Source organism: Astyanax mexicanus, chromosome 18, assembly GCF_023375975.1.
Source record: "Astyanax mexicanus isolate ESR-SI-001 chromosome 18, AstMex3_surface, whole genome shotgun sequence".
Taxonomy (NCBI): domain Eukaryota; kingdom Metazoa; phylum Chordata; class Actinopteri; order Characiformes; family Acestrorhamphidae; genus Astyanax; species Astyanax mexicanus.
The window spans coordinates 2518617-2806974 of NC_064425.1; the positions used below are offsets into that span (position 1 = coordinate 2518617).

The 288358-nt window shown below is 37.8% G+C and overlaps 6 protein-coding genes across 13 annotated transcripts; 4 read left to right on the top strand and 2 right to left on the bottom strand.

The window, feature by feature from the left end:
• Positions 1-11795: 11795 nt before the first annotated feature.
• On the bottom strand, positions 11796-34230 carry spa17 (sperm autoantigenic protein 17). Of its 3 annotated transcripts, none has more exons than XM_049467208.1 (6): positions 34145-34230; positions 32707-32873; positions 31376-31446; positions 31205-31266; positions 28542-29853; positions 11796-12877 (listed from the first exon to the last, which is right to left on the bottom strand). In XM_049467208.1, the coding sequence occupies exons 2-6, from the start codon at positions 32858-32860 to the stop codon at positions 12857-12859; spliced, it is 1620 nt and encodes a 539-aa protein (XP_049323165.1). In that variant the 5' UTR covers positions 32861-32873; positions 34145-34230; the 3' UTR covers positions 11796-12856. The 3 variants fall into 3 exon arrangements, with proteins under 3 accessions (XP_049323165.1, XP_049323166.1, XP_049323167.1); XM_049467209.1 differs by having other exon boundaries at positions 32707-32868; positions 34145-34216; XM_049467210.1 differs by having other exon boundaries at positions 12867-12955.
• An 841-nt stretch (positions 34231-35071) lies between these two features.
• Positions 35072-49460, bottom strand: LOC111194234 (uncharacterized). 2 transcript variants are annotated; one of them, XM_049467213.1, is made up of 7 exons: positions 49331-49460; positions 44955-45278; positions 39228-39530; positions 36641-36782; positions 36499-36545; positions 35524-35639; positions 35072-35363 (listed from the first exon to the last, which is right to left on the bottom strand). In XM_049467213.1, exons 2-7 carry the CDS (start codon positions 45088-45090, stop codon positions 35214-35216), a joined length of 894 nt encoding a protein of 297 aa, XP_049323170.1. In that variant the 5' UTR covers positions 45091-45278; positions 49331-49460; the 3' UTR covers positions 35072-35213. The 2 variants fall into 2 exon arrangements, with proteins under 2 accessions (XP_049323170.1, XP_022533429.2); XM_022677708.2 differs by lacking the exon at positions 49331-49460 and adding an exon at positions 45371-45453.
• A 19059-nt stretch (positions 49461-68519) lies between these two features.
• On the top strand, positions 68520-101909 carry LOC111194286 (multiple epidermal growth factor-like domains protein 6). The gene is made up of 22 exons (XM_049467429.1): positions 68520-68573; positions 69729-69834; positions 71751-71993; positions 72095-72196; positions 73568-73759; positions 75563-75673; positions 76646-76838; positions 77841-77977; positions 79023-79247; positions 80242-80383; positions 80471-80594; positions 83374-83565; positions 84629-84766; positions 86101-86283; positions 86394-86588; positions 87672-87820; positions 89552-89720; positions 90933-91067; positions 92025-92177; positions 99616-99817; positions 99918-100058; positions 101629-101909. The coding sequence occupies exons 1-22, from the start codon at positions 68520-68522 to the stop codon at positions 101907-101909; spliced, it is 3567 nt and encodes a 1188-aa protein (XP_049323386.1).
• On the top strand, positions 101910-118835 carry LOC111194282 (multiple epidermal growth factor-like domains protein 11). Its single transcript, XM_022677922.2, has 14 exons — positions 101910-101982; positions 102130-102256; positions 103425-103558; positions 104851-105054; positions 105152-105301; positions 106500-106679; positions 109235-109351; positions 109459-109608; positions 111009-111161; positions 112769-112984; positions 113143-113247; positions 115992-116136; positions 116231-116525; positions 118758-118835. Exons 1-14 carry the CDS (start codon positions 101913-101915, stop codon positions 118833-118835), a joined length of 2124 nt encoding a protein of 707 aa, XP_022533643.2. The 5' UTR covers positions 101910-101912.
• si:ch211-286b4.4 (zonadhesin) lies at positions 118768-218115 on the top strand. 3 transcript variants are annotated; one of them, XM_049467184.1, is made up of 65 exons: positions 118768-118976; positions 120914-121020; positions 121610-121763; positions 123293-123392; positions 124742-124908; positions 126885-127118; positions 128626-128813; positions 128975-129095; positions 131090-131240; positions 131351-131490; positions 132386-132535; positions 132611-132733; positions 133675-133830; positions 133925-134041; positions 135355-135516; positions 135610-135828; positions 138171-138329; positions 138507-138644; positions 139882-140097; positions 140781-140959; positions 141044-141146; positions 142077-142235; positions 143235-143397; positions 144892-144995; positions 145636-145815; positions 148063-148266; positions 149063-149242; positions 150249-150440; positions 151340-151489; positions 152094-152197; positions 152444-152646; positions 153863-154083; positions 155327-155473; positions 160270-160434; positions 161229-161380; positions 161474-161642; positions 161748-161856; positions 162158-162297; positions 163329-163454; positions 163539-163718; positions 164490-164714; positions 165781-165907; positions 166976-167175; positions 168861-169073; positions 191938-192083; positions 192177-192304; positions 192889-193036; positions 194527-194659; positions 194778-194927; positions 195815-195941; positions 199653-199864; positions 201681-201843; positions 201949-202016; positions 203343-203503; positions 203617-203707; positions 204943-205097; positions 206194-206260; positions 206358-206504; positions 207919-208242; positions 213491-213594; positions 213673-213779; positions 214427-214506; positions 215015-215049; positions 215161-215316; positions 217404-218115. In XM_049467184.1, exons 1-65 carry the CDS (start codon positions 118838-118840, stop codon positions 217692-217694), a joined length of 10029 nt encoding a protein of 3342 aa, XP_049323141.1. In that variant the 5' UTR covers positions 118768-118837; the 3' UTR covers positions 217695-218115. The 3 variants fall into 3 exon arrangements, with proteins under 3 accessions (XP_049323141.1, XP_049323142.1, XP_049323143.1); XM_049467185.1 differs by lacking the exon at positions 126885-127118; XM_049467186.1 differs by lacking the exons at positions 203617-203707; positions 204943-205097; positions 206194-206260; ... (6 more) ...; positions 215161-215316; positions 217404-218115 and adding an exon at positions 202300-202365 and having other exon boundaries at positions 203343-203427.
• A 14356-nt stretch (positions 218116-232471) lies between these two features.
• scn3b (sodium channel, voltage-gated, type III, beta) lies at positions 232472-265572 on the top strand. 3 transcript variants are annotated; one of them, XM_049467214.1, is made up of 7 exons: positions 232472-232806; positions 235863-235960; positions 243852-244039; positions 245888-246113; positions 254009-254147; positions 255704-255792; positions 257535-265572. In XM_049467214.1, the coding sequence occupies exons 2-6, from the start codon at positions 235906-235908 to the stop codon at positions 255765-255767; spliced, it is 672 nt and encodes a 223-aa protein (XP_049323171.1). In that variant the 5' UTR covers positions 232472-232806; positions 235863-235905; the 3' UTR covers positions 255768-255792; positions 257535-265572. The 3 variants fall into 3 exon arrangements, with proteins under 3 accessions (XP_049323171.1, XP_049323172.1, XP_049323173.1); XM_049467215.1 differs by having other exon boundaries at positions 235866-235960; XM_049467216.1 differs by lacking the exon at positions 255704-255792.
• The last annotated feature ends 22786 nt before the right edge of the window (positions 265573-288358 follow it).

A 288358-nucleotide genomic window follows, 5' to 3' on the forward strand; every position in this document is an offset into this window, starting at 1 on the left:
GGGTTGCCATTAGCAACCTGCAAAATTTGCTGATGGCAGCCTCTAACTCCTGGAGCTGGTGACAGGATTCATTGTGAGGATTTTCCTTCAGAGATGCTGATGGCTGCTGGGCCGTGTGCATGTGGGAGGCAGTGTGGGTGGCCAGCAAGCTCCACTGCTCATTTCTCCACCTCGAGAAGAAGCCAGCTCCGGCCGTAAACATGACAAAGATGACAATTACCGGATGCCTCCCTCCCGGCCTCTGACTGAGAGACTTCTGGTTGTTTCATGGCTCCTGAGTGACCAGTTACCTCCCACTTTCTTTTATCTAGCAGTCTGAAATCCTCAGATTCAGTTCAGTTCATTTTATTGGTTAAACATGTAGGACTGAAGTCTGAGCTTGAGTAGGATTATCTCCAAGAAACAGTATTAGTTCTTTTTCAATATAATGGTCAATCTTCATTAATTGCACATTGCACCAGTAAGAGCAGTAAGAGTGTAAAGGTTCAATTAGCAGGGTAAGAGCACAGTTCTGCTCTAAATATTGCAATGCACACAACATTATGGGTGACATACCAGAGTTCAAAAGAGGACAAATTGTTGGTGCACGTCTTGCTGGAGCATCTGTGACCAAGACAGCAAGTCTTTGTGATGCATCAAGAGCCACGGTATCCAGGGTAATGTCAGCATACCACCAAGAAGGACCAACCACATCCAACAGGATTAACTGTGGACGCTGTAAGAGGAAGCTGTCTTAAAGGGATGTTCGGGTGCTAACCCGGATTGTATCCAAAAAACATAAAACCACGGCTGATCAAATCACGCAGAATTCAATGTGCACCTCAACTCTCCTGTTTCCACCAGAACTGTCCGTCACCACAATCAATTACTGTGCTCTAAAACCAGGTGTTTCAGTTTCATTGTCCAACCCCTGTGTGTATGACTGTGCACAGATATGGATTGGCACTCTGTTCTGGGTAAATGCTGTAGCTCCTAATGCAGTCCTCTAGGTGGACAGTTGTTTCCGGTTGAGAGTATGCTGTGCGCTATTGGCTGCCGCTTCTCACCGGTGAGTGGATAAGTCCTGAGTATATATGGTTGTGTGTAAACCGTGTAAATTGTGAAGCGTCCTTGGCAATGATTTTCAGATCTCGTGGTCCTGTATTTTATTCAAAATAGAATATAGAACAAGTTGAGACAGAGAACCAAAGGGCTTTAACAGTAAATAATAATTATACAAAATAAAGCTTTATCTCTAGTTCTAGCTAACTCTAGCTAATGATAATTCTAAGTAAAGAATATCTAAAAAGGAATGTAATCAGTAGGTAACAGTAAGCGAATGGGGCAGAAGCAAGCATTGAACAATAATGTTTTAGCGGCTTTCAGGTCAGCTGACCAGACTTTCTCTACTCTCTTTGCTATAGGAAAGGTAGAAATATCAAGTAAAAGATGCAGAAACTGGCTCATTTAAAAATTCGTATCAGTTAATGAAGAGAGAATTCTAATTTTCTTATTCTAGTACAATGATACTTCTGGACAATTTCAGAAAGTATGCATAAAAGTACCTAAAATATTATTATTACTACAGAAAGGAGTGTTATTAGATTCAGTTATTAAGTTTAATTCGTGGAATGGCCCTTAAATTTTACTCATTGTCCCATCTTGTATGTATGTTGTATTTGCACCTATAATTTCTTGCACAACATTCAGTAGGTGCAGAAAACCAGCCTACATAAGCACACCTATATAATATTTATTTGCTATATGTGTACTTGTAATAAATGAATTTACAGTATACAGTACCTGCACACAACCATTCTTTATCCAGTGCAGAGTCAGTGTAGTGTTTAAGCAGCTTCATGTTGCTATGTATAGAAGATTATCATTATCTACGCAGCCCTCTGTATGAACATTACTCCAGCAACAGGTTTCATCAGTTTCACTGAGATCAGGAAGTCAGGAAGCGGGATTTAGAGAGCGATGCTGATGTATACAGTAGGCCTGTAGAGACACGTTCATCATACGCCCATAATGAAGAGCCATATGCCTCTGTGAGTTCTGCTCCACAGAGCACATTCCAATTAAGAGCAGAGCTGGGTAATGGTTGGCTAAGCTTACTTTGCCATGGGAAATTAAGCTCATTATTTACTTTTTAAACAAGGGAGCAGAGAAAGCTTTATATTCTCACAGAAAGAGCACTGTTAGTGTTCATTATGCACATTACCAGTGTACAACAGTGAGCAGAGTCTGTGTGCCACATGCACAGTGATGGGAATAACTAATAAGCGTTGAAATAAATGGCATTACTAACGCCGTTATGTTTTTTCAGTAAGGAATAATCTAACTAATTACTCTGACTGTAACTATAACACCGTTACCATTTCCCTGTTACATCCCGTTACTGCACATTACTTTAGCCGCTCAATAAATTTTATTTTTTAACTTTGTGCATACAGACAAAGGCGCAAGTGTGTGTGTGTGCGTTGTGTGTGTGAGTTACAAGGGAAGGGAGGATGAGATAACAGCCTAAGCAATGATTGGTTAACGTATAGTAAGATTACGTCTTCAGCCAATCAGAGAAAATAGGTGGGTGGGTGTTTAGAGCTCATGCATAGTGAGAGATGGTGTGTGAGGAGGACTCCAGTGGAGTCTTTTCCAGATGGAAATACAACACTATTTCTAACTCACTGAGGTCAAAGGTTAAACTGTGCATGTCGAGTTCACAGTATGTGTACTCTATGTAATGGGTTGGGAGCAGTAGCTCTCCAGCCCAGAAGGTTTTTAGAACCCAAGTGCAGAGCAGTAGATCTCAAAGCAGGTAAACCCAAGAGAAAGAATAATAATAATAATAATAATAATAATAATAATAATAATAATGGTGGCCACTAGGGGCGCATACGGGTATGACGCCTAACTGATCAGCTCCGTGGGGCAGTGGGCTAATTTCACTTTTTCGTGCACCTTTTTTCATATTTATACACCAAAGTTTGGTCTCTGTGAACTTTTAGACTCTTTAACATCATACCGTGTGTGCGTCGCGGTCTACTATGGCGGCCAATCGTCACAAGTCGGAGTCATCTCGTACAGGCCGCGGCAAGACCACGGCGGTCGACTCTTCAGCTTCACCGCAATCTGAGAGTGCCGGACCGGAGGGCATTCTGAGCTACGAGTCCTTCCAGAAAGCAATAAGTACGATGAGTCAAGAAATATGTGGTAAGATTGATGGGCTAACCGCGGAGCTTCGTTCTTCCATTGACTCACTGACCAAGAGGATCGATGGCCATAACGAAGTTTTGACCGAACTTTCGCAGACGGCCTCCTCTCACAGTGATGCTATAACCAAGATGGAGACGTCTCTGCTCTCGCTCCAAGCAGAAGTCAAGGCACTAACAACAAAATGTGAGGACTTAGAAGGGCGGCAGAGGCGGAATAATCTCCGTTTATTTGGTGTTATGGAGGGAGCAGAAGGACCTCGTCCAACTGAATTTGTTGGTGAGCTGTTGCAAGAGCTGCTTCATCTGGAGGAGAAACCCATGTTAGACCGGGCACACAGATCTCTCCGCGCCAAACCCAAAAGCGACGAACCCCCGCGACCATTTGTGATTAGAGTTCATCTCTACCAGACCCGTGAGCTGATTCTACGACGTGCGAGAGAACTCTCAACCTTACAATACCAGGGTAAGAGACTGTCTATCTTTCCTGATTTCACCAGCTCCGTGGCCAAAAAACGAGCCGAATTCAGCAAAGTTAAGCGTCAGCTCCGGGATTACACAGGGCTCAAGTTCGGGCTTTATTTCCCAGCGGAACTAAGGATCACTCTCCCAGATGGGCGAGTTCGTAAATTCGAAGACCCGCTGGCAGCGCAGGAGTTCATACAGAAGGACTTAAAGTCACTAGCACCGGCCGCAGGTGGGAAAGACTGAACCCCCCCTTTTTTTTAGAACATAAAGGTGCACATTGCAGCAGGTTATCACCTTGTGGACTTGATATGGACATGTACAGGTAACTTATTATTCTGCGGGGTTAAGTACAGCCCTGTAACCTGTAATTTGGTTATACTAATCTTAGCCCAGATAAAGGTGAATCTTTCTGCTTGTTATACGGTTTCGGCATTAATGCTATTTTTTTTTTTTTTTTTTTTTTTTTTTTTTTTTTTCATTGTTGGACAAAATATGCTTATCATGTGTCATGATCCACTGCCCTAACGGAATAGGGGTGAGGGTATGTTTAGTTGGTACGGCCATCCTTTGCGTCTTATCGCAGTTAAGAAAGGGGAGGGTAGTTTTGCGCGTATCTCATTTGGGGAGATACTTCAGCAGTGGGGAGGGGGGATAGAGGGAGGGGAGCAAGATTCTCACCGCACGCAGTTTAGGTTCTTAGGAGTTCTTGTACAAGCCTCTCGAACACGTTTTTTTAGTTATCTGTTTTTCTCTGTTTTTCTCGTTTTGGTTTTAAATATATATTTTTTGTTTTTTAAAATCCTCTGCGCTCTTGATTGTCAATATACAATGTTTAATATCTGCGCTTTGCAGTATGGCAATGATTGATAATGTAAGACAACAGGGAGGACGTGATATCAAGTTCATTAGCTGGAATGTTAAGGGTCTTAACCAACCAGTTAAACGTAGCAAAATACTACATCATTTGCAGCATCTTGGAGCTCAGATTGTTTTCCTGCAGGAAACGCATCTAAAGAAATTGGATCATAATAAACTCCGTAAAGGCTGGGTAGGTCAAATATTTCACAGTACATTTAATGCTAAAGCAAGAGGCGTTGCTATTCTTATACATAAAGCAGTACCATTCAGAGCTTCTGATATTATAGCAGATTCGTGTGGGAGGTATGTTGTGGTCACCGGGAGAATTTATAATACACATGTCACTTTAGTTAATATCTATGGCCCTAACTGGGATAATGAACATTTCTTTGGTGAAGTTTTTGCCAACCTACCGGACTTGTCAACAAGACACGTGGTGGTGGGGGGAGATTTTAATTGCTGGTTAGATCCGAAGATGGATAGGTCCTCCTCCAAGATCAATGCATTATCCAAGTCTGCCAAAACCATTAAAACATTCATGAATGATTTTGGTTTAACGGATGTTTGGCGATATCTCAACCCTCAGACTAAACAGTATTCTTTTTATTCAAATGTCCACCAAACATTTACTCGGATAGATTATTTTTTAGTAGATAATAGGCTTTTATCACAGGTTCAGGATTGTATGTACAACGCCATAGTTCTCTCTGACCACGCCCCTCTTATACTGACTTTATATGTGCCTCAGGATTTTTCTCCAAAAGCACCATGGCGTTTTAACAACCGTTTACTATCAGATGATAGATTTGTCAAAGTTATCACTGCGGAAATTGATTTTTTCATTAGTGTGAATAGGACCCCTGGGGTATCACCTTCTACTTTATGGGAGACGTTAAAAGTTTATATCAGAGGACAGATCATTGCATTTACAAAGTATGAAAATTACATAAGAAGAAGAAAAATATCGGAGCTCACTCAACAGATCTCAGACTTAGATGGCATGCTGGCTAATTCTCCTGACCCCCAGATATATAAAAAACGGCTTAGTCTCCAGACAGAGTTTGACCTTCTATGTACAAATTATGTGGAGGAATTATTGCTCAAAGTTAGGGCCACTCATTATGAACATGGGGATCGTTCAGGTAAACTGTTAGCGCATCAACTAAGGCAGCATGCTGTAGCTAGACAAATAAATCAAATTCAAACTCCTACCGATATTACATCAGATCCTAGACTTATAAATGACCAGTTTAGACAGTTTTATGTTTCATTGTATACATCAGAACACCCTTGTGATAATTTGGCACTGGATAATTTTTTCAGTAAATTTAAACTGCCAACTCTGAGCGCAGACCAAACTTTGGAAATGGATGAACCCATAACAGAGGAGGAAATTATAAGGGTAGTGCAGAGCATGCAGAATGGAAAATGCCCAGGTATTGATGGGTATACGGTGGAATTTTATAAGAAATTTATTAATAAATTAGCTCCCCTACTACTTGATATGTTCCAAGACTCATTCGATAACGCTAGTCTACCGCAAACTCTTACACAGGCCTCAATATTTTTAATATTAAAAAAAGGTAAAGATGCCCTACAATGCGGATCATACCGCCCTATTTCACTACTCAATGTGGACTATAAAATGCTGGCTAAACTGCTAGCAACCCGTATGGAGTCGTGGCTACCTAGCATTATCTCCCCAGATCAGACTGGTTTTATTAAAGATAGACATGCATTTTCTAATATCCGACGCGCATTAAACGTAATCTATTCCCCCCCAACACAAGATGGCCCTGAAGTTATTTTATCAATGGATGCAGAAAAGGCTTTTGATCGGGTGGAGTGGGGCTATCTTTTTTACACACTGGAAAAATTTAACTTTCCACAGAATTTCATATCCTGGATTAGACTTCTTTACTCCGCTCCAAAAGCCTCAGTTAGGACCAATAATCTTAATTCTGTTTACTTCCCGCTCCAAAGATCAACAAGGCAAGGATGCCCATTGAGTCCGTTATTGTTTGCGGTGGCCATAGAACCTCTTGCTGAGGCACTGAGATCTAACAACCACATAACTGGTATATTCAGACATAATAGGGAGCAAAAACTGTCACTTTATGCAGATGATTTGCTTATCTATGTCTCCAATTTACCCACTTCAATACCCACTATACTTTCAATCCTTGATTCTTTTAGTTCTATTTCGGGATACAAATTAAATCTGTCCAAAAGTGAATTATTCCCCCTCAATTCAGCTGCCGCCAAATACTCACTACATACCCTGCCTTTTAAAGTAGTACACGATAAATTTAAGTATCTTGGAGTTTCTATCACAGATAAATTTGAGAATCTCTTTAAATGTAATTTCTGTCCCCTAATAACCTCCATTAAAAAAGATTTAGCCCGCTGGTCCTTATTACCATTATCTTTAGCCGCAAGAATTAACACTATCAAAATGAATACCCTACCTAAATTGTCATATCTCTTTCAGACCCTACCTATTTTTATTCCTAAATTATTTTTTCGAAAATTAGATACCCTAATTTTGGAATTCATTTGGAACAAAAGGCCCCCTCGTTTACGTAAATCATTATTGCAACAAACGAAATCATTAGGCGGTATGGCACTTCCACATATGCAATTCTATTATTGGGCAGCCAATTTACGTGCATTGCAGTTCTGGATTAGTTACAATTCATTTCATTCTCCCCCAGAATGGCTACATTTGGAAGCTGCCTCTTGTTATCCTTTTTCTTTATATGCTAATTTATATACCCCTTTAGACCATAAGGCTCCCACCACTATTAAAAACACAGTTGTTAAATCATCTGTGAAAATTTGGAAACAGTTTAGAAGGCATTTTAATTTTCAAAATCTCTCCCTGTCTTGCCCACTTATCTCAAACCATCTCTTCTTTCCATCAACTCTTGATAAAGGGTTTAACATTTGGGATAGGGCAGGGATTAAAACACTGCACGATTTATATGTCGAGGGCACTTTTGTATCTTTTCAGTATTTAGTAGAAAAGTTCTCAATCCATAAAAATAACTTTTTCCGTTACCTTCAAGTACGTAGTTTTGCCAGCTCTGTAAATCCCCAGTTTCCCTCAGCCCCTGAACCCACGGCACTCGACACGTTTCTAAAACCACTGCCAATATTTAAAAAAATGATTTCTCAACTTTATAACTTAATTAGTTCGGTTCAAGTTACATGTTTAAGTAATCTTAAAGTTCAATGGGAGAAGGATCTAGGTGTACTCTTGACTGAGGATGAGTGGCAACAAATATTATACAGAATTCATTCATCCTCCTTCTGTGCTAAGCATGGAATGATTCAATGTAAACTCTTTCACCGAGTGTATTGGACTAAAGCCAGACTTAACAAAATTTATCCAGATACAGACCCATTATGTGATCGCTGCCATCGGGACACTGCCTCCCTAATACACATGTTCTGGCTATGCCCATCATTGTTCAAGTTTTGGACTGAAATCTTCTCAACATTATCTGAGGTTTTTGGGATGCAGCTGGATCCTAACCCCGTTACAGCAATATTTGGTGTCCTTCCATCTGCCTTGTTAATGTCAAAACATCACTCTGATTTTGTAGCCTTTGTGACTTTGTTGGCAAGACGGTTAATTTTATTGAAGTGGAAACTTTCGGCTCCACCTATGTATTCTGAATGGATTAGGGATGTCCTTCGGTATAGCACACTGGAACGAATTCGATGCACTCTGAATGATTCTCTTTCAAAATTCAAAAAATCATGGCAGCCCTTTTTCACTTTCATGGATAATCTTTCACTTGTTGCAATTCCAGAGTGATGGTAAAATGTTTCTCCCTGTACTCAAAGTTTGGAACATTTTCCTTAATCAAAATTATACTAAGAATTTATGTATGTCTTTATGTTGTGTGTCCGAGGAATGTTTTTTTTTTTTTTTTTTTTTTTTTTTTTTTTTTACATTTATTTATTTATTTTATTTACTTTGCGAACCGTTTGTGTGTTTTATTCTGTGAACCAGAACAATGCTACTTAATATGCTGTATTTACTGCGCTCCCCAATGTTCAATGTCAATGTAAAACAGACAATAAAAAGATTTACTCAAAAAAAAAAAATAATAATAATAATAATAATATATATAATTGTTAATATATATATATATATATATATATATATATATATATATATATATATATATATATATATGATATATAATAATATTATGTAATAATATTATGTATATATAATTATTATTAAACCACGCTCCACGCGGGAGCGGAGCAACGAAAAATGGGCGGATAATGAAAACGGGTGGAAAACAAAAGTCCCTCCTAGCGTGAGCGAGAGAGAAGGGGAGTGAATCAAAACAAAGACCGCCGGTAAATGCCGGCTACCTCTTATGGCGCGAGGTGAGGATTAATTAAACAAAGGGCTTCCAAACTAAACAAAGAAGTGAACTAAGGTGATTGTGGATTTTAACGCTGCTCCACCAGAGAGGAGAGGAACAGCGCGGGAGAGAGAAGGTGAGCGAGCCGCGTGGCCTCGCGGCTGTTTCACCCACACATACACACACACACAGAAACTCAAGAGGAGAGCGGTGGAGCACACAGCTCTACACAGCCACACCAAACTCGAAAGAAAAAGGGATAGAAGAAAATACTTTGGCGGGAGAGGCACGCCAGCGATGCTGAACAATGCTCTCTCCAAAGGGAAAGGCAGGAAACCGGCTGTTGCCGTAGATAGAGCAGGGAGGAAAAGAAAGAGCCGAGGCTCACTCGAGAAACCGGCATAGATTTGCTCTGATAGCATCAAAGATCCAGCGCCGAGTGGCTGGTTGGCGTTGCTTTTGAAGTGTTCACAGCAGGTGTTGGTAATTAGCCAAATCAACCCTCAGCGCTGGGCTGGCGCGCCCTCCGATGCCCTGGAGGATGCCTCGATCTGGCACCCTTACACTCTATTCATCTGGCTTATGAAACACACTCTGAGAAGGTGGGGGCCAGGCGGTGGGGGGGTTACGGGGCGAGTAACACAAAAGTAACACAATAGTTACTTTATAAAACTACTTTTATAGTGGAGTAACTCAGTTAGTATCTCAGTTACTTTTTTAGAGAAGTAACTAGTAACTATAACTAATTACTTTTTCAAAGTAACGTGCCCAACACTGCACATGCACTCATGCTAAGAGATTTTAGCAAGGCTAAAAGAAGACCTACGGTTACTTTTAGGGTTGCCAGATGTCACGCTGTCACAAATGCAAAAAAAAAAAAACTCACAGAGGGAGATTCACACAGCACTTTAACAGAAACACCTATCTTGAGGACACACCTGCCTGTGAACCCCATCTGCACACTCTACTAAAAATAAAGATGCTTCTAAAGCATCTCTGAGCAACTCCATAGATGCACCATTCTGTAAAAAAAAATATGTGGAAAAAATATATACTTAAAACATATTGAGAAATGTCTAAGCATGCTGTAAATATACTGACAGATTTATGTACTTACTTAAAACATATTAAAAGTACATTAATATCATGCTTTCATCAAATGTTTGAAAGTAAAATTTGATCATACTTTTTAGTGCAATAAGTACAATATAGTGTATAAAAAAATAGACTACTATGGAGTACACCTTTAGTTTAATGTAATTCTATATACTTATATATATGTATATTTCCAAATATACTTTTGTACATTTTTGGCATTTGTGTTAAAAACAACTGTTACAGTAGTTTTTAGAAAGTAAATTAAATTACTACTACTAATTAAAAAAATAAAAATAAAGTAAATTTGTAACACAGTTGAAAATTGTAGTACAGTGTATTAAAATATATTTCAATATCCAACAAAGTATACTAGAACAAGAAGCTCTAATGTATTTGTACTCTAATGTAAATAGATCACATATACTTAACATTAGTTCTTAGTACATTTCTAATATACCTGCTGTATAATAAATAGTGATAAAGTTGAAATACTTACTACAGGTATCATAATTTTACTGTAAGCATATCTAAAATATGGGGTTAAATACATGAAGTAGTCAATGTAAGTTTAAATGTCACTTAAGTTCAATTTTAGTACAGCTAAGTACACTTAGCACAATTTAAGCAAGACTTTGTACTTTTTTATACAATTAAAAGTTTTTTCCATTTTATCACTCTTTAAATATACTGATTAATAATAATGTGGCTATAAGAACACTTTAGTGCACTATAGCATAATAATGCTTAGTTTACTTTAATCTACTTTTTTCACTTAGGGCAGCTCTGGAAAAAAAAATTAAGAGACCACTTAAAAATGAAGATTTTCTTTGATTTTACCAAATTTAAAAAAACTCTGGAATATAATAAAGAGGAAGATGGATGATCACAAGCCATCAAACCACCAAACTGAACTGCTTGAATGATTTTTTGCACCAGGAGTAAGGCAGCATAAAGTTATCCAAAAGCAGTGTGTAAGACTGGTGGAGGAGAAGAGAACATGATGCCAAGATGCATGAAAAAAAAACTGTGATTAAAAACCACCAGGGTTATTCCACCAAATATTGATTATTTCTGAACTCTTAAAACATGAACATGAGTAAGAACTTTTTAAAATTTTTCTTTGCATTATTTGAGGTCTGAAAGCTCTGTATCTTTTTTTTGGTATTTCAGCCATTTCTCATTTTCTGCAAATAAATGCTCTCTAGCAAAGAGAATCAGATAAACTGATTCAGAAACTGAAGTGGCCTCTTAATTGTTTTTCCAGAGCTGCATTTGATTAGTTAAGTAAGTTTAGCTCTATTGCTTTATTGGAATGAAAACCTACAGCAGATAAGACGGAGAAAAAGGTGACCCATTTTTTCTACATCAAGCTTTTACTTTAAGTAGTATATTGATGACATTAACACTAATGTTACCCTTTCCAATGAGGCCATTATAATTAACCCTCTCTCTTCAGGGTGTAAAAAGAGCAGGTTTAAAATACTGCAGGACTGGCTCTGATTCATCCTGAGCAGCAGTACGTTAGAAACAGAAGCCGCGTTTTGATGTCAAAGGTTGGTTTGACCATGATAAACGATTGGCCGGCTCATTATCCAGGCTTCCAGCTGAGAGTCCCCGGCGAGATCCTTCAGCAGGACTGATGAGAGAGATGCGTGGGTTAATCTTTCAGCCACTGCTTCCTATCAAACAAGCTGCCTTAGCTTTCAGGCTCCACCTTCCCTCGTGGAAGACCATCAAAAGACTAATGATCTTCTGCGAGCGGCATAAAATCATCGTCCACGCAGGAAAAAAACACATTTCAGAGCTTTTTTATTGGGTTTGCTGCTGATACAGTGCTTCATTAAGTCGCGTACATGCAAAACAATCTTCACAGTCTCTAATAAAACTTTCATTCCTAGTCAAATCATTGTTCTTACACTCTGAGAAATACAGTAACTTGATGAGTTTGAAAGAAAGAGAAAGAATTAAAGAAATTAATCAGAAAGAAAGAAAATCCAGCCATGCTAACTGCTGTTTTGGAAGCTCTGATTTCTATTTTCTTTTTTTTGTTTGTTTCAGCTGACTCTACTAAGACTAAGAAGAAGAAGAAGAAGAAGAAGAAAAAACTGTTGTTAAAGGGTGCAAAGCAAACAAATAACAAGATAACATGATAACATCTTAACGACATAAATTAAAACAGATTCATAATAGCAATAAATCCATATATCCTTACAATATCATTCAATAAATTGCACAAATCATCAACAACAAAAACAACAAAAAAAATCTAAACTAAAATAAGAAACTAAAATAAAATCAAACCAAAAATCCTACACATTACTTATGCTGATCACCATATAAGGAAAGCAGGAAAGGAAATCTCTCAAGCAAATATATATATATATATATTTTTTATACAAAAAAAAGACAACCATGATGCATAATCCCATAATTCCAAATCTAAAGTATTTAGATACGTAGATATCTGAATTTGAGCAGTATGTGATAAAACTCTAAGGGCATTCCTTGTCACTTTCACACCAACATCTGGACGAGGACACGATCAGGAAGAGTACAGATGCATCGAGTGCATGCCCGTGAGACGTAGATGCATGCTGGTTTCGGGGAAACTATTCCCCCAGACTGGATAAGATAAGAAGCTGAAAAGAGAAAGAATAAGAGAGAGATAGACAGAGAGAGAGAGAGCTGGAGAGAACAAGCGTTCATATATCAGACGAGATATCCAGCCTATGACTACTGCTTTTCTCTACATAAAAAGGTACATCTCTAGGAAGAGGGCCAGAAGTCGTCCTGCTGTCCACAGAGAGACGCGTGGACGTCCTCACTGCTCTGGCACTGCCGTGTCTTCTGTCTCTACTCCTTCTGATCCTCCTGCTGTTCAAAAACACACGACAGGTTTAGTATGCTCCAGCGTGGCCTGCTGAGAGACTGAAGATCACACTGTCAAAACATCTGTAATAAGAAAAGCACAACTTAGACCCTGTTGGCAGCTGATCATTTTAAATTATTAGTATCTAGATTTTATCCTGATTAGAAATCTGCTTGCTGTGTAAAACAGTATATGGGTATTTTTTTTTTTTTTACTATTTTTCAACTCTGAATCAAATAACAAATATATTTAACTATTTAAAACATGCACTGGTCAAACTCAGCCAGCTTTACTTTTTTTGTTAATTTTTTTACAAGGTTTCTAATCTGAAGATGGTTACAAAACTCATGTGGCATTTAAAAATAAAAATAAAAGTCCCTTTTATTTTCCTCAAGAAAGTCTTTATTTTATTTAAAAAAAATGCTTGACTGCACGTTCAATTCATTGATATTTATGACAAAAATATCAATGGCACTGTTACTGCAACTCTTTTTATGTTTTGAGTAACAGGACTGAAAGTAACAGGAATGATTTTTTTTTAAGCATAGAATTAGTGGCTATGCTAATAGCATGAGGACACTGAGCACATTCTAGTGATTTCCCAAAATTTGTATATATATATATATATATATATATATATATATATAAAAATAAACAATTAAGATATAAGAATTAATGTAGGTAACAGGACTGAGTGTTGAGATTGAGCTCCTCAGTCAGAGTTACAATAAAATACAAAAACAAACAAATATACAGAAAAAAACTAATGAGGGAACTTAATTCTGGTCTTCCTATAATCTTCAGAAGAACCAGCTGATGTCACTTCCTGTTGTAGATGTGATTTCCTGTTGTAGAATGTTCCAGATGTTTCAGACGGGGTTATTTGTTACGGTAACAGGACTGAGTAAAAACCCAGGGACACAACTAAAATGTGTATTTTATATAAAATTTTATAGATATATTATGAAATTTTTTTTTTTTAAAGCATAGATGGGATTTGGAGTCGCACAACAATGCAAAAATAATTACATCTCTGAAGTATATAATAATAATAATAATAATAATATTTCACGGTTAAGTTTATAGCTAGAGAGTGGAGACACGTAACAAACGATATTTTTTCAGTGTTCTAAGTAGTTTTTATCTATGTTTTAATTATATTAAATTATATATTATATTTAATTATATATCTTACTTTTGCAGTTAGGTCAATATACAAGACATTATGGTTAATAATAAAATGTATGTTTGTGTTATTTGTATTTTTAAGTTATTTTGGGTGTAAATTTATACATGTAAATTCCTGGGGACAGAAATGGCACCAATTCAGTGAAATGACCCATATAGAGATTTGCTTGTTTACTTGTGCGGATCACTTCTTGCTCTGCACTGCAAAAAAATATATTGGCAAAAACTAGGCAAAATATATGTAAATTAATACGCAAATGTTAAAATTAAGCAACAAAAAAAATCTTCCAATGGGGTGAGCAACCTTTTCTTAGTAAGATCTAAAAATTAGTGAAGTAAGACCTAAATTAAGCAAAAATCAGAATAAATTGACTGGTGACTTTCACACTGAATTTGAGTTTAAATTGCTTAAAATAATGTGAAAATTCTAAGTAAGACTGATTAAGATTATTAAACATTCCTAAAATAAGCAAATCAAAAATCTTGAGTGCATTTAGACTTACATTTTTGCATGGCCTGACCTTATCCAGAAAAATCCTGATACTCAGGACACATGGAGTAAACAGGTGTAAACAGGGTCCTAAAGTAAATGTGAATCATAAATTCTGCAGCTTATTTCAGAGTCAAATGTGCCGTTCTGTTGGATTTCACTTTATATTAATTGTTGGTGGTGGAAGGTGATTGAAGATTGTACAAGGGCAGATGAAAATACTGGCAGATGCATAACAGTTCTTACAACACCTATAAACAATTAAATATCACGTGAAATAATTCTGTTGAAATATTAAGTTTAATAAAACAACAACTAAAATAGATAGATAGATAGCTCACTCCTGTTACTGGCACTTATTCCTGTTACTGGAACTCGTTTTAGGTAACAGGACTGAGTTCTAGCATAGAATTAGCTTAAACATAAAAAATAGCTAAATGGTGGCTATGCTAATAGCATGAGGACACTGAGCACATTCTAGTGATGATAGATAGATAGATATTTACATTTGATGAATAGAAAAGAACCAAAATGACTTGAAATATATAGAAATATTTGTTTTTCCATTAACTTCCAATGTACTTATGTAAATACGTGTATATTATATACAGTACACAGCTCTGGAAATACAGTTAAGAGAGCACTTCAGTTTCTGAATCAATTTGTCAGATTTTGCTATTTATAGGTTTATGTTTGAGTAAAATCAACATTGTTGTTTTATTCTATAAACTACAGACAACATTTCTCCCAAATTACAAATAAAAATATTGTCAGAAATCAATATTTGGTGGAATAACCCTGATGGTTTGAAATCACAGTTTTTTTCATGCATCTTGGCATCATGTTCTCCTCCTCCACCAGTCTTACACACTGCTTTTGGATAACTTTATGCTGCTTTACTCCTGGTGCAAAAATTCAAGCAGTTCAGTTTGGTGGTTTGATGGTTTGTGATCATCCATCTTCCTCTTGATTATATTCCAGAGGTTTTTAATTAGGTAAAATAAAAGAAACTCATCATTTTTAAGTACTCTCTTAATTTTTCCAGAGCTGTATTTGAGTTATACTAAGGCAATACTCTGGTATTTAACTATGTAAAGTACCCGTGGACATAGCAGTGAATATAGTTATCCTGATTATTTTCTAATCTATCATTTTAATATGATTTTTAGGACGTGTCCCCTGTCCATGGCTGGGTGCTGGCCTTTATTCGGTGTGTGCCTCTCTAAGATCGAGCACATTCTCGCAGCCTCATCTCGGTGGTGCAGATGCACCTGAAGATAAAAATAACATCTTCATACATAAAATGCTTAGCAACCAAGAACTGGGTTGATGTTGCTTTGACGAAAAAGGCCTAAATTCCCCGGCCTTCGTCAGAGGTGGGGTTGAGCAGACCAGCGAGCGCAGCTGAAGGAGACAAATCTAGGCCTGGTGATGTGAGGGACTGGAAGGACACGCTCACTCTATACTTGCATGCCCCACTTTCTACATCAAATGACCAGCTTTTCCCTTCATTTCTCCCCAGATTTAGAAAAGGACGTTGAGACAGAGGTTCAGGTGGAAAAAAAAAAACTAGAAGCCTTACAGCAAAGGCGAAAAGCAACAGGGTTTACTTGTAGGACATTAAAGCCACGTGCAGCCTGACCTTATTACACTTAATGATTCTTTTGGGATTTTAAGCTTTTGGACTTGATTTGAATGGTGTTAGATTTGCATGCAAGTTAAGGAAGGAAGGAGGTTACCCTACATACAGTACGGACAGTTGCAAGAAAAATATGTAAACTCTTTGGGATTATACTTGGATTTCTGCATAAATTGGTCATTAAATGTGTTCTGATCTTCATGATTAAGTCACGACAATAGACAAACACAGTCAGCTTAAAGTAATACCACACAAATCATGATATGTTTGCATGGTTTAAAAGTATGTGAACGTCTAGACTAATGACTTTTCTAAGAGCTAATTGGAGGCAGGACGTGATGAGATTGGATGTGTTGGTTAAAGCTGCCCTGCCCTATGAAAACACCAGTTTAGAGTTTGCTGTTCTTAAGAAGCATCGCTTGATATGAATCTCATGCCTCTCAGAAGACCTACAGTCTACAAATGGAGAAAGTTCAGCACTGTTGCTGCTACTCTCTCTAGGTGTGGTAAAGTCCTGTAAAGATGACTGTAAGAGCACAGCAGTGCAGAATGATCAATGAGGTGAGGAAGAATCCTAGAGTGTCAGCTGAAGACTGAAGACAAATCTCTGGCACATGCTCACATTTTTGTTGACAAATCTACAATAAGTAAAACATTAAACAAGAATGGAGTTCATGGGAGGACACCACGGAGGAAGACACTGCAGTCCAAAAAACACAATGCTGCACGTTTGAAGTTTGCAAAATAAAAGAGCACCTGGATGTTCCACTATAGCACTACTGGCTAAATATACTGTGGACAGATGAAACCAAATTTAAAGTTGTTTGGAAGGAAAACACAACGTTATGTGTGGATAAAAATAAGGCAGAGCATCATCAAAACCTCATCTTAACTGTGAAACATGGTGGAGGGGGCATCATGGTTTGGGGCTGCTTTGCTTTGCTGCCTCAGGGTCTGAATGGATTGTCGTCATCAATGGAAAAATGAATTCCCAAGTTTACTAAGACATTTTGCAGGAAAACTTAAGACCATCTGTCCCCCAACTGAAGCTCAACAGAGGATGGATGGTGCAACAGAACAACGACCCAAAACATAGAAGTAAATCAACAACCGAACGACTTCAACAGAAGAAAATAAATAAATACTCCTTCTGGAGAGTCCTGACCTCCTGAACCCAACTGAGACGCTGTGGCATCATGAGCTCAAGAGAGAGATTCACACCAGATATCCCATAATATTATAGCTGAACTGAAACAGTTTAGTGAAGAGGAATGATCCAGAATTCCTCCTGACCGTTCTGCAGGTCTGATCTGCAACTACAGGAAACCATTGGTTGAGATTTTTGCTGCCAAAGGAGGATCAACCAGTTATTAAATCCAAAGATTCACATACATTTTCCACCCCCTCACTGTGAATGTTAACATGTTGTGTTCAATAAAATCATGCAAACATATATTTTAGTTTAAGCAGACTGTGTTTGTCTATTGTTGTGATTTTTTGTGACCAGTTTATGCAGAAATCCAAGTAATCCCAAAGGATTCACATATTTTTACACACACGCTGGATAAGAAGTACAAATTGGATAAGAAATAAAAATGTGCGAGATCTTTTCACATTCAGTTCTGGAAGAAGTGTGGAGGCTTCAGCCACCCACAACAGCAATTAGATTTGAGAGATTTATGTCTCAGCTAAAACTGAGACACGAGTAGAAAGCTCAGAGTACTGCGGAGGTCAGGTTTCCCTCTGTGGATGTATAATAACCTCTATAATCACATGTAGTCTGTGAAAAACTGTAATACTGGCTGCAAGATCTGATCATTTTTATTTTAATGATCACCACCAATCACGTATACCTTCATTAATAATAACTGCATGAAAAGAAGCGTATAATTGCTTGCATTTCACAAGCCGGAGCAATGAAAGTGATTAAAACGTGTGATTAAAAGGAGAGTATTGCAGTGATTTATGCCTTAAGCTCTCATTAATGATGCCTGATGGATTTTAGACTGCATCCTCTTTCATATGGCTTCTTTTACTCACAGTGATAATTAGTGTAATTACTCAGCAGCACCTTTGTTTGAGTTTGTTTGTGCAGTTTCCAATCGCAGACTCTCTGAACACAAGCTGAAACACTTTGCAGATACAGAGCCAGTTCTGGGAAACGGTATAGAAACCAGGCCAAAAGCTTCAGATCCTTCATCACTTCAAATCTTGCGGCCAAAGTATTATTTTGAGATCTGGCACCCGGATCTAGAGTCGTACAGAGTTTTTGGCTTTTAAAGATTCAAAATTCAAAGAGTTTATTGTCATGTGTGCAGAAAGAAATAATGAAATTCTTTCTTTGCTTCTTGCTAAGAAATCCGAAGAGAAAAGTAGAAAATATACAATAAAGCAAGAAATAACAAACTAACTAATTATAAAAATTACATTGGTGTTAAATTTACATCCAGGATGAAGGAGGAAATATGTACATGATAACTGTCAGGCCAGCCACTTCCTGTCTGCCTGCCATGGACTCAGTCACGTGCTAGATCTCCATCATACTAATTAGTCTCATTGTTCTCACCTGTGCTGCCCTGTATAAATACCCCTCATTTCCTGTTCTCTGTGCTCGTTAATGAATCTACTTCCCTATTCTTTCGTGTATGACCTCTGCTTGTTTGTTTAGTGACTACTGCTTTAGCTTAGCTCCTAGTTTTCACGGACCGTGCTCTCTGCCTTGCCCATGGTTTGTGTTGTTTATCTTCTGTTTATGACCTTCTGCTTAAACCAATCTGGTATATGTTTATGTTTATTTATGCGGCCTTACTGTTGTTAGCTACACCTGTACTTGGTTTTCCCTGTTATCGTTAGTGTCTTTAATAAATGATCTAATTGTAATACGCATGTTTTTCACTCGTGTCTTACATTCGTGACAATAACAGTAATGTGTTAATGGATATTATTATTATTTTACTGGTCTGGGGTCAGTGGAAATGGTCATCAAGTCAAATCTGGGAGGGCTGAGGTAATAAAAAAAATACGATTTGATGCTTTCCTTGTTTTCCTTGTCCAACCCACCAACTAAACCTGGTCATTAACCTCTAAACTCAGTTATAACTCAGCCACATTGCTTTGATAAAAGTTACCAATTAGTAATTAATTGAGCCGGATGGTGTAACAGACGTTATGGACCATAAGGGGTTAAATGATAAATTGATCAGGAGCCCTATTTTAGTGATTTTAAGCGCACTGGTCAGTTGTGCTTTGCGCAGATTGATTTGGGGGCGTGTCCTGTGTGGTTGGTATCGCGAGGGTGCAAAAAATACGCCTTGTGCCGCTCGAAACGCGCAAAAGGTGTGTGCTAATTCTCTTAATTCTTTATTCATGGGTTTGTTTTGAGCGTAATGTGAAATAAACCATGAATCAGTGTGCCACTAGTCATTCCCTTTAAGAAGCAGGTGAGCTCTGACTTTGGCACATTTGTATCTTAACAGCGCAGTGCTTTTGTGCGTCTCAGCAGAGGATACTAACCTGCGAAGATACACCAGCAGCTCATTTAAGGGAACAGCTATGTTATGTTTTTCTTTATTCTGTTTATTGTCGATACAGATATTTTATATTTAAAAAAATCTATTATTTTATATATTATATAAAAAAGCGACCTGGTGATAAGAAATGAATGCCAACATATAGCTTTTTTAAATCTGTGTATTTCACATTTTCACAAGTTTTGACTAATTGACGGGCAACGGGAGATGCGAGAGCGTGGTGACAATGAACTTTGATATTTTACAAATATAAAAATAATATAAAAGCGAATTTCAGTTAAATAAGAGCAAAGTGAAATAAAAGTTAGAATGGGTATCTGTCAAATTCTCAAAAAGCAGAATGCCTAGATCTGCTATATTAAGCTACAGTTATTAAGTCTGTGTTCTGAACATAAATATAAATCCTTATAAATGTCAGGAAAAAAATATACATAACTACTAATAACATATAGTTATTTTGCACATTTTTAAGTATAGGAGGTGTTTTTTTGCTGTGGTAAAGAAGTGATGGTATATGGTATTTTGCTTGGGGTGCGCAGTTGTTGACAGGGTTTTAATCAGTCAGTAGCGCACCTGTGTTTCCTGCCGCCAAGATAGAAACAGAAACACAGCAGAAATTTACCTGAACACACGTGACTTCCAGAACACCACGCTCGTCAGTGTATCAGTTGCTGACGGGGTGTAAAATAGCAACGAGCATCGCAGCGTGCCTTGCGTAGTGTGTACAATAGTGCCTCAAGTGTGCTTATGCGGAAAAACATCTCCAAACTATTGTGCACGTCTCCGACTTTCCAGAACTTAAAATGAAGCCTCTGGTCTACATCTTACGGCAAGTGGGGACAGACAGAGACTGACCTGTGTCCCCCTGGCTGCCGTTGAGGGTCTCACCGCTGCTGCTCACCTCCTCGCCAGGCTTCTCGCCAGGCTTCATCTTCTTCCGGGTCATGTGGCCACGGAAACCCGCCTGGATCTTGGCGGCCGCCTTGTTGGCCTCGGGGTCATCCAGGGGGATGTCCATAATGTCCTCTTCCTCCTGTGGGTGGCCGCATTCCTCCTGTTCACCCAAAAGCAGCCGTCATTTCAGTGACACTGAGTCAAATGTCTGATGACTGATGCCTTCCTTTGATTGGAAAATTATCCTGAATGCCACTGGATGAGCTTTAGTCACATTTCCTCTATCATCTCCAGAAATATTATGTTTTTAATCATGTTCAGCAGTATTACAGACTGTTAAACAGCCTAGAAGCCAAAATCTGTGGCTTACTTCCCACTTAAAAAGGATGAAAACTACTTTTAATACCAGTAAAGTACTGTATATAGCTTTGAACTGTTATGAGTGCTACATAGTAGGGGTGTGCCATATCGTATACCCTGAAAGGGAACCACTTTTTACTGTTTTTTATATATCTACTATTATATCTACAGATTATATCCGACCAGTACAGTGCGTTATTATTAGTATCATGACATTTTGGATCATTGACTTCTGTTACAAATCTGAGAAAATTATTGTATTTTTAAATATCTCAGTTAGGAGTGTGCTATATCATATTATATGTGACAATATATTTTTTTTTTTTCAAATTTTCATTTTGTTGCAGTAGTGTATTCTTGAAATATATATATTTTTCAAAAAAACAAAACAAAAAAAAAAACAGTGTTTTGCCATATCGCCAAGAGTATCGCTATAATGGAAATACCATAAAATATTGTGAAATTATTTTAGGGCCATATGGCCCACTCCTACTACATAGAAAAGTAATTAAGATCCAATAACAGCAAGAGGATTAGAATGACCTAAAAACATATCACTGCACTGAGGGATGTAGCACCTCTGTACACTGTGTAAATAATTCTGGATTAAAAGAACAAATTCTCTTACATTGTTCAGAAAAATTAGTAAAACCAGTTTTACTTTAATTTCCATTGAAATTTAAGACAAGTTTTGCTTTCTGCTGTAAAGTCATCATTTTTACAGCTACAGAGATACAAAAAAGATGGAAAAAAATAAGTGACCACTTAAAAACTATGAGTTTCTTAGATTTTACCAAATTGAATATAATCAAGAGGAAGATGAATGATCACAAACCATCAAACCACCAAACTGAACTGCTTGAATTTTTGCACCAGGAGTAAAGCAGCATAAAGTTATCCAAAAGCAGTGTGTAAGACTGGTGGAGGAGAACATGATGCCAAGATGCATGAAAACTGTGATTAAAAACCAGGATTATTCCACCAAATATTGATTTCTGAACTGTTAAAACCTGAATATAAATATGAACTTGTGTTTTTGTTCTTTGCATTATTTGAGGTCTGAAAGCTCTGCATCTTTTTTGTTATTTCAGCCATTTTTCATTTTCTGTAAATAAATGCTCTAAATGACCATATTTTTATTTGGAATTTGGGAGAAATGTTGTCTGTAGTTTATAGAATAAAACAACAATGTTCATTTTACTCAAACATAAACCTATAAATAGCAAAATCAGAGAAACTGATTCAGAAACTGAAGTGGTCTTTTTTTTTTCCAGAGCTGTATATATTCTCTGTAATTCCAGAAGGAGCTGGACACATAGCTGTCCTAGTCTTCAAGCTGTGTGTTGGTGGGATTTGGCTCAGTCTCACTTAGTCTCTTTAAGAGGCTCTGAATGTTTGAACCCATGCATTTCTCCCACTGAGCCCGGCTCCGCTGATGTAAAGGCAGCGAGCAGAGGCTGGCAGGGGTGGAAACAGAGCCTGTGTTGAAGGTTGAAGAGTGAAGCCTGCATGTGGCTGTGAAACCCCTCCATGTAGGAGTGTGACCACCCACTGAACCAGGAATTAATCAGCTCCTTTTTACTTTGCTGAACATCCTGACATTTTGTCTCCCATATCATGGCCAAAAGCAGAGGTGTTGTACATGAGGCTGTCCTTAAATAAACATCCACATCCCTTCATTTTATTGCTGGTTGTATAATACAGCTTAAGCTTTCTGACAAGGGGGTTTTAAGGAAATATAGTGACCCGAGGCATTAAAACAATGCTCATATGGTCAAAACTCGAAAATACAAACTGATATGCCTACAGTACACACGCAGTACATAAAGCTCTGGAAAAAAAATATTTATTCTATAAACTACAGACAACATTTCTCCCAAATTCCAAATAAAAATATTGTCATTTAGAGCATTTATTTGCAGAAAATGAGAAACGTCTAAAATAACTAAAAAGATGCACTTTAGCTTTAGCTTTTAGACCAGACAAGTTCATATTCATAAAGTTTTAAGAGTTCAAAAATCAATATTTGGTGGAATAACCCTGGTTTTTAATCATAGTTTTTTTTTATGCATCTTGGCATCATGTTCTCTTCCTCCACCAGTCTTACACACTGCTTTTGGATAACTTTATGCTGATTTACTCCTGGTGCAAAAATCAAGCAGTTCAGTTTGGTGGTTTGATGGTTTGTGATCATCCATCTTCCTCTTGATTATATTCCAGAGGTTTTTAATTTGGTAAAATCAAGGAAAAACATCATTTTTAAAAGTGGTCTCTTATTTTTTTCCAGATCTGTATATTACAAAACTTGGAATTTGGGCAGATCCCTAGTGGCCATGCAGCCAAGATGCATTATCCACAACCACCTGCTCTCATTCTTATATGGAAAGAAGTTGCGCTTGAGCTTCTTGAGCTTCTGTGCTCTATGAAGACTTTTCTTTCATGCATTGAGTGATGATCAAAGGCATGCACATAAAAAAAGAGTATGAATAAAAGTTACAGCAAATTCTGACTATGCACAAAATAAATACTACATAACTCTACTACAATCTTAAAGCACAAGACATCAGCATCTCTACAACTACTTCTAAGATTTTCACAATCTAATTTATGTTCTATCAGATGGTTTTGATTAAAATGCAGGCAGTACTTACGATATGGCAATCCATGACGCGCAATAGCAGATGGCGATAAACGTGTTTGTGTGTTAAGCTAATCGCAATAGGTCGTAAACCTCTCGGCACTGTGAGCGCCTCCAACAAGCTCCTCTCTCTCCTTCAGCTATGCTTATTATTCTCAATCTGAGGGCGGGTGAAAAAGAGGCGAGGGAGAGAGAAAGAAGAGAGAGAGAGAGAGAGAGAGAGAGAGAGAAGGAAGAAGGTGAGAGAGAGGGAGAGAGAGGGGGGAAAATGAGAGAGAGAGAAAAAGAGAGAAGGAAGGAGGTGAAAGAAAGAGAGAGAGAGAAGGAAGAAGGTGAGAGAGAGGGAGAGAGAGGGGGGAAAATGAGAGAGAGAGAAAGAGAGAGAGAAGGAAGGAGGTGAAAGAAAGAGAGAGAGAGGGAGAGAGAGAAGGAAGGAAGGAGGTGAAAGAGAGAGAGAGAGAGAGAGAGAGAGAGAGAAAGTGCATGGAAAAGTATCTCAAGAGAATTCTGTCAAACACCAATGACTAAGCCTACTATATCAATTACAACTCAGCTCTCAGCCTGTCAGACTGAGTCAACTGTAGCATCAGCGCTACTTGTAGTAATATCTACAGTTCAGATCCAGTGTAATGTTTAACACACTACTCGACAAAGTGGTGTCAAGAATGAAAAATGTACATTATCCCACAGTTTAATAGTTCCGACCATGCAGTGTGATTGGCTGATAGCCGTTTTATGAGTGACATTATCAGCCGGTAATGCACTGTAACTGAAGCTCTCCATGTATTACTCTGCCACAAACAGAGAACCTAGCAACGATGCAGCGCTTACAAACCAAATACAACCCAAAGGCGATATCATTAAACACCACTGTGGGGCGCTGGATGCCATAGAGACACAGTGCAGAAACGCTAATCCATGTTTCCAATAGGCGTTGCAAGCAAAGACGCGGTTCCACAAATAAAAAAGCCCAGCGATTTGAAAATACGCGTTATTATTACACACATTATCAGCCACCAATAACAGGTTAAGTGATGTTCTGATTAAAATAAAAGCTTAAATGGCCAATAATGCATAAAGCTTACAGAGCAGCTACAAACAGAGCAGTAATGGAACTATTTTAATTGGTGGAGTGTTTATAACCAAACAGATCGCATTTTCTCGTTCTCTTTAACTCAAAATCTTTTAATAAACAGCGATTATGAAACTGTGGTAATATCGCAATAATACCCTTTGAGGTTAGTGCTGTAATGTGTAATTTTGGCACTGCTGATCTACAGTACTCGGTATACCAATATACCAATATGACACGTTATAGCTCTAATTCCACAGCGTTTGAAAAACCTACCAGAAAAATAAGGAAACACATCTAAACAAATCCAAAAACAATGCAAAGAACTGGTCTGCTGGTCTTTTAAAGACTATTAATTTCTGAGACCTATTGTACACCCTGTGCAAGGCACATCGCAATGCTCATTGATATCTTACACCCCGTCAACAGTCTATTTTCATGCCTTGCACACATGTTGTTAAAATAGCAGTAGAGTTTAGGAATATATTTTTTTGCCAGTGGGCGTGGTGCTCTGGAAGTGACATGTGTTCAGGTAAATTTCTTACGTGTTTCTATCTTGGTGGCAGGAAACACAGTGTGCCACTGACCGATTAAAACCAGGACAACAGTCAACAGTCGTGCCAATACAAACGCGCCAAAGACAGAGCACACCTGGCTCTTAAAGGAAATGATAAGCAAGTGATTGGTTGATTGGTATATTTCATGTTATGTTCAAAGTTAACCACACCCGTGATGAATTAAGATAATTAGTACATGCCTTTTTAGATTTAATCATCTTTTCCATGCGTGTTCTTGCACTTTTAAAATGTAAAACCACATGTCGCACACGTTACAAACTCATGGCTCCGGAAAAAGAGACTACAGGTACTGGACTGGCCTGTCTATAGTACTAAACAGAGAACAATGGAAAAAAGAACGTAAACAATGGGAAAAAAATAACACCTAAAACACTTCATTGCTTAGTATGTTCAGTGCCAGACATTTTTAAGTGGTAAGTGTGAGAAGGATTAACAGTATTACAAAAACAGCTTTACTGTCCCAGATTATTTTTGAAGGTCAAAGTAAATGTTAAGAACACAGCTTTTAAATATTGTTTTACTCTTATTTTGCATTGGTCAGACTTATTTAGGGTTATAGAGTAGGTGTTCTTTTTATGTTCTGTGAATGTGATAGTAATAAGACAGTAATGTTATAAAGTTATATAGCCTCAAATAACAAGCATGGTTTGTGGAAAAACTGAAAAATTTCAGTTTATTCTTTTCTATTTTATTCAGTTATGAAAATTAAACACTGAAATTTTTGTACACGTTTTCGAACTATTAATCCCCATCTGGAAGGGTTTAGTTTCTCAGGGGGATGTCTGAGAAAAATATTTCACACTTCTACTCAGTGATAAAACACCTGCATCTGAGTGCAATTGAAAAAACAGGAGAACCAGTGAGTTTTTAGGCTTATTTCTCGGTCACATGACATCCGTACCATTCAGTAGCTCCTCCATTTCCACTCGCTGTTGTGTTTTTAACGTGGATCTCCGTGGAAACCGTGGCGCGCCCAAAGTGGAATTAATGTGCGGGGCAGTGGACAAATAGCAATTTTATTAAACGCGAGGAGACGAAACTCAGAGATGTGCGTCCGGACGGGACTAAAATTACCGGAGGAGCACGGAGTTCAGAGAAAACAGTAGATAATTCAGCCTGTAATTTTCTCAGAGGACGTCTGAGAAAAACACATACTGTACATGGTCGTTCCTGACAGTAATAAAATCATAGAGGATAAACCCGCCCCATGAAAGAGAAAAATACCCCAGGACCCCCTGAGAAACTAATCCCGTCTTGTCTGTCTTTGTTCTCAGAAAAAGAGGAGAAGAAGAAGAAGAAGAAGAGGTGATTTTACGGTCACGTCAGAGATTGATGATTACCATGAATATTGCTTCTGAAAATAGCAACCACACAATTTCCTACTTTTCCTAGAATGTAAAAGTCATTGGACATGATATAGGTCAGGTTAGATGACCTACATTGGAGAGAGAGAGAGATAGATATGGTGAAAGAGGGAGAGAGCGAGAGCAAAAGAGTGCATTGATCTAATTACCCCGTAGAACTTGACGCACAGCACTGAACTGTCAAAAAGTGGCTTCTTTCTGTGTTTTACAGTAAAATCCGAGTAAAAATCTACCCTGAGATAAAGAACGAGAGAAAGGTTGGTAACATGTTTCCATGGAAACACACTTATAAATCTTCCTCTCCTCCAAAGTTCCTCTTTTTTTATAAGAACCATATAGAAATGTATCTGACATGTTGGTGCCAGTATCTGACACTGCTGAATTTTTCTGTCTGAAGTGGCAGAAATGAGTCTATTTATTAAAAACGACGTCTGAATTGAGAGCAGCGTAGAGAAAAGCTATATACTAACAGTTTGTGCTCAGGATCTAAATGCTACAGTCTATTACCTGGAAGCTGGACTATTTTGGGGCATCTTCAATCACCTTCCTCCAGAGACCAGAATAGAGGCACTGCTCGCCATGTTGATCAGACTCGTCCTTGAGCTTTTTATTTTTACATACTAACTTAGGACAAAAAAAAAACGGGAATGGCCTAAATCCAGGAGAAGAAGGTCTCTTACCCCTGGTGAAAAATATATATATACTTAATTGTACTTAAAACATATTAAGAAATGTCTAAGTATGCTGAAAATATGGGATTTATGTACTTTATACAGATTTATGTACTTACTTAAAATACATTAAAATACTTTAATATTATGCTTTCTTCAAAGGTTAGAGATGAACAGTCAGAGAACCGCTCTTTTCTCACCTAGGCTGTGCAAAAATACTGCTTTGCACATTTTTTACATGATAATGCTATTTAATAAATCGATTATCAAACAATTTGATTGTATCTTGTGATAATTCATTATTATGTAGGTTTACCCTGGTAAAAAAAAATATATATATACTTAATTGTACCTAAAACATATTGAGAAACGTCTTAGTATGCTGTAAATATACGAACAGATTTATGTACTTGCTTAAAATATATTAAAAGTACTTTAATATTATGCTTTCATTAAATGTTTAAAAGTAAACTTTGATCATACTTAAAAAACAAAAGTACAATAAAGTGTATTTATAAAAAAATGGCTACTATGAAGTACACTTTTAGTTTAATGTACTTATAATTCAATTTACTTCTAAAATACTTATTTCCAAATATACTTTTGTGCATTTTTAGCAAAGTGTGTTAAAACAACTGTTACGGTAGTTTACCTAAAGTACAATGTAATTTAAGTTAACTACTTTTTAGAAATTAAATTAAATTACTACTTTTTTTTATTTAAAGTAAATTTGTAACACATAATATATTAAAATATATATTTTTACACCCAATGAAGTATACTAGAAGTGTGGTACCTACAAAACACAGGAACAAGAAGCATTTAAATATATTTATCATAAACTCTAAGCACATTTCTAATATACCTGGTGTATAATAAATAGTGATACAGTTGTAATACTCATTAAATGTATTATAATTTTACTGTAAGCATATTTAAAATATAGGAAGACATACATAAAGTAGTTCCATTTTAGCACCATTTAAAAAAGTAAGACTTTTATACTATTTTTTATACAATTAAAGTATTAAAAAGGTCAAAAAAAGTTGTTTCATTTTAGCACTCTTTAAATATACTGATTAATAATAATAATGCACTATAGCATAATAATGCTTAGTAAAAATAGTTTAATATACTTTTCTTTTTTTTTTTGCTAAGGACATCATGCCATTTTTAGTTTGACCAGGAAAAAAGCTTCAAAATCACAGAATATTTTACTTAATTTTATTAATTTTACTGTATTACCTGTCCCTCACGCTTGTTTTCTGGATCCTCCTCCTCCTCCTTGTCCTCTGTTTGAAGCGTGGAGTTCTGGCTAATGTCCTTGCTGATGTCCCTGCTGATGTCCTGATGTTCAGACTGTCCTTCTTCTTGGTCTAAATCTGTCTCCGTCTCCTCAGTCTGCTCTTCGTAGATGACCTCTGTGCTGTCTTCTTTAGCTTCCTCACGAGCAGCTTCCTCAGGAGTTGGACTATTGGAAGCTTCTTCAGCATCTTGAGTCGTTACGTCGTCTTCTTTCATCTCAGTATCATTCATGCTTTGATCTTCTCTGCTGTCTTCAATTTTTGGAACATCCTGCTGAGATAGGATTGGGTCATCTTCATCAATGAGACTAGTATTGCTGACCATTAGCCCTTCATCCATTGACTCGTCTACTGGAGCTTCAGGACTAGGATAATTCTCCTCATCTTCTTCTTGAGTCGTCTCAGAAGCAAACTGAAGATGATCAGTGCTCAGAACTTGATCGACTTGATCGTTATCGTCCTCAAAAGCTTCGTTTGAATTCTTGAATTCTTCAAGATGACTGTTTTCTTTATCGCCATCTTCTAACAAATCATCAGTCATTTCTGAGAGAGTGTTTTGAGAAGGATCATCAGTTTCTTCTTTAGTTTCTGCTTCTTCTACTGGGAGAAAAACTGATAATTCTTCGTTATCAGACACTTCCTGCTCAACATTTCGTGGGGATTCAGCACCAGACAGAGTTTCGATGAATTTATCATGAGAATCCAGGACATCTCCAGACTCTCGAGACAGCTCTTCCTCACCTTGGACAGGTTTTGGGCTTTCTGAAGCTTCGAGAGCAGGATGTGCATCAATCAAACCCATCCTTCCTTCAGTATCTTCATACGCAGACTCATCATCATCCGCCTGCAAAGTAGAAGACTGCAGTTCCTCAGCACACACATCTACATCCACAAAACCACTATATGAGGTTAAAGGTGTGGCCTTGAGCTCTTCTTCTTCTTCTTTTTCTTTTCCATCTTCCCCAGTTTCTTTCTCCAGCTCCCTGATCTCTCCCGTTTCTTCAGTTTCTTTAAGTCCTTCAGCACATATATCAACATCTGCAGTTCCTCTGAAGGAAACCTCAGGAGTGATAACAGGATCACTCTCCCCTGATTCATCATCTGCTTTATTCTCAGATGCTTCTTCACTTTCCTGCACTTCCTGTTGAGCTTTAGCATCATTATCAGTGTTCTCAGATGAAGGCCAGGAGTTCTGAGTTGGCTGAGTGAATTCATCTTCATTTCCAAACGATTCAGCCCGATCAACCTTGTCTCTGAAAGTTGACATTTACATATAAGGATAATTTAGTTGCGATTAAGGGTGACTCATGATCAAATTAGCCGTAATAGTGTTGAATTACTGATGGTGCACTGTATAGATGTGTATAGATGTGTAGAGATGTGGATCTGGGTTCTGGTACTCTGATAATTAAAGCTGCTTATTTATCTAGTCAATGACTAATGATGGTTCTTAGTGAGAGTAAGTGATTATACAATTATCCTATACAAACACTTTGAAAATGGTACAGAATATACTGAGATTAAACGGTACTGATTGCTAAAATACAGCTCTGAAAAAACATTAAGAGAGCAGCTTATTTTCTGAATAAGTTTATCTGATTCTGCTATTTATTTCAGACCTCAAATAATGCAAAGAAAACAAGTTATATATACATATTCATAAAGTTTTAAGAGTTCAGAAATAATCAATATTTGGTGGAATAACCCTGGTGGTTTTTAATCACAGTTTTTCTTCATGCATCTTGGCATCATGTTCTCCTCCACCAGTCTTACACACTGCTTTTGGATAGCTTTATGCTGCTTTACTCCTGGTGCGAAAATTCAAGCAGTTCAGTTTGGTGGTTTGATGGTTTGTGATCATCCATCTTCCTCTTGATTATATTCCAGAGGTTTTCAATTTGGTAAAATCAAAGAAACGCATCATTTTTAAGTGCTCAATTTTTTTTACGGAGCTTTATATGAATAAAGATTTATATATTTAGACATCTATACATTTATGATTTAATTGAGCAGTGTTTTTAATAAAAGGGCAGAAATAGTGCTCAAAGCTTTGGAGTGAACTATTTAAAAATCAGTGTAATAAATTCACTGCAGTGAATGAGAATATGTTATGCAGTATACTATGGCATTCCTGCTCCCCCGGTTACTAATTGTTTATACCTGGTCTGTATAGTATAAATACCTCTCTGTTTGTATTTTGACTACTCTTTTCTCCTGCCCTTTTGAAATGCCTCTGCCTTTTGAGTTTGCAGAATCGCTAAGCTTAATTTTCCTCCTGCTCTTGAGGAGTGTTTTGGATTTTAAGTGGTAGTATGTCGTAAAATAATAAGTTCGTTGGTAAAACCTGTAGAAAATATGTTTGTTTTATGACTTAACTCTACTATTATGTTGTGTTTTCTGTATTGTGGAAACCACTGGGCCCTTCAAAAGTATTAAATGCAGTGATTATTACACAAAAATAGAATAGTAAATAGTATTAAACAGATTAGTTCACTTTTTAATTCTACATTTTGCCTTTCCTCCTGTTTAATCAAGGGAAATCAGGTAACAGATGGCTGCTGTCTCTCTCATGTGATAAATTTTTCAGGGAGAAATCAGACTCACTCATCGCTCAGCGAGGCCTGGGTTACTTTGGTTGAGCTGGAGTTTCCTTGGTTTTCTTTATTCTGTGTGAGAAATAGAAGAAAAAAAACAATCAAAGACTTAAATTAGATAGATTAAATTAATTTGGGAAATAATATTTTTTATTTCAGTCTATGGACGAACTCAACTCACCTTGAAAGCATGGTTATTATAGAACCTGTCCTCTAATCGGGCTCCCCATTCAGCGGGATCTAGGCCACTTTCTGTAGAAGAAAATATATATACATATATTCACCAGCAAGGTCAATATAGACTATATAAAGCTACAATCTACAAGTTAAAATAAAGTAGATTAAAGTATATTAAGCATTATTATGCTATAGTCAACTAAAGTGTTCTTGTAGCCACATTATTATTAATCAGTATATTTAAAGAGTGCTAAAATGGAATAATTTTATGTACTTATTACACTTATTTAATAGTATAAAAATAGTACAAAAGTCTTACTTAAATTGTGCTAAGTGTACTTAACTGTACTATAATGGAAATATTTTAAATATACTTAAGTAACATTTAAACATACATAAACTACTTCATGTATGAAACCCTATATTTTTAAAATATGCTTACAGTAAAATTAGAATACATTTAATGAGTATTACAAATGTATCACTATTTATTATACACCAGGTATATTAGAAATGTACTAAAAATTGATGTTAAATATATATATGATCTATTTATATTAGAGTACAAATATGCTTCCTGTTCCTGTCTTTTGTAGCACACTTCTAGTAGACTTCTTTGGGTATAAAAATATATTTTAATATATTGTACTACAATTTTTTAGCGTGTTACAAATTTACTTTACATTTTTTTTAAATAAGAGTAGTAATTGAATACTTTCTGAAAAGTTACATGATACATTACACTTCAAGTGAACTACTGTAACAGCTGTTTTTTTAACACACTTTGCTAAAAATGTACAAAAGTATATTTGGAAATAAGTATTTTAGAAGTATTTTGAATTACATTAAACTAGAAGTGTACTTCATAGTATAGTCGATATATATTTTTAAATACACTATATTGTACTTTTTAAAAAAGTATGATTAAATTTTACTTTCAAACATTTGATGAAAGTATAATATTAATTTACTTTTAATATATTTTAAGTAAGTACATAAATCTGTTTAAGTTTATTTACAGCATACTAAGACATTTCTCAATATGTTTGAAATACAATTAAGTACATTTTTTTTTTTTCACCAGGGAAAACCCACATAATGATGAATTATCACAAGGTATGATCAGAATAGTCTGGTAATCGATTGTCAGCAGATTTATTAAACTGCATAATCATGTAAAAGAACAATGTGCAATGCAGTATTTTAGCACAGACTAGATGATTCACATTCACACTGAAATTAGAAATAAAAAGTGAGAATGGGGATTGTTCAGGCTGGAACTGCCAGAAGAAAAGAGCCGTTCTCAGACTGTTCGGCTCTATGGAAGGAAATTACCGTCTCTTTGCTTGAGAAGTGCTGTGAAGTAGACGGCGGCGAAGGTGGGGATGTCGTCAGGCTGCTCTCTCAGCACTTCTCTCGCAAGACCCTCCAGAATATTGCCGAATCCATGAGGAACTCGAAGGTTGGTGTTGGAGAAAGGCACGGACATGTTTGTTTCTAAGCTTCAAGATAATTTAAAAAATAAAGAAAGTTTCAGTCACACATGAGCTGTTATAATTAGCATGGCTATCTAATGCCAACGGCATGCTAATCTGGTAAAATTAGAGTTCTACACTAACTCGATTAAAATGTAACTGTTACATTTCATAAAGTGTTGGTCTTATGTGCCCAATTCCATTTCACCCCTTGGCCCTACCACTTGATCTGATTCTTGTTAGGCTGGAGGGGTAGATTAGGTGAAGGGATTGGGTGGAGATTTTTTAGATTCAGCACACTTCAAACCGAGGGAATGGAGAATCACTGGTAAAATGACGCAACAAGCAACCAAAGAAACCCACAAATTTCAGTATTTTCCTTGTTAAAAGTGAGGATTAGCCATATACTATATTACCATAGTTTAATGTGTAGTTTAAGTGTTTTATGGCCGAATTCTTCAAAACAAGCATAAAAAAGATTGCTAGTAGTTTGTCTCGGTAGCTAGCTAGCTAGCTAACCTTTCCATTCCACCTTAAACAGTGCAACAGATGGCAGGGGCTGCAGCATTTAAGGCGGAACTGAAAAAATAAATAAAATAAAAGCTAATCAACGCTAATTTCAGCTCTTCATCACAGAGGAATTAAGGAATAGACAATAATAAGTCATTTCTGCACCATGATCACAAGCCATCAAACCAAGCTGAACTGCTTAAATTAAATTATTTTTTTTGCACCAGGAGTAAAGCAGCATAAAGTTATCCAAAAGCAGTGTGTAAGACTGGTGGAGGAGAACATGATGCCAAGATGCATGATTAAAAACTGTGATTAAAAAACAGGGTTATTCCACCAAATATTGATTTCTGAACTGCTAAAACTTTTCTTTGCATTATTTGAGGTCTGAAAGCTCTGCATCTTTTTTGTTGTTTTAGCCATTTCTCATTTTCTGTAAATAAATGCTCTAAATGAGAATATTTTTGGGAGAAATGTTGTCTGTAGTTTATAGAATAAAACAACAATGTTCATTTTACTCAAACATAAACCTATAAATAGCAAAATCAGAGAAACTGATTCAGAAACTGAAGTGATCTCTTCGTTTTTTCAGAGCTGTATTGTGAGGAGGAACTCTGAAAGCCTAGTTAATAATACAGTTATTTCCTGTACTTTAAAAACGGCCTCACATCACTACAGAGTCCTCTGTGTGAATATAACAGACCCTGAACCTGTTAAACAGTTTTATTAGTATTATTTTTACTGCAGTTCTGTTTCTATTAAATAAAGCAGCTCAGATCTTCTCTTACCGTCTCAGGCCGTTGCTATGCACTCATTGTTGTCAGGCGTTGCTAGGCAACCGAGTCTGAACTACGGAAAGCGAAGAGGCACAAACCGGTCTAAAGCAAAAGCAGTACAGAATGAAAAGAAAGAACTCAGCAGAAACATTGTTTATTTAATTAGCAGATTTGTATACAGAACATAAAAAGCTTTAACATGTCAGTCAACAAGCAACACAGGAATAAAATATTATAGGAAATATTTATCATTAAAAGGTACACACTTAAAATTATATCAGGAACCTATCTAACCATATGTCCATGCATTAATTTTTATTTGGGGCTGTTTCTGCATTTCTGCAATAATTTATTTATATATTTATTGATTAATGTATTTTTACATTTATTTATTTATATATTTCTGCATTATCTATTCATTAATAAATGTTGAAATAAATAAATTAGTAAATAAATAAATACAGAAATGCAGAAACAGCCCGAATAAAGATTCATGCATGGACATATGGAAATAGATTCATGATATGATTGTAAGTTTGTACTTTTTTAATAAAATGTATTAATTAGTTAATTTATTTATATATTCAATAATTTATGCATTTATTTATTTAATTAATTATTTATATTTGCATTCATTAATTTACACTTATGTCATTTTCCATCCTCTATAGATAAGGGGACGTGTAGATACCAGGGTTTAATAAAGTACCTCTGTAGAAGTTGAAGTATCAACTCAAGCATTTCACTCTTTAAGTAAAAGTGTAAAAGTACTGGTTTCAAAACTAGTTAAAGTATAAAAGTAAAAGTAATGTAAGGAGGGGAATGTCAGTAAGAATAAAAGCTTAGGCCTATAGAGCACTACCCAAAAAAGGGGTATATAAATAGACGTTTATTGATGGTGCACCTTAAAGTTAAAAAAATACAGTACTTTAAATATGATACAGCCTAAAACCATTTAATATGAACTGACCAGATATTCAAATACAAAGAGGGAAAGAAACACACTTTTGAAAGTGGGCGAGGCAGAAAAAAGTGGACACAACCAAATAAAAATACAAATAAAAAACAGCTGATCTGAACACTAGCTAAGTGCTTCTGTTGAATAGGTAATGATGGCGTACTCCGAAGTTGTGCTTAATTTCCTGCTGACTTCCCTGGGGTGAACGTGCAGTCTGTCAGCGGAGCGGCAGGCCTGTAGACGAGATCCTCCTGCGGCCTCCTCTCTCCATCTCTACACACACACACACACACACACGTACACATACACATACACATACACACAGGAGTAGTAAAACTCATTACTTTACACATCCTAAGGACTCTCACAAACCTGTAGAGAATCATAAATCATCTGATAAACTCTGTGCTACAGTGAATTAATCTTTTCTTACCAGTCTGTGGTCCCTGGGGGCCTGAGTACCGTGGGTTCCCGTCAGTTCTGGAATGCTGGACCCTCTCACAGAAATCACGATATCGGCGTAGGGAACCTCATGATCCGTCTCGCACTCTGAACAAAAACAGTTTAAAAAACAGCTTAATAATCATCAGATTATTTTAGTTAATTGGTAAACCTACTAAACAGTTTATTGTTTTTATTTATTTTAGGCACTTAACCTTTAAACCCTTTAAACTGCATCATTTTTATCACTTATCATTTAATAATTAATATGTAATGTGTTAGAATGATGCATTTAAATATACAACATAAGCATTCTACATTTATATTTACAGCTCTGGAAAAAATGAAGAGAGCACTTCAGTTTCTGAATCAGTTTCTCTGATTTTGCTATTTATAGGTTTATGTCAATGAGTCAAATGAACATTGTTGTTTTATTCTATAAACTACAGACAACATTTCTCCCAAATTCCAAATAAAAATATTGTCCTTTAGAGCATTTATTTGCAGAAAATGAGAAACGGCTGAAATAACAAACCTTAAATTATGCAAACCTTAAATAATGTAAAGAAAATTAGTTTTAAGAGTTCAGAAATCAATATTTGGTGGAATAATCCTGGTTGGTTTTTAATCACAGTTTTTTTTTATGCATCTTGGTATCATGTTCTCCTCCACCAGTCTTACACACTGCTTTTGGATAACTTTATGCTGCTTTACTCCTGGTGCAACATTTTTAAGTGGTCAAATTTTTCCAGAGCTGATTGTAGAAAAAAAAAAGCACACTTTACAGGGCAAATTTTAAAGTATGAATATGAAAGAGGAGGAGGCGTGTTCTAGTCTCCTGGTGTTGGGGGCTTTAATAATGATGGGGGGAGTCCTAATAAGTGGGTTGGGTAATTGGCCTTGTAAATTGTGGAGAAAATGTGATAGAAATGAGAAAAAGTAGAAATATGTATAAAAAGAAAATCACCTTGTATAATAGGTTTGAGGACGGTCATCGCATTTTTGGTTCTTGTGCTATAAAAAATAGAGAATGCTGCATGTTAGTGATTTTTTAAGGCAGTTATACAGCTGCATTGATTCAGTGTTGATGAATAAACAGATCTCCTTACTTCTCATAAATTGCGTCAGATGATTCCTCTGGATCTGATAAACTGCACATCCTCTTGTAACACAGGTAGATCAGCATGATCATCAGCATCATGACTGCAGACACTGCAACAGCTGCTAAAGCCCTGGTCCAGCCAAAATCATCTGTGTTGGAAAGAGAGTATCACACAAAATCAGTTATTTTAAGTGTACTTCCACTGATGAATAGCATAAATGTATCAGTTATAGTCAAATATGCAGTTTAAAGTATATAAAGTATGTGAATTCTTTGGGATTATACTTGAATTTTTGCATTAATTGGTCATTAAATGTGTTCTGATCTTCATCTAAGTCCCAACAATAGACAAACACAGTCTGCTTAAACTAATAACACACAAAACATTATATATTTGCATGGTTTTATTGAACACAACATGTTAACATTCACAGTGAGGAAGGAAAAGTATGTGAATCTTTGGATTTAATAACTGGTTGATCCTCCTTTGGCAGAGAAATCCTCAACCAATGGTTTCCTGTAGCTGCAGATCAGACCTGCAAAACGGTCAGGAGGAATTCTGGATCATTCCTCTTCACTAAACTGTTTCAGTTCAGCTATAATATTCTGTTGCATCTAGGGTTGCAACGGTATGAGATTTTCACGGTATGATAACCGTCTCAGAAAATACCGCGGTATCACGGTTATCACGGTTATCACAGTTTGTTACATATATTATTAAACTGACCCTTAAAGAAATTACAACAAAGGTTTTTTGTTCAATTAACTATTTATTGTAGAAACCTGGAAAAACTATAATTTTAAGTTCTCCTTTAAAAAAATAAGCTGTACACCATCAGGTGAAGGAAACCAGTTTTTCCACTGCTCTTAAGGGCATAAATATTGTGTATATATATATACGTTACACACATTACATGTCCTCTAAGAAGTAAAGATCCTGTATTTAAAATATTCGATTACATTTTTTAATATCTGATAAACTGAGCCTGGGTCAGTGTCTGATCAACAACTGTTTTAAACGTCCGTTTTACTGCCAAGTTGGTATATAACCAGATACTGCAGAAAGAGGGGATTTATTTCTGACATGATCCTCACAATAGAGATTTCTATTTTAAGGCTTTCACAGCGAGTCTGGTTTTAACATATGAAAAACAGGCACGTCAGAATTTGAAAATTAACGCATGTAAATGAATGGCGTCTTTCACATCCAGTCCGGCCAGGACCTTTACACAGACACGTGAATCCATCGTAGCACGCACTTCACGCCTGTACCTGCGTGCCCAAATTTCGGATAACTCAGCGCTTTTGCGGGCGCTTACCGCATGGGCTGTGCACGACTACAAAGAGGTTTTATTTATTTTCAGATTTAAATTATAAACTAAACACATACTTTGCGCTGCACAGCGGGGTGGTGTTCTCGGAGATGGGAGAACAGGTTTGACGTATGTCCACCTTTACCTTATTACAAATCGGATAACCATCTTCGGGTGCGTTCGGCGGGTCTCCGAAATAGTCCCACACTGCTGATTTTAGTTTAGCCTTTTTTAGGCGGACGGAGATTTGTTTAGTCTGATGCACTTTCTGCTGTTCTCACCGCTGTGTGCTGAGGAGCTGAAGCGGAGCAGAGTTGCGCATGCGCGGGTGAGTTTCTCCGCTGGCTTGCCTTTTACCGGTAATAAGCAAACACACACGGTATGATAACCGTGCATTTTAATACCATGGTATACCGTGAAACCGGTTACCGCTGCAACCCTAGTTGCATCATCATTGATCATTCTGTGCTGTGCTCTTACAGTCATCTTTACAGGATGACCATGCCTAGGGAGAGTAGCAACAGTGCTGAACTTTCTCCATTTCTCCACACATTTGACGTTTGCAAAAGAGCACCTGGATGTTCCACTACAGCACTAATGGCTAAATATACTGTGGACAGATGAAACCAAAATTGAGTTGTTTAGAAGGAACACACAGCGCTATGTGTGGAGAAAAAAAAAAAGGCACAGCACACCATCATCAAAACCTCATCCCAACTGTGAAACATGGTGGAGGGAGCCTCATGGTTTGGGGCTGCTTTGCTTTGCTGCCTCAGGGTCTGGATGGATTTTGCCGTCATCAACAGAAAAATTAATTCCCAAGTTAACCAAGACATTTTACAGGAAAACTTAAATCCATCTGTCCTCCAACTGAAGCTCAACAGAGGATGGATGATGCAAAACAGAAGTAAATCAACAACCGAACGACTTGAACAGAAGAAAATAAATAAATACTCCTTCTGGAGAGTCCTGAACTCCTGAACCCAAGGGAGATGCTGTGGCATCATGAGCTCAAGACAGAGATTCACACCAGATATCCCATAATATTATAGCTGAACTGAAACAGTTTAGTGAAGAGGAATGATCCAGAATTCCTCCTGACCGTTCTGCAGGTCTGATCTGCAGCTACAGGAAACCATTGGTTGAGGTTTTTGCTGCCAAAGGAGGATCAACCCCTTTTTCCCCCTCACTGTGAATATTAACGTTGTGTTCAATAAAATCATGCAAACCGAAGGGTTCACATACTTTTTTCTTGCAACTGTAATAAAAAAAAAAACTCACCGTCTTTAATTATTCCTATTTCGACAGTGATTCTCTGACTGGTACAGAGCTGCTTTGTATGGCATGTGTAGCTTCCTCCATCCTCCTCTGTTATCTTCTCCCAGAGTAGTGGGTCAGAGTTTGCTGGAGGACGAATGTCTGGTTGATCCTGATCCTTGATCCACATGCCTTCACAGTGTTTATCAGTGGAAAGACATTTCAGTTCTAGGTAGGCTCCCACCGGCACTTGAATGGAGTGTGATGACACCACTTCAACTGGGTTGTTTTCTGCATTCGTATGAATCACCACCTTCATAGATACCTCTGAAATAAATAAAATAAAAAAGCTTACAGTTAACAGGGACATACACTGCTTTGATCAGCCGTGGTTTTATGTTTTTTGGATACAATCCAGGTTAGCACCTAAACATCCCTTTCAGACAGCTTCCTCTTACAGCATCCACAGTTAATCCTGTTGGATGTGGTTGGTTCTTCTTGGTGGTATGCTGGCATTACCCTGGATACCGTGGCTCTTGATGCATCACAAAGACTTGCTGTCTTGGTCACAGATGCTCCAGCAAGACGTGCACCAGCAATTTGTCCTCTTTTGAACTCTGGTATGTCCCCCATAATGTTGTTTGCGTTGCAATATTTAGAGCAGAACTGTGCTCTTACCCTGCTAATTGAACCTTCACACTCTGTTCTTACTGGTGCAATGTGCAATTAATGAAGATTGAACACCAGGCTGCTCCAATTTAGACATGAAACCTAAAATCCCACACTAAAATAATGACAGGTGTTTCAGTTTCATTGTCCAAACCCCGTGTATGTCATTATACAAGGAATACTCAAACTTCCATTTTCTTTTATTAAATTATTAGTGTTTATATTTTATAGACTTAACACAACAGATACATTATTTTTTAATATAATTTAATGTAGCTCAGTTAATTGCGACACCGTGCTTCACATCTCTATACAGGTTTGGAATACAGACCACTTTACTCAAATGTTTATGTGTGGGTAAAATATAATGTGCTTCCAGAACATTAATGAGGCTTCTGTGTGAACATACAGTATATACTGACATTTTAGTTACATAAAACAAAAAAGCATGCTCATACATTTATTATTTACTTGCAAATAAAAGTGTAAAATTTACCCATTACCCATTAGTTCAGATGTGATAATATAATAAGCATGAGGACAATGAAAACACGACAAGCAAAATGAATAATGTATAATGCCTCGTGTTCCCTTGGGACAATATAATCTGAATTAGTAACAGCGTTTCATAAAGAACACGATCATAACTCCACTATTTATATATTAAATAATTTAGTTACACATTAATCTACAGTTATTCTGTCTAACAATTATACCTGGTACACTGACGGCTGCCTGAAGCTGCTATAGCGCACCGGCGGGGGTTACCTTAGCGTGCAGGCAACATGCAAGACTAGGAAACCCAGCTAAAAGGGAACTAGCTTAACCTGCAAAGCTAACAGTGAATTCAGCCGGTCAGGTCTTACTTTAAATCAAGTACAGGCGAAAACAACACTGGAAAACAACTTAAAACAGTGTTAAATGTACTAATTTGATAAAAACAGGCAGCAGTGATTGAAAATACAGAAGAAAATGACTTACAATTATACAGAAACTCCCTGCAGTGCCGACATGTACGGGAAAAATGGGCAAATTCTAAAGATCGATTGGGGGTTATATGAATCAATATCAGATAATTCAAATGAAGATCGATTTAAATCAAAAAAATTATTTTTTAAACACACCCTAATCGCCACAAATAAAAAAAAAGATCACACACTCTAATATTTAGTTGAACCACCTTTAGCTTTAGCTTCTGCAATTTTACAAGATTTATTTCAATCCAGTGTTGCTGGATTAATTTTTCTCCAAGATCTTTCAGCAGCATTGATGATGGTAGAGTCTGACCACTGCACAAAGCAGCTCTTCTACATCCAGCACATCCCAAAGATTCTCAATGAGGTTAAGAACTGGACGCTCAATACATGTGTGAAAATGATGATCTCATGCTCCCTGAACCCTGAACTCTTTCACAATTCCAGACCCGTGAATCATCTAGGAATATGGTCGTTCAATCAGGGAAAAAAAAAGATCCATTGATGGAATAACCTGGTCTATATTCAGTATGTTCAGGTAGAGTCAGCTGACCTCATTCTTTCAGCACATACTGTTGCTGAACCTAAACCTGCAGACCAACTGCAGCATCAACCAACCAACACATCATTTACTTACTTAAATCCAGGTGGAGACTTTTACAGACATCCCAAGTTAAGTAAATTAATTTGACTTTTTTTTTAGTTTTTCTGAATTTAGAGTATTCACAGGTGAAATGAGTTTTATCTTTTTTCTTTTTCAAAGGCCCTGCCTCTGCTTTCCCTTTTTTTGGGGGAATTTGGCCTTTATTTGCCAAATTGACAGTTACAATATCACAAAAAATTGCACGTCAAAAACATTTGATATCATATTACAATAATTATTAATATTGCCTCCCCCATGATCTGCTTTCTCTCACTCACTGAACAGATCCCGTCCGGGAGGGGGGAAAAACACTGCCCGCCCACACTAAAAACTGATTGGCTGTCTCACAGACTCTTTGCAGAGAACAGGCCAATCAGAACCCTCTCTGTTTTCTCTCTCTCCTTCCCACACGCGATTAGAGAATACAAGTCTGTGGCCTGTGTGGCGTTTGGGGCGCTCGTTCTGAATTCCGGGAGATTATTTGTGACTCGCGGGCATCAGGGAGCCACTACCCAAATGCGGGAGACTCCCGCAGCTTCAGGGAGACTTGGGTTGTCTGCTTTATTTTGGCAAACAAAAAGCAAAATAAGAGATTAGACATTGACAGTGACAGTGAGTGGCAGTTGTAGTATATACACACATTGATATCACACTGATGACAGATATGTATTTCTTTGGTTATGTTCACATTACCAGGCTGAAGGGAAATCTGATTTTTTGGGGCAACGTGGTTCAACGTTTGCTCAAATCCAATTTATCTAATCAGATTTAAGTCACTTTCATATGTGGTCTTAAATTGGATACGTATTCGATTTACAGACATGTGACATGAACTTAAACGGTCAAATCATGTAGAATTCATGCGTCTTTTTTATGCTTTTACACATTAGCATTAGCATTAGCGCTATGTGCTTCTCTCTCGTACCCACACTGGATCTTTTGGTGCAGCTGTGCAGCTACAGCTGCAAAAAAAAAAAAAAAAACAGCAAAAGCAAACCGCCTGTCCTTTTTTCACCTCCTGGACCTGAGCATGAACTTCAGAGCAGCTGTTTACTCTCCACTCCAGCAAAAGATGCTCCACATATGAGCTGCTAACTCATCCATTTCCCTTTATAAAGCTACGAGTCTCTCCTCTCTCTAATATGAGGGTTTTGTTGTTGGTGAAGAAGGAGACGTTTATACAGGTATCAATGTGCAGCATGTGAGACGATTCAGGAACAGATTCGTTCACATTACACACAGATACAGATCACTTACATTTACAGTGAATGTGAACCGACAAGATAGACAAATCTGATCTGAGCAAAAAATCAGATTTAAGCAATGTGGCTTGTAATGTGAACGTAGCCTTTGTGCGCTAATGTGGCTCTGAACGATGGGTGACTGGTGCTATAGCCCCATCTACCCAAAAAGCATTGCAAATAAGGTCAAAGAAAGCCCTCTTTTGTGTGTGTGTGTGTGTTTGTAAATTATCAACAAGAGCAATCTTCTTTGTTTAACCTGGGCTCATGATCTTTGCCCACACCACCACCCCTGTGTTTCGACTTTATTAGCTTTCAGTTTCCACATTTAGTGTTAAACTCACATGCTTCACTATGTATTCAGAACTATTTAAATTTTAGGTACAAATTTGTTTTACCACAACTTTCCACCCCCAACCCCCATCATCCCTCCACTCTTAACCCTTATACACATACCAAACCTCAGCCTAACACAGTGGAACATACAGACAACAAGATACAGCTCTGGAAAAAATAAGAGACCCCTTAAAAATTATGAGTTTCTTTGATTTTACCAAATTTAAAACCTCTGGAATATAATCAAGAGGAAGATGGATGATCACAAGCCATCAAACCAAACTGAACTGCTTGAATTTTTGCACCAGGAGCATAAAGTTATCCAAAAGCAGTGTGTAAGACTGGTGGAGGAGAACATGATGCCAAGATGCATGAAAACTGTAATTAAAAACCACCAAGGATTATTCCACCAAATATTATATTGATTTCTAAACTCTTAAAACTTTATGAATATGAACTTGTTTTCTTTGCATTATTTGAGATCTGAAAGCTCTGCATCTTTTTTGTTATTTCAGTCATTTCTCATTTTCTGTAAATAAATGCTCTAATTGAGAATATTTTTATTTGGAATTTGGGAGAAATGTTGTCTGTAGTTCATAGAATAAAACAACAATGTTCATTTTACTCAAACATAAACCTATAAATAGCAAAATCAGAGAAACTGATTCAGAAACTGAAGTGGTCTCTTATTTTTTTTTCCAGCAATTTGGTAAAATCAAACAAACTCATAATTTTTAAGTGGTCTTTATTTTTTTTCCAGAGCGGTATTTTGGTATAATAGGTATAATTAAGTAAGTAAGTGTAGTCAATGAAAGTAATAGTGCTGTTTTTAACTTTTCTTTTTAATTAACAGACTTATGCACTTATGTTAAGCATTTGTGTCCAATAAATGTCTGGTATAAAACATTTGCTATGGCAAAAAATAATAAAAATAATATATTCAGGCCTCGAGATTCTTGTGAAGCATGGTTCATTTAATTTGCAGCTTTTCTTGCCTCCAAGAAAACATAGTGATTGCACAGTTACTGTATATCTGTATACAGAAACTTTACAGGAGAGAGAAAAACCTTTTTAAACATTCAATGGAAGTCAATGTAAAAAGAGGTAATTTCAGGTAATTTTAAAGTGTTTCTGTTGATCCGTTTATCAAGAAATTTTGACACAGTGTAAGGGACAGTTTGTCTTTTAAAATTATGTAGTAAACAAAAAATCTGGAAAAATGGAGATACTTGTTTTTCATTGGACACAGATGATATACAGCAGGGGTGTCCAAACTACGTCCCGCGGGCTATTTACGTCCCGTTTCCTTTTTTGGAGCGGCCCGCGAGGTATTTTAGAAATAAAATGAAAGTTGGCTCGCTGTTAAGCAGGTTTTTATAATGTGAGATTCAAAGTTTGAACGCTAGGTGTCAGAAACAAGCCATAGAGTCTAAAAGCGGATTGAGTGCGCATTTCTAGCACAGAAAAACGGGCTAAAGAGTCTAAAAGAGGAGAGAGTGTGCAGTTTTAGCGCAGAAAAACGGGCCAAAGAGTCGAAAAGCGGAGAGAGTGCGCATTTCTAGCGCAGAAAAACGGGGCAAAAGAGTCTAAAAGTTGTCTGGAGTTTAATATTAAGAGACATCATGAAATTAAACATCAATTTGAAAAAATTTAGTTTACACAACACTGTCAAAGATAAAGATAGTAAGTCAAGTAAAATGGTGTGTAAATGAAATAATCAGGAAAAAGTATTATTTAAAGTGGTATATTTCATTATTTGTTTTATTACAGAGTCTGTGGCCCGTGACTTCAAATATATTTCTCCTTCTGGCCCCCAACAAAAAAAGTTTGGACACCCCTGATATACAGTATAAACAGTCTACACATATTTAAGCTCACAGATTCCCACCTTGGATTTGCAGAGATATCAGCCGCTCTGTTTTCAGAGGGAGGTCCTGGTCATCGCTCTGCTCAGTGATGCAGGAGTAGTTGTATAGTGTCTGCTGAAGGGTCAGGTTATGAGTGTATAAGCTCAGAGTGCACATGTCTTCACTTTTATTGGGTTTATTCTCCCAGTGACAGCGTTCACACGCCGGCGCTTCTTCTTCCTCCCATTTCCAATAACCGCGAACAAACCCTGAGGAGCAGTTGTAGCTGCAGTCTAGAGTGAGAGCTTCTCCAAGTCTTGCTTTAATAACTTCTGGTGTTTCTGCTGTTTTCCTGCTGGCAGCACCTGTAAAAGACGAGTATGTTAAATAAAAAGCATTTATTTACACGTTTGCAGCACAAGAGAGGAGCAAACCACAGCCTGAAAGCCTGAATTACCTTTAATCCCGAACAAGAGCAGCAGAGCTACGTGAGTCAGATACAGCATGGCTACTTCTGTTCCTCAAGAGCTTCTCAACTACTAATGGAGCATGTGAATACTGAACATTATTGAGAAATATAACTGAAAATATAAAAAGAAGCTCCTCCTTTCTGAGGTTGAACAATTTCTCTAAAGCAGATGCTTCCAGGAAGTGGGAGGAAGTGAAGATGGGGGGGTACATGGTGCACAGTATGCTTGGCAGGATGAAATTTAACCATTTGTGTTATAGTGTTGTCTCAATGGTTTCAAATGTGCTATTTTTAACTATTAAAATTAAATTTAATTACATTATACAGCTCTGGGAAAAAAGAGAGCACTTAAAAATGATGAGTTACTTTGATTTGACCAAATTAAAAACCTCTGAAATATAATCAAGAGGAAGAGTGGCACAAATCACCAGGAGTAGCATAACGTTATCCAAAAGCAATGTGTAAGAATGGTGGAGGAGAACATGCTAAGTGCATAAAAACTATGATTAACAAAAAAAAACAGGGTTTTTCTATCAAATATTGATTTCTGAACTCTTAAAACGTTATAAATATGAACTTTTTTTCCCTGCATCTTTTTTCATTATTTCAGCCATTTCTCATTTTCTGCACATAAATGCTCTAAATGACAATATTTTCATTTGGAATTTGGGAGAAAAAATTTTTCCAGAGCAGTATTGTCACAAAAACATGAATCAGCAAAACAGCAGAGAGAAAAAAAAAACCCTTCTAAATTTGTAATGGAAGTCATGTAAAAATATTTTATTTCAGGTAATTTTGAAGTAATTCTATTGGTTCATTCATGAAGAAATTTTGGCACAGTGTAAGAGACAGTTTGTGTTCAGATTCTGTAGTAAACTAAAAATTGACAAAAAATGAAGATACTTTTTTTAATGGACAGTAACAATGTGTATGTTTACTGGTGGTTTTGTAAAGCAAGTTTTATATATCATTACTATATTGTGACCACTGGTTTACTGGTTCGAATCCTGTTCATGCAGCTTGCCATCAGCAGCCAGAACCCAGAGAGACCACAATTGGCCTTGCTCTCTGGGTGGGTACAGTAGATGGCGCTCTTTCCCTTCATCACTTCTAGGGTGATGTGGATCAGCACAAGGCTGCATCTGTGAGCTGATGTATCAGAACCGAGTCGCTGCGCTTTCCTCCGAGCGTTAGCGCTGTGATGCTACTCGGCAATGCTACAGCATCAGCAGCAGTTCAAAAAGAGGCGGAGTCTGACTTCACATGTGTATCAGAGGAGGCGTGTGCTAGTCTTCTTAACCCTCCTGGTGTTGAGGCATCACTGGTGGATTGGATAGTTCAAAAATGACAATGCTCAATCAGAATCTTCACTCCTTTGTTTCTTTGGTTTTACTATGAGTGAATGAGCCACTGAGCTCTGAGTTTCCTCTTCTGAAGTCTCCATTGCTCCACCAGCCGCTCGCGTTCAGTAAAACTGAGATGGATCCTCTTTTAGAGGCTGTACGTGTAAGTATGTAAAGACACGTGACGTGGCCAGAAGAAGAAGAACTCCTGCGAAAAGCAAAAACCCGACACCCCAGTTTTTAGAATGAATATATTATTAGGATTAGCAGGGATGGTGGTTTCAGCACACTGGTAACATAATTAAACATTACAATATTTGATCCATATTCTTCTCCACTCAGAAATGCTTCTGCTTTCAGTTTAGACACAAAATAAATAATACAGACTACAATATTAAAAATAGAAGCATTTTCAGGTCGTTGGAGCCCTTTGTATATTTAACATTTCTTTTGTCTTTTGTTTGAAACTCAAACAAGCTCCTTCTGAGTTTCTTCTGAGTTAATAATAAAAGACTAAGCCATGCGGATTTTCTCCGCTGCATCAAATAAAGCTGCTTTAAGGTTAATGAAACGCGGGATATTCCGTTTTAGCTCGTGATAAGATCAACATTAATGAATTACTTGTGTCTTTTTCAGCAGTTTGATTAATGGATTGGCTGAATGCTGTTCAGCGTGTGACGGATGCAGTGGAAACTTGAGTCTGTGCAGTTTGCAGAAGAGCAGATGAGCCAGGCTGCACCATGCCTTTGCAGTACCATCTGCTCTAGTGGGCGAGAAACAAACAGGAAATATCTTACCTCTTTTTTACCACAAAAAAGTCTCTGTTTCTGCTTACCTTACCTGTGCCTGTTTTTATGTAGGCTATGTTATAGTACATTCAATAGAAATGCATTTTTTTAACACGTTTAGACACGTTTAGGCGTCAATTACAATGAACATCATGCATTTTCTTTTTTTTGGTTATTATTCACTAGCAAAACCCCCCCCCCAAAATTTAAAGTACATATGGTTATTTTAAAGAATATCATTTTATATACAGTGTCATTGTGTATGTATTTAGGCCAAAATTTTACAAAAGCTGTAATACTCTATAATAATTGATGCATTAATTAACATTACTTAATTTTATTTACTTTATTATAAAGAGTAATATGCTGTGATCTTTCTGCAATTTTATAATCATTTACTGACAACTTACCAAATTTATGTGATTAAGAACAATTAAGAATTTAACAGAGCAAGAAACACTTGCTCTGTTTCCCTGTGTTTTACCGTTTCCCAGTGTGTCCCCCAGTATTTTTCCATTTACCTGTGTCTAATTTGTAGCTCCGCCCCCTAGCCCCAGGTGTTTCTACTTCCCGTGTGTGTTTCCTGTCTATTTATAGCCCTGTGTTTCAGTCTGTATTCGTCGGTCTTTGCACCTTCCTCTGTTGTTTTGTCTATCCCCGTTCCCTAGTTATTTACCTAGTTAATTTTTTCCTTGTTTATTCCTTGTTTATATCCCTACCCTGTTTAGTTCTGTATTATTTCTGTTCCTCGTTTGTTTCTTTGTTTATTACTCTGTTTGTTTATGTCAGCAATATTTCTCGTTTGTTCCTTGTTTGTTTCTTTGTTTATTTGTTATTTAATAAATATATTCAGTCTTACCCGCTTACATTTCTGCTTCTCTGCACCATGATGCTTCATTTTTTAACCCTTGTGTGGTGTTCGGGTCTGTGGGACCCGTTTTCATTTTTCATCAAATGATACTAAAAAAATATTTTTTCTAACTCAAACTCATTGGCTCATTTTTTGTGAAAAACATATATCAAAACACATTTTTCGATACACATTTATATTACATACAGTATGTTTGGCCAAGGGCTAATAAACATTGCTTCATTTGTAAATTTGAAAATAAACTAATATTCTACTCATATCTTGAGTTTAATTCATTTTCTTTTACATTTTATTAAAAAACTAATAAAAAAAAGAGTAGCACTTTTTAAAAGTCACCAAATGACAAAATAACTTTTTCTGGTATTTTATTCTGATTTTTATGAAATATAAAAATGTATATGAAATAAAAGCAAAATAAAAACAATCAGCACTTGCTGAGCAGAAATATTAGTCTCAATGCACAACAACACACTGCACCACCTATCTTTGACTTACTGCAACTGCAGTGCACGTATTTATAGACTTTTATCAGAGCTTGTACTCAATTGTACTCAAAATAACAAAAATAAAATGAATACACTGTAAAACCCTAGCTTAGAACGCAGTACAGTATTTGGTAGTGGCACTAATTACAGAAAATAGATAAATAACATTAATACCATTAACAGAGCTCTTTTAATATTTGTTTTTAAGCTCACCTCGATTTACTCAGCTTTACTCAACAAGATTCGAGCATTTCTTTAAGAGAACTTGGATAAACAGCTTCTGTAACCCAGAAAAATACAAGGCTTGAACACGAGGAGCACACTACCCCACAGAAACAATGCCATCTGCCCACATCTGGTTGTGATTCATCCAAAATACATGTTTAGAAAGGCAATATAGGCATCTACTACTGTTATAGGCCAACTAAACCTTATATTGTTCAGTATTTCCTGATTTCTACCTCTTATTTCATTAGGATGGCTCTGGATGGATCCTAAAATGGAGCACCACCATTCACTGCAGCTTGAGCCTCCTTCTCTACCATGCTCTTAGCTCCTCCCTTTCCTCTCTCAGGGTGACAACACTTCTGATTGTGTTTCTTAAAGTTACAGACACACATTTTAAAGGTGTATTCTCAATTCACCACCTGGCTACACATAAGAAAGGTAAAGGGCAAATATTAACCATGTAAGCTGTTTATATTGCTTGCAATTTAGGTGAAGCGAGCATGTGTAAAGCATTTTAATGTAAAATTGCTTAATTTTGCTGAATTAAATACAAGTAACAAAGTAAACGAGTAACAAAAATATGAACACCACACAAGGGTGAAAACATTTAACCCTTTGGCCTCATATGGAGACACTGCCCGTACCATATAGTGGTCACATGACATCATTGCACTCAAATAATTAAAAACAAGATGGCGGGAATCCCAGTTAAAAGTTTTTACAGCCTGTCCAGACAGAAATTTTCATCTGATTTTACTGTTGAAACTAGTTTATTTACTTAATGTAGAAAGCAAAAAAAAATGTTTTTAGACTAATTGGGTCCTTCTGATCCCAAATCGCAATAGATCATTTTTAAATGTAAATTAAAAAAAATAATTTAAAATAATAAACTACTTCCTGAACAAAGACAAAAGAGTTTTTCTACTGTTTAGGTCCTACAAATCCCAAATAGCTTTGAAAAATTAAAAATGCACACCAAGCAAAAGTGTGGGTCTCAGGAGGATATTATAGACAGCATTCACATATATTTTCATACATTCATTTGTTTTTCTCATCAGTGAAACTTAATAAACATAAATGTTATGGTCTGAAAGGGTTAATATTTATGTTTTATGTATTTATTTGTTCAGTCTCATATAATTATCCATTATAATAATGTTATATATAATAAATAAATAATGTTGCTGCTGCATTGTGAACATGACAAGGCTGCAGCCGCCCGTGGATCTGCTGAAATCCACAGAAATATGAAAACGTGCTTATATAACAGGATTAAAAAATAGACTGGATGCTGTAGCATCCATACTGAGACAGATAAAGAGAGTCATTCTAGATGCAGCTCTGTCCACCTCCAAACCAACTCCACCTCCAGCCAGGGTCTGAATGGCTCCTGCTGGAATCAGGTTACATGGTTTGAATTTCACTTTCAATTATTGAGGCCTCTTTGTTTTCTGATAAACCCGGGAGGTCCGCAGGTTTCTAGCAGTAGAGAGAGATCTCCGATGGGGAAACGGCTCAACCGGGCGTTTGAGTCTGATTCGCCATGTACAGATGGCTTGGTCTCCTTCTCTTGTGCCAGGCGTTGGGCAAACGCCTGATGATAGATGGTACCCTTCTATCAGGTAGGCATGAGCAGCGTGACACTGAGAAAATTCTGTTTGGACACGCCTTCTTTTTTCAATGTGTTTTCTCTTTTATTTATTTGGTAGTGTATATTAACCCTCTCATGCATGAATTATAATAAACTCAGTCAGGATTTTTTTTCTAAGTGTTTTTATACATCCTTAGGGATGTAAAACAAGGTTTGAAAAAAATATATATTCTATCTTTATTCGATAAAGAAATATTTATCTGTCCACTCAAGTGTACTTCATGCATTTTTTGTTGTAAAAAAAACACAAATGTAATTCAGTTATACAGTTGTAATATGGTATTCTGTTGGAATAGTGGAACTGAGGAGGATATTGTGACACAAGAAAATGTCTCTGAACCGTAGAACCTTATAGAATCTTGATTGTGACTGGTATTATCATACTGTATTCTTGTCAAGTCTCTGAACTGTTAAGTGAGCATATTCTCTTATAGTATTTTATAGCATGTATCATATTTCCTGTCAAATCACGCTTGTTGCTAATTTCTGAGACTATTTTCTATGATGGTTGCCAAAGCATACAGGGCACAAAGCTACAAGACACTGCATGCAGATGTACTTGGTTCTTCGTGTGCTGGCATTTTATACTTTCTTGAGCTGGGGCCAGTGGTTTCCAGGGGCATACTGGATATTGGGGTGCCCTTAGTTTCAACAGCCTCATCTCCTTCATCTCCGTTCCTCAGCCTCAACTCCCTCAGTAACATTTCCAGACTCACCTTCACTATCACTGCTTGACCCTACTTCTCTGCTTGCAACTGTCTGTACTGGCAGACATTCCTCAATTAAAGAAGTTGATTTACAGCCAAAACATTAAACAATATGAATTATTTTAAAAACAACACTGGAAGTAATTGACATTGCATAAAAGTTGAAAAATAGCTAATGATGCATGATGTACAATTAAGTGGACAGATGATTAATCTACAATTCCCTCAAATATAAAATCAAAATTTCGAAAATCTTTACATAATATGTCACCTTAGATGTTACTTGATGTAATTATATATTTTTTACCTGCAGTGATATAATTTTATAAAAGGTAGAAACAAAAATAGCCAAGGTGTTTGGTGGTTTTCCCTGTCTGCCGGCCATCTTGATTTCATTGACTTCTTTTTCCCATTACAATGACCAACCAATGGGATTTTTTTGTATAGGATGATGCAATAGCTTCCACTACAGTGGACTATATGCAGCAGTGCCCAAAATTGCAAGCATATTTAAAGAAAAAAATGTTTTAAACAGCTGTACACTGTAGTGACCTCTATGCATGAAAGGGATATAGAGAGTTCTAGAGAAACATGTGGACTTAGATTTTTTTATAGTAGTTTGACAGAAACCAGGGGTCACAATATTTCTTCATGAACAGACCAATAAACATACTTCAATACATGTCTATATACAGCACAGGCCAAAAGTTTGGACACACCTTCTCTTTTTTAATGTTTTTTCTTTATTTCCATGACTGATATTTACATTGTAGATTCTCACTGAAGCATCAAAACTATGAATGTACACATGTGGAGTTTTATGTACTTAACAAAAAAATGAGCTGAACCTCCACAGTCACCGGACCTGAACCCAATCCAGATGGTTTGGGGTGAGCTGGAGCACAGAGTGAAAAAGACAAAGGAGCAACAAGTGCTAATAAACACCTCTGGGAACTCCTTCCTTCAAGACTGTTGGAAAACTTTTCATTTCAGGTGGCCACCTCTTGAAGCTCATTGAGAGAATGATGCCAAGAGTGTGCAAAGCAGTAATCAGAGCAAAGGGGGGCTATTTTGAAGAAACTAGAATATATATATATATATATATATATATATATATATATATATATATATATATATATATATATATATATATATATATATTTGTTAAGTACATAAAACTCCACATGTGTTTATTCATAGTTTTGATGCTTCCATGCCAAAAGTCATGGGACATAAGCTGGTATTATGTGTATTGTGTCCACTAACGTTTGCCATGTCATACTGAGGCTAAAGGGGTTTTAAATTTATTAAGAGTATTAAATTTAACCATTAACAAGAAACAAGTGTTATGTCAACACTTCCAAATATGCTATTTTTAAAGTTTAATAACCCTCCAACTATTTAAACACATATAATTATATACAGTATATTATAAATATAGGTATATTTACAGTAGTATAAAACACTTTGGGCACCCCTGATCATTTTCATGATTTAATTTGTATAAATAATTGGTTGTTCAGATCAGTAATTTTAGTTAAATACTCTATAACATATAGCAGATATTTTGAGAAGTAAAATGAAGTTTAAAGGATTTTAGAAAGTGTACAATAATTCTTTAAACTAAATTAGGCAGGTGAATAAATGTATAAATTTGGGCCCCAACAGAAAAAAATACATCAATATTTACTGTAAGCATATTTAAAATATAGGGTTACATACATGAAGTAGTTTATGTGTGTTTAAATGTTACTTAAGGATATTTAATATAGTTCTATTTTAGTACAGTTAAGCACACTTAGCACAAATTAAGTAAGATTTTGTAAAATGTGTATACAATTAAAGTATAATAAGTTCAACAAAAGTTGTTCCATTTTATCACTCTTTAAATATACTGATTAATAAAAATGTGGCTACAAGAACACTTTAGTGCACTATAGCATAATAATGCTTAGTATACTTAAATCCACTTTTTTCACTAGGGAACTGCCTGTAGAAAGTAAATATAGTGAGAATATTCTGTGTTCCAGCGCATATATCTGTGTAGTATAAAGCTGCTTTAACACACAATTCTGAGAATTTGGTTTTAAATACACTGTTTTAATGTGATGTGAGCAGTGAATGCTGCACATACTGCATGTGTAAACAGTATGCAGACAAACCAAGTCTCCCTGAAGCTGCGGGAGTCTCCCGCATTTGGGTAGTGGCTCCCTGATGCCCGCGAGTCACATATAATCTCCCAGAATTCAGAACGAGTGCCCCAAACGCGCACACAGGCCACAGACTTTTATTATCTAATCGCGTGTGGGAAGGAGAGAGAGAAAACAGAGAGGGTTCTGATTGGCCTGTTCTCTGCAAAGAGTTTGTGAGACAGCCAATCAGTTTTTAGTGTGGGCGGGCAGTGTTTTTCCCCCCTCCCGGACGGGATCTGTTCAGCGAGTGAGAGAAAGCAGATCATGGGGGAGGCAATATTAATAATTATTGTAATATGATATAAAATGTTTTTGATGTGCAATTTTTTGTGATATTGTAACTGTCAATTTGGCAAATAAAGGCTTTTTTTCCCCCCCCAAAAAAAGGGAAAGCAGAGGCAGAGGCCTTCCAAAAAGAAAAAAGATAAAACTCATTTCACCTCTGAATACTCTAAATTAAAAAAACTAAAAAAAAGTCAAATTAATTAATATAAAAGTAAAGTTTCGTAAAGTTTCCTTTGGTGAGTGTGCAATTTTTTTTTGGGGGGGGGGGGGGGGGGTAGTGGTAGGGTAACCTCCTTGAAATCAACTTTTGCAACTTGGGATGTCTGAGTATGAAGCAGCAGAGACAGAAACTGCGCCTAATCAGCAGTTTAGTTCTTACTTGAAAATAAATGTATTTGATAGCTGGGTCAGATCGAGACCAGATCACGTTCTGGTAAGCAAGTAAAATACTCCATAAAAAAAAATATTGGTGGCATAAATAATTGCATTACAAAAAATAATGATGAGCTACTGATTCCTAATTAAGCACATGCCTTCGTTATATGTCTTCAACTTCTGACTTTACTTTGTACTGGATGCATTTCTAATTAGCTATATTGTTCCACTAATCAAATATATATATATATATATATTTTTTTTTCTTACAGAAGCAGATATAACAGATATAAAGGTGGATAGTTTGGAGTGTATAAGCCGCTGTAATATAACTAATGCCACACTCTGCCCTGAAGGATCGTACTTTTCGTCAGGGCTTTGCCTGGAGTGCCCTGCAGGACATTAGTAAGTGTAAATCAGTGTATCAGACTGTGATTTTTGTTAATATATATACACTATGCTTCATGCTGGCATCCCAGCATTGTGTTAATATATTCTGCTTGTTTTGTTTCTCAGCTGCTTTGGCAACGTTTCCGCTCCTAGAAAATGCCCACCAGGCACATTTAATCTACAACCAGGGAGAAGCAGCATTCAGGACTGCCAGGTATTACCTTCTGTTAGGCCTGTCACGATAAGATTTTATTTGCGAACAGTATATCATCCCAGAAATTATTGCGATAAACAATATTATTATCATTTTAAAACTATTTGAATTCCAATGACAAAATGATTATAGTGTAGCATAACAAGGCAATTATACTAATTTAAATACAATAGCATTTTAAATAATCATAGTTTGGAAAATATATATTTATTTTTTCTTTACCTACTGCAGTCCACACTGTAAAGCATTGGTAATTTAGCATTACTGGCTAAAATACTGTTCACTGTTATATACTGTATGTGAACAAACATTTAAATGGACACAATAGATGACATCGCTATCACAATTATCAAATATCATTGAGGTCATGTCCATTTATTGTACAATAAGTCAATAATGTAATTAATGTGACAGGCCTACCTTCTACACACTCACACTGTGGAATTTTAGTAAATGAGAATTAGCCTCCAGGAAAGTACACGTATAAATGTACACATAACTAAATAACTTTAAAATACATTTTATTATTAAGCATAGTGTCTTGTACCTAATTTACATAATTGCAAAAGTAAGATATATAATAAAAAATATTAATAAAAACTTCTTAGAACACTGAAAAAATAGCATTTGTTTCCTGTTGCCCACTGTCTAACTATATAGTTAACCATGAAATATAATTATTAAAATCCTTCAGAGGTGTTTTCTTTTGCATTGTTGTGTGACTCCAAATCCCATCTATGCTTTAAAAATATTTTAAGTATGAGAGAGAAACACGTAGCCCTAATGCTAATGCATAAAACGCATGAAAAGCATGAATTCTGATTTGACTGTTTACATTCATGTCGCATGTCCATGGATCGGATTCTATCTGATTTAGGATCTCATATGAAAATGACTTGAATCTGATATAAAAAAATCGGGTTTGGCACGTTTACACAGCCATGAAAAAAATCTGGTCTGAGTCACTTCAGCCAGGTAATATGAACATACCCTTAAAGTACAGTACAGTTCATTAGTATTAAATGTTGTGAAGGGATGTTCACAACGTTTGGACGTATATTGTTTGTCATAAAATAAAGTAGATAATTGTAGATAATAAGAATTGGTGCTTTTATTCTGTACGAGCTTTACATGTGGAACTACATGTGGGATTCGAAACTGAAGACACCCTTGTGTAACTACACAAGCTGTACTCGTGTAATTCACCTGCAACAATAAACATATCACTTGTAGTCACATTGTCATGGGCTCTTAACCTGTCATTACGGGGTTATCAGAGGTTTAAATAAATTACAACCTGGCATCTTTCAAGCCAGCCTCCCATACAGGCCAGTTTCGCACAGCTTGATATCATTTTCTGCAACTACACTCCAGTCTTGTGCACTGAACTGTGTGATTATTTGGTTTTCTATGGCTTTTATCACAAGATCCCTTTTTGGAGTTTTGGAGTGATATAACATAATAATGCAGATTTAGTGTCTCATAGAGATATCAGCACCATTTCAGCTTCAGTTTGTTAGTTTTTCTCTTCTTTAACGATGATTGGGATGCAAAAGTGCATGTCCATCTGCAGATTTTTTTTCTTTGCTGGACTGATTTGGTTATGCTGTGCACTCATCTTTTTGTTGACTTTTCATGCACCGTAACTCCCATTCACTTAAATTTATTTAAGTCTAAGGCAACAGCTTTGATTTTAAGGTAAATTTCATTTACCATAAAGCCAACAATTCATTCAAACAAACTGAATCAATCCTTTTTCTGTGTGTTTAAAATCTTCAGCATCCAATCTATGCACTTTTAATTTTGAATTTTGATGTTAAGTTGAGTGAGCTCTTTTTCACACCGGCTCACTGGAGTTATATTATTAGCGTATGTGAATCATTATTGTTATGTATGAACCTAGAGAGGCCCTACCTATACTTACCACTAGAGGGCAGATTGCCACTAGGGCACGGGGATTCTGAATGTACTTGCAGCTCGGGCAGTTCAATAAACAAATGGTGATCCAAGAAGACGTTGCCCTCCGTGCTCCGTGTGTTGAGTAATAATGTTTACTTAGTAACACTACGGGGGTACATAACATAAATTGGCGACGAGGTGCGATTTGATTTCGGGACAGTTCTCGTCGGCTGACAGTGAATGTTTCGTCGGCTTTGTGAGAGTTTTAGACCGGAATGGACACCGCGTGTGTGGTTTGCTAATGTGCTAATCACCTGGGAGCCAACCGTCATTGGATTCACCGACATCTAGGGCTTCGAGTTCGTCTACGGTGCGTGTTATTACGGGAAGACGCATTATGGCTGGAATATATGGACATATGGACGTTTTCGATGAGTCTGGTGAGCATTGGGCAACGTATATTGAACGTTTTGAGCATTATGTGGATGCAAATGACATTCCGGAGGCTAAGAAGGTTTCAATACTCTTCAGTGTTATGGGTCCTAAAACGTATGGACTGCTTCGTAGTTTAGTGGCTCCCGTGGCACCTGGCACTAGGTCTTACGAACAGGTAGTGACTGTGCTTAAAGATCACTTCACGCCGAAACCGCTTGTTATAGCCGAAAGGTTCAGGTTCCACAAGCGTAATCAGGGGGAAGGAGAATCGGTAGCACAGTATGTAGCAGTGCTAAAAAAGCTATCAGAACACTGCGAGTTTGGAGCTTACCTAGAGGACGCTCTGAGAGACAGATTTGTGTGCGGATTAAAGTGCGAAGCGGTGCAGAAACGCCTTCTGACTGAGGACAGTCTCACTTTCAAGAAAGCAGTGGAACATGCAGTGTCAGCAGAAACAGCAGCACGAGACGTCCAGCAGTTAAGTAATTCCCTGAAAGTGAATGCGGTGTTTTCGCACAGTGAAAAATGCCACCGCTGTGGGAAGGGAAATCATAGTGATAAGGACTGCTGGTACAAAGATCGCGAGTGTCACCAGTGCGGGAGGAAGGGCCACACGAAACGAATGTGCAGGGGTAAATCGAAAGGCAGACATGAAAGAGACCGTAAACACAAAGAGAGAATGCCTGAACAGAAAAGTCATACACACAAACGCAGCGTGAAAGATAAGAAGAAAAAGATTCATCATGTCGAGGCAAATGAAAGTGAAAGTGAAAGTGAAAGGACGAAATCTGATAGTGACAGTGAATTGGGGCTGTATGCAGTGTCTCAAAAAGGGAAATATTCACGCATATCAGTAGTGCCAAAAGTCAATGGAATGGAAATGGAGATGGAATTGGATACCGGGGCAGCAGTGTCATTGATTCCTTTTGAACTGTATAAACGAAAGCTGCACAAATTTCCTCTGCAACCTACTGAGATCATGCTAAAGACATACACAGGAGAGGTTTTGGCAGCAGAAGGAGTCATTAAAGTGCAAGTGGCATTGAACAAGCAACAGGCTGTTTTGCCACTGTATGTGGTGAAGGTGGATGCTCCACCATTGTTTGGCAGGGAGTGGCTGAGAGCCATTCAAATGGATTGGAGAGACTTAAAGACTGTACATGTAATTGGGCTCACACAGACAGACAGCTTAGAGACCGTGTTAAAGAGACACGCTGCTATTTTCTCTGATCAGTTAGGCACCATGAAGGGAGTGAAAGCCCGGCTCACTCTCAGACCAAACAGTGTCCCCAAATTCTGCCCACCACGTAACGTGCCATATGCTCTCCGACCGCGAGTGGAGGCCGAGCTGAAACGCCTCACAGAGCTTGGCGTCATCTCACCTGTGGAGCATAGTGACTGGGCAACGCCAGTGGTGCCTGTGAACAAGAAGGACGGCACCGTTAGGCTCTGCGGGGACTTCAAAGTCACCCTCAACCCAGCTCTCTGCATCGACAAGTACCCAATTCCACGTATTGAGGACTTGTTTGCTTCCCTCGCTAGAGGTCAACACTTCAGTAAGCTGGATCTTTCCAATGCGTATCTGCAGATGGAAGTAGAAGAGAGCTCCAAGAAGTTGCTGACCATCTCAACACAGAAAGGACTTTTTTGTTTCAATCGCTTGCCGTTTGGGGTAGCGTCATCGCCCGCCTTGTTCCAGAAGGCCATGGACCAGGTACTCCTCGGGCTGCCACACACTCACTGCTACCTGGACGACATACTTGTCAGTGGTACTGACGAGCAGACACACCTGAAAGCTCTGGATGCAGTACTTGGTAGGCTAGAGGAATACGGACTGCACCTCAAGCAAGAGAAATGTCTCTTCTTTCAGGAGTCTGTGGAATACCTGGGCCACATCATCGACGCTGCTGGGCTCCACAAGTCACCGGAGAAGGTATGCGCCGTCATGGACGCACCTGCACCAGACAATGTGAGTCAACTGCGATCTTTCCTAGGAATGCTTAACTACTATGGACGCTTCATCCCTGACCTGGCCACTGTGCTTAAGCCGTTGAACGAACTGCTGAACAAAGAAAGAAAATGGCAGTGGACGTCAGTATGTGCATTAGCATTCCAGAAAGCCAAAGCACTCCTGGTAACACAAGAGGTGCTCACACACTACAACCCTGAGCTGCCTCTCCGCCTGGCTTGCGATGCCTCACCCTATGGGGTCGGAGCGGTACTCTCTCATGTCTTGCCGGGTGGTGAAGAGAAACCCATCGCCTATGCATCCAGAACGCTCAGCAAAGCAGAGCAAAATTACGCGCAGATCGAGAGGGAGGCGTTGGCGATCGTCTTTGGAGTGCGTAAGTTCCACCAGTATCTTTATGGAAATACGTTCACTCTGCTCACTGATCATCGCCCGCTCACCACCATCCTCAGTCCAGTGAAAAGCACACCATCCATAGCTGCAGCTCGCATGCAACGCTGGGCGCTCCTGCTCTCTGCTCATAATTACACCATCGAGTACAGGAAAGGGGCCCAACATGCCAACGCTGATGGTCTGTCGAGGTTACCGCTCCCTCAGGTCCCCAGTAAGAAACAAGGTGCAGTGGAGGTGTTCTATACGTCACAGTTGGACATTTTGCCAGTCAGCAGCACTGAGATCAAGCGTCATACCATGTCTGACGCCACTTTGTCCCTTGTCATGGAAATGGTCACCACTGGCCGTTTTCCCTTTGCAAAGGATGCGGGAGACGAGTTGTCGCCTTACCTCCAGCGCCGCAATGAGCTCACTGTGCAGCACGGATGCCTCATGTGGGGTTTGAGAGTGATTGTGCCACCCAAACTGCGACACCGGGTGCTGACAGAGCTGCACTCAGCACACCCAGGTGTAGTGAGGATGAAGAGCTTAGCTCGCAGCTATGTTTGGTGGCCCGGCATCGACTCTCAGATCGAACACCAAGCAAAGTCATGCCACTCATGTCAACGAGTGCTGAAAGACCCTGGCCTAGCACCCCTACACCCGTGGATGTGGCCATCCAGTCCCTGGGAACGGATACATGTGGACTTTGCCGGTCCATTTGAAGGGAACATGTACCTGGTCGTAGTGGACGCACACTCCAAATGGCCTGAGGTACACATCATGGATAGCACCACGTCCAGCAAAACCATCCAAGTACTTAGGGGACTTTTTAGTTGCTATGGCATCCCACACAGCCTTGTAAGCGACAACGGCCCTCAATTCTGCTCTGAGGAATTCAGCACGTTTCTGAAAGTCAATGGAGTCAAACACATTCGCTCAGCACCGTACCACCCTGCCTCCAATGGTTTGGCAGAGCGCTTTGTGCAAACTTTCAAGCACGCTCTGAAATCTTCCAGAGGAACTACACCAGTGCAACAGCGTCTGGATGCGTTCCTCCTGACCTATCGCAACACCCCTCATGCGACTACCAAAGAAAGTCCTGCTATGCTCTTCATCGGGCGCAAGCTGCGTTCTCGATTGGATTTCTTGAAACCCAGTGTGGCGGGCGCAGTGCGCCAGTCGCAGGAGGCTCAGCAGCAAAGACGCCAGCTACACTCCAAGCAGAGACAGTTTGCAGTTGGTGAGCCAGTGCTTGTGCGTGATTATAGGAGGGGGAAGGATAAGTGGATGCCAGCTGGGGTGATCGAGAAGACTGGACCAGTGTCCTACAAGGTAAATGTGGGAACACAAGGGGTCTGGAAGCGTCATGTGGATCAGATGCTGACTCGGCCCGAGTCAGAACCACCGGAGACTGTGAGTTGTCCTCTGTCACTACCACAGACAACCACGCCTGGTACCACATTTGATCCAAGTACGTCTCACCAGATGGAGGATACAGAGACAATTACACACACAACACATACACCACCCGAGACACCACAGTCTACAGGAATGACACGCACAGGTCATTCAGAGACAACAGGGACTGTACGGCGAAATCCTGTGAGGATCACACGACCGCCAGTGCGGTACAGAGATTAGTGAACTTTAAATAAAGAAAAAAAAAATGTTGAGAATGTTTGCTTTTGCAGAATGTTGTTTAATGGTTGAGTGTTGGAACTCTGTGGTGGTTATAGGCTGTAATATTTATATTCGCCTTTTTCTTTGTTAATGTAACCTTTTGTAGTTTAAGGGGAATATGCTAAAAGTTTCAGAAGAATTATTATTTTGTTTTGTTGGTGTTATTGACAATGAATCTTAGTGGGGAGGAGATATGTTATGTATGAACCTAGAGAGGCCCTACCTATACTTACCACTAGAGGGCAGATTGCCACTAGGGCACGGGGATTCTGAATGTACTTGCAGCTCGGGCAGTTCAATAAACAAATGGTGATCCAAGAAGACGTTGTCCTCCGTGCTCCGTGTGTTGAGTAATAATGTTTACTTAGTAACACTACGGGGGTACATAACAATTATGACCACGGTAATTTTCTAGAAAGAAAGCACAAGAAGAAATAGGTGCAAACTAGCTAACTAAGATAACTAACGTTAGCAGTGGGCTAGCTAACCGTAGCAATGAGCTTACTAAATTTTTAATGTTACTGGGGAGAGAACTGAAGCTAGCCACAAGCTAGCTACTTTAGTGACAAACTAGCTAAAATACTAATGTTACCTGGGATAGTACTAAAGCTAGTGACGAGCTAGCTAACCTAAGGGACGAGCTAGTTAAAATACTATTGCTACTGGGGAGAGAACTACCATTAGTGATGAGCTAGCTAACATTAGTGATGAGCTAACTAACTGTAGCAAGCTAACTGGGCTATTTGAGGGCAAATTTTTATTTTTATTTTTATTTTTAAATCTTAATCTGTTCTTGGTCTTTCCCAGTCTTGGTCTTGACTCGGACTCAGCTCTAGAGGTCTTGACTACAACTCTTATTCTCTATTTTCTTTAGAAAATGCCAATTTCCTAGTTTAAAAATATTATTTTGTTGATGTTTTCTGTGCATGTATAAAGACCCATTGTGGGCTGTATCCTTGTGCTGGAGCTTTCATATTGTTTAGTAGCATTTGAATTTGACACAGCACAAAATAGTTTTGCAAAGTTTTATTTGCAATCTTTGTTTCAATACTTTATTGGGGAAAATATAATATAATAGATTCAATTACAAAAATACAGTGTTTCCTTTTCCTTTTTTTTTTTTTACCACATACCACACAAACAAAAATTGTGGGTAAAAAAAAAAAAAACAAATAACTTCACTTCTCTCTTTTTTTTTAAAGAAAACAAGAAATTAAAGGACAAATTACAAAATATTGAGAAGTATACAATAAGCAGCATCCCACACCAAACACCAACTCCCCCCCACTCCACCCCCCTCTCCCCCCACTCAGCTCAGCACAACCAACCCACATAATACAGGTTATTTATGAAATGTATATATACATATAAATACATGCACATACATAAAAAAAAACAAAAAGAAAACAAGCACACCTTTAATTGGGTAGTACCTCTAAACTAGTGAAAAAGGAAATGAAGGACTGCCATTTATGAAAAAAATTGTTCTTGCATCCTCTCAATGTGTATTTAATTTTCTCAAGTTTTAGAAAAAACATGAGATCCTTGAGCCATTGGGAAATAGAAGGATATTTTACAGATTTCCAATGCAACAATAAGGAACGTCTTGCTAACAAGGAAGTGAAAGCTATAATGTCCACTTGTGTAGAGCTAAGTGTAAGTGAAGGGTCAGGAATCCCAAATATAGCAATCAGAGGGCAAGGTTGGAGAGTTACCCCAAGAACGGTAGACATAATAGTGAAATAACCCTCCCAGAAAGCTTTTAGATCTGGACAGAGAAAAAACATGTGGCTTAGGTGACAAGGGGAGCCATGGCATTTATCACATTTGTCTTCCACTTCTGAATACAATTTAGATAGCCTGGACTTAGAAAAATGCACCCTGTATAAGACCTTAAATTGAATAAGTCCAAGACGAGCACAGGATGTTATAGATCTTATGCTCTCTATGGCCTGTTCCCAGAACTCCTCGTGTATTTGTATTCCCAATTCCCTTTCCCATGTACACCTAAGTTTATCATTTGAGTCGTTACCAAATGCCAAGATAGTGTCATACAACATTGAAATAATTCCTTTATTATCAGGAACAAAGGAAAGCATTGTTTCCCACCTTTGTTCTGCAGGCAAATTGGGGAAATTAGAAAAACTCTTAGCCACAAAATTTCGAGTTTGAAAATAGCGAAACAGATGAGTAACAGGGAGGCCATAGCGAGATGATAAATTAGCAAAACTATCAAAAACACAGTCTACATATAAATGTTTAAATTGTGTAATGCCCTTTTCATGCCACACTAAAAATGTTGAGTCGGAGAGTGATGGTGGAAACAAATGATTGTTACTTAAAGGACCCAATGGAGATACAGCTACAAATTTGAAGTGCCGTCTAAATTGATACCAAATTTTGAGTGTGTTGAGAACCACTTGGTTATCCGTATATAGAGAGGGTTTTGTAGGCAAAGAGGTATAAAGTAGAGCAGAAGCAGAAGATCCTCTCAAAGATGATAGCTCAAATTTGCACCAGGAAGATCCAGGAGATTTTAACCAATAACAAAGTTTATGTATGTGGGCAGCCCAATAATAATTTAAAAAATTAGGTAATGCAAGTCCTCCACTAAGTCTACATCTCTGCAATAATTTTTTGCGAACCCTAGGTGGTCTCCCATCCCAAATAAAAGAGCAAACTATCTTATCTAGTGAATCAAAAAAATGTTTCGGCAGAAAAAGAGGAATTGACTGAAATAAAAATAGAAATTTTGGTAGAATATTCATTTTAACAACATTGATCTTACCGATTAATGATAAGGGAAGGTTACCCCATCTTTGAATATCAGCTGTAACCTTTGAAATAAGGGGAGTGAAATTAGCAGATGCAAGGCTAGACAAAGAACGAGTCACGTTAATACCTAGGTATTTAAAACCAGATGGACTAAACTGAAAGGGTAAATCTGCCTGTTGAAGATGACATGCTGAAATGTTAATGGGAAAACATTCACTTTTCCCCAAATTTTGTTTGTAACCTGAAAAAGTGCTGAAGTTCTCCAGAATACTTAAAACAGCAGGGATGGAAACTGTAGGATCAGTTATATACAGCAGCAAATCGTCTGCATACAGCGATAATTTATATTCAACACCATTACGAATGATTCCTTTGAATAAAGAGGAAGATCTCAATGTTATAGACAGAGGCTCAATTGCGATGGCAAAAAGCAAAGGTGATAAAGGGCAACCCTGGCGACATCCACGTCCAAGGGTAAAATAATCTGAATAAATGTCATTAGTGTGGACACTGGCCTTAGGGGATGAATAAAGGAGGCGAATCCAAGAAATAAATTTATCACCAAATCCGAATTTCTGTAAGACTGCAAACAAGTACTCCCACTCAACCCTGTCGAATGCCTTTTCAGCGTCTAAAGAAATCACAAGTTCAGGAAGTTCCGTTTGATGTTTTGAGTAAATTATATTAAAAAGTGTACGGGTATTAAAAAATAGTTGACGACCCTTTATAAAACCATTTTGCTCTTCGGATATAATATGAGGAAGCACATCCTCTAAACGGGATGCAATTACTTTAGCCAACACCTTTACATCAACATTAAGCAGCGATAGCGGTCTGTAGGAGCCACAGGAGGTTGGATCTTTGTCCTTTTTGAGAAGAAGTGCGATAGTAGCTTGTGTCATGGTTTGTGGTAGTGAACCGCTTTCTAAGGATTCATTGAATACAGATAAAAGAAGTGGAGCCAATTTACCTATAAACTTTTTGAAAAATTCAATCGGAAACCCGTCAGGGCCTGGAGTTTTATTGGATTGCATAGCTTTAATTGCATTTGATACTTCTTCAAGGGTGAGTGGGGAGTCCAGCTGCATAGCAGTACTAGTACTAATGACAGGATTTGCAAGGTTCTCAAGAAAATTGTTCATTTTAGTGACGTCTGTAGGAAATTCAGATTTGTATAATTTAGAGTAGAAAGACTTAAAAATAGAATTGATTTCCAAAGGATCTGTAGTAATAATGTCATGAGTATTTGTAATACTGGGTATCAAACGGGAAGCAGCTTGTCGTCTTAACTGATGTGCCAGTAAACGACTAGCCTTGTCACCATGTTCATAATATGTTCCACGGCTCCGTAGTATTAAACTCTCTGCATCTTTTGTTGACATGAGATCGAATTCTGCTTGCAAATCAAGACGGCATTTAAGCAATTCTGGAGAAGGGTTCAGTGCATATCTCTGATCAAGGCTACTAATCTCTATTGTGAGTTCATTTAGCCTGCTATTAATCATTTTGCTAGAAAAAGCCGAATAAGAAATAATTTGACCTCTCAGGTAGCATTTAAGTGTCTCCCAAAGTAATGAATAAGAAGAGGAATCATTTTGATTAAAGAACAAAAAATCGTCAATAGAATTAGAAATGATTTTGCAAAATTCTTTGTCTGCCAAAAGAAGTGGGTTAAATCTCCAAAGTGGAGGGCTACTTTTGTGGGTGGAAAATTTAATATCCAATAGTAAAGGTGAATGATCGGATATTACGATGCCTAAATAATCGGAAGAAATTACAAAAGAATTAAGTGCACTATCAATAAAAAAGTAGTCAATCCTAGAATATGAACAGTGCACCTGGGAAAAGAAAGAAAATTTTTTGACAGAAGGATTACGATATCTCCATGGATCAACAAGACCATTTTGATTCATGAAATCAGCGAATGTTGTAGACATAGCAGATTGAGTTAAATTACGAGGATTAGACCGATCCAAACTTGGGTCGAAAACACAATTTAGATCCCCTCCGAGAATCAGCAAATGAGTGTTCAAAAAGGGAATGTTACTCAGCAATCTGTTAGCAAATTCAACATCATCAAAATTTGGGGCATAAACATTCACCAAAACAACTTTTTCTCGCATCAGAGTACCAGCAACTATTAGAAATCTGCCATTCCTATCAGAAATAACATTGGTACATGAGAACTGAACTTTTTTGTTGATTAGAATGGCGACTCCTCTAGCTTTTGAATTAAAATTTGAGTGAAAGATTTGACCCACCCAAGAGCAATTTAACCTACTGTGATCTTTATTTCGAAGGTGGGTCTCCTGTAAAAATACTAAATCAGAATTTAAGCGTTTCAAGTGTGCAAATACCCTAGACCTCTTAACAGGATTACCCATTCCTCTGATATTCCAGCTAATGAATCTGAGAGGTGTGCTTGTCCCAGCAGTGTTGGGATCTATTTTACCATTAACCATTTATTTACATGCAACAAAAAATGCAAATGGTTATAAAGAGCTGAAGCAGGATACCCTCCCCACAAAGTACCCCCAAACACAAATACACCAGAAGTCCCCATATAACCCCTGAACAAAGGAGACAGTGTTCCCCCACAATAACTCAAAGTTGTCAACTGTAATGCTGAACAACCCGGAGAGTACGTGAAGCAACGCTGGAGAGAAAACGAGAACGAAGAAAAACGAAGAGAATAAAAAAAAAAGAAAAACTCCCGCCGATTGAAACACCATTCAACAATATGCGCAAAATAAATGCGTTCCACTCGCAATACAAATGATTGTTTTAACTTTCGATGAACATTCCAACAGACAACAAAGGTGACCGCCTAAATCAAACGTTGACAAAAAATCAGATGAATATAGTAGGACACAAATGAACAAATCACAGCTGGCCTTAAGTCTGGTGCTTATGGCTGCAGAAAGTATTAAGTAAAGTAGAGCTGATCTGAAGCACACAAACTACAAAATATGATATGGTCTTATTACATCAATGTAGTATCTAGTAGACGGAATGAAATTACCTGCTATGCACCAACAATAAATAATAATAATAATAATAATAATAATAATAATAATAGCCTAATTAGTGCAGCAAGCCAAAAGACCACTTAACAGCATAGGTGAATATATTTAACGTTAAACTATATAACCGTCATGCGATAACAGGCCACAAATCTGAAGAGAAAAAAAAAAAAAAAAAAAAATACAAATTCACCCAGGAATCAGGGTCTTGACGTAGTCGCTGGCCTCCGCCGCTGAAACAAAGTCCTTCTCAACACCGTTGTATGTGATGCGAAGGCGCGCTGGATGAATCAGACCATACCGAGCACCAACAATACCGCGGAGTTGGCGCCTGACCTCATTGAATGCAGCCCGAGCCCGAGCTATCTTAGCAGTGTGGTCAGGAAAGACTGAGATGGCCATGTCCCTGACTTTTATCTGTCGGAGCTCTCTAGCGCGGCGTAAAATGTCAACACAATCACCATAATAATGAAATCTGCAGACAATGGCGCGTGGACGATCGCCGGGGTTGGGTTTGGGTTGGAGAGTCCGGTGTGACCGGTCTAAAAGCGGCTCCTTAACCAGACCGAACGCTTCCTTCAGTAAGGCGGCTACAGCAGCAGTGGTGCAGGTGTCAGGACCCTCGGGTACTCCCACTATCCTAACGTTATTACGCCGGGATCTGGACTCCAGGTCCTCACATTTATTTTCCAGCTTGGCTACGGTAGCTGTGAGGCACTCGATTGTGGTTTTCATCTCGGTGATATCGTCGGAACACTCGGTAAGTGCATGCTCAATCTCTACGACCGTACCTTTTAGCTTGGACAAGGTAGCATCAGTAGCAGCCTTATCGTTCGCCAGCTGAGACCTCACCGCTTGCAGGTCGAGCTTGATAGTAGAGAGAGCTTCCCCGAGAGTGTCTTGAAGTTCCTTTTTGAAGATATCAGCGATATCTTTCCTTAGCGAGGCCAGCAGGTCGAGCTTGAGAGCGGTGATGTCAGGGCTAGCGCGCGGCGAGACCGCCTCTGCAGGAGCCAGCGGTTCACTCGAGGACGTGGTCGCGGTGTTTGGACCAGGCCGCAGTTGTGTCTGAATAGTATTGCGAGTTTTAGAGTTCTTTCCAGACATTTTACGCAGTCCAGAGTTAGACTATGCAACACTTGTACTGTGAAGTAAGGTAGGACTAAATATATAACCAAAAAAAGCGCAGAAAAATAACATTTAAATCAAATCGGCAGGAGCTTTAAAACTCACGTCCTACTCCATCAATGCTCAGCAGCGCCCCCCCCTTGCAATCTTTAACAGACTAAAAACGTAATCAATTTAAAACATTTTTGAATCCTTAAACCACAAATTACAGTAAATAAGAGGGGGACCTTTAGTATCAGGGTGGGGATCAACGGCTTAAATGTCTGTTCTGAAACCGTACTTGTCTGTTCCAGCATTGTCCTCCAGGTCTGATTAGTACAGAGGATGGTGTTGATTGCAGACTTTGTCCTGCTGCTTTCTCCTGTGATGGAGAAACAGGCAATCTCACAGCATGTCCGAGGGGACAGTACTCACCAGAGGGACACACTCAGTGTCTGCCCTGTCCTTTTGGGTTTGTTTGCATGGATGGATTTCAGAAGAGGGTATGAAGAACTTAAAAGTATTGCATGTTTTATTCACAAAATCTGGGGTGGGTTTCCCGAAAGCTTCGTAACGCTAAGAGCTTAGTTTAATCCTACCTAAGATCGATCGTTAGCAATTTTGGGCACGTTACTTTGAAAAAGTAATTAGTTATAGTTACTCGTTACTTCTCCAAAAAAGTAACTGAGTTACTAACTGAGTTACTCCACTATAAAAGTAACTAGTTACCAGTAAAAGTAACTATAAGTACTTTTGCAGTTCAGCACCTTAAACACCAGGGACTGGTGATTTTGTGGGAGAAAATGGGTATTTCCTTGGTTGAATTGCTATTGGGAAAATCCCTGGTACTGTGGGTTCAGGATGTCTTTAATCACACTATATGCAGGTATGTAATATTTAAGGTGCTTCTAACCAACATTGTGGCCATTCATCTGGGCAAACTCTGGGGTCTCAACTTTTAAATATATATAGAGTACCAGTCAAAAGTTTAGACAAGTCTCATTTAATGTTTTTCTTTATTTTTTATTTATTTAATTATTTTCTACATTATAAATTAATATAAAAAAATATATTAATTGACCCACGTGCAATTATCTACTAAACAAAAACGGGCATGGCCTCCACAATTCCCTTATTTAAACCTGATGAACTGAGATGGTGATTTAGGATGAAGAATATGTATAATCTAATTGATTACATCACATGTGAATAAATACTTCATATTTGGCTGCGTCGAATTGATGTTTGTGGTTCGATTGAGTGTGCTGCTTCGGGGGAGGAGTCAACAAAGACGTTCTTAAAACTTGTTTGTTAATTTTCGCTTTGCGAAGCTCTTTGGGAAACACTCGCAGAACTGGCTCGTTCTTTACTCACGTCATTCGTTAGTTCATTCGTTATTTGCTAAGATTGATCATTTTCGGGAAACCCACCCCTGGTTCGTTTTTGTAAAACTTACACTTTTTCTTCTTTACTGTTTTATGTTTCTCAAAAAAATCATAGAGAAGTAACTGTAATCTTGTGTATGTATGTGTGTATGTGTTTGTGCCACTTTAGTGTGGACCTGGAGAAGAACCAGACCTAAACCGAACCGAGTGCACTGAATGTCCAGAAGGCTACTACTCCACTCTGTGCAGTGGCCAGTGTGAGCTGTGCCCGGCAGGTAAAGGAGAAAGATCTTTGCTTTATCATTAATTTAGGTGCATTTGATCACTTGCTTTCTCCTGGATTCACCCCGGAGGAGCATCCTCCGTATCTGATCGCTTTAGTGCACTTGTTACCTTATTTCACCTGGTTTCAACTTAGCTTAGCTTAGCTTTGTCTGCATTCAGAATTGAACCCCAGTCTAAAACAGTATTTTCGAATGTTAGAATGTTATAAACAGCAATTCTGTATGGACACCAAGGCGTTCCCAAGCTAGCCGAGAGATATAATCTCTCCAGCGTTTCCTGGGTCTTCCTTGGGGTCTCCTCCCAGTTGGACATGCTCAAAACACCTCACCAGGAAGGCATTCAGGAGGCATTCTGACCAGATGCCCAAACCACCTCAGCTGGTTCCTCTTGACATGGAGAGGCAGTGGCTCTACTGCAATACCCTCCTGGATAACCAATCTTCTCACCTTATCTTTAAGGCTCCACTAGGTAGGATTTAGATTTTGTGCTCCCCCTACGGTTGTAGAGTGTACTAAATGTTTCAGGCGGATTTTAGTTTTTCTTTCTTGTTTTCTGGCTTTCACAGACATATTCGGTCTCTTTCCAGCTTCTGCCAGAGTGTCTGTATGTTAGTTTGTAAAGAATGAACCAGTAGTCTTTGTAGAACTGTTAGAACTAAAGGTCGGAAAGCAGGTCGCAGTTCTCGCGAGCGTTGGTCGCGGCCGCCTCGTAAAACTTACAGAGTCTGGTTTGAGCTCAGAGGAGCTCAAACCGCTATTCCTCCTATTACACCTCAATGCAGCGCTGCAGTGAGTTTCAAGCTGTAATTTTACTTCTTTAAAAATATCAAAAGTCAAGAAAATCCTACCTGCTGTCTTAAGGGAGAGTCCAGACACCCATTTTTCCGGTCACTACCCAAAGCTTGTGTCCATAGGTGAGGGTTGGAATGTACTCAGAGTCCACAACAAAGCAGATGCTCCGCAGATCCTCCTATCGACCACAAGCTCCATCCTTCTTTCACTTGTGAACAAGATCCAGAGATATTTGGACATTTTAATTTTAATTAACAACTTTGTTATTTTATTGTGATCAATTTGTGATCAAATGGTATTTTCTGCAACCAGAAGGAGTATGTATGATATTATGTACTGTATGTATGAGTATGTATCATTATAATATGGTGTTTTTTGGCAGGAATGCCCCCTCTATTAACTTGCATCCATTCATCTTTCTGATTGTTTGTTCCGGGGATGTTCTGCCTGTTGGCACTAACTTTGTGAGAAATGCCACTTGCAGCAGCCTGGGTGGCAGTTCTCGCGAGGTTAGTGACATTTCAGTTTAGAGAGGAACAGGAATTCTTTTTTTTTTACTGTAATATAATACAGGAAATTTACGGGAAAATATTAATACGGGAGGATGGCGGGAAAGAGGTGTAAAATACAGTAGTTTCCCAGCAAAATTGGAGACTTGTCAGGTATGTTCCCAACCCGGAGATTGCACTCCACCCTTTTCCGATTGAGAACCATGGTCTTAGATTTGGAGGTGCTGATTTTCATCCCAGCTACATCACACTCGTCTGCAAACTGGTCCAACGACAGCTGAAGGTCTTGGCTAGATGAAGCCAAACTACAGCACCACATTAAATCTGCAAAAAGCTAATGTAAAATCCTGAGGTCAACAAACCAGACTCCCTCCACCACTTGACTATGCTTAGAAATTCTTTCTGTAAAGATTGTGAACAGAATTGATTGGCGACAAAGGGCATTTATATAGGGATTAAATGGCTTGTAGTGAAGAGCTGTGTATCCCAAACTACCAAAGCGAATGCCTTCTCCAAAAAAACACATTTAATCCATTTAGTAATCTGCGATTAAGTCATTTTTTTAATGAAACTTAGTTTATCTTACTCATCTCTCTTTCTTCTAAGGTCGTCATTGCCCTTACAGAGGGATGTCCCAGCCTTTGCCATGTCCTATCGGGCAGTACACAGATGTTCCCGGCCAGATCTCATGTAAGAGCTGTAATGGAAGTGCTGCATGTAGAGTTATTGGAGCTCAGACCAGGAGTAGAACAGAGCTTCAGCCGGGCCAGAGGAACAAAACGCCGCCCACCTGTTCACCTGGCACACACAGAGACGGAGAGGGACCCGGCTGTGAGGTGTGTCCTCTGGGTGAGTTTCTGTAGATTACATAATAAACACTTTTCATTACTCTCTTCATAATCAGCAGCATGGTTCCATGCATTTTAACTGTATTTCTGTGTTTTTTTCAGGACATTACTGTGTAGCAGGCATTGCTATACAGTGCCCAGCTGGGACATATGGACCTAAAGAGGGTCTGCAGAGGGAGAGAGACTGCGCTATCTGCCCTGCAGGTGATCTGCTGTAACAAAACTAAAATGATCTGTGATCATTTCTGTAATATGGTGTAATATATTTAAATTGTGAATATACATGCCTACTGGTAATTGCACTGCCAAATACCACTGGGTCCACAGATGTGGAAATCTTACACAAAGCAAAGGTTAACTGCTATTTTAAAGCAGTATGAGAATGAGAATGCAATAATGCACTTCTAAAACGTCTTCTTTTAGTACGACAGCATTTTAGGGCAACTCTTAAAAAAACGAAAACAGTTCAGTTTGAGAATAAAGTCATTATATTAGGAGATTAAGGTCGTAATATTATAAGAATAAAGTAGTAATACTACGACTTTGAACTCGCAATTGTACGACTTTTAAGTCGTAATTTAATCTCGTAATATTGCGATTTTAATCTTGTGGTATTATGACTTAAATCTTGTGGTATAAAAACTTTATTCTCTCAATATTACAACTTTAACCTCGTAATATTATGACTTTATTCTTGCAATATTACAACTTTAATCTCATTAAAGAGGGATTCTGGGAGGGAGGCTGTGAGGGTGACTAAACGTCTGATACTAAAAGATTTTCATGGTTGATTGTACAGCTCCAATCTCCAGTTTCGCAGGAACTCTTTTATCTGGAAAAAAATAAGAGAGCACTTCAGTTTCTGAATCAGTTTCTCTGATGTTGCTATTTATAGGTTTATATTTGAGTAAAATGAACATTGTTGTTTTATTCTATAAACTACAGACAACATTTCTCCCAAATTCCAAATAAATATATTCTAATTTAGAGCATTTATTTACAGAAAATAAGAAATGGCTGAAATAACAATAAGATGCAGAGCTTTCAGACCTCAAATAATGCAAGAAAAAAAAAAAAAAAAACAAGTTCATATTCATAAAGTTTTAAGAGTTCAGAAATCAATATTTGGTGGAATAACTCTGGTGGTTTTTAATCACAGTTTTTAATCATGCATCTTGGCATCATGTTCTCCTCCGCCAGTCTTACACACTGCTTTTGGATAACTTTATACTGCTTTACTCCTGGTGCAAAAATTCAAGCAGTTCAGTTTGGTGGTTTGATGGTTTGTGATCATCCATCTTCCTCTTGATTATAATCCAGAGGTTTTCAATTTGGTAAAATCAAAGAAAATCATCCTTTTTATGTGGTCTCTTAATTTGTTACAGAGCTGTATATATAGGGCATACAGGACTGTGCAATAATATTAGGTCATTGGGAATTACATGTACATCTAAACTTCATGGCCGTCAGTACGTTTGCACATTATTATTACTGTACAGAAATTTCATGTATTAAGTTAAAATGTTGTAAAATGTGATACTGTTAACTGATATGTGCTGGTGTGATGATCTCCAGGGTTTTACTGTTTGGAGGGCACCTCCCGGAGGCCCAGTTCTCAGTTTCTGTGCCCTCAAGGCTATTACTGTGAGGAGGGCACCGCCGTGCCACACGGGTCACCTTGCCCGGCCGGCACTGCAGGAGGACAACTGGGCCAGACAAGTAGGGCAGCCTGCAAAAGGTGTGCAGAGGGTCGCTACTGTCCTGCAGGTAAAATCTAATTTACACACCCACTTGAGGACTATATATGAGTACTAGTATAATGTGCATATTTGTCCATGATTTTTATGCTGTATTTTAGCATAAAAGCATTGGTATCATGGCCATGAATAGCAGTATTATAGTGAATGCATTGAGCTCTTTATTTGTTAAGGCAGAATGAACGTATAACGTTTATCTTTATTGGAAACAGTTATGACTGTTTAAAACACATTAAAACATCAAAACATTGTTTTGATGCATTGTAAGTTGCCAAAGCTAGTTTGCCAAGTCTCCCTGTGCACACATTACTAATGATAATTACATTATAAACTGTTTGTTAAATAGCACTTATTAAATTGACCAACATGATACAATGGGAAGTCCAATGAACTCAGTGCAGATTGAAGTATGATCATAGATTTAGGCCCAATCCCAATACCATTTCACCTCACCTCTTGACCCTACCACTTACCCCTACCTCTTCTTTTCTAGTGTAACCCTTCCTCTTAGAACAGAGTTAGAAGAAGAAGGGGTGAAATCCTCCCTCTAAGAATTTGGAAACCCTTTAAAAGCACCCGATACGTCATCAGGAGCGCTCAAATAAAGTTCTGGAACCGAGCTGCTGCTGCTGCTGTTTAACTAGTTAACTTTAGGGTGTATTTTATTGTATGTCTTCAGAATGGGGGGAGATGGTGCAAAATTAATTATTATTGTTCATTCCTTAATTCCTCTGTGATGGGAAGCTGAAATTGGCTTTGATTAGCTTTTATTTTATTTTCCCGTTCTATTTCCGCCTTAAATGCAGCAGCCCCTGCCGTCTGTTGCACCATTTAAGGTGGAACGGGAAAGTTAGCTAGCTACTGAGACAAACTACTAGTGATCTTTTTTTATGCTTATTATGAAGAATTCAGCCATAAAACATTGAAACTACACATTAAACTATGGTAATATAGAGCTAATCATCTCTTTTAACAAGGAAAATACTGAAATTTGTGGGTTTCTTTATTCGCTTGTTCTGCACCATCTTACCAGTGATTCTCATACCCCTCGGTTTGAAGTGTGCTGAATCTGAAAAATCTCCACTCTATCCCTTCCCCTAATCTACCCCTCCAGCCTAACAAGAATCAGGTAAGTGGTAGAGCCAAGGGGTGAAATGGAATTTCCATTTCTTTAACCAAATATTAAGTGGGCTGTGAAAAATATATGTTGTACCCTGTATGTATCACATTCACCCTGTATAAATAATTTCTTCATGCATTTATTACAGTAAAAAAAAATCTATGCTAACATTTAATGTTGTAAACTCATGCCCCATAGAAAAAGAACAATTATTCAAGTAAGAAATCATTAATGGACAAACCATATGTTTGCATTTCAATCAAGTGCATATTTATTTTTTCTTATAGCTTGTGTATATACAGTACTGTATGTTCTGTGTATGTCATGTACATATATGTTTAAGCAAACCCACGTGAACTACATTTGGAGCTATTGTTTCCTGCCCTCAACTGTTTCCTTGCTCGTTATCTGCAGTGTGTGTGTGTGTGTGTGTGTGTGTGTGTGTGTGTGTGTGATGTGGCTGGCGGGGTGTGGAGAGAATGGAAAACTTCTCTGTTTAGTGTCTCGGTGACATTGCTTCTGTTTTAACTGTCACTTTTTTCTCTTTCCTTTGTCTTTCCTGATTCAGCTCTGAATCAGCTGACCTATATATGTATGTTTTTGACTCTGAATCAGTTATTTTATTAATATCAGCCTTATTTCCATTAATTCATGTCTTTTGATCCGTTCTTCTGCTTTTATTGGCTGTGTAAGGCTCTGCAGGTCCGGGCTTGCTCTGTGCCCGAGGGAGATACTGCCCGGCAGGCACTGTGGTGGAGGTTATATGCCCACAAGGCACCTTCACCGTGCACCAAGGAGCTCTGAGTAAGAACACTTATATGTTGTAGCTTTTATGTCATTTACTTGTTTGTACACACTTATATTTCACCATGTAGCTGTATACACAACCTCTAATAACACTCTAATTTATTACAACTAAAAACAGCTCTGGAAAAAAATAAGAATGAGTTTCTTTGATTTTACCAAATTGAAAACCTCTGGAATATAATCAAGAGGAAGATGGATGATCACAAACCATCAAACCACCAAACTGAACTGCTTGAATTTTTGCACCAGGTGTAAAGCAGCATAAAGTTATCCAAAAGCAGTGTGTAAGACTGGTGGAGGAGGAGAACATGATGCCAAGATGCATGAATATTTTTTTTTTGTTATTTCAGCCTAGTTCATTTTCTGCAAATAAATGCTCTAAATGACAATAGTGCTAGTTTGGTTTGACAATATTTCACATTTTTTGAGAAATGTTGTCCGTAGTTTATAGAATAAAACAACAATGTTCATTGTACTTAAACATAAACCTATAAAAATATAATACAAAATCAGAAAAACTGTTTCAGAAACGGAAGTGTTCTCTTTATTTGTTCCAGAGCTGTATAATATTAGTATAATATATAAACGTATGTTTATGCTTTAGTTTAGTAGTGTATGTAACATTTCGATTTAAAATCAATCAAAACAATATTCAATCCAAGCACCAAAAATTACTTTTAAACAATAAAAAAGATGATTTATAATAAACCACTTAATAAACCCTTACATAAACATTACCTCAGTAGCTAAGAGAAAATGTTTTACTGAAAATAATTTGAAGAACAGAAATATTTTAATATTTTTGATAATCTGAATATGTATTGCTTATATGTAATCTTTCAATTTTTATATAATCTTGATTATTACATATCTATTATTACAATAACTATACAATAACTTCTAAAGCTCTATTCATCATTATTTGTAGTCTCATTCAATATTCATTATTCTATTTTATGAACACTCCAGGTGTGAAGGACTGTCTGAAATGCCCAGCAGGGTTCTACTGTCCAGAGGGCACCAGCGATCCTTTACCCTGCCAGCCGGGTACCTTCAACCCGCTGGAGGGACAGGACTCGATTGCAGACTGCAGGCCGTGCTACCCGGGGAAGGCCTGTACCCAGGTGGCCCTGAAGGCTCCTGATGTCGTCTGTATGCCGGGGTAAATCCTGCAATAACTCACATAACTTTACCCTGTATTAGACCATCTGAGGCTAAAAGCAGATGACACTAAAGGAGAACATAAAATTGACTTTGGGTTTAGTAAAACATGTAAAAACTGTACTTACCTTTGTTGAATAGCCCACCTCCGCTCTCCCACAGCTTTCCAAGATCCAGTAATTTTTACAGTATGTCCAAACATGCTTTAGAATTGGTGATATGGGGCATATTTTGCCCCTGCAGATAAATCACTTTTTACACCGTTATCCAGCTCAAAGTAGCTCCACATCTCATTGCTAGAATCCAGAGAGCCCTGACATTTAAAACACAAGAATCTGCACAAGAAGTTTATTAAAAGCCACTTTTTACAAACTGTAGTGCAACCTAAAACCTACATTGTGCACTTTTAAAGTTCTTAATGCCTCGTTTTAAATGTCAGGGCTCTATGGATTCTACCAATGAGGCCATTTAAAATGCCATTTATCTGCAGGGGGAAAATATGCCCCATATCATCCTTTTTAAAGCATGTTTTAGATAGAGAGAGCGAGATAGATAGATAGATAGATAGATAGATAGATAGATAGATAGATAGATAGATAGATAGATAGATAGATAAGAGAAGTTATGCATTCAGCAGCAAGAACAATACAATAAATATTCGAACATAAATTAAAACTTAGAAAATATATAAGGGTCTAAAAAGCTTTATATACAAGGTAAAGATATATCTATAAATGGAGCAGTGCAGTAGATGTTGCTAATAGTAATTAAATAATTAACAGAGCAAAGTGCAAGGTGCAATGGTATTGATAATAAAAGTGACTAATGTGCTGGATCTCAGAAAGCTGTAGGAGAGCGGAGGTGTGCTATTCAACAAAGGTTAGTACTCAGTTAGTTATCATGTTTTACTACACCTAAAAGTCAATTTCACACAAGAGTTCTCCTTTAACATGACCAGTAATTAGTACTGTACCATTGTTCATCACTATTTTACTGATTTCAGATTTGTGTGCCCGCCTGGCTCAGCGCGTCCAAATGACCCTGCCAACGCCTGCCCACCTGGAACCCTGAGCAACCGGACCGACCTGACCGACCGCTCTCAGTGTCAGCAGTGCCCAGCGCGCTACGCCTGCCTGCGAGGTCTCTTTTACTTTCTGTTCACACTGTAAAAACTATTTTCTTACAGACGTTTTCCAACATTTTTTACAGTATTTTTAAATAAAATGACAAGAATAAAATCTCTATTGAGTGAAATGAGTGAAATACATGAATTATCTGTTTTTGGTGCTCTGAGTGGTCCAGCAGACTAAAGCCTAATTTATAGTTCTGCATCGAACCTGCGCCGAAGTCTATTCATCTCTAGCAAGAGTGTGCTACACAGTGGAGTGTGTTTATACTTCTGGGTGTGCGTATCAGCAGCTCTGCATCGCTTTGCAGTTTAAACTGCGAAAGCGGGAATGTGTGGGCGGAAACGTAAGGCACGGCGCACCAATCACAGCTGCGGCTATCCGCGACACGTACTTACATTTCCATGGACGTGGGCATCAAGTTACAGCAGGTTCAACACAGAAGTATAAATTGACCTTAAGTGCTGCCGCTATGATTGTGAGATTGCTGGTTCGAATCCAAGTCATGCACCTTGCCATCAGCTGCCAGAGCCCAGAGAGAGCACAGTTGTCCTTGCTCTCTCTGGGTGGGTACAGTAGATGGCGCTCTTTCCCCTCATCACTCCTAGGGTGATGTGGATCAGCACAAGGCTGCGTCTGTGAGCTGATGTATCAGAACCGAGTCGCTGTGCTTTCCTCTGAGCGTTAGCGCTGTGATGCTACTCTGCAATGCTGCATCAGCAGCAGTTCAAAAAAGGTGGAGTCTGACTTCACATGTGTTGGAGGAGGCGTGTGCTAGTCTTCTTAATCCTCCTGGTGTTGGGGCATCACTAGTGATGAGTGGATTGTGTAATAGGCCTTCTAAATTGGGGAGAAAATGGGATAAAAAACATTTAGAACATAAAGAACATTTTTTGCAATTTTATGAAGAATTACTCTTGTTATCACTTTAAAGAACCTTATAGTTGATTTTTCTGGCACCCATAAGTTCTCCAAAGACAAATGTGGTCTTTAAATGTATAAATCTTTTGTGTGATTCCTAAATGACCACTGTACAAATTTCCATTTCCACTGTTCAGGGACTGGCGGTATCCAGAGGCCTCCACTCTCCTGCTTTCCTGGACACTACTGTCCAGCTGGTTCTATGTTCCCCACCCAATACAAATGTCCAGCAGGTACCTGGAGCGAGCGCAGTGGCCTGGAGTCTGAAAAAGAGTGTCGGCCTTGCACCAAGGGCTGGTACTGCCTGGCTGGTGTTGGAGCTCCTTCTGGAAGGTGCATCTCTGGGAACTACTGCCCTGAAGGTAGTTCTTAAATTTACTTAAAAATGTATTTTAAAATCCACTTGTTCTTGTTGTTTATGAAATACAGCAGGTCTCTCTGAGTTGTTTATGATGCTGCACATGATGAAACTCTTCCTCAACCTCCATTGTCTGCAGTAGCTAATCAAAGAAAATATTTAGAAAAATTAGTTGATCAAAAAAAGCACTGTGTCTACATCAACCCGTGAATTAGTATTCATGGCCCCGCCCACCTTGGCTCGGGACTGCCCACAGACAGAGCTGAAGCCGGGCAGCGACGCCATCTTGTCAGATAGGAGATAACTAACAGCACTAGAAACAGCATGCAGTTCATTCCTGTGTTATTTGTGCGAATAACATATCAGTGTTTATATACTTTACCCAGTAATTCAGAGCTAAGAAACAAATGGTAAGAATTTGTCTATGGAGGAACACCACCAGCGAAGATAGGTAGGTGTATGTTTAGGACAGTTCTGTTTACCCCGAGGTGGATTTTTACTCGATGGACCTGGACTCCCCACCTCTGTGTGTAAGAAACTACAGGTTTAAATAGGATCTCCGGTGGATTTGGTGTTTTACAGAGACTCTAAGACTAGGTCAGTGGCTGAACTGCTCTTAGCAGGGCATTATTACACATGTTGTAAAGTTACATATGACATTGCAAAGACTGTTATTAATGTAAAAATGTCTTTATTTTTAAATATTTCTAGCTGTTGTTCGCCTTGCTGGCTGCTGGTGTTGCAGTGCTGTTAGCCAATCAGACGCGATATGTTTGCGTGTTTGAATATTCATGAGCAAGAGCAGAAATCCTATCGTTTCTCCCTTCCCACTCCTCCACCAGACTAAAGCAGCGTTATACTGGATCACTGGAGCACTTTTTTCACAAAAAACGTCTTACATTTCATTCATTCATACTAGAGACAAAACCAGACATTTATTATTATTTAAAACAACTTACTAAGTAAGTTATTGTTAAATACTGTTACTACATCTTCAGGCACAATGTATGGCACACAATTCCCCTGCCCTCGAGGAACCTACAGCACTAAGATGGGCAACGCTGCAAGAGAGGACTGTATAGTATGTCCTGAGGGATATTACTGCAAGGAGGGTACGTCTAAACCCGCACCCTGCCCACCGTAAGCAAACCACGCTGCTCTTATTTATCGTAATTAAGGTGGTCTGGACTGAGTCACAGTTAGATTCTGTGTTTTCTCTGTGAACAGAACAACATTTCGCCAGATTAAAGGAGGCCAGAGGCCGGAGGATTGCTCGGTGTGTCCAGCAGGATACTTCTGCCCTCACTCGGCCACAGTCAACCCCAAAGTGTGTGGAGCTGGAAGCTACTCTGTAAGCAAACAGCACATGAATTAAGAGGATACTGTACTGTATAGCATATCTTCGTTATCCAATGAAAATTAAGTATCTCGATTTTTGTAGATTTTTAGTTTACTACATAATTTGAACAAACACACTGTCCCTTACACTCTCTCAAAATTTCTTAATGAACGGACCAATAGAAATACTTTAAAATAACCTAAAATAAAGTCTTTTTACAGTGACTTCCATTGAAACTTTAGAAGGTTTTGAAGATACTTGTTTTTCGCGACAGCGACGATATGTATGTCTTTAAAACATATACTTAATTCTCAGACTTTTATTATGATGATGAAGGGACAAACAGAACTAATGAACTAAAACAAAATAACATATAATAAAATATTTTTACATTGACTTACATTGAAAATTAAGGATTTTTGCCTCAATCTAAATTTTGCTCACATCAGAATCAAATAATAATGTAATGACTAGAAAAAAATAATGCTTACAATCATCTTGAATCTTGTTATAACTATTGTAATAAAATCACAATCCATCTGGAAATTACTATAAATAGATAATTATATAATTTATCATTGTATAACTAATGTTGTTGTTGCTGTTGCGTACTCAGTAAAGCCTTGCATCTCCAAAATTACAATTTAAAAGGAGACAAAAAAAAAAAAAAAACAGATGAGAAAATGCAAGTCAGTGTAAAAATATTCTGAGAAATGTTTCCATTCTTAAGACAATTTGGGCACAATATAAATAAAGCACAACTAATATCACATCATACCCCCAAAAAATGAATTAAGCTTGAAACATGATGTTCTTTTGGGATAGCAGTAATATTTAAATGGATTGCGTTCTGATTCAGCCCCATTCTCTGTTTTTTATAGTGAATTGGGTGGGGCTGCATTTCTGATTAGGTTGCAATTTTTATGACAATACAGAAAAAGTGGATTCAGTATATATTATAATATATAATTATATAATATGTTAATTATATTATCCTCTTAAGCTCCAAGCCTATTTTTACCATTTTCCGCCTGAAATTACATACTCACATTTGAAGGCTTATCACTCCAATATTAAATTATTTAGAGTCAATTCTATGAATTAATATTACTTAGAAGCCTTTACACAATTCATTTAAGGCATTTTAATTATTCAATTTAACATGTAATGGCCAAAATATGGTAAAAACGAGGAAATTTTTTAGGCGCTTTTCAGATTTTCTATTTTTTTTTTTTCAGACACATAAAATGAACTATTTATATGGAACAAGGGTTTTGACAGCTCTATATTTTACTATAATGTGTTTACAATCATCATATAAAATTTTAAACTGCTACCTATTACTGTTTAGAAGTTATAGTGATTTGAACCAGTAATGGTCTTTTCTTTCTCCAAAGGACTGGAAACTTTATCAGAATAAAAAATACCACTTTTATAACTCATTTTGCAGTAAACTCTGGGTTTTTGTGTGGTCTACTCATATACAAACAGAAATCCGCAGTGTCTCTTTAAGAGCGGTTGTTCTGCTCAGTGGAAAATCTATTAGACTCAGTATCTATGGCCAAGCATCTCTCTTCCTTAGCCTTTCAGCTGGCCGAGCTCGCCACCTGATTGGCTGAGAGACCTCATTCTCATACCGTCATGTCCAGTAGGCTCCGCCCTGTCTGGCTGTGGGCCAGAATCGGAGCAGCGTCGAATAAAATGCTTTTAATTCGGAATTAAAGTTTAGATTCCGTCTCACATTATTCCTCGCGCGGGGTGGATATAACTGTGGATTATAGGAGACTGGATCGATGGATTTTCTTGAGTGTGGACTCGTTTTGAAGGTAAGAGAGTGGGGGACGCGCTGGTGGGTGTTGGGGGGTGGGGAGAGTGACTGTAGGTAACTACAGGACCAAACCTGTGCATTTTTCAACTCTGAACACGCGCTGCAACGCGCTCTTTCAGCTCTAATTCAGGGACCGTACATCCTACATCCTACACACAGTTTCGGAATCCGGAGAGCCAGACGGTTCGAATGGTGTATAACATGTCCGCATTCGATCAAATATGGACGTCCGATAAACGGAAATATGAAAATTATGATTTAATATTTTCATAACCAAGGCATATTTCGCCCTAAATGTTTATTTTCTGAAAGGAGATACAGCTAAATAGGCTATATAACTGAAAAGCTTTAAAATGGTATATTGGGTGTCTATATTGAACCTATAACTATTCATAAACACAGCCAGATATTAAATATCATATTTTTCTGGCCCGCCGGCGGGCCAGGGCGTGTTAAGAGGTTAAATAATATAATATATTATATTATTATTATTATTATTATTATTATTATTATTATTATATATTATTTTATTATATTATATAATATAGAAGTATATTTTCCTCGTATGGAGAGAACAGAAGAAAAATGTAGTATGGGTCCTTTACTATAAAATTATAAGTTTGTTTTTTATTTACAATAACTATGACTTCTAAGGTTCCATCCCTCATTCTTTGTAGCCTTATTTAATATTCATTAATTCATAACATTAATAATATATATATATATATATATATATATATATATATATATATATATATATATATATATAAATATATAAATATATAATCAAATTCATTTCATAAAGAACGAAGTTAATAATATCGTCAACATCTTAATGCTTGTTTTAACTATTGTGATAAAATCATAAGTCATCTGTTTCAATGACTATAAATAAAAAATGTATATAATTTAGCATTTATGTTGTTGAGTACTCAGTATTGCAATGTGTTTAACTTCCATTAGGACGAGGGCTCAGATGAGTGCTCGCCGTGTCTGCCGGGTCACTACTGTAGTGACGAGACCACCAGTGAGGAGGCCATGTTACGGGTGATGGTCTGCCCACCAGGCTTCCTGTGCTCACAGGGTTTGGATCGGGAGCCCCAGCGTTCAGCCATTCTCTGCCCTATAGGCTTCTACTGCCCTGGGGGCGGAGTTGTAAGTGTTGTTCAATGCCTGATATTTCTTGTGTTAATGTGTGTATTGCTTACATTATTGAAAACACTGTACACATTTTAGTATCTTAAGTATTTGGGTGTACTCACACTAAGAACGGATCATGGTTCTGCACCCTCCGCCGCTGGACCACTCGGCCTGGAGCACGTTTTTTTGATAAAAGCTGAGATAATCCGCTGTAACTTACTTAGGAATACGTGCCAAAAGTCATGATTATCTCAGGCACAGTTACATACAGGGGTTGGACAATGAAACTGAAGCACCTGTCATAATTTTAGTGTGGGAGGTTTCATGACTAAATTGGAGCAGCCTGGTGTTCAATCTTCATTAATTGCACATTGCACCAGTAAGAGCAGAGTGTGAAGGTTCAATTAGCAGGGTAAGAGCACAGTTCTGCTCTAAATATTGCAATGCACACAACATTATAGGAGACATACCAGAGTTCAAAAGAGGACAAATTGTTGGTGCACATCTTGCTGGAGCATCTGTGACCAAGACAGCAAGTCTTTGTGATGCATCAAGAGCCACGGTATCCAGGGTAATGTCAGCATTAACCACCAAGAAGGACCAACCACATCCAACAGGATTAACTGTGGACGCTGTAAGAGGAAGCTGTCTGAAAGAGATGTTCGGGTGATAACCCGGATTGTATCCAAAAAACGTAAAACCACGGCTGATCAAATCACGCAGAATTCAATGTGCACCTCAACTCTCCTGTTTCCACCAGAACTGTCCGTCACCACAATCAATTATTGTGCTCTAAAACCAGGTGTTTCAGTTTCATTGTCCAAGCCCTGTGCTCCGCAGTTCGTCCAGTTCGTTTGATAGGGAAATAGATGATGAAGAGAAGGGATGGTAAAGGCTGTACTAAGATATATGGTTTTTCTCTATGATGGAAGATATGTTAAGTGTGTGTTTTTAAAAAATAGTTTATATAGCTCCAAAATGGATCAAATAACCCATTTTCAGTGTTGCCTATGGCTCCTTGATGCATAAATACCACAGTTTTATCATGTAAAATATATCGTAATTTTTGCTTTTTCAGAATCCACACCCCATAGCCTGCCCTAATGGCACTTACAGCCAACAGCCAGGTCTGCGTGACCCTTCAGACTGCACTAAGTGTCCTGTGGGAATGTACTGTTTCTCACACCAGCCCCAGGACAAGCCCATCACTGAACCAGTGAGTTAAACCTATTTTTCTTTTCTTTTTCTTGGCCATACAGAAGTAATCTACTTGACAATTAAAGGGTTTTTACATAAAACCTTAAAACCTCTCAGATCCTGCATCCATTACAATTAACATCATGTTTTTTGTTTTTTTTTCTTTAGTTGTGTTGCTCATAACATCATTTGAGAGCTGTTCTTCCTTTAGATTAGACCATGAACCAGCCAATGATCAAGTTTAAAATACAATGAAACAGTAGCTTGGTCCCACACACTGCAAAATCACTGGAAAAACAATAGTACCAGTGCCATTGAGGCAAAGTAAGAGCTAATTTTTATTAATTTAATTTAATTTAATTTAGAACACTTTTTAATCGTGTTTTTTTTTTTTGACTGTAAGGGATGGTTTATGAAATAAAAAGTCAATATGAATTATAAAATATTATATACAGTGTCACAGTCTTGTCCTCATTCTCTGTTGCTTACCTGTTCACATTTGTAGCTCCGCCTCCTGGTCCCAGGTGTTTCCTGTTTCCTGTACTTGTCCATTCAAATAAATAGTCTCCTGATACCTGTTTTCCCTTGTCTGGGGTTGTTATTTAATCCTCTCTTTAATGCTTCTTTTGTCTTAGTTTTTGTGTTTTTTTTTTGTTTATTACTAAAGTTGGTAACAAATAAATGAATACTTGATACCAGTTGGTACCACTTTCTATAAATGTCCTTTCTATTAGAATTTATAGACATACTCATAACACGTTATAATGCCTTCATAAAGCATTATATACATGGCTTTACATATTTATAAAAATGTATAACCTATCATAGCCATGTTTATTATGCATTATGGATGGTGAACATAAAGCATTTATAGCCGTGTTTATAACATGTTATAGATCACCACCAAGAAACTCACATTATGACTAAAAAGGCATCCAACTTATAAACACACCCTGTATTATTCTCTAAACATATTTTTAACCACTCATGAAATATACTTGTCTTAAATATAATATTTGTTATAGTCACTTATAATGTATTATAACAAGTCTTTGTGCGCTCCATGTAAAGTGACAGACTTTCATTGTGGGACTAGATTGTTAATGATTGTTAATGACTGTTTGAACATATGTATTATAATCACAGTTTATAATGTCTTTTGATTACAAGTCATGACGCATAATAAACATGGATATAATGGCTTATGCATTTTTTGAATATTTATAGCTATATTTTTAATGCCTTATGAATGCATTATAATACGTTATGCATGTGTTTATAGAATCTAATAGAGGTGATGTTCAAAGAAAGTGTTCTGTGCAATTCAGGCTGAAAAGATCAATTCTGTTTCAGACTGGAGGCTGTCCTGATGGATACTACTGTCCTGTGGGAACCGGACATCCTCTTTCCTTCCCGTGTGAATCAGGATTTTTCAGGAATGAGTCTTACGGGCATGATGGAGGGAGTTGTGTGAAATGTCCTGCAAGATATTACTGTGCCAGTGTGGCGACACACACGCCTACAGTGTGCCCAGAGGTAAAAAGTTCATACACACTGTTTCAGTTTTAAGTAGTTATTAAATATGCATGTATCAAATGCATCAGGGTGAATATATATATATATGTCTCATTTTTTTTTTATATCAGGGTTTTTTCTGCCCCGAGGGCAGTTCTGCTGCAGAGCCGTGTGAGGAGGGTACTTACGGCTCTCGCTCAGCTTTGCGTGAGGCGTCAGAGTGCACCCCGTGTGGTGGAGGCAGGTACTGCGCTGGAGTTGGCCAGACAGAACCATCAGGAGACTGCGAGGCAGGATTTTACTGCATGCAGAAAGCCACCAGTGCAGTAAGAACATTATAACTTTATTAAATATATAAAACATATATTAATCTATACAGCAGTGTCATGTTTAAGCTTGTAAACAGAGTGCAGCTCTTTAACATCTGGGGACAACTAGTGTGTGTATGTGTGTGTGGTTTTTTTTTACTGAATATATACAGAATATATAGAAATATATATATACAAAATATTTGCATTTATTTGTTACAGCCTATTTTTTTGCTATTTTGTAGTTTGTGCATTTGACAGAAAAATAAATTCAGACTAATTTTGTTTTGTAACTGGTTCTCATAGCCTACAACACTAATGCCAGGCAGGCAATTATTAAAAAAAAAAAATATCCAAGTAGCCAAGAGATGGTAACCTTAGGAAATGACTTCACACTGACAGTGATGGAGGGATGTCTGGCCCCATATACAAACAGGGGTTTGAAGAGCCATTGGGAATAGCTGTCAGTAAGGCTGTTTTAATAGTGAATTTATGTGCTTTTTTGTATGTGTTTTTCAACTGGAAAAAAACAGGTTAAACCAGTAATTATATATATTTTTTCAACCAACATAAAAATGCATTTTAAATCAATGGTATGGTCACTTCACTTTGTTCTGTGTAGTTTGATTAATTAAGATACAGCTCTGAAAAAACTAAGAGAGCACTTCAGTTTTTGAATCTCAAATAAAGCAAAGAAAACAAGTTCATATTCATAAAAGTTCAGAAATCAATATCTGGTGGAATAACCCTGGTTGGTTTTTAATCACAGTTTTCATGCATCTTGGCATCATGTTCTCTTCCTCCACCAGTCTTACACACTGCTTTTGGATAACTTTATGCTGCTTTACTCCTGGTGCAAAAATTCAAGCAGTTCAGTTTGATTTGGTGGCTTGTGATCATCCATCTTACTCTTAATCATATCCAGAGGTGTCTCTTATTTTTTTCCAGAGCTGTAGTCATTAATATTATTGGACGTAATACATGGTTGTCACAAATCAGGCTCACCAACTTACTTACTACTTTTAATAGTATCAATGCATTAGTTTCAGTATGGATTATGGATTATATATATTGTTTTTTAATGTTTTTGTCCTGATGCAGACTCCGCTTGATGGTCAGACTGGAGGTCTCTGTCCAGCAGGAAGTTTCTGCCCCCCAGGTTCAGCTCATCCAGAGCCCTGCCCCTCAGGAACTTTCAGCAACAGCTCCGGTCTCAGCCACGCCTCGCAGTGTGTCAGATGTCCTGCAGGGTAAATACCAGTGTTGGGAGTAACTGTGTTACTAACGCCGTTACTTTTGTTCAGTAAGGAGTAATCTAACTAATTACTCTGACTGTAACTATAACGCCGTTACCATTTCCGACACCCCGTTACTGCACGTTACTTTAGCCGCTCTATGAACTTTTTTTTTTTTTTAACTTCCCTTTGCCCTCGTTAACCCCTCCTTCGTTGAACTTGAGCTTCTGGCCGCTGTGCCTGGTTTGGCGTGGTGAAGTGAGGCACAATTGTGACGATTTGCTGCTCTAATCAATTCAGTGATTGCCGTGGACAGCCCAAGTTCCGATTAAAAGGACGTTAAACTCTTTTTAGCTGCTCCGGTTTTTGTGGTGCTGCTGCTTTCTCTTTTAGAGCTCAGATTCTCTGCCCGAACCCAACCTGACCCGAGGACCGACCCGAAATCGGGCTCCTGTTTTTATTTTATATAAAGCTCTGGTGTGATAATCACAATGTTGCTAAGTAACCAATTATTATTGTTCACTAAGCTAACGAAATAGCGAAAACTGAAAGTGAAAAACATTTGTGTTAACTGAATCTAATAAAAACGGTAATTAAAAGGAAAAAACATAACTATCTCGAACGGTATTTTGTGTTTATAAAACTAACTAAAACGAACTGAAATTGCTGATAGAATACCCTCATTTTCGTGTTTAATTTATTTATAAGCGCTGTTGTACAGCGGGCGGTGTTGTGCCGAGTGCGCTGCACCTCGTGGTCCGTTAGTTGTTGTGTAAAGCGCTCGCGCTAGCCGCAAAATACAACGGAACACACTGAGAAACTGCAGAATTATGTATGGGATTACAATATGAGCGCCAGGCAGATGAAAGAGAAACAGGAGATACAGTATGTGAGAACATTTACCTGTGAGTAGCTCATACCAAAACACGCAAATCTCTTTCTTTCTCTTTTTCTCTCTCTCTCTCTCTCTCACGTTTATTAGATTGATCTCTTTGTTGAGATGTGTAAAAACTAATAGAAACTAGCAAGCCCAGTCTAAAAACAAATTAAAACTTACTGAACAGAAAAAATTAAAACAAAATAAAATCAAACTATAATAAAAATGAAAAATGTTATAATCACGCAGCTCTGGGCGCACGTGAACGCCTCCGCGTTTGACTTGCAGCATTGTGTGTAGCTGTTCTTAAAAATCATTTAAATTAAATAATAGTTCTGTGCTTTTATGTTAGTGTAAATTAACATAATTCTGATTATATTTCGCTTGGCTTGGTTTGTTTAATTTCATCCCCAGACGGGTTTTTCCGTTTTTTTCAGTATTACAAGTTTTAGTAATTTTCTTTGGTTGTGTGGAGAATTTCGTTTTTTTTTTTTTGAAATTCGTTAGATTATATTTTTGTAAACATTTTGGGTTTATTTTCGTTTGTTATTTTTCTAATAATAATAGTAAATACATAATTGATTTTTTTTTTGACGGGCGAATAATAAAAAGTAACAAGATAGTTACTTTTACTGGTAACGAGTTACTTTTATAGTGGAGTAACTCCGTTAGTAATTTTTGGAGAAGTAACGAGTAACTATAACTAATTACTTTTTCAAAGTAACGTGCCCAACACTGGTAAATACATACATAAATACATAATAATGTACAGCTTTATTTCCTGTATGTATGATGAATGAGTCATGCATCTATTTTAGGACAATGTTCTGATGTTCTGCAATCAATGTGTTTTATTTTTTTTTCGTTAGCAATTACTGTCTGGGATCAAACAGCACTTCACCCACCGGACTGTGCTCTGCTGGATATTACTGCACCGGCGGCTCTGCATCTCCTGTTCAGCATCAGGCTGAGGAAGGTCACTACTCTCTAGAGGGAGCTGTGAAGGCTGAACCCTGCCCTTTAGGCACTTTTCAACCTGTAAGAGAAAAATCTTTTTATGAGACTGATTTAAAAAAATTATTATTAACACATACCGTAAATACAGTGGGTACAGAAAGTATTTAGACCGCTTTAAATTTAAATTTCACTCTTTGTTTCATTGCAGCCATTGGCTAAAATAAAAAAGTTAATTTTATTTCTCATTAATGTACACTCAGCACCCCATTCTGACAGAAAAAACAGGAAAGTAGAAAATTTTGCACATTTATAAAAAAAAAAGTATTCAGAGCTATGAGTAAAAGCACCTTTTGACTTTTTCGCACCTGGATTTGGGGATCCTCTGCTGTCCTTCCTTGCAGATCTTCTCCATTTCCTACAGGTTAGATGGTGAACGTTGGTGGACAGCCATTTTCAGACCTCTCCAGAGATGCTCAGTTGGGTTTAGGTCAGGGCTTTGCCTGAGCTAATCAAGAATGGTCACAGAGTTGTTCTGAAGCCACTTCTCTGTTATTTGTTATTTTAGCTGTGTGTTCAGGGTCATCGTCTTGTTGGAAGGTGGTGAACCTTTAGCCCAGTCTGACGTCCAGAGCACTCTGGATAAGGTTTTCTTCCAGGATATTTCTGTACTCAGCCATATTTCTTTCCTTCAATTGCAACCAGTCGTCCTGTCACTGCAGCTAAAAAACACCCCCTCATAGAATGATGCTGCCACCACCATGTTTCACTGTTGGGATTGTATTGGGAAGATGATGAGCACTGCCCTCTCTCACCAAGGCTCTTCTTCCATGATTGCTCAGTTTGGCTAGACGGCCAGGTCCAGGAAGAGCTCTGCTCGTCCCAAACTTCTTCTATTTCACTGTGGTCTTAAGAACCTCGAGTGCGGTAGAAACTCTTCTGTAACCTTGGTCAGATCTGTTCCTCGCCACAATTCTGTCTTTGAGCTCCTTGTTCCTTCTATCTCATGATTCTCATTTTCTGAAAACTGGGTTGGAATACTTATGACTATGTGATATTTCAGTTTTTCTTTGTTAATAAATTAGCAAAAAATGCTACATTTCTGTTTTCGTTTTCCATCAAGATGGGGTAGTGTGTATACATTTAATGAAAGATAAAATATATTTTTTCTTATTTTAGCAAATGGCTGCAATGAAACAAAGAATGAAAAATGTAAAGGGGTCTGAATACTTTCCGTAAACATGTATGTATGTTATATGTGGTATTTAACATGTGTTTATTGATGTTTTTGATTAGGGAAGAGGCCAAAGCTCATGTATTGAGTGCCAGCCGGGTCGACTGTGCAACACGACGGGTCTGTCCCAGCAGCCTCTCTGCTCATCAGGACATTACTGCCCAGCTGGATCTTTAATCGCACACCCGTGTCCTCCTGTTAGTATAAAATTATGAATTCTTGGAGTTGTTACTGTTCTTTAGATCAGCGATTCTCAACTGGTGGGCCGGGACCCAAAAGTGGGTGGGCGGGTCATGATAACTTTAAAAAATAAATGCATGAAAAAAAGACAATTATTTATTTTGTGCAGTTTTGATATTTAATTTTACTGTAGTGACTGTTTTTGTGTTCCTCTGGTCTGTCTCTTTGTTTAATTACCCTCCTCCACACGTGCCCTGTGTTTTTATCCCGCATCTCCACCCCTGTCTTTAGTGTGATCACCTGTTTGTTTGTAGCTTCGCCCCCTTGTTACCTGGTCCCAGGTGTTTCCTTTTTCCTGTCCCTGTCCATTTGTATATGCAGGCCCCTTTGTTCCTATGTCCCTTGTCCATGGTTGTACTGTACGTCTAACATCATTTGTTTTTTCTCTATGTACTCTGCGTTTCTTTGTTTCTTTAGTTCTCGGTTTGTTTATTTTTGTGTTTTCAATAAATTCTTGTAAGCGTCCGCTCTTAAACGTTTCCTAAAAGAAATGCGCTTGAATTCAACTTGCATGCATATGTATGTTTAAATGGATTTTTAAAGGCTATTTTCAAAAATAAATTTGCTTGGTTTGTATTTTATAAAAGTGCGACATAATAACCACTAGGAAATGTGGGTCCCAGGCTGAGACCAGTTGAGAATCCTTGCTTTAGCTATATATGATTTATTTATTGCATGCTTAATAATTACATAAAATTAAGGTTGACTGTATGCTTCTGCTATTTTTTTGTTTGTTTTGGTAACAATTGCAGAGAGATATAATGAATGTTTTTTAAAACTGCATTCACAACAATAACTTTTATTCAGATGAAATATATATTTATCAAATCAATTAACAGTTTTTCTTAAGAGTCCTAGTTTTTTTTACTCCTATTTCTACTAACCCTAGAGTATCTATTCTCCTCCATATGAAGGGTACCTACACGTCTAATGCAGGAGCAGAGAAGGTGCAGCACTGTGGTCCATGTGATGCTGGGCAGTACTGTCACTCTCCTGGTCTCTCGGCTCCTGAGGGACTCTGTGAGTCTGGATTCTACTGCAGCGGAGGAGCCATCACTGCCACGCCAGTAATTTCACAATATTCTACACAATATTACTACTAAAATACACAGCAGAATATAAGTTTTATAATGCACTGATTTGAGGCAATGTCTCAAACTCAAGATGCTTATAACTGTTCAATTATTATCTTCATTAGGGTTGTACCATATTGTATCATACACTATAATATCATTAAAGCTCACCTTCCGTCATTTTTCCTTTCATTTTAAAATGTCTAGTTGTGGTCTCTAGCATGAATGAATGACATGTGAGCCGTTTTTGTAAAAAAAAAGTGCTCAGGTGTCTCTGTATAGCTCTTTTTTAATGGTCTGTTTTAGGGGTGTGTCCAAAATGACCGGATTCCAGCTTTGCTCATGAATATTCATACATGCAAACAGCATGCAAATATCTCTCCTCTGATTGGCTAGGAGCACTGCGACGCCCCTCCACCGCTCTGCCGCTCACTGCCTCCCACCTCCTAACTGATGAGCGGTGATGTTGCGTCGCTTCAGCTCCGCCTCTGGGAGTTTCTCGAGCCAAGGTGGGCTGGTCTGTGAGTTTCTGCCTACGTAGGCAGAAAGATAATTCAAAATTCACCCGTTTTTCGGAGGGGGGGAGGGGGGATTTCTTTGCTTAGCTCCTGCAGACAATGGGGGCTGCAGAACAGTTTAATGTGCAGGTGTACACATTCAACTCGGAGAGACCTACTGTATTCCACAAAAAACAAGAAAAATCGGATTTTCGCGGAAGGTGAGCTTTAGCATTTTTGAATATGGTGAACGATATCATACCCTGAAATGGTGCCATATCACCCACCCTAATTATCACATCAGGGTTCTACTTTTATACTGTTTTTAGCAAAAGAAAAATTCACACTGTTCTCTTTTCCCATTATATATCTACTAGAGACAGATTATATCTGTCCAGTATCATTTATTTCACTTTAATCCTGGATATATGGAGATATTTGGAGTGCATTATTATTAGTATAATGATATTCTGGATCACTGACTTCTGTTACAAATCTGATAAAATAATTGTATTTTTTAATATCTCAGTTCGGGGTGTGCCATATCATATTGTATCGTATGCAGTTATACAATGTAATTTAAATTGTGTTACAGTAGTTAATTCTTGAAATATATATATATATATATATATATATATATATATATATATATATATATATATATATACTATTATTTTAGGGCCATATCGCCCACCTCTAATGTTCAATATGCTGGAAATTGTCACGTCTGGTGCTGTTAGCTCCTCTGTCCCTTCCACACCCAGCTCTAACGGAGGTTCTCAGGTTAACAACTACACTACCCAGAATGCACCACCCGCTGACATCACGCACTCACCTGATCACGTGACACCTCACCTGCTTCCACCAGGAAGCCCCGAATACTGATTACTGGCACTATAAAGGTGCACGCCAAACAGACTTCATCGCCGCGTATTGTAGGTTATCCTCGTACAAAGCGTTACTTATCTCTTGTCTCAGTTTACTTTGTGTATGACCTTGCTTTTGTTTACTCGACGCCGATTCTTGCCTCTGCCTTTGATATTGGATTGTTTGTGTATGACCTGGACTGTGCTTTCACTACTGCCTCTTGGATTACCTCTGATACTGGATTGCTTGTGTATGAACTCTGGACTGTCTCTCGTTTATGGTATGGTTTTGTCTTCATTGCTCTGTCTACTGGTGATCACCCTTGTTTTTGTATCGACCCTGATTTCATCTGTTTATTATCATAATAAACACATTTTGTTTTTATCAGTATCTGCGCTTGTCTGCTATTCTGTTCTGACCATGACAGAATACGCGGCCGAACTAAATCAGATAGCAGATACTGAGGCTATTAGATCTGGTTTAGCCAACCAGGGGAGGCTACTCGGTCAGCACCAGCAAACGCTCGCTGGTGTGACCCAAGCTGTTTCTGAGCTAGCCCGCCAGCAAACCACGCAGCAGCAACAACTAGCTGAGCTGCTAGCTCACCTCAGAGGCGTAACTGAGCCTAGCCCTAGCCCGTTAGCTGCCCCCAGTATGCCCAACGCTAACTCTTCTGTACCTGGATTTTCTGTCTCTAAACCGGAGTTGTTTGATGGGGATCCGGAAAAATGCAGCGGTTTTCTTTTACAATGTTCCGTGTTTTTCAGTAATTCACCGCCTACAACCGATAAAGCTAAGATCGGTTTCATTATCTCACGGCTTTCTGGTAAGGCACTCGAGTGGGCTACAGCTATTTGGGAAGACCTTTCTGGGGCTAGTTACACTGACTTTTTGGCTACTTTCCGCTCGGTTTTTGATCATTCGCGTTATGGACAGTCTAATGGAGAACTTTTGCTGGCTCTTAAGCAAGGTCAGAAGCCGGTGGCTTCCTACGCTCTGGAGTTTCGCACTCTCGCGGCTGGTAGTGGGTGGAATAACGCTGCTTTGATCAACGTGTTTAGATGCGGACTTAATCCAGATGTACAGAGGGAATTAGCTTGCAGAGATGATTCCCTGACCCTGGATCAGCTCATTTCACTGTCAATCCGGTTGGATCAACTTCTCTCGCGCCGACCCAGGATCAGTCCTCGCACTCAACTCACCTCTATGTCTCTGCCCCGCGCTCCCACTCCAGAGAAAGCTGCGCTGCCTACCCCAGAGCCCATGGATATTCAGAAAACCCGGCTAACTCCAGAGGAGCGGCAGCGACGTATCCGACTTCGCCTATGCCTTTATTGTGGAGAGGCCGGGCATTTCAAGTCTGAGTGTGGTCTCCTGACCCGACCTGTGAAAGCTCCAGCCCTGGGACAGCGCGTGGAGTGCTCTCCACGCGCTAACGTGGTACGTAAGCACAACACAATCCTTCGCTCTAAATGTTTTTCTTTGACTGTAAATATTATGTTACCTACTGGTATGCTCTCTGTCCCAGCGCTTGTAGATTCCGGGTCGGAGGGGAACTTCATCAGCCAGGACCTAGTTAAGGAGCATGGAGTGCCCACCAGAGAACTTCTACGTCCATTAGCCATCCATGCTGTTGATGGAAAGACTGTCCGCTCCAAGCCGGTTACCCTGCAGACTCTGCCCATCACTCTACAAGCCAGCGCTCTTCATTTTGAGGAACTACCACTTTTCGTGCTTCCCTGCACCGAGCATCCAGTTATCCTGGGCATGCCATGGCTGAAGACTCACGATCCCACTGTCTCCTGGCGCGATGGGGATATCACGGTTTGGTCTGCTCATTGTCATAAACATTGTCTTGCTTTGGATAGTTTAATCATTCAGTCTACTTCAGTAGAGAGTCCTGACGTTTCTGATCAGATGGTTGTACCCGCTGAGTATTCAGATTTTTTGGAAGTATTTAGCAAAGATAACGCTACTAAATTGCCTCCGCATCGTCCCTATGACTGTGCTATTGACCTAGTGGAGGGTGCCACCCTACCCAAAACTAGAGTCTACCCCCTTACGCTCGATGAGGAAAAGGCTATGCGTGATTATGTTAATGAAGCTTTGGCGCAAGGTTTCATTCGGCCGTCAAAGTCCCCCGTCGGTTCTGGATTCTTCTTTGTTAAGAAAAAGGACGGGGGACTGAGACCATGTATTGATTATAGAGGTTTGAACGCCATTACGAGAAAATTTGCTTACCCATTGCCCCTCATTCCATGTGCCCTTGAGCAACTGCGTACAGCTACCTATTTCACTAAACTCGATTTGCGCAGTGCTTACAATTTGATCCGCATTAGGGAGGGGGACGAGTGGAAAACCGCGTTTACCACTACTAATGGTCACTACGAGTACCTAGTCATGAGTTATGGTCTCGCTAATGCCCCCGCAGTATTTCAGTCGTTTATGAACGACGTATTTAGAGATATGATTGGCAAGTATGTGACACTTTTTATTGACGACATTTTGATCTATTCCTCAGACCTAGATTCCCACGTGCAGCACGTGCGCTCTGTTCTCCAGAGGCTTTTAGAGAACAACCTTTATGCGAAAGCCGAGAAGTGCGAGTTCCACCTTCAAAGAGTCGCATTTCTCGGCTATGTCATCAGCTCCCAGGGAGTTCTTATGGATGACTCTAAAGTAGATGCCGTAACTAGCTGGCCTGTTCCCCAGTCTATCAAAGATCTTCAGCGTTTCTTAGGATTCGCAAACTTTTACAGACGTTTCATACGTAATTTTAGTAGCATAGCTGCCCCCCTTACGGCGCTCACTAAAAATGCCACCAAAATTCTGAAGTGGTCCCCTGAAGCTGACCAAGCTTTTAAGAAATTAAAAGCCGCCTTTGTCTCTGCCCCCATCCTGACGCATCCTAATCCAGATTTACCTTTTGTTGTAGAGGTCGATGCTTCTAATACCGGCGTCGGAGCAGTTCTCTCCCAACGCAGCGGTTCACCGCCTAAGCTTCATCCCGTAGCCTTTTTCTCAAAGAAAATGTCGCCTGCGGAGCGTAATTATGGGATTGGGGATAGAGAGCTGCTGGCTGTCAAATTAGCTCTTGAGGAGTGGCGTCACTGGCTGGAAGGTGCTGCACATCCATTCACCGTTCTAACTGATCACAAGAACTTAGAGTATCTCCGTACAGCTAAACGTTTAAACCCCCGTCAAGCTCGTTGGTCATTGTTTTTCTCACGTTTCAACTTCTCAATCTCGTTTCGTCCAGGCAACCGTAATACTAAAGCTGATGCCTTATCCCGTGTTTTCCGTTCCCCAGATGACACATGCCACGTTTCTGAACCCGAACACATTCTGCCACCCACAGTTAAAGTAGCTGCCATTAGATGGGAACTAGATGATCTTATCCAGCGGAGTCTGGTTAACACACGACCTCCGGAGGGTTGCCCTCCTCACAAGACTTATGTACCTGAACAATTTCGTGATCAACTTATTGGCTGGGCACATGCTGCTCTTACTTCCGGTCATCCAGGCGTTACACGTACATTGCAACTCATCTCAGCTCGGTATTGGTGGGAAACCATGCGAGCTGATGTTCAAACGTTCGTAGTTTCATGTTCTGTCTGCGCACAATGCAAAACACCAAAAACCCTTCCAGCCGGTAAGTTATGTCCTCTGCCTGTGCCTGAACGTCCATGGTCACATATTGCTGTAGACTTTGTTACTGATTTGCCTGAATCTGAAGGTTACACAACTGTCCTTACTGTTGTAGACAGATTTTCTAGGGGAGTTAAGTTTATCCCTTTTCCTGCACTTCCTACTGCTCTTCAGACCGCCCAAGCTATATACACACACATTTTCAGACATTATGGGGTTCCGGAGGACATTTTGTCAGACAGAGGTCCTCAATTTACTTCTCGGGTATGGAAATCATTTTTTGAACATTTGGGTGTACACGTAAGTCTCACTTCTGGGTTTCACCCCACTAGTAATGGTCAGTGTGAGAGAGTCAACCAAGAGTTAGGAAAGTTTCTAAGGTTATATTGTTTCAAGCATGCGTCTGAGTGGTCACAATATCTAATTTGGGCTGAAATAGCCCAAAACTCCTTAACTAACTCCACGTCTGGTCTCACTCCCTTTCAGTGCATTCTGGGTTATCAGCCTCCGTTAGCTCCGTGGACAGCGTCGTCCACTGAGATTCCCGCTGTTGACGATTGGATGAAGCGGAGTGAGCAGGTGTGGGAGGAGACGCATCAGCAGATCTCGGAGGTCTTACGGAAATATAAGGAGCAGTCCGACAGACACCGTGGCACCAACCCCCAATACCAACCCGGAGACAGGGTGTGGTTGTCGACCCGGGACTTGAGGTTTGAGGGGGCCTGTAGGAAACTGCTGCCTAAGTATATTGGCCCATTTAAGGTGTTGTCTCAGGTTAACGAGGTGACTTATAAGATTGAGTTGCCTGCTCAGTACAGGGTGCATAACTCTTTCCATGTTTCTCTGCTCAAGCCTCTTGTCCCAGGTCCGCTTGCTGAGGGTGTTCCAGATGACGTGCCGCCCGCGGCAGTGGAGGGGGAGGATTCATCTACCTATGCGGTTCGAGAGGTGTTGGATTCACGCAGGCGTGGCGGTGTGCTCCAGTACCTCATAGACTGGGAGGGTTACGGCCCTGAGGAGCGTTGCTGGGTTGCCGCCGGTGACGTGCTGGATCCTGCTCTACTGGCCGAATTTCATGCCCGTCACCCTGGTAAGCCTGCTCCTAGACCCCGTGGGCGTCCCAAGCGCTCACTCTCTTCTTCGGCTCCGGTGCGTAGGGGTTCCCAGTCTCGCAACCCCCGCCTGCCCGTCACCTCTGAGGCTACGCCTGGTCCTCCCGCCGGTACTCCCTGCCCGTCGGGTGGACGTCGTCGTGGTCGTCCCCGTTCCGGCTCCGTTCCGACTCCCTTGGGGGGAGGTACTGTCACGTCTGGTGCTGTTAGCTCCTCTGTCCCTTCCACACCCAGCTCTAACGGAGGTTCTCAGGTTAACAACTACACTACCCAGAATGCACCACCCGCTGACATCACGCACTCACCTGATCACGTGACACCTCACCTGCTTCCACCAGGAAGCCCCGAATACTGATTACTGGCACTATAAAGGTGCACGCCAAACAGACTTCATCGCCGCGTATTGTAGGTTATCCTCGTACAAAGCGTTACTTATCTCTTGTCTCAGTTACTTTGTGTATGACCTTGCTTTTGTTTACTCGACGCCGATTCTTGCCTCTGCCTTTGATATTGGATTGTTTGTGTATGACCTGGACTGTGCTTTCACTACTGCCTCTTGGATTACCTCTGATACTGGATTGCTTGTGTATGAACTCTGGACTGTCTCTCGTTTATGGTATGGTTTTGTCTTCATTGCTCTGTCTACTGGTGATCACCCTTGTTTTTGTATCGACCCTGATTTCATCTGTTTATTATCATAATAAACACATTTTGTTTTTATCAGTATCTGCGCTTGTCTGCTATTCTGTTCTGACCATGACAGAAATTCTTGGACATACAAATTCCCAGAAACTAGAGTATTATTTTAAACAAAATAATTTAGTTGAATTACATTATGTTGAACTCAACATAATTATTTCATCATCATTGTAACATACAGCTCTTTACCAAATTAAAAACCTCTGGAATATAATCAATAGGAAGATGGATGATCAAACCACCAAACTGAACTGCTTGAATTTTTGCACCAGGAGTAAAGCAGCATAAAGTTATCCAAAAGCAGTGTGTAAGACTGGTGGAGGAGAAGAACATGATGCCAAGATGCATGAAAAAACTGTGATTAAAAATTGCCATCTCTCATTTTCTGCAAAAAAATTCTGTAGTTGACAATATATTTATTTGGAATTTTTGGAGAAATGTTGTCTGTAGTTTATAGAATTAAACAACAATGTTCATTTTACTCAAACATAAACCTATAAATAGCAAAACAGCTATAAGTTGTTTTAAGGTTAAAATATACCCTTCCGTAACAAACAGATCGATACACATTAGCTGAACTTAAATTAACTTGAATGCAAATTTCTCCAGGTGAACTTCAGGTCTGGAGATGTGTGTCCTGCAGGATATTACTGCCCTGAGGGCACCAGGCACCCCCGTCAGTACCCCTGTCCCCTTGGCACCTGGAGCAACATGATTGGAGCTCAGAACGTCTCTTCCTGCTGGCTCTGCCCACCAGGCTGGTTCTGCAACAACACGGCTCTCACTCAGCCCTCAGGCGTCTGCTCTGCAGGTACATCTCAGGACGTCTCTTATCTACCTGTAACTAACAAATACAGAGTTATTTAATACAGTCAGACTGATATAATAGTCCTGAGTTTCATCCTGTGTAGGATTTTATTGCACCGCTGGAGCTAAAACCTCTATGCCTGAAGATGGAGTTACAGGAAACAAATGCCCCCCAGGATATTTCTGCCCATCAGGCTGCACTTCACCTAAACACTGCCCTGATGGTACTTACTCCAACACTACAGGTACACAATTTTACTATACTCATTTATACACTCGAGACTAGTTTACTTAAGCATCCATCTGTGCTTTAACAATTATTTCCATATGGTTCAATGTTAAGGACTATAAAACTGATGTAAATTAGAGGAAAAAAAACCTCCATCCATTACAATGGACATAATGCATTTTCTTATTTTTTTATTTATTTTGTTGCACATTCTGTTACACTATTTGAGAGCTGTTGCCCAATCAGAATAGACCACAAACCAGCCAATGAACCAGTTTATAAACCAATGAAACAGTAACTTGGCCCCACCCACTGCAAAAATACTGGAAAAACAGTAGTACAGCTAACTAATTTTCACTAATTTAATTTACTGTTTAGGGATGATTTATGAAATACAAATTTAATTTGAAATATAAAATAGTACACACAGGCTTCCAATGCAATGGAAATGGAAAAAAAAACTATATTAAATATTTTAGTTCATAGGACTTATTTGCTATATTGGTTTATTAGAGTCTTCTTTTCTGTGCATTACAGACAGAAAACGGCATTCTTACATATTTTTCCATCACTAAAGATAATTCAGGTCTGAAAGAGTTAAGAGATTAAAAGTTTTAGAGGTTAAATACTGCTTGTTTTTGTATGCCTCTTAGTAAATCATATTTTTATATCCTCTACATTGCTTTAAAAATTATTGGGACAGTTCTTCTTGCAAGAAAGGGAACAAAAAAGCCAAATAAATAATCAATGTTTTGTAATACATAGTAGTATTTTTATTATTATTAGCAGTGTTATAGAATTACTGTTGCTATGTAGTTTTTATATGGTAGAAATTTGTGGTGTTAGTATTATTAGTTTTTACTTGGTAACATATTAAATGTGGAAAGTGGAAAACCTAGAAAAGTCATGGAATTTGAAAATAGCACTTTTTCAGGCCTGGATAAATTTGGGAAAACTAAAAATACTCAGAAAAATGAAGAATTTAAGATTTTTTTCATTTTATCATTATAGTTTTAGTGGATTTTTGGTTTTATGGTCCACGTCTGTACTGATGTTTTAAAGTCGTGAACATTGCCTTGAAGACATGAAAAGTCATGGATTTTTACTGGATAAAAAGTGTATTAACCCTGAATAAATGTTATTACAGTTTTTATAATTTTTCACCATAATTATTCATTTTAATAATTATAATTCACCATATTATTAAGATTTTTTTATTATTATTAGCAGTATTATAGAATTACTGCTGCTATATAGTTTTATATGGTTTTATATGATATTTGTGGTATTAGTATTATTAGTTTTTACTTATTAACGTATTTAAGTGGAAAACCTGGAAAACTAAAAAATATATAAAAATTTTATTTTTTTATCCTCATAGCTTTAGTTGATTTTTGGCTTTATGGTCCATGTCTGTTCTGACGTTTTAAAGATTATATGGTTGTGAAAATTTGCCTTGAAGACATGAAAAGTCATGGATTTTTACTGGATAAAAAGTGTATTAACCCTGAATACATGTTATCAGGGTTATATATTTTTGTTTTTGTTAATAATAATAAAAAATAAACATTGTGCTGTATGTGCAGGTGCGGCAGAGTGCAGCGACTGTCCTCCCGGATGGCTCTGTCTGGAAGGCGAGGAGGCCCAGCTGTGTCCAGAGGGCCATTACTGCCTAGGGGGCACTGTGGAGGACATCCTCCCCTGCCCCCCAGGCACATACAGTCCCAAAGCAGGGCAGAGCCAAGTAGAGCAGTGTTCACTGTGCTCAGCTGGTGAGAACAGTGCCCCTGCTATACTTACATATTTGGCAGTGTTAATTGCGGTCATCGGGTATTTATGTATTTATTACACCCACCTATCATTTTAAGGCATGTACTGTGAGGACTGGGGACTAGTGGAACCAACTGGTCCCTGCCAGTCAGGGTATTTTTGTCTAGCAGGTATGCCCAGTTTGTTTCATCCATCTCTTTCTTTCCTTAAAAAGAAGCTTTGATTTCCATACTTCCATAGTTGGAGTCTCATCCTTGACTGTACTGTGATCATTTAGATTCTGGCCAAGAGTTAATGTGTGACCCTCAATCTTTCAGGCATAAATTTCAGGAACCCTGATGGGAATTTCAGCACTGGGGTTGGGGGAGCGTGTCCTTTAGGGCATTACTGTCCTGAGGGCACCAGTCTACCTCTACCCTGCCCACTCGGGACCTTTTCCAACAGGTAACAACACTCTTCGGACTCTATTCTGTAAACACATAAGTTGTTCCCTCCGGGTGGGTAGATAGCACTCTGTCCCCACATTACTAAAAAGGGTGATGTGGATCAGCACAAGGCTGCATCTGTGAGCTGATGTATCAGAACTGACTCGCTGTGCTTTCCTCCGAGCGTTAGTGCTGTGATGCTACTCTAATGCTAATGCTGTGCAAAGTTGGGGAAACATGGGAAAGATGGGGAAGATGGGAAACATTAGAAATAAAATAATAAAAGAAAAAAGAAATGGAATTTTATAAACATTACTGAACTATATACTATAGTTAAGTTAATATTTGTGGGCACATATACTGTACTATTCAAACGGAGATCTTTAAACTGAACCAACTTAAAATAGGCAAATAAGTTGCCTAATTTAGTCTGTTATCATTGCATACTGTTGAAAAGTACAATATAGTTTATTAAAAAATATATATACTACTATGAAGTACACTTTTAGTTTAATGAAATTTAATATACTTCTGAAATACTTATATAAAGTACAATGTACTTTAAGTGAACTACTTTTTAGAAAGTAAATTAAATTACTAAATTTTGAAACATTTTAAGTAAATTTGTAATACGCTAAAAATTGTAGTACAGTATATTAAAATATATTTTTTACTCCCAATGAAGTAAATACTAGAAGTGTGCTACTTACAAATGACAGGAACAATTCTTAGTACATTTCTAATATACCTGGTGTATAATAGTGATGCAGTTTTAATGATCATTAAATGTATTATAATTTTACTGTAAGCATATTTAAAATATGGGGTTACATACATGAAGTAGTTTATGTATGTTTAAATGATACTTAAGTATGTTTGAAATAGGTCCATTTTAGTACAGTTAAGTACACTTAGCACAATTTAAGTAAGACTTTTGCACTATTTTTTCATACAATAAAGTAGAATAAGTACAAAAAAACGTTGTTCTATTTAAGCACTCTTTAAATATACTGATTAATAATAATGTGGCTACAAGAACACTTTAGTGCACTATAGCATAATAATGCTTAGTATACTTTAATCTACTTCATTATTTTTACTAGGGGACTTAACTTATTAGGGTTTACAGTGTAAGTGATGATTTGTTCAATGAAAGATGCAATAATTAACAGCCCATCTGTTTACAGCCTGTATGTCACAGATCGCTCAGGCTGCAGTTCGTGTCCTGCGGGCCAGTTCTGTGGCTCTGTGGGCCTCAGCAGGCCATCTGGACACTGTTATGAGGGATTCTACTGCCCGAGCGGAGCTACCTCCTCCACTGGTATGAGCCTCTGTATTTACACAATACTTTAAAAGCCATGTTAGGAATATGAATGAAATGCATGTGAATGAAAAACATTTATCATCAAAAAATAAAAAATAGTTGCACTCGGAAGGAATTATATAACAGGAATGAAACTTGGCGAGTTCTCAAGACAGACTGTTATAAAGTGACTCAGGATGGCAGTGTGTCCATGTGTCTTAAGCGCCAGGAGAAATGAATCATCGTCATGCGTTACACGAAAACTATGATGAAAAATTCTTTGCTGACGACCTTTTTCACCGATTTTTAATGACGAAAATTAAATGAGAACTAAATATAAAGTATTAATTAAAAACGAAAACTATGACAAAATTTATTACACTTTTCATCAAATACTAAAAACTAAATAAAAATGTCAAAGACTGACAAATGGGGAAATTATTTGTAATAAATTATATTATTGAAGCAGTAATAGGAACGCAGCTGCTCCACACAACGTCCTTAAGACCGGTTCCCCTGAACTCTTCACTCTGAAGAGCTGATTTATCCAGCAGCTCCTCCTCTCCCACTTACTGAATAAACAAGATTTATGGAATGAATTTAGCTGCGCTATCATGGAAAACAAAACTCAATGGTCCAGAGACTAAGGCACTGCCACTATGACCAAGAGATCGCTGGTTCGAATCCCATTCATGCAGCTTGCCATCAGCTGCCGGAACCCTGAGAGAGCACAATTGGCCTTGCTCTCTCTGGGTGGGTACAGATAGTAGATGGTGCTCTTTCCCCTCATCACTCCTAGAGTGATGTGGATCAGCACAAGGCTGCGTCTGTGAGCTGATGTATCAGAACCCGAGTCGCTGCGCTTTCGTTCAAAAAGAGGCGGAGTCTGACTTTACATGTATCGTGTGCTAGTCTTCTTAACCCTCCTGGTGTTGGGGCATCACTATGATAGGGGGAGTCCTAATGAGTGGGTTGGGTAATTGATCCTGTATATTGGGGGGAAATGGAATAAAAAGACAAAGACTACAAAAAATCAAAATCACCTGTCAAAATGAATGCTGCCTTTGATCTTCATTACATGCATTACATGCACAAGCTTTATTTCAACAGGACAATGCTCAGCCACATATAGCTAGCATTCTAATGTCTTACAGTATCTTCCTTCAAATTAACATTGCATCTCAACACTTCCTCCTGGGTGCACATGTTTTTTTTGGCATTTATAAATGTATAACATAGTATTTTGTTAATGTAGTATGTATAATGAGATGTGTTTTGTATCTAAGCATTAAATTAACATGTCTTTACAGGCTCAGGCACAGAGGGTGGACTCTGTCCTCAAGCACATCACTGCCCAGCAGGCAGCGCACTGCCACTTCCCTGCCCAGCAGGCACCTACGCCAACCTTACTGGCCAGGTTATGTGTAGCATTTGTCATGCTGGATACTACTGCCCAGAAATCACCAGCAACTATACTCACTATCCATGCCCGCCTGGCTTCTACTGTCCTGATGGTAGTTTTTTAATTTATCATGGTTTTATAGACATAAAAGTGAAATTGTTGATTTTATATTTGTATCAGATTCATATATTGAGAATATGTTTTCACAGGCACAAAGCATGCTACGCAGTTCCCATGCCCAAGAGGCTACTATAACCCTGAGCCCATGACCCAGAGCCTGGACAGCTGCCTACCCTGCCCTCCAGGCCACTACTGTGAGAAGGAAAGACTGACAGCTGTGTCAGGGAAATGCAAAGCTGGTCAGTTGCTCAGCTGAACTGTAAAGTATCATAGAGGTCAAGGGATGCTTGAAATGGATTAAAGCCAGTCGGACACTGTGCAATTTTAGCCTGATTTTAAGCCTGTGGATGTGACCGAATTTTGTAATCGTGCCGAATTTTGGCTTCACTGTGCGTTGTGTCGTTTATCGTGCAGTGCGAGAGGGGAAGCAATGTTCGATTAATTGCCAAAACGAGCTGCGAATGAGCAGTCGGATGCAAGGAGGGATGTCTCACAGTGTGAGCTGGAGTCTTGCGAGCCGATTTCTTATCGTAACAACCTGTTTTCCCAAAATTCACTGCAAATATACCCATAAAAATCGTTTCTGGTGGAGTGATGGCCTTTCTCATATGGGTGTCTTGCTTCCTGATATATAAAGACACTTTTTCGAGGACATATAATAGCTAAAATCCTCAAATGATGTGATGATGTGCGCAGCAGGTCACAAAAACCCTTCATATCATCCATCTACATATAATATAAAAGAGAAAAAAAACTGTACTGTAGATTTCATAGACCGTTACATACTGATACTGAATAATAACGTAATTAACCAGTAGAAAAAAATCATTGACTACACTTCACAGGCGGACAATAAAATATTTCAGTGATTAAAGTGTGTTTTATACCTTTGCTTTACTGTTTAAACTAGACTAAACCCAACAATATTTATTATAAACTTGATTTTAGATTTTTTACCAGCGTCTTATTTCGATTTCCGTTGCACCTTAAAAGCTTACTGCAGTTAAAAGCGGCTTTTAAGAGTGAAAAGTCGCATTTAAAGCACAATGCTGTGCAAACGCTCTGTGCACAGGGCTGCTGTGATTACAATCAGTTAGCTATTTATAACCTGCTGCTTAGTAATGCTCTACTGTTATTAATCTGTCATTTTGCTTTGGACAAAATTAATCGCAGTGATGTTTGTACACGACCAATGATTCAAACGTGCAGTGTGAGCTCTCCACAATGCATCCCGTTAAAAAATCACACTAAAAATTGTCCGCCTGACTTAATATAAGGTATTTAACTTCTATGAAAGATGTAGAGTGGTCTTAATGAATGTACCATCAGCAATGTTTTTATACATTTGGAAAACAATTCAGTTTCTTACAGTAATAATACACAAAATATACTATTTTCATATATGTGTATATTCATGAGTTTGTTTTTCTTCCACAGGCTGGTTTTGTGTCTCAGCTGCCTGGAACCCTCAGCCGTTTGACCTGGATAATTATACCAATGCTAACTGTCTGTGTCCTGCCACTTCTACCGGGGGGAGATGCCAGGCAGGGTACTACTGTCCATCAGGCAGCTCAGAGCCCATACCCTGCCCTCCTGGAGCCTTCTGCAATTCCACTGGTGGGTTACTTCAATTCAGTTTACAGAAATACAGACGTATAGGCAGATAAATGACAAACAGTGCATTTATGCACTTTTTATTAACTGTTTAATTGATATCTTAACCCAAAAGAGTCCAGACCCAGTACTGTTGTAGTATTTGAGTCTTACCCCCTGGCCCTACCACTCACCCCTACCACTACCCCTTCTTTTCGAGTTACCAAGAGAAGGATTGAAATTCTCCACATAAGAATTGGGAAACCATTCAAGCACCCGATACGTCATCAGGAGCGCTAAAGTTCAGTAACCGAGCTGCTGCTGCTGCTGTTGCTGGTTAACTAGTTAACTTTAGGTCTGTATTTTATTGTATGTCTTCAGAAAGGGGAAAAAAGTTGCAGAAATGTTTTATTTTTGTGCATTCCTTAATTCATTCCTCTGTGATGCAGAGCAGAAATTAGCTTTGATTAGCTTTTATTTTATAGAATTTTTCCGTACCGCCTTAAATGCTGCAGCTTCTGCCATCTGTTGCACTAATTAAGGTGGAACGGGAAAGTTAGCTAGTTAGCTAACTACTGAGACAAACTACTAGCGATCATTTTTATGCTTGTTATGAAGAATTTGGTCAAAAAACAATGAAACTACACATTAAACTATGGCAATATAGTGCTAATCGTCACTTTTAACTTAACTTAACTTAAATACTGAAATTTGTGTGTTTCTTTGGTCGCTTGTTCAGCACCATCTTACCAGTGATTATCACGCCCCTTGATTTATAGAGTGCATCTGAAAAAATCTCTGTATGAAGGACTAACAAGCCCTATAAGACTCTGAACTGTGATATACATACTCAATTTCCCATCCTGCACCCACACCAGACTTCCCTGACTCTGCTGATCACATGACGCTAGACGTTCCCACTCTCCAAGTTACTAATTAGCTCCACCTGCCCTCCCTATTATATATACCCCTCGGTTTGCTCAGTTCAGAGTAGTGCTGGACGATATGGCCAAAATTTATATCACGATATATTCCTTAAATTTCGGTCGATACGATATAATTTCGATATCGATAAATACTTTGAAGGCCTCAGAAAAAGAATCCCTGCAATCTCTGCAGCTTGCACTGCAAATTTAAATTATTATTTAACTGTGTATTTGCACTTTTTGTATCAATCTATCTAATGGAAATCTGTACCTACTACTGTATGAAAATGTTTTTTAAGTCTTTGAAACCTCCTTTCACAAAAACTTTAATACTTTAGAAATAAAAGTAGTCAAAATAAATCAATGCTCAATTTTATTTGCATATAGCAAAATAATAACATGACATCCCTGCCAAACATAAGCCTATATAACTATTACAAATAAAAATAACTTTAAATGACAACAGAGGCAGAGCTTCTTATTCATTGTAAACAAATTTAACAGATTAAAACAAAAGTGTTTTAACTAGGATATATAATACAAGAAGCCTTTATATACATAAAAGCAACAAGATTTTCCCTTCAAATAAACAAACCTATAGGATTTTTCAACTATAAATAACTTAGTGACAACATAATCTATTAAAGTGCTTCAGCCAGAATACAAGAGGTATTCAACATGATATCAACGGCAAATAAACAAACCTAAAGGATTCATAAACTTTAAATAACTTAGTTTCAACATAATCTATTAAAGTGCTTCAGTCAGTATAAGGAAAATATTGTATGTAGTGAAGATGCTTGAGGTGGTGGAACAGATTAGATGTATTAACGTTACGCTGCTTGTCGGCTCCACTCACCGGCACAATTTGCAGCAAAGCGGCTGGGCGAGCGGACCCGCGGCTGGGCGAGCGGACCCGCGGCTGGGCGAGCGGAGCCGCGGATGAGCGAGCGGAGGCGCGGATGAGCGAGCGGACCCGCGGCTGGGCCAGCGGAGCCGCGGATGAGCGAGCGGACGAGCGAGCGGAGCCGCGGCTGACCGAACCGAGTCTACCCTAGCCTTGGATCCGCTCGTCCCGGCTCCGTTTCGAGACATTTTAGATGCGTAGCGGAGCGGACCTGAACCTAACCTAGCCTAGCCTAGCCTAGCCTAGCCATTTTAACCTAGCCTAGCCTAGCCTATCTGGCTACGTGCCTGTGTGATTGCGTCATCACGCACTGAGGTAGCACAGCTATGGGGGCTGAATGTGTTTGGCTCTGCGGCGAGCTGACGCCAGTAAAAAACGCCTGTCCGTGACAGATTCTGTACATAATACATATCGATATACCACAAAAGTGATATCACCGTTATTGAAACATTTCTTATCGCGATAAATACCGATATCGAATTATTGTCCAGGCCTAGTTCAGAGCTGAGTATTTAATCTGAGAACTTTTCCTAGCTCCTCCACAGTGCATTTCTTTGTATTGTCTACTTTGTTACTGACCTGTTTTTGTATTTTTGGACCTTTCTTTTGCCCTTTTGCACTTTGTTGGATTTATCGTGTATGACCCTGCTTTTCCTGACTACTAAATATAATTTGTAAAATGATACCAGTAAAAGTGCAAACAGACTAACCTACATCCATAATCCATCCCTAATTTTCTCCGACAGGCCTGGCCTTGCCAAGTGGTCCCTGTGCCTCTGGTTATTATTGCACTGGAGAAGCTACAGAATCTAAACCGACAGATGGCATCACTGGCAGCATCTGCCCTCAAGGCTCTTACTGTGGTAACTACTGCTCTTTGCTCTGTCTGAAGATGTCCAGCAGTATCCAGACATTAGTCCAGACATTATTTAGATATTAAAATCATTTTTTGTGCATATGTGTTTACCAGTTGAGGGCTCCAGAGAGCCAGAGCCGTGCCCAGTGGGCACATTCTCCCTGGCATCAGGCTTAAAGAGCCAGGCTCAGTGTCAGCCGTGCAGAGCCGGGCACTACTGCAGCTCTCGAGGCCTAAGAGCTCCCACTGCTCGCTGCAGTCCGGGTACGTACAGCACACAAAACTCTTCTTCACATCGCATTTAATTACAGAGTGATTATTATTATCAACATTTACATTCCTCTCAGAAGGGATTACTTCCTTGGGAGGAATTTATTGGATTTGAATAATTCCACAATGCGAGTGCCAACGGAGCTAATTACTCAAGAGGATTAGTGTCTAAGCACTTTTTAAACAGAGATAATAACATATATGAATCCTTGATTAACATAAATTACTACTGTATTTCCCCAGCATACTTGTACAAGTCAGTTACTGGCAGTGATAACAAATGCTTGTTGTAATGTTATATTATTTTTCACTGATACTGTAGCTTACTGAAACAAACAGAAAATTCTGTCAATAAAGAATATTCTTAAATTTCAGTTCATTTATTTCTTAATGCATATAACAAAGCTCGTACAGGCCTGTTATTTCCAATCGAAAAATATATACAAAATCAGAAAAATGCTTTTCTTTCAGGACACAGAGAAGATTATTCGTGCTTTTTTCTATCGTCACGCCTTGATTGTTGTAATGCACTATTTACATGTCTTAAGCACTATCTGGATGATTAGTATCTCAGTGGGTTCTGGGCTAATTTTCTCTTTTATGGGGTTTTTTATCCTCTGCGATTTTATTCCTGTCCAGAACGACCATGTATGTTTTTTTCTCAGACGTCCACTAAGACAATTACAGGCTGAATCATCTACTGTTTTATGCTGAACTCATCAAAATTGACATCAAAATGAAATGAAAAAAGAGAGGAATCAAGCTATACAAATAATAATAATTAACACTTTATCACACTATTTTCTTTAGTTGTTTGTGATAAATTGCATTTTATTCATCGTTTGTTAATTTATATTATTTTTATTGCTTTAAAAGAGAACAAAATAACCTTGATCAGAAGATTTAGAGGCTAAAGAACGCCTGTTAGCTGTACTTTCTGGGTGTCTTGAGTGCTGAACACATATTTTGGGGTTATATGAGTTATATGAGGGTTTGAGTGCTGTCCTACTCCTGCTCTGCTCTGGTTACATGTTCTTTTTTTGGATTTTGGATCATCACCTCAGAAGCTCTTTCACAAGGAGAGAAGTGTGTCTGTTTCTATTTGCATAATTACATATTTTGCACTAAATAAACTGCTTAAATTAAACAAATCTGGCAATTTTCACAACCTGAAATTAAGCATAAAATAATGTTTGTTAATTATTTTTGAGGAGTTTACCACAAGCAGGAACAGCTCACTTCTTTAAGGGTTTAAATAAGATTTATCTCAGTTTATTACACATATATGAAACATATACAGCGAGTTAAAGCCTCTTTCTGTTTTTATTTACAGTGATATGGAGCAGTCGTACTGTTGCAGATGCATAACTCTGTCCTTGTCCTCTGTATGATAGGTTACTGGTGCCCCCCCGGTCAGACTGATGACCTAGCTCTTCCTTGTCCGGTCGGTCATCACTGTCCCCCAGGAAGTCCTGCCCCAGTTCTCTGCCCCTCTGGGACGTACCAGGACAAACAGAAGCAGGCCAACTGCACAATCTGTGAAGAGGGCAAGATATAATTATAAACATCTTCTCAGGAAGCAGTAAATTAAGCACAAGTGCTGAGGATGGATAAGTGATAGATTGGTACCTTATTGGATGAAAGAAATCCATATATACATTTTCAATATTATGGAATGGTCCTACAGTTCATATCAATAAAATACTTCAATGTTTAATACAAAACGTGTTATTATTAATAATACAAATTTTATTTAACATTAAAGCACTCATTGGCAAAAAATGTTGCACATAATTGTAATGAAACGTAACTATAGTCATGTCTTAGGCAGGTTTTGTACTTGTGCATAATATCATTAAGAAAGTTAGCTCTGGAAACAAATAAGAAACCACTTTAGTTTATGAATCAGTTTCTCTGATTTTATTCTATAAACTACAGACAACATATCTTTCAAATTCCAGAAAATGAGAAATGGCTGAAATAACAATATTTGGTGGAATAATCCTGGTTTTAATCACAGTTTTCATGCATCTTGGCATCATGTTCTCCTCCACCAGTCTTACACACTGCTTTTGGATAACTTTATGCTGCTTTACTCCTGGTGCAAAAATTCAAGCAGTTCAGTTTGGTGGTTTGTTATTGTGGTCTCTTATTTTTTTTCCAGAGCTGTATATTATATATATGTATTAAACACAGAGTGATCTATTTTAAGTGTTAATTTCTTTTAATGTTGATGATTATGGCTTACAGCTAGTAAAAAAAAAAACGTGAAAATCATTATCTCAAAATTTTGAATATTATATAAGACCAATTGTTACTTTTGGTACGCAGTGTGGGCAGTGCGCCAAGTCCTGCTGGAAAATGAAATCTGCATCTCTATAAAAGTTGTTTTCAGTAGAGGGAAGCTGTAAAAAAACTAAACTGCACTGACTTTAGACTTGATAATAAAACACAGTGGATCAACACCAGCAGATGACATGTCTCTCCAAACCATCACTGATTGGTGGAAACTTCACACTAGACCTCGAGCAGTTTGGACTGTGTGTCTCTCCACTCTTCCTCAAGACTCTGATCCCTTGATTTACTTTAAATGAAATGTAAAATTTACTGATGATCAGTGATGGTTTGGAGAGACATGTCTGTCATCTGCTGGTGTTGATCCACTGTGTTTTATTATCAAGTCTAAAGTTTTGTTTTTCCACAAAATCTTACAGCAACTTGTATGGAGATGCGGATTTCATTTTCCAGCAGGACTTGGCACACCGTCCACACTGCGTACCAAAAGTACCAGTTGGTATTGGAGTATAATATTTTAATTTTCTAGCCACTAATCTTTGGGTTTTCATTGGCATAAGCCATAATCTATCAACTTTAATTTTGTAATTACTTACAAATAACTTTATATTCAGTCATATACACTTTAATTCACAGTTTCCAGTTTCATTGGTGCTGTATTTTTATGTCATTGAGTATAGTTTGAAAGTAAAGCTGTGTTACATTATTTGACAATACTTCTTTCTGTATTAATACAGAATTTAGTTGGTGTTTATACAGTATGTGTATGTATGTATATAGGTGTATATGTTGAGAATGTTATAGGGGTTTCAGATGTGGAAAATCTTCTTTATTTTTTAATACTCTTTCCTTTCATCAGGTTTTTACTGTGATGAGAGGTTTGGAGTCTCTAATGCATCTGTCCTGCAGTCCTGTCCAAAGGGTCATTACTGCCCTAAAGGAACAAGTTATGCCACTCAGTTCCCATGCCCCGCTGGTACCTACAACCCATTAGAAGGCATGGATAGCCTAACTGGCTGTCTTCAATGCCCATCAGGACACTTCTGCCCAACAGTAGGCCTTATAGAGCCTGCAGGTAAAGCCTCAGTGATTTACAGATTATGTGCAGCAGTCCCTGCCTTAAAATCTTCAGTATTTAAACATAAGCAAGGGAATGAATTATTAACTCATCTGCTTTATTATTACCCATTTATAGATACTTATTAATGATTCATTAATTGATTTTGATTGTAGGATTGTGCTTCCCTGGATACTGGTGTCGAGAAGGCTCCCACTCAGCCAGTCCATCTACTGGATCCTCCGGTTCAATTTGTCCAATTGGACACTACTGCCCCAAAGGTATTACTGCATGCGCTTTGCATCAGAATTACGTCTCAAACCATGAGAAGAAAGATGTATAGGATCTATAGGATGATAAAAGTTTCTTCATCAAAAAAATTGACAAAGATAGACAGTGTTGGGTCGCAGTGCTTATTTGGAAGGAAGCTCTTGGGATGTTAGCAGTATGTGGATGAGCATTGTACTGTTGGAGTATGTCTTCAGAAAAAGGAAGGCCACCAGTGATGGGAATAACGGCGTTGAAATAAACGACATTACTAACGCCGTTACTTTTTTCAGTAAGGAGTAATCTAACTAATTACTCTGACTGTAACTATAACACCGTTACCATTTCCCCATTACACCCCGTTACTGCACCTTACTTGCTGCATACCTGTCATGTCTCCCGTTTTGGTCCAGAAACTACCGTATTTTACCCCTCCTTTTCGCCGTCCTCCCGTATTAGTATTTATCACCGTATTAATGAGAGATTATTAAATCTTTTAACGCCAATCATGGTGCCAGTTCAAGGAGAAAGTCCCGCCTTTCAGGAGAAACAGCCAATCAGCTTGCTGGTTTTGCGGAGCGCAGAGGAGGGTTGGTGTGGGGAATTTTAAATCCATTGAATAAATGTCCACAACATTTCAATGTCAACAAAGGTAGGCCTATTAGATTCTGATTATATAGTTGTAGTTTGTAGTTTGTGGTTCACAGGTGGTTATTTTAGATTTCCTGTCAAATGTAAGGGAAACTGAACCTCAGTTGGGCTGGTGGAATGGCTCAAAGCGGGCGGTGGAAAATTTCCCTTATTTTTTAATTCAAAACTTGACAGGTATGCAAAAGTAACACAATAGTTACTTTTACTGGTAACTACTTACTTTTATAGTGGAGTAACTCAGTTAGTAACTCAGTTACTTTCTTTGAGAAGTAACTAGTAACTATAACTAATTACTTTTTCAAAGTAACGTGCCCAACACTGAAGGCCACTGGTTGCAGGTCCTTGTTAACATAATGGTGGGCTGTCAGAGTGGCTGTAATGAAGAAAAAAAAGATCTGGTATGCTATGAAATTGATCCTCATGCCACGACACCAGGCCTTCTGTACATGTGATGAATAACAACAAACTGTTGATCTTGGCACTGATCACAGTGCCTCCAATAGCGTAGTTCATCACTGGAGATGTCCCGCTGCTGCTCTGAATCACTCAATGCCAATCTGACATTGACTATCTACCAAGTTGACTCCATCAGGGTGCAACTATTGTTTTGAAGATGAGTATATATTCTCAGAGGTGGAAAGTAATGAGTTACATTTACTCAAGTTACTGTAATTGAGTAGATTTTATGAATAATTTGTCCTTTTTAAAGTAGTTTTTTAAAGAGGTACAGTACATTTTGACACAAGTAATCTACTTTGCTACATTGGAAAACTCCCCGTTACTGAGTAACAAATGAAATGCTGGGGGAAAAAAAACAATTGTCTGAATAAAAAAAAAAAACTGCCACGGATGCGCCGGCGCACGGATGCTCGCACGTGGATTAACGAGGCAGTAACGTCCTCATGCAATGCAAAATGTGTCCCGCCCCCGGACAGAGCTGTCAGCTTTCAAAACTTTTACATCAAACCTGCGAAAGCATGTGATATAAGTACTTTTATCATTAAACAATCTGCTTAAATTTAAAAAAAAGCATGTAAATAGCAGTTAAAGCAGAGCAATGGCAAGTTAAAAATAATAATGAACTGTAAAACTATAAAAATACAGTTTATAGTCACATATATGACCATAACTTTTTTAATAGTAAAGAAAAAAAAATGGATCATAGAAACCTATACCACTTGTTTTATGGGGTGGTCTGAACAAATACTGCCTGAAAGGTCCAAATTATTATGTGGAATAATAATTAATTAAAAACTATTTAATTTATGATTTGTTTTTACTTTTTTACATCAAATAATTAAAAGTAACTATGTAACTTTTACTCAAAGTACATTTAAATTGAGTACTTTTTTACTTTTACTAGAGTATATTTTTAGATGGGTACTTTAACTTGAGTAGAATTTTAGCCAAGTAAAGGTACTTTTACTTAATTACAATATTTCAGTACTTTTTCCACCTCTGTATATTCTACACTGTCTGGCCAAAAAAAAAAAGCCACCAAAAAAAGGTCACACACTCTAATATTTGGTTGGAGCGCCTTTATCTTTGATTGCATTCACTGTGGCATTTTTTCAATAATCTTATGCAATGTCACAAGATTTATTATTTATTATTTATTTATTATTTTTTATTATTTATTATTTATTATTATTATTATTTATTTTTCACCAAGATCTTGCAGCAGCATTGATGATGGTAGAGTCTGACCGCTGCACAAAGCAGCTCTTCTCCATCCAGCACATCCCAAAGATCCTCAATGAGGTTAAGATCTGGACTCTGTGGTGAACTCTCTCTCAATCCATGTGTGAAAATGATAATCTCATGCTCCCTGAACCCTGAACTCTTTCACAATTCCAGCCCCATCAATCCTGATATTCTAGTCATCTTGGAATATGGCCTTGTTCATCAGGGACAAAAAAATTATTCAATTAATGGAATAACCTGGTCTATATTCAGTATATGCAGGTAGAGTCAGCTGACCTCATTCTTTTAGTACATACTGTTGCTGAACCTAAACCTGCGGAGACCAACTGCAGCATCAACCCCACATCACATAAATATACTGTAAATACAGTACATGATAACATGATTCTGTTCTCTGTTGTAGGCACTATCAACCCTGTGCCCTGCCCAGTGGGCACCTGGTCTAACAGCACAGGCCAGGGGAGTGAAGAAGAGTGCCAGCATTGCCCTGGAGGATTCTACTGCTCCACCACAGGCCTCACTGTGCCCACTGGACTCTGCTCTGAAGGGTTTGTGTCAAAATCTACTCAAACTCTATACTCTATATAGTATAAGAGGTATCAGTTCAATATATTATTTGTATTATTTTTTTTTCCCTAAAAGATTCTACTGTACTGAGAAAGCCACCACTGCCTTTCCTACTGACGGGACCTCAGGCAACGTCTGCCCTGAGGGACATTACTGTCCCAGTGGAACACCTCACCCAGTGCCGTGCGATCCAGGGACTTTCATGACGTCCACACAGGCCAATCAGTGCTGGACATGCACTGCTGGATGGTACTGTGTGGATGGAGGACGGTTACAGTGCCCTCAAGGTATGGGCCCTTTATTCAGTTCTCATATTCAATTCTGTATTACTATACATACAAAGGGGTTAGAGAGTGAAACTGAAACACCTGTCATCATTTTAGTGTGGGATTTTAGGTTTCATGGCTAAATTGGAGCAGCCTGGTGTTCAATCTTAATTAATTGCACATTGCACCAGTAAGAGCAGAGTGTGAAGGTTCAATTAGCAGGGTAAGAGCACAGTTCTGCTCTAAATATTGCAATGCACACAACATTATGGGAGACATACCAGAGTTCAAAAGAGGACAAATTGTTGGTGCATGTCTTGCTGGAGCATCTGTGACCAAGACAGCAAGTCTTTGTGATGCATCAAGAGCCACGGTATCCAGGGTAATGTCAGCATACCACCAAGAAGAACCAACCACATCCAACAGGATTAACTGTGGACGCTGTAAGAGAAAGCTGTCTGAAAGGGATGTTCGGGTGCTAACCCGGATTGTATCCAAAAAACATAAAACCACGGCTGATCAAATCACGCAGAATTCAATGTGCACCTCAACTCTCCTGTTTCCACCAGAACTGTCCGTCACCACAATCAATTATTGTGCTCTAAAACCAGGTGTTTCAGTTTCATTGTCCATCCCCTGTAGTTAATTATTAACCTTTTTAGATTTCTAGATTCAAGATCATATTTAAATATAGCGTAGTTTATTATGTTCCACCCAAGTGTATGTGCAAACTATGTAATATACTCTTTTTAAAAAAATCACTTTTTAAAGAGACATTAAAATGTAGTTTTTCACCATTTTTTTAGTTTTACTCTTATTTCTTATTTTTACAAGGCCAATTACCCAACCCACTCATTAGGCCCCCCAACACCAGGAGGGTGAAGACTATCACATGCCTCCTCCGACACATGTGAAGTCAGACTCGGCCTCTTTTTAAACATTGCCAAGTAGCATCACAGTGCTAACACTCGGAGGAAAGTGCAGCGACTTGGTTCTTGTATATCAGCTCACAGACGCAGCCTTGTTCTGATCCACATCACCCTGGGAGTGATGAGGGGAAAGAGAGAGCGCCATCTACTGTACTGTACCCACCCAGAGGGAGCAAAGCCAATTGTGCTCTCTCAGGGCTCCGGCAGCTGATAGCAAGCTGCATGACCAGGATTCGAAGCAGCGATCTCCCGCTCATAGTGGTAGCTCTGTGCTTTATTTAGTTTATGTGTTTTGTTATTGACGTGTAATTGGACTATTATGTCCAATGACATTGGCCATGTCCCATTGAAACTAAAGAACTCTGTGCTAACTTGCAGTGGATGTGATTTCTTGCGGAGGACATGCTTTAAATCACTACATAACCTTGGAAATAAAACATCCTGTCCATTTGGCACCCACTAAAAGTCCTTGCTCAAACTATAAGTCCAGTGTCCAACCTCACTCACATGATAACACATCATAACTTATAAAGATGTACATGTTATCTAATGACCTTTGGTGTGTCAGTACCATATATTTTTTTCTGACATTTTTTAATTCCCATTTTCTAGACAATGTGTACTTCTACATAAATAACAATAATGTAATTTAATGTATTTATTTCAGTAAAGTTTTTTTGAAGTATTAAGTATGATTAAATGTATTAATGCAGTTTTGATACTAAAGCTGAATTGAAGTGTAGACCCCCATACAGGGACATAAAAAGCCAACAGTGCCACACTCTGGTGAACAAAAACATCACACACATTCATACTCTGGAAAAAAATAAGAGACCTCTTAAAAATGATGAGTTTCTTTGATTTTACCAAATTGAAAAATCTCTCTGGAACCTCTGGAATATAATAATCAAGAGGAAGATGGATGATCACAAGCCATCAAACCACCAAACTGAACTGCTTGAATTTTTGCACCAGGAGTAAAGCAGCATAAAGTTATCCAAAAGCAGTGTGTAAGACTGGTGGAGGAGAACATGATGGATTATTCCACCAAATATTGATTTCTGAACTGATTTCTAAAACTTTATGAATATGAACTTGTTTTCTTTGCATTATTTGAGGTCTGAAAGCTCTGCATCTTTTTATTTATTTTTTGTTATTTCAACCATTTCTAATATTCTGCAAATAAATGCTCTAAATGACATTTTTTTTATTTGGAATTTGGGAGAAATGTTGTCTGTATTTTATAGAATAAAACAACAATGTTCATTTTACTCACATAAACCTATAAATAGTAAAATCAGAGAAACTGATTTAGAAACTGAAGTGATCTCTTAATTTTTTTCCAGAGCTGTCTCTCCTTTGCTCTTGTTCCTGTCTGAACTCTAAGGCCTATTGATTTCTCTGTAGGTTTTTACTGTCTGGAGGGGACGGGGTATGACTGGAGACCTTGTCCACTGGGGACCTACAGTCCAGACTCTGCTCTGAGTATGATCTCTCAGTGCAGGGAGTGTGATGGAGGACATTACTGCTCTCAGCAGAATGCCACCTCTGTCTCTGGTGAATGTGCTGCTGGGTTTTACTGCACACGAGGAAACATCTCACCTCAGCCACAGTCATCATTTACAGGTACAGTGTACAATATGATCGATACCCCATAGTAAAATTTGTGATTTGATGCGACATATACCGCCAAATTGGTGTCATTTCTGTGCCCAGGAAATTACAAGTATAAATGTGCACACAAAATACATTTAAAATACATTTTATTATTAAGCACAGTATCTTGTACATAATTGACCTAATTGCAAAAGTAAGATATGTAATTAAAAATATTAATAAAAACTACTTAGAACACTTTTAAAAATAGCATTTGTTACCCATTCTCCCCACTCTCTAACTATAAACATTGTTGTGTGACTCCAAATAACATCTATGCTTTAAAAATATTTTTTCATAATAAATCCATAATATTTAAGTTAAAATACACATTTTAGTTAGTTGTGTCCCTGGGTTTCACTCAGTCCTGTTACTATAACACATTACCCTGATCATCTGAAACATCTGGAACAGTCTACAACAGGAAGTCACACCTACAACAGGAAGTGACATCATCAGCTGGTTCTGGTTCTGAAGATCATGGGAAGACCAAAATTCAAAAAGTTCCCTCATTAGTTTTTTTTTTTTCTGTATGTTTGATCTTATTGTAAGGATGACTGAGCAGCTCAATCTCAACACTCAGTCCTGTTACCTAAATGAATTCTTACATCTTATTGGTTTATTTTTAAAATATAAATTTTGAGAAAATCACTAGAATGTGCTCTAAGAGTGTCTTCATGCAATTAACATAGCTGCCATTTAGCTATTTTTTATGTTTTTGCTAACTCAATGCTAAAAACTCATTCCTGTTACTTTCAGTCCTGTTACTCAAAACATAAAAAGTAACAGGACTGAGTGCCAGTAACAGGAATGAGTATTGTCCCCTGGTTTATTGATTTGTTCATGTAAATATTAGTTAATGTAAACCACTTTTTTCATTTCTGTTTAATAAATTACATGATAATTAATTGAATCAATTCAGTGCATGCATATATAGTGTTTTTTGTTTTATTTCAGAGTTTTTTATTCTCCTTCATATTTTAATTGGTCTTAAAAAAGTTTATCTGCTTTTGCCAATTAAATAAGCAACGATTTATGACATTTGCCATTTGTTAATGTGCTGCAATTCTTTGAGCAAATTGGCAATTACTGTACTTATGCTCACTATGGGAAACTGGAGAAATTAAGGCATGCACTTTGCTAAAGTCTAAATGATTGGCATAAATAATTAAACATTTTGAAAATAAATAAATAAATAAACCCACACAATAATAGCTGATACTTAAAATAGCTTTTGGGCAATTCCACCGAATGTGTGCAATTCGTTTGTTGTAACTCTTCCAAATGAAACTTATATTCTTTATTTTTTTTTAACTCTGAATCTGATAACACATATATTTAAATATTTAAAACAGTCAAACTCAGACAGCTTTACTTCATTTTTTACAAGGTTCCTAATCCAAAGATATTTAAAAATTTTCTCTCTCCTTTTACCAAAACTCATGTGACTTTATTTAAAAGAAATGCATGACTGCATGTTTAAATAATTAATATTTATGACAAAAAAATGCACTCCTGTTACTGGCATTCACTTATGTGAATAACTTAATGTTATTTTTATGTTTTGAGTAACAGGAATGAAAGTAACAGGAATGACACTATGCTTAATAATAAAATGTATTTTAAAGTTATGAGGATAGAAATGACACAGATTAAGCAGAATGTGTATTTTCTTCTGTTTAAAAGTTTCTCCTGTCTAAAGTTTGGTATTTTTTTTCATATTTGCCACTTACATCATTCATCCTTGAGGATATTGATATTTACAGATATTAAAAGCAGAATTTTTTATTTAGGGTATTGTGTAAAAACAAAGCACATAGATGTACGTGGTCATTTCTGGCTCAGTACTGTCTAATTAAATGTAAAATTTATAAGAAGTAAGGTGTAAGGTGTAGTTGTTTTCCCAGGTGAGGGAGGACCCTGTCCTGCAGGTCAATATTGTCCACGAGGCTCTACTGACCCCCAGCCGTGTCCAGAGGGGACTTTTAGTAACAGGAGCAAATTAACTTCAAAGGTATGCATACACTGTATTATCAATGTGTTTTAATTATGTGTATTAATTATGTGTATTAATTATATTAATTATATATATATATATATATATATATATATATATATATATATATATATATATATATATATATATATAACCTAAAATTATAAGTCTATATTGTGTCTTAGTAGCTCCTTATAGATGAGCGGTGAGATTAATGTTTTAAAATATCTACTAAAAGTAGGAAATTAAAATAAAAGTGAGTTACTAAAAGGAAAAAATACCAATTTACAAATTGAGTTATCAGATCATTTTTGGAGCGGCATCTTTCTGTGTTTGAATTTTTTTAATGAACTTACAAAGTTATTTGTAAGCACCCGAGAGAGGGTGCTTTTCATGGCGGGGGTGACGAATTTGGCACAACACTGGCAAGCCCACTGAGCAGTGAGTAATGACGTCAGCGTGGATTGTTTAGGGACTGGACTGGCTACAAACACAAAAGAACAACCCAAGAACAACCGATACACATATTTACACGTAAATACTTGTCAATACTTGGGATTGGGCCAAAATGAAACAGTAAATTTTAACAGATGTTTTTCTCCTGCAGGACGAGTGTGTTCTCTGCACTCCCGGTCATTACTGTGACGTATCTGGGCTGACGGCTCCAACAGGACAGTGCTGGGAGGGTTTTTACTGCAGACACGGAGCTTCAGTCCCCAACGCTTTAATCAGAGACAGCAGAGGAGGACCCTGTCCTACAGGTAGCTCAGCCCTGCCTCATTCAGTACAAACAGGGTTCCTGCGGGTCCTTAAAAAGTCTTAAAATGAAAATCTGGGGAATTAAGGTCTTAAATTGTCTTGAATTTGCAGTGAATTTGCTGTAGATATTACATTTTCAGACGGTGCATTTGCATGCCGGAGGGAAAGAAATATAACCGGGGAGAGAACTAAGGTTAGCAGAGAGCTAGCTAACTAAGCGGTGAGCTAGCTAATGTTACCATAAGAGAACTAAGGCTAGTGGAGCTAACATTAACGGCGAGCTAGATAACGTTACCAGGAGAGAACTAAGGTTAGCAGAGTTCTAGCTACATTAGCGTCAAGCTAGCTAACATACTAACGTTAGCGACAAGCTAGCTTCATTACCGGGGAGAGAACTAAGGTTAGCGAAGAGCAGGCTAACATTAATAGGTAGAGAACTAAGGTTAGCAGAGTGCTAGCTACATTAGTGTCGAGCTAGCTAACATATTAACATTAGCGGTGAGTTAGTTTTATTACCGGGAAGAGAATTAAGGTTGGCAGAGTTCTAGCTACATTAGCATCAAGCTAGCTAACATATTAACGTTAGAGGTGAGTTAGCTTCATTACCAGGGAGAGAACTAAGGTTAGCGAATAGCTGGCTAACATTAACAGGTAGAGAACTAAGGTTAGCAGAGTGCTAGCTACATTAGCGTCGAGCTTGCTAACATATTAACATTAGCGGTGAGTTAGTTTTATTACCGGGAAGAGAATTAAGGTTGGCAGAGTTCTAGCTACATTAGCATCAAGCTAGCTAACATATTAACATTATTGTTGAGTTAGTTTCATTACCGGGAAGAGAATTAAGGTTGGCAGAGTTCTAGCTACATTAGCATCAAGCTAGCTAACATACTAATGTTAGCGATGAGTTAGCTTCATTACCGGGGAGAGAACTAAGGTTAGCAAAGAGCTGGTTAACATTAACAGGGAGAGAACTAAGGTTAGCAGAGTGCTAGCTACATTAGCATCGAGCTAGCTAACATACTAATGTTAGCGATGAGATAGCTTCATTACCGGGGAGAGAACTAAGGTTAGCGGAGAGCTGGCTAACAATAACATGGAGAGAACTAATATTAGCAGAGTGCTAGCTACATAAGCATCGAACTAGCTAACATACTAATATTAGCGGTGAGTTAGCTTCATTACCGGGGAAAGAAATAGGGTTAGCAGCGTGCTAGCTACATTAGGGTCGAGCTAGCTAACATACTAACGTTAGCGCCGAGTTAGCTTCAAAATAAAAAAAAATTATAACAAATGGGAAATGTTATGTTATTATTTTACCCCAAAGAAATTAGGACTAAATTTTTTTATCTTAAATTTTATTTATTAAGGTCTTAAAAAGGGCTTAAAGAGCATTACATTTTACTTTTAAAATGATGAAAAGAGCCCTGGTAAATTCAGCCCATCTGCCTCTTCTCTGCCTCTTCTCTGCCTCTCTTCTGCCTCTCTTCACTCTGACCTCCTTTATTCTCTCGCTCTGTCTTTTTGCACTCAGGTTATTTTTGTCCTAGAGGCTCCAGCGCTCCTCAAGACTGTCCACAAGGATCCATCACCAGCAGCGAGGGCCAGGCCAGCTGCAGCCTCTGTCCCCAGGGGTAAAACTTACACTCACAGACTCACTATCAATGAGACGCCTTATCGTACACCCGAAAAATCATCCTGCATGCGTCACACACACTTCAGATTAAACTCAGAACACAGTCACACTGCAGTCCACCTTATCTCTTAGAACCCCGGCCTATTTTGGTGTGTTTTCTCATTTCTCATTTCTGTCCGTTCCCTTTTCACTTGTTATAACACAGTTATGTTCAGAGACATGCTATAGCCACATGTTATTATTTTTCTTTATAGCAGACATATAAGACATTGAGCTGCTAAAAATGTCATCATCTGAGATGTAAATGCTTCCAGAATTTGTAAATCTTCATTGAATTGATCATGTTTTGATCAAAATTTTACCCAGTGCGTGTTTGTTCTTGTTTTTTTTTTTTTTACTTATTTTTAAATGCACAGAACTCAAATCAATTCACACAGGAGTTTTCTTTTCAGTGAAAGTAAAATTAGAGTTTATATAAATTGAAAGGATTAGGATTTTGATTGTAGTTTATTACATGGATTATTACTGTAACAAAATACACGAGCAGCACCAGGCGGATTTAGTTCTAAGTTTAAGGGCTAGCAGTTTCTAAGCTGTTTCTCTAGATTTCATACCTCACTTGCAGTAAATATTATTGGTTGAAAAAAGTGTTTTTTTATTACTCTTTTTATTTTTTATTATTATTCTTATGGTGTCATGAGAGCCCAGATTGAAAGTAAACAAGGGGATATGCTGTTTTGAGGCAATAAATGGTGTTAATAATATAAAAATAAAGAATAAAGCATGGAAATATGAAGGTAAGCCTATTCTTTAGGTGTGTTTCACAATAGACTTCTCAAAAATACTTGAGTTCAGTGCAAGGTCAATAGGGATCCCTGTTTGTCACAATGTATGAATGATTACACTGCAAAAATCCATTGGCAAAAACTAGACAAAATATATGCAAATTAAGACAAATATATGTTATATAATACATTTTCTTAGTAAGATTTCTTACAAAAAGCAAAGGCAAAGTCTCAAAATGAGTGAAGTAACACCTAAATCAAGCAAAAAAGTCACTGTTTTTGGACACAAGAATCAGAATAACTTGATTGCTGCTTGATTGTGCTTATTTTAAGTTCAAATGACTTAAAATAAGGTTCAAATTCTAAGTAAGAATGATTAAGATAATTATCCCTAAAATAAGCAAAATAATCTAACACTTACACAATACTTAGTAAGACAAAAAGTATTATCAGAGAAGAAAATAAGATTTATTACCTTAAATTTTCACTTGCTAAGATAAGCTGTATAAAAAGGTGCAATATTTGACATGAACCCACTGTTTTCTCTCTTCTTTTTCTTCAGTTATTACTGTCCTTCAAACGGCTCTTTAGCTGAAGGAATCGACTGCCCTCCAGGTCATTACTGCCCAACAGGAACATCCTCAAAAAATCAGTATCCCTGTCCACCAGGCACAATCAATCCATATACAAGGATGGGCAGTGTAGAGGGCTGTGCACCCTGCTCCCCAGGTACACTGCTTCATACCACACAGCATTACACTGATACAGATATCTGTAAACACACACAGAGAGAGAGAGAGAGAGAGAGAGAGAGAGAGACAGAGAAAAAGAGTCAGGTCAGTATAGGTCAGTAAAAAAACGAGGCTTTTACAACGGTGGGAGATACATAATTCTAATATGAATCAACGCCCAACCTATAGTGACTTAGAACAACATTTGCGGAATTACAGTTAATCACAAAAAACTAAGTACAACCTTTTCTGTACTTCTTTTTTTAATTAGTTAAATCCAACTTAAGCTCACTTTAAAACCTAAACATATTTCTCCACATTACATTTACTGTTGTTAGAAAACATTATGCATACAATGTCAGAATTATATACATATAATCCAAAAACTGATCTCACATAATATCTAAAATAATGTAACAACATATTTGATTAAAAATGTAAACCTGAATTAAAATGACAATCACATGTATTTAATTTACTTAAAACTATGGAAATTCCAGAAAGATGCCGACTGTTGTCACTGGTAGAAAACAGTGAATAGCGCCGCTATCAAACACTGTTAGCTATGGCAGACTGATTGTGGGGAAAGAGAGAGGGGGTGCTTTTCCTGGTGGGGGTGCTGAATTCGGCACAACATCAGCTTTCTACATCTTATAGTTGTGTTAATCTTCAGGAATGAATGGAGCACTACAGAAAACAGAGTGGGCTGACAGCCCTTTCCAGTCTGCTCTTTTTTTTTAATTTACAAATTTTGTCCACTTTTTGGATATTTTGGGTCTTTGGGCCATTTGTGCACGGGTGTCCCACTGTACATCAAATTACTGCAGCCAAAGATACACCTTTTTGTCATTATGCATCATCCTTTTTGTCATGTTTTCCACCATCTACGTTATGTATGACATGTGACAGACTCAGAAGACAGCGGGTGTTGCCAAATCAAAGTCTATTAAGCTGTACTTCTTAAATTTGTGGGAAAAAATGTTTTTTAACCATTGATAATCACAAGTTAGGCACTCAGCTTAGGCTGTATTTATTACAGTTTCATATTAGCTGGTACTTAGCCTTTAAGCTAGTAAAACACCAAAATCTAGTAAAAAGCCTGTCCCAATACTCTCAAGACTCTCTCTCTCTCTCTCACACCGAAAAAGGTTGCTAGGAACCTGGGTGTTATGGTGGATGACCAGCTCTCCTTCACGCACCATGTGGCCTCAGTTGCTCGGTCCTGCCGCTTCGCGCTTTATAACATCCGAAAAATTAGACCGTTTCTGACGCAACAGGCCACCCAACTCCTGGTACAAGCGGTCGTCATCTCACGCCTCGACTACTGCAATGCCCTGCTAACTGGCCTCCCGGCCTGTGTAGTAAAACCACTCCAGATGATCCAGAACGCAGCAGCACGTCTGGTCTTCAACCAGCCAAAACGGGCACATGTCACCCCGCTGCTTATTGAGCTCCATTGGCTACCAGTTGATGCTCGCATCAAATTCAAAGCTCTTACAATCGCCTACAAGGTGATGACAGTACAGGCTCCTTCCTACCTGCACTCGCTCCTGAAGGCTTACGCTACCTCCCGGCCGCTGCGCTCCTCCAGTGAACGTCGCCTCGCTTTGCCAAACACTCACACAAAGCAATCCAGACTGTTCTCATACAGAGTTCCCCAATGGTGGAACAAACTACCTTCTACTACCAGATCAGGAGAATCTCTCGCTATCTTTAGGAGACTCCTGAAGACAGAGCTCTTCAAAGAGCACTTACTCTCCTAACACCTCTAACTAACTACCTTCTACTACCAGATCAGGAGCATCCCTCACTATCTTTAATAAACTCCTGAAGACAGAGCTCTTCAAAGAGCACTTACTCTTACTTACTTAATTCCTATTACCTTTGTACTTCATTATTATAAGTCGCTTTGGAGAAAAGCGTCTGCCAAATGTAATGTAATGTAATGTAATGTAATACTTTTGTCACATCCAGGTTATTTCTGCGAGGCTCCTGGACAGAGTTCTGCTTCTGGACCGTGTGAAGCAGGACACTTCTGTCTCTCTGGAGCTGCGTCCCCAACACCTGATGATGGACAGACTGGTGATCGATGTCCTCCTGGTCATTATTGTCCGATTGGCTCCTCGTCTCCGCTGCCGTGTCCAATCGGCCGCTACAACAGCATCAGCATGAGCACAGAGCTCTCCGCCTGTCTGCCCTGCCCTGCTGGTGAATAACACATACACACACACACACACACACACACACACACACATCAATACACTCCTGTATATAGGACAAACCAGCAGCAGCAGGTTTCCAGTAATTAATGTGATCATGTGACTCTATGGGCTGTAATATTGTTTTTATGAGGAATGCAGTACTTTTAGCCTCATTAGCAGCCAGATAAGTGAGTCTTCTTGAGATAACTGAGCCACATGATGTGGTTTGATATAGGTATGTGATGATTTAGGTGTGATTTAGCTTTAACCACATTAAAAAGCTAAAGAACAGAAGTCTGAAGTAAATGTCATGTCAGTAGGACCCTATAAACAATTTTGAGGCCTAAAAACATGATTATAACTATTTATCAGAAAGCATAATCAGTAGTGGTAACACTTTCTATGAATGTCATCTCTATTAGGCTCTATAAACATATTCATATCATATAATATTATAAAATGCATTCATAAGGTATAATAAACATGGCTATAAATATTTTTAAAAAATTATCAATGATTACGACTTGTGGTCATAATACATTATAAGCTGTAATATGTGTAATATGTATGTTTAAAAATGTATATATCTATTATTAATAACCTAGTCCCACAGCGAAAATCTGTCACTTTACTTGGAGCGCACAAAGACCTGTTATAATACATTATAACAGTAACTATAATTAATATTATACTCAAGACAAGAATAGTTTAATATATATTATTCAGGGTATGTTCATTAGTTGGAAGGTATTTTTAGTTATAATACATAATTTTACCAGCTGGGACTGAGTTTCTTGGTATTGATGTACAACATGTTATAAATTAATGTATTATGAACACAATTCATTATGCATAATAAACATGGCTATGATGGGTTATACATTTTTTAAATACAGCTCTGGAAGAAATTAAGAGACCAGTTTCTGAATCAGTTTCTTTGATTTTGCTTTTTATAGGTTCATGTTTGAGACAGACAACATTTCTCCCAAATTCCAAAACAAATATTGTCATTTAGAGCATTTATTTGCAGAAAATGAGAAATGACTGAAATAACAAAAAAGATGCAGAGCTTTCAGACCTCAAATAATGCAAAGAAAACAAGTTCATATTCATAAAGTTTTAAGAGTTCAGAAATAATCAATATTTGGTGGAATAACCCTGGTGGATTTTAATCACAGTTTTTTCATGCATCTTGGCATCATGTTCTCCTCCACCAGTCTTACACACTGCTTTTGAATAACTTTATGCTGCTTTACTCCTGGTGCAAAAATTTAAGCAGTTCAGTTTGGTGGTTTGATGGTTTGTGATCATCCATCTTCCTCTTGATTATATTCCAGAGGTTTTGGTAAAATTTGGTAAAATCAAAGAAACTCATCATTTTTAAGTGGTTTCTTATATATTATAATAGCTTATAGTCATTCATAATGTATTGCATCATATCTTTAATATAAAAGATGCACTTATTCTTGTGAACACTGGGTATATTAAATTATTAAATAATTTCTCTCCTGTAGGATTTGCTTGTTCCAGCAGGGGTCTCTCTGCTCCTTCTCATGTATGTCTTGCTGGCTACTACTGCCCCCCAGGGCAGAACTCCAGTCAGCCTGCTGAATATACCTGTTCACCCGGCCATATGTGCCCCCCAGGAAGCCCTGTTCAGACCCCCTGTGCTCCGGGGACCTTTCAGAGTCTACATGGACAGGTGAACTTACCGGTAACTTTCTTTCTTGTAAATCAAACTAAATTTGTATCAAAAAAATGTTTCATTAATTACTCTGAATTGACACATTATTACAAATAAAGATGTTTTTTTACAGGAGTGTGAGTAATAATCTGAGTAAATAATATATATTTGTTCTGCAGGCAGAGTGTTTGCTCTGTCCGTCAGGGTTTTTCTGTGCAGGTTCAGCTGATCCTGAAACAGGGATTATGGGCGGAACGAGTACTCCTGCCCCGTGTCCTGTGGGGCATTACTGCCCAGCAGGTAAAAACATATAAAATATACAGAAGTTGGACAATGAAACTGAAACACCTGTCATCATTTTATCGCGGGATTTTAGGTTTCATGGCTAAATTGGAGCAGCCTGGTGTTCAATCTTCATTAATTGCACATTGCACCAGTAAGAGCAGAGTGTGAAGGTTCAATTAGCAGGGTAAGAGCACAGTTCTGCTCTAAATATTGCAATGCACACAACATTATAGGAGACATACCAGAGTTCAAAAGAGGACAAATTGTTGGTGCACGTCTTGCTGGAGCATCTGTGACCAAGACAGCAAGTCTTTGTGATGCATCAAGAGCCACGGTATCCAGGGTAATGTCAGCATACCACCAAGAAGAACCAACCACATCCAACAGGATTAACTGTGGACGCTGTAAGAGGAAGCTGTCTGAAAGGGATGTTCGGGTGCTAACACGGATTGTATCCAAAAAACATAAAACCACGGCTGATCAAATCACGCAGAATTCAATGTGCACCTCAACTCTCCTGTTTCCACCAGAACTGTCCGTCACCACAATCAATTACTGTGCTCTAAAACCAGGTGTTTCAGTTTCATTCTCTAACTTCTGTATATAGACACACAGCATTTTAATGTTCTAAGATACATTTTAGCCTTTAACATAGTTATTTGTGTTTATTTATTTAGTCATATGTGTCTTTTTAACAGCATTTTATCAATGCCTAAGTACATCCATTTGTTATTTGAGTTTCAGAATATGTATAATGATATTGATTACAACACTTTTTTATGTTTTTTTGAGTGTAATAGTGAATAAATACTCTATTCATGGCGGTGTTGAATTACTTTTTTTTGTAGTTTGACCAAGCATGCTGGTTTCTTTCGGCTTTAACTTGCTCGTCCTTTTCTTATGTCATGCTCCTAGTTTGTTTGTTATTCACTAAGATTGATAGTTTTTGGGAAACCCACCCCTGAATATTTATTGACTCAGTGCTGAGCAGAGGTGGAAAAAGTACTGAAAAATTGTAATTAAGTAAAAGTTCCTTTACTTTGCTAAAATTCTACTCAAGTAAAAGTAAAAGTACCCATCTAAAAATCTACTTGAGTAAAAGTAAAAAAGTACTCAATTTAAAATTTACTTTGAATAAAAAGTACATAGTTACTTTTGTTTATTTGATGTAAAAAAAATACAAAATTAATAATTAATTAATTATTAAATTAAATAATTTGGACCTTTCAGGCAGTATTTGTTCAGACCATCCCATAAAACATTTTCAAGAATAAGTGGCATAGGTTTCTATGATCCAATTTTTTTTCTTCACTGTTAAAAAGTTACAAATTTGATCATATAGGTGACTATAAACCATATTTTTATAGTTTTACAATCCATTATTATTTTTTAACTTGCCATTGCTGTGCTTTAACTGCTATTTACATGTTTTTTTCAAATTCAATCAGATTGTTTTTAATGTTCCCAATAAAAACTTATGGAATTATAATAAAAAACATGAAATCATACAAAAAGATTGTTGGTCGGTGCAGGTGCAGTGCCGTAAAGTAGCACATATCGATGGGTAGCATAACTCGACAGAACACCGGTTCCTCTAAGCCGCGCACACAGACCCCAGGCTACACAGTTGATTCACACAGCGTCTCTCCCGCTAACCATAATAAACACTGCTGGGAAAAGTTCAGCTGCGCTGCCATGGAGAACAAAACTCTATTTTTTTTTTTTATTCAGACAATTTGTTTTTTTTCCTCAGCATTTAATTTTTTACTCAGTAATGGGGAGTTTTCCAAAGTAGTTAAGTATATTACTTGTGTCAAAATGAACTTGAGTAAAAGAAAAAAAAAAAAACTAATTTAAAAACTACTTTAAAAATGACAAATTACTCATAAAATCTTCTCAATTACAGTAATGTGAGTAAATATAATTAGTTACTTTCCACCTCTGGTGCTGAGTTATAGTTTTGCAATGCTGCTAATGAAGATTAAATAAAAAGATGCTGTTTTTAACAGGTACAAGTTCTGGGCTGGAGTTTCCCTGTTCTATTGGGACTTACAGTGGTGATTTAGCACTGTCCAGTAAAGAGCAGTGTGTCCCCTGTCCTGCTGGACGGTACTGCGCTTCCTCTGGCCTTTCTTCTCCCACTGCCGACTGCTCTCCTGGGTGAGCGAACCACCTCCCTAATCACATACTATTACCCCCCCTCTCCACTGAGCTCCCATAATTCCCTCTGTTCCTCCTAATGACTGACCTTTTCTCCCGGCCTCCGGCAGCTACCTGTGCATCCAGGGAGCCACTGTTTCACAGCCTCCTGGAGACGCTACAGGAAGAAGATGCTCAGCAGGCTTCTACTGCCCTGCAGGAACCAATCATATGCGGCCCTGCCCACCAGGAACATTCAGCTCATTAGAAGGTCTTATCCTTTATCTATAATCTAAAGCTAGGGGGGGGGGGGGGGGGGGTTATCACCACTAATATCACACATCATGATATTTACTAAATCGATCCCTGTACCAGTCTACCAGACTATATTAAATAAAAATAAATTAGAAATAATAAGTTAAATTAATAATAAGTGTTTATTATATCTTATCATGTTTATACTGTAAAGGGAATTTGTATAATGTTCTATTGATATAATATTGAATTAATATTTGATTTTGATGTGTTATTTTATGGCAATCCAAGTCATCCAGCAGATACAACCAACAGATACAATCAACAGATACAATCAAGTCCAGTAGACTCTGAAAGAAATGCACACAATTAAAATGGGAGATACAAACAAGACGTCAATGAAAAGGTTTATAAGCCAATGAAACAATAGCTTAGCCCCGCCCACTGCACTGGGAAAAAAACAGCACTAGAGCCAAAGAAGCAAATTAAAAGAGCTAATTTTTGCTAATTGTATTTTTAATCACGCATTTTTAGGGATGGTTTGTGAACAAAAAGTTCCATTTCAAATCTAAAATAAAAATGTTAGGCATAGACCTCGAATCCAACGTATAAAAACAGTTACTTATTTTAGTAAATTGTATTTAATGTTTATATAGATTTTATAGTAGTGCATAACAGGCAGAAAACATCATTATTGTAATTTATGTTTTTCTATCCATAGCACACAATTCAGTTCTGAAAGGGTTAATAATATTGCAATACCAGTTGAATTTTAAAGACGTCACAGCATCAATGCAAAATCTATCTCCAATAGAAATGCTCTAAAATGCTTTTTTTAAGATTTATTTTCCTTGACTCACCTTGATTATGATTGAAACCACTGTCTGATACTGTAATATTTGTTCTAACAGGAGCAGCATCTTCAGAGGAGTGTCAGCCCTGCACTCCTGGTCAGTTCTGTGCAGAATATGGGTTGAGTTCCCCGTCTGGACCCTGCAGTCCTGGATATTACTGCACCCTCAAAGCCAGCTCCCAGACTCCTCACCAGAACAGAAGCACCGGTAATAAACAGGGCTTTAAATTCACTGAAATTAAGCATTTAAGGTATATCATGGTAACATTCGTCTCTGTTTTAGAGTTGAAAGAGCGTGCACATTACCCGGAAGATGAGCTGGATCTGGTTCAGATCACTGGTGATATCTGTGCACGAGGACACTACTGTCCAAGTGGGAGTTCTCAGCCATTGCCGTGCCCACCAGGTAAGGTTTTGGCCCCCAAAATACAGTAAATAAAATACACATTTGAAGTTTTGAAAGCCAGAAGTCATAATTAGCAACTTAGGCAAGTAAAAGCTCTAAAGCAGGATGCTCAGGATTTGTCACTCTCTCACTATGTGTGTGTGTCTTCCTCTCTCTAGTCTTTTTTTCTCTCCTGCACACTCTCTCTCTGTCTCTCTCTCTTTCTTTCTCTCTCTCTCATTCCCTCACACATTAGCGATGCATCGACAATAAAATTCTGTGTCAACTATTTTTTTAACAGCCGATGTCGATTACGCCAACTAATCGTTACAGCTCTAAAGTGGATGCATGTGTATTTTAACACTAGCTGTACTGCTGTAATCCCTCTGTAACAGTGCAACAGTACAATATTAATGCATATGGAGTTAATGTGCAATTATACAGGAATTAGAAAAAAAGTAAAAAAAGAGAAAATGTATGGGTATTATAGTTTCTGCATAGAATAATAAAAAAACGCATGCAACATGTGGCACTTAAACCCCAACAAAACGTTCTGCATTCCACAAAAAAATTAAGAAGTGTCCATTTAAAATTCATAATCATAAAGTTTTAAGAGTTCAGAAATCTATATTTGGTGGAATAACCCTGGTTTTTAACAGGGTTTTAATGCATCTTGGCATCATGTTCTCCTCCACCAGTCTTACACACTGCTTTTAAAACATAGAACTATAATTCTACATCTTGCTAATTAAAAAATCCTTCCAAATTCATAAAACTTTATGAATATGAACTTGTTTTCTTTGCATTATTTGAGGTCTGAAAGCTCTGCATCTTTTTTGTTATTTCAGCCATTTCTCATTTTCTGCAAATGAGTGCTCTAAATGACAATATTTTTATTGTATACAAGAAAAAGACGCTAGGCTAAAAATCACTCTCCTAAATGCTTGTTTTTCTGCTCCTAGGGACGTTTCTGGGCCGGCGTGGTGCCGTCTCTGAGTCTGACTGTGACCCGTGTCTTCCTGGCTTTTACTGCCCTGCCTGGGGGCAGAACTCTGTCGAGATTGGCTGCCCTGAGGGCTGGTTCTGCCCTGCAGGCTCTGTCATTGGACGTGAACCTGGTAGGCTCTTCAGAAACACCCCTCTGTTTTAAATTAAGTAAATCTAGCTATTTATAGACGCTCCCTTTATTACCTGTGTTGTGTGTCTGGTCAGGTCATCAGTGCCCACCTGGTCATGCCTGCCCATATGGAAGTGTTGAGCCAGCCATCTGTCCCTCTGGTGCCTACCAGTCTCAACCAGCTCAGCCATACTGCCAACCATGCCCACCAGGTGAATGGAGAGGTTAAAGAGTTGTGTTAAAAGCAATGGTTCACATTCACAAATATACTGTAAGTGATCTGTATCTGTGTGTAATGTGAACGAATCTGAATCTGTTCCTGAAACGTCTCACATGTTGCACATTGATACCTGTATAAACGTCTCCTTTACCAACAACAAAAACCCTCATATTAGAGAGACGAGAGACTCGTAGCTTTATTAAGGGAAATGGATGAGTTAGCAGCTCATATGTGGAGCATCTTTTGCTGGAGTGGAGAGTAAACAGCTGCTCTGAAGTTCATGCTCAGGTCCAGGAGGTGAAAAAAGGTCAGGTGGTTTGCTTTTGCTGTTTTTTTTCGCAGCTATAGCTGCACAGCTGCACCAAGAGATGCAGTGTGGGTACGAGAGAGAAGCAAATAACGCTAATGCTAATGCGTAAAAGCATAAAAAAGACGCATAAATTCTGATTTGACCGTTCACGTTCATGTCTCATGTCCGTGGATCTAATACGTATTGAAAGGGACTTAAATCTGATTTGAAAAAAAAATAATTTGCCACGTTCACACAGCCATGAAAAAAAATCTGATTTGAGACACTTCAGCCTGGTAATGTGAACACAGCCTTTCATATGTGGTCCTAAATCGGACATGTATCTGATCCATGCACATGCGACATGAATATGAACAGTCAAATCATGCAGAATTCATGCGTCTTTTTGCTTTTACGCATTAGCATTAGCGCTATGTGCTTCTCTCTCATACCCACACTGCATCTCTTGGTGCAGCTGTGCAGCTATAGCTGCAAAAAACAGCAAAAGCAAACCACCTGACCTTTTTTCACCTCCTGGACCTGAGCATGAACTTCAGAGCAGCTGTTTACTCTCCACTCCAGCAAAAGATGCTCCACATATGAGCTGCTAACTCATCCATTTCCCTTTATAAAGCTACAAGTCTCTCGTCTCTCTAATATGAGGGTTTTTGTTGTTGGTGAAGAAGGAGACGTTTATACAGGTATCAATGTGCAGCATGTGAGACGATTCAGGAACAGATTCGTTCACATTACACACAGATACAGGTCGCTTCGTCAAGATAGCCAAATCTGATCTGAGCAAAAAATTGGATTTGAGCAATATGGCTTGTATTGTGAACTCAGATTTGAGCCACATTGAGCAAAAAATCAGATTTGAGTCACTTCAGCCTGGTAATGTGAATGTAGTCTATGTCTACAGCCTTATTAATGGTGTGTTGAGACACATTTTCAGGGGCATTTTCTCACATTTATGCACATTGCTCTAAGAATTTTAATGTTTTTTGTTTCTCTGCCAGGGTTTTACTGCCTGGAAGGGGCATCTGCTCCCGTGCCCTGCCCAGCAGGCACCATGAGTCCGGTCGAGGGGCTTCAGTCTCCTCTGGACTGCTCTCTGTGTCCTCCAGGATTTTACTGCAACACTACTGCACTCACCAGCCCCTCAGGAGCCTGTAATGCTGGTCAGTGTCTGATGCTGTTGGTGCTGTTGATTGTTTTTCTCCATTGCTGGAATCCTGTATTCACACTGTGTCTCCTGATCTACTTCCCTAAAGGTCATTTCTGTTCGTCTGGAGCCACAGAGTCAGCACCAGTCTCTCAGAGGTATGGGGACGTCTGCCCAGCAGGCTGGTATTGCCCTCAGCAGAGCAGCGCTCCTGTGCCATGCCCTGTTGGACACTATTTTTCAGATAAAGGAGCTTCTTCTCTTACCTTTTGCTCCCCCTGCCCTCCAGGCAGATACTGCCACACACCTGGATCCTCTCAGCCCTCAGGTACCCGATACAGATCAGTAAAGTATAAATTACTATACTATAAACTGTTTTTTTCTGTTGTTGAGTTAAAAATATCATATGGCAATACAAAATATGTGTCATTCCACCTAATACTGGGTTCCCGCGGGTCCTTAAAAAGTCTTAAAATGTCTTAAATTAAAATCTGGGTAATTAAGGTCATAAATTGTCGTAAACATCTAATCTGGGTAGAAAAATAAAGTTTACAAAGAACTAGCTAACATTGGAGGTGAGTTAGCTAATATACTAACTTTAGTGGTGAGCTAGCTAACATACCAACTTTAGCTAGCTAAAGCGAGCTAGCTAACGTTACCAGGGATAGAACTAAGGTTAGCAGAGAGTTAGTGAACATTAGCGGCGAGTTAGCTAACATATTAACTTTAGCAGTGAGCTAGCTAACATACCAACTTTAGCTAACTAAAGCAAGCTAGCTAACGTTACCATGGATAGAAATAAGGTTAGCAGAGAGCTAGCGAGTTAGCAGCAAGTTAGCTAACATATTAACTTTAGCGGCGAGCTAGCTAATATACTAACTTTAGTGGCAAGCTAGCTAACATACTAACTTAAGCTAGCTAAGGGCAAGCTAGCTAACATTTCCATGGATGGAAATAAGGTTAGCAGAGAGCTAGCGAACATTACCAGTGAGTTAGCTAACATATTCACTTTAGCGCCAAGCTAGCTCACATACCAACTTTAGCTAGCTAAAGAGAACTAGCTAATGTTACCAGGGATAGAAGTAAGGTTAGTGTAAAGCTAGCTAACATTAGCGGCAAGTTAGCTAACATATTAACTTTAGCGGCAAGCTAGCTAATTTACTAACTTTAGTGGCAAGCTAGCTAACATACTAACTTTAGCTAGCTAAGGGCGAGCTAGCTAATGTTACCAGGGATAGAAGTAAGGTTAGTATAAAGCTAGCTAACAATAGCGGTGACTTAGCAAACATACCAAAGTTAGCAGCAAGCATGCTAACATACTAATTTTAGCTAGCTTAAAAGAGCTAGCTAACGTTACTGGTGATAAAACTAGTGTTAGCAGAGAGCTAGCTAACATTAGCAGTGAGTTAGCTAACATACTAACGTCAGCGGAAAGTTAGATAACATTACCAGGGAGAGAACTAAAGAAAACATGACTACATTTTTGGGTCTTAAATTATATTTATTGAGGTCTTAAATAGGTTCTAAAAAACATTAAAACTGACTTTTAAAATGGTGCAAGAACCCTGCCATTACTGCCTTCAGGAAATTACATGTATTATTGTGCACACAAAATAACTTTAAAATACATTTTATTATTTAGCATAGTGTCTTATAGATTGAACTAATTGCAAAAGTAAAATATTTAAAAACATTAATAAAAACTACTTAGAACACTGAAAAAATATCATTTGTTACCCATTCTCCCCCCTCTCTAACTATAAATTTTACCATGAAATATAATTATTAAAATCCTTCAAAGATGTATTTTTTTTTGTATTATTCTGTGACTCCAAATCCCATCTATGCTTTAAAAATATTTATTTCCATGATAAATCCATAATATGTAAGTTAAAATACACATTTTAGTTGTGTCCCTGGGTTTCACTCAGTCCTGTTACCATAACACATTACCCTGATCATCTGAAACATCTGGAACAATCTACAACAGGAAGTCACATCTACAACAGGAAGTGACATCAGCTGGTTCTTCTAAAGATTATGAGAAGACCAAACTTCCCAAAAAGTTCCTTCATTAGTTTTTCTGTATATTTGATCTTATTGTAACGATGACTGAGGAGGAGCTCAATCTCAACACTCAGTCCTGTTACCTAAATTAATTCTTACATCTTATTGGATTATTTTAAAAATACAAATTTTGGTTCTTAGTGTTCTGAATGTCCTCATGCTATTAGCATAGCCGCTATAGCATTTAGCTATTTTTCATGTTTTTGCTGATTCTATGCTAAAAACTCAGTCCTGTTACTTTCATTCCTGTTACTCAAAACATAAAAAGTAACAGGACTGAGTGCCAGTAACAGGAGTTACACAAGTTTTTTTTTTACTTAAATATCCATTATTTGAACATGCAGTCTATAACCATTTCTTTAAAATAAAGACTTTCTTGAGAGAAAATCAACGGAACGAGTGTTAAAAACATGCTTTTTAAATGTCACATGAGTTGTGTAAGCATCTTCAGATTAGAAACCTTGTGAAACATTAAATAAAACTGCCTGAGTTTAACCAGTACATACAAACAAATAGCACTCATTCAATGCAATGGCCCATAAATACATTTTAGAGTGTATTTAAACGTGTATAAGACATAATATTGTATTTTATTGTTTGCAGGGTTTTGCTCTCCTGGTCACTACTGCACAGGAAGTGCTGAAACTGCAGCTCCTCAGGCCAAACCCATCCAGCTCAGATGCTTCTGTAACTTTATTCCAGAGTCCAGCCAGGCTGAGTATTCACTCTGTGCTCAGAGAGACAGCACACGCTGCTTAACTGGTAATTTTTACCTAATATGTGTGCATGCAAAACCTTGTATTGTGTTTTTTGTAAAGTACAGTACTGTGCACAATTTTTAGACACCAAAGCAAAAGCCACAGGTGCCTAAAACAATTGTACAATACTGTATATACATTAAAATTAATAAACAAATCATTAATACAGATTTTAATACAGGTGAAGGTGAAGAGGGGTGTACTGACTCAGACCTCAGTCCTGCTTCAGATTCAGAAAACTCTGAATCTAATTCTGAATTAACTTTGGACGGCAAACAAGTGGAATGCTCTGATTTCAGAGGAGACGTGTGTCCTGTAGGTAAGCAGAAATTATGCTGTTAAATATATTATACAGTACAGGCCAAAAGTGTGGACCTTCTCTTTTTCAATGCGTTTTCTTTATTTTCATGACTATTTACATTGTAGATTCTCACTGAAGCATCAAAACTATGAATGAACATGTGGAGTTTTATGTACTTAACAAAAAATGGTGAAATAAGGAGTTCCCAGAGGTGTTTATTAGCACTTGTTGCTCCTTTGCCTTCTTCACTCTGTGCTTCAGCTCACCCCAAACCATCTGGATTGGGTTCAGGTCCGGTGACTGTGGAAGACAGCTCATTTTTTGTTAAAGGGCCACTAAACCCCCTGACTCCACCCCTTGGCTTAGTTTTGAAAAATGCTAAAAAATGGGAGTGGTACTTTGGGAGGGGCACAGCAGTGATGTTTGCAGTTAGGGGCAGGGCAGGAAGGAAGAGGCAAGTGGACTAGGCTGCTGTTTTTTACAGTTAATGTGTCAAAGTTTAGAACATGGGTATACTTTCACCTGAAAAGAATGGCATTATTATACTTTTATACTTACATCCTACTCCAGCTAGCACTGGCATAATGCCAAATGAAGCTCAACAGAGGATGGATGATGCAACAGATCAACAACCCAAAACATAGAAGTAAATCAACAACCGAACGACTTTAAAAGAAGAAAATAAATAAATACTCCTTCTGGAGAGTCCTGACCTGAGTCCTGATATCCCATAATATTATAGCTGAACTGAAACAGTTTAGTGAAGAGGAATGATCCAGAATTCCTCCTGACCGTTCTGCAGGTCTGATCTGCAGCTACAGGAAACCATTGGTTGAGGTTTTTGCTGGTAAAAGAGGATCAACCAGTTATTAAATCCAAAGATTCACATACTTTCCAACCCCCCTCACTGTGAATGTTAATATTTTGTGTTTAATAAAACCATGCAAACATATAATTGTTTGTTTGGAATTAGTGTAATCAGACTGTTTGTCTATTGTTGTGACATAGATGAAGATCAGAACACATTTAATGACCAATTTGTGCAGAAAACCAAGTAATCCCAAAGGTTTCACATACTTTTTCTTTGCAACTGTATGTTTTTTTATTTGAAAGGGTCAAATATTAAATTCTGTGTATTTGATGTACAGGACAGATTATTCTCTCTCACTATCGCGTTACTTGTGGACTGTAAATAAGTGTAGACATTGGCACTGAGTCATTTTGCATTTTATAATATCATTAATCTTCTGTTCAGGGTTCTACTGCCCTGTAGGATCCTCCCTGCCTCAGCCTTGTGATCCAGGATCCCACTGTAATCAGACTGGGCTTCAGGCTCCTGCAGGACTCTGTGCTTCAGGCTTCTTCTGCTCTAAAGGCACTAAAGATCCTTATGCTGCACCCTGTCCTCCAGGACACTACTGTCCCAGAGGCACGCCTGTACCTCTCCCCTGCCTGCCAGGCACACTGAGACGTAAGTCAACAGCCTTCACAAAAAAAAACTGCACATGAAACTCTTCATCAACCTCCATTCTCTGCAGCAGCTAGTAAAAGAAAAAGAATATTCAGAAAAACATCAACCCGTGAATTAGTATTCATGGCCCCGCCCACCTTGGCTCGGGACCGCCCACAGGCAGAGCTGAAGCCGGGCGGCGACGCCGTCTCGTCAGATAGGAGATAACTAACAGCGCTAGGAACAGCATGCAGTTCATTCCTGTGTTATTTGTGCGAATAACACATCAGTGTTTATAAACTTTACTCAGTAATTCAGAGCTAAGAAACAAATGGTTAGAATTTGTCTATGGAGGAACAACACCACCAGCCAAGTATAATACAGGTTTAAATAGGATCTCCGGTGGATTTGGTGTTTTACAGAGACTCTGAGACTAGGTCAGTGGCTGAACTGCACTTAGCAGTGCATTATTACACATGTTGTAAAGTAACATATGACATTGCAAAGACTGTTATTAGTGTAAAAATGTCTTTATCTTAACATTGCTGTCCATCATCATAAATTAAAGTCTGTAAATCCTTTTTTTTCCATTATTATGTTTTCCTTGGCCATTTATAAACCTTAATAGCTCTGTCTCACTCTACTCTCTATAATTCTGTGGTTTGGACTGATCGATATACCCTGTCTGGAACTGAACCACTTAGCCTCTGTTGGAGGATCCAGTCTGGAGGACTGTTTGGCGTGTCCCTCTGGATATTTCTGTGAGCTGAGAGGTCTGATACAGCCCAGCGGTCGGTGCTCTGAGGGGTATTACTGCCCAGGGGGGCAAAACTCCTCTCGGCCTGCAGAGCATAGATGTAGAGCTGGTCACTACTGTGAAGAGGTGAGATACTAATATATAATAACAAGCACTGGCAGTATATATAACTGTATATTTCTTGTATTAACATAAAAAAAATACGCTTAGGGGAGCATCAGTGATAGAGCATGTCCTGTGGGTAGTTACCAGCCCCTGGAAGGCCTGCAGAGATGTGAGGTTTGCCCTGCTGGATTCTTCTGCCCTGCAGAAGGTAAGCAGTGTCATTTAAACCCAGCATTATTATTATTATTAAAATTATTAAAATTATTTGATTTTGCTATTTATAGGTTTATGTTTGAGTAAAATGAACATTGTTGTTTTATTCTATAAACTACAGACAACATTTCTCCCAAATTCCAAATAAAAATATTCTCAATTAGAGCATTTTTTACAGAAAATGAGAAATGTCTGAAATAACAAAACATATGCAGAGATTTCAGACCTCAAATAATGCAAAGAAAACAAGTTCATATTCATAAAGTTTTAAGAGTTTAGAAATCAATATTTGGTGGAATAACCCTGGTGGTTTTTAATCACAGTTTTTTTCATGCATCTTGGCATCATGTTCTCCTCCACCAGTCTTACACACTGCTTTTGGATAACTTTATGCTGCTTTACTCCTGGTGCAAAAATTCAAGCAGTTCAGTTTGGTGGTTTAATGGATGGTGATCATCCATCTTCCTCTTGATTATATTCCAGAGGTTTTTAATTTGGTAAAATCAAAGAAACTCATTATATTTAAGTGATCTCTTATTTTTTCATGAAAACTGTGATTAAAAACCAGGGTTATTCCACCAAATATTGATTTCTGAACTCTTAAAACTTTATGAATATGAACTTGTTTTCTTTGCATTATTTGAGGTCTGAAGGCTCTGCAGCTTTTTTGTTATTTCAGCCATTTCTCATTTTCTGTAAATAAATGCTCTAAATGAGAATATTTTTATTTGGAATTTGGGAGAAATGTTGTCTGTAGTTTATAGAATAAAACAACAATGTTCATTTTACTCAAATATAAACCTATAAATAGCAAAATCAGAGAAACTGATTCAGAAACTGAAGTGCTCTCTTCATTTTTTTTTCAATATACTGTATATATTTAATGTGCATCAAAGAATAATACTAAAAAATCTTTTTTTTTTAGGTATGATAAACCCAGTTCCATGCAGACCTGGATTCTACTGTCCTGCAGGAGCAGCCAATCAGCAGCCCTGTCCTGCAGGAACCTACTCAAACCAATCCGGTTTAACTGAGTCGTCAGAGTGCACTCAGTGCAGCCCAGGCTCATATTGTTCTGGAACAGGTAGAGAATAGAGTCTGAATAGTAAAAGTTCTTTAAGAAAAACAGTTTCGTTTCTCAGTATAAACCTGTGTGAACCTACTCTTTGAGGATTTTACTTTATGAGATTTAGAATAGAATAAAATAAAATAAAATGGCATAGTTTTATTGTCGCTGAAGCATTTTTTTTTCTAGGACAGCTGCTTACATAAAAAATATATATTTTCCTAAAATTAGGCTTAATTAAATAAACAAAAAAAAAAACAGCAATACATATGTTAAAGTACAATATTTATTAAACAGAATGACAAAATAATCACAATTTCAGTACAGATATACTCAGTGAGTTATCTGAACAATCTGGCAAAAAACTTTGGTACACTTTAAAATAAGACTACCTTTATAAAGGGTTTATAAATGGTTTACAATTAGTTTATTAATTAGGTTGTAAATGCCTTAACAATCATTAATAATCAGTTATAACACATATATAGAAAGGGCAACAATATAGAAGGCTGTGGGTTCACTATTTGGCAAACAGCAGGTCATTGTTGCCCTTTCTACGTATGTGTTATAACTGATTATTAATGATTTTAAGGCATTTACAACCTAATTAGTAATAATAAATAGTAATAATACACTTACTGTAAACCATTTATAAAGGCAGTCTTATTTTAAAGTGGTACCAAAATACAGAATACAGTACAGAAATTGTAAAAATTATAGCAAAGAGCTTGAAGACCTGCTGCCAGTATTTTACTGTAATTTTACAAGGACATTTTTTTACAGTGTTAAAACAGTGAAATGCAGGTTAGTATCCTCTCTAAGGCAGCGGTTAAAAACTAACTTAAATATAATAAAAATAATAATAAAATGTAAGTTAGGAATATATATTAATACTGAATAAAATATAAAATGTGCAATAAATAATGTTATTTAAAGTGGTAAGTGCAAAGCGGGAGGGGTGTTCCCTGAGATTGTCCATTAAAATGGATAATTGTCTGTTACTGTATGTCTGGGTAGGGAACACCTCGCCGTCTGGTCCGTGCTCAGCCGGATTCCTGTGTTTTGGAGGAGCTTCTCTTCCGTCTCCTACAGGTAACGTGACGGGAACTCAGTGTCCTCCTGGATTCTACTGTCTCACTGGGAGCTTTACTGCGACTCCATGCCCTAAAGGCACTTTCAGGTACTAACAGGTGGATCACATAACACCTCACAATATTAATGCACACCCTGGTGATTTTTTTTTTTACGTAATTGTACTTTAAACATATTGAGAATTTATGTATTTAAAATATATTGAAAGTACATTAATATTAATGATGCTTTCATCAAATGTTTGAAAGTGAACTTTTAAAAGAGTACAATATAGTGTTTTTTTTTTCAAAAATAGACTACTATAAAGTACACTTTTAGTTTAATGTACTTTAATATACTTCTACAATACTTATTTCCAAATATACTTTTGTACATTTTTAGCAAAGTGTGTTAAATTACTACAACTAATTTAACAATTCTTAAGTAAATTTGTAAAATGCTACAAATTGCAGTACAGTATATTAAAATATATTTTTAAACCCAATGAAGTATATTACAAGAAGTGTGCTTCTTACAAAAGCCAGGAACAAGAAGCATATATATTTGTACTCTAATGTAAATATATCACATATATTTAACATCAATTCTTAGTACATTTCTAATATATTATACCTGGTGTATAATAAATAGTGATTTAAAATATGGGGTTTCATACATGAAGTAGTTTAAATGTTACTTAAATATATTTAAAATAGTTCTATTTTAGTACAGTTTGTCACGGATGACCCAGGCAGGGAGACGAGGAGGCGGACACAAGTGCAGGTAGGGATGAAACGAATAATTTAATAAATATATATATATATATATAAATATACAAACAGGGAGTAAATAAACAAAGAAACAAACAAAGCTAAGAACATAAACAAGGAATAAACAAGAAACTGGAAACTACCAAAATAACCAAGAAATAACCAAAACTAAACAGGGCAGGGATATATATATACAAGGAATATACTAGAAACAAAACACTAAGCAGAGGACTGGGAAACGAGGAAAATAAACAAGAAACTAGAAAACATACACAAGAGATAAACTGAGGTAAACACGGGCAATGACTAGGACTAAGAAACACGGAAGAACACGGAGAGACAAAACAACAGGGGAAGGTGCAAAGACTGACGGAGGACAAGGTGGCAGAGGAGGGCTATTTAACACACAAGGGAAGTGGAAACACCTGGGGCTAGGGGGCGGAGCTACAAATTGACACAGGTGGAAAAGTACTGGAACAGAACACAGGGGCACAGGTCACATGGAAAAGACACACAGAGACACGAGACAGGGCTAAGACCTGACACAGTTAAATACACTTAGCACAATTTAAGTATACTTTTGAACTATTTTCATACAATTAAAGTATAATAAGTACAAAAAAGGTTGTTCCATTTTATCACTCTTTAAATATACTGATTAATAATAATGTGGCTACAAGAAAACACTTTAGTGCACTATAACATAATGATGCTTATATAGTTATATATATATAGTTCTTAAATAGTATACTTTAATCTTCTTTTTTTCACTAGGGTATGTAGTCAGATATATAACAGATAATCTCATATGAGTTGTGTTATGTTTGCTGCAGTGTTCAGCAGGGACTGACAGAAGCAGCTCAGTGCCGGAAGTGTTCTCCCGGGTTCTATTGTTCAGAACCAGGACTGTCTTCTGTTAGTGGTCCCTGTTTACCAGGTGAGAACTTACTATTAATATATACAGCTCTGGAAAAAAATAAGATACCACTTAAAATAAAAAAAGTTTATTTGATTTTACGAAATTGAAAACCTCTGGAATATAATTAAGAGGAAGATGGATGATCACAAACCATCAAACCACCAAACTGAACTGCTTGAATTTTTGCACCAGGAGTAAAGCAGCATAAAGTTATCCAAAAGCAGTGTGTAAGACTGGTGGAGGAGAACATGATGCCAAGATGCATGAAAAAACTGTGATTAAAAACCAGGATTATTCCACCAAATATTGATTTCTGAACTCTTAAATCTTTATGAATATGAATTTGTTTGTTCTGAGACACTGAATTTTTTATTATTTTTTATTGGCTATAAGTCATAATCATCAACAGTAAAATAAGTAAATGCTTAAAATAGATCACTCAGTTTGTAAAATATCTATTTAATATATGAGTTTCACCTTTTTTAACTGAATTACTGAAATAAAGTAACTTTTCAACGCTATTCTATTTTATTTTTTTTAATGCACTAGTATATATAGAAAGCAAATTGAAATAATATTGTATAGTCCAGCACTATGCCTAGTCGCTGTGCTTTGTTATAACACAGTCTGTAATTATATCCTTGTTTGTTTCTGCAAGGCTTTTTCTGCACTGAGGGATCCTCCACTGCAGCTCCTGTCTCTGCTCTATTTGGCGACGTGTGTCCTCCTGGGCACTACTGTGAAACTGGCAGCGCTGTGCCCACCTCTTGCCCAGTGGGCACACACCGGTCTGAGAGTGGTGGAAAGAGCGTGGAGGCCTGCATGTCTTGCCCTGAAGGTAATACATGATAATAACTCTAAATGCTGGACTGGAGCCGGGAGTCTGCTCTGTGTAAAAGTCATCTGCATTCTGCCCTGTACCTCAGGAGGTCAAAAACACCACTGATTTTACCATTGTTCTGCAGCTCCAGATCCGTATAAAAAATTAACTTAAAAAAAGTTTCGCAACTTTCTGCACTTGCATTTTTAAATAAATTTAATTTCAGATAAATTTAAGTAACTTCAACCTTTGCTGAATCAATCCTTTCTTTTAGTAAACTTTACTTCATTTATTTTTACTGAATCAATCCTTTCTTTTAGTAAACTTTACTTCATTTATTTTTACTGAATCAATCCTTTCTTTTATTAAACTTTACTTCATTTATTTTTGCTGAATCAATCCTTTCTTTTAGTAACTTTACTTCATTTATTTTTACTGAATCAATCCTTTCTTTTACTAAACTTTACTTCATTTATTTTTACTGAATCAATCCTTTCTTTTAGTAAACTTTACTTCATTTATTTTTACTGAATCAATCCTTTCTTTTAGTAAACTTTACTTCATTTATTTTTACTGAATCAATCCTTTCTTTTAGTAAACTTTACTTCATTTATTTTTACTGAATCAATCCTTTCTTTTAGTAAACTTTACTTCATTTATTTTTACTGAATCAATCCTTTCTTTTAGTAAACTTTACTTCATTTATTTTACTGAATCAATCCTTTCTTTTAGTAAACTTTACTTCATTTATTTTTACTGAATCAATCCTTTCTTTTAGTAAACTTTACTTCATTTATTTTTACTGAATCAATCCTTTCTTTTATTAAACTTTACTTCATTTATTTTTGCTGAATCAATACTTTCTTTTAGTAAACTTTACTTCATTTATTTTTACTGAATCAATCCTTTCTTTTAGTAAACTTTACTTCATTTATTTTTACTGAATCAATCCTTTCTTTTAGTAAACTTTACTTCATTTATTTTTACTGAATCAATCCTTTCTTTTATTAAACTTTACTTCATTTATTTTTGCTGAATCAATACTTTCTTTTAGTAAACTTTACTTCATTTATTTTTACTGAATCAATCCTTTCTTTTAGTAAACTTTACTTCATTTATTTTTACTGAATCAATCCTTTCTTTTAGTAAACTTTACTTCATTTATTTTTACTGAATCAATCCTTTCTTTTAGTAAACTTTACTTCATTTATTTTTACTGAATCAATCCTTTCTTTTAGTAAACTTTACTTCATTTATTTTTACTGAATCAATTCTTTCTTTTAGTAAACTTTACTTCATTTATTTTTACTGAATCAATCCTTTCTTTTAGTAAACTTTACTTCATTTATTTTTACTGAATCAATCCTTTCTTTTAGTAAACTTTACTTCATTTATTTTTACTGAATCAATCCTTTCTTTTAGTAAACTTTACTTCATTTATTTTTACTGAATCAATCCTTTCTTTTAGTAAACTTTACTTCATTTATTTTACTGAATCAATCCTTTCTTTTAGTAAACTTTACTTCATTTATTTTTACTGAATCAATCCTTTATTTTAGTAAACTTTATTTCATTTATTTTTACTGAATCAATCCTTTCTTTTAGTAAACTTTACTTCATTTATTTTTACTGAATCAATCCTTTATTTTAGTAAACTTTACTTCATTTCTGCATACAATATTACCTAATTAAAATTATTTAATTTATAAAATATTATTCTATATAATTTTAGTTAAAACACACATTCAAATATTTACATAATCTCTAAGATTTATTTTATAAACAGACCAAGTCTCACTGTCTCAACACATTGATGGCATGCATTATACTAAAAAGAATGTATTACATGCCATCCATGTGTTGAGAAAGTGTAATATGTGGGTTTTAACTAAAAATATTAAAATTTCAGGAATTATAATATACTATGTATCATAATTTGTGTGAGTAATATTGTATAAATTAAGTAATTGTAATTAGGTAATTGTTGAAGAATTTGATTGAGCAAAAATAAATAAAGTAGCTTTAATTAAGTTTACTAAAAGAAAGGATTGACTGAAGTTCAGTTCACTTATTTACTCTGTGTAACATTTAAGTCTTGATTTTTTAAGTTGAAGTTACTTAAATTTATCTGAAATTAAATTTACCTAAAAAAAAAAGCAAATTCATAAAGTTGCCAAACTTTTTCTAAAAGTAAATTTTACTCATCATTATTTTCAGTGTAAAGCTCAGCCTCTGCTTTTATAAGTCTCTGTATTTCTTCCACAGGGCTGTTCCAGGATCAGTCAGGCCAAAGGGATTGTAAAGCCTGTCTCCCTGGATTCCACTGCCTGTCCTCTGCTCAGCAGACTAACAGGGGCGGTGCTCCACTCATCTGTCCGAAGGGTTATTACTGTCCTAATGAAACACTGGGCAGACCCGTCCCCTGCCCCAAAGGCACCTACAGTGATAATCAGGGCCTTACATCAGCAGGTGATACATTATTTAACTTACAAAAAAATGTTTAATGCATTTAAATGTTGAATGGACTGTTAATCAGGAAGTACAATAAATAAGTATAACAGTATACAGTAAACAGTATAGTAACTAGTAAATAGTAGTAAGGAACAGGGGTGTCACCATGTTTTACATTGGCTGGCGAGGCCTGTAAAGCTAAGCTAAGTTAAGTAAACAAATCTGTAATTCTTAAAAAAAGAACAATTCAGGGATGTTAATCTACACAGATTTCTCTCGTGAAAACTGTTTATTTGGGTGAGTAAAGCTCTTTCATTTATTTACAGTAAGCTCAGATTTACAGATTTTTTACGAAAGCTGAGGCATTAATATTAGCAGCTATCCAGGGCAGTTCGATATACTCACCTCTGAACAGCAAAAGAGCTAGTACTTAGCTTGGTTAGCGGGTAATGCTAATGCTGCTCCAGCAGTGCTATCTGGGGTTAGGCGCAGGGTACAGGCCGATAACACTCACCTCTGGATGGCCATAGAGCTAGCGCATCGTATTGCATAGTTAGTGGCTAATGCTAACATTGCTCCTCAAGTCTCAGTGCTGGAGAACTTAACTGAAACTCAAAACATGGTGACACCCCTGTTCCTTACTAGTGTCGCTTAAAATGCGCCTAATAATGCAGTGTGCCTTATAGTGTGAAAAATACAGTATATGTTATGTGGTTATGAGAGTTAGAAATGGATCTGTGAACACATACATGCCTTTCTACTGCATTTAAAACTAATCATATATTAATTCCACTGTATTTATTGTTGGGTTTAGATGAGTGCCTAGTCTGTCCCCTGGGTTATTTCTGTGGTTCTGACGGACTGGTCCAGCCCTCTGGACCCTGTGCTTCTGGATTCCTGTGCTTTATTCGTGCAACAGTCCCAAACCCCACCGACAACCAAACAGGATCTCTGTGTCCAGCAGGGGCTTTCTGTCAGCTGGGAATCAGAAATGGTACAATCCAAACTGTTTGTTCCCTGGTGGTAAAAAATATATACTTAATTGTAATTAAAACATATTAAAGTAAATTAATATTATGCTTTTATCAAATGTTTGAAAGTAAACTTTAATCATAATTATTAAAAAGTACACTATAATGTATTTTAAAAAATATACTACTATGAAGTACACTTTTAGTTTAATGTAGTTCAATATACTTCTAAAATACTTATTTCCAAATATACTTTTGTACATTTTTAGCAAAGTGTGTTAAAAAACAACTGTTACAGTAGTTCACTTAAAGTACAGTGTATCATGTAACTTTTTAGAAAGTATTCAATTACTACTTAAAAAAAAGTACATTTGTAACACGGTAAATATTAGTGTTAGTAGCACAGTAAATTAAAATATATTTTTTTACTCAATAAAGTATATTACTAGAAGTATGCTACTTCTAAAACAGGAAAAAAGACAGGAACAGGAAGCATGTATATTTGTACTCTAATGAAAATAGATTATATATATATTTAACATCAATTCTTAGTACATTTCTAATCTAATATACCCGGTGTATAATAGTGATACATTTGTAATACTCATTAAATGTATTATTATAATTTTACTGTAAGTGTATTTAAAATATGAGGCTACATACATCAAGTAGTTTATGTATGTTTAAATGTTACTTAAGTATATTTAAAATAGTTCCATTTTACTACAGTTATTTAAGTAAGACTTTTGTGTACAATAATAATACAAAACAAAAAGTTGTTCCATTTTATCACTCTTTAAATATACTGATTAATAATAATGTGGCTACAAGAACACTTTAGTTTTAGTGCACTATAACATAATAATGCTTAGTATACTTTAATCCATTCTTTTCACGAGGGTTCTTCAGAATAATACAGTATATTACATTTATACAGTAATGTTATTGTAAAACACTTTTAAAAAATATATATAAAATATTATATAACATAAACATAAAGTAAAATTATTTAATGTATGTGTTTTATAGGAGACTGTTCTCCAGGATATTTCTGTGACTGGGGTTCCAGCAGTCCAGAGCAGAGACTCTGTCCCTCAGGGTTCTTCTGCCCGGCAGGAATAGATAAACCCGTAGCCTGTGGGCCGGGAACGTTCAGCTCAGTGATGGGAAACAGTGAAAGAGACAACTGTGATCCATGCCCTTCAGGCTTCTACTGTCAGGGTGGGTCAGTTATATATTTATATATATTTATTAAGGGTGTCACGATTCTCTAAATCCTCGATTCGATTTTATTTCCGATTTTAGGGTCAAGATTCGATTCTCGATTTCCTTTTTTCTTTTTTTTTTACAGCAGAGAGGCCTATGCCAGTTTTAGATTAGTTTACAATTTCTTTACAATATCTTACTTTAAAAGGTGGGCTTGATATAAATGATGCAAAGTGATGCAAGTGATCTGTAATACACCACATTAGGCACTAATGGTCAAATTTAAATAATTTAATTAAGATATATATGTAATACCATCTAGTGGATTTTTTTTTGGTAGCAGCAGTGTGCACTATTAAAACAGCAATGTGCAACATAACAAAATAAATAATAAACAAATACAGGAAGAGTCATGTACAAAATAATAGAACAATTAGAGCCTTAACAAACTGAACTCTATCCTACTATAACAGTTAAACATGAAAAATAAGACTTTAAGACTTTTTTGGTCCCTGAGAATGACTAGTTTTTTTCTTTAATAAAGATATATTATTAACTTTATCTGAGAGAAAGATGCTCCTTAAGCTACCAAAACTATTAACATATTTGAGGCTAGACAAAACAGCTGTTATTTTTATATTTTAAAGTTTTTCTTTAAGAAGATGAGAATGTCAACATTCTCTGGAGAAGGAGCTGCTCTTTGAGCTACAGTGTGCTGCGCAATTTGCGGGAGGGATCTTCAATCCTCTTTTTGACTTCGATGCTCGAGACCATGACATAATTTCGCTCGATTTCGATGAAATATCGAAATCGTGACACCCCTAATATATATATATATATGCCTATTTGCAGTAAGGAAGATCTTTTTTTTTGTATTTTTGTTTTGTTGTATTAAACCTGTGCTTTATATTTAGGTGATGGCGTGGTGGAACCTGTTATTTGCCCAAAAGGTTTTTACTGCCCTCAGGGCACAGTACTAGATACAGACTTCCCCTGCCCTCAAGGAACAGTGGGGCTTCACCCTGGAGCCACTAGTGAAGAGAACTGCTCACCATGCCCGTCAGGTTGCTCTGATAACACAAATATATTATACAGCTCTGAAAAAAATTAAGAGACCACTTTTATAGGTTTATGTTTGAGTAAAATGAACATTGTTGTTTTATTCTATAAACTACACACAACCTTTCTTCCAAATTCCAAATAAAAATATTCTCATTTAAAGCATTTATTTGCAGAAAAACTAAAAAACTAACAAAAAAGATGCAGAGCTTTCAGACCTCATAATAATGCAAAGAAAACAAGTTCATATTCATAAAGTTTTAGAAGTTCAGAAATCAATATTTGGTGGAATAACCCTGATTTTTAATCATAGTTTTTTTCATGCATCTTGGCATCATGTTCTCCTCCACCAGTCTTACACACTGCTTTTGGATAACTTTATGCTGCTTTACTCCTGGTGTAAAAAATCTAGCAGTTCAGTTTGGTGGTTTGATGGCTTGTGATCATCCATCTTCCTCTTGATTATATTACAGAGGTTTTCAATTTGATAAAATCAAAGAAACTCATTATTTTTAAGTGCTCTCTTATTTTTTCCAGAGCAGTGACGGGTCAAAGGACTAAGATATAAAAAATGTTTCCAAATGCGTAACTAGTTCTCTTTATATGTAGGCATGTTCTGTGCACTTCCTGGTCTTTCTGAGCCTACTGGGCACTGCCAGGATGGGTACCATTGCCCATCAGGAGCCATCAGCCCCAATGCCACAGGGCATCAGGTAGACCTGACATGCGTTATGTATGTAATATGTATTTTAGCAAGCATGTGTAGATCAATGTGACAAAATAAAACATTATTTGTTGTTAAAACCTCTAATGAAATTGAACTAATTCCATGTTTTTAGCCAATAAAAGTGCTCTTAGCATTTTCTATACATATTCCAGGGATTTTTATGTGCCCAGTTTAGCCCAGATGGACAAACCAGAATTGGTTTAGACTCACTTTGTATTTCCATGAATTGCAGATGGAATCAGCTGGTAATAACATGTGCCCTCCTGGTCATTACTGCCCCGTTGGCACTGGCTACCCTCTCCCTTGCCCCCCTGGCACACTGTCCAGCTCCCCAGGGCTGAGTGCGGTGGAGCAGTGCCAGCCCTGCCCGCCGGGGCACTTCTGTGAGCAGCCTGCGATGTCCAGCCCCTCTGATGCACTTCTGTGTGATGCTGGGTAATAATAACATCTATTCCAGGAGCTGTGGGTGAACGTCTGACCAAAATACTCCCACATCTATCCATCCGTCCATTCCAGTCTGAGTTAGTGATGCACTCTTCTGCTACTAATGGATTTTAGTGCACACGCTTTTGTCCTCCATCTAATTTGCTTCCATACAAAACCTTGTTTTAAAAAAGATTAATAACATAAAACATGCTGGCATGACACCAGCATCAATCCCTAATAAAAAGAAATGGTGAGTAGTGGGTACTAATGCAGACATTTTATCTTTTTACTCTAAAATATCCAAAAACGCTACTCATTTATGAAGTGTTTCAGTTTGAGTTTCAGCACTGTTCCAGCACTTTGGACACAATCACATCCTACCGCTTCTAAAAACTGCAGAATCATCACTTTTTGATGAGGGTCCGTGATTAATGGTGTAAAACATTAATAATCTCTCCTCTAAAGTTTCTTTTTTTACTAATTTAGTGCATTATTTCTCAATTTTCAGTCAAAAACCTGCGCTTTAATGTATAACTCCAGTGTCCGTCAGTGTGTGAGTTTCACTGGTGTGTATACATGAGGCCAGCACATGATATGAACGCATGAGCTTTAAATCATTGATTCACTTAATGAGTCGACTCAACCCAAAGCCTCTAAACACCATATATATATGGTATATATATACATATATATATATATATATATATATATATCCTCTTGAGACCCTGTGTCCTTGTATGTGGAAATTACATTTCTGCTTTTCTGCACCATGATACTCAATTGGCCTCATATGGAGGCACTGCCTATGTCATCTAGTGGCCACATGACAACATTACACTCAATTGATTGAAAAGAAGCAGACAGGAATCCCAGTCAAAGGTTTCTACAGCCAGTCCAGATTGATACATAGGACAGGTAAAAAAATATTTTAATTTTATGTTGGAAATTAGTTTATTTACCTACTGTAGAAAGTTTTATTTCTTTGACTAACTGGTTCCTTCTAATCCCAAATGTAAAAATAAAATACTGTCCCCATTTGAGGACATTGTTTATTACAAATATAACATAATCTACGAAGACCAAGTTTAGTTATCATATTTTTTACGTACTGCTAATAGTAAATAGTTAAAAAGCTAGAAGAAACTGCAAACCAGTAAAATGCAGCCCAAGCAACAGTCCGGGACTCCTTTGTCATCTGTAGTTTGACTTCTTCTGGTCTTTTCAGGTACGTGTGCCTTGGAGGCAGTCGCAGTGCTCGCCCAATAGATGGACTGGAGGGATATCTTTGTCCTAGTGGGCACAGTTGCCCCATTGGTTCCCCAGTGGAGGTGCCATGTGAGCCTGGAACCTATAGCAGCGCTCCTGGAGCCTCCCACTGTCTGTTCTGCCCAGCTGGTACCATGTGCCCGTCGGCAGCCACTCAGGAGCCGGCACCCTGCCCTAAAGGTGCGTTTTTCATTGGTTTGGTTCTGTATTGGATTTTCTTTATGTACCACTCTTATCTAGATTTAGTTAGTTAGTTAAGCTATTTGGTTATCAGCAAATAAGCAACATAATAACCAAGAGCATTACAAAATATATAAATTATTATGTTTTTTTTTTGTTCTGCCACTTTTCCTTTTCCTATTTTCATTTTTATTACAGATTTGCAGTTTTTAGATCATATCATCATGGCTAAGCTTGTTGCAGACATGCACAGATACAGTAAATACAGGTTTATTGAAAAAAGGGACAATACAAGGGTAGTCAGAAAGAGCAGGGTCAATACCAATGAACAGCAGCAAGAGAGAGAAAACATACCATACACAAAATTAACACTTTAGGGGGGCATACACAGGCATAGCAATATCAGAGACCAATCAAAAACCTTCTAAAAAAAGCTGAATATTTAAATATAATAGTAGTATTCCTGATGCAGATGATTAAAGTATACTTTTTTTTTCTTATACTTGCATTTTTACCTACTTGTATTTCAGTATACGTTGAAAAGGTATGCTTTATTTAAATGTGCTGCTTTTGTACTGGTGATGTACATAATAGAAATTATGATAATACTACACTATAACACGTGTCATAGGAGATCTTATGTCTACAATAAAATTGCATTTCAGTGAAATTTGTTAGCAAATAATACATGTTTGGTTGCTCATACAAATTAAAACTGAACCTTTTATGTGTTAAAACTCTACTTTAAAACTTTATTTTAACTTTAACAGCTTATTCTTGCAATGAGATATCTTGATTTTGTTTTTTTGAATGTGATGTTAAATATGCTTTAATCACACTTTTAATATATCACACAAGCATACTTAAATTGTATTAAAGAGTAGTCTAAAATACAAGCTAGGTCAGAAACAGAAAACAAGCAATAAACTGGACAATGCAAAAAGAATAATCGGTAAACCAGAAACAGTACAAAACACACAAAAAAAAACATTAAACAGTGAGAAATGTGTTGTAGAAGAGCTGGGAAATCTAGGTTCAGTGCTCAGAAACATAGAGAGCAAACTGACGGGTATTTATACTGATAGACCAGGTGAAAACAATCAATAGCTAGGCGAACCAGAGCGCTGTGCTGTCATGGGATCCAATGAGTCATTGTAGTCCTGAGTGAGAGAAAGCTGGGAAATGAAGTCTATAAAGTGAAACAGTTTACTCACTATTTGTGGTCTCGTTTATTCCCTATCAGGTTATTTCTGCCCTGCTGGCACTGCTACAGCTGTGCCATGCCCTGTGGGCACTCTCGGCCAGGTTAACAGGGCTCAGTCTGAGTCTGCCTGCACTCCCTGCCCCACTGGTCTGTTCTGCAGCCTTCCTGGTGCCTCTCAGCCACAAGGTATGATGACATACATATAATAAACATAAATCATAAACATATTTTTTTGTCATATAGCCATATACTGTAGCTTTCCTGAGGATTGCTGTGGATTACTGTAGATTACTGGATTACAGTGCAAAAGCTGCCCCAGTGCTGATAATTCCATATGTTCAGAACTGTCAGTAGTTGTTTTTTTTAATGTATATGAATTTTGGAATCAAATATCATACAATACCATAATGTCTCCTTGTATTCTTATATGTTTTACTACGTTTTCCAGACACTAAGCCATTCTGTAGCATAGAATAAAGAGGAATATATATATATATATATATATATATATATATATATATATATATATATATATATATATATATATATATATATATATTGAAAATTCACTTAATTAAATGCTCACTGAAGTGAAAGTTCTTGTGGTTTTTCATTCTCTGTTGTGGAAAACTAAAACAACAGGATGTTCTCAGCTTGTTAGTGCTGGTAATGGGTCAAACTGATCTTTTTAAAACAGTGGGAGAATGGAGATTACATTATTGATGGATTGAAGAAGTCCACAAACCTTTCAACCAAACATGTTGTTATAGAGAGAAGTGTAGAATATTCCAGGTCTTTTCTTTGGACAGGAATAAATGATACATAAGGATATTTTTGATTTTTTACATTACATTACATTACATTACATTTGGCAGACGCTTTTGTCCAAAGCGACTTACAATAGTCAAGTACAATGTAAAATAAGTTTAAAGGTAAAACATCTTTGGATAGGGATAAAAGGAGGACAAAGGGGAATAATAGGATAGAGGAGTGAAGGAGGGGAAGAAGGAAATGAGGTTAGAAGTAGTTAGTGTGTTAGAGGTGTTAGGAGAGTAAGTGCTCTTTGAAGAGCTCTGTCTTCAGGAGTTTATTAAAGATAGTGAGAGATTCTCCTGATCTGGTAGTAGAAGGTAGTTTGTTCCACCATTGGGGAACTCTGTATGAGAACAGTCTGGATTGCTTTGTGTGAATGTTTGTTTGGCAAAGCGAGGCGACGTTCATTGGAGGAGCGCAGCGGCCGGGAGGTAGCGTAAGCCTTCAGGAGTGAGTGCAGGTAGGAAGGAGCCTGTTCTGTCATCACCTTGTAGGCGATTGTAAGAGCTTTGAATTTGATCAACTGGTAGCCAATGGAGCTCAATGAGCAGCGGGGTGACATGTGCCCGTTTTGGCTGGTTGAAGACCAGACGTGTTGCTGCGTTCTGGATCATCTGGAGTGGTTTTACTACGCAGGCCGGGAGGCCAGTTAGCAGGACATTGCAGTAGTCGAGGCGTGAGATGACGACCACTTGCACCAGGAGTTGGGTGGCCTGTTGCGTCAAGAACGGTCTAATTTTTCGGATGTTATAGAGCGCAAAGCGGCAGGACCGAGCAACTGAGGCCACATGGTGCGTGAAGGAGAGTTGGTCATCAACCAGAACACCCAGGTTCCTAGCAACCTTTGTCGGTGAGAGAGAGAGAGAGTCGGTACTTATAGAGAAGTTGTGTTGAAAAGATGGTTTTGCTGGTATAACCAGAAGTTCAGTCTTTGAGAGATTTAATTGAAGGTGATGCTCCTTCATCCATGAGGATATGTCAGAGAGACACTGCGATATCCGTGCAGAGATTGAGTGATCTTCAGGTGAGAACGACAGGTATAGCTGGGTGTCATCCGCAAAGCAATGGTAGGAAAATCCGTGTGAGCGGATAACCTGACCAAGAGAGGTGGTGTATATGGAGAAGAGAAGGGGTCCCAGTACCGAACCTTGGGGAACCCCAGTGGATAAGGAGCGGGCTGAGGACAGCTGTCCTTGCCACGACACCTTGAACGAGCGCCCAGTGAGGTACGACATGACAGTGAACCATGACAGCACATTGTCTGCGATCCCCATGTTTGAGAGTATAGTTAGGAGGAAGTCATGGTTGACTGTGTCAAATGCGGCCGAGAGGTCCAGCAGAATGAGCACTGAGGACTGACCTGCAGCTCTGGCAGTTTTCAACGCTTCAGTCACAGACAACAGAGCCGTCTCGGTAGAGTGTCCTTTTTTGAACCCAGATTGGTTCTGGTCCAGAAGGTCATTCTGGGAGAGGAAGCCAGAGACCTGATTTAGAACTGCTCTTTCTAGTGTTTTAGAGAGAAAGGATAGCAGTGAGACCGGTCTGTAGTTGTCAACCTGGGCGGGGTTGAGAGAAGGCTTTTTAAGCAGTGGTGTCACATGTGCTTGTTTGAAAGCAGTGGGGAATACACCAGAAGTTAAAGAGGCATTGATCGTGTGAGTGATAGCCGGAATGATTGCAGGTGCGATAGTTTGCAATAGGTTTGAAGGAATTGGGTCAAGCGGACACGTAGTAGGACGGCTACGTGTTAGGAGAGCCAGTGTCTCGTTCTCAGTGAGAGGAGTGAACGAGGAGAAAGCAACGCCTTTGGTGGATGGACACCGGGCTGCAGAGCATGTAGTAGGACGGCTACATTGTGCATCAGTAAACTGGTTGCTGATGGCCGCCACTTTGCCAGTAAAGAATGAGGCAAGTGTTTCAGCTGTAAGGCATGTAGCCGGAGGAGGAGGCGGAGGGTTGAGTAGTGATTTAAATGTAGCAAATAGTTTCCGGGAGTCTGTGAGAGAGCAGAATTTATTGTGATAAAATTCAGCTTTAGCAATAGTGAGGTTGGCTGAAAAAGAAGCCAGGAGCAGTTGGTAATTTTTTAGGTCTGCTTGTTTTTGGTTTTTTTGCCATTTTCTTTCGGCAGCTCGGAGTTTGGAGCGTAGTTCCCTGAGCGTGTCATTTTTAAGCCATGGCTGCGGTTTGTTTGAGCTAATGGCTCGAGATGTAAGAGGACAGAGGTTGTCCAAACAGGAGCTTAGTGTGGAGCAGAGAGTATCAGTGGCATCATTTACATTGAGTGATGAAAATGAGCCTGGTGGAGGCATATTGTCAGTCACCAGCGAGGAGTACTGGTCTGCTGAGAGATCTCGAAGATTTCGGCGGAACGAGACCATAGTAGGAGTAGCTGTGGGTTTATTTGAAATATGAACATTGAGTTTCATGAAGTAGTGATCTGAGACGTGCAAAGGAGTGACAGTTAGAGAGTCGGTGTCACAGTTACGAGTGAAGATCAGGTCTAGATGTTTGCCAGCTTTATGTGTTGGGGGGCTGGGGACCTGCTCCAGATCAAAAGACTGCATGAGGGATAGGAAGTCTGTGAAGCTGGTACTGTCATGGTGGATGTTCATATCCCCTAGAATGAGCATGGGACAATTTTGATCAGGGATAGAAGACAGTAGCATGTCAAGTTCATGCGTGAATTCGCCCATGAACTTGGTATTAGTATTAGTATTAGTATTTTGACTCTGTCAGGAAGGGGACCTAGGCAGGGAGACGAGGAGACGGACACAAGTGCAGGTAGGGTGAAATCAATAAATAATAATTTAATAAATACATAACAAGTAACAAAGAAACAAGAAACAAGTAAACACTTAAACACGGAACAGGGAGATATATACAAGGAACAAGGGAGTGAACCAAATAAATGAAACTAGATAAACAAATAACCAATAACCAAAACAAACCAGTAAGACTAGAGAACATAAACTAAGCAAAACAAGAAGTACTAATGATAAACAAACAGGGAGTAAATAAACAAAGAAACAAACGAGGTAAGAACACAGAGAAACTAGAAACTACCAAGAATAACCAAGAAGATAAACAAAACTAAACAGGGCAGGGATATATATTTTCAAGGGAAACAAACAAGAAGCTAATACTAGACAGGGAAAAACTAGGCTAGACAATAATAAATAAACTAAGCAGAAAGGAACTAAACACTAAGCAGGGAACTGGGGAAACGAGGAAGAAACAAGAAACTAGAAAACTAAACAAGAAATAAACACGGAGCAAGAACTAGGGCTAAGAAACGCAGAGAAACACAGAGAGACAAAACAACAGGGGAAGGTGCAAAGACCGACGGAGACAAAGTGGCAGAGGAGGGCTATTTAAAGAAACAGGAAACACACTATAATTGGAAACACCTGGGGAAGGGGCGGAGCTACAAATGAGAAACAGGTGGTGGAAAACTACTGACAGGAGACACAGGGGCACAGGTCACGTGGGAATAACACACAGAGACATGAGACAAGACCAGGATGTGACAGACTCTCCTCTTTTGCCTCTTTAAACCGTGTGTACAATTAGTAGGTGTATTCAGGTTATTAATGTAGTAGGTTCTACTAGGGTCTTTTTTAACCACTACCATTGTTTTTTGACTATTTTTCATAAATGAAATTTTTTTTTTGTTGCTTAATGTTTCTGCTCCTTTAAATATTGGTAAAAAACGTCTTGTTTTATTTTAAATTGTTCTTTAGTCTAAGTCTTGTTTAATTGGTAGAAATGAAACTTTATATTCACATGGCTCAATGTATGGTTTGCTTTTTTCTTTGTAATTTTTACTTGTTCTGTTTGCTGTGGAAAAGCCAACTTACTGTTCTTCGTAATCTTCTTCTTCTTCTTCTTATTATTATTCTATTCATATTTTTTTAAACGCTGCTCCTCCCACAGCTTTCGATGTGGAAACAGAGAATTTTGGAGGACCGTAAGAGATATACTTAATTACGTTGCTTGTGCTTTTTGGAACAATACATTGTATGTGTTTCGCACAATTGACATTTTTAGTCGTTTTTAGGGCCACTTTTGAGTGGGAGAGGGGGATTTCTCCAGAGAGCGGGGCCCACACACTTTCCCCCAAAGTCTTATTATGTTATTATGTTAAAATATAATATCTATAATTCTAGGTTCATGCCAGCAGGGATATTTCTGCCAGAGTGGCTCTGCGTATCCTGCTCCTCTAAACACATCAGGATCCCTGATAAATGGCCCCTGCCCCCAAGGCCACTACTGCCCATCAGGCACCCTCAACCCAATGCCCTGCCCTGCAGGCAGCATGCGCAATCTCTCCGGTGCGTAAATACACTTCAGCATTTAACAAATCATCTAAAGAAACAAATACATTGGTTTTTGCCACATTTTGTTACTTTACAACCACAAACTTAAGTGATAAACATACACAAAGTATTGCATACCTGTGAAGTAAAATGAAAATGATACCTGGTTTTCAAACTTTTCATCAAATACAAATTTGAAAAGTGTGACGTGCAAAAGTATTCAGCCCTCTTTACTCTAAAACCTCTAAATAAAATCCAGTGCAATCAATTTATATATAAGTTAATAGAGTCCAGTTGTGTGTAATTTAGTCTCAGTATAAATACAGCTGTTCTCAGTGGTCTCAGTGGTTTGTTAGCGATCACTAGTGAACAAACAGCACCATGAAGACCAAGAAGGAACTCACCAGACAGGTCAGAGATAATCTGTGGAGAAGATGTTTAAAGCAGGGTTAGGTTATAAAAACATATCCCAAGCTTTGAGCATCCAAAGGAGCACTGTTTCAATCCATCAAATAAAAATAGAAGATGTACCTTACACCTGGAAAATTACCAAGTCATGGCCATGATCCACCCAAACTGACAGATCAAACAAGGAGAGCACTGATCAGAGAAGCAGTCAAGGGGCCCATGGTCACTCTGGAGGAGCTGCAGAAATCCACAACTACTACTTTGTGTTTGTCTATCACTCAAAATATCAATAAAATACATTTTTCAAGTTTGTGGTTGTAATGTGACAAAATGTGGAAGCCACTTTATACTGATACTTACACTTAATGTTTAATTTTATCTTATATTAATAAACTTTACAGGTGGTTATTCTATGGAGAGCTGCATGCCGTGTCCAGCAGGGCATTACTGTGCCGGTGAGGGTTTAGATTCTCCCAGTGGTCCGTGTGCTGCCGGTTTCTACTGTCCTGCAGACTTCTCCTCCACCACTCCTCATGCCTTCCTCTGCTCGAAGGTCAGTTTTCTGATTTCTTTCCCCACATTTCTTAGATCAGAAGCTAACGTAGCTAATGTAGATAAGGTAGACTGACATGTTGTCTTGTCTCAGGGTCATTACTGTCCTGTGGGCTCTCCCTGGGCCTTGCCCTGCCCTACAGGACAGTACCAGCCCAACCCAGGCTCAGACAGCTGCATCCCGTGTCGGCCAGGCTTCTACTGTGAGGAGGCCGTAGTGGGAGACCCTTTACCCTGCCCTCCTCACTCCTACTGCCCAGCAGGTATTAATTATACAGCATTTTGCTATATAGAGGGTTGCCAGTCATTTCTAATGTCTGCAGTAATGTGAAATAATATTCTTTGATTTCATTCATGTATTGAAACAGCTACTATGGTTCCTCAGCCATGTCCCAATGGCACATACACTCCTCTTGATGTTGGAGGTTTACAGGATGAGAAAGAGTGTTTGTCCTGCCCACCAGGAAGATTCTGCAGGTAAACTTATTAACAACAAATTAATCTAGAATAGAATTCAGCTGGAAAATGTGTTTCCACTGAATGAATGGATGCCATTTGCTTGTTGTAACTCCTCCAAATTGAATATTTACAATGTAGGAAATCATTTTTAAATACATTAAAAAACATTGATGTTTTTATATGTTTTGTATATTGTACAACCCTATTAGTATAATGACAAAATGAAAGTTTTTATTTATTGTGCTTGAACCCAGTTATTGCCACATCATTTGACTTACTGGTGTAAATGTAATTCACTGAACTATCTGTTTTATTTCAGGGGTGGTCAGATTAAAGGGGTGTGTGCTGCTGGGTATCTGTGCATCTCAGGCAGCTCAGACTTCACACCACAGGGCCGAGCACCGGCCGACAGGAGCCGGTGTGAGTGGGGCATGCAGTGTGCTGGACCCTGTCCTGCCGGTAGGTCATTGTTAAACTAAGCACTGGAAATGAACGTCTATTTTCTGGTCTTTTTTCATACATAAGGTTCACCGGATTATAAGGCGCGTTAAGCGACACCAGTATGACACAGGATGATTACATGGAAGTGAGCAAGGGTGTCGCCATGTTTCCCTTTTAATGGGGAGGCTGGGGAAATGCCTAAGTAAACAAAACTGTAATTCTTAAAAAACACATTTTTTAAAAAGTGAAACGAGTGCTGGATGTTAATCCACACAGATTTCTCTCCTGAGTAAAGTGCTTACATTTATTTACAGTAAGCTTAGATTTGCAGTATTTTGTCCAAGGGTGAGCGCTATCAGCGGTTAGCAGCATATCCAGCCATGGTTAGCAGAGGTAGCTAGCCCTGGTTAGCAGCGCTACTCAGCTGCAGTTAGCAGTGCTACTCAGCTGCAGTTAGCAGTGCCACCCAGCTGCAGTTAGCAGCATAGCCAGCTCCGGCGAGCAGCGCTAGCCATTCCTGGTTAGCAAAATAGCCAGCTACAGTTAGCAGGGCTACCCAGCCATGGTTAGTAGTATAGCCAGCCACAGTTAGCAGGCCTATCCATCCCCGGTTAGCAGCACTAGCCAGCCCTGATTAGCAACATAGCAAACCACGGTTAGCAAGGCTACCCAACTGCAGTTAGCAGCATAGCCAGCCCTGGTAAGCAGCGGCAGCTAGTCCTGGTTAGCAGCATAGCCAGCCACAGTTAGCAGGGCTACCCAGTAATGATTAGCAACATAGCCAGCCACGGTTAGCAGGGCTATCCATCCGCGGTTAGCAGCACTAGCCATCCCTGGTTAGCAACATAGCCAGCCACGGTTAGCAGGGCTACCCAGCCCTGGTTAGCAATATAGCCAGCCTCGGTTAGGAGCAAAGCCAGCTCTGGTTTTGCACATAGCCACAGTTAGCAGGGCTACTCAGCCATGGTTAGCAACATAACAAGACATGGTTAGCAGTGATTCCAAGCTATCCTATCGCTAAAATATGGCCATATTTGTTGTGTTGTCAGGCTTCTATTGCCCTGAAGCTGCAGATCAACCTCATCCCTGTCCTGCTAATACAGTAAAGGAAACTCCTGGTGGAAGCAGCATTCAGGATTGTCTCCCATGTCCTCCTAAACACTGGTGCAAAGAGAGTAAGTCCTCATATCAGAATGGAAACTATTCATATATGAGTATTCTTTATATGATGTATTGATGAATATGTTTTATTTATGCAGGTGATCCCGTGCTGTACTTGTGTCCGGAGGGTCATTACTGTGATGGAATAGATGATTATGAGTCTGAGGGAAGGCCTGGGCCGAGACCGTGCCCTTCCTTCACATACAGGCCGACTCCTGGAGCCGGGAGCAAAGGAGACTGTCTTCGGTGTCCTCCTGGAACTTTCTGCAATGCCACAGGTCAGATTACAGATAATTATTATAAATATTCTAAGCTTATTATAAGTGCATACTAAGGAATATTATTCTGTAACTGCAGAATAATACTACTTCTGTGCAAACTGGCCTATTGATAAATTAAAATTTTCAGCATGCTCACCTGACCAGTTAAGTGGTTAATCTAGTCCATTTGCTTTTGTCACCCACTGCTATATTTTAATTTAGGAATTGCAGTAGTGGCAGAATTTATGAATTTATGCCACCTCTAGTGGCACATTAAACAGGTTTAAAACAGCAATCGAGTCATTCCAAACCAAATTCAATTGCCATATTTTTTCATAATAAGGCACCCTTAAAATCCTTTAATTTTCCCAAAAATCATCAGAGCTCCTTATAATCCGATGCTCCTTATGTATGAATTTTACCAATAGCCAACCGCGATTTCCCTGTTCAGAGGTAAGCATTATTGTCCTGTAACCTGTTCCTAACCCCGGCTAGCGCTGCTGTAGCAGCATTAGCATTACCTACTAACCGTGCTTACTCACCCAAATAAACAGTTTTCAGGAGAGAAATCTGTGTAGATTAACATCGGGCACTCTATTTACTTTAAAAGAAGGTCTTTTTCATTACAGTTTTGTTTACTTAGCTTAGCTTTACTTAGTTATCTACCCCCCCAACCACCACCCAGCGACGAGACATGCTGAATTAGAAGTTCCTTATATGGTCTCTTAAAATATCGTATTTATGAAATGTAGATTAAAAGAAATCTGATCATGCATTGCTTTGTTTCAGGTCTCACTGATTTCTCCAGTTTTCCGTGCCCACCTGGGTACTGGTGCAGTGGTACAGGCTTGCCAGTCTTCTGCCCTGGAGGCACCTTGAGGGCACAACCTGGGGCAACTTCAGCCATTCAGTGTGAGCCGTGTGCTGCAGGTAGTTACTGCCCTGACCCTCGCCGCACAGGCCAGCCGAACACAGCCGGGATTCCCTGCAGAGCCTCTTACCAGTGTCCCACAGGTAAATACAGCCTTTATTAGGGTTTTGTGTATGGCATCACATCAGTGTCAAAAGTCTGGGGCGAAAAAATAACAGGTGAAAAAAAATAATCATTTTAAAATTTTGCGTGTGAAAATCAACTTCTTGTGAGCACAAACAAGGGAATTGTGTGCACACTGAGTAGAATATCGCTCTCAAGCATTATTTTTCTTCTCTCGGGTGTTAATTTTCGCCTTGAATGATCGGCTCTCGTTTGGAACTATTGGCTCTCGCCTGGAACGATCAGCTCTCGTCTGGAGCGAACGGCTCTCGCCTGGAGCGATCGGCTCTCGCCTGGAACGATCGGCTCTCGTCTGGAGTGATTGGCTCTCGTCTGGAGTGATCGACTCTTGCCTGGGACAACCGGCTCTCGCATGGAGCGATCAGTTCTCGTCTGGAACGATCAGCTCTCGTCTGGAGCGAACGGCTCTCGCCTGGAGCAATCGGCTCTCGCCTGGAGCGGTCGGCTCTCGCCTGGAACGTTCGGCTCTCGCCTGGAACGATCGGCTCTTGTCTGGAGCAACTGGCTCTTGCCTGGAACGATCGGCTCTCGTCTGGACCGATCGGCTCTCGCCTGGAGCGATCGATCGGCTTTTGCTTGGAATGATCGGCTCTCGTCTGGAACGATCGGCTCTCGTCTGGAGCGATCAGCTCTTGCCTGTAACGATCGGCTCTCGTCTGGGGCGATTAGCTCTCACCCGGAACGATCTGCTCTCGCCTGGAACAATGGGCTCTCTTGCCTGGAACGATTGGCTCTCGTCTGGAACGATCGTCCCTCGTCTGAAACGATTGGCTCTCGTCTGGAACGATCGTCCCTCGTCTGGAACGATCGGCTCTCGCCTGGAACGATCGGCTCTCGGCAGGAACTATTAACTTTCGCCTGAAACGATCGGCTATTGCCTGGAACAAATTACACATGCAAAATGTTAAAACACGCTGGTTAATTTTTTTCACCTGTTATTTTTGCGTCTCCGACTTTTGACAATGATGTGACACCATTTATGTTTACTAGATGTTAGACAGTGACAGAGTAAATTGTCACCAACAGGTTCAGTGGAGGAGACGCCATGCACAGCAGGCTCATACTGCGGACCTCAAACAGGAGAACCCACTGCATGTCCTGCTGGATACCACTGTCCTGAAGCCTCACACACCTACAACACACCTGAACAAGTGTACGTCAGCATGTTTTACAGTGGTACTAATGTGCAGATGTCTAAAGGAGTCTAAAGTTAGGAAGATAAGATATTTTACACTCGTCGTTCAAAAAAAATGGTTGCAAAAAATAGTTGCACCCAGAAGAAAGTGTTGAATTGCTTCCCATTACATGCATTGTTCAACTCTGAATCTATTAACACATATATTAAACTGTTCAAAACATGTATTAGCCAAACTCAGGCAGCTTTACTTAATTTTTTACAAGGTTTCTAATCACTAAACACTCACTCCTGTTACCTTTTATGCTTTGAGTAACAGGAGTTAAAGTAAGAGGAATGAGTTTTTAGCATAGAATTAGCAAAAACATAAAAAATAGCTAAATGGCGGCTATGCTAATAGCATGAGGACACTTTTAGAGCACATTCTAGTGATTTTCTCAAAATTTGTATTTGAAAAATAAAACAATAAGATGTAGGAATTAATATAATTTAGGTAACAGGACTGAGTGTTGAGATTGAGCTCCTCAGTCATCGTTACAATAAGATCAAATATACAGAAAAAAACTAATGAGTGAACTTAGTGTTGGTCTTCCCATGATCTTCAGGAAGAACCAGCTGATGTCACTTCCTGTTGTAGAATGTTCCAGATGTTTCAGATGATCAGGGTCATGTGTTACGGTAACAGGTAACAGGACTGAGTAAAACCCAGGGACACAACTAACTAAAATGTATATTTTTAACTTAAATAAACGTATAAAAAAATATGTTCAAAGCATAGATGGGATTTGGAGTCACACAACAATGCAAAAAGAAAAATTACATCTCTAAAGGATTTTAATAATTGTATTTAATCATGGTAAAGTTTGTAGTTGGAGAGTGGGGACAGGTAACAAATGCTGTTCTTTCAGTTTTTTAATTAGTTTTTATTAATGTTTTAAATTATTTATGTTACGTATGCAATTAAGTCAATGCACAAGACACTATGCTTAATAATAAAATGTATTTTAAAGTTATTTTGGATGCACATAGAGTGGCAGAAAGGCACTATTTTGTAAGTAAGTAAGTAAATATTATATTTTTCAACAGCTGCATGTTCCCATTTTACTGCCCAGCCAACAGTTCTACCATGTTCTCCTGTGCTGGTGGTTTCATGCCTCGAAACATCAGCGGTCTGAGGGTTTCTCAGGACAGCAGTTGTGTTCAGTGTGAGGCGGGAACCTATCGACCGAGTCACTCACCTCACCTCCGCTGCCTTACCTGCCCTCCAGGCTACCTGTGCCATCCAGGTCTGTCATTCATTTGCATACATTTGTAAGGTTTTATTGAACACAACATATAATATTCACAGTGAGAGTGGAAAAAGTATGTGAATCTTTGGATTTAATAACTAGTTGACCCTCCTTTGGCAGCAAAAACCTCAATCAAACGTTTTCTTGTAGTTGCAGATCAGACCTGCAGAACGATCAGGTTGAGTTTTGGACTTTAGCTGAGACTCTAGCTTGGATTCTTCCTCACCTCATTGATCATTCTGCATGTGCTGTGCTCTTACAGTCATCTTTACAGGACTTTACCACGCCTAGGGAGACTAGCAGCAACAGTGCTGAATTTTCTCCATTTGTAGAGCGTCTGTCTTACCGTGGACACATGAACATCAAGGCTTTTAGAGATACTTTTGTAACTCTTTCCAGCTTCATGCAAGTCAACAATTCTTGAACGTAGGTCTTCTGAGAGCTTGATCTTTTGTGCGAGGCATGATTCACATCAAGCAATGCTTCTTAAGAACAGCAAACTCAAAACTGGTGTGTGTGTTTTTTTATAGGGCAGAAACACGTCCAATCTCATCACATCCTGCCTCTAATTAGCTCTTTAAAAAAGTCATTAGCCTAGAGGTTCACACAGGGTTCCTGCGGGTCCTTAAAAAGTTTTAAAATGTCTTAAATTAAAATCCAGCTAATTAAGGTCTTAAATTGTCTTAAATTGAATGAAAATTTGCTGTAGGTATTACATTTTTAGACTTTGCGTTTAATGCCAGTGGGAAAGTGAGTTAGCTAACCTTACCAGAAAGAGAACTAAGGTTAACAGAGAGCTAGCTAACGTTAGCGGTAAGCTAGCTAATACACTAACGTTAGCAGGTTATCTAGCTATTTTACTGGGGAGAGAAATAAGGTTAGTGGAGAGCTAGCTAACATAGTAACATTAGCAGCGAGTTATGTATCTGCATTACTGAGGAGAGAACTAAGGCTAGCTGAGAGCTAACTAACGATAGCGGGGAGCTAGCTTACATACTAACATTAGCTGCGGGTTATCTAGCTACATTACTGGGGAGAGAACTTAAGTTAGCAGAGAGCTAGTCGACATAGTAGCGTTAGCAGCGAGTTAGCTACGTTACTGGGGAGAGAACTAAAGCTAGCAGAAAGCTAGCTAACATTAGCGGTGAGCTACATAACATAGTAACGTTAGCAGTGAGTTATCTATGTTAAGTTTTGATTTATAACACAAATAACAAATAATTTTCTACTAAAGAAATATGACTACATTTTTGGGTTTTAAATTATATTTATTGCGTTCAAAAAAAGGTCTTAAAAAACATTTAAATGGTGCAAGAACCCTGTTATACTTTTTCCAACCTCACTGTGAATATTGTGTTGTTGTTGTGTTTAATAAAAAACATGCAAACCTATACTTTTTTGTGTGGTATTAGTTTAAGCAGACTGTGTTTGTCTATTGTTGCGACTTAGATGAAGATCAGAACACATTTAATGACCAATTTATGCAGAAATTCAAGTATAATCCCAAAGAGTTTTACTTTGCATACTTTCTCTTGCATCTGTAGAAAGGGGAGTTTTTTTAAGGTCATAAATCTTTAACAATATTATATAATATGATTTTTGTTATTTGCAATGTATTAAAAATGACTAAAAAGCATGTAATAAGACCTGTAATCATAATAAATATGATATCTGTTCCTCAGGTGCGGAAAACTACAGCAGTCAGCCCTGTCCAATAGGGTATGTTTGTCCACAGGGTTCGTCCCTCCCTGTCCCCTGTCCTCCTGGAACCTATGGAAACCACACAAATGCAGAGCTAATTGAGGAATGCCAACAATGTCCTCCAGATACCTTCAACCACCTGGAATCTCAGAGAGCCTGTTTTCCCTGTGGCAGCTCCTCTCATTCTGAGAGAGGTTAGTCATAACAGTTTATGACTTCTTGAAATGAGTACAATAAGGCTCCAGATCTGCTTCATCTACAGCAGTGATTCTGAAAAAAAAAATCACTTTGTCCACCTGAAAATGTATTTAAGCATACCAGCCCAGTAGGGAGTGCAAACACCCCAGAAAGTTTAACCCTTAGAACCCTACAGATGGATTTTCCATCCAAAATCACACCTTGTGTTCTCAGCTTAATTACTCAGGAATCCCTTCACACATAAACATAATCCATATATGGTTAGAAAGGGCGGAGCTTACTCTTTCTAAAAATAGTGATCACATCCCAGTGCAGTAAAGCTAAATCTACAATAAACCCATTGAGAGAAAAACACCTAAAAAAGTGAAAAATCTCCTTCCCCAACCAATATTATTTACCTTTAGTGCTTCAAACATATTTATATGATGTTTCAAACCAAATAATATCAGTAAATAAAGACTCAAAAGGGTCCACAGAAAAAAAGTGTGAAACTACCTGCTTTACTCAAACTAAAGCTAGGTATGGTGTGCGCACTACTTTATATAGTTTTTATTTTACTTGCACATTTTTACTAAGTAGTATATAGTTTTCTTTGTGTGTCCTGATTAAAATACTGAAAGGTATAGGCTGCTCTGAGTGTCAGATTTTTAGTATCTACATGTATCCTAGAGGTGTGATTATTGATTATCAAGAAAAATAACTATCATATGTCAAAGTAATAATTAATAAGCCATGTAATGAACTCAAATCATCAATATTCTTCTGTTTTCATCTCATAAACACTCTAATCTAACCATTTTTGAAAAGATTAGATTTTAGGTGCGAATATATTTAAAGTCTATTCATTCAAAAATAAGTGAAAAAATATAGCCGCAAGCGGCAATCATCGGGTTCAAGCACCAACTTGCACAATGGTGCCTACTGGAGCATTGAATGGTGATGTGTAAGAAGGTCTAATATGATTGGAGATGCCCTGTCACATTTAGAAATTATCAAGTTTTTCACCTGTTATTAATGTTGAGCAGAGGCCTTTCAACCTGATCAGTGCTTAAATTCACATGTAAATCTAGTGAACTTTGTAGGATATTCATTAAGTGAGTTAGAACTAGTCAAAAGGTGTCTACATGTTATTGGTATTGATCAGGTGGCTTCAACCAGAATGTTCACAAAGTGGTATTCAGATTGACCTTTGAACCTTTGCAGAACAAGCTGAAATGTTTGACCAAACAAGTTTAAATTAACACAAAGGAGTGAATGTTCTGATATGACGTGTAATTACGAAGTTATTATAAATCTAGTTCTGAATTAAATGGCGCTTCATCAAGCACCAACTAGCACAATGGTGCCTACTAGAGCATAGGATGGTGATGTGTAAGAAGGTCTAACACAATTGGAGACATTCTGTCACATTTAAAATGATCAAAAGTCTTTCACCTGTTATTAATGTTGAGAAGAGGCACAAAGGAGTGAATGTTCTGATATGACATGTAATGTCAAGTTATTCTTAATCTAGTTCTGTATTAAATGGCGCTTCATCAGAGTGATATTGTACAGAGGTCTTTAACATTGTGAGATTACAGCAAATACTGCAGAGTTACAGCAATTTAGGTTAGAAATTCCAAGGACGCACAGATTGCTTGATGCCTGGAGAGTATTGTATGTGAAATTTTCACAAATGTTTTTAATGAACATTTACCTAGAGACTCTACAGTGTGCAGCAAGACTGAAATGGAGGTGATAGGCCAAATATCCAGAGAGTAGTTTCAATATAGCTATTTTCAAACAATTAGCAATTATGAATGAACAAAGCACTTTTTAAACATAGTTGTATTGAGAAATTTGTCAGAGCCACTGTACTAAATATGGCAAAAACAATTAGATGTCAAAATAGTACAGCATGATTGACAAATACTCGTTTTTTTGGAACAGCGCCCCCCAGTGGGCGGATTGTTTCAGCACTTTGCAGGTCACTACAGTGTCTCCACCTGAACATAACTGCCAAATATCATCCAGATTGGGCAACATTCAGCCTGCCAAAATGTCTGCTGAATGCTGATTGGCTGATGGTGTTCAGCCATGTTGATTGATTAAGTTGCCCTTTGAACATCCTTTAGAGGCTGTATGATAGATTCTGCATGCAAAGTTTCAACTTGCTAGGTTGCACGGTTGCTGAGAAACAGTGCTCCAAATTTACCTCTTGAAGTGAATGGGGCATATATCCGGAAGGACTAATTTGCATATGGCGGCCATATTGTTTACATATTTCAACTTTTTCTTAATGAATATTGAAGCGCATGCTCTCACGAGTGTTTTGATACCAAACATGCCAGGATTGGTCAAAATTCCTAGGACTAGTTTGCAAAAGTAGGTTTTGCATATTATGCAAATTAGCACAAAATCTATATAGACGGAAGTGCATGGTCCAAATTGGAAAGTTGTTGGTATTGACCCAAGGAATCCATCAAAAAAAGAATTTTGAATGTAGGTCTTATGGTTTTTGAGTTATTGAGAAAATTGTGAAAAATGAATTTCCTTGTTTATAGCGCCACCACTTGACCAATCGGTGCCATTTTTGTTGTCCACCGAGATGCACTGATCCTACATCTACGTACCAAGTTTCATTTCTCTATGACTTACGGTTTAGGCTGCACAACTGTTTTTACAGGAGAAAAAGAATAATAATAATAATAAATATAGCCGCAAGCGGTGATTTACGGGGTTCGAGCGTTACAGTCAAAGAGGCCCCTGGAGGCCAGTTAGGCTTAAAACATGTTGCTGGTTGACCGGCATCACCAAACTGGATGACCAGCATGGCAAAGGTGTTTGGCCAGTATGACCAAGCTGGATGACCAGCATTGCTATAATGACAAAGCTGAATGACCAGCAGGACCATAATGACCAATGTGAATGACCAGAATTACCTAGCTGGTTGGGCAGCATAACCAAGCTAGGTGAACAGCGTGACCATAAAGACCATAATGACAATGCTAGATGAGTGGTGTGAGTAAACTAGTTGAAATGCATTGATAAATTGTGCTGTAGTGTTCATCAGGTTTTATGTGGTCTCTTGCTGCACTCTAGTGGGCATTCGGAGAGCCTAGCAGTGAGGCATAAAAGGGCACATATCAATAACCAATAATATCAATAATAGTGTATAAGTTTTGACCTGATTAACATTTAGCCTGTCAAAAGCTTACTGGAATGCGATTGGCTTATAGTGACCACAAAAATTGTCCATATCAAATTTTCATTTGGTGTACCATTAGTGCATGGGCCATAGATGATAATTGGCTAGGATGACCTTGATAGCTTGTATGGTTCTAGAGAAACAGCTATCGAGCATTGGCTCCGCCCCCTGGGGGTGTATGTCTACTTAAACTGACAGGGTATCTGAGAGTCATGTAATGATCAAAGGACTGAAGTGGTATTAGTTTCAGGTTAAGCATTCAAAAGTTATAAGTGTTAAAGACATTTTACTGCACCATGGAAAAACTAATTTGCATATGGTGGCCATATTGTTTATAAATGTAAAGATTTTGTTTAATAATTATTGAGGAGTAAGCTCTGCTGAACTTTTTGACACCAAACATGTCATGATTGGACAAGGAGGCAAAGACAAGTTCTCAAAAGTAGGTTTTGCATATTATGCAAATAAAAAAAAAACAAATTGGGTGGAGCATAAACAAGAATGACCCAGGTGGCTGACCAGCATGACCAAGAAGGATAGAGATGTTCAATTAAGCAAGACAAGCAAGATTAAATAAGTTCAGCAGAGCTTTTATTTAGAATAATTCACCTGTAAATGTTTCACCAAATGACCACCAGAGCGCAGCAAGAGACCACATATAACCTGCTGGAAATCTATCACTCTATAAGTAAGACAGAACATTCCCTATCAGTGTGTTTCTATTTATTAAAAAGAGAAGAAAAGTCCGATTGGGCTCCAAATTGGTACTCATAATCAAGTGGTCTGTATATATATGTGTGTAAATTTGTGTGTTGATAGGGTCAAAGGTTCCTGACTTCTGTCCATTTAGGCTTGAAAAAAGCGATAATACACGTTTATGGCCTACAAAATGGCTGTTGCTCTTTGGCCATATTAGAGGCAAAAAATATCTGATTTGGCTCAAAATTTGCAATCAAGATCACAATATCAGTCTATATATGTATGTCAATGTCTGTGTCAATAGGGTCAAAGGTTCCTGACTTCTGTCCATTTAGATTTGAAAAAAGCGATAATACAGGCTTGAGGCCTACAAAATCGCTGTAGTTTTCCAGCCGTTGTAGAGGCAAAACATGTCCGATTTGGCTGAAAATTTGCAATCAAGATCAGATTATCAGTCTATATATGTGTATAAATTTGTGTGTTGATAGGGTGAAAGGTTCCTGTCTTCTGTCCATTTAGGTTGGAAAATAGCGGTAAATAAAATAAATTGAAAATAGTTATTTTTTCACTGTAGAGCCTACTGAAGACTTATTTGGCTCATACTTGGCAAATGTACTTCAAATGTCATTGTTAATTAGTAGCTTCAACAGTTTTGGCATGTTTTAAACTTTGACAGAGTTTTGGCCAAATAACTCTGAAAAGGCTTTCACGTACATGTTTGATCAAGGTTTATGGGCCTCAAATAGTTAAAATGTCAAGATTTTTTTGATAATTATTTACCTACAGGGTCTCAAGATTGCATCAAGACCAAATTTGTTTTGATTGATTAAGGACTTAAAGACAAGTTCGAAAAGAGCAATTTTTACTCTTTTGGCCACTGATGAAAATCTTTGCATTTTTGGTAAACATATGTAATTACAAAGTTGTAAAGGCTACAGCAATGTATACAATTAAAAAAGAATAACAAGCTTAGGCCACTTGTACCTTTAGATATAACTGATTTTCTGCTATAGCGCCCCCTTGAGGCCAATCAACGCCATATTTTAATGGATGATAGAAGGCCCTGAGATACATGTAGGGTATAAGTATCGTCCTGATTGGTCATTGTTTAGCCTGTCAAAAGCTTGCTGTAAACTGATTGGCTAATAACGATCGCAAAAATTTGCATATCAAATTTTCCTTCTGTAAAACATTAGGACATAGGCCATAGATGATACATGCCAAAGGAGAGCTTCATAGCTTGTACGGTTCCTGAGAAACAGATTTTTAGCTTTGGCTCCGCCCCCTGGGGGCCTATGTCTACACAGATTGATGGGCTACCTCAGAATCATGTTGGCATCAAAGTTGTAAAGTGGCATTAGTGTAGGTTTAAGCATTCAAAAGTTACAGCTGTTAGAGTAAATTTGAGTGTGCCACGGTAAGATTAATTTGCATATGGCGGCCATATTGTTTAAAAAATTCTCAATTTTTTCGATAATTATTGAGGTTGGGACTCTGCTGAGTTGTCTGACACCAAATATGACAGGATTGGTCAATGACCCTAGGACAAGTTCTCAAAAGTAGGTTTTGCATATTATGCTAAATAGCAAAAAATCTAAGTGGGCGGAGCTTAGTGGTTCTATTGACCTTTTTGATTTGCCATTAACCAAGGAATCATATAATGCAAGAATTTTTGCTTTAGCTATAAGGGCGTGGGAGTTACGAGGCCAAACGCGTTGACCTTCGCCATAGCGCCCCCTTGAGGCCGATCGGGCTCATCTTTTGAATCTGAGTAGCGGTGAGAAGTACTACCATATGACCAAGTCTCAGCCCTGTAGGCCTTACGGTTTGTTCTGCCCAATCACTTCTATGGCAGAAAAAGAATAAGAACTATAAATATAGCCGCAAGCGGCGATTTACGGGGTTCGAGCGTTACAGGCAAAGAGACCCCTGGAGGCCAGTTAGGCTTAAAACATGTTGCCGGTTGACCGGCATCGCCAAACTGGATGAGGATGACCTGCATGACCGTGAAGACCAAGCTAGATTACCAGCATGACTAATCTGGATGACAAACTTGTTGACCATATTGACCAAGCTGGAAGACCATAATGACCAAACTGGATGACCAGCATGGCAAAGGTGGTTGGCCAGTATGACCAAGCTGGAAGACCACCATTACTATGAGGACAAAGCTGAATGACCAGCAGGACCATAATGACCAATGTGAATGGCCAGCATGACCAAGCTGGATGGACAGCATAACCAAGCTGGGTGACCAGCGTGACCATAATGGCAATGCTAGATGAGTGGTGTGAGTAAACTAGTTGAAAAGCATTGATAAATTGAGCTGTAGTGTTCATCAGGTTTTATGTGGTGTCTTACTGCACTCTAGTGGGCATTTGGTGAAACAAATTCAGTTCTTAAATTGAAAAAACACAAGGCATAAAAAGGGCATATAAATAACCCGTATATAGTATATAAGTTTTGACCTGATTAACATTCCGCCTGTTAAAAGCTTGCTGGAATGTGATTGGCTAATAGTGACCACAAAAGTGTCCATATCAAATTTTCATTTGGTGTACCATTAGTGCATGGGCCATAGATGATAATTGGCTAGGATGACCTTGATAGCTTGTATGGTTCTAGAGAAACAGCTATCGAGCATTGGCCCCACCCCCTGGGGGTGTATGTCTACTTAAACTGACAGGGTATCTGAGAAACATTTAATGATAAAAGGACTGAAGTGGTATTAGTGTCAGGTTAAGCATTCAAAAGTTACAAGTGTTAAAGACATTTTACTGCACCATGGTAGAACTCATTTGAATATGGCGGCCATATTGTTTATAAATGTAAAGATTTTTTAAATAATTATTGAGGAGTAAGCTCTGCTGAACTGTTTGACACCAAACATGTCATGATTGGTCAAGGATCCAAGGACAAGATCTCAAAAGTAGGTTTTGCATATTATGCAAATTAAAAAAAAAATTAAGTGGGTGGAGCATAAACAAGAATGACCCAGGCGGCTGACCAGCATGAACAAGAAGGATAAATATGTTCAATTAAGCAAGACAAGCAAGATTGAATAAGTTCAGCAGAGCTTTTATTTAGAATAATTCACCTGTAGCTGTTTCACCAAATGACCACCAGAGCACAGCAAGAGACCACATATAACCTGCTGGAAATCTATCACTCTATCAGAAAGACAGAACATTCCCTATCAGTGTGTTTCTATTTATTAAAAAGAGAAGAAAAGTCCGATTGGGCTCCAAATTGGTACTCATGATCAAGTGGTCTGTATATACATGTATGTAAATTTGTGTGTTGATAGGGTCAAAGGTTCCTGACTTCTGACCATTTAGGTTTGAAAAAAGTGATAATACAGGCTTATGGCCTACAAAATGGCTGTTGCTCTTTGGCCATATTAGAGGCAAAAAATATCTGATTTGGCTCAAAATTTGCAATCATGATCAAGTGGTCTGTATATACATGTATGTAAATTTGTGTGTTGATAGGGTCAAAGGTTCCTGACTTCTGACCATTTAGGTTTGAAAAAAGTGATAATACAGGCTTATGGCCTACAAAATGGCTGTTGCTCTTTGGCCATATTAGAGGCAAAAAATATTTGATTTGGCTCAAAATTTGCAATCAAGATCACAATTTCAGTCTATATATGTATGTCAATTTCTGTGTCAATAGGGTCAAAGGTTCCTGACTTCTGTCCATTTAGATTTGAAAAAAGCGATAATACAGGCTTGAGGCCTACAAAATCGCTGTAGTTTTCCAGCCGTTGTAGAGGCAAAACATGTCCGATTTGGCTGAAAATTTGCAATCAAGATCAGATTATCAGTCTTTATATGTGTATAAATTTGTGTGTTGATAGGGTGAAAGGTTCCTGTCTTCTGTCCATTTAGGTTGGAAAATAGCGATAAATAGAATAAATTGAAAATAGTTTTTTTTTCACTGTAGAGCCTACTGAAGACTTATTTGGCTCATACTTGGCATATGTGCTTGAAATGTCATTGTTAATTAGTAGCTTCAACAGTTTTGGCATGTTTTAAACTTTGACAGAGTTTTGGCCAAATAACTCTGAAAAGGCTTTCACGTACATGTTTGATCAAGGTTTATGGGCCTCAAATAGTTAAAATGTCAAGATTTTTTTGATAATTATTTACCTACAGGGTCTCAAGATTGCATCAAGACCAAATTTGTTTTGATTGATTGAAGACTTAAAGACAAGTTCGAAAAGAGCCATTTTTACGCTTTTGGCCATTGATGAAAATCTTTGCATTTTTGGTATACACATGCAATTACAAAGTTGTAAAGGCTATAGCAAAGTATACAATTAAAAAAGAATAACAAGCCTAGGCCACTTGTACCTTTAGATATAACTGATTTTCTGCTATTGCGCCCCCTTGAGGCCAATCAATGCCATATTTTAATGGATGATAGAAGGCCCTAATATACATGTAGGTTATACGTATCGTCCTGATTGGTCATTGTTTAGCCTGTCAAAAGCTTGCTTGAAACTGATTGGCTAATAGCAATCGCAAAAATTTGCATATCAAATTTTCCTTCTGTGAAACATTAGAACATAGGCCATAGATGATACATGCCAAAGGAGAGCTTCGTAGCTTGTACGGTTCCTGAGAAACAGATTTTTAGCTTTGGCTCCGCCCCCTGTGGGCGTATGTCTACACAGATTGAAGGGCTACCTCAGAATCATGTTGGCATCAAAGTTGTAAAGTGGCATTAGTGTAGGTTTAAGCATTCAAAAGTTACAGCTGTTAGAGTAAATTTGGGTGTGCCACGGTAAGATTAATTTGCATATGGCGGCCATATTGTTTACAAATTTCACAATTTTTTTGATAATTATTGAGGTTGGGATTCTGCTGAGTTGTATGACACCAAATATGACAGGATTGGTCAATGACCCTAGGACAAGTTCTCAAAAGTAGGTTTTGCATATTATGCTAAATAGCAAAAAATCTAAGTGGGCGGAGCTTAGTGGTTCTATTGACCTTTTTGATTTGCCATTAACCAAGGAATCATATAATGCAAGAATTTTTGCTCTAGCTATCAGGGCGTAGGAGTTACGAGGCCAAACGCGTTGACCTTCGCCATAGCGCCCCCTTGAGGCCGATCGGGCTCATCTTTTGAATCTGAGTAGCGGTGAGAAGTACTACCATATGACCAAGTCTCAGCCCTGTAGGCCTTACGGTTTCTTCTGCCCAATCACTTCTATGGCAGAAAAAGAATAAGAACTATAATAATAATAATAATAATAATAATAAATATAGCCGCAAGCGGCGATTTACGGGGTTCGAGCGTTACAGGCAAAGAGACCTCTGGAGGCCAGTTAGGCTTAAAACATGTTGCCGGTTGACCGGCATCGCCAAACTGGATGAGGATGACCAGCATGACCGTGAAGACCAAGCTAGATTACCAGCATGACTAATCTGGATGACAAACTTGTTGACCATATTGACCAAGCTGGAAGACCATAATGACCAAACTGGATGACCAGCATGGCAAAGGTGGTTGGCCAGTATGTCCAAGCTGGAAGACCACCTTTACTATGAGGACAAAGCTGAATGACCAGCAGGACCATAATGACCAATGTGAATGGCCAGCATGACCAAGCTGGATGGCCAGCATAACCAAGCTGGGTGACCAGCGTGACCAAAAAGACCATAATGGCAATGCTAGATGAGTGGTGTGAGTAAACTAGTTGAAAAGCATTGATAAATTGAGCTGTAGTGTTCATCAGGTTTTATGTGGTGTCTTACTGCACTCTAGTGCGCATTTGGTGAAACAAATTCAGTTCTTAAATTGAAAAAACACAAGGCATAAAAAGGGCATATAAATAACCCGTATATAGTATATAAGTTTTGACCTGTTTAACATTCCGCCTGTTAAAAGCTTGCTGGAATGTGATTGGCTAATAGTGACCACAAAAGTGTCCATATCAAATTTTCATTTGGTGTACCATTAGTGCATGGGCCATAGATGATAATTGGCTAGGATGACCTTGATAGCTTGTATGGTTCTAGAGAAACAGCTATCGAGCATTGGCCCCGCCCCCTGGGGGGGTGTATGTCTACTTAAACTGACAGGGTATCTGAGAATCATGTAATGATCAAAGGACTGAAGTGGTATTAGTGTCAGGTTAAGCATTCAAAAGTTATAAGTGTTAAAGACATTTTACTGCACCATGGTAGAACTCATTTGCATATGGCGGCCATATTGTTTATAAATGTAAAGATTTTTTTAATAATTATTGAGGAGTAAGCTCTGCTGAACTGTTTGACACCAAACATGTCATGATTGGTCAAGGATCCAAGGACAAGATCTCAAAAGTAAGTTTTGCATATTATGCAAATAAAAAAAAATTAAGTGGGTGGAGCATAAATAAGAATGACTCAGGTGGCTGAGTAGCATGACCAAGAAGGATAAATATGTTCAATTAAGCAAGACAAGCAAGATTAAATAAGTTCAGCAGAGCTTTAATTTAGAATAATTCACCTGTAGCTGTTTCACCAAATGACCACCAGAGCGCAGCAAGAGACCACATATAACCTGCTGGAAATCTATCACTCTATAAGTAAGACAGAACATTCCCTATCAGTGTGTTTCTATTTATTACAAAGAGAGGAAAAGTCCGATTGGGCTCAAAATTGGTTCTCATGATTAAGTGGTCTGTATATATACGTGTGTAAATTTGTGTGTTGATAGGGTCAAAGGTTCCTGACTTCTGTCCATTTAGGCTTGAAAAAAGCGATAATACAGGCTTATGGCCTACAAAATGGCTGTTGCTCTTTGGCCATATTAGAGGCAAAAAAATATCTGATTTGGCTCAAAATTTGCAATCAAGATCACAATATCAGTCTATATATGTATGTCAATTTCTGTGTCAATAGGGTCAAAGGTTCCTGACTTCTGTCCATTTAGGTTTGAAAAAAGCGATAATACAGGCTTGAGGCCTACAAAATCGCTGTAGTTTTCCAGCCGTTGTAGAGGCAAAACATGTCCGATTTGGCTGAAAATTTGCAATCAAGATCAGATTATCAGTCTATATATGTGTATAAATTTGTGTGTTGATAGGGTGAAAGGTTCCTGTCTTCTGTCCATTTAGGTTGGAAAATAGCGATAAATAGAATAAATTGAAAATAGTTATTTTTTCACTGTAGAGCCTACTGAAGACTTATTTGGCTCATACTTGGCACATGTACTTCAAATGTCATTGTTAATTAGTAGCTTCAACAGTTTTGGCACGTTTTAAACTTTGACAGAGTTTTGGCCAAATAACTCTGAAAAGGCTTTCACGTACATGTTTGATCAAGGTTTATGGGCCTCAAATAGTTAAAATGTCAAGATTTTTTTGATAATTATTTACCTACAGGGTCTCAAGATTGCATCAAGACCAAATTTGTTTTGATTGATTAAGGACTTAAAGACAAGTTCGAAAAGAGCAATTTTTACTCTTTTGGCCACTGATGAAAATCTTTGCATTTTTGGTAAACATATGTAATTACAAAGTTGTAAAGGCTACAGCAAAGTATACACCTAAAAAAGAATAACAAGCCTAGGCCACTTGTACCTTTAGATATAACTGATTTTCTGCTATAGCGCCCCCTTGAGGCCAATCAACGCCATATTTTAATGGATGATAGAAGGCCCTGAGATACATGTAGGGTATAAGTATCGTCCTGATTGGTCATTGTTTAGCCTGGCAAAAGCTTGCTGGAATCTGATTGGCTAATAACGATTGCAAAAATTTTCATATCAAATTTTCCTTCTGTAAAACATTAGGACAAAGGCCATAGATGATACATGCCAAAGGAGAGCTTCATAGTTTGTACGGTTGCTGAGAAACAGATTTTTAGCTTTGGCTCCGCCCCCTGGGGGCGTATGTCTACACAGATTGACAGGCTACCTCAGAATCATGTTGGCATCAAAGTTGTAAAGTGGCATTAGTGTAGGTTTAAGCATTCAAAAGTTACAGCTGTTAGAATAAATTTGGGTGTGCCACGGTAAGATTAATTTGCATATGGCGGCCATATTGTTTAAAAAATTCTCACTTTTTTTGATAATTATTGAGCGAGGGACTCTGCTGAGTTGTTTGACACCAAATATGACAGGATTGGTCAATGACCCTAGGACAAGTTCTCAAAAGTAGGTTTTGCATATTATGCTAAATAGCAAAAAATCTAAGTGGGCGGAGCTTAGTGGTTCTATTGACCTTTTTGATTTGCCATTAACCAAGGAATCATATAATGCAAGAATTTTTGCTCTAGCTATCAGGGCGTAGGAGTTACGAGGCCAAACGCGTTGACCTTCGCCATAGCGCCCCCTTGAGGCCGATCGGGCTCATCTTTTGAATCTGAGTAGCGGTGAGAAGTACTACCATATGACCAAGTCTCAGCCCTGTAGGCCTTACGGTTTCTTCTGCCCAATCACTTCTATGGCAGAAAAAGAATAAGAACTATAATAATAATAATAAATATAGCCGCAAGCGGCGATTTACGGGGTTCGAGCGTTACAGGCAAAGAGACCCCTGGAGGCCAGTTAGGCTTAAAACATGTTGCCGGTTGACCGGCATCGCCAAACTGGATGAGGATGACCAGCATGACCGTGAAGACCAAGCTAGATTACCAGCATGACTAATCTGGATGACAAACTTGTTGACCATATTGACCAAGCTGGAAGACCATAATGACCAAACTGGATGACCAGCATGGCAAAGGTGGTTGGCCAGTATGACCAAGCTGGAAGACCACCATTACTATGAGGACAAAGCTGAATGACCAGCAGGACCATAATGACCAATGTGAATGGCTAGCATGACCAAGCTGGATGGCCAGCATGACCAAGCTGGGTGACCAGCGTGACCATAAAGACCATAATGGCAATGCTAGATGAGTGGTGTGAGTAAACTAGTTGAAAAGCATTGATAAATTGAGCTGTAGTGTTCATCAGGTTTTATGTGGTGTCTTACTGCACTCTAGTGGGCATTTGGTGAAACAAATTCAGTTCTTAAATTGAAAAAACACAAGGCATAAAAAGGGCATATAAATAACCCGTATATAGTATATAAGTTTTGACCTGATTAACATTGCGCCTGTTAAAAGCTTGCTGGAATGTGATTGGCTAATAGTGACCACAAAAGTGTCCATATCAAATTTTCATTTGGTGTACCATTAGTGCATGGGCCATAGATGATAATTGGCTAGGATGACCTTGATAGCTTGTATGCTTCTAGAGAAACAGCTATCGAGCATTGGCCCCGCCCCCTGGGGGTGTATGTCTACTTAAACTGACAGGGTATCTGAGAATCATGTAATGATCAAAGGACTGAAGTGGTATTAGTGTCAGGTTAAGCATTCAAAAGTTATAAGTCTTAAAGACATTTTACTGCACCATGGTAGAACTCATTTGCATATGGCGGCCATATTGTTTATAAATGTAAAGATTTTTTTAATAATTATTGAGGAGTAAGCTCTGCTGAACTGTTTGACACCAAATATGTCATGATTGGTCAAGGATCCAAGGACAAGATCTCAAAAGTAGGTTTTGCATATTATGCAAATTTAAAAAAAATTAAGTGGGTGGAGCATAAACAAGAATGACCCAGGCGGCTGACCAGCATGAACAAGGAGGATAAATATGTTCAATTTAGCAAGACAAGCAAGATTGAATAAGTTCAGCAGAGCTTTAATTAAGAATAATTCACCTGTAGCTGTTTCACCAAATGACCACCAGAGCGCAGCAAGAGACCACATATAACCTGCTGGAACTCTATCACTCTATCAGAAAGACAGAACATTCCCCATCAGTGTGTTTCTATTTATTAAAAAGAGAAGAAAAGTCCGATTGGGCTCCAAATTGGTACTCATGATCAAGTGGTCTGTATATACATGTATGTAAATTTGTGTGTTGATAGGGTCAAAGGTTCCTGACTTCTGACCATTTAGGTTTGAAAAAAGTGATAATACAGGCTTATGGCCTACAAAATGGCTGTTGCTCTTTGGCCATATTAGAGGCAAAAAATATCTGATTTGGCTCAAAAATTGGAATCAGGATCACAATAGCAGTCTATATATGTATGTCAATTTCTGTGTCAATAGGGTCAAAGGTTCCTGACTTCTGTCCATTTAGATTTGAAAAAAGCGATAATACAGGCTTGAGGCCTACAAAATCGCTGTAGTTTTCCAGCCGTTGTAGAGGCAAAACATGTCCGATTTGGCTGAAAATTTGCCATCAAGATCAGAGTATCAGTCTATATATGTGTATAAATTTGTGTGTTGATAGGGTGAAAGGTTCCTGTCTTCTGTCCATTTAGGTTGGAAAATAGCGATAAATAGAATAAATTGAAAATAGTTATTTTTTCACTGTAGAGCCTACTGAAGACTTATTTGGCTCATACTTGGCACATGTACTTCAAATGTCATTGTTAATTAGTAGCTTCGACAGTTTTGGCATGTTTTAAACTTTGACAGAGTTTTGGCCAAATAACTCTGAAAAGGCTTTCACGTACATGTTTGATCAAGGTTTATGGGCCTCAAATAGTTAAAATGTCAAGATTTTTTCGATAATTATTTACCTACAGCGTCTCATGATTGCATCAAGACCAAATTTGTTTTGATTGATTGAAGACTTAAAGACAAGTTCGAAAAGAGCCATTTTTACTCTTTTGGCCATTGATGAAAATCTTTGCATTTTTGGTAAACACATGCAATTACAAAGTTGTAGAGGCTACAGCAAAGTATAAAATTAAAAAACAAAAACAAGCCTAGGCCACTTGTACGTTTAGATATAACAGATTTTCTGCTATAGCGCCCCCTAGAGGCCAATCAACGCCATATTTTAATGGATGATAGAAGGCCCTCATATACATGTAGGGTATGAGTATCGTCCTGATTGGTCATTGTTTAGCCTGTCAAAAGCTTGCTGCAAACTGATTGGCTAATAACGATCGCAAAAATTTGCATATCAAATTTTCCTTCTGTGAATCATTAGGACATAGGCCATAGATGATACATGCCAAAGGAGAGTTTGATAGCTTGTACGGTTCCTGAGAAACAGATTTTTAGCTTTGGCTCCGCCCCCTGGGGGCGTATGTCTACACAGATTGACGGGCTACCTCAGAATCATGTTGGCATCAACGGTCTAAAGTGGCATTAGTGTAGGTTTAAGCATTCAAAAGTTACAGCTGTTAGAGTAAATTTGGGTGTGCCACGGTAAGATTAATTTGCATATGGCGGCCATATTGTTTACAAATTTCACAATTTTTTTGATAATTATTGAGGTTGGGACTCTGCTGAGTTGTTTGACACCAAATATGACAGGATTGGTCAATGACTCTAGGACAAGTTCTCAAAAGTAGGTTTTGCAAATTATGCTAAATAGCAAAAAATCTAAGTGGGCGGAGCTTAGTGGTTCTATTGACCTTTTTGATTTGCCATTAACCAAGGAATCATATAGTGCAAGAATTTTTGCTCTAGCTATCAGGGCGTGGCAGTTACGAGGCCTAACGCGTTGACCTTCGCCATAGCGCCCCCTTGAGGCCGATCGGGCTCATCTTTTGAATCTGAGTAGCGGTGAGAAGTACTACCATATGACCAAGTCTCAGCCCTGTAGGCCTTACGGTTTCTTCTGCCCGATCACTTCTATGGCAGAAAAAGAATAAGAATAATAATAATAATAATAATAATAATAATAATAATCAGAACAATTACAATAGGGTTTCTAGCACTACGTGCTCGAACCCCTAATAATAATAATAATCAGAACAATTACAATAGGGTTTCTAGCACTACGTGCTCGAACCCCTAATAATAATCAGAACAATTACAATAGGGTTTCTAGCACTACGTGCTCGAACCCCTAATAATCAGAACAATTACAATAGGGTTTCTAGCACTACGTGCTCGAACCCCTAAATATAGCCGCAAGCGGCGATTTACGGGGTTCGAGCGTCACAGGCAAAGAGGCCCCTGGAGGCCAGTTAGGCTTAAAACCTGTTGCTGGTTGACCGTCATCACCAAACTGGATAACCAAGCTGGGTAACCAGCGTGACCATAAAGACCAAAATGACAATGCTAGATGAGTGGTGTGAGTAAACTAGTTGAAAAGCATTGATAAATTGAGCTGTAGTGTTCATCAGGTTTTATGTGGTGTCTTGCTGCACTCTAGTGGGCATTTGGTGAAACAACTTCAGTTCTTAAATTCAAAAAACACAAGGCATAAAAAGGGCATATAAATAACCCATATATAGTGTATAAGTTTTGACCTGATAAACATTCTGCCTGTCAAAAGCTTGCTGGAATGTGATTGGCTAATAGTGACCACAAAAGTTTCCATATCAAATTTTCATTTGGTGTACCATTAGTGCATGGGCCATAGATGATAATTGGCTAGGATGACCTTGATAGCTTGTATGGTTGTAGAGAAACAGCTATCGAGCATTGGCCCCGCCCCCTGGGGGGGTGTATGTCTACTTAAACTCACAGGGTATCTGAGAATCATGTAATGATCAAAGGTCTGAAGTGGTATTAGTGTCAGGTTAAGCATTCAAAGGTTATAAGTGTTAAAGACATTTTACTGCACCATGGTAAAACTAATTTGCATATGGCGGCCATATTGTTTATAAATGTAAAGATTTTTTTTTATAATTATTGAGGAGTAAGCTCTGCTGAACTGTTTGACACCAAACATGTCATGATTGGTCAAGGAGGCAAAGACAAGATCTCAAAAGTAGGTTTTGCATATTATGCAAATTAAAAAAAAATTAAGTGGGTGGAGCATAAATAAGAATGACCCAGGTGGCTGACTAGCATGACCAAGAAGGATAAATATGTTCAATTAAGCAAGACAAAAATGATTAAATAAGTTCAGCAGAGCTTTAATTTAGAATAATTCAAATGTAGCTGTTTCACCAAATGACCACCAGAGCGCAGCAAGAGACCACATATAACCTGCTGGAAATCTATCACTCTATCAGAAAGACAGAACATTCCCTATCAGTGTGTTTCTATTTATTAAAGGAGAAGAAAAGTCCGATTGGGCTCCAAATTGGTACTCATGATTAAGTGGTCTGCATATATATGTGTGTAAATTTGTGTGTTGATAGGGTCAAAGGTTCCTGACTTCTGTCCATTTAGGTTTGAAAAAAGCGATAATACAGGCTTATGGCCTACAAAATGGCTGTTGCTCTTTGGCCATATTAGAGGCAAAAAATATCTGTTTTGGCTCAAAATTTGCAATCAAGATCACAATATCAGTCTATATATGTATGTCAATTTCTGTGTCGATAGGGTCAAAGGTTCCTGACTTCTGTCCATTTAGGTTTGAAAAAAGCGATAATACAGGCTTGAGGCCTACAAAATCGCTGTAGTTTTCCAGCCGTTGTAGAGGGAAAACATGTCCGATTTGGCTGAAAATTTGCAATCAAGATCAGATTATCAGTCTATATATGTGTATAAATTTGTGTGTTGATAGGGTGAAAGGTTCCTGTCTTCTGTCCATTTAGGTTGGAAAATAGCGATAAATAGAATAAATTGAAAATAGTTATTTTTTCACTGTAGAGCCTACTGAAGACTTATTTGGCTCATACTTGGCAAATGTGCTTCAAATGTCATTGTTAATTAGTAGCTTCAACAGTTTTGGCATGTTTTAAACTTTGACAGAGTTTTGGCCAAATAACTCTGAAAAGGCTTTCACGTACATGTTTGATCAAGGTTTATGGGCCTCAAATAGTTAAAATGTCAAGATTTTTTTGATAATTATTTACCTACAGGGTCTCAAGATTGCATCAAGACCAAAGGTATTTTGATTGATTAAGGACTTAAAGACAAGTTCGAAAAGAGCAATTTTTACTCTTTTGGCCACTGATGAAAATCTTTCCATTTTTGGTAAATACATGTAATTACAAAGTTGTAAAGGCTACAGCAAAGTATACAACTAAAAAAGAATAACAAGCCTAGGCCACTTGTACCTTTAGATATAACTGATTTTCTGCTATAGCGCCCCCTTGAGGCCAATCAACGCCATATTTTAATGGATGATAGAAGGCCCTGAGATACATGTAGGGTATAAGTATCGTCCTGATTGGTCATTGTTTAGCATGTCAAAAGCTTGCTGGAAACTGATTGGCTAATAACGATCGCAAAAATTTGCATATCAAATTTTCCTTCTGTAAAACATTAGGACATAGGCCATAGATGATACATGCCAAAGGAGAGCTTCATAGCTTGTACGGTTCCTGAGAAACAGATTTTTAGCTTTGGCTCCGCCCCCTGGGGGCGTATGTCTACACAGATTGAAGGGCTACCTCAGAATCATGTTGGCATCAAAGGTCTAAAGTGGCATTAGTGTAGGTTTAAGCATTCAAAAGTTACAGCTGTTAGAGTAAATTTGGGTGTGCCACGGTAAGATTAATTTGCATATGGCGGCCATATTGTTTACAAATTTCACAATTTTTTTGATAATTATTGAGGTTGGGACTCTGCTGAGTTGTTTGACACCAAATATGACAGGATTGGTCAATGACCCTAGGACAAGTTCTCAAAAGTAGGTTTTGCATATTATGCTAAATAGCAAAAAATCTAAGTGGGCGGAGCTTAGTGGTTCTATTGAACTTTTTGATTTGCCATTAACCAAGGAATCATACAATGCAAGAATTTTTGCTCTAGCTATCAGGGTGTAGGAGTTACGAGGCCAAACGCGTTGACCTTCGCCATAGCGCCCCCTTGAGGCCGATCGTGCTCATGTTTTGAATCTGAGTAGCGGTGAGAAGTACTACCATATGACCAAGTCTCAGCCCTGTAGGCCTTACGGTTTCTTCTGCCCAATCACTTCTATGGCAGAAAAAGAATAAGAACTATAATAATAATAATAATAATAATAATAATCAGAACAATTACAATAGGGTTTCTAGCACTACGTGCTCGAACCCCTAATAATAATAAATATAGCCGCAAGCGGCGATTTACGGGGTTCGAGCGTTACAGGCAAAGAGACCCCTGGAGGCCAGTTAGGCTTAAAACATGTTGCCGGTTGACCGGCATCGCCAAACTGGATGAGGATGACTAGCATGACCGTGAAGACCAAGCTAGATTACCAGCATGACTAATCTGGATGACAAACTTGTTGACCATATTGACCAAGCTGGAAGACCATAATGACCAAACTGGATGACCAGCATGGCAAAGGTGGTTGGCCAGTATGACCAAGCTGGAAGACCACCATTACTATGAGGACAAAGCTGAATGACCAGCAGGACCATAATGACCAATGTGAATGGCCAGCATGACCAAGCTGGATGGCCAGCATAACCAAGCTGGGTGACCAGCGTGACCATAAAGACCATAATGGCAATGCTAGATGAGTGGTGTGAGTAAACTAGTTGAAAAGCATTGATAAATTGAGCTGTAGTGTTCATCAGGTTTTATGTGGTGTCTTACTGCACTCTAGTGGGCATTTGGTGAAACAAATTCAGTTCTTAAATTGAAAAAACACAAGGCATAAAAAGGGCATATAAATAACCCGTATATAGTATATAAGTTTTGACCTGATTAACATTCCGCCTGTTAAAAGCTTGCTGGAATGTGATTGGCTAATAGTGACCACTAAAGTGTCCATATCAAATTTTCATTTGGTGTACCATTAGTGCATGGGCCATAGATGATAATTGGCTAGGATGACCTTGATAGCTTGTATGGTTCTAGAGAAACAGCTATTGAGCATTGGCCCCGCCCCCTGGGGGTGTATGTCTACTTAAACTGACAGGGTATCTGAGAATCATGTAATGATCAAAGGACTGAAGTAGTATTAGTGTCAGGTTAAGCATTCAAAAGTTATAAGTGTTAAAGACATTTTACTGCACCATGGTAGAACTCATTTGCATATGGCGGCCATATTGTTTATAAATGTAAAGATTTTTTTAATAATTATTGAGGAGTAAGCTCTGCTGAACTGTTTGACACCAAACATGTCATGATTGGTTAAGGATCCAAGGACAAGATCTCAAAAGTAGGTTTTGCATATTATGCAAATTTATAAAAAAAATTAAGTGGGTGGAGCATAAACAAGAATGACCCAGGCGACTGACCAGCATGAACAAGAAGGATAAATATGTTCAATTAAGCAAGACAAGCAAGATTGAATAAGTTCAGCAGAGCTTTAATTTAGAATAATTCACCTGTAGCTGTTTCACCAAATGACCACCAGAGCGCAGCAAGAGACCACATATAACCTGCTGGAAATCTATCACTCTATCAGAAAGACAGAACGTTCCCTATCAGTGTGTTTCTATTTATTAAAAAGAGAAGAAAAGTCCGATTGGGCTCCAAATTGGTACTCATGATTAAGTGGTCTGCATATATATGTGTGTAAATTTGTGTGTTGATAGGGTCAAAGGTTCCTGACTTCTGTCCATTTAGGTTTGAAAAAAGCGATAATACAGGCTTATGGCCTACAAAATGGCTGTTGCTCTTTGGCCATATTAGAGGCAAAAAATATCTGTTTTGGCTCAAAATTTGCAATCAAGATCACAATATCAGTCTATATATGTATGTCAATTTCTGTGTCGATAGGGTCAAAGGTTCCTGACTTATGTCCATTTAGGTTTGAAAAAAGCGATAATACAGGCTTGAGGCCTACAAAATCGCTGTAGTTTTCCAGCCGTTGTAGAGGCAAAACATGTCCGATTTGGCTGAAAATTTGCAATCAAGATCAGATTATCAGTCTATATATGTGTATAAATTTGTGTGTTGATAGGGTGAAAGGTTCCTGTCTTCTGTCCATTTAGGTTGGAAAATAGCGATAAATAGAATAAATTGAAAATAGTTATTTTTTCACTGTAGAGCCTACTGAAGACTTATTTGGCTCATACTTGGCAAATGTGCTTCAAATGTCATTGTTAATTAGTAGCTTCAACAGTTTTGGCATGTTTTAAACTTTGACAGAGTTTTGGCCAAATAACTCTGAAAAGGCTTTCACGTACATGTTTGATCAAGGTTTATGGGCCTCAAATAGTTAAAATGTCAAGATTTTTTTGATAATTATTTACCTACAGGGTCTCAAGATTGCATCAAGACCAAATTTGTTTTGATTGATTAAGGACTTAAAGACAAGTTCGAAAAGAGCAATTTTTACTCTTTTGGCCACTGATGAAAATCTTTGCATTTTTGGTAAAAATATGTAATTACAAAGTTGTAAAGGCTACAGCAAAGTATACAACTAAAAAAGAATAACAAGCCTAGGCCACTTGTACCTTTAGATATAACTGATTTTCTGCTATAGCGCCCCCTTGAGGCCAATCAACGCCATATTTTAATGGATGATAGAAGGCCCTGAGATACATGTAGGGTATAAGTATCGTCCTGATTGGTCATTGTTTAGCCTGTCAAAAGCTTGCTGTAAACTGATTGGCTAATAACGATCGCAAAAATTTGCATATCAAATTTTCCTTCTGTAAAACATTAGGACATAGGCCATAGATGATACATGCCAAAGGAGAGCTTCATAGCTTGTACGGTTCCTGAGAAACAGATTTTTAGCTTTGGCTCCGCCCCCTGGGGGCCTATGTCTACACAGATTGATGGGCTACCTCAGAATCATGTTGGCATCAAAGTTGTAAAGTGGCATTAGTGTAGGTTTAAGCATTCAAAAGTTACAGCTGTTAGAGTAAATTTGAGTGTGCCACGGTAAGATTAATTTGCATATGGCGGCCATATTGTTTAAAAAATTCTCAATTTTTTCGATAATTATTGAGGTTGGGACTCTGCTGAGTTGTCTGACACCAAATATGACAGGATTGGTCAATGACCCTAGGACAAGTTCTCAAAAGTAGGTTTTGCATATTATGCTAAATAGCAAAAAATCTAAGTGGGCGGAGCTTAGTGGTTCTATTGACCTTTTTGATTTGCCATTAACCAAGGAATCATATAATGCAAGAAATTTTGCTCTAGCTATCAGGGCGTGGCAGTTACGAGGCCTAACGCGTTGACCTTCGCCATAGCGCCCCCTTGAGGCCGATCGGGCTCATCTTTTGAATCTGAGTAGCGGTGAGAAGTACTACCATATGACCAAGTCTCAGCCCTGTAGGCCTTACGGTTTCTTCTGCCCGATCACTTCTATGGCAGAAAAAGAATAAGAATAATAATAATAATAATAATAATAATAATAATAATCAGAACAATTACAATAGGGTTTCTAGCACTACGTGCTCGAACCCCTAATAATAATCAGAACAATTACAATAGGGTTTCTAGCACTACGTGCTCGAACCCCTAATAATAATAATAATAATAATCAGAACAATTACAATAGGGTTTCTAGCACTACGTGCTCGAACCCCTAATAATAATAATAATAATAATCAGAACAATTACAATAGGGTTTCTAGCACTACGTGCTCGAACCCCTAATAATCAGAACAATTACAATAGGGTTTCTAGCACTACGTGCTCGAACCCCTAATAATAATAATAATCAGAACAATTACAATAGGGTTTCTAGCACTACGTGCTCGAACCCCTAATAATAATAATAAGAAGAAGAAAAATCTTAGCAAAAACAATAGGGTTCTACGCACCTTCGGTGCTTGAACCCTAAAAAAACAGGCGTTTGGTAAAATTTTGAGCAAAACATGATCAGTTCCAGGAAAATATAACAATTCTGCTTCCTTTTACATTTTAAATGATGATATTTTTGAGCAGCCGTATGTCTTCTGGAGTAAAAGAGATCAGGGCATGTGTCTGTCTGATATAATTACTGTGTTATAAGACCTGAAAAAGAGGAACTGACAAAAACGAAGAATAAAAAACACACCAAAACAGGTTAAGGGTTATTGTAAAATTCCTCAAGAGCAAGTGTAACGGCCCAAACAGACCTAAATATAATAAGCTGAAGCTGGTCAGCTGAAGAGGTCACATGTAAATCATACCTTGCTTTATCATTTATTGTGTTCAATGTCTTTTGTCTTTTGTGATTAGGTGCGTCCTCCTGCGTGTGCATCGGTAAGAACCGCGTGTTCCAGCACTCTGACGGATCCTGTCTGTGTAAAACGGGTTACGTTTTCTATAATGAACTGGACTTTAAGAGTTCCAGTACTGACAGTGATCTGGACTGTCAGCCTGAGGTAGGTAGATCTGCTCACACTTAGACTTAATAAATGTCAGTCTCAGTCCACCATCCTTTTCCAGTGCAGTAATTAAAGCACACGTCTCTAAAGGTGAGTAAACGCTGTGGTGTCGGACAAGTAAGACTGGCTTCCTCCCAAGAGTGTGTTAACCCCTCCACACACTCCTGCAGTCTCAGCTGTGGTCCTCAGGGTGGGAGTCTGGACGTAGGCCTGGGCATGTAAGTTCACTGCTATTCTTCATAAGATTGTGTTTAAGGCTTAAGGCATGTGATACAACATGATGGTATAACTTCTAGTACTGTATTTTTTGCACTATAAGGTGCACCAGATTATAAGGCGCATTATGCGACACTAGTAAGGAACAGGGGTGTTGCCTTACCATGTTTTCCTTCTAATTCAGCAGGTCTCACTGCTGACCTGTAAAACTAAACTAAGTTAAAGGAGAACTACAGCATAAAATGGCCATTTGTTGTAGTAAAACTTGATAAAAAGTTCTTATCTTTGATGAATAGCACACCTCCGTTCTCCCACAGCGTTCAGAGATCCAGAAATTTTAACAGTTTGTCTAAACACCCTTCAGACTGGGTGATACGAGGCATAATTTGCACCGATAAATCGCTTTTTCCACCGTTATCCAGCTCAAAGTAGCTCTGTTTCGACAAACTGTTAAAATTTCTGGATCTCTGAACGCTGTGGGAGAAAGGAGGTGTGCTATTCATCAAAGGAAAGAACTTTTTATCATGTTTTACTACAACAAAATGGTGTAGTAAAGTGAAATGATGAGTGTGTGTTTTTGTTGCAGTTGTCATTGTGAGCGGTACGTATCAGCGGAGGAGGTGTGTAACTCCTCGTGTGTTTCCACACTGCCTGAGCTATCCACCAGATTAGCTCAGGATGGACAGCTGCTGCTTAGGATCAAAGCTAAGGATGAAAACAGGATGTGGAACAGAGTGAGCACTGTGTGTGTGTGTGTGTGTTTGGTGTGTGTGTGTGTTTGGCCCACAATTGAACTCCTCATTATGAAATCCATAACGTACATTTAAATCACACTGGACTTAACTTATAGTTACTACAGGGGTTGGACAGTGAAACTGAAACACCTGTCATCATTTTAGTGTGGGATTTTAGGTTTCATGGCTAAATTGGAGCAGCCTGGTGTTCAATCTTCATTAATTGCACATTGCACCAGTAAGAGCAGAGTGTGAAGGTTCAATTAGCAGGGTAAGAGCACAGTTCTGCTCTAAATATTACAATGCACACAACATTATGGGGGACATACCAGAGTTCAAAAGAGGACAAATTGTTGGTGCACGTCTTGCTGGAGCATCTGTGACCAAGACAGCAAGTCTTTGTGATGCATCAAGAGCCACGGTATCCAGGGTAATGTCAGCATACCAACAAGAAGGACCAACCACATCCAACAGGATTAACTGTGGACGCTGTAAGAGGAAGCTGTCTGAAAGGGATGTTCGGGTGCTAACCCGGATTGTATCCAAAAAACATAAAACCACGGCTGATCAAATCACGGCAGAATTCAATGTGCACCTCAACTCTCCTGTTTCCACCAGAACTGGCCGTCACCACAATCAATTACTGTGCTCTAAAACCAGGTGTTTCAGTTTCATTCTCCAACCCCTGTAAATTACTGTATAGGGACATTTCGGGTCACAAACACCTATGGTGGAGGTTGTTATGTGGTTTAATGTGGGTTACCAGGACAATGTCTTATACCTACATCAAAGTAAATTTAATATACAGTATCAACTGAAATTAATAATTTGTTTGTTTTAAGTTGTAATGTTATGTAACCAACATTTTTACCAGTTTTACAAATGCCACATGGTTTATACTGACTCAGACTATGATATTCATTTGTGAGGTATGATGACCAAAACTCCATGTTTGCTAAACCTCATAATATTAACATCCACAGAATGTGAGGTTGGTGATGTTGTTTTTTTAATGAACAAAATATGATATATTGTGATTTCCCAGATTTATTAAATTTAAATTTGACTAAAATGTAACATCTGTCTAACTTTGGAGCTGGATGTCAACTAAACGTCAGATTTTTTGACCAAACAAAGTTCACATTTTTTTTACATTTTTTCACTAAAATTCAACGTCTGTCCAACTTTGTCAAAAACCAACACATGGTTTACATTTAGCTCTAGACTTGTGATTTTGATTTCTAAAAAAAATCAACATCTGTTCAACACTCAATTTTTATTTTCAACAAAATTTAAACTCTGTCTTACATTGGACCAAAAGGTGAATACAGTGTTGTTTTAATAGAAATGTGACGATGATTTCCGACCAAAATTCAATACCTGAACAAAAATCTGGAGCAATAGTGTTAAAGCTTATTCTGCACTGTTAATAATAATCTTTTTAGATTTTTTTTTTTTTTTGATTTATCTTTTCTTCTCTATTTTTCAAGAATATGATGAACATCCTGGGACCTGACAGTCACATCAACAACATTGGAAAGATCCATTTAGTCCAGTTCTCTGCAGAAGGAGTATTCGGTTGGATTTTGAAGGACCCTTTGTTTATTGACACCTTTCTGTCAGGTAGAAGATCTTTAATCATTCATTTCATTATTTAAAAGCTAAAGCTTTTCAATCAAAAGTGTTGCAGGAATTTTAATCTGCAATTTTTTAACTGGCAATATTATATATTTTATCTCAGAACCAATAGAAATTCTGGAGGGAGGTCGGAGAAAGAGAAGACACAGCGGTGATCTCTGGAGCTCTGGACCTCTACCCCGCATTCCCAACCCAATAGCATGTCTCAATCCCAGTGATATGCTCATCTTTCAGCTAACCATCAACTACACTGGTAGGATTTGAGCTAATAATCTCTTTTTCATTATTTAAACAGCAGTATTTGTTGTATATAGGGTTGCCACCCGTCCCTTAAAATACGGAATTGTCCCTTATTTGGCAACTAAACTTTGCATCCTGTATTGAACCAATAAGGGACGAGATTTGTTCCGTATTTCCATAAATGTCCAATCCACATGTCTGTCACTCACACATCAGCACTAAACCCCGCCTCTCTCCGCTCCTCTCTGTGCTGGACACATATTCTTCACGATTTTAACACAAAAAACACAGAACTGTGACAAAAAATTGTAATAATCAAAGGAATTATTTCTCTGATAAAAAATATGTTTATACAAATTTCTGCGTATTTTGAAGAATAAAGAATTTTTGAAGAATACAGTGTCCAGTGATCATTACATAAAATATTATAATAAGTGGGGGTTTAACTGTTTGGATGACCTGACTTTCTTTCAGCTCATAGGAAAAACACCCACAAATACCCTTCAATTTAAGTAAAAACAGTGTCCCAATAGTTATGCACATAAAACTTATGTTCTCAATTTATTTAGTTTATATTTTAAACGTTTGTTGTTGCACACAAACATATTTCAATGAATATTTATTTAACTGCACTTTATAAGAGAAAGTGTTCATTGCTAATAAAGCATCTCAAACTTTAAGTTTGACGAATTGCTTTTTTGATTACCTCTTCAATAAAAACAGCAGCACAAAATAAAATATACCACTGCTGCGGGTGCCACGCCCAACAGGTGTCGTGCCTGTGGTGGACATGGCCCAGAGGAGCGGTGGTTGGCGTCCCTTATTTTAAATTCTTAAAGGTGGCAACCCTAGTTGTATAGTATGGAATAATCAATGTGAATCTATTTATCTTACTTCCAGACCGTCTCCTCAGCCACTTCCCTGTGTATCAGAAGGACCATTTGTTCAGTAGTAATCCTGCCTGGGACTTTGGAGCATTCAGGCATCTGGAGCGGCTTATCAAGCATTCTCAGTTTAATTCCACCAGGTACGCTTGTGATGACTAATGATTTATACACACATGGCCCCAAGAATGGAGCCAGTATTCTATATGCATACATATATTTATACATATGAAGCGCAGGGAAAAGGATGAGTTTCTTTAATTTTACCAAATTGAAAACCTCTGGAATATAATCAAGAGGAAGATGGATGATCACAAGCCATCAAACCACCAAACTGAACTGCTTGAAGTTTTGCACCAGGAGTAAAGCAGCATAAAGTTATCCAAAAGCAGTGTGTAAGACTGGTGGAGGAGAACATGATGCCAAGATACATAATTAAAAACTGTGATTAAAAACCAGGTTTATGCTTTAAACTTTATGAATATGAACTTGTTTTCTTTGCGTTATGTTCATTTTACTCAAACATAAACCTATCAATAGCAAAATCAGAGAAACTGATTCAGAAACTGAAATGATCTCTTAATTTTTTCCAGAGCTGTAAGTAAATCTAGATAAATTATGCAGTATATATTTAAGCAATAATACACCAGATAACTGCACTGCACATCAACAGTAATAAAAGCTGTAGTACTATACAGATTGTGTCATTACATGGACATGTCTTCATGGAGTTTGAATGCACAAAATACTGCATAATAATAATGCGTTGTTATCAGCTGGTATCATTAACAGTGCGTAGCTGGGACAATGCTAAAAATGGTAAACTCAGGATATAAAAGAGGGATATACTGTATTCTGTTTGGATTTGCCATTAGAAACCACTGGAAACTGCTTGTGAAACCAGTTGTGGTAAACTGTCTGCCAACAAACTACCAACAACAAAAACCCTCATATTAGAGAGAGGAGAGACTCGTAGCTTTATAAAGGGAAATAGATGAGTTAGCAGCTCATATGTGGAGCATCTTTTGCTGGAGTGGAGAGTAAACAGCTGCTCTGAAGTTCATGCTCAGGTCCAGGAGGTGAAATAAGGTCAGGTGGTTTGCTTTTGCTGTTTTTTTTTGCAGCTATAGCTGCACAGCTGCACCGAGAGATCCAGTGTGGGTACGAGAGAGAAGCACATAGCACTAATGCTAATGCTAATGCGGAAAAGCATAAAAAAGACGCATCATTTCTGCATAATTTAACCGTTCACTTTCATGTCGCATGTCCGTTGATTGGATACCTATCTGATTTAGGATGACATATGAAAGTGACTCAAATCTGATTTGAAAAAAAAAAAATCGTATTTGGCATGTTCACACAGCCATGAAAAAATTTGAGCCGCATTGAGCAAAAAAATCTGATTTGAGTCACTTCTGCCTGGTAATGTGAACGTAGCCATGGATACTCCTCATGTATTGGTGATACTGGCAAGGGCGTAGGAGCGGGTTTGATATTGGGGGGGACACATTTGCTAATATGAACCAAAGCACACCCTATAGTTTCCTAGAAAAACATTTGCGGAATTACTTTTAATCCTAAATTATCCTTTTTTTCTGTATTTATTATTAGTTACATCCAAATAAAGGTAATTTTACAACCTAAACATGTTACTCCACATTACATTTACTGTTGCTAGAAAAAATTATACGTGAAAGGTCTGAATTATATACATATGACAAAAACTGATCAGTTATCACCTAATATTTAACATAATATAACAGATTTGATTATTATTATTATTATTATTATTATTAATTATGTATTGTATGTTGTATATTTACATTTTCTCCAAACTGACTAGCATTGTGCCCCGCACTTTTAATTGTTTCTACTGAAAGCACTTCTTATGATGGTGTCCTTTTATGAAAAAGAATGTAACTTTACGTTTCATAGGGATTTTTCTCAGAAGTTAATATAAACGTTAGACGTCAGGACATGTGTTCTTACTGTTGTAGGGTAATTTACCACAGCAAAAATGTATGTGAGCCAGACGGACAAGGAAAACCAGAAGTCAGGATATCCAATTTAGAATAAAATTTACTGAAGAAAATCATTGAAGTATTACAGACACTCCAGTAGATGAATCAGACAAAAAGTAAGAAAATAGACAAAAGTAACAGGAAAAATGTTGTAGATGGTCAAAAGTAAAGTATTCCAATCTCGAGAGCTACAGGAAAAGTCTGACTTTTCTGTCTCTGCATTAACAGTTATACTTATACTAATAACAATTACATGTAAATCTACTTTACCAGGATACATGTTCTTATTGGTTCTATAAAAATCAATAATGACATAATTGTCTCTATGATTGGTTCTTCAAATGTATCAACATTACACTACTGATTAAGCATGACAATGCATTACATATGTTGCATCAAAAAGGTGTACGTCACAAAGTCCGAAACATCATGTTGTTTTCCATTCCCGTGGCCTTCGTTGTCTTCTGGCCTGTCTGCGACTTTGCGCCACGTAGAACAGCCGTGCGTAGGCTATCTAAGGAGAGGTTACTAGCACAATCACTCAGATAGCGGGTATCTCCCTCTGCAGTTGTCAACATCTTGTCCTTGCATCCTGTCACAACATGAAACAACCTTCTCTTCTAAATGTACATGATATTCTAACAACACAAAGATCCTAGTGGAATAACAGATTCTAAAAATAAAAACTGGTGTGTCTGCACAATTTATTGCTAATGATTACAGTCAAATTATTATATTTATTGAATGATCATAATTATCAAATAAAAGGATACAAGTGTAGATTAAAGGATATACACGTCCAGAATCCATGGACGGGGGCTTCCCAGATCGCTCCCATCACTGTAAACTACAAATGAACAGAAGTCAGATTAGATCAGTGTTTCTTAACCCTGTTCTTACATATTCTATTGCATACTCCCACTGTTCTGCATATTGTAGAGCTTTCTCTGCTTTAAATGAACATAATAAAGTAAGTGGTATGATGGTATGATGTGTCTAATACACTGCTGGACATACATAATGATTGATTTATGATCCATAGGGGGCTAAGAGATTTTAACAGGTAAACTCAGTAAAGGACTGTTTATTAGCTAATCAGTTGGATCTGGTGGAAAACACAATTTTAAGGGCAGTGATCAGGGTTAAGAAACTGCTTTTAACTACCTACATTACCCAGTGTTGTACTAAATTCTGTCTATCCCCTACATCCAGCTTCTAGCTGACTAGTTATCTACATTAATGAAAATTAAATAGTTATTAGCTAGTCAGGTACAGGGTAAACTGAACATTATATAGTTTTGTTTTTCTTAAACTAAGCTAATTCCAAAGTTAAGCTAACTGACTGTCACGGGTTGTATTTTATTAAGCGCAGAGTTGGTATGTTTTGATTAGTGCATTTTTAACCAGCTATCAGAAACATAGCAGTTTACATGGTTTACATGGTTAGCTTACCGTTACCTTTCTGTTAGAAAAATCGCTGTATTTTCATACCTGGTTTAAAATCATCTGCTGCATCCCGATCGCACTGCTTAATCTCACAGCGGGGGAGGGGCTCCCCCCCCCACCACCACTCTCCCCCACACTCTCCTGCGCACGCCGCAAAACCAGCAAGCTGATTGGCTGTTTCTATTGAGAGGCGGAACTTAATTCCTGAACCGGCTCCATGATTGGCGTTAAGAGATTTCCCATTTACTAGGCGGTCACCTGTCTCCTCATTAATAGTACAGCTGATCTGAGCGAAACCATTTTATTTTTGGAGGGGACAAATCCACCTTTTTCCACCGGTTCCTACGCCAGTGGATACTGGTATCTGACAGTTCTTATTGTCCTCAGATTTGCGCATGTGTTCTCGGAGCCGGGGAAATACGTGTTCCTGGATAATGCTGTGAAGGACTGGAGCTTGATAGTGGTGGTTCGAGATAAGAGCACAGAGTGTGATCCTACTACATCTCCCTTCCAGCCCACCTCTCCAGCACAGCTCGTACGACACGGAGTCATCAAACAACAGCGCCTCAACCTCCTGCCAGACTGGAGCGCCATCATAGGTACGGGGTTGCTTTATCAGACTTATTACGTCCCAATGTTTAGCTTTGATGCTTGTGGGAAGGCAGACAAACCAAGTCTCCCTGAAGCTGCGGGAGTCTCCCGCATTTCGGTAGCGGCTCCCTGATGCCCGCGAGTCACAAATAATCTCCCGCAATTCAGAACGAGCGCCCCAAACGCGCACACAGGCCACAGACTTTTATTCTCTAATCGCATAAAAAGAGAGAAAACAGAGAGGGTTCTGATTGGCCTGTTCTCTGCAAAGAGTCTGTGAGACAGTGTTTTTCCCCCCTCCCGGACGGGATTTGTTCAGTGACTGAGAGAAAGCAGATCATGGCGGAGGCAATATTAATAATTATTGTAATATGATATGAAATGCTTTTGATGTTTTGCAATTTTTTGTGATATTGTAACTGTCAATTTTTGTCAAATAAAGTTTTTTTTTTTTTCAAAAAAAAAAAAAAAGGAAAGCAGAGGCAGGGCCTTCCAAAAAGAAAAAATATGAAACTCATTTCATTTCACCTCTGAATACTCTAAATCCTTTGGTGTGTGTGCGATTAACCTCCCTGAAATCAACTTTTGCAACTTGGGATGTCTGGGAAGGCATACATTTCTAGAGTTGGTGAGTTAGAGGTCTCATAGGTGGATAGGCCGATGGTTGGGACATCTCATTTACTAGACTACCTAAATTTCCTTCAGGATCAAAAAGTATCTATTGACATTTAGGAATCCTCTATCCACATCAAGTCATAAATAACATTTTGACCCATAGTAGACAGTGCAAAGAGTGATAATGGTTGTGACCAGTAACATGTTTGGTGATGTACCATATCGTATCGTACGCAAAAATATCGCCAACATTTTTGAATATCGTGAACGATATTATACCCTGAAATATGGTGCCATATCACCCACCCCTAATTATCACATCAGGGTACTACTTTTTTACTGTTTTAGCAACAACAAAAAAAATAATCACACTGTTCTCATTTCACATTATACATCTACTAGAGACAGATTATATCTGTCCAGCATCATTTATTTTACTTTAATCCTGGATATTTGGAGATATTTGGAGTGACTTCTGGTACAAATCTGATAAATGTATTGTATTTTTTAAGCTAGGACGCTATCAGCTAGCGATTTGTTCCACGTAGCTTGTTTTAACATGGTAAACATGCAGACTACAGTCTGATATACTCACCTCTGAACTCTGAAAGAGCTAGCGCTCAGCACTTAGCAGCTAATGCTGCTCCAGCAGTGCTAGCCGGGGTTAGCAGCAGGCTACAGTCCGATAATACTCACCTCTGAATGGTGAAAGATCTGTCGCTTATTGCAGTTAGCTGCTAATGCTAATACTGCTCCAGCAGTGCTAGCTGGGGTAAGCTGCAGGCTACAGTCTGATAGTACTCACCTCTGAATGGTGAAAGAGCTAGTGCTTAGCATAGTTAGCAGCTAATGCTAATACTACACTTCACTGAAACTCCTGTATAACGCTGTACTTTAGCGGAGTGACTTTACTGCTTCTTAATACCTGACTGGTAAATGATTTTTGGGAAAATTAAAGGATTTTAAGTGTGCTTATAGTGCGAAAAACACTGTAAAACATCTTTAACGTCTATATGTTCAATTGTATTTTATTTTAAAGATGTTATTTCATATAATTTCTAGTCTGTTCTTCATGAAATGTCCACATAATGTTATAAGCTCTTTCATGGCCTTCATGTTAGTATGGAGAAATGGGGTAATGTTAGGTAGTATTAGTGGTCAGCAGAGCACTATAAACACTGTAAACGGTTTGTTATGTTTTATCTACAGGGGTGTTGATTCTGCTGGTGTTGCTGATAGTGGTGTTGACCGTCTCTGCTCTGCTGCTGAGGCCTAATCGCTCCAGTCTCATCGCTAAAGGAAGGCCGAAGCCTAAATGGCGCAGCTTGGGGGAACCCAAGGTTCCTATGGAGTATGTTTACAGTGGAGACTGGTGAGTTATTAGACAAAATAAGTCATATTTTAATGACTTATGATATTTTTAATGATATTTGGAAGACTGAATGATGTGTTTTTTCTTGTTCTGTTGAACGGGCAGCAGTGGTATGCTCAGGTTCAGGGGAGTGGGTGAAGGAGCAGAAGCAGAAGAACCTGCTGTGTGCAAAGGTAACTGAGTTATATGAACTTAAAGAACACATTATTATAGATAATTGTGCTTTAAAAAGTCTAAAAATCAATACTATTCAAAGTGGGTGGGGTACATCATCTGAACAGAGTTTGGAAAGTTGGTATTAATTATATAAAACTTGTATGGTGATAGATGGAATACACAAAATGGTTCTAATAGATGTGTCATGTGTAAAATTATACATTTAAATAATTAGAAATTATTACTAGCCATTTTTTTTATTTTATTTTAAACTTTTGTCCCATTTTCTCCCCAATTTAGAAGTCCAAATGAGTTACCAAACCCACTCATTAGGACTCCCCCTATCACTAGTGATGAACCAAAAATGTGAATACTAGCACATGTGAAGTCAGACTCCGCCTCTTTTTGAACTGCTGCTGATGCTGCATTGCAGAGTAGCATTACAGCGCTAACGCTCGGAGGAAAGCGCAGCGACTTGGTTCTGATACATCAGCTCACAGACGCAGCCTTGTGCTGATCCACATCACCCTAGGAGTGATGAGAGGAAAGAGCACCATCTACTGTACTGTACCCACCCAGAGAGAGCAAGGCCAATTGTGCTCTCTCAGGGCTCTGGCAGCTGATGGCAAGCTGCATGACCGGGATTCGAACGAGCCATCTCCTAATCTTAGTGGCAGGACCTTAGTCAGTGCCCAATAATTACTAGTCACATGTTAAAGAGTGGAAATGAAATGCTTGTAATAGATACATTTTGACAAAAATTCAAGTGTTTTTTTTTTGTTAAAATACTTTTTTTTTTGCAAAATTTACTTTAAATATCTACTGCTGAATATTTACTAAATTATTTATTTTTGCTGGTAAGAACATATACATCTGCCTTGCTTTCTTTTGATATAAACAGCAATCTTTTTTTGATAGCCAGTGCATCTACTTATGTTTTTTTTCATTCTTTTTTTAAATGTTTAATTTATTATGCAGTGTTTAAGAACTAAGCAAATTTTATGTTAAAAGTATACCTTATATTTTAAGGATTCAAACTATCTGTTTTTGATGTCTAAGAGTGGAAAAAATGGCCTTTCCTCTACGTCTTCACTTTACAGCATGTGGCCTCCATTTAAATTATGAAACATTAATACATTAATGTTCTCCTGCAAGCGTGTTTAGCTGGTTAAATTTGAAAAAACATACATTTTTTGGTACATTTATGTTTGTGTATCTCAGCTTTGTAATCAGTTTAATGTAACACATTAATTTGTGTAATATAAAGTGTGATATAGATGTTTAAACTGATAAAAGTTATTTTTCTTCTTTTCAATATGCTCTTAATTAACTCAACGCTGAAGGATACAAGAATGCACTGATTGAGTTGGAGGAGTTTAATGTAAAAACGCTGTACGACAAATTAGAGGATCAGAATTTACACCTGGCATCACAGCTGGCGAAGCATCGCAAAGACACGCAGGAGTTCTACAGGAACATGTGCCAGCAGACCGACGCCCTGCGGGTGAGAGACGAGACGTCTGAGATTCAGTCCTCTGAAACTTATGATCTGAGAGAAATTGCGTGATGCTGTAATCGATAATGGAATTGCTTTTTAATGGCTTGGTGCTTCTTTAGGAGACCTTGGAGAATATGGAGCCTTCAAAGCGGATCCAGTGGAAGAAGATTATGGCCAGTGAGGCACAAGCTAAACAAGAATCCATTAGAGGTTTGAGTCTTATGATGAATTTATGAACTCCTGAAATGTGTTATCAGGGTAGAAAACATTTTTTAGAATAGAATATGTGAAATATACAAGGAAAATACATAAAATACATGGAGCTGCTCATTGAGCTCCATTGGCTACCAGTTGCTGCTCGTATTAAGTTCAAAGCTCTTACCATCGCCTACAAGCTGATGACAGAACAGCTCCTTCCTACCTGCACTCACTCCTGAAGGCTTACGCTACCTCCCGGCCGCTGCGCTCCTCCAATGAACGTCGCCTCACTTTACCAAACAAACATTCACACAAAGCAATCCAGACTGTTCTCATACAGAGTTCCCCAATGGTGGAACAAACTACCCTCCACTACCAGATCAGGAGAATCTCTCACTATCTTTAATAAACTCCTGAAGACAGAGCTCTTCAAAGAGCTCTTACTCTCCTAACACCTCTAACTAACTACCTTCTACTACCAGATCAGGAGAATCTCTCACTATCTTTAATAAACTCCTGAAGACAGAGCTCTTCAAAGAGCTCTTACTCTCCTAACACCTCTAACTAACTACCTTCCACTACCAGATCAGGAGAATCTCTCACTATCTTTAATAAACTCCTGAAGACAGAGCTCTTCAAAGAGCACTTACTCTCCTAACACCTCTAACTAACTACCTTCTACTACCAGATCAGGAGAATCCCTCACTATCTTTAATAAACTCCTGAAGACAGAGCTCTTCAAAGAGCACTTACTCTCCTAACACCTCTAACTAACTACCTTCCACTACCAGATCAGGAGAATCTCTCACTATCTTTAATAAACTCCTGAAGACAGAGCTCTTCAAAGAGCTCTTACTCTCCTAACACCTCTAACTAACTACCTTCTACTACCAGATCAGGAGAATCTCTCACTATCTTTAATAAACTCCTGAAGACTGAGCTCTTCAAAGAGCTCTTACTCTCCTAACACCTCTAACACACTAACTACTTCTAACCTCATTTCCTTCTTCCCCTCCTTCACTCCTATATCCCATTATTTCCCTTTGACCTCTTTTAGGCCCTATATAAAGATGTTTTTACCTTTAACTTTTGTACTTCTACTAGTACTACTAGATACTTATCTTTTCTTAAGTATCATAATTTTTCTCATCATAATTTTTAGCTTTTTAGTGTATAATATATAAAAGACATGTGTGCATGATGGTAATGCAGATATTGTATTATAACTGTAATAAACTGTATGGCAGTGGAGCCGTGGATGGGTCTGATGGAGGTCGTTCAGAGATCATTGGAGGCGGTGCTGATCCGGCTGAATGAAGAGACCTATCAGCAGCCAGAGAGCACCGTGACCGGCAGCCACAGAGACACCAGAGAGAGCGGAGTCCACACAGGATACACCCAGGTACACATCCTAATCACCAGTATACAACAGTTAGTTCTGACCTCACAATCTGATTGGTTGAGTTAAGTGTTATAAAATGTTCTAGAAGCCGTCGCACACTAAGTCTGTATCACTCTGCGGACACGTTGCTGAGTAATGCTTAGCACAGGCTAGAGCCCAGCCAAGACACGCTCGCCCACAGCCTGCAGCTCGGGCTCGTCTTTTGTGGAAAAAAGGGAAAGAAACGGAACAGTAACCACCAGGCTAGGCTAAGCTAATGCTAAGCTAAAGCAAGCTATGCTAACCTAAACCACAGTCCAGCTGGCTAGATAACTAAACACCATGCAGCAAAACAAGCAGAAATGCTCACAAATGCACAGCTTTTACGTGAAGACTCAAGTATTCTTTATACATTTTTTGAGGGTCTTAAATTTTCTCTACTTATTTTGTAAAAAAAAAAAAAGTTGTATAAAAGCAATAGAACACTCGAGGTTGGACAATGAAACTGAAACACCTGGTTTTAGAGCACAATAATTGATTGTGGTGACGGACAGTTCTGGTGGAAACAGGAGAGTTGAGGTGCACATTGAATTCTGCGTGATTTGATCAGCTGTGGTTTTATGTTTTTTTTGGATACAATCCGGGTTAGCACCCGAACATCCCTTTCAGACAGCTTCCTCTTACAGCGTCCACAGTTAATCCTGTTGGATGTGGTTGGTCCTTCTTGGTGGTATGCTGACATTACCCTGGATACCGTGGCTCTTGATGCATCACAAAGTCTTGGTCACAGATGCTCCAGCAAGACGTGCACCAACAATTTGTCCTCTTTTGAACTCTGGTATGTCCCCCATAATGTTATAGTGTGCATTGTAATATTTAGAGCAGAACTGTGCTCTTACCCTGCTAATTGAACCTTCACACTCTGCTCTTACTGCTGCAATGTGCAATTAATGAAGATTGAACACCAGGCTGCTCCAATTTAGACATGAAACCTAAAATCCCACACTAAAATGATGACAGGTGTTTCAGTTTCATTGTCCAACCCCTGTATTTCACAACTATGTTCAACAGACCTTTCTGAAACAGTCAATTTGTGCATACTAACATGTGCCTATAGATTTCTTCAGCTGATATGATTGAACTGAAGACAAGACCGGACACAGAGGCAGCATCTTCTGATCCAGGTAGGAAACAAAATGTAGACTATGTTTTCCCCATCACAGAATTTCATTTTCTGAGCTTGTTTATTGTATATATGGTGTGTGTTCAATATTCTTTCAGCTCCCCAGTCCAGTACAGCTCCCTGTGTGAGTGAGGAGGACCTGGCAAAGCTTTTGGCCCTGACTCCCCTCACTAAAACTCTGCAGGATATACAGCAGTCCCTTCAAGCACTGAACGATACGCCCCACGCAGAAGAAGAACCTAGAGGTATGTCTCCAAACAAGACTGATCTTCATCTAAGTCACAACAATAGACAACTAAGGTCTGCTTAAACTAATACCACACAAAAATTATATGTTTGCATGGTTTTGTTAAACAGAACATGCTAACATTCACAGTGCAGGATGGAAAAAAGTATATGAACTCCTCGGCTAATGACTTTTCTAAGAGATAATTGGAGGCAGAATATGATGAGATTGGATGTGTTGGTTAAAGCTGCCCTGCCCTATAAAAACACTAAAACACACACCATTTTAAAGTTTGCTGTTCTTAAGAAGCATTGCTTGATGTGAATCATGCCTCACACAAAAGATCAAGCTCTTAGAAGAAGCTGGAAAGGGTTACAAAAGTATCTCTAAAAGCCTTGATGTTCATGTGTCCACTGTAAGACAGACGTCTACAAATAGAGAAAGTTCAGCACTGTTGCTGCTACTCTCTCTAGGTGTGGTAAAGTCAAGTCCTGTAAAGATGACTGCAAGAGCACAGCACTGAATGATCAATGAGGTGAGGAAGAATCATCTGAAGAGTGTCAGCTGAAGACTTACACAAATCTCTGGCACATGCTACATTTTTGTTGACAAATCTACAATAAGGAAAACTTTAAACAAGAATGGAGTTGATGGGAGGACACCACAGAGGAAGCCACTATTACCAATATTACAAAAAAACATTGTGAAACATGGTGGAGGGGGCATCATGATTTGGAGCTGCTTTGCTGCCTCAGAGCCTGGATGGATTACCGTCAATAATGGAAAAATGAATTCACAAGTTTACCAAGACATTTTGCAGAAAAATTTAAGACCATCTATCCTCCAACTGAAGCAAATCAACAACCGAACGGCTTCAACAGAAGAAAATAAATAAATACTCCTTCTGGAGAGTCCTGACCTCCTGAACCCAAGTGAGATGATGTGGCATGACCTGCTTGAATTTTTGCACCAGGAGTAAGGCAGCATAAAGTTATCCAAAAGCAGTGTGCAAGCCTGGTGGAGGAGAACATGATGCCAAGATGCATGAAAAAACTGTGATTAAAAACCACCAGGGTTATTCCACCAAATATTGATTTCTGAACTCTTAAAACTTGAAAAGTTTTCTTTGCATTATTTGAGGTCTAAAAGCTCTGCATCTTTTGTGTTATTTCAGCCATTTCTCATATCAGCCATTTTCTGCAAATAAATGCTCTAAATGACTAAAATATTTTTATTTGGAATTTGGGAGAAATGTTGTCTGTAGTTTATAGAACAAAAAAACAATTTTCATTTTATTTAAACCTATAAATAGCAAAATCAGTACCAATATCTTGCTTTTTCAGGATTTTGGTTTCATCTCACCTGATAAATTCATGCTAATGGTTGTGGGGAACCTCAAGCTCTGTGATGTGTGTCTGATCTTTCCTCTCCAGCATCATCTGAGGACACGGAGGAGAGGCAGCAGGCGCACCTGATCCCCGTTGCCCTTGACAACCTGTCTCCACGGAGCTTCGCTGTCTTCCTGTTTGGTTGCCATGTAGTGAGGCTGCTGAGCCGAGCCTGCGGCTTCCCCGCCGTGATGCTGCTGCTGGCTAAAACCCTGCCGGTTACTCAAACCGACTCCCTGCTGAACTACTGTAACCGAGAGTTTTACTACGACACATCCAACCAGATACTGTACATCCTCCACAGTAACCTGCAAAACGCCGGACACTTCATCTCTGTCCTCTTACACGCTCTGGCTTATATTACTTCAGGTATATAAACGCCAATAATTAACCAATCAACTTACAGTATTTCCATTAATATTTGTTATTATAATATAATTATAGATGTAATTGCATTTTATCTGTTTTAATTTTTTTGGCCAGCATTTAAAAAAAACTCCATTTACAGATCTCCCAAACATGGGGAAATTAAACAGCTCTGAAAAAAAATTACAGTCTAAATACAACATAATTTGTTTTTAAATAATTCCCACTATTCCTCACTGTTAGTTTTTGGTATTGTTCTTCACATTGAGCTGCTCTTTTAGTTTGTACATTAAATTATCTTATCCGCTGCTTTAGTTTTCTACATGCAGGCCAATAGTTCATCTAACTGATTAAAAATACATAATAAACCGAGGCTTAATGATTGTCCATGATGCACATTAGGACACTAGTTCCTACACACACATGCTGAGAATCCCTAATACATTTGCAGCATAGAATATCACATGGAGCAGGCCTTCCTATTCTCTTATCTCCTAATAAAAAACACAAAAAAACACATTTTTGTGGCGTTTTTCCAGTAAAAATTGTGAGGTAGGAATTTTTGACTAAACCTGACTTTTCTTAGTCAAATTACCTTAGTAAATGCTCAGTAACCAGTTACTTTAGTATATTACATTGGCCTGCCTGGGTATATCGTCTTAGTCCAATGAAAATTTTTTATTTTACTACATAATTTCAACAGACAAACTGTCCCTTTACACTGTGCCAAAATTTCTTGATGAACAGACAGTGTTGGGAAGGTTACTTTTAAAATGTAATCCCTTACAGATTACTGATTACATCACTCAAAATGTAATTTGTAACGTAATCAGTTACATTACTTCAAGTGAGTAACGTAATCTGATTACTTTGGATTACTTTTTTGTTTTTTTAAGCCTGAATGAATGTAGCAAACACATATTGCATATTATTATTTTATTTTTCTTTCCAGTTAACAAATAGATAAACAAATAAAACAGCCTTTTCAATCACTCTATAAAAATACGTATGAAACCATTTCATCAAACAATTTTATGAAACACTTCTATAAATTGATGATAAAACCATTAAAAACCAAACAATGTAACAACAACTGTAAGCTATCTATTTGCAGGTTTGCCACCAGTGTTAATTTTGACAACAAATTTTGATTTAGTCTTAGTTATAGTCTTGTGACGAAAATAGCATTTAGTTTTAGTCATAATTTAGTCATATGAAATGTTTTTAGTTTTAGTCGACTTAATGTCATAAGAATATAGTCTACTAAAATTACAGTAAATTTATTCGACTAAAATGTAAAGGGTGTAAATGTAAATGCTTGTTCATCAGTTCCCTTGAATTATTAACTATACACGTATACGAAATGAAACGTTTAATAACCACTTAAGTAATATTGTTAATGTTTGAATGTGAAATATATTTATATATGATTTAATGTATATTATTATTATTATTGTAGGTGTGTGACTATATATATTTTACATTTAAAAATTTGTTTTAGAAATCAGGTCATAAAACATCTGAATAGTTAAATTATAGTTTGAACAGAGCTGTAGATGCAAAAACAACTTTTAAATTATCTAGTTTTATCTCCAGCACTAACCCAGCACACCTACTGGAGCTACAGTCTATAAATGAACACACATTCACACACTGTCCTGTAGAGATGCTCTCAGGATGTACTGAGAGACTTCATGAGTTAAAGTGAGAAACTTATGAGAAAGTGCTGTAAGGAACTTTTGGGTTCATAGATTGACTTATTTTATTGTTTTATTTTCGTTATATTATTGAGTTCCTTTCTGACCTGCTGCTGCTTTAACACTAGCTATATCTTTCCCACTGTGAGACTAAACAGATGATCTGATCTTAATGAGTTAGGGTTCTGTACCAGTTCTGTGTTTTAGTGCACTGCCGAGTTAAACACATCAGCTCATGAAATAACATCAGCATTAAAACGCGGATCTCTGCATGGAGATCTGTGGGACTCTGGGCTGCAGAAGCTGAAAGATTAGTGGTGTTTTTACCGGTAATGGAGTCGCTCCACACGGTTTACACGTTATCTTGTTTTTCGCGACGTCAAAGGAGAAATATATCGCCTCTCCCCTCTCCCCTCTCTCTCTCTCTCTCTCTCTCTCTCTCTCTCTCTCTCTCTCTCTCTCTCTCTCCCTGCTGAACACTGTCGAGTTAACTTCCAGTCGAGCTCCGTAACGACAGGTTAATTCCCGGGTTTGTAACAGCGCGCGGCGCTACTGCAGTGATTGGATCTCTTCCTAACTGGTCCCTACCTTTCACAGAACTAACTCAGTTCTGATTGGATTTCGTCCCTGCCAAACATTTTCGTCTCGTTTTTTTATTCGTCTACGAAAATGTCAGTTAATTTCGTCTCGTTGTGTGTGCGGAGCCGCTGTCTGCCCCTCCTACCGTCTCGCTGCCTGCACGCACACAGACACCGCTGCACACACAAATAGGGAGGAGTGATGGCGTTTTGTCAGTGTTGGATTGGAAGACCAAAAATAGGAAAGTACCGCAATGTAATCCATTTATTTTAGCAGAGTAACTGTAATCTGATTACCATTTATTCAAGCAGTAACTGTAACGGATTACAGTTACTCATAAATTGTAATCTGATTACGTAACGCCGTTACATGTAATCCGTTACTTCCCAACACTGTGAACAGACCAATAGAAACTCTTCAAAATAAACTGAAATAATCTCTTTTTACATTCACAAGGTTTTTTTCTCTCTCCTGTAAAGTTGCTGTTTTGGAGATACTTGTTTTGCACTGGACATAAATCAGCCTACCCCCAAAAGATACACATAATTACTGATCATTGATTATTAATGCCTTCAAAACATTTTGATTGCTGAATCTGGTTTACTAGGTTTCATTTTAGTTGAAACCTTAATGAAAACCGTCCTCCTTCTGGATGTCCACTGTTGTAGTACCATATTTTTTTGCACTATAAGGTGCACTTAAAATCCTTTAATTTTCCCAAAAATCGTATAATCTGGTGCTCCTTATGTATGAATTCTACCAGTCAGGTATTAAGGAGCAGTAAAGCCACTCCACTGAAGTACAGCGTTATACAGGAGTTTCAGTTAAGTTCTCTTAGTTATGGAGTAGTATTAGCATTAGCCGCTAACTGCTATTTCCCCGTTCAGAGGTGAGTATTATCTTCCTGTAGCATGCTACTACTATCCCTGGATCAGCATTAGCATAAGCCGCTAACCTCGCTAAGCGCTAGCTCTTTCGCCGTCCAGAGGTGAGTATATCAGACTGTAGTCTGTGTGTTTACTGTGTTAAAAGAAGCTATGTGGGACGAACCGCTAGCTAATATCACCCTGGCTTACCGGAACACTCAGAGTTCCTCAATGTAGCACTGTCAGGCAGCATTAGCTGCTAACCGCTAGCTAAATTAAAAGTTCCTTATAGTGTCTCTTAAAATGCACCTTAAGTATGAAAATAGACCAGAAAAAGATGCTCATTGATAGTGCGCCTTATAATCCAAAAATATGGTACACATACAGTTGTGGTCAAAAGTTTACATACACTTGTAAAAAAACATAATGTTATGGCTGTCTTGAGTTTTCAATAAGTTCTACAACTGTTATTTTTCTGTGATAGAGTGATCGGAACACATACATGTTTGTCACAAAAAAACAGTCATAAAATTTGGTTCTTTCATAAATTTATTATGGGTCTGCTGAAAATGTCACCAAATCTGCTGGGTCAAAAATATACATACAGCAACAAAATTTGTCAATTTTGGTGATGTAGCGAGTTGTGTCAATCAAATTAGCTTCATGTCATGGCCTCTTCACTTCTTGTAAGTGATTCTGATTGACTACAGCTGTTGACTTCTCATGAGCCCATTTAAATAGGGCTCATTTGACCCAGTGATTAGACTCAGCTACAAAAGCTACAATGGGAAAGTCAAAGGAACTCAGTGTGGATCTGAAAAAGCGAATTATTGACTTGAACAAGTCAGGGAAGTCACTTGGAGCCATTTCAAAGCAGCTACAGGTCCCAAGAGCAACTGTGCAGACAATTATACGCAAGTATAAAGTGCATGGAACAGTTGTGTCACTGCCACGATCAGGAAGAAAACGCAAGCTATCACATGCTGCCGAGAGGAGATTGGTCAGGATGGTCAAGAGTCAACCAAGAATCACCAAGAAGCAGGTCTGCAAGGATTTGGAAGCTGATGGAACACAGGTGTCAGTCTCCACAGTCAAGCGTGTTTTACATCGCCATGGACTGAGAGGCTGCCGTGCAAGAAAGAAGCCCTTGCTCCAGAAAAGGCACCTTAAGACTCGGCTGAAGTATGCTGCTGATCACATGGACAAAGATAAAACCTTCTGGAGGAAAGTTCTCTGGTCAGACGAAACAAAAATTGAGCTGTTTGGCCACAACACCCAGCAATATGTTTGGAGGAGAAAAGGTGAGGCCTTTAATCCCAGGAACACCATGCCTACTGTCAAGCATGGTGGTGGTAGTATTATGCTCTGGGGATGTTTTGCTGCCAGTGGAACTGGTTCTTTGCAGAAAGTAAATGGGATAATGAAGAAGGAGGATTACCTCCAAATTCTGCAGGAAAACTTAAAACCATCAGCCCGAAGGTTGGGTCTTGGGCGCAGTTGGGTGTTCCAACAAGACAATGACCCAAAACACACATCAAAAGTGGTAAAGGAATGGCTAAACCAGGCTAGAATTAAGGTTTTAGAATGGCCTTCCCAAAGTCCTGACTTAAACCCCATTGAGAACATGTGGACAGTGCTAAAGAAACGGGTTCATGCAAGAAAACCATCACATTTAGCTGAACTGCACCAATTCTGTCAAGAAGAGTGGTCAAACATTCGACCTGAAGCTTGCCAGGAGCTTGTGGATGGCTACCAAAAGCGCCTAGTTGCCGTGAAAATGGCCAAGGGACATGTAACCAAATACTAATGTTGCTGTATGTATATTTTTGACCCAGCAGATTTGGTGACATTTTCAGCAGACCCATAATAAATTTATGAAAGAACCTAATTTTATGACTGTTTTTTGTGACAAACATGTATGTGTTCCGATCACTCTATCACAGAAAAATAAGAGTTGTAGAACTTATTGAAAACTCAAGACAGCCATAACATTATGTTTTTTTATGTATGTAAACTTTTGACCACAACTGTATGCAGTGTTAGTGTGATTAATCTGTATTAGGAACTTTTTATTGGTTTGTCTCTATAAATCTATTGCATTACCTCCAGGCTCTGCTCCTCGAGACTTCATCAGATCCCTCCACCTGGCTGTATCTGCTCTGAGCTTGCAGTTATTCCATCTCTCCTTCACTCAGGAGCAGCAGGAAGGAAAGGTAGGCAAAGTTTCTGTACGCAGCATAAGATCACCTGAAAACCGTGCAGAAATACATTTATCAGACGTCTTATTTCAGATGGATGAAGAGAGATCACAGCTTGCCTTTGGGACGTTGGTGGAGGACTTCCTCAGTGTTAAAGTTTCTACTGAAACTCAATTCACCCCAAGTCTACTGGCTGAAAGGTAAGCTCAATATACTGTTTTACTTTTAAGTTCATAAGTTAAATTAACAACCACATTTTAATCCATTCGTCTTTGGTCATGTTCTGGCCAAATGACAAATATACTGACTAATATTATAAATATATACAGGCTGGTGGCTGTTTTCAAAAGAACATTGACACTGACATGACATTCTTAGCAGGCATTTCAACGTTGAATCAATACTGAATCAAAATTAATTAGTTATTGTTAAATTGTCACATGGGCGAAAATACCAATTAAACAATTTATTATCAAAAGAACGTGACTTATAAGGGTAGTTGGGGACAGGAAGGGTCAGTAACAGGAAGGCAGCAGTAGTAAACAACATACCAGAGTGTAGAAAGGCAAAATGGGGTCAAACGTTAAAACGACAATATAAAAAGTCTTAAAATGTATAAATGGGTTAGCAATTAAAAAAACAAACGATGAAGAGGGCAGTAGAGAAGTAGAAGAAGTCAGAGCAGGTGCGAGCAATCAGAAGCTGGGAGAGCTTGAACGCCATAGTTCAGTGTGAGCGGAAAACTCATGCATTAGAAGTTGGGTTGACGTCTTTGTACAAGTTTAAATTGAATTACATGAGAGTATGCGGCATATATTCTACATTCTAAATCTTCTTTTCTGATCAGGCTCCAAAAGTACAAGTACTTCAAGTTGGAGCAGCTCCTTCAAGAACTGAAACCACCTCCATCGAGCCGACCCACAGAAGGTAAGAAATAATATCTAGTAATAGATACACTATTATACACACACTACATTGGCTTTTCTGACTCTGCTGATCACGTGCATTATGGCGTTCACACTCTCCCAGCTTCTGATTGCTTACACCTGCTCTGTTTAGTATAAATACCTCTCTGTTAAATTAGCTCCTCACAGAGGAGCTAATTTGTGCTCTAAAACCAGGTGTTTCAGTTTCATTGTCCAACCCCTGTAGATTGAATACCGGGAAATGAGGAAAAGAAACAGGGGGGTATTTATACTAACAGGACCAGATGTGTGTAATCAGAAGCTCGGTGAATTAGAACGCTGATGCTGCGTGCGTCACGTGATCAGCAATGCTCGGGAGGCCTAGTGAAGGTGCATGCTGGGAGTTGGAGTCTTTAGTTTGTGCCTACTTGGAATGCAGACTGATTTCTGCAAACGTCAAAACAAACAATAAGGGTTATTTATAATGTGCTTTGCAATAAGATGATGCTTTTATTTCTTCTCTATTTCAGGTTCTAGCCCCACAAATCTCAAACTCCCGGTGCAGGTGAGTGTGTAGCTGAAGTGGAAGGAGCTACAGATTGATTTCAGTGTTTTGTGTGCTGATGGACGTCCCTCTCTCCCGTGTCTCTCTGAACGGTTGATGTATTTGTTTTAGATGCTTTGTGTGGAGCAGGAAATCCAGCACCTTAATGAGGTTTACCAGCAGCTCAGCTCCCAGCTGCACAGCAGAACACACACACTCACACACACACACACACACCGCCCGCTGGAGCAGAGCCAGACCCAGACCCAGCTCAACAAAGGCCTTCAGGTAATCAGCGACCATCCTCCTGATCTGAGTTCAGTCTTTAACCCAGAATCCTCTATTCACGTCTTTCTCACTGGAGCTTTAATGATGAGGTTATTTTTGGACTGTAATGTCAGCTGGGTGTCGATGATTCGTCAAGCTCTTCTCTCTCTCTCTCTCTCTCTCTCTCTCTCTCGCTCTGTTTGCGCTTCATTTTTATGCTCGTTCTTGTTCTCTCACTCTCTTTTTCTATCCTCACCTTTTTTTGTTTTTTTCCTCACTCAATTTCATGCTTTTTCTTGGTCTCTCTCAAAACGGAGATTCACTTACTTTGCTCTGTCTTTCTCACATTCATTCTCTTTCTGTCTCTCTCTCTCTCTCTCTCTCTCATTCATTCTCTCTCTTTCACACATTAATTCTCTCTCTCTCTTTCTCTCACTCTGTTTGAGCTTGATTTTTATGCACTCAATTCAATTAAATTCAAGGTGCTTTATTGGCATGACAAATAGTGATACAATTGTGTCGCCAAAGCCTGAATTATACAGTAAATAATAGTGAAATAGTGTGTCAGAGATTATCAATTTCTAGAATGTAGTAATAGAACAGAACAGATTCTACATTTTAAGACAATGCAAAAAAACATAACAATAATGTTTACACACTAAATCTTTGCTTGTCTCACAATTTTCTAAACATGCCCTTCAAACACCATAACCCCACACCAAATCTGCAAAACCATACACTAATTCTCAGTGTCTGACTCAGTTTTCAATTTCCAAACACACATTTTGCAAAAGTCTACACACAAGTTTCTACCTAACACACAAAGATCAAACAGGAAGTTACTTGATTTCATCTTTCAAACACAGCCTATCAGAATACCACACTAAATCACCAGTGCTTCACTCCCACCCCTCACACGAGTAAACACTCATTACTTTATTCAACACCAATGAATCATTGGCTAAGTATAGGCCTATAAATAGGTCAAATGTCAAGATGTCTGTTTTGAACCATAAATGACAACGAAGAGAGAGCCGGGAGAGTTGGTAGAGGCAGAGGACGTCCACGAGGAGTTCGGGTTCGAGGAGGAGGAGTTGGAAAGGGGAGGAAGAGGACGAGTTGGACAGGGAAGAGGACAAGGGCAAAGAAGGGAAGCAAGGAGAGCTGTCTCAGATGAGATTAGGGCTACATTGGTTGATCATGTGATCAATCATGGGTTGACCATGAGAGAGGCTGGACTGCGGGTCTGATTTACGCTGACAGCCACAATCCGAACATTGATTTGGAGAAAATAAATATTTTGGGTTTGTAAACTGTTTGTGTGGGTTGTGAGTATTTCACCTTCTCTCTGCACTTCTGTATGGAAATAAACACAGAATCCCATGAATGAAAGAAGAGCTTTAGGTTTTGATCAACAGTGTGTACACAATGAATCCAAAATGTCATATTATGACAAAGGTGTTGGCAGTGTGAGGTCAGTGCTTGCTTTTGAGATGTGTTGATGACATTTTGAATGTTGTGTGTCATTTTGCTGGAGATATGAGGCATTTTGCATTTTGTGTGAGCAATTGTGTGTTTTGTGTGTAGAGTTTTGAAAAATAGACACAGAGCTTGGAAAATGTGTGTAAACAGTTGTAAAAAACTGTAATAATAATAATAATAATAATAATAATACGAAGAAGAAGAAGAAGAAGAAGAAGAATCAAAAAGTGAAGGTAATGGGACAAATTACCCAATAGTGTGTGTATGTTTGTATGTACTGTATAGTATGTGTGTATAGTGTGTTTGTGTGTATAGTGTTTGTGTGTATAGTATGTGTGTACAGTGTTTGTGTGTGTATAGTGTGTATGTGTATTGTGTGTATATTGTATGTGTGTGTATAGTGTGTCTGTATATAGTTTGTGTGTATAGTGTGTGTGTGTGTTTATGTTATAATGTGTGTGTGTGTGTGTGTTAGTGTGATATGAAGTGTGATATGGTCACTCTCTGCCCCTCTCTTTTTCTATCCTCACGCTTTTTTGTTTTTCTTGGCCTTTCTCCAAACTGACGTTCATTCTCTGTCTCTCTCTATCTCTCTCTATCTCTCTGTCTCTCTCTCTGTCTCTCAGGAGCAAGTGTTGATGTTGAAGCTCCAGCAGGTCACAGTAGAGCAGAGACTGAGGGAGATGAAGGAGAGGTTGAGTAAACTCAGCTCAGATAAAGAGCGATCTGAGCGAAATGAACAGTCCGTGTCTGAAAGCACAGAGCAGCAGATACATAAAGACAGCCTGGCCTTCAGTAAACACACACAGCTGAACAATGGAGCCGATAACCAGACAGACGCCAGCGAGCAGCTCCCCAGCAAGAAACAACACAGCAGACATATGGATGACGTAGCGCTGGAGAAAAGGATGTTATAGCCTGAGGCAGATTCACTCTTCCTGTTTTGTTCCTGTGTTGTTTACTCACTCTACTCTCATAAAATAGCAATGAATTATCTTCTATAGAGACACAGTATCATATTTTTTGGTTGTTTTTCCCTTTTTGGCACTTCTTGGGTTTTACCCTGTGGTGGATTTTTATTTTCTGGACCTGAGCTACCCACCTCTGTGTGTAACTATAGGTTTAAATAGGATCTCCGGTGGATTTTGTGTTTTACAGAGACCATAAGCCTAGGTCAGTGTAGGCTGAACTGGACTTATTAGGACATTATTACACATGTTGTAAAGTAACATATGAAATTGCAAAGACTGTTATTAGTGTAAAAATGTCTTTATTTTAAAACGTTTCCAACTGTTGTCCGTCTCTCTGCCTCCTGGTGTTGCACTCACAGGCTCACAGATCTACGGGGGAAACTAGCTCCCCTGAGCATCACGACCACTGTTGAGTAATCAGGATAAAGGCACACAGTCATTACTTTATTACTGCCAAAATAACAACAGGCTACTGAGCTAACATGCTAACAGGCTAAAACTTGCGCAAAGTAATTTGAAAGTAACATGAAAGTAACTTAGTTACTTTTAAAATCAAGTAATCCATAAAGTAGTTAGTTGATCATGTGACGATACGGCATTCCCGCTCTCCACAATTTTGTGTAAAATATCTTGTGATTGTGATTACCTGCGTGACAACTAACATTTTAAAGTCTGTTTCTTGATACTGATCTGGCTAAGCATTATTATAATCATAAAAGATTGTTATAATAAATGTTTTGTTAAGTTAAAGCTTGTTTAACAGCTGTCAGTGTCTGGAACAGCTGTAAGAGGCTCTAAGAGCTCTCTGCTATTGAAGCAGGCCCGGCGAATCAAAACGCCCCATCGCTTTTCTTTCACGGGTCAGTGTTCATTCCCCTGTGGCTCTTCTGGTGTATTAAATCAACACATTCAAGCGAGAGGAGAGAACAGATGCCCTAACGCTCACATCACTATTCACATGGCACTCATATCACAACCCTTATAACATTGTTCTGACTACTTTAGAATCAAAGTGCAATTGAGATAGGTAGGTGTATGTTTAGAACAGGTCTGTTTTCACTAGTTAAAAGAAAAAATCCACCTACACCTACAGGAAGACAGCTTCCTCTTACAGCATCCACAGTTAATCCTGTTGGATGTGGTTGCTCCTTCTTGGTGGTATGCTGACATTACCCTGGATACCGTGGCTCTTGATGCATCACAAAGACTTGCTGTCTTGGTCACAGATGCTCCAGCAAGACGTGCACCAACAATTTGTCCTCTTTTGAACTCTGGTATGTCACCCATAATGCTGTGTGCATTGTAATATTTAGAGCAGAACTGTGCTCTTACTCTGCTAATTGAACCTTCACACTCTGCTCTTACTGGTGCAATGTGCAATTAATGAAGATTGAACACCAGGCTGCTCCAATTTATCCATGAAACCTAAAATCCCACACTAAAATAATTACAGGTGTTTCAGTTTCATTTTCCAAATCATTTATGTGTTGTTAGGTTCAGAGTTCAACAAGCAAATGGCACCTATTCATTCAGAGAAATGGCCCAAATATGAACACCTCAGTCAGATTCTAGAATCAGAATGAATTGATTCAGATTGGAGTAAAGCTTTGCAAGTAAACAGAGCCAACGGATCGGATTCACTCCTGACAGACAGACTGGTGGTTTATCTGCAGGGTGTGCAGTGGAGCCACTCTGGGCAGTAATCTACAGCAGTGTTCACTGTGTCCTCATTAAGCCCGTCCCCAGAGGACGACTGATGCTGACTGAGAGGGGTATTCTCTCAGGACGGGAGACTGAGGACAGATTGGAAAGGGCCAGCTGTAGTAATCTTTACTCTCTACTATCAGCTCTTCATCCATGAGCCACGCGCCGCTACTAAAGTGCTCTGAGTAGAACTGATTACTGTAATGGGCTCCTAACTGGATCCCAAAAAAGACAATCAAACAGCTTCAGCTGATTCAGAATTCAGCAGCAGCAGAGTTCTCTAACTAGAAATAAAAGAAGAGAAAACATCACCCCATCCTTAAATCCTTACACTGGCTAGCTACTATGCTGTTCTTAAATGGAACCAGTTGATAGAGAGCATTAGAAAAGCCCCAACCATGTTTGCATGGTTTTATTGAACACAAAATGTTAATATTCACAGTGAGAGTAAATAAAAGTATGTGAATCTTTGGATTTAATAACTGGTTGATCCTCCTTTAGCAGCAAAAACCTCAACCAATGGTTTCCTGTAGCTGCAGATCAGACCTGCAGAACGGTCAGGAGGAATTCTGGATCATTCCTCTTCACTAAACTGTTTCAGTTCAGCTATAATATTATGGGATATCTGGTGTGAATCTCTCTCTTGAGGTCATGATTCCACAGCGTCTCAGTTGGGTTCAGGAGGTCAGGACTCTCCAGAAGGAGTATTTATTTATTTTCTTCTGTTGAAGTCGTTCGGTTGCTGATTTACTTCTATGTTTTGGGTCGTTGTTCTGTTGCATCATCCATCCTCTGTTGAGCTTCAGTTGGAGGACAGATGGTCTTAAGTTTTCCTGCAAAATGTCTTGGTAAACTTGGGAATTCATTTTTCCGTTGAGGAGGGCAATCCATCCAGACCCTGAGGCAGCAAAGCAGCCCCAAACCACGATGCCCCCTCCACCATGTTTCACAGTTGGGATGAGGTTGTGCTCTGCCTTATCTTTATCCACACATAACGTTGTGTTTTCCTTCCAGACTACTTTAATTTTGGTTTCATGTGTCCAGAGTATATTTAGCCAGTAGTGCTGTAGCGGAACATCCAGGTGCTCTTTTGCAAACTTCAAACATACAGTAATGTTTTTTTTTTGGCTTCCTCCGTGGTGTCCTCCCATGAACTCCACTCTTGTTTAATGTTTTCCTTATTGTAGATTTGTCAACAAAAATGTGAGCACGTGCCAGAGATTTCTGTATTCAGTCATCAGCTGACACTCTAGGATTCTTCCTCACCTCATTGATCATTCTGCGCTTTGCTCTTGCAGTCATCTTTACAGGACTTGACTTTACCATGCCTAGGGAGAGTAGCAGCATCAGTGCCGAACTTTCTCCATTTGTAGACCATCTGTCTTACAGTGGACACGTGAACATCAAGGCTTTTAGAGATACTTTTGTAACCCTTTCCAGCTTCATGCTTCAAGTCAACAATTCGAACAATTGAACGAAGATCTTCTGAGAGCTTGATTTTTTTTCGTGTGAGGCATGATTCATATCAAGCAATTAAGAAGCTTCTCAAGGACAGCAAACTCTAAACCGTGTGTGTTTTATTTATAGGGCAGGGCAGCTTTAACATCCCAACACATCCAATCTCATCACATCCTGGCTTCAATTAACTTTTAAGTCCTTAGCCTAGGGGTTCACATACTTTTTCCCCCTTGTTCAATAAACCCATGCAAACATATCATTTTTTGTGTGGAATTAGTTTAAGATGAAGATCAGAACACATTTAATGACCGATTTGTGCAGAAATCCAAGTATAATCCCAAAGGTTTCACATGCTTTTTCTTGCAACTGTACAATTTTTTATTTGATTTCTCTTTTGTAGAGACTGTTTTGTATAAAAAAGGTGCTGTATAAATAATTTTATGCCTTGCTTTGCCTTGATAGACTAGAGAAATGTCTCTTGGCTGCCGTCTGTCTTCTGCTGTATCTCTTAGATTAACAGAAAGCGCGAGAGAACTCAGCACAGCCGAGCTGATCATCCACTCGACATAACTTTCAGCGGCTGCTGCTGCTGCTGTTGCTGAGGTCAATGTCACACTCATTGTTGTCCCCCTGTTCTCACTGTTGCTTTAACAGGTATCGGCATTTGGACATTGAGCCGTTTACATTTTTGTCAACAGGTTGTCATGCAGTTTTTCTTTGGCAGTAGGGTGGGGTGGGTACGAGTGGGCTGTCTGTTATCATACCTATTTCTGTCCTGGCTCTCTCCACTACAACACTGACAGCTGCAATACCTGAGAGGACAACGCCTGAGTGGCTAAAACACTCCAGTCCAGTTCTCAACAGTGCTTTTCTTCAGTGTTCAATACTTTACCACGTCCAATTCTGTTCCTAAGGGGAATTTCAAAGAGATAAAAGCACTGGAAGAGTAATACCACCATTAGAAGGAGCCCTTCCTTCAGTAAGTGTGGCTATTTATTATTTATGTCATCTAACCTCAATGCTTTATGCATACAGAAAGAATCAATTACAAAATCCCATATCTATAGGTTTATGTTTGAGTTAAATGAACATTTTTGTTTTATTCTTTAAACTACAGACAACATTTCTCCCAAATTCCAAATAAAAATATTCTCATTTAGAGCATTTATTTGCAGAAAATGAGAAATGGCTGAAATAACAACAAAAAAAAAAGATGCAGAGCTTTCAGACCTCAAATAATGCAAAGAAAAAAAAAGTTCATATTCATAAAGTTTAGATAGTTCAGAAATCAATATTTGGTGGAATAACCCTGGTTGGTTTTTAATCACAATTTTTTATCATGCATCTTGGCATCATGTTCTCTTCTCCTCCACCAGTCTTACACACTGCTTTTGGATAACTTTATGCTGCTTTACTCCTGGTGCAAAAATTCAAGCAGTTCAGTTTGGTGGTTTGATGGTTTGTGATCATCCATCTTCCTCTTGATTATATTCCAGAGGGTTTCAATTTGGTAAAATTAAAGAAACTCATCATTTTTAAGTGGTCTTTTATTTATTTTTTTCCAGAGCTGTTTAAGGAAAAGCTTATAAATGGGTTAAACACAATAGGCATGAGAATAAGCTTACGGAAAATACTTAACATCATTTTTCTGATAGTTCTGGCCTAAATTAGAGATTAAGAGATTAAAAAAGGCAGATGCTATTCAGACTAAGCTTATATATAACATCACTCTATAAATACTAAGCATTATGGTGTTATTAGGTACAATTATTGTACATAGCATATATAGGTACACTTTTTACTAAGTGTACATTGTATTTTAATTAATGCAATTAGTATATTGCTCCAAAAGTATATAGCTCCCTTCCAAAAGTATTGGAACAGTGAGGTCAGTCAATTTATTTTGGTTTAATATTAAAGATGAACACAAGTCAAATAAAATCAACATTTCAGCCTTTATTTACAGATATTTACATCTGGATCTGATACACAGTTCAAAGGATTCAGCACCTTCTGTCTGAACTCACCCATTTTTCTCATGAGCAAAAGTATTATTTTACTGCTTTAAAGTGTGTTTTACTGCTTTAGGTTTGAATCCTGATACATTGATTATTTAAACAACAAATAGCGCTGTTTCAGTTCCGATTTTGGGTTTTATCTGCTCAGACTGAGCATTTACAGTTAGAGGAGTAACCAACATGAAAACCAGAGAGCTGTAAAAGTATATGGTTGAAAAACAAGCAACTATAAAGCTGAGCCATTAGATCACACACATTGTTCATAGAATGTCCTGAAGAAGAAAGTCGTCACTGGTGTACTGAGTCACAGATGTTGAACAGGTAGACCGAGGAAAACCAAAGCAGTTGATCTCAAACATACCAGCTCATCTGTGAAACACAGTGGAGGTAGTGTCATGGCTTAAGCTTTCATGAAACCAAACTGATTTGGAGATCCTTCGTCATGCAGCAAAATAATGATGCAGGAATGCAGAAGATTAGTGATGTCTTATGTAGAAATATTTACAGCAAAAGGGCTCTCTCTGCACTTTATCAAGACATTTTCTCCCATTCAGCCATAGTTCCTCATATATTACAAAGAAAAAAGATAATATATATATTTTTATACAGTGTACTGTGTGTGTAACTAACACTGAAATTCTGAACACTCAGAGCTGTAATACTTAGAAAGAGGGCGACCAGATTTCACCTAATTTTAGAGTTTCCTGTCAGTATGGACATGCTGTAATCATGTAGTAATCTTGAAATCCCTCCAAATCCCCTGAAATCTGCTCCCGTATTCGAGATAGATTTCCTTTACTGGTTGTGCTCGGTTTGGTCCAATCGTCGTCCAATCAAATCCATCTGCAGAACTGAGCCAAAAGATTAATAACATGCCACATGGCCTATGATCTGAAGAAGGTGAACAAATTATTATTAATATTAATAATAATAATAAATAAAAACAATATACACTATAAACCCATAAGTTGTTTGAACTCAAATGATTTAAGTCTGTTTTACAAAAAAAAATAGTATTTTGAGTTAGCTGTTGAGCTGTTGAGATCTTTGAACCAACTTAAAATAACTAATAAATGTAAAAAGGTTTTATCCCAAAGCCATCATGGTCTTAAACTTAAAACAAAAAAAATCAACTTTCAGGTCATGTGTAATTTTGTTCAGTGTTCATTGGTTAAATGTTTATCTATTTGCATAATTTGGCACATTACTCTTACACCTTATACATAAATCGTTCAATAATTTAAAACCAGTGCAATTGTGTATTCTGTAGATTTTTTTTATCTATCTATCTATCTATCTATCTATCTATCTATCTATCTATCTTTCTATTTAATACAGATTTACATGGTTTAACTACAGTAGCCTATTAATACAAATACAAACATGTGTAATGTAAAATGTGATTGTCTTGTATGTTTGAGATCAACATTCATCAACTGCTTTGGTTTTCCTCGGTCCACCTGTTCAACATCTGTGACTCAGTACACCAGTGACGACTTTCTTCTTCAGGACATTCTATGAACAATGTTTGTGATCTAATGGCTCAGCTTTACAGTTGCTTGTTTTTCAAACAGATACTTTTACAGCTCTCAGGTTTTCATGTTGGTTACTCCTCTAACTGTAAAAGCTCAGTCTGCGCAGATAAAACCCAAATCAGAAACTGAAACAGCGCTATTTGCTGTTTGAATAATCAATGTATCAGGATTCAAACCTCAGCAGTAAAACACACTTTAAAGCAGTAAAATAATACTTTTGCTCATGAGAAAAATGGGTGAGTTCAGACAGAAGGTGCTGAATCCTTTGAACTGTGTATCAGATCCAGATGTAAATATCTGTAAATAAAGGCTGAAATGTTGATTTTATTTGACTTGTGTTCATCTTTAATATTAAACCAAAATGTTTCCAGTAGAAATAAATTGATTGACCTCACTGTTCCAATACTTTTGGAGAGGAGCTATATACTTTTGGAGCAATATACTAATTGCATTAATTTAAATACAATGTACACTTGAAAAAGAGTACCTATAGATGCTATATGTACAATAGATCTCTCTAGTAACACCATGATTCTTGTTGTATTAGACTGATCATCAGACTAGTAGGGCTCCAGTTTCTCCTCCTAGACGAGAGCTTTACACCGGGCTGCTCGGCACATGCTGTCATCCTGCATCACTGTTGCCATGGTTTCCCTATCTGGTGGATATGGCAACCACCGTGCCTGCCGTTTTTAGTCTGGGTCTGCTCTCAGCCAGTTGCCAGCTCCTCGCTCCCTCAGCAGCGCACTCCACTGCTATTGTTATTACAGCACATTAATGCCACGCCACCCTGCATTACACCACCAGCAATATCCCCCACAGACTGGAGATCCACAAGAACACCATCACAATAAATAAAGAAATAAAGAAATAACACCAGACGCAATTCCATGAAAACGAATAATAGATCTTTGTTGGAAATGCTGAAAAGCTACCAGCTCTTCTCATTGTGAGTCCAGTATGATGCAGACAACCCTCTGAATTGAAAATGTTGTAATCCCAATGATGAAATCCTTAATCCTTGACTCAAACCTTTGCGCTAAGCTCCTCTTGGTTCTGCATATACTGTACATATACAGTATATACAGCTCTGGGAAAAAAAAGAAAAAGAAACCACTTCAGTTTCTGAATCAGTTTCTCTGATTTTGCTATTTATAGGTTTATGTTTGAAGAAAATGAACATTGTTGTTTTATTCTATAAACTACAGACAACATTTCTCCCAAATTCCAAATAAAATTATTGTCTTTTAGAGCATTTTTTTTTTGTAGAAAATAACAAATATAAGACACAGCTGAAATAACAATAAAAAGATGCAGAGGTTTCAGACCTCAAATAATGCAAAGAAAACAAGTTCATATTCAAAAGACAACATTTTAAGAGTTCAGAAATCAATATTTGGTGGAATAACCCTTGTCTGGTTTTTAATCACAATTTTTTTTCATGCATCTTGGCATCATGTTCTCCTCCACCAGTCTTACACACTGCTTTTGGATAACTTTATGCTGCTTTACTCCTGGTGCAAAAATTAATTCAAGCAGTTCAGTTTGGTGGTTTGATGGTTTGTGATCATCCATCTTCCTCTTGATTATATTCCAGAGGTTTTCAGTTTGATAAAATCAAAGAAACTCATCATTTTACAGTGTTCTCTTATCAGCTTTATCAGCTACCAAAGCAAGTGAAGGTAAATCTATGTAATTAACACAGGAACACATGGTAAACTGCAGGCTATGCAACAGCAATTTAAAGCCGCATCACTATGGGTGTTAGTGCATGCGGAAGGTTAAGTATGGATTACTCTACAGATGCAGAGAACGAGGGATTTTTATTTTTTATTTATCCTAAGCCTCCGATATTATCTATGCAGTGTTAAAGTATAGAATAAACTGAAGGCTTAACCCTTTTAGACCTGAATTATCTCCAGTGATGAAAAAACAAATGTAAGAATGCTGTTTTATATGTGTAATGCACACAAATAAAGGCTCTAATATGTCGAGAGTCACATCTCTCTCCACTTACTATCAGGACTTGCTTAAAATCCTCTTTTTCTTGTTCTTTGTACAATAGAAATACAGCAGGTCTCTCAGAGTTGTTTATGATGCTGAACATGAAACTCTTCCTCATTCTCTGCAGCAGCTAGTAAAAGAAAATATTCAGAAAAACGAGTCGATCAGAAAAAGCACTGTGTTTACATCAACCCATGAATTAGTATTCATGCCCCGCCCACCTCGGCTCGGGACCGCCCACAGGCAGAGCTGAAGCCGGGCAGCGACACAGTCTTGTAAGATACGAGCTAACAGTGCTAGAAACAGCATGCAGTTCATTCCTGTGTTATTTGTGCGAATAACACATCAGTGTTTATATGCTTTACCCAGTAATTCAGAGCTAAGAAACAAATGGTTAGAATTAGTCTATGGAGGGAAAACACCACCAGCCAAGTACAATTGAGATAGGTAGGTGTATGTTTAGAACAGTTCTGTTTACACTAGTTAAAAGTAAAAATCCACAGCAGCGTGGATTTTTATTTTGTGGACCTGGACTACCCACCTCTGTGTAATTAACTATATATTTAAATAGGATCTCCGGTGGATTTGGTGTTTTACAGCGATTCAAAGACTAGGTCAGTGGCTGAACTGCACTTACATGTGTTGTAAAGTAACACATGACATTACAAAGACTCTTATTAGTGTAAAAATGTCTTTATTTTAAAATGTTTCGAACTATTGTTTGTCTCATTGTCTCGCAGTGCTGTTAGCCAATCAGTGGAGATATGCTTGCATATATGAATATTCATGAGCCGAAATCCTATCATAGTTGTTTATTGAAACCCTTCTATAGGATCTTTCGAAAAGCACTTTAAGCATCTTCATTTTTAAAAGGAAAAATATGTTTTTTTTTTCTTATGGGAATTATGTTCTAATCCATTTTGTTGACAAGTTTTCTTCTCATTCAGTGTGTTTCTTACTTTTTACGTTTTTTTCATTGTAAATTTAATACTGAAGACTATATTAAAGCTACACAGAAACACATGCAAAATTATTCTGTAAACAAAATGAGTTAAACAAACCAGAATATGTAAGAATAATACTTTAGATTCTACTAAAATAAGTGGCACATTTATGTTTGAGTACAGATCTGCAGACTCTTGGTATTTTAATCTCAGTGTCTTCATGAGGGAGAGTCACCTGGAATAGTTTTCTCAGTGTCTTGAAGGAAGGAGTTCCTGGAGGTGCTGAACAATAGTTGCTACTTTTCCTTCACGAAAGTACTTGGGACTGGGAGTTATGTTCTAATCCATTTTTATTTACAAGTTGGGACACACTTCTTCTTCTCATTCAATGTGTTTTCTTTCTTTTTTAATGTTCTTTTACATTGTAAATGTATTATTGAAGAGTATATTAAAGCTATACATAAAAACATACGTGAACAATTATTCTATTAACAAAAAGTGTTAAACGAACCAAAATATGCTAGAATTATACTGTAGATTCTATTAAATAAAAAGCTAATTTATCTTTGAGGACAGATCTGCACATGTCTTGAAGGAAGGAGTTTCTGGAGGTGCTAAACAATAGTTGCTGCTTTTCCTTCATGCTGTGAAAGAAGCTCCAGCTCATCCCAATTAAATCACCTCAAATCACCATCTCAGGGAATTGTGGAGGATAAAAAAAACACAAAATAATGGTTGTTTATTGAAACCCTTCAATAGGATTTCTCAAAAAGCACTTTGAGCATCTTAATTTTTAAGTAAAAGGAAATGCCTTCTACATAACTCCCAGAAAAACAGTGTATTTTCTCTGATTTGTTTCCTCAGAAGTCACTCTGTTCTGGTTCTAACTCAAGCCCAGCACCATGTATTGTATGTTCAGCGTGACTCATAAAATAATTGCAGTAATTGCAGCGACGCTGTTCTCCTAGGTGAAGTGGAAACGGTGCGTGGGCCCGAATGCTGTGGTACAACGGACCCCTGCTTTCAGAGCGAACTGGAGCTTTTCCTCAGAGACTGCAGCCGACGCTCTCTCAGCTCTTAACCCTCAAAACCCTACGTCCAAAATCTCACCTTGTGTTCTCATCTTAATTACTCAGGAATCCCTTCACACATAAACATAATCCATATACGGTTAGAAAGGGCGGAGCTTACTCTTTCTAAAAATAGTGATCACATCCCAGTGCAGTAAAGCTAAATATACAAGAAAAACACCTAAAAAAGTGAAAAATCTCCTTCCCCAACCAATATTATTTACCTTTAGTGCTTCATACATATTTATATGATGTTTCAAACCAAATAATATCAGTAAATAAAGACTCAAAAGTGTCCACAGAAAAAAAAGTGTGAAGCTACCTGCTTTACTTTTGCACTAAACTAAATTTGTATTTATTTATACAAAAAAAAGATTACTTTTTTGTATATAGTTTTCTTTGTGTGTCCTGATTAAAATACTGAAAATACTGAAAGGCATAGGCTGCTCTGAGTGTCAGGTTTTTAGTATCTACATGTATCCTAGAGGTGTGATTATTGATTATCAAGAAAAAAAAAATCCGCCTGATGCTGTTTCTCCATGTATTTTATCAAAGTAATAATTAATAAGCCATGTAATGAACTCAAATCATCAATATTCTTATGTTTTTAACTCATAAACACTCTAGTCTAACCATTTTTGAAAAGATTAGATCTTTGGTGTGAATATATTTAAAGTCTATACGTTCAAAAATAAGTAAAAAAAAAACAAAACAAAAAAAAAAAAACAGGCGCTTGGTAAAATTTTGAGCAAAACATGATCAGTTCCAGGAAAATATAACAATTCTGCTTCTTTTTACATTTTAAATGATTATATTTTTGAGCAGCCGTATGTCTTCTGGAGTAAAAGAGATCAGGGCATGTGTCTGTCTGATATAATTACTGTGTTATAAGACCTGAAAGAGAGGAACTGATAAAAACGAAGGATAAAAAACACTCCAAAACAGGCTAGAGTTCACAGGCTTAGGGTTTAATGCTTTGATCCGTCTGAGGTCTTTGACTGGACGCTGTTTATTGGAGCATGCACGACACTGCTGGAGATGTTAGATAGATGTTAATGTATGCTTCACTGATGTGTGGTGAACGTGTGACACGCTGACTAAGCTTCCTCCGTGCATCATCTTCTCTGTGTTGCGTAATCACATAGAGAGGAATAACACATGTGACACTGTTGGCCTATATAATAATAATTGTATATGTGCATTTATAATGAGATATAATTTATTATTTCATGCAAAAGGGCTTTAAGACGCTTTTCCTACCAATCAGAGTAGAGTGATCCAACTGTAATAAACACAATATTTTAGACACTTAATACTGTATGTGAAATATAGGGGTTGGTGTGACGCAGTGGATAACACCGTCTGCCAGTGAGCTACCATGTGACTGGGGACTGGGGTTCAAGTCCAGGTCAGGGTGACTGAATGCTGCGCTACACCAACAAGAGTCCTTGGACAAGACTCCTAACCCTAAATTGGTCACTCTAGATAAGAGTGTCAGCTAAATGCCGTAAAATGTAAATGTAAATATAAATATATTTGTTATCCCTTGTAAAAAGGAAGTATACTTAAGAGCATTCAAAGTACGTTCAAATTAGGTAAAGAATACTAAAAGTACATTTTAAATTAAATTTACTTTTTGAAAATACACACTACATATACTTTCTCTGTATTTCTATAAAATGTACTTTTAAGCAATATCCTTTAAATTAAACGTTGTCTTGCCATTAAATACTGCTTAAAGTTTTTTTCCCCCCCAGTAGCATTAAAGGTGTACACAATATGTGCATCAATATGCAAAGTACCACATTTACAATATACTTCAAGTGTACCAAAAATTTATAAAAACATATATAAATATATTTTTATATATATTTAAATATATATATAACAAAAATGCATGAAAAAACTGTGATTAAAAACCAATCAGGGTTATTCCACCAAATATTGATTTCTGAACTCTTAAAACTTATTATGAATATGAACTTGTTTTCTTTGCATTATTTGAGGTCTGAAAGCTCTGCATCTTTTTTTTTTTTTTTGTTATTTCAGCCATTTCTCATTTTCTGTAAATAAATGCTCTAAATGATAATATCTTTATTTGGAATTTGGGGGAAATGTTGTCTGTGGTTTATCGAATAAAACCGCAATGTTTATTTTACTCAAACATAAACCTATAAATAGCAAAATCAGAGAAATATATATACAGGTGCTGGTCAACGAATTAGAATAATTTGAAATAGTGCAATCATGAAATTCTTTGAATGCATTTTTTGTGCAGAAAGCAAATCAGGTGTTCACCGCACCTGTCCTACTCGTTAGACTAATCACAGAACTCGTTACCTGGAAAAGAATTTGCTCAGCTGAGCTTTCCAAAAGGCCCATTTAGGCCATTTAACTGTGACACTGTTGTTTTATTGAATTAGAATAATGGAGAAACCGTTTCATTGAATTAGAATAAATGCTCGAATTTTTGTTTTCTGTGAAGAGTGTTCACTGTGCAGTATAAAGTCAGGGTTGAGTAGAATTTCTAAGTTGTAAAATCAATCATGGGTAAGCAGCGCGACCTCTCAACCGGAATAGTGGCTCAAAATCAAGCCCTTCGCCAACAAGGCTTGACCCAAACTAAAATTGCTGAGCAGCTCGGCATCAGCCAGTCTTCTGTCTGCAAAGCTCTCAAGAAAAACTGCAGCAAGCGCACCAACTGTTCCGGCGTCCGAAAAACTTCTGCTCGCGACAACAAGCAGCTGAGAAAGATCGCAGTCAGCAACCGGTTCAAGTCCACTTCCGAGCTCACCGACTTGTGGAACAAGCAGACCGGCGCTGACGTCTCCAGATCAACCACTTACCGTCGTCTGCGCGAACTCGGCTTCAAATCTCGCGTTCCAGCAGTAAAACCGATGCTGAACAAGAAACAAATGGAGAAACGGCTGAAGTGGGCCAAAGAACACGGCGAGTGGACTGCTGAAGACTGGCAGAAAGTGGTCTTCAGTGACGAATCACGCTTCTGCATCTCCTTCGGTGACCAAGGTCCTCGTGTCTGGCGTCGTGGTGGCGAAACCTACAACCACGAGTGCGTGAAAAGATCCGTCAAGTTTCCCCAGAGCGTTATAGTCTGGGGATGCATGTTCGCTCGAGGTGTAGGGAAACTCTGCTTCCTCAAGAAGACTGTCAATGCTGCCGTATATCAAGATGTTCTGGAAACGTTCCTGATTCCGACTGTTGAGGAACAGTTCGGCGAAGAAGACTTCATATTTCAACAGGATCTTGCACCGGCTCATGCGGCAAAGTCGACCAAAGATTGGTTCACTAAAAAACAGCTTGAAGTTTTGGCATGGCCGGCCAACTCGCCTGACCTCAATGTCATTGAAAACCTTTGGGCCATCGTCAAGCGGAAAATTCGCGACAGAAAGCCTACTACGCTGGACCAACTGAAGCAGAACATCGCCACTGCCTGGGAAGCTGTGAGTGCGGAAACTTGCGACAAGCTGGTCAAATCGATGCCGCGGAGACTTCAGGCAGTCATACAAGCCAAGGGGGCAGCCACAAAATACTGAGAAAGTGATGATTGTAATTATAATAAAAATTATTCTAATTCAATGAAACGGTTTCTCCATTATTCTAATTCAATAAAACAACAGTGTCACAGTTAAATGGCCTAAATGGGCCTTTTGGAAAGCTCAGCTGAGCAATTTTTTTTCCAGGTAACGAGTTCTGTGATTAGTCTAACGAGTAGGACAGGTGCGGTGAACACCTGATTTGCTTTCTGCACAAAAAATGCATTAAAAGAATTTCATGATTGCACTATTTCAAATTATTCTAATTCGTTGACCAGCACCTGTGTATATATATATATATATATATATATATATATATATATATATATATATATATATATATATATATATATATATATATATATATATATTATGTACATTATCCTGGCTGGGTTGTGGTCAGTGTGCGCATGCGCAGTGTGAGGTGGGCTGAGCGGCTGCTTAGAGGAGCAGCAGTGAGAGGGAGCGGTATAGACGGAGAGGAGAGGATTTATTATACAGGAGACGCGATTTTACCACAAAAACTAGCGATTAAAGAACTCCTGCTGGATGCTGTTTCCTTACTCTCAGTGATTTAATCCTCCTGCTTCAGTTTGGACTCGTGTTTTTGTGATTTTCGTCGTGTTTGAGGAAATCTCTGGAATCCACAGGTCTCCAGCGTTCAGTACTATGGAGGAAAAGAGCGAGAAAACAGCGAGTATTCTCTGAATTCAGCCCTCAGAAACGCTTTATTGGATAAAAGTCTGGATGTAGACTAGTCTGGCCGGAGAGGTAAGCTTTTAAAAATGTTATTTTAGTGTCTAAAACTTTCCTTTTCTCTGTTCGGTGTTTGCTGTCTGTATAACAGCAGCTCCTCTGCTCCTCTAACGTTACATTAAGCTCCGTTGTTTTCATTGACGAGCTGTGCTTTAGATTTATGGCTAAGTTGGCCGTTTTATTAGCTTAGCTACTGTTTATTGTTAGATAACTAGCTGTTTACTGTTAGTTTAGTATCACCTGTAGTTTAATCACACCTGTAAGCTAATTTTATATTATATTATAAGGTATTATACCCTGTAATATCGTGCCATATCACCCACCTCTAATTAATCACATCAGGGTACTACTTTTTTTTTTTTTTACATTTGTTATCAAAACACTGTTCTTATTTCCCATTATATATCTACTAGAGACAGATTATATCTGTACAGTATCATTTATTTTACTTTAATCCTGGATATATGGAGATATTTGGGGTGCATTATTATTAGTATCATGACATTCTGGATTAATTCAGTGTTTTGTCATAATCACCAAGAGTATCGTTATCTCGAAAATACCATAAAATATTGTGAAACAGTTTTAGGGTCGTATCGCCCACTCCTAGTCTCTTTGCTATTTTTCCATTAGTTATCTAGCTACTGTTTCTTGTTAGCTGCACACTGTTAGTTTACTATCATCTGTACCTTAATCACCCGTAAGCTAATTATATATAATGTATTGTAGAGTATTATTATATCCTGAAATATGGTGCCAAATCACCCTCTCCTAGTTACCACATCAGAGTACTACTTTTTTACTGTTTTAAGCAAAATAAAAATGCACACTGTTCTCATTATTTCCCATTATATATCTACTAGAGACAGCTTATATCTGTCCAGTATCATTTATTTTATTTAATCCTGGATATATGGAGATATTTGGAGTGCATTATTATTAGTATAATAATAATTCTGGATCATTGACTTCTGTTACAAATCTGATAAAATTCTTATATTTTTTAATATCTCAGTTAGGGGTTTCTTGCAGTAGTGTATTCTTGATTATTATTTTTTTTATTCAGTATTTTGTCATATCACCAGAAGTATCATAAAATATTGTGATATTATTTTAGGGCCATAACACCCACTCCTAGTCCTAGTTTATTCTATAAACTACGGACAACAACATTTCTCCCAAATTCCAAATAAAAATGTTGTCATTTGGAGCATTTATTTGCAGAAATTGAGAAATGGCTAAAATAACAAAAAAGTTCATATTCATAAAGTTTTAAGAGTTCAGAAATAACAACAATATTTGGTGGAATAACCCTGTTTTTTAATCACAGTTTTTTCATGCATCATGGCATCATGTTCTCCTCCACCAGTCTTATACACTGCTTTTGGATAACTTTATGCCACTCTGGGTGCAAATTGATTATATTCCAGAGGTTTTCAATTTGGTAAAATCCAAGAAACTCCTCATTTTTAAGTGGTCTCTTATTTTTTTCTAGAGCAGTATTAGTTAGCTACTGTTAATTGTAAGCTGTTCTCTGTTAGTTTAGAATCAGCTGTACATTAATCATGACTGTAAGCTAGTTATAGACTGTAATATAGGGGTGGCAGATATGGCCCTTAAATAATATCACAATATTTCATGGTATTTTCGTGATAACGATACTCTTGGAGATATGATAAAACACTAAATTGAAAAAAAAGGCATTTCAAGAATACACTACTTGCAACAAAATGTTGGCGATATTATTGCATAGGATACGATATGGCACACCTTAAGTAGCTAAGGTAACTTGCTTTTACAGCTTTTTACAGCTTTTATCACACCTATAAGCTAATTACATACTGTATTGTATAGGTGTGCCATATCGTATCGTATGCAATGATATCACATACATTTTTTAATATCGTGAACAATATTATACACTGAAATATCGTTCCATATCACCCACTTCTAATTATCACATCAGGGTACTAATTTTTTTTTGTTTTTAGCAGAAGGAAAATTCACACTGTTCTCATTTCTTATTATATATCTAGTAGAGACAGATTATATCTGTCCAGTATCATTTATTTTACTTTAATCCTGCATATATGGAGATATATGGAGAGCATTATTATTATATCATGACATTCTGGATCATTGACTTCTGTTACAAATCTGATAAAATTCTTGTATTTTTAGGATCTCGGTTAGGGGTGTGCCATATCATATTGTATGCAGTAATAAAATTTATTTTTCATTTTGTTGCAGTAGTGTATCATCAAGAGTATCGTTATCGCGAAGATACCATGAAATATCGTGATATTATTTTAGGTCAATATCGCCCACCCCTAGTGCCTAGACCCCATATGCTTTGTCTGTTAGCTCGGTTACTACTGTACTACTGTACTGGAGTTCTAACCTAGATAACAGTGTTAAATTGAATAAGTGTAATGTTTTGTATGTTAATTAACTTATCTAAGAAATCTAACCGTTGTAAGCACTAGGGGGGGGCGATATGGCTCTAAAATAATATCACGATATTTCAGGGTATTTTTGCGATAACGATATACTTGGCGATATAAGAAAACTAAAATAATTAATTAATTTCAGGAATATTGTATAATAGTATAACAGTATAATCATAATGTGGCAAAATAAATAATATAGCATAAAATAATATAATGCAGCAAATAATATTGCAGAATATTTAGTGCATGCATATAAACTGCAAACTAAAACAATTATACAATAAATACACCTAAAGCTCCACAGTAAACAATAGACTACTTTTAAGACAGAACAGCCCTATTATCACAATATGGATTTTTAATATCAAGATATTTCTGTGTCACGATATATTGTATACCATATAATATTGCCCACCCCTAGTAAGCACTATGGTTGTGTGTGTTTGTGTGCTGCTGTCCATGGTCCTGTACAATCTAGCCTATAGTACATGTGTGAGACTCATGTCCTTATGTGGACGTCAGCGTTAACCCCTGGTCCACCTGGTCTGTGAGTTTCTGCTTAATATAATGTAAGAAAAGGTTTATATTTGTTTGATTTGTTTGATTTCCTGTCTCTGAAAGCAGGGACACATCCAGGCCTGGACTCCGCCCTCTCATTACCAGCATGATCACTCATATGAGGACTGCGCTGAGTCTCCTCTCACTGCTGATGTTCGCTGGTGAGTCTTGTGTTCAGATGTGGGCTGTAAATGTTTATCTTGTGCGTCATCATGTCATACACATTAAGCTTCTTTTAAAATTATTTAATTATTTAATCTTTTTTTCTGATCTAACTCAGTGTCTTGCTCAGCTCTGCACTCAAAAAAATGATGCATAATTTTTTTTTTAAGTTAATTTAATTTTAGATAAATTTAAGTAACTCGATTTCAAGACCTCAATGTTACACAGAGTAAATAAGTGAACTGAACTTCAGCCAATCCTTTCTTTTAGTAAACTTTACTTCATTTATTTTTACTGAATCAATCCTTTCTTTTAGTAAACTTTACTTCATTTATTTTTACTGAATCAATCCTTTCTTTTATTAAACTTTACTTCATTTATTTTTACTGAATCAATCCTTTCTTTTAGTAAACTTTACTTCATTTATTTTTACTGAATCAATCCTTTCTTTTATTAAACTTTACTTCATTTATTTTTACTGAATCAATCCTTTCTTTTAGTAAACTTTACTTCATTTATTTTTACTGAATCAATCCTTTCTTTTAGTAAACTTTACTTCATTTATTTTTACTGAATCAATCCTTTCTTTTAGTAAACTTTACTTCATTTATTTTTACTGAATCAATCCTTTCTTTTAGTAAACTTTACTTCATTTCTGCATACAATATTACCTAATTACAATTACTTAATTACTTATACAATATTACTCAAATAATTTATGATACATAATATATTATAATTTCTGAAATTTAAATAGGCTATTTTTAGTTAAAACCCACATATTACACTGTCTCAACACAGTGAGACAGTGAGACTTGCTCTGTTTACACAATAAATCTTTGATATCATGTAAATATTTCAAGTGGGTTTTAAGTAAAATTATATATAATAATATTGTATAAAGTAAGTAATTGTAATTAGGTAATATTGTATGCAGAAATGAAGTAAAGTTTACTAAAAGAAAGGATTGACTGAATTTCAGTTCACTTATTTACTCTGTGTAACATTTAACTTTTGAAACCGAGTTGAAGTTACTTAAATTTACATTAAATTAAATTTGCCGATTTACAGCTCTGGAAAAAAAAAAGAGAGCACTTAAAAATGATGAGTTTCTTTTATTTTACCAAATTGAAAACCTCTGGAATATAATCAAGAGGAAGATGGATGATCACAAACCATCAAACCACCAAACTGAACTGCTTGAGTTTTTGCACCAGGAGTAAAGCAGCATAAAGTTATCCAAAAGCAGTGTGTAAGACTGGTGGAGGAAGAGAACATGATGACAAGATGCATGAAAAAACTGTGATTAAAAACTAAAAGGGTTATTTCACAGAATATGGATTTTCTTAGCATTATTTGAGGTCTGAAAGCTCTGCAACTTGTTTGTTATTTCAGCCATGAATAACTGACAATATTTTATTTGGAATTTGGGAGAAATGTTGTCTGTAGTTTATAGAATAAAACAACAATGTTCATTTTACTCAAACATGAACCTATAAATAGCAAAATCAGAGAAACTGATTCAGAAACTGAAGTGGTCTCTTCATTGTATCCAGAGCTAATTTAAAACTAACACATTTTTTCTGTGTATTTGTCACGATATTGTAACACAATATAAAGAACAACTGCCAATTTTATAAATTTCAAACTACACATAAGAAAGATAACGTTTCAGTTAAGCACTATATGTTTCACTATTAAAATAACACTAGATTTCAGTAATATATTCCACAGCTTTCTCTGTGTTTACAAGAAAATTTGCCCCAATTTACCCCAGCGCTCTACTACAGCCAGCAGGTTATTGTATGCCATGTTATGCCCAGTGTTTCCATTTGCCTATCTGACCCTTCAAAACAGGAAGCTGTGATCAGTGTTGACAGCACCAGCTCGGGGCTGTGGGTTATGTAAGATGGCCTCCATTTCAAACAGCGGCACAAGAGGCTGCGTTCACAATCGCCGCTGCGGCCGGTGCTCCAGACTGTGTTTTTATTTCCTCATCGCTGCGCCGCTGCTTCCTCTTCAGTACAGCAGACTAGTCTATATTTATATTAGGGCTGCAGCTATCGATTATTTTAGTAATCGTGTACTCTACTGAAAAATCGATTCGATTAACCCTTGTGTGGTGTTCGGGTCTGTGGGACCCGTTTTCATTTTTCATCAAATGATACTAAAAAAATATTTTTCTAACTCAAACTCATTGGCATTGGCTCATTTTTTGTGAAAAACATATATCAAAACTCATTTTCGATAAACACAGACTGTACACCCCCCCCCCCCCCCCACACACACACACATTTATATTACATACAGTATGTTTGGCCAAGGGCTAATAAACATTGCTTCATTTGTAAATTTGAAACTAAACGAATTTTCTACTCATATCTTGAGTTTAATTCATTTTCTTTTACATTTTATTAAAAAAATAATAAAAAAAAGAGTAGCACTTTTTAAAAGAAATGTAACATAAGAAAGGTAAAGGGCAAATATTAACCATGTAAGCTGTTTATATTGTTAGGTGAAGCAAGCATGTGTAAAACTTTTTTGTTAACTTAATTTTGCTGAATTAAATACAAGAAACAAAGTAAACGAGTAACAAAAATATGAACACCACACAAGGGTTAATCGAGTAATCAGATAAAACATATTTGTTTGCTTAAAGAGTAATTAAAAAAAATACACAAGAGAAAACAAGACATTTCACTTAATAATGAACGACCAATTGATTTCCTTTTTTTTTGATAAGTTATATTTTTTAATTCACAGAATACATTTCCAAACTGAAAACACAAATAGAAATAAATAAAGGAATAATAATTTAATAATTAGTACTTTAATAAATGAAGTTACATTCTTTTCTGGGAATTAATCAATAAAAAAGGCTGTGCATCTTAGCTTCTGAACAGCAGAGATGTTTCCAGTTTGTGACATGTATTTATTTTAAACTCCTCAGCGCTGTTTTTACTTGTATTAGCCTGTATTAAGCCCAGAATTGTCTGTTTTTATAAACAAACCACACATTAGACATTATTACTAATAGTTAGTGCTCCACAGCGCTGTCGTTCTGTTATTATATAAGTTACATTAATGTTAATCTCACTGATTTATTAAAATAAGTTATATTAACCTTCTCTCGGCTCCACCACTAACGTGTCCTCAGCTCAGACGGTGCAGCATTAAAGAAGTGCTGTTGTGGGAGGTAAGAGTGAATACACGCTGTTCAGACTAAAATGCGTCATTATTATTGGCCCTTTTTTCTCATAGGTTGTGGCTCTTTTCCCTCGAATCTTCAAAATACCCTCTTCTTAACTAAAACCTCCACTGCCTGCTCCTTCTTCCTGCCTTTTTTTTAAATGAAATAAACGATAACTCGAGGCACAGAGAATGACTCGATCATTTTTTTAAATCGAGTAACTTGAATAACTCTAGTAATCGTTTCACCCCTACATTATTAATAATCAGGTCTATATCAGTCAGCATAATAAACCTGCCTGGACTCGGGTCAGGCGCTTTGAGGACATGCTCACGAGCTTATATAGATCTCTCACACTTTTCTGGGATTCACACTCATCACAGATAATGATATTGCACTTCTGTCCTCCCCTGACAGAAGTATGTCTCCGAATTAATTGACCTTCTTATCAGACGAGCAGATTGAGGCTAAGTGTTTGGCTGAAGGAGAAAAAAAATGTGCTAAATCTGTCTTTTGGGTTCTGTTTGCTATAAATCAGGGGTCAGCAATTAAGCAATTTTCCAAGCCATTATGTGGTGGGCCATGAAAAAAATATATATGTTTTGTAAAATGAAGTGTAATGGGATGGAGTGCTACAGTAGTACTAGTAGCTCTCCAGCCCAGAGGGTTGGTGAACCCAATTACAGAACAGTTGATCTCAAAGCTAAGGAAAAAATAACTAAATAAATAAATACATAAACACCCGTGTCGTCTGGAGTCACGCTCCAATACACCACCGCTGCCCCGGCTAGTGAATTGGGACACGGCCGGGAAATAAAAAAACGCCCTTATAAGGAGACAGGGAGCCTGAGGATGGGCCGAGCACGACAGAGAGAGAGACAGGGGAGGAATGTAAACAAAAGCTCGCCCGCGAAGCTTTTTATTTTTTACTTTTTTAATTATCGTTCATCATAGTTCAAACCGGAGACTGAAATAAAGATGGACGCCGTGTTGCCGTTCTCATTCATTCAATGAAAATGAACTCAAAATCTTCCTCCATTTTGGCGATCCTGAAACCCGAGTCTGAGTCGCAGTAGAGACCAGAGGAGTTAAAGACACTGTGGAGAGACAGCCTACTCATTTAAATAACCCCGCCCCTGAGGGCTGCCTCCACAGAGCTATACACAGTCATTGGTCCCACCCCGGCTAGGTGTAACCCAGCCCTTTAACAATAACCACACCTTTTTGAATAGAGCTGAATAACATTTTAAAAAACGAATTCTGTGGGGATATAAAAAATGTAACAATATAAGCAGAGGTTACACTAGCTGCTGTATTTAAATAAAGGAGGTATTAGAAAAAAAACGTGATTGAAAGTTGTCTGTTTTGCCATTGAAACCTATGGGGATGGGTGGGGTTACACAGCTTCCTGCAGCCGTACAGCAGGGGGCGCCGACCTGTGGTGGCTTCACTTTTGAGAGACGATGCTCTGTCCAGCTATACACAGTCTATGGTTCAAACAACCTCAGATGTGGCCCGCAAACATGAAACATCTGGCCCATGGGCCGCCTTTTGCCGACTCTTGGTATACAGGTGCTGGTCAACGAATTAGAATAATTTGAAATAGTGCAATCACGAAATTCTTTGAATGCATTTTTTGTGCAGAAAGCAAATCAGGTGTTCACCGCACCTGTCCTACTCGTTAGACTAATCACAGAACTCGTTACCTGGAAAAAAATTTGCTCAGCTGAGCTTTCCAAAAGGCCCATTTAGGCCATTTAACTGTGACACTGTTGTTTTATTGAATTAGAATAATGGAGAAACCGTTTCATTGAATTAGAATAATTTTTATTATAATTACAATCATCACTTTCTCAGTATTTTGTGGCTGCCCCCTTGGCTTATATGACTGCCTGAAGTCTCCGCGGCATCGATTTGACCAGCTTGTCGCAAGTTTCCGCACTCACAGCTTCCCAGGCAGTGGCGATGTTCTGCTTCAGTTGGTCCAGCGTAGTAGGCTTTCTGTCGCGAATTTTCCGCTTGACGATGGCCCAAAGGTTTTCAATGACATTGAGGTCAGGCGAGTTGGCCGGCCATGCCAAAACTTCAAGCTGTTTTTTAGTGAACCAATCTTTGGTCGACTTTGCCGCATGAGCCCGTGCAAGATCCTGTTGAAATATGAAGTCTTCTTCGCCGAACTGTTCCTCAACAGTCGGAATCAGGAACGTTTCCAGAACATCTTGATATACGGCAGCATTGACAGTCTTCTTGAGGAAGCAGAGTTTCCCTACACCTCGAGCGGACATGCATCCCCAGACCATAACGCTCTGGGGAAACTTGACGGATCTTTTCACGCACTCGTGGTTGTAGGTTTCGCCACCACGACGCCAGACACGAGGACCTTGGTCACCGAAGGAGATGCAGAAGCGTGATTCGTCACTGAAGACCACTTTCTGCCAGTCTTCAGCAGTCCACTCGCCGTGTTCTTTGGCCCACTTCAGCCGTTTCTCCATTTGTTTCTTGTTCAGCATCGGTTTTACTGCTGGAACGCGAGATTTGAAGCCGAGTTCGCGCAGACGACGGTAAGTGGTTGATCTGGAGACGTCAGCGCCGGTCTGCTTGTTCCACAAGTCGGTGAGCTCGGAAGTGGACTTGAACCGGTTGCTGACTGCGATCTTTCTCAGCTGCTTGTTGTCGCGAGCAGAAGTTTTTCGGACGCCGGAACAGTTGGTGCGCTTGCTGCAGTTTTTCTTGAGAGCTTTGCAGACGGAAGACTGGCTGATGCCGAGCTGCTCAGCAATTTTAGTTTGGGTCAAGCCTTGTTGGCGAAGGGCTTGAATTTGAGCCACTATTCCGGTTGAGAGGTCGCGCTGCTTACCCATGATTGATTTTACAACTTAGAAATTCTACTCAACCCTGACTTTATACTGCACAGTGAACACTCTTCACAGAAAACAAAAATTCAAGCATTTATTCTAATTCAATGAAACGGTTTCTCCATTATTCTAATTCAATAAAACAACAGTGTCACAGTTAAATGGCCTAAATGGGCCTTTTGGAAAGCTCAGCTGAGCAATTTTTTTTCCAGGTAACGAGTTCTGTGATTAGTCTAACGAGTAGGACAGGTGCGGTGAACACCTGATTTGCTTTCTGCACAAAAAATGCATTCAAAGAATTTCATGATTGCACTATTTCAAATTATTCTAATTCGTTGACGAGCACCTGTATGTGATCTCATTAAGGTATTAATGACTGTCAGAGACTTACGCTGCATTTACACTGGCTGTCTTCTGCTTTAGTAGCGAGACTCACAATGCATTTTGGGACACATTTAGCTCATGTAGTAGGCAGCAATGTTTACTATAAATCATGGTTTATTCTGGGAGTTTAAAGTTCCCTAAAAATCACGTTCCAATTCCACTTTACGATTCGGATACACAAAGAAAAATGCCCGACCTACTCAATAGTGCCCTAAATAGTAAATAGGGAGCTATTTCGGTCACAGCCTTACTGTGTGTCCACACCAAACGCCATAAATTCACTCTGTGTTGCCTGTACAGCAGGTAATGAGTTAAAACATTTATTCATGTAAAAACTATATTATATTGTTAAAGAAACCATAAACAAAAAGCTCATGCTCCACTCCTGTTTCTCTCTCTTCTCCTCTCTCCAAAAATTGTTTTTTATCTTTTCTTTTTAATTCTTCCACTATTGAACAAGGAAAAAACTATTTACAACTCTCTATAAATCTCTAATTCTTGTGATTGGTACAACATAAAAATAAATACTATGTATATATATATATATATATATTTAATCACACTTTTGCATTACAATTCAGTTATTGATGGAACAATCTGACCTGCAATTAATTGTTATATTTGTTTGGCTAGGACAAAAAAGCAAAGGTGTTTCTGATTGGTAGTCGCTGCTCCGCATCACTGCTAATTTGCATAAAGTTGAGCTCTTGTCAACTCGTGTTGCTCAAACCGCCTGCTTCGCACCACACCGCCCAGTGCCGCTCGCTGTCATTAAAAAAATGAATGACTTCTGGCTGTCTGTGTACCCAATAGCATGTACTGTGCTTATTTTTATACTCATTTATCATTCTTTACCCATTAAAATTTATTGGGCTGCAACGATTAGTCGATATAATCGACAATGTCGACTATAAATTTTTTTGTCGACTAATCGTTTATTTGTATCAGTACCACATTACACAAAGTGTTGAAGACAGAAGTGCAATGGGAGATATGCTCACACAGTTTCCAATCAACTTAGTTTGTGTCTCCAAAAGTTCCCAAACACAACAGATTACATATTTACTTACTAAATATCAGTACTTTCCACGTTTAAACAACATTCAGATGTTTAAATGCCATTTAAATCTCATGTTTTGCTAATTCTTAATAATTGTTTTAACAGATGGAGGACATGGCAGAAATAATCGTCGACTAATCGACTAATCGAAAAAATAATCGTCAGATTAGTCGCCTACCAAAATAATCATTAGTTGCAGCCCTAAAACTTAGCATTTGTTATCTAGATAAAGGTAGAAAGTACAGGGATTGGTGATTTTGTTAGGATTTTAACGTTGACCTGTTTATCCAAAGGGGAATTTATTGATTATTTCTAAGATTTTTGTGGATATATTCTGGTAAAAGTGTTTGATACAGTAAAGAGATGGGTAATACTCTCTACCCTCTGCTTTCTGATTCCAGTTCAGGAATGCAGATCGGTGTGTGTGGATCCATACACACAACCACAGACAAAAGATGTTGAAACCGAGGCGGTGCTGGGGAAACCCATAAAGCTCACATGCATCTCCTGCGTGAAGAGAGAGGAGATCGAGGCTAAAACCAAAGTGGACTGGTATTTCTACAATTCCAGTATTGAAGCCATGCAGCAAGTAAGTAAGCTCATTATACATCTTAAATTGTTGTGTTAGTTTGGTTCTGTAGTAACAATACTTTTGTTATGGTTAGACCATAATAAACATCTGTTGTATTTTTGTATTGAGTTTACTGTTTTTATAGCTATAGTTTAGAAGTGTTTAATGTAATTTATTTCACAGCACTAGAGTGGCCCTATTGTCTAACGGCCTGCTAGTAAATTAGGTAGGGCTGTGAATCTTTGGGGATACCACAGTTTGATTAAGAATCAATTCTTGGGGTCACGATTCAGTACAGTAGCTGAGCTCCGAGAGACAGTTAAAAAGCTCCGCGCGACAGTAGCTGAGCTCCGCGAGACAGTTAAAAAGCTCCGCGCGACAGTAGCTGAGCTCCGCGAGACAGTTAAAAAGCTCCGCGCGACAGTAGCTAAGCTCCGCGATACAGTTAAAAAGCTCCGCGTGACAGTAGCTGAGCTCCGCGAGACAGTTAAAAAGCTCCGCGAGACAGTTAAAAAGCTCCGCGCGACAGTAGCTGAGCTCCGCGAGACAGTTAAAAAGCTCCGCGCGACAGTAGCTGAGCTCCGCGAGACAGTTAAAAAGCTCCGTGCGACAGTAGCTGAGCTCCGCAAGTCAGTTAAAAAGCTCCGCGTGACAGTAGCTGAGCTCCGCGAGACAGTTAAAAAGGTCCGTGCGACAGTAGCTGAGCTCCGTGGTACAGTTAAAAGCTCCGCGGGACAGTTAAAAAGCTCTGTGAGACAGTATCTGAGCTCTGCCAGTTAAAAAGCTCCGTGCGACAGTAGCTGAGCTCCGTGATACAGTTAAAAAGCTCTGCGCGACAGTATCTAAACTCCGTGGTTAAAAAGCTCCGTGTGACAGTATCTGAGCTCTGCGAGACAGTATCTGAGCTCCGTGAGACAGTAGCTGAGCTCCGCACGACAGTTAAAAAGCTCCACGTGACAGTATCTTTGGAACAGTTAAAAACAGTTAAAACAGTTAAAAAACTCCGCGAGACAGTATCTGAGCTCCGCGAGACAGTATCTGAGCTCCGTGAGACAGTAGCTGAGCTCCGTGAGACAGTAGCTGAGCTCCATGGTACAGTTAAAAGCTTCGCGAGACAGTTAAATAGCTCTGCGAGACAGTTAAAAAGCTCCGCGCGACAGGCTTCGCGAGACAGTATCTGAGCTCCGCGAGACAGTTAAAAAGCTCTGTGCGACTGCAGCTTTACCCGCAAAAAAATCTTCCATTTATTTAATGTAAGCTTAGATTTCCAGATTTCCACTAAGGCTGGGTGCAGCAGCATTAGCTTTAGCAGCTACCCATTAAGCTTCCTATACGACAGTGCTACACTGGGGTGTTACGGTAAACCAGGGCAATATTAGCTAGTGCTTTGTCCCACATAGCTTGTTTTAACACTGTAAACGCGCACACTACAGTTTGATATACTCGCCTGTGAACGGCGAAATAGCTAGCGCTTTGCGCGGTTAGCGGCTAATGCTAATACTGCTGGAGAAACTTTACTAAAACTCCTGTATAACTCTGTACTTCAGTGGAGTGTCTTTACTGCTCCTTAATACCTGACTGATAGAATTCATACGTAAGACACACCGTCGATTCTTGGTAAAATTAAAGGACTTTTTTTTATTCTACTTGTTTGCCTAATGATAATAGCATGGTAAAAAAATGAGAAACAATTTTCAAAAGTTGTCGAAACTACCTAAGGCTTACAAAATCTGAATTCTTTAAGTTACGTTGTTTTTAAGTTCTAAATCACATAGATTATAGTAATCAGTGAAATGTGCCCCTGATTACTGGAACCTCTGTGCATATTTATCACCTAAACTTCTCTCTCTCTCTCTCTCTCTGTAGATCTACAAGTTTAATAGATCTCCCCCGGATGAGGATGGGCCGTGGAAAGGTCGTCTGCTGTGGAATGGCAGCAAAGACCTTCAGGATGTTTCCATCAGCATCACAAACGTCACCTTGAGTGACGCCGGCAGATACATGTGCGTGGTGTTGCGCACCTTTTCCTTTAATCTCTATACGCCTACATTCACCTACAACATCACCATCAACCTGGTGGTGAGAGAGAAAGGTAAGATTACTCATCTCTGAATTTTTCTTCTATTTAACCATGTTTTTACCTTATTCTGTGTTATCTTGTTGACTGTCTGATGTATACAGTTATGCTTTGGGCACATCTTGACTGAAATCAACTCAAATACTTAACTAGGATATCTTCATATTTTTACAGTAATCCAAAACCTTGCTTAAAGGAGAACTCCGGTGTGAAATGGACTTGGGTGTATTTATTAAAACGGGATTAAAAGTACTTAACTTTTTTGAATAGCCCTCCTCTGCTCTCCTGCAGCTTTCTGAGATCCAGTATTTTGTGCACTTTGCCCAAACAGGCTTTAGAATGAGTGATACAGGGCATAGTTTACCCCTGAAGCTGAAGATAAATTGCTTAAATCGTTTTTTCCACCGTTATTCAGGCTCAAAGTAGCTCCACACTTCATTGGTAGAATCTGGAGAGCCCTGACATTTAAAACGAGGCATTTTCAGAACTTTAAAACTGCACAAGAAGTGTATTAAAAGCCACTGTTTAATAATAAAGAATAAATCTTTTTTGAGCAATGTCTATGTAATTTTTTGTTGGTTCTTTGCATTCAAATATCGACAGTAACCAGATATTTTTTTTAGCAAAAGATTTTAGAATTGGAATTCATGCATTTCCAAAAAAAATTATTTTGCAATCTGCTCAACAATCCTACCTATTCGTTCTCGTACTCGATGTTTGACTTATTGTGACTTAAATTAAAGATGGCGGCACCCGGATATTTATCTACACTATGAGATGTTAACAGTGGTTTTAATAAACTTCTTGCGCAGTTTTAAAGCTGTAAATGCCTCGTTTTAAGTGTTAGAGATCTCTGGATTCTAGCAATGATGTGTGGAGCTACTTTGAGACTGAATAGAGATGTAAAAAACGATTTATCCCCCGTCTCACTTATTCTAAAGCCTGTTTGGCAAAGTGCACAAAATACTGAATCTCAGAAAGCTGCAGGAGAGCAGAGGAGAGATATTCAACAAAGGTAAACACTTTTTTATCACGTTTTAATACATCCAAAGTCCATTTCACACCAAAATTCTCTTGTAAAAATGTAACTTCTCTCTGCTCTACATTGTCGTTGTGTTTTTTTGTGTGTTGTTCAAGTAATAGTCTGCTTTGTTCTGTTTTTATCATTTACTGCCTACTGCTTATTGGAGGGCAGTTGTTTTCAGGGGATGATTTTTATTTAACCAACCTGTAACTACTGTTTCTGTTTTAAGGGGTAATGTACAGACTCCGGCTTGTACTCTGTTCTGTGGATGCCTGCCTTGAGTTTGCTGAATGCACAGTTTCTCCCACTGTAGTCGAATATACTTTACAGAATGTATATTTGTTTCTACTGACTCATGTGGCCCCGATGCATCATCTCTATCTGTGCGTCCGCTGCAGGTTATCTGATGCACAGATAGAGATAGACAGTGCTGTATTTAAGTGGTGGATTTAGGAGTTGCCTGGAATTATAATTATAAACTGAGGATGAAAACCACAAATGTACAGTACGACTCAGCTTTATGCATTTCATGCCATTTTAGTGTAATGCAGTGCGCAACCTAATATGTCGGCATAATATACAGTATAAATGTAATTAGGCCTGTCACGATAAGAACTTTTGTGGACGATATATTGTCCCAGAAATTACTGGCTAAAATACTGTTCACTGTTATGCGATATATGTGAACAAACATACAAATAAACACAAAAGACGATATCACGATTATCAAAAATTATTAAGGTCATGTTCATTTATTGTACGATAAATCGATATTGCAATTATTGTGACAGGCCTAAATGTAATACATTTTCTAACGTGATTAAGTGCACATTTTATATTATGAAGAATACTTACTAGAAAATCTTTTTGAAAGGTCTTTCACACGCGCCTGCTGCACTGCCTGTGACGAGTCATTTATACCAACAGTTCTCAACTTTGTTCTCTTCAGACTGAACATTAGTGATATCTGAATTAGGGATGCACATTTAAAAAACTTACACTGCAATGTGTAATGTAATTTGTGATATATATATATATATATATATATATATATATATATATATATATATATATATATATATATTGAGATATTAATACTAAAAGAAATACTTTTTGTAGTAGGGGTATGGCAATAATATTGCCAATTCTTTTTTTAATATTATGAACGATTATTATAACCTGAAATATCGTACCATATCACCTACCCCTAATTATTAAATATATCACATTAGGGTAATACTTTTTTTTTTACATTTTTTAGTAAAGGAAAAATTCACACTGTTCTTATTTCCCATTATATATCTACTAGAGACAGATTATATCTGTCCAGTGCCATTTATTTGACTTAATCCTGGATATATGGAGATATTTGGAGTACATTATTATTAGTATCATGACATTCTGGATCATTGACTTCTGCTGTTACAAATCTGATAAAATTCTTCTATTTTTTGTGTGCCATATCATATTGAAACGTATGCAGTATTATAATTTAATTTCAATTTTGTTGCAGTAGTGTATTCTTGAAATATATATTTTTTTAAATTCAGTTTTTTTTTTTTATCATGTCGGCAGAAGTATGGGTATCGCGAAAATACCGTGATATTAATTATAATATCATGTCATAATATTGTGATATTATTTTAGGGTCATATCGACCACCCCTACCTCGTAGTATTGGAGTATATAAATTGAAATTCGATAGATAGATAATCTATCTCTAGTAGATATGTCGTAGACAATGAGAACAGTACAGACCTTTCTTTTGCATCAAGAAGCAAAAAAACTTTTTTTTTTTATTTAATGTGATTATTGTACATGTGCACATTGCAGTAACCATTTATTGTTCAGTCCTATTCTGATTTTACATATAAAAATCTGTCACAGATCTACTGAAAATGATAGAGCTGAGAAACTGCCATTTTTCACTCATCACTCACCTGGTCTCATATTGTTTCTCACTAATATCCATGCGTTTGGTTTATTTCTAAAGCATTATTAAAGCATGGATCGTTCAGTGGATATATATATATATATATATATATATATATACACTACCGTTCAAAAGTTTGGGGTCACATTGAAACGTCCTTATTTTTGAAGGAAAAGCACTGTACTTTTCAATGAAGATAACTTTAAACTAGTCCTAACTTTAAACAAATACACTCTGTACATTGCTAATGTGGTAAATCACTATTCTAGCTGCAAATGGGGATCGCAGATAATGTGCTGTCATGGTTCAGATCATACCTCACTGGGCGCTCGTTCAAGGTGTCGTGGCAAGGACAGCTGTCCTCAGCCCGCTCCTTATCCACTGGGGTTCCCCAAGGTTCGGTACTGGGACCCCTTCTCTTCTCCATATACACCACCTCTCTTGGTCAGGTTGTCCGCTCACACGGATTTTCCTACCATTGCTTTGCGGATGACACCCAGCTATACCTGTCGTTCTCACCTGAAGATCACTCAATCTCTGCACGGATATCGCAGTGTCTCTCTGACATATCCTCATGGATGAGGGAGCATCACCTTCAATTAAATCTCTCAAAGACTGAACTTCTGGTTATTCCAGCAAAACCATCTTTTCAACACAACTTCTCTATAAGTATCGACTCTCTCTCTCTCTCACCGACAAAGGTTGCTAGGAACCTGGGTGTTCTGGTTGATGACCAACTCTCCTTCACGCACCATGTGGCCTCAGTTGCTCGGTCCTGCCGCTTTGCGCTCTATAACATCCGAAAAATTAGACCGTTCCTGACGCAACAGGCCACCCAACTCCTGGTGCAAGCGGTCGTCATCTCACGCCTCGACTACTGCAATGCCCTGCTAACTGGCCTCCCGGCCTGTGTAGTAAAACCACTCCAGATGATCCAGAACGCAGCAGCACGTCTGGTCTTCAACCAGCCAAAACGGGCACATGTCACCCCGCTGCTCATTGAGCTCCATTGGCTACCAGTTGATGCTCGCATCAAATTCAAAGCTCTTACAATCGCCTACAAGGTGATGACAGAACAGCTCCTTCCTACCTGCACTCACTCCTGAAGGCTTACGCTACCTCCCGGCCGCTGCGCTCCTCCAGTGAACGTCGCCTCGCTTTGCCAAACATTCACACAAAGCAATCCAGACTGTTCTCATACAGAGTTCCCCAATGGTGGAACAAACTACCTTCCACTACCAGATCAGGAGAATCTCTCACTATCTTTAATAAACTCCTGAAGACAGAGCTCTTCAAAGAGCTCTTACTCTCCTAACACCTCTAACTAACTACCTTCTACTACCAGATCAGGAGAATCTCTCACTATCTTTAAGAAACTCCTGAAGACAGAGCTCTTCAAAGATCACTTACTCTCTTAACACCTCTAACACCCCTTTTTCCTCCTTTTATCCCTATCCAAAGATGTTTTTCCTTTAAACTTATTTTACATTGTACTTGACTATTGTAAGTCGCTTTGGACAAAAGCGTCTGCCAAATGTAATGTAATGTAATGTAATGTAAAATGTCTGGTTTTGGTGCAATATCTACATAGGTGTATAGAGGCCCATTTCCAGCAACTATCACTCCAGTGTTCTAATGGTACAATGTGTTTGCTCATTGGCTCAGAAGGCTAATTGATGATTAGAAAACCCTTGTGCAATCATGTTCACACACCTGAAAACAGTCTAGCTCATTACAGAAGCTACAAAACTGACCTTCCTTTGAGCAGATTGAGTTTCTGGAGCATCACATTTGTGGGGTCAATTAAACGCTCAAAATGGCCAGAAAAAGAGAACTTTCATCTGAAACTCGACAGTCTATTCTTGTTCTTAGAAATGAAGGCTATTCCATGCGAGAAATTGCTAAGAAATTGAAGATTTCCTACAATGGTGTGTACTACTCCCTTCAGAGGACAGCACAAACAGGCTCTAACCAGAGTAGAAAAAGAAGTGGGAGGCCGCGTTGCACAACTAAGCAAGACGATAAGTACATTAGAGTCTCTAGTTTGAGAAACAGACGCCTCACAGGTCCCCAACTGGCATCTTCATTAAATAGTACCCGCAAAACACCAGTGTCAACATCTACAGTGAAGAGGCGGCTGCGGGATTTTGGGCTTCAGGGCAGAGTGGCAAAGAAAAAGCCATATCTGAGACTGGCTAATAAAAGAAAAAGATTAAGATGGGCAAAAGAACACAGACATTGGACAGAGGAAGACTGGAAAAAAGTGTTGTGGACGGATGAATCCAAGTTTGAGGTGTTTGGATCACAAAGAAGAACGTTTGTGAGACGCAGAACAAATGAAAAGATGCTGGAAGAATGCCTGACGCCATCTGTTAAGCATGGTGGAGGTAATGTGATGGTCTGGGGTTGCTTTGGTGCTGGTAAGGTGGGAGATTTGTACAGGGTAAAAGGGATTCTGAATAAGGAAGGCTATCACTTCATTTTGCAACGCCATGCCATACCCAGTGGGCAGCGCCTGATCGGAGCCAATTTCGTCCTACAACAGGACAATGACCCTAAACACACCTCCGTATTCTATTGGTAATGGAGTGGCCAGCGCAGTCACCAGATCTGAACCCCATTGAGCTGTTGTGGGAGCAGCTTGACCGTATGGTACGCCAGAAGTGCCCATCCAACCAATACAACTTGTGGGAGCTGCTTCTAGAAGCGTGGGGTGCAATTTCTCCAGCTTACCTCAACAAATTAACAGCTAGAATGCCAAAGGTGTGCAATGCTGTAATTGCTGCAAATGGAGGATTCTTTGATGAAAGCAAAGTTTGATGTAAAAACAATGTTATTTCAAATACAAATCATTATTTCTAACCTTGTCAATGTCTTGACTCTATTTTCTATTCATTTCACAACGTATGGTGGTGAATAAGTGTGACTTTTCATGGAAAACACACAATTGTTTGAGTGACCCCAAACTTTTGAACGGTAGTGTATATATATATATATATATATATATATATATATATATATATATATATATGTATATATATATGTGTGCATGTGAATCACACACGTTTTTGGAAATCTATATCAAATAAAAAATAAATCATGTTTATAAAAGCTGTTATTTGCAAAAATGTTAAAATCCTGCTCAGATCATTTAGCAGCTAAATAGACCTTGAACCAGCCAATGAACAACTTTATAAACCAATGAAACAGTAACTTGGCTAATTTAATGTGATTTGGAACCCTTTTTTCAACTCTGAATCTAATAACACATATATTTACCTATTCAAAACATGTACTAATCAAACTCAGACAGCTTTACTTAATTTTGTACAAGGTTTCTAATCCGAAGATTTTTATATTTTTTAGTCCTGTTACTGAAACTCATGACATTTAAAAAGCATGTTTAAAAGCAAGTCCACTAATTCTTCTGATTTTCTTTCAAGAAAGTCTTTATTTTAAAGAAAAGGTTGACTTCATTTTCAAATAATTGATATATATGTAAAAAAAACTATATATGCATGCCCATTGTATGTTTATAAAATATGCAAATCCAAGTTTATCTTTTCAAGAAGACCCAAACCTGAAATTATTCAAATTTATTACCATGTAATTTATTGAACAATGGGGAAAATTATGAACCAAACAGAATTGAAAAAAGTGGTTTACATTAACTAATATTCACATTAATAAATCAATAAACCAGGGGACAATACTCACTCCTGTTACTGGAATTCCCTCCTGTTACTTTTAATGTTTTAAATACCAGGTCTGAAAGTAACAGGAATGAGTTTTCAGCATAGAATTAAAGAAGTAAAAACATGAAAAATAGCTAAACAGTGGCTATGCTAACAGCATGAGGACACTGAGCACATTCTAGTGATTTTCCCAAAATTTGTATTTTTAAAATAAACCAATAAGATGTAAGAATTAATTTAGGTAACAGGACTGAGTGTTGAGATTGAGCTCCTCAGTTATAGTTACAGTAAGATCAAATATACAGAAAAAAAACCTAATGAGGAACTTAATTCTGGTCTTCCCATGATATTGATAACCAGAACTAGCTGATGTCACTTCCTGTTGTAGATGTGACTTCCTGTTGTAGAATGTTCCAGATGTTTTTTTCAGATGGGGTAATGTTATACGGTAACAGGACTGAGTGAAACCCAGGGGCACAACTAAAATGTGTATTTATTATATATATAACTTAAATATTATGGATTTATTATGAAAGAAAATATTTTTAAAGCATAGATGGGATTTGGAGTCAAACAACAATGCAAACAAAATACATTTCTGAAGTATTTTAATAATTATTATATCTCATGCTAAAGTTTATAGTTAGAGAGGGGGGACATGTAACAAATGCTATTTTTTCAGTGTGCTAAGTAGTTTTTATTAATGGTTTTAGCAATTAGGTCAATGTACAAGACACTATGCTTTATAATAAATTGTAAAATTGTAAAGTTAATTTGTGTTCACATTTATATTTTTGTTAAAAGGACACTTAGGTTAAAGGTTAATATCTTTTAGTCCCATTAATGCTAAAATAATATTCAATTTCATGTGGCTTTTTAAAGTATTTAAGCAAATATAACCTTTTCTTAAACTCTTTACCTGTTTATGAATATTTAGTCATTGCCTGATCTGTCTGATTTTCATTACTAATCATCACAAAGTATATCATCATATTTTTACTGCAGAATTACAGCATGAAATTTAGATGGTTTACCATCAACTTGCAAATATCCATCACAGATCTCCAGCATTGCACCTGAACTGCTCTCATTTTCTTTAAAAGCACATTTTCATCATGAAAACTCTTTAGTTTTAAATCACACACCCCTGTCTTTATTCATGACTGCTACTAACAGGTTGTAAATGTGTGTGTGTGTGTGTGTGTGTGTGTGTGTGTGTGTGTGTGTGTGTGTGTGTGTGTGTGTGTGTGTGTATCAGCGAGTAGAGACTCCACAGCACTGTACTCAGAGATCATGATGTACGTGCTGCTGGTTTTCCTCACCTTCTGGCTCCTGGTTGAAATGATCTACTGCTACAGGAAAATCTCCAAAGCGGACGAGCAAGCACAGGACAGCGCGTGAGTAGCATAAGATAAACATAAGATAAAGAGAGAGAGAGAGAGTTTACTGGTTATTGATCAAAAGATCAAACAAATACTTAAGTTAAAAGAACCATATGCCATAGAAAAAACACTTTTGGCTTCCATAAGAAACCTTTTTATGTAAAGAAAATAAAACATTTGAGTGACGAAGCTTTTAAAGAGTTAAGATAGATAGATAGATAGATACTTTATTGATCCCTGAGGGGAAATTCTAGACATCCAGCAGCAGGTATGTATAGTACACAAACTTACAAAAGTATAAAAAATAACGATACATATAAATACAATAAAATAAAAGTATAAAAGTACAGTCTTTAGTGTGTGTGTGTAAAGGAGAATGGAGGTAGTGCAGTTGAACACACTAATAGACAATAGACACAATAGACAATAAAGAAGTCAGTGTGAATGCTTGTTACAAGTTATAACCATTTGTAGCAACTCACACAGGTAATGCGATTTATTCCACAAAACACAATCCAGAAAGCAGACGTGGGTCGATTCACATTCAAACAGGGTTATCTATCATAGGGCGAGATTGAGACGTGGTCACAAAAAACAATGCAAAAGGCCAGAATACCGGAATACACAAAATAAAAATACTGCTCAATTGTTCAAATCCTGGTCATGCAGCTTGCCATCAGCTGCCGGAGCCCTGAGAGAGCACAATTGGCTGGTCTTGCTCTCTCTGGGTGGGTGCAGTAGATAGCGCTATCTCTCTTTCCCCTCATCACTCCTAGGGTGATGTGGATCAGCACAAGGCTGCGTCTGTGAGCTGATGTATCAGAACCGAGTCGCTGTGCTTTCCTCCGAGCGTTAGCGCTGTGATGCTACTCGGCAATGCTGCATCAGCAGCAGTTCAAAAAGAGGCGTTAAATATTGCACACAATATTTAAAAAGACATCAAACAACATACATAGACGACAGTTCAATAGCTCTCTCTTTCAAATGTTCAGATTTTAGCAAGGAATTCCCAAAGCTTTATCATCTATAAGGAATCACCATTGTACAAAAACACACCCACCAACACACACAATGATAATGCATCCATCCAGAGCAGAGTGCATCACTAGATGCATTAGTGAGCCCTAATCATATCAGTGATGTATTGTAGACAGGAAACATTAAGATTACTGGACCCTTCCCAAGGCTAATCTGTTCTAATCAGATTCTGCAGTGATGCTCATCTATCCTCTACTGCCATTCAACACAGAATAAGACCATTGAAACCCTTTTTTTTGCACTTTAGCACTTTGATTTTCATAGCTGATTGGTTTCAGCCATTGCTTGATGTTTTTGTTTGTCAGCCATGTGTTTTATTACTGTTTTTATTGCTGTTTTTTTATCTCTGGATGCTGGAGAATCACTTTCAGATTCAGATATCCCCTGAATGAAGGGTGAAAATGGACTCAATGGATGTCCATCTTAAGATTTTACTGTGTTTATAAGTTTTGTACTAATTGTAGCCCTTTAAGGACCCTAAAGTACAATATTAGTAGATTTTTTCCTCTTTTTTTCTACCCATGTGTCTACAGGACAGACTACCTAGCCATTCCTTCTGAAAATAAAGAGAACCCGGGTCCCGCAGTAACGGAATAAAATTGGTTGTCTCACACACGATACGGTATTTTGAATTTACCTCTCGCTTTGCCATGTCATCTAACCCTCGCCGACATCAGCTCATCATTTTTCGCTAACCGAATACACCCTCTGCTTCCACCTCCACCTCTGTCTCTCTCCTCCATCCATCTGATCTGTCCTGACAAGCTGTTGACCTGAAACTCCATCCACATTCTCTCTCAGACGGCTGTCTGCTTCAACCATGTGTTTTTTTCCCATCCGAGAGTCAGCTCTTTCCATCCTGTATTAAAAAAATAAGTTTTCTTACAGGACTTCACAGCACAATAGCAGCAGTGTTGACTGTAGAGAACATGTTCTTCTCTCAAATAGAAAAATCGGTAGCTTTATAGAATCTACAGGGGTTGGACAATGAAACTGAAACACCTCTCATTCTAGTGTGGGATTTTAGGTTTCATGGCTAAATTGGAGCAGCCTGGTGGTCAATCTTCATTAATTGCACATTATTGCACCAGTAAGAGCAGAGTGTGAAGGTTCAATTAGCAGGGTAAGAGCACAGTTCTGCTCTAAATATTGCAATGCACACAACATTATGGGGGACATACCAGAGTTCAAAAGAGGACAAATTGTTGGTGCACGTCTTGCTGGAGCATCTGTGACCAAGACAGCAAGTCTTTGTGATGCATCAAGAGCCACGGTATCCAGGGTAATATCAGCTCAGCATACCACCAAGAAGGACCAACCACATCCAACAGGATTAACTGTGGACGCTGTAAGAGGAAGCTGTCTGAAAGGGATGTTCGGGTGCTGACCCGGATTGTATCCAAAAAACATAAAACCACGGCTGATCAAATCACGCAGAATTCAATGTGCACCTCAACTCTCCTGTTTCCACCAGAACTGTCCGTCACCAGAATACATTATTGTGATCTAAAACCAGGTGTTTCAGTTTCACTGTCCATATACCCCTTTATGTGTGCCAGTGATGTGTGTGAGGAAGCAACTGAGTAGACTAGTGTATCATCTGCATAGAGATGGACTTAAACTGTAGAAATGTGCTTTCCAATGTCATTAACAATAATAGAAAATAATACAGGGGCCAAGATTGAACCTTGGGGTACTCCACTTGAGATCAGGCCAAAAGTTTGGACACACCGTCTTCTCTTTTTCAGTGCGTTTTCTTTATTTTCATGACTGATATTTACATTGTAGATTCTCACTGAAGCATCAAAACTATGAATGAACACGTGGAGTTTTATGTACGTAACAAAATATATATATTCTAGTTTCTTCAAAATAGCCCCCCTTTGCTCTGATTACTGCTTTGCACACTCTTGGCATCATTCTTTCAATGAGCTTCTTCAAGAGGTGGCCACCTGAAATGAAAGAGAATGGTTTTCCAACAGTATTGAAGGAAGGAAGGAGTTCCCAGAGGTGTTTATTAGCACTTGTTGCTCCTTTGTCTTCTTCACTCTGTGCTCCAGCTCACCCCAGTACATAAAACTCCACATGTGTTCATTCATAGTTTTGATGCTTCAGTGAGAATCTACAATGTAAATAGTCATGCAAATAAAGAAAACGCATTGAAAAAGAGAAGGTGTGTCCAAACTTTTGTCCTGCACTTATGTTGGGTGATAATTGTGCAAATGTACTATATTGCATTCAGATTCAGTGCATCACTTATTTTCAGTGTGGAGAAAATTCCAGTCAGCCCTATAGAAAGAGGCTTATAGGAGATGAATAATTAATGATGCAGATTGAGTACTGATTTTTTGTTTTCTATTTCAGGTACTGAAGATTTCTCCTGCTGCTGATTGGTCCTGGAGAGAGGGGGAGGAGCTGAGAGCTAATCTTTACAGGCCTGCTGCTGGAGCGAGAGCTGCCCTGAGATAATCACAGAAAATCTGCCAAAACAAATCTCAAAACAAGTCTTACTCTTGTGACGTGAGACAATCTCCCCACTGCATAATTATTTTCCTCCTTTTCTCTCTCTCTTTATCTCTCTCTCTCTCTCTTTATCTCTCTCTTTATCAGAGATTGAAGACACACTGTTAACCCCAGAGCGAAACGAGGTCTTGTTCTAGTTTCCTCAATCGTTGCCTTAGAGGAGATTACAACATTCAGAACTGCAATCAGAACTAAAAAGCTAACATGCTGCCTGATAACGAAAAAAATAACAGATTTGCCTGATTTTGATATTCATCATTAACTTTAACATACCCCAAAAAAGCCTTTCACTTCCTTTGATATACTCTCTTCTTACAATTTTGATAATTTTGATGACTACTGATCATTTTTGGGCTGTGATCCCAAGTCTCTCTTTTATATATAAAGAAATAATATCAAATCATCTTCACACCCTAGCTGTACTTCGCTCATGCAGTACTCTACATACAGCTTCATGCTTTTTTTTAATGTGTGAGTAAAACTACATAGACTGTGTCCCAATTGCTTAGTTGTACACTGCACACTAATACTGTAAGTTATAGACTATACGGCATATTCCACCAAATAGGTGCCATTTCTGTGCCTGGGAAATGTATAAATGTATATGTATAAATGTGCAAACAAAATAACTATAAAATATATTTTAATTTTATTTATAAGCATAGTGTCTTGTACCTAATTGACATAATTGCAAAAGTAAGATATGTAATTAAATACATTCATAAAAACTACTTAGAATACTGAAAAAATAGCATTTGTTACCTTTCCCCACTCTCTAACTATAAACTTTAGCATGAAATATTGTTATTAAAATCCTTCAAAGATGCATTTTTCTTTTTTTAGCATTATAATAAATCCATTATATTTAAGTTAAAATAAATACACATTTTAGTTAGTTGTGTTCCTGGGTTTCACTCAGTCCTGTTACCGACACTCTAACACATTACCCCACCTAAAAAAAAAAACATCTGGAACATTCTACAACAGGAAGTCACATCTACAACAGGAAGTCACATCTTCAACAGGAAGTGGTTCTGGTTCTGAAGATCATGAGAAGACCAAAATTCAATTTTTCTGTATATTTGATCTTATTGTATCGATGACTGAGGAGCTCAATCTCAACACTCAGTCCTGTTATCTAAATTAACTCTTAGATCTTATTCGTTTATGTTTAAAATACAGATTTTGGAAAAATCACTAGAATGTGCTCAGTGTCCTCATGCTATTAGCATAGCCGCCATTTAGCTATTTTTCATGTTTTTGCTAATTCTATGCTAAAAAATAATTTCTGTTCTGGAGTGAAATCCAGTAACAGGAGTGAGTGCCAGTAACAGGAGTGAAATCCAGTAACAGGAGTGAGTGCCAGTAACAGGAGTGAAATCCAGTAACAGGAGTGAAATCCAGTAACAGGAGTGAGTTCCAGTAACAGGAGTGAAATCCAGTAACAGGAGTGAGTATTGTCCCCTGGTTATTGATTTATTAATGTAAATATTAGTTAATCTAAACCACTTTTTCCAATTTTGTTTTTGTTAATCATTCATCCATTTGTTTAATAAATTGCATAATAAGTAATTTGATCAATTTCAGGTTTGGGTCTTCTTGATAAATAATATATATTAAATATATACGTTTTTTTTCTCCACCCACTTTTTTTCGTCCACACTGTGTGTATAGATTTGCAGTTATTGAATTTAATATTGATATATATGTGAACAAACATACCAGTAATCACAATAGACAATATCACGATTATCAAATTTTATTGAGGTCGTGTCCATTTATTGTGCAATAAGTCGATAATGTAATCATTGTGACCGGCCTAGTCATAAATATCAATTATTTGAACATGCAGTCTATAACCATTTCTTTAAAATTAAGACTTTCTTGAGAGAAAATCAAGGGAATTAGTGGACTTGCTTTTAAATATGCTTTTTAAATGACACATAAGTTTTGGTAACAGGACTGAAAAAAAATGTAACATCTTCAGATTAGAAACCATGTAAAAAAAAATAGGAAAAGCTGCCTGAGATTGACCAGTACATGTTTTAATAGTTAAATATACATGTTTTTAGATTCAAAGTTGAAAAAATATTTAAAAAAAATATACATTTAATTTGGAAGAATAACAAAAAGCTAATGGCACCCATTCGGTGGAATGGCCCAGATATTATTTCCAATTAGTAAGCAATTGGGACACACCTATAATAATGAAATTACATTAGTAGTACATAAGTGTTTGCATTCTTATTGTTGAACACTGCCTGTAACTTTACTTTTTTTTTTCAAGTTTCTCAGCAGTTTGACTGTGAAGATCACATTGTGTTCATGTGAAATTTTAATTCCCATTAGAAGCTTTATATCAGTAGTGCTCATTTAAACTGTAATCATCCTGAACTCCCGTGTTCGTATTGCTCATTGCTCAATAACGCTCTGTGGTGACTGTATACTCACTACTAATACTGCAGTTACTGTGGACAAGTTGTGTTGATGTATTTTGCCTCAATCTACACTGCGAAAAGCTAGTTTACACATATGGAGTGGACTGTTTCACACGCTGTTAAAAAAACTATCAGAACAATTACAGTGGCGTGAAAAAGTATTTGCCCTATACAGATTCCTTTGGTTTTTGCTTTTTTTGTCATATTAATAATTTTCTGATGATCAAAAAACGTTAATATTAGACAAAGATAACTTGATTAAATATAAAAAAGCACTTTTTAAATGATTATTTAAAATATACAAACCAATGTAGCCCTGTGTGAAAAGTATTTGACCCTCTACATCTAATAAATTGCTTGTGCAACAACTGCAATCAAGCTTTATCGATAACTGGTAACATGTGCAGGAATTTTAGGATTTTCCAGCTTAAACTTCCTGTTTAAGAGCTTCCACAGCATCTCATTAATCAGACTTAATAAACTAGACCACTCGAGAACCTTCATTTAGTTTTATTTAATTTTAAGTCATTCAAAGGTGGACTTTTTGTATGTGTTTTGGGTCATTGTCCTGCTGCAGAGCCCAAGTACATCTGAGCTTGAGGTCACTTAGGGACAGATGGCCGGATATTCAGTCTCCTTCAGGATTTTCTGATAAGCTTCCATCTATTACAGCAAGTTAAAGTCCAACAGCCCCAGACCATCACACCATGACACTACCACCACCATGTTTTACATCATTCAGTATGATTTTAGTTCTTTTTCTAAAATTATGTGTTAGTTTATAGTTTTAACACCTTCCAAAAAGTTCCACTTTCGTCTCGTCAGTCCTGTAAAGAATATTAACCCAAAGTTCTGGAGATATACAGTAATATACATCAGGAGCAGACCTGGGCATTGTTTGGTCGCGTGAGATTGTTGGTAAATTAGAAGGGAAAAGTAAAACTGCGAGTCGCGCTATCCACAATAAAAAACTTTGTGCACGTCTAAACGGTGTATTACGGTAGCCTCGTGCACAGTGGAGCTAGAGGAGCGGAGGCTCCAGCTTCTTTTTTGTGCAGAAGCGAATTTTACAGCTAAATAAACAGAATTTACCAGAATTTACCAGACTAATTAACAAATATACACCATAAATACCACTACCTATCTGTAAAACATTCTTTATCAAATGATGGCACAAAAGTTTTATTAACAGTTAACATTGCTAACTGTATTCATAATGTATGTTTCCAGTAATATTACTGAAAAATAAGAGTTAGGAGTCTTATAAAACAGGAAAATTAAAGGGTTATTATTTCACACCATTAAATTCTTAAAGATTTTTTTCTCATGTATTCAAAATATATGTTTCAAGTGATATTACTGTATCATTTTGGAGTAATGCGATACCAAACTTCTATATCTATAGGAGGGAGAAAAAAATATATATATATATATATTTAGTTGTTCATAAAATAGATTTGATCAGAATTGTGTGCTGTCAGATGTTCAGCCTGACTTTAATGCACTTGTTCAAGCCCAAAACAGGCTTTTCTTTTTTCTTTTACTGAACAAACGTACAAATGCATTTATTGCATTTTTTTTGTAGGAAATGATGCTGGTCTTTTGAAAAACGTTTTAGTTTTTTGTTTGTAAATTTATGTAGCTGATAGTGTAGCTGCACTATATATACAGTTGAGGACGATATTATTAGCCCCCCTATGAAATTTTAAGTCTCCTCAAGATTCTGGCAAGATCCTTTTTAGCAGAGCAAGGCAGTTCTAACAGAGCATTTCTGAACATACAATTTTTCATTAGAAGGACCAAAATATTTATATTTGTGCACCAAAATATTATTATGTAAGAATAAGCTAAAATGACCAGGGACATTATTATTAGCCCCCTTTAAGAAATTAACATTTATTAAGTCATCACACAAGCCACTTTTGTGCAGTGATGTGCTTTACCTTCTCAGGTGATGTGCATAAAGGTGATCAGGTGAAACAGATGACTGCACTCAATTAAGTTAAGTTAATTAACTCATTTAAGTTAAAACATGGTATAAAAGCCTCATTATGGAGCTGGCAGTTGAGGAAGCAACATGCCAAAAACAAAGGAAATCAGTTTGGACCTGAGAAAAAGAATTATTGATGCACACAAAGCAGGAGAGGGATAAACACAGATATCCAAGCGTTTCCAAGTGTCAAGAACTGGAGTGAGAGGCATCATTCAGAGATTCAAAGACAGCAACACAGTGCAGAACAAGCCTGGCAGAGGTAGAAAGAGAAAGATTTCAGAGAGACTGGAAAGAATACTAGTGAGAAATGTGTCTAGAGACCCCAGATTAACTTCCAAGGCACTGGCAAATGACTTGGCCACATCAGGAATCATAGTCTCTAAGGGTGAATCCCATTTCTCCCCTTGGCCCTACCCCTTACCCCTACCCCTCTGTTTTGCGCGTGCACGTCAAGGGGTAGGGGTGTCCCGATTCCTGTTAGGATGAAGTGGTAGGGGTAAGGGGTAGGGCTAGTTAGCCCTTCAAACGGAGATTTTCCAGACCCACACTTCGTACCGAGGGGTATGAGAATGACTGGCAAGATGGCGGAACAAGCGACCAAAGAAAGTATTTTCCATGTTAAAAATTACGATTAGCACTGTATTACCTTAGTTTATTGTGTAGTTTTGATGTTTTATGGGTGAATTCTTCGTAACAAGCATAAAAAGTTCGCTAGTAGTTCGTTTCGGTAGCTAGCTAGCTAGCTAACTTTCCTGTTCCACCTTAAATGGTGCAACAGACGGCAGGCGCTACCGCATTTAAGGCGGAACGGAAAAAATAAATCAAATAAAAAATAATCTGAGCTAATTTCAGCTCCCCATCACAGAGGAATTAAGGAATGGACAATATTAATTAATTTCTGCACCTCCTGCCCCCTTTCTGAACACATACAATGCCCTAAAGTTAACTAGTTAACCAGCAGCTAGGCTACTGAACTTTAGCGCTCCACTGCTATCATCACATCAGCCCAGCAGGGTCACCTACACACCACCGCTAGTAGCCTGGTCATAAATCAGTGCTATTTATTTATGTATTTATTGTTCATTGACAAACATCATTGTGACATACCAGTGATTCCTCTGTCACTGAGGACCCATATTCTTGCACATTATATTGTTTTTGTAACACATTACCTGCTCCAGGACCAGTGTTGGGAACCAGTGTGATATACAATTTCTAGTATATTATGGAGGCTATTTTCAATAAGATTCACCTTTCACCGGGTGCTTGAAGGGTTGTCCCAATTCCTAGGGGTAGGATTTTACCCCTTCCCCTTGTAACTCCGTTCCAAGGGGAAGGATTACACTCGAAAAGAAGGGGTAGGGGTAAGGGGTAGGGCCAAGGGGAGAAATGGGATTCACCCTAAGAAGACCATCGCTAGAGCTCTGCACAGGAATGACCTGCGAGCATGCAGACCAAGAAAAACTCCACTTTTGAGGAAGAGGCACCTTCAAGCAAGACTTAAGTATGCTCGGGACAACCTGGAGAAAAATTATTCATACTGGAAGCGTGTCTTATGGTCTGATGAGGCTAAACTAGAGCTCTTTGGCCACAGGGACACTGCTTATGTTTGGAGAAAAAAAGGACAGGCATTCAACCCAAAGAACACCATCCCCACAGTGAAGCATGGTGGTGGGAGTATTATGCTATGGGGATGCTTCAGTGCATCTGGAACTGGAAATCTTGTCAAGGTGGATGGAATCATGAATAAAGAATAATATGTGAATATTTTGAAAGAGAACCTTAAGCAGTCAGCTGTGAAACTGGGTCTGAGACGTCACTTCATTTTCCAACATGACAATGATCCTAAACACACATCCCTCCTGGTGAAGAACTATCTCCAGATGACCAAAGTGAATGTCATTGAATGGCCTGCACAAAGCCCTGACTTAAATCCAATAGAAAATCTGTGGGGTGACCTAAAGAAAAATGTCCATGCAAGACAACCATTGAATCTAGAGGAACTTGAGAGATTTGCCAAAGAAGAATGGGCCAGGATTCCTCAAATGAAGTGTGAGAGACTTGTTGTAAACTACAACAAACGTCTGCAGGAAGTAATCCAGCAAAAAGGATACACAATTAACTATTAGGATGTGGGGGGCTAATAATTTTGACCCTGATAGTTTTTGTGTTTTGTGTAATATCTTCATTTCTGAGTGGAATACAATATAGTGTAAGCATCCAAAATAAAACTACGATGTCTAAAAAAGCTGTGTTTAGTTTATTTTGCTCTGGTTAATATCACTTGGAAAATCCTTAGAAAACAAGGACTATTTTGTAAGGGGGCTAATAATATCGTCCTCAACTGTATATATATATATACGTATATATATATTGGGCAGAATCGAGCTAAGTGTGTTAGTCCGGCCCTCTAAAACTGTTACAATTTCCCTTTAAAAATGAATTGCCCACCTCTGATCAGGATGTTAGTTGGTAAATGTGAGACGGGTCATTGTGTTCTTCTGTTTTTGTTTAGTAGTGTTTTTTATCTTGAAACTCTCCCATGGAGACCATTTTCATCCAGTCTTTTTATTCTTATTTAATCATTAACAATAACATGACCTTAACTGAGGCTTTAGTGAGATCCTGCAGTTCTTTAAATTAAATGTTGTTTCGGGTTCTTTTCTGAACTCCTGGATGAGCTGTTCATGCGCTTTTGGAGTAATTTTGATCAACTGGCCGGTCACTCCTGGGAAGGTTCACCACCAGTGTTCCATGTTTTCACCATTTGTGGTGTTAAATAGCTCTCATTTTGGTTCTCTGGAGTCCCAAAACTTTAGAAATGACTTAGAAATAATCTTTTCCAGACTGATAGATGAATAATCAATGACTTTGTTTTCTTTAAAGTCTTGCTTTTTGAGATAATTTATCTGCTTCATGTTGTCAGACATGTTCTATTATTTAAGAGATTTGTTGATTCTACAGGTCTACATTTAAAAAAAAAATGTGATTAAGCACTTTTTCACACAGGGATAGATTAATTTGGATAGTTTGGTCCCTTAATAAATAAAATCATCATTTAAAAAGTGTTTCTATTAGTCTAACATTAAAGTTTGTTTGATAATCTGAAAAACTCTCAGAAACTATAACAAAAAGGCAAAAACTAAATAAATCTGTAAAGGGTGCAAATACTTTTTTTCACGCCACTATAGTTTGGCTCTATTTAATAGATTGCACAACGTGACTCTGAGTTGAAAGTTGTGGATGCGTGTTGTTGGTTTATACAGTTTATTACAGTTCTACTTTTATAGTTATAGTGTGCAATAACTGCCTCATTTTGTTTTCTTCTCATTTTAAAATGTTGTCATTGCCTTTTGCACTGTTTTCTAAGAAACCGCGATGACTACTAAAGGACAAATGTATTGTGAAAGCTTGTCATTTATTATTAAAGTGAAGCCGTGTATTTAAATAGCTCTTGGTTCTTAGGTCTGACTTCTCTGACAGCTACATTCTACATCCAGAAGTACCCAGACACCCCTTGTGTTTGGTGAATTTTACTTTAGCATGCTCTCATTGCTGACAGCTTGTGTAATCTCCATAGAAAAGCATTGCAGATGGAATGGGACTCTCTGAAGCGCATATGAGCCTAATGTCACCAGAACTAATGCCAAACGTCAGCTAGAGGCTGTTAAAGCCTCGGGCACTGGGGTGTGGAGAAGTGGAATTGCATTGTCTGGAGGGCTGAAGCTGCATCTGATACTTTTTGTAGTGGGAGTTGGAGTGGTGCTTATAATCCAGAACTTATCATAAGGTGCACATTGAATTCTGCGTGATTTGATCAGCCGTGGTTTTTTGTTTTTGGATACAATCCGGGTTAGCACCCGAACATCCCTTTCAGACAGCTTCCTCTTACAGCGTCCACAGTTAATCCTGTTGGATGTGGTTGGTTCTTCTTGGTGGTATGCTGACATTACCCTGGATACCGTGGCTCTTGATGCATCACAAAGACTTGCTGTCTTGGTCACAGATGCTCCAGCAAGACGTGCACCAACAATTTGTCCTCTTTAGAACTCTGGTATGTCTCCCATTATGTTGTGTGCATTGCAATATTTAGAGCAGAACTGTGCTCTTACCCTGCTAATTGAACCTTCACACTCTGCTCTTACTGGTGCAATAATGTGCAATTAATGAAGATTGGACACCAGGCTGCTCCAATTTAGACATGAAACCTAAAATCCCACACTAAAATGATGACAGGAGTTTCAGATTCATTGTCCAACCCCTGTATATTTCTAATATGTTTGTGTCATTTGGCGACACATTGAAATTACAACTATTAAAACATCCTTTACACACACATTGTAGTAATACGCCATTATTGGGTAAAATAAAGTAAATTAATCAGACAATTTCATTGGCTTACTGAAATAATCATTCAACGTGTTTCCACTTAGCCTAGATTATATAAACATGCATAAAATGTTGAGCTGGAGTTGTTGGAGATGGCAGCATTGTCATTATTGGAAGATATTGCTAATGGCTGAATTCATCAAAAGCTTGTTTTCCGTGACCATTCTGATATTTGTTTTTGCCCATAAAGAGGACTAGAAATAAATTGAAATCACTTTTATTCTATAAACGTTCAAAATGTGCCTTAAACATAGTGGCACGGTGACATCCTAAAAAACAGCATGGTTGGCATAAGATTACAAGCTGAGTGCGTGACGAGTGGATTCTTGGTAAGCTACTAATTTAAAAGAAAGCATTTACTAACCAGCTTAGAATAATTAATTTAAAACATGGGTAATTGTTAAATTACTTAAAAGACAGTTTGTCGTGCTGACATATTATACTCTAGCATATTATTATTACTATTATTGTTATAACATTATACTCTGCGTAATTGAGGGAGGATTCGTGGCAGGTGTGATGTGTTTTCGTGCACTTGCGCACTAAGAGTACTAAGAGAAAGTACGTGGGATTCTGCCTACGCACGGTTTGATAAATCTGATAAGTTTGATAAAGCTCTGAGTGTACAGAACATTTTAGTAGGAATTCCATGCACGTCTTAGTACATGAGGCCCCAGGTTATTCCATCAATGGATTTTTTCTTCCCTGATGAACACGGACATGTATCAGGATTCATGGTGCTGGAATTGTGAAAGAGAGCATGGAGGTTCAGGGAGCATGAGATCATCATTTTCACACATGGATTGAGAGAGAGTTCACCACAGAGTCCAGATCTTAACCTCATTGAGAATCTTTGGGATGTGCTGGATGGAGAAGAGCTGCTTTGTGCAGCGGTTGGTCAGACTCTACCATCATCAATGCTGCTGCAAGATCTTGGTAAAAAAATAATGCAACACTGGAATGAAATAAATCTTGTAACATTGCAGAAGCTTATTGAAACAATGCCACAGTGAATGCACCGTGCTGCAAACTAGGGGTGGGCAATATTATATCATATACAATATATCGTGACACAGAAATATCATGATATTAAAAATCCATATCGTGATAATAGGGATGTTCTGTCTTAAAAGTAGTCTATTATTTACTGTGAAGCTTTAGGTGTATTTATTGTATAATTGTTTTAGTTTGCAGTTTATATGCATGCACTAAATATTCTGCAATATTATTTGCTGCATTATATTACTTTATGCTATATTATTTATTTTGCCACATTATGATTATACTGTTATACTATTATACAATATTCCTGAAATTAATTAATTATTTTTCTGTTTTCCTATATCGCCAAGTATAACGTTATCGCAAAAATACCCTGAAATATCGTGATATTATTTTAGAGCCATATCGCCCACCCCTACTGCAAACAAAGATAAAGGTGGTCCAACCAAAAAGCAGTAATGGTATCAGTGTCCTGGTAGGATCATCCCTGCAAAAAACAGAGGGGTCTGGTAGGTTTGTTGGATGTAATCTTTCTTTACAAGAAATTTTGACATATGTGAACAAAATGCACAAAGCAGTATACTCAAATATGCAGAATTTCACACAGCACTTTATTTACATTAACCTACATTAAAACTACTCTTCCTCATGCCCTTTATAATTACACACTCTCACTGAGAGGTCTCTTATTCCTTACAATTAATGAACTGTGACTTTAAACAGTAAGTTGTTATATAGACTGTGGTGCTCATGGCGAGGTGAGTTGTGCAGGTATTCCTTAATCCACAGTGTTACAGTATTCACACTGTAAAACGCTCTTAAAATCTTTTAATTTTCCCAAAAATCATCAGAGCTCCTTATAATCCGGTGCTCCTTATGTATGAATTCTATCAGTCAGGTATTAAGGAGCAGTAAAGATACTCTGAACACTGAAGTACAGAGTTATACAGGAGTTTCAGTTTAGTTCTACATTCAAAATGAGAAAATTGGGTGTAAAAAATGAATCATTTCATGTTGTCCATTCAGTATAGAAAAAAAAAGGGTTTTCATACAGTTTTTTTTAGGTTTTTATTTAAAACTATTGTAAACAGACATTCAGTAAGAATAAAAAGAATTTAATCTTTTCTTGATTTTCAGATTTTCCATTTTTGTGTATATATATATATATATATATATATTATTTTTTTTCCCCCTAAAATTACAATTGTAAGGGGTTGAGAGTGAAAAACTAAATATTATAAAAATTGATTTAAAACAGATTTCATTGACACTGCATTAAATAAAAAAAAATAAAATATGAGTTTTTACATTCAATTTTATATTTTTGCATTTAGCCATAAAACGGTCAGAAAATTAAACTGATATGATATGATAAGATATGGCACACCCCTAACTGAGATAACTGAGATTTGTAACAGAAGTCAATGGTCCAGAATGTCATGATACTAATAATAATAATGAACTCCATATATCTCCATATATTCAGGATTAAAGTAAAATAAATGATACTGTACAGATATAATCTGTCTGCTAGATAGATATATAATGGGAAATGAGAACAGTGTGAATTTGTCTTTTGCTAAAAACAGTAAAAAGTAGAACCCTGATGTAAAAATTAGGGGTGGGTGATACGGCACCATATTTCAGGGTATAATATCAATCACCATATTCAAATATGAAATTAAAATATTTTACGCATTAGCATTAGCATTAGCACTATGTGCTTCTCTTTCGTACCCACACTGCATCTCTTGGTGCAGCTGTGCAGCTATAGCTGCAAAAAAAAAACAGCAAAAGCAAACCACCTGTCCTTTTTTCACCTCCTTGACCTGAGCATGAACTTCAGAGCAGCTGTTTACTCTCCACTCCAGCAAAAGATGCTCCACATATGAGCTGCTAACTCATCCATTTCCCTTTATAAAGCTACGAGTCTCTCCTCTCTCTAATATGAGGGTTTTTGTTGTTGGTGAAGAAGGAGACGTTTATACAGGTATCAATGTGCAGCATGTGAGACGGTGTTTCAGGAACAGATTCGTTCACATTACACACAGATACAGATCACTTACATTTACAGTGAATGTGATCCGCCAAGAAAGAGGTTTAAAAAATTAGATTTGAGCTTTTTTAAGCTTTTTTCTTTTTGTTCTTTTGCCGTATCTTTATTATGGGACCCCTAAGAAGCTTTGTGACTCCACTCTTCACCACTGGATGGCAGAATTCTCTTTCAGACAGACAAATCTTTCAGCTAGATGTCCAAATGTTTGTGGACACCCCTTATTCTTAATGCATTTAGCTTTCTGTAATGATTATATCACCCTTAGCAATGAACTGTATTCTCTGAAACGATGGTGCGATGCTTCTAAGCTCACTAATGCATTTGTGGCTGAATGCTATCAATCAAATCCTCACAGCACTGCTCCAAAATCTAGTAGAAAAGTGTATTAAGTATTTATTTTTAAAGTATACTTAACCTGGAAAAGTACATATTTTTTAAAATTAAAATATGTACTTTAATACATACTAAATGTGCTATTGTGGGACAACGTATGGCAACTTAAATATATTTCAGTTGTGATTAAGCTATAATTAAACACAACATAAAAGCATTAAATTGTGCTTTTGAACTTAACTTATTTTAAATAGATGTGTTTTTAACACCTTTTTTAATACACCTGAAGTATATTGTAAATGTACTAATGTGCATATTGATGCACATATTGTATACACCTTAATACACTTAATTTCACTTTTAGCAGTATTTAATTCCACTATATATTTTTTATTCTATCAACTCAATATATATAATGTGTAGCATTGCTTAAAATACATTTTAGGCAAGTACGTAAATAAAAAAGTATATTTAGTGTGTATTTTCATTAATTATATTCATTTGAAAATGTACTTTTAGTATTCTGTACCTAATTTAAATATACTTTTAATACTTTTAAAAGTATACTACCTTTTCTGTGCTGATACGGTTACTCCAACAAAAAAAGAAGAAAAACTATTTTTAATACCCTTGATGCATGAAAACTGTGATTAAAAACCAATCAGGGTTATTCCACCAAATATTGATTTCTGAACTCTTAAAACTGTATGAATATGAACTTGTTTTCTTTGCATTATTTGAGGTCTGAAAGCTCTGCGTCTTTTTTTTGTAAGTTCAGACATTTCTCATTTTCTGTAAATAAATGCTCTAAATGAGAATATTTTTATTTGGAATTTGAGAGAAATGTTGCCTGTAGTTTATCGAATAAAACAACAATGTTAATTTTAGTGAAACATTCACAGCGGTTGGAGAATGAAACTGAAACACCTGGTTTTAGAGCACAATAATTGATTGTGGTGACGGACAGTTCTGGTGGAAACAGGAGAGTTGAGGTGAACATTGAATTCTGCGTGATTTGATCAGCCGTGGTTTTATGTTTTTTGGATACAATCCGGGTTAGCACCCGAACATCCCTTTCAGACAGCTTCCTCTTACAGCGTCCACAGTTAATCCTGTTGGATGTGGTTGGTCCTTCTTGGTGGTATGCTGACATTACCCTGGATACCGTGGCTCTTGATGCATCACAAAGGCTTGCTGTCGTGCACCAACGTGCACCAACAATTTGTCCTCTTTTGAACTCTGGTATGTCTCCCATAATGTTGTGTGCATTGCAATATTTAGAGCAGAACTGTGCTCTTACCCTGCTAACTGAACCTTCACACTCTGCTCTTACTGGTGCAATGTACAATTAATGAAGATTGATCACCAGGCTGCTCCAATTTAACCATGAAACCTAAAATCCCACACTAAAATGATGACAGGTGTTTCAGATTCATTGCCCAACCCCTGTATATATAAAAAGGTACGGGACTCATGTTGCTCATGCGCTTGTTTGGAATTAACTGCAATTAAATAACTCTGCCGGACTTCAGTACTATAAAAGCAGAGATAAGTAGAGATAATGATTGATCTTCTCATGCATACAGAGTGCAGAGGTAACCCTCAGGACCCTCAGCATTCGTCAGATATTCTACTGACGCCTCCAATAACAGCGTGAGCATTCTCTTAAACACCAGCGTTACCCAGAGTTTCCTCCCTCAGGTTGCTGTAGTGGTATTCTCAGCAGCGCTCCTCCTCTGGAGATTAATGCAGGAGGTGCAGACTGGCTGAGATGAGGCGTCTGATTAGAGGGGAGTTCTTTAATATTCCTCACAGTTCCTGCATTAATTCTGAGTAAAGCTGATTTAAACCACGACAAACTCACCCCACTCACCAATCTCTTCACTCTCAGAACAGAACAGCACCACTATCTAAAAATACTTCACACTATCATCACGCACACAGTGTGCACTGTAAAATAAAGTCCTGTTTTTTTACAATATTTCTTATAAAAAAAAAAACAAGATTAAAATGAAAATACCGAGAATAGAGTAATTATTCTGAATTGCTATGTATGTATAACTGAAATGCATGAATTTCAGATGGCAATTTTATGGAAATTTGACATGAAACAAAATGTTACCTTAGTTTTAAACATTAGCAACATTTTCTGTAATTTAAAAATGAAATATATTTTTAATTGTTATGCGAATGTGACTGTCAGACGTCACTGCAAAAGAATATTCAATAAAACAAAAACAAGTTATTTTCTGTCACCCCTACTGCCAGAACGAATTGTTTTGTCTGTTGTAAAAAAACTAAACTACAATTATATTTAATAAATATAAAAACAGTACCTATGGGGTGCTCCTATGATGTTTTAAGATTCATATGTATTTAGTAAGAAAGGATTTTCAGTATTAGTTTTTTTTCATTGTGTATTTGCAGTTCACTTTTTCACTTTTCACTTTTTAGTGATAAATAACTGCAATTTTTAACTACACAAAGAAATTTAGTTAATAGATGTAGTAAAAAAAAAAGTTATTTTACACTTACCCATGTTTTTCTGTTGTTTTTGTTTGATTGTTTTTTTGATGGGTAAATAATATATATATATGTATATGTATATATATATATATTATATAAAACATACTTAAACAATTGGCCTAACAATAGAAAATGCATTGCTCTTTTGTTAGGGGTCGACCTGTGAAGGCAAAAATGCATTGTAACCCAGAAAAACTCCAAATCCCAGAATTCCAAGAGGTGATCAGTGCCAATTAGGACCACCTGCTGGTGCTGGTATATAAGCCTGAGGCAAGCAGCACACTGATGTCGCACCTTTGTAGAGGGGTGACCGGTAACAGAGGGTATAGACAAGACAAGACAAGACAAGACAAAGAAAAAAAGCAAGAGGCTGACAAAAAAATCTTAAAAGATTTTAAAAGAAATCTACACAAAAGAAAAGATATCAAAAGAAAGGAAAGCACAGCACCTCTGTCCTAAGTTCCTTTTTCAAATTTGTTTGTTTTTCCTTTGTTTGAGCAATGCCATGTGGAATTTCCTTTGTTTGCATTTCCCGCCTTTTTCCTCCTGTCTCAGGAAGGTGTAACTCCAGCTGGGTTTGTTCAGCATTGAGAGGGTTGTTGGTTCGAGTCCTGCTTCAATCAATCCTGCTCAAATATTTGAATCTAAAAATATTATGTAATATAAAGCAGATAAATAATTCAAGATTATTATTATTATTATTATTATTATTTTTATTTTTATCTGTATTTGCTCTGTCTGTATCAGGTGCCTCATTATCACATCATCGCCGTGTCTGAATCACAAGAAACTCAGACAGGATTCAGAGTCAGGAAGGAACCCAGTCATTTCAGAATCGACATTTAGTAATCCGGCTCTATATTGTATTGGATGGAAATGCCAATGGATATTGACGCACGGCTAATATATTGCTTATATTTAGCTGTGAGCTCCAGCTACCTTAGTAAACTCAGGACATATAGTAAGATATTCTACCCTGAAAAACTCATTTCATGATGTAGCATCAGCCCATCCCCCAAAATGACCTCAACCGCAAATACATGCAGTATGTGAAAAAAAGTATGTGAACTCTTTGGGATTATACTTGTATTTCTGCATAAATTGGTCATTAAATGTGTTCTGATCTTCATCTAAGTCACAACAATAGACAAACACAGTGTGCTTTAACTAAAACCACACAAAAATATATGTTTGCATTCTAGGATTCTTCCTCACCTCATTGATCATTCTGCACTGTGCTCTTGCAGTCATCTTTACAGGACTTTACCAAGATTAGGGAGATAAATGGATTTTTTTTTTTTATGTGAACTTTATCCGTAGTTAGCTAACCTAGCTTCATGGACTGCTAGCTGTGTTAGCTTAAGCCTAGCCTGTTATACCAGAAGAATCCCACTGCTAGTTGGAGTTGGAGTTACTTCTTTACAGGTCCTAGTAATAACTGCTTAGTTTATCAGATAACATACATATTTGCATCTATATTTGGGGGCAAAAACACAAAATTGATGGAAGCTGCGGGAGAGCGGAGGTGTGCTATTCAACAAAGGTAAGTACTCTTTATCATATTTTACTACAACAAAAGTTCTCCTTTAATATTTGATGATACATTCTAATAATTTTGTAATTTATTACTAAAACAACGAATCCATAATAGTCCTATATAAGCATTAATATTCTCAGTGATGAGAGAATGGAATTGCTCTGTTGCTCCTACAGATTCACAGTCATGCGTTTTGTAGTTTCATTATTCTGAGTGTATGCACAATCAGTTCCATCTGGTGAAGAACAGCACGAGTGAAGTGGTGTGTGATGTTCGCGGCTGATAAGAGGTGTGAAATATGAGCGTGGCTTCTTTTATTGTCATAACATGCGAGGGTGAGTGAAAATCTGCCCTTATCTGACTTTAACAGCAACCTGACGACTGTCAGAAACAGCGAGCGCTGAAAAGCCCATAACCTCAAGGGGATGGAAGTCCGAGAGGCTGGATCTGTGTGGTCAGAGCGGTGCTCAGAGTGGGATTTCAGGGAGAAGAAGCATGAACTGAGCTAATCTTATGAAACCACGCTAATGTGAACGTTACAGCGGATGGAAAATTAAATTAACTTAATTTTAATTGAATTCAAAGAGTCATTTTCTCAGCTGGTGGTTAGACAGCTCTTATCCAGGAGGCTCGGGGGTGATGGGGATGACCTAGGAGTGTTCTCACCTAGTAAGCATAAAAAACATTATCTGGGGAATTTATTACTGAAAAAAAGTTAAACTGACACACTGACGTGCTAAAAACGTTTTTACAGAATTTAAATGTGTCGTATATTATAGTGCATTAGTTTCAGTCCTAACGCTGTTGGTCTGCCTGCTCTGGACTCTGATTCACACAAAGACTCCAATTCCCAGCATGCACCCACACCATACCTTTCTGATTCCGCCGATCACATGACACTACAGTGTTCCTGCTCTCCCTGCTACTGATTGTATACACCTGGTCTCTTTAGTATAAATACAGCTTACTAACTAAGTTTCTAACAAACCTACAAACTAAATTTCCTTAGTCTGTGGCTGAGTATTTAATCTCTTGTTATCTTGATGTTTTAGCTTGTTTACTGATCCTTGTCCTCTGTATCGTTCGTTTACCGCTGTAAAACCCATTTTTGTACATTGACTACTCTTTTTGCCTTGCCCTTTTTCTTGCTAGATTACCCATATATGACCCGTTTTGCCTTCTACACTCTGGTATGTTGTTTATTACTGCTACCTTCCCGATGCTGACCCTGCCTGTCCCTAACTACCCCCCTATAAGTCAAGCCCTCCTTGTTGATAAATTGTGTATTTGATATCTGAAAAAATCTGTCCTTGGTTTAGCCTGTGAGTCAATTCTTATTTCTCTAAAACTCTTTGTTCACACTACCAGCTGACTTGCGTTGACCCAGGTTTGTTGTCACAAATACAGGCCAAAAAAAATTAAACCAGAAATAAACTATGACAGAATATAAGGAGACAAGCAACTCTAGTGGGGAAGTAGACAGAAAACAGGAAACACCTGGGGACAGGTAATAACGGGGTGGAGTTACAAATGAACACAGGAAAAAAAAACACTAAGGGTTTGTAGTTTATAATATTCTAAGCATTATTATGCTATAGTGCACTAAAGTGTTCTTGTGGCCACTTTTATTGTACTTATTATACTTTAATTGTATAAAAATAGTACAAAAGTCTTATTTAAATTGCGCTAAGTGTACTTAACTGTACTAAAATGCAACTATTTTAAATATCCTTAAGTAACATTTAAACATTTAAACTACTTCATGTATGTGACCCCATATATTAAATATGCTTACAGTAAAATTATAATACATTTAATGAGTATTACAAATGTATCACTATTTATTATACACCAGCTATATTAGGAATGTATAAATATGCTTCTTATATGTTCCTGTCTTTTGTAAGTAGCACTTCTAGTATACTTTGTTGGGTATAAAAAACTATTTTAATATACTGTCCTACAATTTTTAGCATGTTACAAATTTACTTTTACATTTTTTATTTGACATTTGAATGTGTTATTTAACACTGTATCCTATAATTTACCTATACTTAGATTTTCCTAATTATAATTACAAAGCATTGAAACACATTTTAACTGTTATATCAATGTAATACCTATATATATTTTTAGAATTTTATGTAAATGTAATTTAATTTACTTTCTAAAAAGTTACATAATACATTGTACTTTAAGTGAACTACTGTAACAGCTGTTTTTAACACACTTTGCTAACATGTAAAAAGTATATCTGGAAATAAGTATTTTAGGAGTATACTAAATTACATTAAACTAAAAGTGTACTTTATAGTAGTCTATTTTTTATACACTATATTGTATTTTTAAAAAGTATGATTAAAGTTTACTTTCAAATATTTGATGAGCATAATATGAATGTATTTTTATCATATTTTAAGTGAGTACATAAATCTGTACTTAGACATTTCTCAATACGTTTTAAATACAATTAAGTATATATTTTTTCACCAGGGTTTAACCGAAACATAATTAAAGATGCAGAAACAAAGTCTTTAAAGTGTCATCAGCAGAATATAGTGAATAAAACACTGTAATCACGCAAATCATTCATATTCAACCAGCGCTGCTCTTCATAATTAACTTTCATTGTGTAAAATCATTGTGTCTAAATGAATTATTCTCTATTATCAGTCTTCCCTTTTCTTTAACTAAAACCACACAAAAAATATATGTTTGCATTCTAGGATTCTTCCTCACCTCATTGATCATTCTGCACTGTGCTCCTGCAGTCATCTTTACAGGACTTTACCAAGATTAGGGAGATAAATGGATTTTTTTTTTTAATGTGAACTTTATCCGTAGTTAGCTAACCTAGCTTCATGGACTGCTAGCTGTGTTAGCTTAAGCCTAGCCTGTTATACCAGAAGAATCCCACTGCTAGTTGGAGTTGGAGTTACTTCTTTACAGGTCCTAGTAATAACTGCTTAGTTTATCAGATAACATACATATTTGCATCTATATTTGGGGGCAAAAACACAAAATTGATGCATCACCAGATCATTGGAGAACAAATACTGCAGTGAGTTTCAGCTGGTGGTGAGAAATTTCCACTGAAGACAATATCATTTTCCTGATTTTATACACTCTTATCTACACTTACTGCTCAATATATGCAAATGAGCATGTATTGTGTCGGAGGAGGTAAACATGGCGTCTCCAGGTTGCAGTGAAGAATTAATATGCAGAGGGCTTTTATTTTTAATAGGCAAAATGGCTTGGATTGCACAAGTGTAATAATTAGAGTGTAAATATGTTTCTCACAGTGAAAGTGAAAGCAGTACTCGTGGGTTTCAGAGGAACTGAAGCTCTTTTCTGCTTATTTATCTTTATAAGGTGCAGAAATTGAAAATATAACGATGCCACCCTCTATGCACAGTATTAGGTCGCTTTCAAAAAAGAAAAACAGGCAATTTTCACACAAATTTCAGCTTTTGGGGAATAAATAAAAAATCATACCCAGTATTAAATAATAAATAATGCTAAATTATTTCCACATTTAGGGCCTTGTCGTACACCCTTGTGCAAGGTGCATCGTGATGCTTATTGTCACCTTACACTGTGCCAACATCAAGGCGTTTATTGCTATCTTGGCAACGCAGGTGCGCCCCACAGCAGCAGTGCAAAAACCCAACTTTGACATTAATAATCATATACAGAATACTAAATAAAATAGCATTTCTTTTCTTGTAAGTTTGCTGTTGGAACACCTTCACAGGGTCAACGATCAGGTCAGTTTGTAATATTTTTTTTACATCAAATAATTAAAAGCAGGGGTGTCTAAACTGCGAGTTTTTTTTAGAAATAGAATGAAAGTTGGCCCGCTGTTAAGCAGGTTTTTATAATGTGAGATTCAAAGTTTGAACGCTAGGTGTCAGAAACGGACCAAAGAGTCTAAAAGCGGAGAGGGTGCGCATTTCTAGCGCAGGAAAACGGGCAAAAGAGTCTAAAAGCGGAGAGAGTGCGCATTTCTAGCGCAGAAAAACGGGCCAAAGAGTCTAAAAGCGGAGAGAGTGCGCATTTCTAGCGCAGAAAAACGGGCCAAAGAGTCTAAAAGTGGAGAGAGTGCGCATTTCTAGCGCAGAAAAACGGGCCAAAGAGTCTAAAAGCGGAGAGAGTGCGCATTTCTAGCGCAGAAAAACGGGCCAAAGAGTCTAAAAGCAGAGAGAGTGCGCATTTCTAGCGCAGAAAAACGGGCAAAAGAGTCTAAAAGCGGAGAGAGTGCGCATTTCTAGCGCAGAAAAACGGAGCAAAGAGTCTAAAAGTGGAGAGAGTGCACATTTCTAGCGCAGAAAAACGGGCCAAAGAGTCTAAAAGCGGAGAGAGTGCACATTTCTAGCGCAGAAAAACGGGCCAAAGAGTCTAAAAGCGGAGAGAGTGCACATTTCTAGCGCAGAAAAACGGGCCAAAGAGTCTAAACGTTGCCGTAATTAAGGAGTTTAATATTAAGAGACATCATGAAATTAAACATCAATTTGAAAAATCTTAGTTTACACAACACTATCAAAGATAAAGATAGTAAGTCAAGTAAAATGGTGTGTAAATTAAAGTTATCAGGAAAATGTATTATTTAAAGTGGTATATTTCATTATTTGTTTTATTACAGAGTCTGTGGCCCGTGACTTCAAATATATTTCTCCTTCTGGCCCCCAACAAAAAAAGTTTGGACACCCCTGATTAAAAGTAACTATGTAACTTTTACTCAAAGTACGTTTTAAATTGAGTACTTTTTACTTTTACTCAAGTAGAGAAACTTGAGTAGAATTTTAGCAAAGTAAAGGTACTTTTACTTAATTACAAATTTTCAGTACTTTTTCCACCTCTGCTACTGTAGCATAATGCCCCTTATAATAATAAGTTTCCTCTACTGAGAAGCAGAGAAGAGCTGCGCCATTAAAATAGCAATCCACCAAAAGTCAGAAAAGGTCAGAACGCACCTGCCTCCTAAGGGGAATGTTATGCAAGTGATAGATACGCTGATTGGTTTATTTCATTAGTTTATGCTTTTGCTTTGCATTTCGAGACATACAAGGTGTACTTTTCCCGTTGTTACGATAGCAAAGACACACAGACATGACCTAAATCAAGCTGCACAGTGCACAGTTGATATCTCCCCTATAGATCACTAAAATAGGGCCCTGTGTTTCATTTGTGGTAGTTTCATAAGACATAAACATTTAAACATTAAACAGAATGCTACTGAACTATTTATCTACTGTTTTTTTTGCATTATAAGGCACACTTAAAATATTTTAATTTACCCAAAAAGTATCAGAGCTCCTTATAATCCGGTGCTCCTTATGTGCCTGCTGCTAACCCCAGCTAGCACTGCTGGAGCAGTATTAGCATTAGCCGCTAACCATGCTAAGCCCCAGCTCTTTCACCATTCAGAGGTGAGTATATCGGTCTGTAGCTAGCACATTTACCGTGTTAAAACAAGCTACGTGAGACAAACCACTAGCTAATAGCACCCTGACTTACCAGAACACTCAGGGTTCCTCAGTGTAGCGCTGTTGGGTGGCATTAAATAAATATAAAGTGCTTTACTCACTCAAATAAACAATTTTCAGGAGAGAAATCAGTGTAGATTAACATCCAAAGTAAGTGGGGTTTTTTTAGAATTACAGTTTTGTTTACTTAGCTTAGTTTTACTTAACTTAGTTAACCTACCAGCAGCCAGTGGTGAGACCAGCTGAATTAGAAGGAAAACATGGCGACACCCCTGTTCCTTAGTAGTGTACAGAGGTGGAAAGTAACTAATTACATTTACTCACATTACTGTAATCGAGTAGATTTTATTTATGTAATTTGTATTTTTTAAAGTAGTTTTTAAAATAGGTAATTTTACTTTTACTCAAGTTCATTTTGACACAAGTAATTTACTTCGCTACACTGGAAAACTCCCCGTTACTGAGTAAAAAATTAAATGCTGGGAAAAAAACCAAATTGTTTAAATTAAAAACATTTTTAGTTTTGTTCTCCATGGCAGCACAGCTGAACTTTTCCATGCAGTGTTTATTACGATTAGCGTGAGAGACGCTGTGTGAATCAGCTGTGCTCGGGGGAACCGGTGTTCTGTCAAGTTATGCTACCCATCGATATGTGCTTCTTTACGGCACTGCACCTGCACCGACCAACAATCTTTTTGTATGATTTCATGTTTTTAATGATAATTCCTTAAGTTTTTTATTTTATTTTAAATGTTAAAAACATGTAAATAGCAGTTAAAGCATAGCAATGACAAGTTAAAAAATAATAATTAACTGTAAAACTATAAAAAATATGGTTTATAGTCACCTATATGACCATAACCTTTAACTTTTTAACAGTAAAGAAAAAAGAATTATCATAGAAACCTATGATATGCACTTGTTCTTAAAAAAAATATTTTATGGGGTGGTCTGAACAAATACTGCCTGAAAGGTCCAAATGATTTAATTTAACAATTATTTAACTTATGATTTGTACTATTTTTTACATCAAATAATTAAAAGTCACTATGTAACTTTTACTCAAAGTAAATTTAAAATTGAGTACTTTTTACTTTTACTCGAGTAGATTTTTAGATGGGTACTTTTACTTTTACTTGAGTAGAATTTTAGCAAAGTAAAGGTACTTTTACTCAATTACAAATTTTCAGTACTTTTTCCACCTCTGCTAGTGTAACATAATGCACCTTATAATCTGATGTGCCTCATGTATGAAAATAGATCAGACAATGGACGTTTATTAATAGTGCACCTTGTAATCCAGTGTGAAAAAAATGGTACTCCAAAACACCAACAGCCATGAGATCCCTCTTGTGTGACCAAAATAGCTGTCTGAATATGTCCTGTTATATCTGGCAGCAAGACGTTAGCAAAAGGTCCTGTTAATACTATAACTTTGGGGGGTGGGGTTCAGTCTGTGTCCTTCTTTAAATAACATAAAAATAAACAGCTAATTTTAACACTGTGGTTTTCTTTCATCACCATGATGAAGAATATAAACCATGGCTCACGCTTAATGCCCTCACGATTTTTACACGATCACGATTCACATTCATTTCCTTTCTTCTTCTGTCCTCACCTCTTATCTCCAGCTGCTGAAAACTCCTCTCCAGCACGCAGCACCAGCGCAGAATATCTGTAATAGTGCTTTTCTTCTCCTCATCATCTCAACCCAGCGACCTGACTTATGTAACATAACGCTGAAGGACAGTATAAACTGTGAGAAACTGCTGTAAGATATTGAATCAGGAGCACAGTAAAGACATTTAGGGTGAATCCCATTTCTCCCCTTACCCCTACCCCTTCTTTTCGAGTGTAATCCTTCCCCTTGGAACGGAGTTACAAGGGGAAGGGGTAAAATCCTACCCCTAGGAATTGGGACAACCCTTCAAGCACCCGGTGAAAGGTGAAACTTATTGAAAATAGCCTCCATAATATACTAGAAATTGTATATCACACTGGTTCCCAACACTGCTCCTGGAGCAGGTAATGTGTTACAAAAACAATATAATGTGCAAGAATATGGGTCCTCAGTGACAGAGGAATCACTGGTATATCACAATGATGTTTGTCAATGAACAATAAATACATAAATAAATAGCACTGATTTATGATCAGGCTACTAGCGGTGGTGTGTAGGTGACCCTGCTGGGCTGATGTGATGATAGCAGTGGAGCGCTAAAGTTCAGTAGCCTAGCTGCTGGTTAACTAGTTAACTTTAGGGCATTGTATGTGTTCAGAAAGGGGGCAGGAGGTGGAGAAATTAATTAATATTGTCCATTCCTTAATTCCTCTGTGATGGGGAGCTGAAATTAGCTCTGATTATTTTTTATTTGATTTATTTTTTCCGTTCCGCCTTAAATGCGGTAGCGCCTGCCGTCTGTTGCACCATTTAAGGTGGAACGGGAAAGTTAGCTAGCTAGCTACCGAAACGAACTACTAGCGAACTTTTTATGCTTGTTACGAAGAATTCAGCCATAAAACATCAAAACTACACAATAAACTAAGGTAATACAGTGCTAATCGTAATTTTTAACATGGAAAATACTTTCTTTGGTCGCTTGTTCCGCCATCTTGCCAGTCATTCTCATACCCCTCGGTACGAAGTGTGGGTCTGGAAAATCTCCGTTTGAAGGGCTAACTAGCCCTACCCCTTACCCCTACCACTTCATCCTAACAGGAATCGGGACACCCCTACCCCTTGACGTGCACGTGCAAAACAGAGGGGTAGGGGTAAGGGGTAGGGCCAAGGGGAGAAATGGGATTCACCCTTACTCTGAAAGTTATTACTGGTTATTACTTGTTTTTCAGTCAAGGCAGCTTCATTATTTCCACTCTGTAAAACATTGAGGGTAACCTTCATTTTAAATGCAGTCAAGCATTTACAAAATTAAAGGGACTAAAAAATTAAGTTTAAATTAAGTTTAAATGATAAGAACAAGTAAACAATGTACAATTTTGACTTATATAAATGAATAAAGCAAAGATCAAAGATTTTTTTGGCTCAAATTTGGACACAAGAATCAGAATAACTCGACTCATGATTTGTTCTGTGTATTTTGTGTCAAATTACGTAAAATAATTAAGACTGATTAAGATCATTATTCCCAAACTAAGCAATATCACCTTCCAATAATAGTACATTAATTAACAGTACTTATCACAAAATATATCAACTATTTATCAGTTAACACACTAGTGATCATTACATCATTACATATTATTTTGACTAATCTCTCAATACATTATTATTATTATTATTATTATTATTATTATTATTATTATTATTTTATTTTTTTTTTTTTTTAAGAAGAAATAAAGTAATTTGGAATAAAATGATATGCAGACAGGCTAAAATGCAAAACACAATTAAAGAAATAGAGGACTAAAATAACACCAAATTTATAAAAAAGGTAAAATATTGGAACTAAAATAAATAAGAATAATAATAATAAAAATATAAAAAATATAAAAAATAAAAGCATCAAATAAACTAAATAAAAAGGTAAAAAGTCAAAAGTACAAAAAGGATGAAATGAATAAAATAAATAAAAAGGCTAAAAGGTAAAACATAAAATTAGATAAATATAAAAGACAAAATAAAATAAATAAAAAGATACTTGTTTTTCACTGGACAGTTAAGATATGTAAATTAAGACATGGATATGCATATGGAAAGTTAATTTTTATTTTTTTCTAATAAGCATGCTTCAAGTCTCGTATTAAATGAAGTAAAACTTAAATAAAGCAAAGATCAATTTTTTTTTTTTCTTAAATTTGGACACAAGAATCAGAATAACTTGACTGATGATTTTGTTTTTTGTATTTTGTGTCAGATTACGTAAAATAATTAAGACTGATTAAGATCATTATTCCTAAACTAAGCAATATCACTTTCCAATAAGACTACATTAATTAACAGTACAAAATATATCAACTATTTATCAGTTAACACACTAATGATCATTACATCATTACATATTATTATTTAATAATCTAAGCGCTGCCACTATGATAAGGAGATCGCTGGTTTGAATCCTGTTCATGCAGCTTGCCAAGATTGCATGTTTGACAAGAAACATTACTTGAAATTTTTAATTAATTGTAATTAAATGTAATTGTAATACAAATTTTAAAAAATGTAAGTAAATCTGCATCTATCAAAATGTAATAAATAAAAATAATAAAATTGGCACTTTGCTGAATTTTCACATTTTAAAATCAGTGTTTTCCTAAATACAAATGAATTATTTCATTGTCCTCTAAACCTTTTGTTTCTTTACTTTTTATTGTTGTTTTTATGTATATTTTTAATCATGCAGAATTTGTGACTGATTCCTCTTAAAACTGATGTGAAATTATTAAGTGTGTTAAAAGTAGAGCACAGCTTCTCCGAGTGTTTTTTATGAGTCTCCAAAGCTCTCAAACCTTTTAAAATGTGAATAACTTTGTTTTATTTTAGGACTGTTAAGAGGTTGAGAAGAACCAGTGAGCTGCTTGAATGAAACTCTCTCTCTTCTTTCTATGGATCTGAAAGTTTTTTTTAATAGCAGCACACAGAAGCTGAGTTTTGGGGTTTAATTGGGTTATTCGGGCATGTCTCATTATTTTTCATTATACCCATTAATTAAATTCCACAGTTATAAAGAATTTAACAGATTTCCTCCTATGGGGTTTCTTCCTCTGTGTAGTGTGGAGGGAAAACGGTGGGTCTGACACATTTTCTGCCAGATGTAGATTAAGTTTCAAAGTAAGAATTTTTTTAAAGTTCCTATATACTGTATATAATGATCTGTTTAAAGGCATATAATGATGTGAAGATCTTCTGCTTTTTATTATTCGAACACCAAGCCTCCCTCCTTTAAAGGTGTCCTACTAAAATCCTAAAAGAAATTCTTGATTCTTTGTGAAATACAGTAGGTCTCTTTGAGTTGTTTATGCATTTTGCAGATGAAACTGTCTGCAGTAGCTAGTAAAAAAATATTTAGATAAACGAGTCGATCAGAGTGATTAAAAAATGTACAGCTTCTGTTTAAAGAGCTAGTTAGCGTTAGCTCTTGCCGCTTTTAGACTCTTTGGCCCATTTTCTGCGCTACAACTGTACATTTTCGCTGCTTTTAGACTCTTTGGCCCGTTTTCTGCGCTACAACTTTACATTGTCACTGCTTTTAAACTCTTTGGCTCGTTTTCTGCACTACAACTGCACTCGCTCGCCGCTTTTAGACTCTTTAGCTCGTTTTATGCAGTACAACTGAGCACTCTCGCTACTTTTATACTCTTTGTCACATTTTCTGTGCTACAACTGCTCACTCTTGCTGCTTTTAGACTCTTTGTCACGTTTTCTGTGCTACAACTGCACACTCTCGCTGCTTTTGGACTCTTTAGCCCGTTTTCTGTGCTACAACTGTACTCTCTCGCCCCTTTTAGACTCTTTGGCTCATTTTCTGCACTACAACTGCACACTCTTGCTGCTTTTAGACTCTTTAGCTCGTTTTCTGCACCACAACTGTACTCTCTCGCCGCTTTTAGACTCTTTGGCCCGTTTTCTGCGCTACAACTGTACTCTCTCGCCGCTTTTAGACTCTTTGGCCCTTTTCTGCGCTACAACTGTACTCTCTCGCCGCTTTTAGACTCTTTGGCCCGTTTTCTGTGCTGCAACTGAGCACTCTCATTGCTTTTAGACTCTTTGGCCTGTTTTCTGCACTACAACTGAACACTCTCATTGCTTTTAGACTCTTTGGCCTGTTTTCTGCACTACAACTGTACTCTTTAGCCTGTTTTCTGCACTACAACTGCAAACTCTCGCCGCTTTTGGACTCTTTAGCCCATTTTCTGCATTAGTTCTGCACACTCTCGCCGCTTTTAGACTCTTTGGCCCGTTTTCTGTGCTGCAACTGAGCACTCTCATTGCTTTTAGACTCTTTGGCCTGTTTTCTGCACTACAACTGAACACTCTCATTGCTTTTAGACTCTTTGGCCTGTTTTCTGCACTACAACTGTACTCTTTAGCCTGTTTTCTGCACTACAACTGCACACTCTCGCTGCTTTTGGACTCTTTAGCCCATTTTCTGCATTAGTTCTGCACACTCTCGCCGCTTTTAGACTCTTTGGCCCGTTTTCTGCACTACAACTGCACACTCTCGCTGCTTTTAGACTCTTTAGCTCGTTTTCTGCACTACAACTGCACACTCTTGCTTCATTTAGACTCTTTAGCTCGTTTTCTGCACTACAACCGAACACTCTCACTGCTTTTGGACTCTTTAGCCCATTTTCTGTGCTACAAATGTACATTTTTCGCTGCTTTTAGACTCTTTGGCTTGTTTTCTGACACCTAGTTTTCAAACTGTGAATCTCACATTATAAAATAGCAGGCCAACTTTCATTTTATTTTATTTCTAAAATGCCTCACGGGCCATTCCAAAAAAGAAAACTGGCTGCAAATGGCCAGTAGTCGTAGTTTGGACACCTCTGCTTTAAAATTTCCTACTCTAAAAAGTGATTTTTTATTTTAGTCAGGAAAACTAACATTATCGAGCTCAGTGAACGTATCGGCCAGTACAACTCAATAAAATGAGCTCACTGAACTTTAGGGCTGTCCCTAACGATTATTTTTTAAACGATTATTCTAACGATTATTTTTTTCGATTAGTCGACTAATCTATTCATTGAGAAACATATTTAAATAATTATTATTTTACGTTTTAAAGCAAACGATAAATTACTATATTTATATATAATAACAACAACAACAACAACAACAACACAAGCCTACTAAAAACCAAACCCCACACTTATAATCACTTACATGTACAGCACGTTGTTTAGATCTATAACGCTAAAAATGGATAAGCTCCCATACACCACAACCGTGTGTTGCACTGTTTTCTGTGACCGCTAGATTTTGTGACCACTGGCAAGTAGTTCTCAGCAGACCGGTGCACTGGCCGATTCGAAACGTGTTCGTTTCTAATGTTTACCCCGACTGGCCAAAACGGTTAAGTTTAGGGCTGAGGGTAAGGTGTAGGTATAGAAAGCTTCCGTTTTGCCAATGAACGCTCATAACCGTGAGCACTGGTCACAAAATTCCGACGGTGACAGAATACGGTGTGACACCGCAGCGCCGACGGCGCTAGCTAAAATAACTTAAGGCAGCTAGCTTAGCTAAACACCTGAACTTATGAATAATGCTACTGTTTCTGGAAACTATATATATAAATATAAACCAAAAATGTATAATTTCTGCCTGTGGCAGGTTTAAAACCTTTGGTAGACAGCCTTAAGTCTTTTTAAGGACACCCGCGGAGACCCTGATGTAAACGGTAACTTACTGTGTGACTCTGTTGACATAGTGCTCTTGGATGTTTGCGCTTCAAGTGCTCCTTTTGCACATATGGCAGAGGACCACATTGTTGCCCTTTTGCGTGAAATGCTCCCAAACTTTAGATGCCCGCTGGCGTTTTTTTGTAGCTGGAGATTGCTCTCCGGAGTCCAAGCTCTCTAGAGCTTAGATTCTCTGCCCGAACCCGACATGACCCGAGGCCCGCCCGTAAATCCGACCCGGGCTCCAGAAAATAGTCCGAGATGTAGGCGTCTGTTTTTTAATTATATTTTTATTTTAAAAAAAAAAAAAACGAAAATAACGAAAACTGAAAGTGAAACTAAACTAATTTATTTATAAGCGCTGTTTTCACTACCGCAGTTCTACAGCGGGGGTGTTGTGCCGATTCTGTCCGCGAAGCGGGAGTCAGATTCAGCAGAGAGTCGGATTCGGCACAAACGCGGCGGCACCTCGCGGTCCGCGGTGTCAGTTGTAAGCGCTCGCGCTAGCCGCAAAATACGGCAGAAAACACTGAGGGAGCTGCAGAATTATGAATGGGACTAGAATATGAGCACGAGGAGATCAAAGAGAACCTTCACCTGTGAGTAGCTCTCACCAGAACACGCAAATCTCTCTCTCTCTCTCTCTCTCTCTGTGTGTCTCTCTCTCTCTCTCTCTCTCTCTCTCTCTCTCTGTCTCTCGCACGTGAACTCCTCCGCGTTTGACCTGCAGAACTGTGTTTAGCTGTTCTTAAAAATTATTTTAATTAAATAATAGTTCTATTCTTCTATGTTACCGTGTTAATTAACATAATTCTGATCATATTTCGCTCATTAAAACAGCCCGAAAACAGCCAGTTGGAATTTTTGGGCCCGATCTAACCTCTAATGCTCTCCACAGGCGCCGCCATGTTTACGACGCGCCGACGCACGTTATGCAAATCGATGTATTTTTGTAATCGATGACGTCGATTATGTCGACGCGTCGCCCCAGCCCTACTGAACTTCAACCTAAAAAAACTTAAAATGCTTGTTGAGCCAATTTTAAAAAATGTGATTTGAACCAACTTTGAGTTTTCTGCATGTTTCAATGCACTTTCTACAGTGCTGCTTCATACTGCTTTCCCATAATGCTCCTTACTTACCATCGTTGTGTTGTCTGTTGCCCAAAGCTACCTTATCTTATTCATTGTTGTATACATTGTTGTAGTATATGTGTTGATTGCCAGGCCTCAGTGTTATAGGCTTTAACAGCAACTCACCTTTATGTGCTTTTAGTTGTCAGAGTATGTTGGCTTGGAATTACAGATTTTGTTCTTGTGCTTTCAGTATTGGCAGATCTATAAAAATGTGTTAAATATGTTGAAAAAAATATATATATAACTTTTGTTGTGTTTTATATTTACAACTTAATTGAGTCAAAGCAAAATGATGACTTGACTGAGTTAAGTTAAGCCAATTAATGTTTTTTTTCAGTGTATATATATATATATATATATATATATATATATATATATATATATATATATATATATATATTTATACA

Coding starts and splice junctions, on each gene's coding strand:
- spa17 (XM_049467208.1), bottom strand. CDS start 32,860: ATGTCCGTGCCTTTCTCCAACACCAACCTTCGAGTTCCTCATGGATTC. Junction 31,447..32,706: donor ACTTCTCAAGCAAAGAGACG/GTAATTTCCTTC, acceptor TTTCTTCTACAG/AAAGTGGCCTAGATCCCGCT. Junction 12,878..28,541: donor AAAACAAGCGTGAGGGACAG/GTAATACAGTAA, acceptor GTTTTTGAACAG/CAGGAGGATCAGAAGGAGTA.
- LOC111194234 (XM_022677708.2), bottom strand. CDS start 45,419: ATGCTGTATCTGACTCACGTAGCTCTGCTGCTCTTGTTCGGGATTAAA. Junction 45,279..45,370: donor GCTCTTGTTCGGGATTAAAG/GTAATTCAGGCT, acceptor CGTCTTTTACAG/GTGCTGCCAGCAGGAAAACA. Junction 36,783..39,227: donor AATAGGAATAATTAAAGACG/GTGAGTTTTTTT, acceptor TTTCCAACACAG/ATGATTTTGGCTGGACCAGG.
- LOC111194286 (XM_049467429.1), top strand. CDS start 68,520: ATGGTGTTGATTGCAGACTTTGTCCTGCTGCTTTCTCCTGTGATGGAG. Junction 73,760..75,562: donor GGGTCGCTACTGTCCTGCAG/GTAAAATCTAAT, acceptor TGGCTGTGTAAG/GCTCTGCAGGTCCGGGCTTG. Junction 86,284..86,393: donor CGCCTACAGTGTGCCCAGAG/GTAAAAAGTTCA, acceptor TTTTTATATCAG/GGTTTTTTCTGCCCCGAGGG.
- LOC111194282 (XM_022677922.2), top strand. CDS start 101,913: ATGTACTGTGAGGACTGGGGACTAGTGGAACCAACTGGTCCCTGCCAG. Junction 105,055..105,151: donor TGGCTTCTACTGTCCTGATG/GTAGTTTTTTAA, acceptor ATGTTTTCACAG/GCACAAAGCATGCTACGCAG. Junction 116,137..116,230: donor ACTGGACTCTGCTCTGAAGG/GTTTGTGTCAAA, acceptor TTTCCCTAAAAG/ATTCTACTGTACTGAGAAAG.
- si:ch211-286b4.4 (XM_049467184.1), top strand. CDS start 118,838: ATGATCTCTCAGTGCAGGGAGTGTGATGGAGGACATTACTGCTCTCAG. Junction 118,977..120,913: donor GCCACAGTCATCATTTACAG/GTACAGTGTACA, acceptor TTGTTTTCCCAG/GTGAGGGAGGACCCTGTCCT. Junction 138,330..138,506: donor CAGCACACGCTGCTTAACTG/GTAATTTTTACC, acceptor ATTTTAATACAG/GTGAAGGTGAAGAGGGGTGT.
- scn3b (XM_049467214.1), top strand. CDS start 235,906: ATGATCACTCATATGAGGACTGCGCTGAGTCTCCTCTCACTGCTGATG. Junction 235,961..243,851: donor CTCACTGCTGATGTTCGCTG/GTGAGTCTTGTG, acceptor TTCTGATTCCAG/TTCAGGAATGCAGATCGGTG. Junction 254,148..255,703: donor GAGCAAGCACAGGACAGCGC/GTGAGTAGCATA, acceptor ATGTGTCTACAG/GACAGACTACCTAGCCATTC.